The sequence below is a fragment of the Varanus komodoensis genome, unplaced genomic scaffold, assembly GCF_004798865.1.
Source record: "Varanus komodoensis strain SLA01 unplaced genomic scaffold, ASM479886v1 scaffold1, whole genome shotgun sequence".
Lineage (NCBI taxonomy): Eukaryota > Metazoa > Chordata > Lepidosauria > Squamata > Varanidae > Varanus > Varanus komodoensis.
This window is the reverse complement of record NW_025335268.1, coordinates 18,733,241-19,021,598: the sequence shown is the minus strand read 5'-3', so window position 1 is coordinate 19,021,598 and position 288,358 is coordinate 18,733,241. Positions and strand designations below refer to the sequence as shown.

The 288,358-nt window shown below is 39.8% G+C and overlaps 2 protein-coding genes and 1 long non-coding RNA gene across 6 annotated transcripts in view; all 3 read left to right on the top strand.

Annotated features, from left to right (window-relative positions):
* Window positions 1-78,820: 78,820 nt before the first annotated feature.
* CRIM1 (cysteine rich transmembrane BMP regulator 1) lies at window positions 78,821-275,460 on the top strand. Of its 3 annotated transcripts, XM_044455904.1 has the most exons (17): window positions 78,821-79,593; window positions 101,779-101,949; window positions 199,836-200,078; window positions 202,086-202,206; window positions 214,735-214,856; window positions 230,113-230,295; window positions 231,128-231,325; window positions 238,695-238,823; window positions 242,222-242,378; window positions 246,535-246,656; window positions 249,484-249,693; window positions 252,223-252,438; window positions 253,628-253,849; window positions 256,776-256,970; window positions 259,937-260,059; window positions 265,036-265,223; window positions 272,669-275,460. In XM_044455904.1, exons 1-17 carry the CDS (start codon window positions 79,242-79,244, stop codon window positions 272,843-272,845), a joined length of 3,129 nt encoding a protein of 1,042 aa, XP_044311839.1. In that variant the 5' UTR covers window positions 78,821-79,241; the 3' UTR covers window positions 272,846-275,460. The 3 variants fall into 3 exon arrangements, with proteins under 3 accessions (XP_044311839.1, XP_044311920.1, XP_044312001.1); XM_044455985.1 differs by lacking the exon at window positions 101,779-101,949; XM_044456066.1 differs by lacking the exons at window positions 78,821-79,593; window positions 101,779-101,949 and adding an exon at window positions 147,818-147,908.
* LOC123036726 lies at window positions 133,646-149,911 on the top strand. Its single transcript, XR_006417198.1, has 2 exons — window positions 133,646-134,012; window positions 147,799-149,911. It is a non-coding gene; the product is annotated as an uncharacterized LOC123036726 (long non-coding RNA).
* A 4,371-nt stretch (window positions 275,461-279,831) lies between the features above and the next one.
* FEZ2 (fasciculation and elongation protein zeta 2) overlaps window positions 279,832-288,358 on the top strand; it is a 26,494-nt gene continuing 17,967 nt past the window's right edge. For both annotated transcript variants that reach the window (XM_044455794.1, XM_044455716.1), the window contains exons 1-5: window positions 279,832-280,133; window positions 281,573-281,681; window positions 282,771-282,887; window positions 283,946-284,090; window positions 285,484-285,752. In XM_044455794.1, the coding sequence (XP_044311729.1) occupies window positions 279,850-280,133; window positions 281,573-281,681; window positions 282,771-282,887; window positions 283,946-284,090; window positions 285,484-285,752 (924 nt within the window). In that variant the 5' untranslated portion in view covers window positions 279,832-279,849. The remainder of the gene's footprint in view (window positions 280,134-281,572; window positions 281,682-282,770; window positions 282,888-283,945; window positions 284,091-285,483; window positions 285,753-288,358) is intronic.

Genomic DNA, 288,358 nt, shown 5'->3' with positions numbered 1-288,358 from the left:
AACAACTGAGATTATTTAGCTTAGAAAGAGTAAGGGGAAACATGATCAAGAGGTCTCAAATAATGCAGGGTTTGGAAAGGGAAAACAATCCTATAAGATAAAATACAGAATATTATCTTCTATTTGGGGTTTCAGATTCTTCACAACCCAGTGACCAAGTGATTTTTATCTATTGTCGCCATATGTTGTCAGCATGTTCAAATGCATTTGAAGATTTCTTGTCAATTTGACTAATCAAAATATATCCCACAATCTTCCCAGCCTTCTTATATTGAAAGTATCTCTACTTATTCTCAGTAGCAAGCATCAACAAGTCTAGAGATCATAACTTCATTCAGTACTACTGCATATTTCTCTCTCGGAGTCAGATCTGGTATAAATTTAAGAAAAATATTTGTGAGTAGCACCATAGACAATATGGATTCTACCCAGTTGCACGATCGGGTGCAAACCTATGCATGTTTGGACAGAAAAAAGTCCAAAGTCTCCAGCCATGGGTCCTAAACTTACTCCTACCTAAATAGTCTAATTTAAACTGTAGGATTCTCAAGGGTGGTCAAGTTAATCTGTGCACCCAGATATTCCAAAACCCTTTGATAAGACAACTCTTGCCACCATATTCATATGCTTCTAAGAAGTTGATGCAAAAGAAGCATGGTCCCTTGATGGATTAATAATGTTTGCAAAAACAGCAAACAGATGGTCGCTATGAAGCATATTTTCACACTGGAGCAAGGTGAAGAGAGAAGAGAAAAAAAAGAAAGGGAGAATTCTTTTCAAACTGCAGAAGAAACCCTATGAAATCGATCAGGCAAAGATTCTCATGAGTCATCAGTACCAAATCCAATCTACATTCTGAACCATATGATTTCATTTCATCTTGAATGCTCACTGTGTTCCTTCTCCAAAAAAAAAAAAATCTTCCCTGACACTTCCTCCCATTGTCATCCTTGCATCTGGCTGTTATGTACATATGAATCTTTTGTCATTTTTTAAGTGAATTCTGTAGAGTGAAAAAATATATTAAAGCACCTGCAAGACAGAAAAACAAGCTTCATTCGCATACTGGGGTGTGTTCAATATAGCCAGGAGGGGCTCCAGGTATGGCGGAATGAAGAGGAAAATTCCCAACTCTTCTCCCACATTCATCCTTATGGCCTCAATTCAATACCAGTGGCTTTTTAAATATAATATTTGGAATCAAAGCCTATAGGAGAAGTATTATGCTAATCATCTATAAATGTTGAGATGGTATCTAACTGCTTCAAGGAATGAAATTCTGCAATAATCTTTCCCAGGTATTGTCATAAAACCAAAGTGAAATCGAACTCATTTAAACTGAGTTTTATACAAGGTGTTGGTCATATTCGGACAAACTCTTTTGCTCAGAAAAGATTTTTTTCCTCCCTAGGAATTTTTACCCAATTCAGGAAACCAGTTTATATTGAAATACTTGTACTTGAGAAGAATAGGAACTCATCTGCACTTCCATCATTTCAGAAATCTCCAAGAAGCAAGTGTCATGCATTTCTGGTTTCTGCAGCTGTCTGTCAGCCAACAAGCAACCTTCAAGATTTTGCCTGCAGTTAAATCTATGAGCTCCAGTTCCAACTAAAGCTTCTATGTCCCTGGGCAGACAGCAGGCCAGAACAGTGCCTATTCCTGTGTCCACCACGCATAGAATCCTGAATTTTGGACAGATATATATGAGAGGACCAGGGTGAGGGGTGGCTGCTATGGTAGATTTTCAGATGACACAGGAGTAATTCCAGTTATATGGCTTCTCCCAGTCCAGTCCAGTCCAGTCCATCACATCATGGGTAGTGTACTGCCCCCCTCTGAGCCATTCCCACCAGTTCGTGTGGTGGTAGGTCGTACACATTCCAGCTTCATTCAGCACACATAAACATTTAATCAGAAACTTAAGCATATAATTTGTGAATGTTCATTTATTTATTTACTTATTTGGGATATTTCTACCCCATCCAATCACTATGCATCTCTGGATGGCATTCAAACAAAATTCCATAAACACAACAGTATACAATATCGTATAATACCCCAAACAATAATGATGCTAATAAGACTATTATGGATGTGGTTGTGTTGTTAGAAACTGCACAGCCATCTGAGTGGGATGGTGTGAATTGGTGGCCAGTGGCAACTCTACTATTCTATGATCAAGCACTTCACTGGCAGAGGCGGTGATCTTACGGGACCAGGTGGGCTGAGTAGAGATGCATGCACTCACAGCTTTCCTTGTGTTGGGCCAGATCATGGGAAGAACTATAATCTAAACTGGCTCCATAACTAGTCAGCTTTGCCTAGCTTCAGTTATGTAAATATTTCCAGGGCTAATGAATGAAAAGATGCTAAAGATACTAGAGTTTCTTCTAGTTTTTACTTGGCATAACTAATTGTGCCCATACGGCAGGAATGTTTTCTAAGCTCCAAAGTAGAAAAATAGATAACTGCCAAGTGCTTATAAGCTCAAACCCTCACGGTTTTCATGTAAAAATATAAGTTGTGAGTGCACAATCTGTAATTATCACAACAGGAACTTATCTTGATCATATCTATTTCCTTAAAAAGAAAATGTAATGGCTAATGAACCAATTCTTGGATATGACACAGCTGAATACAGTTCGTTGTTTTTACAGTATGTTTTTGGAAGGGGCAGATTTATACCACCATAAATTAATAATTCAGAACGCATAAGGAGATGGAGCCAATTAACTGCAATAATTTGCATTTTTATTCTTCTTCATTGGTTTTGCAAGTGCTGTTCTATTAGTGTGTCGATACAAAATTCTAGTTCTAAAATCTTTCTAAGGTGAATAGCCAACCTGTTCTTGCTTGTCTGTTAATGAGGCTTCTTCAATTATTAAAAGGTGAAACAATTTAATAAATTCCATAGGAAACACTTTTCTTCTACAGGCTCATTTCCTTATGTACATTGGTGACTGACCTCTGCAGATACTGAAAATTGGTTTCTGTTTGGTTACTGAAGAGAGCACAGAGCCCTGTGGGAATGCCTGCATGTTACACAAGAACCTTGGCCAAAAATTTATCTGCAGAGGCAATAACAAACAGAGAAGGAAACAAGCCTACTTATAGCTTGTTTATATATCAACAATCTTATAGCTAAATTGTTGATCAATTTGCCAATCAAGAAATGCTGATATCCAGTACTGCATGTGTTTTGGTAGTGCTCAAATATTACTTTTTTTGAGAAACAATATTAGAGAAATGAAACTACAAGGCATAATCTGATTTACAATCCACTAGTTGTCCTTTTTTGATATGTGAAGAAGCTATCACAAGTAGATTGGGAAGTGATTATTAATGTACTAATGAGTGCTAGAACCGCAAAGGATATCTCATTAATGGATGGTGAGGTCCAGACAAGGGTATTTATAACAAAACTGATACATACTATTAGAATTAGAAAGGATAGATACAGAAATCAAAATGAATTGTATTAAAATGATTTATTTTTGTTGTGTTTCAGATTCAAAATAACGAAGTAAATGACAAGATGCGACTTCAGGAATTATTAGTAACAGAGGAAAAGCTGTGTGGAGCTATGTATTGTTATGTGCCATCAAGTCACCTCTGACTTATGGAGACAGTATGACTGAGTGCCCCCCATATTGTCCTGTCCTTGACAGCCTATAAACTCGAGTCTGTGACTTTCTTTATGGAATCAATCCATTTCATATTGGTTTTCTCCTTTTTCTGCCTCTGACCTCCCCTTTAATAACTGCCTTTCATGGTATGCCCAAAGTGTGACCGCTTCCGTTTCATCAATTTTTACTTCTAGAGAAAGTTCTGACTTGGACCTACTTGTATACCTTTCCATCAGTCCAGGGTATTCAGAAAGCTCTCCTCCAGCAGCATATTTTGAATGAATCAATTTTCTTCCCCTCAGATCTCTTCGCTGTCCAGCTTTCATGCTCATGCATAGTTATAGGGGATACAATAGTGTGGATGACCTTGGCCTTAGTCTCCACTGAAATGTTCTTACACTTAATGAACTTTTCTATTTCCTTCATTGCTGTTCTTCCAATTCAGTCTTTGAATTTTTTGGTTGCAGTCCCCATTTGAACTGATGACAGCACCAAGGAATGCAAAGTGTCTCACAGTTTTGATTTCTTCATTGTTGACAATAAATGTGCTTAATTCTTTTTATTTTGTTATGATTTTTTTGCTTGTTTTTATTTTTAATGTTCAGGTGGCATTACAATTTTCTTCTTCCATATTCATCAAGAGTTGCTTCAATGTTCTGCCATTAATAGGGTATCATCTACATATTTTACATTATTGGTACATCTTCCACCAATTCTCCTTTCTTCCTCAACTTTCCTTATGACATGTTTTGTGTACAGATTGAACAGGTAGGGAGCTAAACTAAAGCCTTGCCTAACACCTTTGCCTTCAGGAAACCATTCCATTTATCTGTATTCTGTCCTACCAGTAGATTTGTGTCCATGATACAAGTTATGGATTAGTACAAGCAAGTGCTGAGGCTCACCCATTTCTTTTAGGACTAACTAAGGCCAAGATCACAATTATATTCCTGAACACAATATATGGGTGTGAAAGCCAAACAGTGAAGAAAGCTGACAGGAAGAAATTGGAAGCTTCCAAAACATGGTCCTGGAGCAGCTTTCTGTGGATTGACAGAAAGATGAACAAGTAGGTCCTAATCAAATGAAGCCAGGTTTCCCCTTGAAACAAAAATGACAAAACTGAAGCTGTTGTACTTTAGCCACATAAGGCAAGAAAAGACAATGGTGCTATGGAGAGTTGAATGCACAGGAAGAAGAGGAAGACAAAATATGGCATGGAATGATTCCCTAAAGAAAGCTACAGCCTGAATTTGCAAGAACTGAGCAAGACTGTCAAGAGCAAGACATTTCAGAGGGCATTCATTCACCATAAATGAGACATGACTTGAAGGCACATAACAATAACAACAACAGATAGTATGTTCTCCCCTCGGACTTTCAGTATCCCTAATCTAACCCTGACCCTTTGCTTTCCTTGATTTTCTGGAAGACAGAAACATGTTTTTCTTTTTTGTTGTTCTATTTCTTTACAATGGCATTTGCAATCATTCCGGAAAGTTGCACTCAGGACTCTTGTCCTTGGCAATTGTGTTTCTTCTGTCATCCATCTAGGCTCTGTCTGTCTGTCTGTCTGTCTTTCTTTCTCCAACAGGAATTGTCTTTTTACATTCTTTCCTGATAATGCCTCTGGTTTCAGTCCACTGTTCCTCTAGTTCAGGGTCAAATGAGTTCAGTAATGTAAATTTGTTCTTTATGTGGAGTTTAAATTCCTCAGGAATGTGAATGAAGTTGTATTATTGCACTGTGCTTCTGTTAGTGATCTTTTCCAGCTTAACTCTGATTTGCTATAGCTCATGATCACTCCTGGTCTTGCTTTGGCAGAGAGAATACAATGTCTTCTTCTCCTGCTCACATTTAATAATCTATTTTATTTCTATATTGGCCATCCGATGATGTCCATGTGTACAGTCATCCAATCAGGTGCCTGAGGTATGTGTTTGCTTATATTAATAGGTTTCTCTGAAAATTCTGCATGCTATTATTTGGGTAGAATTTGCATTTCAGTCTGTTACCGCCTGTACTGTGCCTTGCCTCAGTGTCAAAGCTATTCCATTCCTTTGAGTCTCTCATTTCTAGAGTAAAACATTTTGTGTTTGCCTGCCTGCAAAGGTCTCCTTCCAGTCCTCTTTAGTTCACTCACACCAAGTACTGCTAATGTTCAGCTGTTTCATTTCCTGCTTCACAGCTTCCAGTTTGCCTTGATTCATACTTCTCATGTTCCATATTCCAGTCACATGTGCTGAGCAGCATCAGACTTCCCTCTGTGCAGGTCAGCCATTAGATCTCCTTTCCAATTAGATCAATTGCATCAGAGCAACAATGCTATTCGTACTTGTCCTTTGCTCTTCCCAACGAATGACTGAATATCTTGCAAGACTCGGTGTTTGTAAAATTTGCCTTGGCCAGGGCTAGTACTAGGAATTGGTATCTATGGGCAGTGTCCGTGCCCATGATTTTGCTGCTAGACACCAGGCCATACAAGGGCCCAAGCTTTCCTTTTCCACCTCTTTGCTGTGACCTTGTTGACCTGTACTCTCTGAATGAAAGGGCAGAAATGAGGAAAAGGAGCCGATTTCGCTCACCTTGCCCTATTCGTGTGAATACCTGAGTAGAGTGGGTACAAAGGAGGGCAAGTCAATGGACAGTAGTGACAGTGCCAAGGGGCTTATGGGTCCACTTAGGGAAGAGAGGCCCACAGAAGGCATCTTATCCAAGGTTCCTCAAAAAGGTGGAACCAGCACTGAGTTCAGTTAGGTGTGTCAGGAGTGTAGGTGTTAAGGAACTTATGGTGGACTGGTGGCTTTACAGGCATGAGTCTGCCTAAAAGTTTGTAGCTGAGAAAATATAATGATTTTGTTAAAGCTAGATTTGTATGACATTGTCTGTTCAGACAAGTGAAAGTTTTAACAAACAATTATTGATTTTTTAAAAGAATACCTACAAATGTATAAATGGGATAAGTTATCAGTCACTTGTTTTGCTCTGGGCTCCTGTGTCATAAGCATCACATCTCACACAGATCAGCTTATCTGAAATATTTACTGGGACAAAGTCAATAGTGGACCGATCCCATGGACATATTGAATCTGGAATGCCTGGGCTGACAGGTCAGTTCTTCAACTGACGTTCTGTACAACCTTGAGTAAGAAAGTGTAAGAATTTTAGAAGTGCTCTATGATGATTTTCACTGAAATACTTCAGGAAAGGGTAAATAATTTGGGAAGAATACAGACCACTGGTGATTGGTTATTTGTATTTCGCGTAATGGAACTGCACAGTCACATTTTCTCTCAGGCCAATGAGAAAAAGTGACAGGGAGCATATTTCTCCAATCTCAGCTTATCTCCTTGGCTTTCCATTTTACTTCCAATTCCAATTCAGGGTAAACATCATTATCTTAAAACATCAGTATGATGTTGATCCATGTCTCCTTGATTATAGGTCAATTGGATGTAGCACGTCTACAGTTTGGAAGCTCTGTGCCAAGGGATATTCCTGGGCTGCCTCTCTGTGTAATTTCCATCACAGGTCCATGGCTGTAGACATTTCATGTCATAAAACTTTATGTCACTGCTAATGGAAGAGAAGGAAATAGTGGCATATAAGGCTGCTGATGCTGACATTTTTACAGATATTGCACTGTTATGGGGCAATTCTAGGCATGTTTCATCAGATGTAAGTTCTAATAAAGTCACCAGGCCTCACTCCCTAGGAAGTTAATTTAGAATGGCAGACCTGATAGACTTGTTTTTGAAATCCTTCCCCCTTCTGCTTTTAGGAGTCCATGCACATATAATTTTTGGTATGTTGTTTCATTGAAAAGTCACTCATTAAACTGCTATAATTATGATTGATAACTGGCAACCATAAGAGTTTCTTTCATACTCCCAGGGTAGCATGAGGCCTACTAAATGACATGAGCTATCAGAGTGCATTTCTAAAGGTATTCGTTATCTTGCAAGTTCAATTCTCCATCCATAAAATAGCAATAATGCTACCCGACTTCACAAGGCTCTGGAAAGGCAGACACAATAAAGCACTTTGAGAATTAAAAGTGCCATAAATAAGATAAAATAGTAATGGAAAAACAGTCAGTGTAATGCTTATATTATATTTATGTGACATCAAAATAGGGGTTGGCAGAAAGAATAAAGAATAAAGGTGGATGCCTCAAAATTGCCCTTCTCATCAGCTTCCTGTAGGGACAGCTGGCTTCAGATCCATTATATGAAATATTGAAATGAAAAAATAGGCTATCAAATAGTGAGGAAACTTGCAAATCCCTTTTGATTAGATATGTTATGGAATTTAGAAAGGGTTTGTCCTTTAGAAAGGCTACTAGGGTTTGTCCAGAAGAAGGCATAGTGTTAATCCACTTCATACCGTTAAGGTGCAGGGCTAGCAGTACTTTGGACAATGACTAAGAGCCCAGCCCAGCCTCCTTGCCATGGGACCTCACCCCATCCTACATACTTTGTCTGTGTTGTGGCTGGCTTGAGCAGAGGGCAGAGAAGATGCACTGCGCAGACCTGATAGTCATCCTTGGCTTAATAAATGGCTTGTTTGGCCAAGATTATTGCTTCTGAAGCACCCCACTGAGTTCAGTGGAAGTGCTTGCACTAAACGACTAGCTTGTGAACTAGTAGACTTTCCATCTTTATTCCTAAATATTTTTCCATTTGAGCCATCCTTATTTCCTTCGGACAATGTTAATTAATTTATTTATTATTGTATTTTACATAGCCACCCTTAGCAGGAGTTCTCTGGCTGGCTCACAAGCAAATGTAGCATTATAACATAGTATAAAAATAAACATTATTAAAACACAAAACATAGTTCAAACTCATTTTTTTAGCCTGAAAGTTATATGCTATTTTAAAGGCTTGGATGAATAAAAAGACTATGAAGATGAGAGTCAGGTGAGCCTCTCGCAGAAGGTACTCCATGGCCAGGGTGCCTCCATCTGGAAAGTCCTCTCCCTAGTGGACAGTTACTTCATCATTTTTGGAGAACACTTGAGCAGCTGCTAGAGCTAGCAAACCACATTGTGCAACTATTCCTCCTCCTCGATAGATTTTCTGTGCTAAGAGAACAAGATGGATGAATCGTATGAAAATATGGGAGGGTGTGAATGGATTCCAACATGGCCTAGTCCATAAAACTCTACGAATGAGCCATTTCCATGGATCATGGCCTTTGAAAAGATATTAATATATGAATAGATACACTGGGTGACTGCAGTCTTTCAGGTAACCTGGTCTCAAGCCATTTAGGAATTTGAAGATTAAAACCAGAGGTTTAAATTGGATTCAGGTAAAGACTGAGAGCCAGTACAGCTGACAAAGTGCAGGTAGTTAAAATGTCCAACTTGTTCCATTCCTTAATGCAACCTTTATTCCAGATGTAGATGCAGTGGTACAGTTGGTGAAAATATTTCAATGCTAAAGATCCACTGAAACTATTTAAATATGCACATTGCACATTCCAAAACATGGTGGTCAGGGAACGTTGTCAAACATTGTAAGGTATCCTGCAGGCACATGGATTTCCCAAACAGCTTGGGACCAGAATACCTAAAGGAACGCCTTCTTCCCTATTTGCCCTCCCGCCCCCTGAGATCAGCAGCAGAAGCCCTCCTCTGGGAACACTCTGTGAAAGAAGTTAGGAGACAGAGTACCCGGAGGAGGGCCTTCTCTGCGGTGGCGCCCCGCCAATGGAATGCACTCCCCAGAGAGGTCTGCCTGGCGCTGTCATTATATGTTTTTCACCACCAGGTTAAGACCTTTTTATTTAATCAATATTTTTAAAAGTTTTAATACTGAATTTTATTACCATATTTTAATTGCAGCCAGAGTGGCTCATCAATTTATTTATATTATATTGTTATGTATTTTGGAATTTTATTTGTGTAAGCTGTCCTGAGGCTCTCGCAAAGATGGGATACAATTATCTTAAATAAATAAATAAATAAATTTTTGGAACACATGAAATTCCCTCACTTCTTAATTTCATTGAAGTGAAACTGTTTCAGCTGGACAAGACTCCTGTTTTTACAGTGATAAAACTCAAGAGAAGGTAAGTTATCTGAGTTCTTGAAGTAAGAAATACGGGAAACACATTCTACAAGTAATGTATTTTCCATGTGAAGCTGGTTGGTAGTACATTGCACCTTTGATATTTTCCTGTGCGATCTCTTTTTTCCTCTTGTTGAAGTTTGGCCGGAGGCTGGGTGAGAAGCTAAAGAAGTGAGTCATTGCTTATCACAAGGAGTGCAGTGCTCAGTCATGTACTGTAGGGGTGACACAGCATCTCCTGTGCAATGGGAGACAACAATGTCCAGCTGTTTTGTGCCAGAAAAGGTGGCTAAAAGTACCAAGAAGATAAAGAACAACCCTGAAGAAAGGCAGGCTCCTTGTGTCTGTGTATGAGTGCCAGGAGTTCATACCCTGTGCAGACATTTCTTGTATTGGTTGTACTTCATAGTGGGAAAAACATCTTCAGTAACAAACAGCTTCTCCACTTCTCCACCGGCAAGATCAGCACAGCAGCAGGATGTTCATGGATACAGCCATGTGCTTGCTACGGCTTGGGCAGCTAGGAAAAATGCCCCTATGACCAGAGACGTTGCCTGTGATTTTTCATTGTAGAACCACTTGGTCATGCTTTTGTCTACAAAGAAGGCATGCAAAGACCGACGCACGTCTAAGTGTGCTTTTCCATCTGTGGTGGCTCATTTAGATAAGAGGGCAACTTCCTATCCCTTTTTTATGCTTCTTATCCACACTCTTGAGCCAGTATGTGGGTTATTTCACATCATCAAGAAAACTTTCCTAAATGAGACTAATTCCATTTTCAGCTAGGCGATAATTTATCTTTCCATGGAAAGAAAATTTAACATGAAACATAGAGATAATAATCATAACCAAAAGGTTATGGAGGATCTTTTTAATTGTTCCATATGTATTTGTTGTGAAGTATCTAGAAGTCTTTGGAAAGCAGACGGGATATAAATGTTTTAATATTCATATTTGCAACAGTAGTCATAATGTGTTTCTGATATTTTAAAATCATTGTTTCCTAAGGAGAAGCTCAGAGCAATTCCTTGGGTCCATTTACAAAGACCAACTTCAATGTATTCTGTCATAGCATGGTCTAGTTTGACTTGGGCTGCCATGTTTTGGAAAGGATACGTGTAAAAGTGCAATCTACTGGAAACTGCAAGTGGACAGTCAATGGACAGCTTGGCAAGTTTTCCCGAGCAGAGGGTCATAAATCTTTCTGGACATGATCGCGACACCATGTAATTAAGCATCCGGCAAGAGGAAAGTTGACAGATCAGCTAATGCTGGAGAAGGCTACAGGATCTTAGATAGCCACATCCTATCTACTAATGGCAAAGTCGTTATCTAAGTGCCTGTCATTCTGTAGATGAAATAGCATTAACTGTGCACAAAAGAGGAGTACATATTAACAGGGACAAGGAAACCAGATGGTTTGCAGAAGCAGAGAAAACTAGAAGAAATGTTATGGCTTGTCTTGAGCATGTTCAGGGTCTGAAGAATGCTAATTGGCCACAAAGGCAGGGAGAAGGAACAGCATGGAGTATTCCAGAACAGAGTGTGACTGGCTGTCTGGAACTCTGAATATGAGCACTCCATGCCGCAGCATTTTGTTGCAGGTTCCGCTTGTTCCAGCTTCAGTCTCTCACAGTTCTCTAGTTTCTGTAACTCTCTAGCCCAGTTAAGATACAGAACCCAGAATATGCAATTGAAGAAATGGGACTGTACAAATACTGTAGGACTCCATGCCAAGTTGTTCCCAGATGGGAATGGGAGATGATCTACATATATTCCTATTCTTCCTGTGAAATCCCTCTAAGGCGCAGGTCCAGCTGCATCTGTTGAGAGAAACTGCTTAACGATGCCTTTACAAAGCAAAAGAGCTGGGAATTAATGAATAATTCAAACAAGGAACATCCTACATAGGAAAAAAAAGGACCAAGGACACGTTCAATGATTGTTTCGCTCAGGCCCTCAAGGTGAGACACATCAGGGTTGATGGCTGTACCGAACATTGAGAATGGGTCAATCTCCCACACAGATTCTCATTTTCCTGTTCTTAGGTTCTGTGTATCACAACCTTTAGGTTTCTTTGTAATTAAGCCTGAATAAACATTTGGATCCATCTTTGCATACATCTTTCCTAATGTATGCATTTTCTTTGTGATTTTGCTCATTATGCACCTTTTTGAGGGGTCAGACCCCTCTGACCCTGGCTTGCTCCACCGTCTTCATTTTTCCACTCAGAAAACATGCCATGTATGCACTGAGGCTGAGCAATTACCAATTTTACCCAGACCTCTACAGAGCCACTTGCCAACCCCCATTTTGTGTAACAGTGGTGGAGAAATTCATTTACTTTGTATTTTAATGCACCACACCTTTTTGCTTTTTACAAGCATCCACTGGCAGGAGCAAGGTTCTGTAAGCAGCCTCCCCTGACACCACACATTACGCTTGGCATTTTGTCCAGACAGCCATTTTGGCCATCTTGATTTGGTGGCAGGGAGGAAGTGATGGAGATGGGGGCCCCAACTGAAAACAGTGCAATCCCATGGCCCCTGCTTCCTCCTCTCACTACCGCACCCCCTTTCCCCTCCTCCAGCCCTAAGTATGGTATGGAAGCAGGGCAGCCAGAGTGGTCCTTGCTCCCCAGCGCTGAGGGATTGGTGCCAAGGTTCAGCCTTCGGCATCCCAGTTCTGAGATCATAGAGCTAGGCCTGCGAGAAATCCTGTAGCCTCTCCGAGGATGTCCAGACGCCACAGGGTAGTGCCCACAGAGCTGTCGCAGATAATATGAACTTCATTCCCTACTCCTGCCCCCTTGCTGGCAGTCTCCTTATCACCTGAAAGATGTTAATTAATAGCACCTGCTACCCAGTCTCCTACCTCTCTAAACTGACCTCTTTTCATGTTTGTCATTGCCCTCTTTTCACACGAAGACACAAAGCGCATTCCAGTAGCGCACCCTTGCCTCCTGCATGTGCAGAATGATTGCTCCACACCTCGTTTAGAAAGAATCCATTCCTGCGTTTCCTAGATTGGACCCAATCCCTGCAGCTCCACAACATATTGAGAGTCATGTCAAGCCCTAAAACAGAATGATCTTAAATGCAAAATTCAGCACTTATACTTAAAGCTGGAAATGAAGTGCATCCATCCATTAAAATGGACTCTTGGCTGAATTACTTGAAAAAGAAGCATATTTTTTTGTAAAATTATACTACACCTTAGCCAACAACAACAATAAATATTCATACAGTACTTTCAACTCTTTGATGCACTACTGTAGCATTCTCTCTGACAAACCATCTTCCTTGATTTCACATTGGTATGCTACAGCATTCATAGAGTATTTTCATGATTTAGCACTTTGTAGGTGCTCCTGGGAAAAAGAAAATGATAGCCTACCCTCAGAATAATTTTGTATCACCCATGAAATACAGCCAAAATAAAACAAATGATCCCCACATGTAAAAGCACTGATATGTGGTCCTCCTTGTCAATGCAGGACTTATCCTGCATACTGAGCTGTTAACCCCATGTTGTGAACATGGGGACTGAGACAGAGAGAATCTGGCAGTCAGAGAGTCCAGCATGGACTTCATCAGCTCATGAATCAGAACATGCATCCAAAGATGTTCTACAGCATACAAGATGTGATTTCAATTAGTAATAAGAGGGAAGCTAGGAACTAAAGGCATTTGCTCTCTGCCCGTTCTCACATTGCCAGCTGTTCCTCTGGCACGGGTTCATGGATGTCCGCCCGCAAGATGAAACTTAGTCTTCCAGTGACGAACATCTTAGCTATCGAATTTCCTTTCTCCTTCTGTCCATCACTGTATACTCACCTTATGCACCATCCTGCTGGCCATGCTCATGATTTATCTTTAATTCACCCTCCTGATTTTCATGATTTCTCCAACTAACATTCTCAATCTGCACCTAGGAGTCTTTATTCAAAAGAAGTCATTTCAGTAGCTCAACTCTGAACTAAACAACTTGGCTAAATGTGACAGAGTGCCATGGCTTCTTTTTTCTGAATCCCTTGTCTCTTATTTCTTTCACCTCTTCAAATGTCCACAAAATCAATCCACCACTCCCTTTATGTCAAAAAAAGTAACTGCCCACTTCCTTCAGAGAGTTGCCTTCTCTTTTACAGGAAATTCACAGCCCTGGCTTTCCATACCAAAGTCTTTTTTCTTCATTGACTATTCTTAGAAAGACATGAATACAAGAAGCCTCTTGATCAAAGGCAACTAAAATAATGAAGCGGCTGGAACAGCTTGCCTATAAAGAAGGGTTACAGTAGCTGGAATCATTTCACTTAGAAAAGGGGGAAGTAAGGAAAAACAAGATAGAGGGGTACATAATTAAAATGTGGAATTCAGTTCCACAAAGATGTAGTGATGGCCAGCAATTTGGATGGCTTTAAAGGGGGACTGGACAAATTCTTGATGAATAATACTGTTGTACCAATATGTTTTTAATGTAGGAAAAGGTCAGGTTTTAGAAAACATTTAAAATAAATGTAGAAAAATGCTGCTAAAATGGTGTTAGCTGGAAAGATCATGAGAGTTTGCTCCCAGAAATGCTAGACTGTCAAGGAAAGGAAAGGAAAGGAAAGGAAAGGAAAGGAAAGGAAAGGAAAGGATTGATATAATGGCAGAAATGTAACTACCTTTGAATGTGTTCATATTCACCACTTTAAGACTGAAATCCTATGCAGTCCTATGTTTACCTAGGAGTAAACCCACTGAACACAGAAGGACTAAATTCAGGGTAAGCATGTAATAACTGTACTACAAATATTTATGAATCAGCTAAAGTTTATTCTTGGTATTACTTTAAAGAATGTCTATATCCTAGGGTTGACAGTTAGCAGAATTGATTAATCAGTACTCAAGCCTTCTAGCAAACATTAGCACTTGTTTCATTTACAATAATGCAAACTACTATTACTATAGAACATGATTCCTGAGATTAATTCTTAGTGTTTACTTATTTATTCAGAATGGATTCTGTACACCATTTTCCTATACAATACAAATGCTGAAATGATCCTTCTACATTGAGTGTTCCCTGAAGCAGAAACTTGTTTTCATTGGAAGAAAAGCCAAGTTTTCTCTCCATGGAAGCTAGTGCTTCCAATGTCAGTGGGGCGGTTTATCCACTAGACGTTTTATTCTGAACTTTTAAAGCACTGTACTCAATATTCAAAAGAGATTCAGCACCATGGATAGCTCTTTTAAAGTTCTGACTGAAACCCAGAGTGAATACACTGGCCCGCTGACATTGGTGTCACCAGCCACTGCTGGTTCCTCTGTGTATCTACAGCAGTTTAGCAAAAATACTAATGGTGGCTTTTGGTGAATGAAGCTTCTAATAATACTTTTGCCATTTTTTCTTGAAAAGGAATGCTTGGCTTGATACTGTAATATTATCTCTGCATCAAATTTGAATAGTAATATAATACCAGGAAAGAAGAGAAATCCCTTAGTAAAAAGATGAATTTCCATAGTTATATCATAGTAGATATGTCATCCTTCAGCTTTACCATGTTTCTAATAGATAGATAGATATGCTTCTGAATAGCTTCAGAGATTGGATACTTGCCAGAATAATTCATGATGCAACTCCAGAAACCTTTGGATGTTACTGATTATCTAGACTATTTTTCTTGCAAGCGGAAGAAAGCCAGAGTATAAATGCATTATTATTATTATTATTATTATTATTATTATTATTATTATTATTACTACTACTACTACTACTACTACTACTACTATTACTATTACTATTTCAACTGTAGGGGTATAATTGAGCCAAGGCTGGCAGAGATGCGGCACTCATACTCATTTATTAGCACAGGCCCTGAAACACCCTGGCTCAGACTTTCCTGCTTCCTTATAGCTTAGCAGCAATTCCTGCAGTAGCTGGGAGGAAATGAATTTTACAAGCAACAATGATATTCTCCCCTGTTGTGATGCAATGTAAATTGGGGTGGCTTGGTCCTGAAAGGACAAGTAATCTCCATTAACTTAAAAAAAACACTGGTTCCAATGGAGATAAGAACATCTGCAGCACTTGTGCTGATGTAGATTGACCCAGCTGCCTGGAATGTAGGACTTTCCTTGGGCACGTGGCTATGGGATTGCCACAATGAGTGCATTCACTTCAAAATTAGCCACTATAACCACCATCCAACAGGCTGGGATGAGACTGAAATTGCACTGGGCACCCTTATGGACAAGCTATAGCTGGAATGGATGAGGGAGTCTGGCTCTATTGGTTCTCTTGAATCTCTTGGGGATATTCATACCATCGGTCATAGTGTCCTTCAAGACCATCTGGTGGTTTTGGGCTTGGGAAAGCCAGTTCCAATCCTTTTGATCATCCCTTTTGAAAACACTCATTTGCTCACCATCCATGAAAGGGCTTATCTCTGTTGTACCTTTGAACAATCCCACGTCATCCACAGAGTACGCAGAACCAGTGGATGCCATGAAATCTCTTGGGGATATTCATACCATCGGTCATAGTGTCCTTCAAGACCATCTGGTGGTTTTGGGCTTGGGAAAGCCAGTTCCAATCCTTTTGATCATCCCTTTTGAAAACACTCATTTGCTCACCATCCATGAAAGGGCTTATCTCTGTTGTACCTTTGAACAATCCCACGTCATCCACAGGGTACGCAGAACCAGTGGATGCCATGAAATGTAAGATGTCAAGACAGGTTGAAGAGACTATGAGAAGACAGCAGTGATTGAATTGGAACAGTGCTGCGGGGGTGGGCATGGGGGTGATGCATTCCCTTCACTCATTGGTTCAGTTTTGTGGGGAGAGAACTAGCATCATCAGAACAAACCCATTGTCAACATTTTTTAAGCTTTTCATTTGGAATTACCATTTCAGAGCAGAAATAAGAACTTGGAATATTGATGATGTGCCCCTGTGAGTTGATTAACAGATTGCACCCCAAGATACATTATAAGGCCCCTCTTTTTAAAATGCTTTTCCAAACAAGGAGCTTAACTCAAGTTGTGTTTTTCTCAGAATGATCAGGCCCTTTGCAGCTAGAATGCTGGGTTTCGGGTCATAGCCTTCTCCATTCCAAAGGACTGCAATGAATGGAAATGAAATGAGAATGCAGAAAATATCCTGTTAAGATGATGCTCAGCTGAATGTCTGTGTGCTGACCACAGTTGGAGGGGCAATGCCGGGACACAGAACCTTTCCTCCCATTCAGCAAAGCAGGTTTTATTAACTTAGGCAATGTTGTGAGCAGATCTCTGCCTTCCTCTTTTCCTCTCTAGCAGACTTAGACATCAACTTAGATACCCAATCTTTTTATTGGGGCTTTACTGCTTACAGCACAGCATAAATCAGTCCAAGGTAAAGTAGAATCTCCTCAAGACGTGGGAGAAGCATCTGCCCATGTAAAGCACTGAATCCAAACTGAAATATATCTTCCTTCCCTCCCTTTCGGAAAAGCTTCTGTCTTTGCTCTCAGGGAGGTTCCTGCTGCTTAAGAGTTAGATGATGGAAATATCAGACATTTCTTGATCAGACCGCTTGCTCAACGTATCGTTTCCTGACAGCATCAAAGGACTCCTCCTCTGTCTCCCCACACCTCCAGCTCTGAAATGTCCCCCTCCATTGCCAAGGCGGACTCATTCCCATGTTCTGCCCAAGAATCTTCATCAGGTACCCTGAAATTCCAAGGTCATCTGCACACTTCTGCCCTTCCTCAGACTTGGACCGATCTCTCTGAACAGACTGTAATATGCAACATCCGAGGGCTTCGGCTGTTGGGAAGTATAGATATTAAATAAATAAATATATGTAGGGTGTTCACTGCTGAGTTTAGGCTATGTGATGGACAGAGGTAGAAGCAGCACTTTCCTCAGGAACGATCATGCAGACCCATGAGATTTACAATGAGCAGGTTTCTATTGACATAATTTCAGAGTGGATGATAACAGTCTGGGCATATCCATTACTTCAGTATGCTGACAGCAAATTAGTAGTTTAGAGGACAACAGTGTCAGCCTCAAAGCCAGCTGTGTATATGTTTATATCTCTAAAACAGTTGCTGGTTTTCCCTCAGCTACTGTGAGAGAAATTGGGTGTGCTTATTTCTCACTGGTCACTATATAAAATACCTTGGAACACGCTGACTAGCCTTTGGAAGCAGGGTGTGGGGCAACATGGGTATTAATAGACTCAGAAGTTGCTCTCCTAACTGCCTGTCTCCAAGCTACATGTGTGAAACCCATTACTTCCCATGTGGACAAACACGGCACCCCGTTAAGGCCATGGATTCCTAATACAACAAAGATTTGGCCAAGAGTGCACACTATATATTCATTTTGCTCTTTACAACCTTTGGGACTAAGTGCACTTCTCACTAGAAAATGAAGATGGAGGGACAGCTTCCAACAACGTCATGCTTGTTTTCTATTTTTCTGGCATGCAATAGTCTAGCTAGTGCAAAGTTTTGTCTTTGTTGTTAAGTCCTGCATCTTGGCCTGCAGTTCATACATGAGTGGATTACTCTTTTTAAAAAGCGTCTTCCTAGTAATGGCTACAGTATATTTTCCTTAATATAGTATTCTTCACCTTGGAAACTAATCACAGCAGACAGCATAGCTGTTACCTGCCTGTTCCCAAAATATCTGAACAAATATTTAAGGAACTTTTGGTGTGATGGAGCAAAGGTCATGGCCATAGCAAAGGGCAGCTGGGAGAGGGAGCGACTTGAAATCGTCTAAGTCATTTCTTCTCCCATCTATTTTTTATAACCTCCCAATAAACAGACCTCTCCGATTTCAAACATTTCTGAAATTCAGCAAAGCCATCAGTTCTAAAAAGGTAGCATCCAACCTAAATGTTTTTCTTGTTGTGTGTGCCAGTAACTCAGCCTTTTTTCTTCTAAAACAGATATAGGTATGTGTGGATGGATTGATAATACATAAATATTAAAGGTGGTTATACTAGGGAAATTTCTTGCACAGTATTTCCTTTTTCTTTCCCACTCCCACAAAAACTCCTCCATTTACTAGTTATGGTGGGGTGAATAAGAAGGTACATAAGCCAACTGACTATTATTAGGTTGAGTTTTATAAATTGAAAATGTCAGCTCCTTTCATCAGAAAAAGATACATAATCGTATTCATCCACCTCTATTAGCAGAACATTTTTGCAAGGAAAATTATATGATATTCCATGATGAATACCTAAGAAAGCTACTATGACCAGAAAACTAAATTATAGAAATCAGCACCTGAGGAGCCATGGGCCTCAGGCCCATATCTGGCCATTACCTGAGCTTTCTCATAGTGCATTAGTGAACCAATGTGGTGTGGGGTTACAGCAGCGGTCCTCAAACTTTTTCAATAGGGGGCCAGTTGAAAGGCGGCTGTGGTGACCGCGGGCCGGTGAGGTGGGGGTGCCTGGGGGCACGGGCCAGTGAGGTGCCATCGGGGGCACGCAAGGCGGAATCAGGCGCGCGTGGCAGTGGCCTGCTCGCTCGCTCGCTCGCTTGGAGATCTCCCAGCGAGTCCAAAACCATCCCCCAGAGCCACCACCTCCCTGCCCACACTGCGAGGCAGTGGCGAGCGCACGCATACGGGAGGCAGGCGGTGGCTTGCTTGCTCAAAGACCATCTCTGAGTGAACAAGCCACCGCCTCCCCACCTGCGCGGCAAGCGTGCACGGGGCGACAAACGGTGGTGCAGGCTGGATAGATGGCCATGGCGGGCCGGATCTGTCCCGCAGGCCCTAGTCTGAGGACCCATGGGTTACAGTGTTGGATCAGGGACCTGGAAGATCCAAACTCCAGTCCCAACTCAGGCATGAAGGGCCAGCCACTTATTCTCAGCCTACACTGTTTCAGAGGGTTGTTGTTTGGAAGATAAAATTGAGCTATGGAAGCCACCTGGGGTTCCTCACAACAGAAAAAAGACAGTAGATAAATGCAATGCAATTATTAATACTAAAATGACTTATTCTCTGCAGAGATATGATAGCTGTAATTCTGAAGATTTTAGAAATTCTGTCTTTCAGGTGCGAATTATTCCGTTTGTGTTAAATTAGGATTTCCAAGGATGTGAAGTGATACACACACTGTGAACCATCAAGTACTCTTTTCTTTTCAATTATAAATGCTTGCCACATACTATGAATTGCAAATCCATACTATTAGCCTTAGAATTTATACTATGAAGCAAATTGGAGAACATACGCATGGCAGGAAGGAACCTACAAAATAAAATGTGCCACCTACTGCCATCCTGAATAAGGGACATATCAATAGCCACAGATGTACTGCATATTACACTGATCTTCACAGCTTTTGAAGACATTCCTCTACATTCTTCTTCTCTTAACCTGCAGAACCAGAAAAAATCCTCCTTTTGCTGAGTTTCAAAGCACTATCACATTTCCTTGGTATGTCTGCCTTCACTTACAACTGTCATCAATTAAAATATTCAATTATTCAAGTGGGTTGCTTTCAATTAATTAACTAATTAATGAAATACATTAATTAAAACACTATGAAAGCTCAAGCGCAATGTTATTTTATGCCATTTGGTGATACTTTTCCTTTGCTACTATGTTCATTAACATTTAAATCTGCCTTTTTAAATGTTTTATTGCTCTAGTCTGAGCTGTAATCAATATATTAACAGATTAATTGGACCAGTTAAAGCAGGCAGTTCCATATATGTCAATCATTACTCTCATTTCTTCTTGTCTCTCATGCACTATTTAATGTAATCTCAAATAAAAACCAAAATGAATTATATGGTGTAATAGTCATTTAACTGTTTATTTCTAGCATGTTAATACTCTATTTTCTTCTGTTGAACAAGCACCCCATTTGGGGTACAGCATAAGAAAATATCAGCAAAAATCCTCATAAAAATCCTCATGATGAACTTCAATAAAATGTTGTGCATTGCATTGAAAAAATAACAACTTTATTAAATCATCCATAATAGCAAGAGCATAAAAATAATTTAATGTAAACTTGCATATTAATATGTCCACAAAGTGTCTCATAAGAATAGTACAAAACAGGAATGCATGTAAATATGTCAACTGTAATAGCGCTTCATTCAGATGATCTCTGACTTCTTGCTTGATGGAGTACATGACTAATGCATAAACATGATGGTGTTGTGTATTACCTTGGCTTGAATTCATATTTAAATATACTGTGCTTGGAACAGACCAATTTAAACCACTGGGATTTCAGTTAGTCATAGGTAACTTAAGTCTGAATTCAGCTATTCACTTCTGCAGGCATTCCCATTGCAGTATGGAAAGTGCGTTCTGAGAAATCTAAGAACAGGACTGATATGTATTTGTTTATAATATACTTTAGATTAGTCCATTTGTCCAAGCCAGGGATTTGTGACAAAAGACCATTTCTAATGCTGTTCCACCCCTGTCACTAGCAATCGTACCAGCCATTCTGTTTGTTTTATTTCTCAGAGGAAAACCCTGTGGAACGTAGGCTCCTTGACACCCTACGGTGTGTCTAAAAGTTCCATAGGAACAGCAGAGTTGCAACTCGGGGAAATCGTTTTACTTGCACTGTTTAATTTACAGCATGCATTGGGATAAAACACATCTCTTTATAGAAGAGATGAATGTCAAAAAAATCAGCTTGCTCAATTTCCTCAACATGGAAATCAATACATCAAAAAGTTGGTTTTCTGAATGATTCTATGCACAACTCATGGGACCAGGTGTATAAAACATATCTTGCCAATTTTAAAGCTACTATGTTGACTCCTGATACACTTCCAAATACAATTCAAGTGTGCTGCCTTCTACTTTTAAAACCATAAAACAACCGGGGACCTGGGGACATAATGGATTACATCAACCTGCGTGGACCTGCCTGCCGATAAAGATATTCCTCTAAGGTCTCTCTTGGCTCCCTACCGTCAGGTGAACGGTAACCTGAAATGAGGTTTTTTTAGTTGTGATGCCCCTTTGTGGAAGTCCCCAACAAAAAGCCATGCCAGGCTCCAATCCTGTGTCTCTTTTTGTCCCAGGTCAAATACCTATGTTTTATTTGATCAGGACTTAAAATTTAAAAAACTATAGATTTATTTTTTAATTTGAAAATGTGCTCTGTTGAATGTTTACCTCATCCATAAAACCGATATGATGCAGTCTGTCACAAACTGAAGCTTGAGTCATAGATATTGCTGAGAATTGCAAATACCATTGGAGTACTGTATACAGTTCCAGTCACTGCACCAAAAAATGAGTATTGTAGAGATCAAAAACTTGGGGAACCTGAGTGGGATGGTGTTCTTGTACTGATGTCCTACTTATGGGCAGCTGGGTGGCCTGATCTGCGAACAGAATGCTGGACTAAGAACATAAGAACAGCCATGCTGGATCAGACCAAAGGTCCATCAAGCTCAGCATTCTGGACCATTCAAACCAGCTTCCCACAGAAATCCTCAAGCTGGATGTGAGTACAACAGGCTCCTCCTGCCCAGGTTCCCTATCTGCTGATATACATAGGCATATTGCCTCTGATGGCAGAGGCAGCACACAGACATCAACACCCCAAGTTCTAGTATTATGGGGAGGAGCTTTTTAAAAAAATCTTTCTTCTGTGCACCATGCATAATGTTGAACACTCTCTCATTCTCCCCTTGCTCCCCTTTTTTCTAAGCAAAACAATCTCAATTGTTGTAAACATTCTTTATAGGGCAGTTGCTCCAACCCCTTCATCACATCAGTTGTCCTACTCAGCACATTTTCCACCTAATAATGTCCTTTTTCAGATAAGGTGACCAGAATGGTACACAATATTCTAAGTGAACTCACAGCAAAGATTTGCAGAAGGACAGTATAATACTGGCAGTTTTATTTTCAATTCCTTTCCTAGTTTTGCCTGACACGGGGTTTTTCACAGCAGCTGTGCATTCAGTTGATCTTTTCATCAAGGTGTCAACCACAATCTCAGGATTCTTTTCTTGATCAGTCACAACTAACTCAGATCACATCAGGTTATACATGAGATTGGGATGTTTTGCTCCAATGTGCATTTCTTTATACTTGTTTCCATGGAACACTTTTTTGCCAGGTTGATGCTCATCTTCTCAGCTTGGAGAGATTCTCCTGTAGTTCCTCTCAATCCATTTTGGTTTTAACCACCTTAAATCCTTTGGTGCCATCAGCAAACTTAGCCACTTCCTACTAACTTTTAATTCTAGGTCATTTCGAAATAGGTTGAACATAGTTGATCCTAATACAGAATCCTCCAAAAAGTTAGTGAGAGAGTACTTACCTTTGTGGAAGTCCTTTCTCTTTCAGCAGGGCTTATCCCTCTGTATGCTTACTGATTGTCTCTTTAATAATACTTTCAACCAATTTATCTAGAACAACCATCAAATAAACCTGACTTTAATTTCCTGAATCCACTCAGATCGCTTTTTAAATACTGGTGTTACATTAGCCATTCTCCATTCCTCTGGTACAAAGGATGATCTCAGAGGCATGTCATGCAGCCTTGTAATGAGGTCAGCAATTTCCTATTCGAGCTGCTTATGAATTTGGAAGTGGATACCATCTGGGTAGGGTAATTTATTAATTTTCAGTTTGTCAATAAGCCTAGGAATTTCATCTTTTCTCACCATCATCTGCTTTAGTTCATCAGCCTTACTTCCAGAATAGATGAGTTCAGGAACAGGTATCCTTCCTGTTCCTTTCTGCACTGGGGAAGGAGATAAAAAGCATCAGTTCAGCTGCTCTGCAATCTCCATGCCCTCTCTGAGTATTCCTTTAATAGCATTATCATCCAATGGTTTAACTGCCTCTCTGGCTGGCTTCATGCTTCTGATATATTTAAAGAATTCTTTCTTGAAGGCCTTGATGTCATTAGTTATATACTCCTTGATTTGTTTATTTATTTGGTATTGTCACTCATGGTACTTCTGTTGAGGAGTCCATGCCTTTGAGATTATCAGTTTTGCTGGATGCTGTCGTCTCTTTGATGTTCAAACACCCTTCCCTGTCCTCCTTCTAAAGTTTACTAAACAGCACTTACCTTCTCTTCACATGATTGCTCAATTTGCTTGTGTGCTGATAATGCTTTGCCATGGAGCTTTGCTATACATATAGATATTGATTAGATGTAGATATATGTATGTAGAAGTAGATGTGGACACACCCTGCATATATTATGAATCTCACATACTACTGAATTCTACAGAGTTGGCAGTAGATGGCAAGAATTGGAGAAAGGGTCAGGAAGGGTAACAGGCAGTCTGTTGTCATGAAAGTTTAGCAAGATCCTGGGAAAGACGTTTCCAGAGTTCTTTTCCACAGTAAACTGCTGGCTACAGGAACTGCATTTATTTATCCCCCTACTTCCTCCTTCTTCCATGAAGCCACCCCTTGAAACAGAGCAAGTGAGAGCATTTTTCAAAGTTCATGAGAGGAACCTCCTGGCATCATGCAGCTGCTTACACGGTGCTGGTATTTGTTCTCTGTCTCAGGGGTACTGGTTGCCTATGTCATCGGAGTGTCCCACTCTCCGTGAAGATTGGGACAAGTTTCTCCAGCTTCTCCTAGAACGAGGGAAGGTGTTTAAGCTATCACCGAGTAAGCTGCTCAGTTTCTGCCTCCCGCTTGCTATTTCCTTTCTAGATCAGCAATTTAAGCTATGTAGTAGGAGAATGGTATTTACTGGTGCCCAGTGCAAGTGCTAACGGCATTGTGTTAATATAAACCAACATTACCACAGTGTAACCAGGGCAAAAGGAGAAAACACTGATTTGCCTCCTAACTGAGACCTCTTCTGATTGCACTAGTATCATTTTGCAAATGTTGGTGTAGCATTGTGAGCACCAGGACACCACTGGAGCCTGTCCAAATGTCCAGAACAGGTCGAACTGGTTGGTCAGTCTCTGCCTACCTGCCTGGCTATCTCTCCCCTGTTAATGTTTGGCCACTGTAGAAAATCCTGCCCATCCTGGTCTTGCTATTGGGAGGAGTCAGTCCATTTTGCTGGATGCTGGAACGTCTGGCTCCTGGAGAACAGCCTGAGGGAGCAGGCCGACGGCAGGAGGCCTGCTAGAAGCCGGTGCTGACAGCCTTCCCTGGGACACTGCTTTCACCTGCCAAATGGGGAAGACTCAACCTTTTTAGACTTGGGCGCTGCAGTCAGTCTGGTGAAGGGACAGGCCTCTCAGCAGATGAAAGCTTTCCCTGGCTGCCACTGCACCTGGAGGATTATCAGTTCCTAAAATATGCAGAAATTGTTATACGTTCAGCAAATTCAGAACAGAGAGTGCTAATATATGGTTATGATGAATATCAATAGTCAGCATGAATACAAAAGACCTACAAAACAGAGAATGAATAACAACAAGCATCATGGTATATTTATGGTTCCAAATAACCATGTTTTGTGAGATGCTGGAATTTCTTCAATCTGAATTCTTGCTTTCATCCCTGCGTATTGGAAGGACTGCTGAAGCAGTGTGAAAATGAAGTGCAGAAGTTTGGTACATCAGGCATTTTTGTGGTGCTGCACGGGTTCAGCTCTGGATCATGTATCCTGTCAGTATAGTGAAAGTGTTTCTCTTGCATGGAAATCTAAGCAAAGGCTTCCACAAAATCCCTCCTTAAGGAAGTCTGAAATATCTTAATGAATATGAACCTAGGATGATGTCCCAGGAATTAAAAAAAAAAAAACCCTAAACACTTACTACAAAAAAGCAGTTTTTGTCACTCTGCTTCCTACAAGAGGGGTGGGCAATCTGGGGCCCTCTAGCTGTTGTTGGACTACCATTGTCTATGCTGGCTAAGACTCATGGAAGTTGGAAGGCTTTAGGTTGCCCACCCCTACTCTGCAACCTGTAAAACTTTTAGAAATTTGAGCGTGTTGTGTGAATCCCTTACCAGAAGAAGGTGAACAAGGCTTGGATCCAACATCCTGTGCGTGCAAATGCACTCATGCTGTGGGATTTCTGCATTTCCATACACAACAGGGCTTCCGGGTCCTCTTCACCCCTTCCTGTGCACCATGCGGTTTTGCCCCAGAGGGATGAGTGCTGCTCCACACTGAATGAACGCAAGAGGGACGAAATTATCATCTTCTTTCTTTAGCTGGGCTACTCGTTGTCTTGCAATGCTATAGCAATCTCTGCTGAGCATGGTGAGAGGCAAATAGTGAGGAGAAACATTCTGGCCTCTTTCCTTGTAGTAAAAAAAAACCACATTTGTTGAATTGTGATAGAGGAGAGGGAAAGCTTCCATTTGACTTGAATATAGGTGTCTCTAATATAGGAGTCCATTCCTGGCCCACTCCACAGCCTTTGCTTTCAGGAGCGCTGTTAGTGGAGCGGGGGAGCAGAAAACAGGGAGAAGAGCTGCTACACACTGGAAGGAACCATTCCCCCAACACCATGCCGTGTCCTTCCCAAGGCACGACGGGGGTGGCCAGAAGCACGGCTTACATGAACCACCGCAGGCTGCACCAAAATGTCATTCAGAAAGAAAGCGATAGAAGATGGCTTCTCAGCCTCTTATCTTCAGTCCAGAATGTAACACCCTCCACACATGAAACCACGGAGTGAGTGTTGCCTAGCCATGTGGCAAGAGAGAGGGCTGCAGAGCCAGGGAGTGTTTCCTGGCCCCACTTTTTTCCCCGTCTGCATCCCCTCTCTGCAGTGCTCTCTGCTGCAGGATCGGAGACAGAGGAAGGCCTTGCCCCGAGGCCAGTGCCTGCGCCCCCTCTCCTGCACAGTTGCATCGGGCTAAGGCACTTCCAGAATGGCCACATTAGCTATCCAATATCCATCCATACGGCATCTATTCAGACCTTCCTGTACAGGTTTCTATGTGTGCAGCTTGGATGAAAGCATAATTATGGGGCTGTTTACATATTTGACATTCCTTCCAAATTCCTTGCACGCATTCTCACCTGCCTTTGCATGTTTCAGTCCTCAGGGAATTCTTTCTGGCTGTGTCAGGCCTACGTGAGCTACAGAAACTCTTGCAGTGCGGGTGTTATGCTGTCCACGGCATGCCAGGTGGGTGGGGGGGTGTTGCGTGGTGGGGTGCAGGTGGCTTGCAGCTTTGTCTCCACCACTGTGAGTGGACTCCCTCCTTTCCTAGGAGAGGACCATGGTGGTGGTGCCCGTAACAGCCAGCAATGGAGGGCACTGCCAGTCTTGACATGGATGGTGGAGGCATGGCTAGCAGCAGAGGTGGTGTTAGGGGCAGCCCACTAAACCTGGGGTCCCAAATCTTTCATTTGGAGCTCCAGATCTCCCGGGCCATCTGCCCCACTAGCCTGCTCTCCCCAGTCATGTGCTGAACGAAAGGTACAGGGACCCTGATGGCCTCTGTTGCTCCCCCCCCCCCACTAGCTCTGTGCTTCTTCTCCTGCTGCCCCCACCCCTGAAGGTTTCTACAGCAGAGGCTTTATTTTTCCCCTGAAAAAAAAATGTTCTCCTACCCTATGTCCATACATCCCTTTTTACAAATAGGAGACAGCGTCCCTTAAAAACACACGCACACCTGGCCGGGGGGGGGGGGTACGTTAGAGCATAGGTAAAGTAGCATATCCAAATGTGTGTTGGGGTTCAGGGAGCCTAAACCCAGAACTTTTAGATAGGAAGAGCTGCCCCTGGCCAGCATTCTTCTTCCATTCTGGGTTTCCCCCCATGGTATTTCTCTCCTCCACTTCTGTACTGGGAACACACAGAGTATGGTCCATATTATCTGCATTGCACCAATGCACCCCCTCCCCCGCAAGATTAAATGAAGTATACAATTGCTCTTCCCATCATGAAAGAAGTCTATAGTTTAAAACAGACACTAAAAAAATTCTTTAAAGTGTCTTTTAAAAAGTCACTTTCAGAACTTAACAGTGAAAATGCTACCATAAAAAAGAAAGAGGGGAGATTCTGGATATAATAAAATCAATTATTATACAGCTTTAAAACCTTGCTGTTACAAAATCATGCAAAGTGGCATTTGGTTTTTATTTTTCAGTACTTGTGGTAAACCAGAGATATCATTTTATGATAAGCAGATGGATCTTATTTGGGGTTTAATAGATATAATGCTCTCCTTCAGTATATTATTTCAGTGCTGGGAAATAAAATAGGGAGGAAAAGTGAAGCCTCCCTGTGAACATGCCTCACTTTTCTCTCCGATGTTGCTCAGGATTTGTACCTTCCCAGCATTGTCATTTATAAAATGCTCAAGAGATAACATGACCAATCTCAGATTCTGATTTAGGAAGGAATTGCAACACAAACTGTTCCATTTTAAACATGCCTTGATGCCCACTGGATTCAACAGAACTTAGGTACAGGCTTAAGAGTGCAACTGATTTCACAAAACAGTAATTCTTTCTTGAATCAGGCCTTAAGCCCTCACCCAGCACCTGTCATCAGAACGGTTAGGCTACATACTATCCAGACCTTCTTCTAAATTGTTAAAAATAAGTTTAATTTGGTATTCATACCAGAGATTACACTTCTTGACAGGAAAGAAATTTGGCAGTCACTTTATCACTAGTTCCTCATTTGTATTAAGAGATTCTGTTTTAACATTTTCATTTATGTCCCCTTTAGGGCAATAAAGAGCATTACCATTTTCCTCTCTAGTAACTATATTATCATCAGTTTTCCTTTCAGAACAGTTTCCCCTCCCCAAGCCTGGATCTATTAACAGCTGGTCAATATGTTTTTTACTACCCCTCCTTTCACCTCTGCCAGTTCCCTAGCTGAATTGAGCTTCTCATTAGCAGTCCAAAGAGAGGACTAGGACAGTTGTGGAAAGCAGAGCATGGAGAAGTCACTTTCCAGTTTCATTTCCTCGCAGCTAGTGTAGACTTTGCCTTCAGGTTTTCTTTGGGATCAGAATCTGACAAAACATTTCTCCATATTTTCCCATGGCATTTAGTCCCTTTCATCTCTGCCCAGTCTTGCAAAAGACACAGAGAACTGCAGCGAGTACTTCCTGCCAGAAGGAAGTCATCTCCACCCTCTGGCATGAGTGGGCTGTTGTTCTATCAGCAAATCAGAACTTTTGGATAAGAACCTGTTTCGGTCACTAGGCCCAAAAGGGATGGCGTTGGCAGGGGTGCCGGACAGGGCAACCAGAATGCTCAAAGGGCTGGGGAAACCTCCCTGGGAGGAAAAGATAAAACAGCTGGGGATGTTTAGCTTAGAAAAAGGCAAGGGAAGAAAGTATTGATAGAGGTGTATAAAATGATGTGTGGTATGGACAAAGTAAATAAGGAGAATGTTTTATCTGTCTCTGAAAATACTCGAACCCACAGCCATCCTATCAAGCTGAGCAGTGGTAGGACAAATAACAGGAAGGACTTTTTCACAGAGTTCATTAAGTATGGGATCCGCTTCCATGACATGCAGTGACGGCCACCACTTTAGATGACTTTAAAAGGAGAATGGATAAATTTATGGAGAATAAGACTGCCAGGGGCTACTCTTCCTGATGGCTACTTGCTGTTCCAGGATCAGAGATTGTATGCCTACATAAGCCAGTTGCTGTCAAACATGGGCAGAACGGTGCTCTCACACACATTCCTTACTTAGGGTTTTTCCCCTGTTTGGACTTGATGAACCCTTTGTCTGATGTAGCTGGACTCTTCTCATGTTCATATTTTTAACTTGAAGTAATAACTCTGCCGGTATTAAAAATGGTAGTTGGAATTATAGTCTAGATAAGTCCTACTTCAGGGCAGCCCCCTAACTTTCATTTGCTAAACAACAGGGATGTGCAGAGCCATCCCAGAATCCAGTCTGCATCTTCCCATCAGAAATCTTCTAGTGCCCATCCCTTGCTGAGGAAGCAGGAAAGCGCAGGGGAGCCCACAGCTATTCACAGACACCGCCACAACTCCTGTTTCAGCTGAAATGATCATGTGCAATACACACAAAAGAAATGCTTGCACGCAATAAACACAAGCACAGGCGCAGGCATGGCCAGATGTTTGTGTGCCGCCCTCTCCACTCCTGCTTGGCACCCACGTGGGGTAATGTGTGTGCAATGTCCCTTGCCAGGGCCACACCACCCTGAATTGCCCGCTTTTGGAATACCTTCCTCCCTTCAGTGCAGCGAGAGACCTTGCAAGCCCAGGGAGCTTCCTCGTCACACACAGAATGTAGGCAATGTTGCATTTGTGCAGCAGGCACAGTTTGTGTGCTCGCCACAAACTCAGTCCAGGGAGCTGAAACCACGGAATCAACAGATTTCTTTCCCCAGAGAGATTCCTCACACCTCCCTACTTCAGGGATGGCAGGGGTGAGAGAGCACTAGAAGGGGAGACCTAGCTTCTAGACCCTCTGATTTTCTCCTGCAAATCCTACCGCAGAACCCAGTGGGTAGAGGTGGATCTGCCAAAAACACCGGCAGTGGGATGTGCAGCAAATTCTGTCTTCTCTGAACCAAACAGGGAGTTTGTTTTCTGAAATAAGAGTAGGGTCCTTTTCACAACCAAGTACTATAGAAGAAAAATAGTAGTTTAAGATGGAGATTCCACACAACACTTAAAGCATCAATATATTATCCAGCAAAGTCCCTCGCAAAAATCCTTTGGTAATGTTCAGTCATAATTCAGTCCAATTTTGGAAAGGTCTTTGTTATTTTAATTTAATATTTTCTGCTTACAACTCCCACCCACTTGATTGCTTCCTGTGAAGTGAGGCTGGGAAATTATTTCATGCTCTTTCTTCGGACACAATCTTACAACTTTTAATGTTGGCTGGAGGGACCCTAGGATTTTTTCAAGGCTGGAAGGCCAAAGGCTGACTCCCTACTCAGCCCACTTGTCTATGATACAGAAAAAACTACACGCATTGCCTCTGTGAGGTGGCAGCTGGACTTATGGAGGACACAAGAGGCATGGCAGGACAGAGAGGGGAGAAAGAGGGGGCAGCACCTCACACTGGCTCCTGCTGGTGCCCAGCCTCCTCCTCCTTCCCCCCCACACTGCTAAACCCAGAGGGCCAAAACCAGCCATCCAGAGAAAACATGTGGGGTGAAGTGAGGCCCCACAGCAGTGGAGATGGAGGTCACGGGCCATGTTCATCCTCCTTGGAGCACCTTTGATGGAGTGTGGCCCTTAATTGATCCTATTCAATGTTCTGGTGCTGGGGTGCTGAAAGGCCTTTAAGTACTAATTAGTTTGCTTTGTTTTTAGTGTGATAGGAGAATGAAGAAAAACTATGTAAGGAAATAAGCAATTCCCTCCTCCTGTGTGAACAGAAATGGACAATATAGTTTCTTTAAAGTTGCAATTCAGAGACCTTTCTAAGGGGCAATTAGCAAGCTCTTCCTCATTAACCCTCTAGCCACACTCAGCATGGAGAAAGCATTCACTTTGCGGCACGAGACGCAGTCATGCCCAGCCTCTCTGTGCTGGACAAGCCAGTGCTACAACTGGACTTTTAAGTTTTTTAAATTGCTGTAGGCAAGGTCCGTTTGAAACATGGGAGGGCACCAATGAAAACCTCATTGGGAAAGTTGAAGTGCACAAATATTGTCTTTATTTTATATACATTTTAATGTTTAATATGTATTATTACTTACTTATTTAAAACTTTTATAAACTATTGCTAACCGTTTTATAAACAGCTAGCAATCAAGCTTTCAGAATGGCATACAGTTAGGATAAACAGCATATAAAAGCATAACATAAAATACATATTTTGATGTCAATAGGACATTGAGAACATCCATCAAAATGCCATATCAATGGATTATAATAATAATGCATAACATAAAAATAGCTAATCCAAATATAGCAATGACAATATAACTAAAAGCCAATATAAAATTGAATAACCATATTTAGCAATTAAAATACCAGGAAGGTGAAAAAGTTTTGAGCTGGTATCAAAATGTTATAAAGAGTTGATGCCAGTTGCTCTTCCCTGGAAAGCTGGGTCCACAGTCGGGGCACTACAACCAAGATGGCCCTTCTCCTCGTGGCAACTTTCCTTACTTCTTGTAACGGTGTCACCCAGAGAAGGACCTCCATAGATGACATGAAAGGTGATTTTAAATTTTGCATTATAAACATTAATTTTATTAATGTTTTATTATGTTTTTATATAATGCATCTTCTGTTTTTCCATTAATGTGTTTTGTCAACCACCCAGATAGCTTTGGCTGATGGGCAGAATGGAAATTAAATGAACTAGTAAATAAAATTCTGCATAAAGCTGAGTGAGCAAACTAGGCAATTTCAGACACAAGGGCTGCTGTGGAAATAAGGCAGCTGTGGTGCCCTGAGTGTGGCCCACAGGCCACAGGATGCAGGGGATCTTCCCCCAGAGGACAGAGGGAGCAGCCCATCATTGGAGGAGAAGACTCAGCCTCAGATGCCCCTTCCCGGCCTCCATGGAAACCTCCAAAGCCCTCACCTCTCTCATGTTGGAACTCCAAACCGGTGGAGAAAAGATGTCAGGTGGGGAGTCAAAACACTCCCAGACCCTAGACACATGCACAACATAGTAAGAAAAAGTACACACCAGCCCAGAACTGGTGTGCACAATTTCCCCTCCCATTAGTTCTAATGATTTGGGGTCAGTGAAGAGGAGACAAAGGAGCTATAGACCAGGAGAAAGTCCTCGCTTGTTAACAGATTTCTCCAAGCATGGAGAAATGGCCATCAATCCTGGCTTATATTGCCTTCTAAAAACAACCCCTGGAACTGGAGAAGAGGACCCAGATGCTCTCCTGCCCCCCTCTGGCCTGCCAGCATTATGATGATGATGATGATGATGATGATGATGATGATGATGATGCATGAGTGCAGCAGGGCCTTGGATGAAGCAAGGGCTGAATGTGTTCATGTTTGTTTGTGTGTGTTTGCTTGTTTGACAATATACAGGAGTTCTAGCAGATGTCCAGGCTTGAACTTTAGTTGGCCATGGCACACGAAGAAGTTTGACAGAGAGCAGCTTTTGGGAATGTATCTCTGGGCACTTTGTGGTTTGGCTTTAAAACTCTGAGAGTAGCAAGAGCATGTCCATGGATGATCCAAAGATCTCAATGAGATGAGAGCCTTGCTTCCTTGCTTATGCAAAACTTGAGATATTGAAGAATTCAGAGGTCAACTTAGCACTTCATATTGTAGCCAGCCAATGGGATGACAATATACTTCCAGCTGTGTCATTCTTTCCCTGTCCTTGTAATAAGTCAATGGAAAAGCCAGATTGATCATTCCATCTGTCCTGCAAAAGTGTGTTAATGTTGCAGGAGCTCCAGAATGCATCTGTTGCATCATACAGACACACAAACCACTTGTTTCTTTACTTGCTTAAAATATTTCTAAATCATCCCTTCATTCATTGAGTGCATGAGGTAATTACAATAAAACCATAAACATAAAAAGCTATAACAATTTTAAACAAAATTAATATGATCCATCATGATAAAATGGGAAAGACTTCAAAAGTGCACCCTTCACAAATGCACTATGATGTATTTTGACCCATCAGATCTATAGACGCACCCTGCGCAGTATTTCCAATTGTCGAAGAGAACAAAAACTGCATGATTTCATGCTCCTGTCTTGTTTAGATCCATATGTCCGTTCTTCCATTCATGTGAGTGCCTCAGAGAGAAAAAGAATGTAAGAACAGCTGTACAAAGTTAGAGGGACAGAGCATCTAGCCTGCTGTTCTGTCTCCAAGCCTGGTCATTACTGGAAAACAGAACTTTTAAAGAGAAGATCAAACTTTTTCAACTTATTTTCACTTGAGGCAGTCTAATGTTAGGCTCCTCTCTCAGCATTAGCATATAAACCAAGGCGATCTTTGAGGATTTCAACAAAATATATAAATGTAGGCTTCGCATACATTGACTGGGTTTGCACAGGATGACAAGCCATTGTGGATTGTTACTCATGATGGTTACCCATGTTGTGCAAATCTAGAGCAATTTCCCCAGGGTGGCCTATTCAACAGGGAACAAACTAGATCCACACCCCACGAGGTACACTACCCATGACATGTTGTCATGTTGTCCAAGCTCAAATAACCAACTCCATAGGGTATATTTATCTTATTTATTTATACATTTAGTAGGTATGGCAAGGGTTAAGCTTATGGTTGCTATTCTTGCCATGTGTCCCCCAGAGGACTAACATGGCACTTGGGGGCAGCTAGCAATGGCTTCGCTTCCCTTCCTATGGTGATTCCAAGCCATTTTGCCATAACTTATCATAAAGTTTTTCTCCCTTTAAACTTTTTTTTCAGGAGACAGTTATCCCTGTTTGCAATCTCTATTTTGAAAACTGCAGGCAGCCCCTTCAAACTCCTCCAGTGGCACCTTTGCACCACGGTAGCCAAATCTTGGGGTTTTTTTAATATTTACACAACTGCAACAGCTTCAGCTGGAGCAATATTTGGAGGTGGGAAACCTGCTGCCAGAACCTGCTCCCAAGATGCTCCAAATATTTTTTGCCAGCTTTAGTTTCTCTTTATAGCTGTCACAAGGTGGGCTTTCAGGAGAAACCAAAGGGGCAAGGGACGTTTGCATGAAAAAAGACTTTGGAAAGATTCACACCACCTTCGTGAAAAGATTGTCATCTTTTTCCCCTAGTCTACATACTAGTGCGCATTTTGTACTTTCTCCCAAGCCTCTAGGTGCTTTAAAAATATGAATGCACACAGTTCCCCTTTTCTTAGAAAAAGGATTTCCTTTAAAAGGGGGTTTTGACTGGGCGATGGAGGAATGGGTTTTGTTATGGACATACATGGCCATATGTCCCAGTCAAAAACTGCCCATTCAGCCCCCGGCCCTTTCTCTAAATTAATAAAACTTGTGCTCAAAGTGCCAAAACCAGCTGTTACAATACATTTTCCCAAGAAAAAGGAGGCGCCTAGAGCCTTGAGACAAAGTGAGAAACATGTACCAGGATTAACTAAGGTGAGTGGGGAGAGGAGAGTGACATTCTTTATGCAAAGTGGTTGAAAATCCCCCCAAACCCCTTTTTCCTTGCGAAGCTCCCTTGTTCCTTTGCTTGCCCCCTTAACTGCACCATAATCTGTTGAACTCGCTATAAGTTGTTCTGCAAACAACCAGCCATCTGTGGCTTATTGCCAGACTACGTTAGCTGGATGTGCAAATGCAGCCAGTATGTCAGTATTGCTAACTCTATTATTTTTGTAATCTCAGTTACAACAGCTTCGGAAGCTCCTGGTAGGGTTATTTATTTATTTATTTATTTATTTGGTGGCGGAGGAGTTGGAATAAAATTTTCTAAAATAAATTAATCAACATAACCGTTTCTATATCCTGTGCCAATGAATTCTAAAGAGGATGCAGTGCACATTTTTCTTCCTAGTGCACTTCTAAACTTATTCCCCATTCTTGGGCAACATTTTCCTTTGTCTAAATCAAGAATTTCCACTTTCAACTTACTACGATGTAATTCATTCCTAATAAGCAGATGGAAGGGGTAGCCTTGTTTGTTAATTCGTTTTCTGAAGGCCACTTTTGCCTCTTAAGCTGTTAACTGTTCCACCGGCTGTGGATACCAGTCCTGAATTAAACATTCCAGAAGACAGGCAATATTGTTAACCAATTAATTTGAGCAATTAAACCCCATGCATGAGCTTAAAAACAATTACTCTTTGCCTGTAGCCTCAGTCTGCCCATCTCCTCTTTCAACTACTATTTTTACAATTCCCAAGAGTTCAGATTTAGGAGGACAGATTTAGTGTGTTCCTCCATGACGCAGGAGGCCTGCCATGTGGAAACTTTATGAACCCAGAAACATATTCCTTTCAGTAAACAAAAACAAATGCAAAGGGTGGGGGTCTTCCCTCCTGCTGCAATGCATATGGCTTTTACCATCTGGCACACAATCTTTAAACATTGTAAATCTTCCCAAGTGGAATCTCTTTTATGAATGCTAATACATAAAAACACATATGCTGGAGGCTCTTGGAGGCAGCCCCTTTAAACTATGCAAAATGCTTTGCATCATAATACCACAACATAGTCTTGCAGTGTATTATATTATGGGTAGATTAAAAAAAATACTTCCAAGTACACAAATTTAGATCCATGTCACTTGCAACTGCATTTTTAACATTGATTACTCACTTTCAAAGTCCATAAACCGAAGAAGGATTGGGTAAAGACTGAATTGGTAAAGGATTTAAATGAAGATGAGTCTAAATGCAGCCACTTTCCAGGGATCGGAAAACCACACTTAATGCTTAAACAGCTGTGTCGTACTTATATGTGATAGAGATCTATACTCAAATTCTAACCACTTTTGAGACAATCTAGAATGATGAGCACTGTACTTTCAGACTTCACACATAGATAGTAATGGCAGAAGCCTGAAGACTGTGAAATCACTTCCTGACAGCACTTCCTGACAGTTAGGACCCCAAGAGTGTGGAATGGGCTTCCACGAGAGGTCGTTGAGGCCCCATCGGTGCGGGTGTTCAAGGATAGGCTGGACGTCCACATGGTGGGCATGTCCTGAGCAGAGCCGGCTGGTGCCGGAGGTCAGACTAGATGGCCCGGGAGACCTGACTCGCTGTTTTCTATGTTTCTATGTAAGTGACTCATGACTTAGTCCCATTGATTTCAACAATCAGCTCAAAAAAAGACTAAGTCTGCATACCACCCAACATATATAATTATCAGCATAATCTTATACATGTCTGATCAGCAGTAGATTCAGTGGGGCTTATTCCCAGGTAATTGGCTATAGGATTGCAGCCTATGAGAAAGCAATGCCTTTTCTAAATTTAAACACTTCCATTAAAATAAATCTGAGGAAGTTTGATCTTTCTGTTAACTGGGGTTCCTTCATTATTAACATTCTCAACATAAAAATACTAGTATGCAAGATCATATCTATCTTATAATAAATCACTTTGGTAGATACACTATTATACTTACTGCCTATAATTCGACTTTAAGTTGAACTCTGTATTTACTTACTTGTTCACTTAGGTGACTCAGTTATTTCTCATTTTTCATTTAGATTTTAGCATTGCTCACCTACTTTTAAATTCATAGAACTGAAGCTTAATTCACATACTTTAAAATCCTCTATCCCATCCACAGAGATATCCAGAAAAGACAATGCCTCATATGAAATAGACCTGAAATGGCATAGGGAGAGGGCAAATGAAAAAGGCTTACAGAATCCATGCATTAATGAAGCAGCCTTCCCATTAATTTTAGAACCTTTTTTTTAGTTTGCAAGACAAATTATTTCAATAACTTGATAGCCTCGAATATGTTGATTGCTCATACATAAGTGTATGTGGGTGTCTGTCTGACTGCAGGCAGGTATTGGACAGTATCATAAAACAATTCAAATCTGATGATACAGTGTCTAGTACATGGGGAAAGTTACATCAGATGAATACCAAATCTAATGACAAAAATGCTAATGTATAAATCTGAGCTTAGTGACTTTTTGCATGCACACAGTTTGGATGTCAGATGGCTGAAAAAGGCAGGCATAAAAGATCAACACATCTATACCATTCTGCAGTCACAAATATATCTCTTAAATTATTTCTCCATGTGTCTCCCCTGGACATGAATAAAAAAAGATTTGACAGAGTTGCATTTTCTGCCACAAGACTGTGGCTCATGTGCCAATGCTGTAGGATCTCTGCCTACTCAGAAATGCGTCAAGACAAATCTCTACTCACAGGCATCAAGAAGAAGGAGAACTGAAAACTAATAGTCTTATATAAAGGTCTTTGTATGTGCAAAATGCAGTACAGTCTTTCTTTCATTGATCCTTGCTACAGCCTGTGTGAATATTCATTATTGACATTTCACAGAAGATGTATTTTCTCAAACCTCATAACATGGAAATGCTACATTTTCAGACTTGAAAACTTGACTTTCTCTCCTGGAAAAAGTGATATGGGAGTGCATGATAGAATGGGTAGTTACTCAAAAGATGGAACACACTTGTTCTGTGCTTCTCCACAGGGCAGGAGAAGAGCCAGTGGGCACAAGTGGCGTGGAAGAAGGTAGTGGCAACACATTAGGAGAAACATCCTGATGGAAAAAGTGGAACAGGTGACCTCAAGAGGAGGGCGGCTCTCCTTCACTGCAGCACTGTTGTTGCTTCTGTAGAGACCGAATAGCCATCTGTCTAGGGAGTCCTACTGAGCAGAGGGTTGAACTAGAAGATGTCCAAGGTCCCTTAAAATGATAGGATTCTGTATTTCTCCCAGAGTCATCCAGGAAATTTGTGTCTACAATCCGATGTACATTTGCTTGGGAATAAGCACTACTGCAAAGCATGTCTCTGACTAAACCATTGGCCACAAATCTGAACTGGAATGTGTGCCTTGATTTCTTGCTGTGCATGTCCCTGAGACTGAGAAGAGATCATGGTTGGGTAAATGGATTTCATCTGAAATAATGGAATATATCAGACAAGCAGTAAATTTCATCTCAGTTAACCACTCTTCTGAAATGCAGATACATATGATATTTAATTCACTAATATTGTTTCAAAATGTGAAAGAATAAGTCTTGGGTCATGTGCAGGTGTGTGAATGACATGAATACATTCTGCCCAACTTTCTCTGGTAAGTAGAATGTATATAATATAACCATAGGAAGGTCAGTGAGCCACTGAAATACTTGAAATACTTGCAAGGCCTTATTTTTTATTACTACTAGTAGTGGTGGTTTCATTTCTATACCACCCCATAGCCAAAGCTCTCAGGGTAGTTACAACAATGTAATATGCCCTTCAAATGTTAATATTTTCTCTAGCACTTCCAGAACTGGGAACACACCCTTGAATTAACAAACAAGTTAATTAACATTTCAGAAACAATCCCTGGTTTAACAGCAATCCATTAGTGAGGGATATTGCAGCAATAACAAACCATAGTCTGATAACCACAAACAACCCATGAAGGAAACTCATTGTTTATTGTTAGGTTCTCAGTTGTTCATGCTTAACAAACCATGGTTTCTTAGCACAGCCAGGTTCAGACTGCAAGATACCCTAATCAATAACAACCCACACCAACTCATATTCAACCTTGAGTTTATTGTGTTGTCTGAACCCAGTCTTAGATATCAATAAAACTCTTGCACAAAATGGCATAGAGTATTAAGGGATATACCTGTCAAGATTCAGATCTAGGCCTGCTGTCTTCTCACCCAACATAGAATGATAACACCCTTACAAGATTGTAGAGTATGACTGCAGACAAGACGGAAATAATATCATGGCACCAACCACCTGTTTGGATATCTGAATCCAGTCTATAGACAGTACTGTAACAGTTTTCTCTGCTAGTGTGGAGAAATGCCAATCTCATCCACATTTTCACAATTTCCATTTTGAAATGTTAAAATGCATAGCATTTATTCTTGCAGGGTTACAGTATCCTAATGTGTCAATTAGGATGTTATGGTTTACTTTGTAGAAATTTCCTATCTAGAAGACCATTTGAACATTTTGGCCAGTACGTTTATACACTGAAGAATTTCTAGCTGTCTATTTTATATCATACAGATTACAGAGAACGTAAAAGATGTGAAGAAGTATGGCTAAGAAGGGAGAATGATTATAGGTAAATTGGCTCTGCCGCTTGGTTTTCTGTTCATGTCTTCACTTCCAATTCCTTATTCAATATCAAGGCATTGATTTAGGAGGCAGGGAGCTGGTATGCCTCTCACCAATTGTTCTTCTCCATTGCTTTCTCAAAAAGTATTCCCCATCTGGGCGAGAGAAGAGAGAAATCTGAAAGATTTCATGCATTCTAAAAGCTGTATAGATTCCTCCAGCATGGGTCTTGCGATTCAAGTGATAAAAGATGAAAGTGTGCAACTGAGCTTTTTTTTTTTTTTTTTGGTTTTGCTGGCATCAGCCCAGAACAGAGGACTAGCCAGTCCTTTGGCTCTACAGGCTGATGCAATTACACAATCACAACCTCCTCTCAATTAGTTGTAACCATCCCGTAGAAAACGAAAGGCCAGTAAAAGAAGAGAGGGAACAGGCAGAAGGTCCCGTCCTCCCAAATAACACTTAGCACCATCTAGTGGCAATAATCAAAGTCTCCAAAAGCACATTTGCAAAGTTTCTGGAGCAGTGCATCGTGTTTCAGAGAAATGCTACATTTTGTTTCCTTCTCTTTCTGGGGTAGGGGAAATCCATTTTCTTTTGTAAATTAAAGTGAATTTATTGCTGTCTGATGGCATAATTACTGCACTGTCAAACATAAAGGGAACTTCCTGTAACAAAAAGGAATACTGTATAGCTAAGAAGAGATCCTTTACTAAAACATACTCTCTAGAGATTTATGATATAAAAGGAAATAGACTATAAGCAAAAGGAAAACAACCAAGAGTCTTATGGAAGACCACCCATTGATAAAAGCTTTCATGATCTGTATCCACCCCATCATATTATGAACTGGTGTCCTAAATTGACTGATAAAAATATACTTGTGTGTACAGACTTTAAAATATTTTAATGAAGAAGTCAGGAGGAAATAAGATGCAATGACAACGGACTGTTGCAACTCTATTAAAATGTAAATATATGTAAAAGCAGCTCAGCGACCATTCACAAAGCAAGTTTGATGATAGTACAAACATCCTTGCATCCTGTAAATTAATTATCATCTGCAGCAGATTAACATCTGTTATCTCAGTTCAGGCCACAGGTTACAGAAATGAATTTCCTAATGGTAATTCAGCAGTTACACACTGAAGACTCATTTTTAAGTTCTTTTGTTCAAAAACGGCCAGGTTGAAGTTGCCAATAGAGTGTTTTAGAAATGTTCTCCCACTGGTTTCTAAATATTGTCCTTTCTGATGTCTGATTTGTGTCCATTTATTCTTTGCATTGCCTTATGGAGAATGCCAAAGAGCGCTGCTGGCAGATGAAGATGGAGATCATTTGAATGGACATTTGGCGTTTTGGTTGTATTTGTACTTGCAATACTAGTTTCTGACTAGCTATGAGAACAGAGTTGGAATCCATGTTTGTTAGAGGGCTTGGTCCAGAAGGATGCAAGAAAAAATTGTTCCGTTCACATTTTAATGTGAACCTAATTAGAATTTCCCAAACTGAATGGAAAGGTAGTTTTACTTCCATATTTGCATCTTTATTTATTTTGCAATGAAGTTCTCTAAGCAAACAATGTTTACAAAAATGCATATATTAGGGGACAAGTGTGCACAATAATGACATGAAAACAATGTACAGAAAACTTATTTCCACAGGAGGTGGTTATAACCATGGGAGGTGATTGAAGCCTCAATGGTGAGGGTGTTTAAGGATAGGCTGGACATGCACATGATAGGCATGTCATGAATAGAGCTGACTGGAGCTGGGGGTCAGACTAGATGGCCCGGGAGGCCTCTTCCAACTCACTCTGTTTCCATGTTCTATGTTTCTATGTTATATTTGAGGCAACTGCTTGAAAAGTATATATGTAGTGCAAAACTGTATAAATTGGAAGAAATGCACATGGAAAACACAGGTGAATTTTCATGCAGATTTTTAAAAATTCACAAACAGATAAAGTTGAAGAAATTGAAATGCACGAAGGTGTTCATCTTGATGTCCCTATGCCTTGGGGATCTGAGAAGGAGGACTTGGCTTTCCTTGGACATGATGAAGGAGCAACACAGCAGATATGGGTTCCTCCTAAACTTTGCTGGTGGAGCTGGAAATAGTCTAAGGATGAAAAGACAGTTTCACAAACATACAAGTTGACCATTAGTAGCACCTACAAAGAGCAGAACAATTATTTACTCCCAGGCATACTTTTTGGCCTCCAAGTTCAGTCTGTCCTGCATGCTTAGTCCCTGAAGGTACCAAAATCATCTCTTGTGCTTCTTCTTCTTCATCATAGACATACCTTACTCACACCTTCCCCTCACTGTGATGGTTGGGGATGGGGAGAGGAGAATTCATGTTTTAAATGGTCTGTGACTGTATAATAAATACTGCTGAAGAAGAAAAGTCATCTTTGCCAAAATCACTCTCACTTTCCAGGCATGTTTAACTGCCATTCTGGTCAATTTGCCTGGAATTTACCTATTTATAACTAACTATATAGATGGCAGTTTGTCCACTGACAGTTAAGTAATGTTAAGCCGAACCTCTGGACCCACTGCCACTTATCTGTCTAAATCCAGGCTTTTTGATATCAGCCAGACAGTATTTCTGAACTTAATGAAGAACAGTCCACAAATCTCCTGATGCTAGATTTGATAGCAAACACCAGACCCTGTTACCTGTCTGATGTTTCTGGCTAGGGACACTTTTGCCGTTCAGTTCTTAGAATATTGGCAGCCATACAACTTGGTAGCAGGAAGCACTAATTCTGCTATTTCAGAATAACAGATCCCAGAAGGAATCTGTTCAACACCAAGCCCTGGAATAGATTTGATTTTTTTTAATTCATTGACTTTCTTCCAGTTACAAGCACATTTGGGCTGGGGGAACATCAATCTGCTTGCAGAAAAACCTCAGTTAGACAAAGAGGCTAAATTTGTCAGATAAAATATTCATTGTGAATTAATCACTCATCTCTTCTCCAGGCTTTCGGAAAGAAAGTTCCTGTAGATCTCACTCAAAGCTCTATGGAGGAAAAATATATGGGACTTATTGTACTTCCTTTGATATATATTATTTTACTACTACTAGGCCTTTCTACTTTCTTTCCGTTTCCACTTTACTCTTGTCTGTCTGTCTTTTCTGTCTTCCTTTCACCTCCAGGTTATACACTTGTTGCTCAGTGTTAGCATTCTCTTTTTCATGTCAACACATCACATTCCCACCAACGCAGCCTAGTATAAGAAATATCATCTAAAGAGGAGGCGGGGGAAACCAAGACCAGATGAACAAAAAGAAGCTGATAAAAACAATCACTTGCCACCTAGGACACTGCTTGAGTCAAAGCAAAATATATAGTAAAAATGTCATAGCTTTTTCACAAGCTATCTTGATAATGAGGGGCCTGTTGCTATTGATGGCCACATTGCAGCAACATCTACAAACAGCCTGCTTCTGTCGTTCTTTTCAAGGAAGTATATCCAACACTGTATTTTAGACTTTCAAAAGTGCTCCTGTTTACTAACTATTCTGTAGAGGTGGAAAGAGCAAGAGAGCATGGCTCTCAAAGCTTTGCAAAGATGTCTATTTACTCAGCCATAAAAGAAGAACAGAGAATATCAGAAAGACACAGTACAGTTCTGCATCAAATTGGAAAATGAAACATAAAGACTGGGTTAATAGTAATAAAGAAGTGTATGTTTTAAAATGTGCATTTTTCAGCAATAAAGAGCTGCTTCATTTACATGAACTCTTGCATCAGTTCTTCTAAGGTTGCCAGAAATCATATAATAAGTAGTTGTACAATAGGAACTAATTCCACAAATAAAGTTAATTCACTCACTCCATTTCTATCCAGAGAAAAAGTTCACCTGTCAAATTTCTCCTTGTAGCTCACTTAATAAAGCATCAAAAGCCTTGCAAGGAAAAAGTGGCTACCCACAGTATCTTCTGTTGAAAGATTAACCGTCGTCCCTGAAATGTCCAGTTAAAAGAATCAAAGATTAGATAATGAGGAGGAGGAGGTGGTGGTGGTTTTGGACCAAAGTATTCCACCTACATATTTTTGTTTATTTTAGGGAATTGATCTCAGAATGTCAATTGGAGAGAAAAAATAATTTGCAGGAAAGGAACTGTTTTAAAATGATGTATACATAACTGTGGATATTTTCAAAGAACTGTGAGATTTGCTGTTACAGAATCCATGTTGACGCTTCTTCAGCAAGACTTGTCCTTCAATATGTCTGATAATTTTACATTTCATAATCCTGCCCTCCAATTTATCAAGAACAGATGTTAAGCTAACCAGACTAATTTCCTGAACTCCCCCAAAGAATTTTCTGGGCATAGGTTTGTTTTCAATTTGTCTTCCCTTTTAGAGGTCAGAGCAGCCTCCAGCCTCAAAAGGAAGAATCCAAACAATCCTATAGAAGTTGCCCGTTCCCTCCAGATGATTCTAAAGGCCTCAAACTTATTTTTTCTAAAAGATGCAAATTTAGATCACCAGTGTGAACTTCTGGGGACCTAGTAAACATGCGTATGATGCTACTAGATGCTATGCTGCTATGAGTTCTCTTGTGGAGCATGCTGATACGTCATTGTGCAGGTGGACAGCAAGTGCTCTGAAGCTGTTTTTAGCAGCAGAAGTTGCTACAACAAAAGATAATCACACTTGTTCCCTGCCTACTCTCCTTCCTCCCTACCTCTCACCCACTTTCACAAACATCAAACAGCCAGTCTTTCACCTTCACATGCCAGGATAATGCCTGCAAAGGCAATTTCAGATCCAAACTAAAGTGTGTACTGTAAAAAATATATAACCTACCAGCAGTTGCCTTTCTTAAGAGTTTTAGTCTGAATGCCTCACTGTTGCTAATAGCCACAGGACTAACCTGAGCTGTTTCAAGTTTTTGCTTTCATCAGGTCATCACTTTTCTTATGAACATCAGCTGCTTTTACAGGCCCAGAGGTTAGATGGAAAAAAGTTGTGTCTCTGTGTGCGTTTTCATCTTCATCCTGAACAAATGTAATAATATATTTCTGGGAATGGGCAAGGGATTTTTTTCATTCCTTTTAATTAAGCCATATATGAAAATACATTTTAGCATCTGGATCGAACATTTTCACAAATCTATGCAGAGTTTGCCTTTTCTATCAGTTTAAAATGGAAATAATAGATTTCCTATTCCTATTTAAATAATTAGGAAAGCTACATTGAATTTTCATGGCAGTTGAAATGGGACCTTAATCCAAATACATTGGTGAAAAAGAAAAAGAAATATTTTCAAGGTTTTAAAACACTCCTATTTTCTACTATATTGTGTATGTTATAGAGAGTTATTCTTCTGAGGCCCTGGATATTTAAAGGCATAATCACACACAAGGGCTAGCCTGGGAGATGTCGGGCTCCGTTCTGTCTCAACATACATAGGATGCATGTACTCCAAGGTAGATGGCAATACCTATAATATTGCAAACTGAACACCTCCTGTGAATATGGTGAGTTGAGCAGGCAAAACTTTAGCTTTTCTGGTAGTGATCATGGTTTGTAGGTTACATTCTTAATATAAAAAATGAACCATTAACTGAAACAAAAATAACAAAATTGCACACAATTGCTTCATTTACTACCAAGAAGAGATGACCCCCAACTAATTTTTAGCTTCTGTTTCCTTTTTTAAAAGTAAAGTTCCTTATTTCTGCTGACACAAAACAGCAAATCCCAAAGAACAGACTTGTCATTTGCTTGGCAACCAGGAAGCTATATGTATACAGAATGCTTTCAAAAGACCTAATTCTATGCATATCTGACCAGGGATCATGCAGAAGAAGGTGGGGAGAGGGAGCCAAAATCGAGAAGAAAAGGAGGAAGAAGAATGATCAGAAAAGAGTATCAGTGTGAATGTACTGTCTAGCAATACAAATTGTACAGAAAAGATGTCAGTCCAAACAGCAATCAGTGAGGAATGCGGTGTTTTTCACATGGGATATACTAAGATAGTGCATGATATTTTCAAATCTAGAAGAAACAGAACAACAGAAAAAGCCAGCAGTTTCTGGCTCTTGTTATAGACTTCTTTCAATTCAGTCTCTCTGCTGAAAAGTAAGCCCCACTGAGTTCAGTGGGGTCCACTAGTGCGCATAGGGTGGCAGCGTTAGCATCTTTCATGTGAACCATCCAGCTTGTCTCTAGAACCTTAGGACCAACTACATATTATTTGAAATGAAATCCTAAATTATTAAAATGGTGGCAAGTCCTTCCCTCCCCTTTCCCTTCTTTTTAAGGTCTACTTAAGTTTATCTCATTTTGCCACATCACAACCTTCTACATTGTAATGAATGGTGTGAAGTGGGGGTGAGAAGCAAGGAACAGTGTGAAGACATAAAAAATACTAGATATTTTGGAGGGAGCTGAGGAGAATTTAGCTGTCAGTTTTAGTGCTAACTTCATATTTATAGTAATATCTAATTTATCCTGAGCTGTTTAAAACTTTTTTCCAGAAAAAAACATCATTTAAACACATGTTCTTCCTGATGTTATCCAAATTAGTAACATCTGATGTTTCTTTTATCTCTTTGCTCTCAAAACATTAGGTTAAAGGAAAATGCGGCTTTTCTTAAAACTATGGATATACCATAGGTTCAATACTTTCCCTGAACAATTTGATCACATGTTTACCTTTTCCTGTGTGCAACCATTGCTTAACTGATCATTTACCAGCATACTTTCATGTTTTATCCTTACAGCTATTATAAAAGGAAAAACTTGAAATCAAAACTCCCCCAATGAGTGATGATGAAAAATAACCCAGTGGGCGAATAGAGGGCCATGACTTCCACAAAGCTAAACCATTCAGGATTGCATCATAAGTAGGAAATGTGTTCCCACTTGAAAGTGCTAAGCTGTTAAATGATACAGCTTGAATGTGTTGATCCAGATATAGTCAGGCAAAAGAATACATGCATGGTCCAAGAGAGCGGGCAGTATGCTCATTCCAATCATGGGTAAGGAAGAGGAAATACAGTGTGAGAGACAGAAGTACAGAAGTGAAGATGGCCAAAGCTGGTATATGCTTTTCCATCCGGAACAAAATCAGCCAGCTCCAAAAAAAATCGTAAACAAGAACAGCCTGAGTGGCATGCTGGAAAAGCACGGGCACAGGCTGTAAGAGCTTGCAAAGGTGGAGTGTGTGTCTGCATGCAGGCACATGCATGTGCTGTACCAAGTGGAGAGAAAACAGGGGAGCAGGAGGCGGGAACAGTAATCCAAAGAAGGCTCCCAGGTGATCCTCATGTCCTGAAGGGAATTGGAGCTGGAAGGAGGAGGAGGAGGTGTTTTGTTGTACAGCGGGTTCTGTGGATGGAGCAACAACAAGGCAAAAGGTAACATAAATGGAGACTGTGGGCAGGTCGCACATCACACTAAACCACCCTGCAAATAAGCCACAGTGGTTCACTGAGCAACACCCTGCCCCAAGAAAAACACTATAATAGCGGCACAGATAATATGCATACCACAGGTGAGAAAAGATAACACAAGTCCAGGAAATCACCAGCAAGGTTAACACAGAGAGTCAAGGAAGCTATTGGGGAGAAGAAAGCTTCATTCAAAATGTGGGTGTCTTGCCCAAATGAAAAGAACAGATGGGACCACAAGCTTGCACAAGAGAGATGCAAGCAGACAATCAAAGAAGCAAAGAAAATATTCGCGGATATTGTTGGCATATTGCTAACAATATCAAGACTAACAATAAAGAATTATTTGAATATATGAAAGACAGAGCAAGCAGCTAAGAAAGCAACTGAGAAAGCAGTTGCATCATTGGAAGATAATGAAATTAAAGGGGCACTTAGGGGGGATGAGGAGATTTCAGAGAATCCGAATGAATTCTTTTTATCAGTCTTTACAGCAGAGGATGAAGAGCAGATACCTGTCCCTGGGCTTATGTATTCTGGAAGCAAGTCAGAGGAATGAGGGCAGAGAGTCATGGCAAAAGATGAAATTCTCAACCTTTTTGACAAACTGAAAATCAGCAAGTCACCCAGTCCAGATGGTATCCAACCTGAAGTTCTCAAAGAACTCAACATCAAATTGCTTACCTTCTTACCAAAATATGTAACATGTGCCTAAAATGAGCCCCTGTACCAGAGAACTGGAGAATGGCCGATGCAACACCAATTTTTTAAGAGGCGTCTGCAGAGATCCAGGAAATTACAGGCCAGTTAGCTTCACATTAGTTCTGGGTAAACTGCTGGAAAGCATTATTAAAGATATAAACAGTAAGCACATAGAGAGACAAGTCCTGCTGTTAAAAAATCAACATGGCTTCCTCAAGGGAAGTTTTGTCTCACTAAAATATTGGAGTTCTTTAAGAGCATCAATAAATGAGTGGACAGGGGGATCCAGTAGACATTGTTCACCTGGATTTCCAAAAGGCTTTTGACAAAGTTCCTCACCAAAGGCTCATGAGCAAACTAAGCAGTCATGGAATAAAAGGTTTGTGCGCAGTCCTTCTGTGGATCACTAACTGGTTAAAGAACAGAAGACAGTGGGAATAAATGGCAATTTCTCCCAGTGGAGAGATGTAACCAGTGGAATCCCACAGGGTTCTGTATTAGGGCCAATGTTTTTCAACCAATTTAAAATGATCTGGAATCAGGAATAAGTAGTGAAGTGGCAAAGTTTGCTGTTGACACTAAACCAAGAGGGATCGTGGGGCACTCCAAAGGGATCTCTCCAAGCTAGGGGAATGGACATCAAAATGGCAAATTCAGTTCCATATAGCAAGTGTAAAGAATGCACGTTGAGGAAAAACATCCCAACTTCAGGCATATGCTGAAGGGATCTGAAATTTAAAAGAAAATCAGAGCCTCAAAAATGCAGCTGGAGTCATTTTGAAAAGAGATGGCGCCTCAAAAATGTACAAAATTGGGTCATAAATGCTGTCCAGTTAGCCCATGCAAGGAGACTTTCCTGGCCAATTTCCGTCTCTGTTCCAGCTATCAAAAGGACTGGTAAAGTGATCCTCTTGCTTTTAAGTGCTGAACTAACCATTCTGTGCCCTCTTCCTTCTCCACACTTCTCTAAATCTCTAGCTGCTCCAGAAAGAAATGACTCCTACCCCCTGCTTTTTTGCTACTCCTCTTTGGAGCACTTTCATTCTGTGGCTACTCTGGGCCCTTGACAAAGCTAAAAATGCAGAAATATAGGTAAGTATGATGACTGGAAAGCTTGTGGAGGAGAAATTCTCTCAAATCAAGGGTTTAGAAGAAAATGGAAGGAAATATTGCATACATGCATTAACTTGCTCCTTTACTCCAGCTGCATACATTTCCCCTCCATTTATTTTCCAGTCATTAAATTTGTGTATATTTGCCCATTCAAAAATGTTCAAGAACAAGATGGAGCAGCTGGATGTCAGAACCAGCCAAGTTTACACCTGACCTCCCCTCAGTGGGGCCAGTTCATTCAGCCCCATGCAGTTACCTTCGGAGAGCTTTTTAAAAACTGTCAGGGACCTGCCATAATTGTTCCAAAGTAGATCTGTAAAAAGTGAAATGAGTTAATATGTCCTCTTGCTGAGTAACTAGGAACATAGTGAAAAGATGGAGGGCACTGAGAACTCTCAGTTCAACACTTAGCTCAGAGAATCACCTCACCAAGGGGAAGATAATGTTTCCTCGCACATTTTTGGTCACTTATTCCTTTGGGTTTTTCTCCACATTTTCCCCTTCACAGCTGAAACTGGCAACTGATGAGGCAAGATTACATCTATCAGAAAGGGTGCACTTGCATACTTGTCAAAGACCAACAGCAAATAATAACTGAAAAATATTATGACCCCAATTGTTTATGTTTGAGGCACTGAAAAATAAAAAGCCAGACACTCTCCCTCCAAAGTGCTGTTCCAGCTCTGGCAGAAGGGCAGTCACTGGTGAGACAGTGAAAAGCCAGTGGCACAAGCTTTCTTGCCACCCTTGCTGGGTGGCTCTTTAGCCAATCATTACAGCCCACTCCACTCCAAGTTTAGAACAAACAACCCATCACAGGCAAGAACAACCCTAAAACACCCAGCTGATGACATCCAGCTCTACCTCTCATTTACATTTGCTGCAGGTGAGGCGGTGGCTGTACTCAACTGGTGCCTGGCCAAGGTAATGGGCTGGATGAGGGCCAATAAACTGAGCCTCAATCCAGATAAGATGAAAGTCCTGTTGGTGGGCAGTGCGGGGTCTCCAGGTAGGTGATTTTTGACCCAGTTCTGGACAGGGTAGCACTCCCTCTAAAGGACAGGGTCCACAGCTTGGGAGTACTCCTCGACCCAGAGCTGTCACTGGAGTTCCAGGTGGCGGTGGTGGCAAGGAGTGCTTTCCTACAACTTCAACTGATCCATCAGCTGCGTCCTTACCTGAGTGAGCACTCCCTAGCAACAGTGATACATGTTCTGGTAACTTCCCACTTGGATTACTGCAATGTGCTCTATGTGGGGCTGCCCTTGAAAACGTTCTGGATACTGCAGCTGGTGCAGAATAGAGCTGCCAGGCTGCTGATGGGGACCGGCCATTACTCTCACATAACACTGGTCCTCTACCAGCTCCATTGGCTTCCAGTTGAAGTCTGGGCCCAATTCAAGGTGCTGGTTTTGACCTATAAAGCCCTAAACAGCTTGTGACCAGGATACCTGAAGGAACGTCTCCTTCCTTATATGCCCTCACATCCCTTAAGATCTATGGGAGAAGCCCTACTCCGGGAACCCTCTCTAAAAGGGGTAAAAAGATAATCAACTCAGAGTAGGGCCTTCTCTTCTGTGGTGCCCAGAATCTGGAATGTACTCCCCAGAGAGGTACGCCTGGCACCAAGTTTATACTCTTTTTGGCGCAAGCCCAAAACCTTTTTATTTAAACAGCATTTTAAACTCTAATAGTTTTTAAGTTTAGTCACTCTGTTTGGTTTATTGTTTTGTTCTGTTTTATTATTGAAATTGTTGTTTTAATTGTCCTTTCAAATATTGTAAGCCATCCTGAGATCTTGTATAATAGGACGGCATACAAACGCTTTTAATAAATAAATAAAAATAAAACAAGCCATGGGTTCTCAGGGTGGTTTGTTAGAAAGAATAAATCCACCTCTAGAAACTGTACTGTGTTTGAACAATACATTAAATTACCTGTGATGGGCTGCCATGTCATGTGAGCCCAGTCAGTGTGAAGAGCTCCTGGCATGGAGCTCGAGGTGTTTCTTGTTAATGGGTGAATTTAGAAGTTCACCTGTTCATCAGACATCAAATACAGCAATGTACTGTAGTTAGTTAATGAACAACCAGAAACAATCAGTAAAGGTAAGTTGATGAATTGGTAGATTTTTTTTTTAATTTTAAATATTCCTATATCACCTTTCAAGGCAAAGCCACCCCAAGACAGTTCAAAGTAAAATTTAAACCAATGCAATATCAAACAGATTTGATTAAAACAATTTACAAAGTTTTTCAAATAGCCACAACAATAGTAAGTGAAAGTATTTGGTTTGAGTGGGAAATAGTTCATTCAGTTAAAAGCAGCCCAGAACTTTGAGATCTTTAAGGCCTGTTTAAAAGCATCCAGTGTAGGAATTAAATGTACATCCTATTGTAGAGTAATCCATAAGGATGAGGCCATGAAGGAAAAGGCCTCATGCCTGCCAACCAGATAAATCTTATCTGTGGGCGTGTGAGCCAAGCAGCTGATCTTGAGGCCCAGAAAGGTTCATACAGATGCTACACCCTAGTAGCTGATATCACCTCCACTGAGTCCTGGGGGAAAAAAAAACCTTCAAAGGACCAACACCCTCCAACACCAGTATCTCACTTTCACCTAGATCAGCAGGTTCCCCCACCCAAAGTACTTTCAACTCTGCTGAATTAAGCTTCAGCTCAGTTGTCCTCATGGATCCCAACACAGCCTCCAGCCTTTGTTGACAGATTGCACAGCCTTCCTAGACCTCTTTGGTGAGAACAAAAAGAAAAGCTGCATGTCATCAACATCCTGATAACACTGTTGTCAACCTCCAGATGACTTCCTATAGTGGCTGAGTGTGCCTGAGGTTCCTGATACAGCCAAAGGCCAATGGCCTTGGTGTAGAAAAGCTGTCCCTGAACAACACCTTCTGTGCAAAGACCTCCTGATAGAACAGAGCCACCATAATGCCATGTTCCCCAGGCATAACCTAGTAGGCATCCCAGAGGGATATCATGATTCATGGTATCTCGGGCTGTCCAGGAAAATCCACAGGATTCTATGTTCTCTGTCCATTCTGTAGTGTCAGTCATCTACCACTATTGTTTCAAAAAAATAAATGTTTAAAATATAAACAAGAATGCCAGGTTTGCATCCTGCCTAAGTAAGCAAAGATGTTTGACTTGTGCACTAACCATGTACATGGAGCACACAGCTGTTAAGCATTTGCACACTGATTCTTAGACAAGTTGCTGTGTGGGTGTGTGTGTGAGAGAGAGAGAAAGAATGCTGTTTGGGAATAATGGGACCGACAAGGTGGAAGATGATCTATTCTCTTCCACAGATAAGAAGGACATATAGGCCAGTCTAAGCCAAACTGCAGAAACAATTTCTATTTGACTCTGCTGTTTTCTTGCTTTTGGATCTTAGAAGGTTGATTCAAACAGAAATGAAAAATAAAATTTACTGCCAAAGCAGAAAAACCAAAAGGGATGATTTAGATGTATATGGCACTGATGAAGCAGTTTGAAATGGAATTATATAGAATCTGGATAAATATATTCATATATTTAAATAATATTGCAATCAAGGCACTGCAGCAGTTATGAGAAATACTAATAAATACCTTATGTAAGAAAGCAGGCTGAACTGTACACAGTCATTACCTGAAGTCACATTTTTACTTCCCTTTTAAACCTAATTATATAAATAATATTATTTGAAATAAAATATAATTTGCCCTCTAAATTGTACAACTGCATGTATATGGGTATATGCACACAATTTGTACATGCAGCTCCCAATATTCCATATGCAATTATAATTGATTAGCATGGAAATGACAGCTAAATGACAACTTCCAGGTGAAACTGGTTCTTCACACAGTTTGGCTGATACACAAATGCAGATGTCTTGGCTGAATCACAGCAACACCGGAAGAATTCTTATGGGATCAGGACAAATTTAGAAGCAAGGTCAAGAACCAGGGGAGAAACTAGGCAAGTCACGCCATTGCTGTTCTGCCTGTCAAGCTGGCACGGGAAATAGGAAATGCCAAAAGCTTGTGCAGAAGAAGGCAAGGACAACAAGAATGTCCAGGAAAAGGGATACATTCTATAACAGACTGGGCAGCTTTCTTGGATCAGGAATCACCAGCTGGGAGAGGAGGGGGCAGGATCCTGTTCCCACTGTAAAAACAATGGTGCACTATCAGCATCTTGTTGCTCCCAGTGGTCCCAGGAACTGCAGCCACATTGTTGGCAGCAGCATGCATGCGCAGTGGTGTTTTGTGCTGATGTGGCTTGGTGAGGTTAATATGCCACATCGGCACATGCTACCTCAGTGTGTGGGCATCTTGCAATACTACAAAAATTATTTTGGAACATGTATTTAAAAAAATAATAAGGATGCACAGATCATTCTTAAAGTGGGGGACAGCCTTTTAAGGCAGCTGCTAAAATAAATCAGCAGTCCACTTAGAATATTAGTGAGGATCAGCAATAACAACATCCAGGACAGAAGGCTGCTAACAACCAACAAGTACAGCTCAGACCACTAGCAGCCCAATTTGTTTTCTGTGACTTTAAAGGAAAAATGAAGCCATAGGAAAACAGATGAGGTTTTTAATGATAGACTAAAAACTTGCATTGCAGGGTCTGGTAGACCATAGCTGGCTGTGCATGGGATCTCTGCTGAGACCAACCTTCCCTCATGCTTGCCACCAACCTAACTGCTGACACTGCAGGGCACATGAAAGTCCTTTACTGCTGGTCCTGTGATGCAGCCAGGCTGATGTACATGCAGGCCCTTCAGGTAACTGTGTCCAAGCTGCTCGAGGTTTTAAAGTTAAAGCCAACATGTTCAGCAAGGCCCAGAAAGGAACTGGCCACCAGGGCAGCTGGGACAATGTTAGTTTCACATGACTGAAGCACCTACCCCTCTACCTGTACTCAGTCAGCTGCATTTTGCAGCAGTTCCTGACACTAGTCCAGCCAGGATGTCCCTAGCCCATAGACAGCTGAGGCAAGTTCTGACCTACCAAGATGCGGCCATGGCAGGCCCTATTCTAAGCTGGCGAATAGCACCTCTGGCCCCCACTGCCTCCTGAGCTTCAGAGCAAGTTCAGCCAGCAAGGCTTCAGGAAACCTCCAGCTACCCTAACCCTGGCTCTTAGAGGTAGAGCAACCTCACCAAAGACCAGGCTTTCCTCTCCATCCAGAGTTGTTTTTCCTAACAGCTGTCTCTCCAGCTTATCTGAATTAAGCCTTGAGTTGTTTCCCATTCCAGACTGCTACCAAACACTGTTCAAGACTTCCACTCACTTCCTGGGACAAGTAGATGGGAACAAGAGATCCAGCGCTGTATCATCCACATACTGGCAAGACTTCAGCCCAAATCTCTGACTGATTTCTCCCAGTGATTTCATGAAAATGTTTAAGAGTGGGGGGATGGAATGAAAACTTGTGGCACACCACATAAGGCAAAGGGCATGAGATGGAGCCGAAGTTCCCCAGCACCTCCTCCAGAGACTGCTTCTACTGAAAGAACAAGAACCACCCTAACACCCAGATAAGCAGACCAGAAGGATAGAATAATCAATGTGATTAAAAGCTGTTAATAGCTCTACCATCACCAGTAGGGCTGCAATCCTTTTCTCTACATCCTGAAATCTGAAACCAGATTGGAACGGATCTAAATAATGGCCTTCATTCAACACTGCAGCTGGATTTAACCTAACCTATCCCGCTTCGGTGCCATTCCACTGCAGGCCAGATCACAAACCCATTAAAAAAAAAAATTGTTAGAAATGTGATGGGTCTCTCTATAACAGGGTTTCCGTTTGTTTTATTTCAGTAGCTAAGCATAAACAGCTACTAAAGGAAGGACATTGGTCACAAAATGCCAACACTTAATATTATCCATCTCAACTCATCTGTCATATTCCTACCATCAGTCATATGAGGAAGGGTCAGTTGGTGTCAACAAGGTGAAGGGCCTTTGCAGGGTTGGCCACCTAGTTATGGAACAAGCTCCCCAGTTAGGTCCACCTGGTGCCAGGTTAAGACTATCCTCTTCTGCAGGGCATATCATTAGTTTAGTATTATATTGGGGCCTATGTTTAAGCAGCTCTTGCGATTTAATTTTATATGCTTTTGCAGCTTTTGAAATCCATTTTAAATTCGGCTTTTAAATTCTGTATTGTGATTTTTGCAATGTTTTTATTGTTGCCTCTATTTTATGTTGTATTTAGTATGTGGTTGTAAATGGTCCAGATACCTTTGGCTATTGGATGGAATAGAATATAAAATTGATGATGATGACGATGACAACAACAACAACAAAAACAGCAGCAGCAAATTGTGGAAAGTTTCCAACATGCTTCTCAAAAATTATGCTTTTTTTTGGTAACAACAGTGTATTTTAACATGAACACCTAAAACTGGAGACCATTTCAGACCCAAAGGAAGGGACAATATGGGATGGCAGACACCCAGGCAGTGCCAGTCTGGAATATTTTGCCACCTGGTGCCACCCCCATGGCACCTACATGCTCCCCACTGATGTTCCATGGTAGGGGATACTATCACTGCACTATTCAGATATTTCATTCACCCCCAAATTCTGCCACATTCAGCAGCCTACTTAACTTTATTCCTCTGAAGACACACTTCCCTGATTTATAACTGCACTCCCCTGTTTTCTGGTTTGGTAATAATTTTAATATGTTTATAATTGTTTTAATTGGTTTTTAGAAGGGGTTGTTTCTCTACATAAACTGCATAGCACAAGTGGGATATAAATAACAAGCAGTATTTTAGTAGTGACACAAACATCTGGGAATGATCAGCCACAGGAACCTTAGCATGTTTGGAACTCATTGCAGGGGGAATGTATTCTTTTTTCACTGACTATGTTTATTTCTTACTTATTCAACAAATCCTGTAGGCTAAGTACAAAAACACACAATACAACCAAATATGAAATAGTCCTTATGTGCTGTGTGAGCAGGTACTCTCTCTTAACTGTCCTGAATCTCCCACCATTCAGCTTAATGGGATGACTCTAGTATTATGGAAGAGGAAGGGAAAAATCATAAATAGTCAGGTATGTCCACAAGGTTGTATATTCATCCAAAAGAATTATATTGCTTATAAATATGAAATTTGTTGAGCTACTGGCAACCATGTTCTATGATTATGAGGCCTATGATGGTGCCAAATTTCATACTGATTCAATAAAAAATTCCACAGGTACAGCAACTTAAGAAGTGCTGGAAGATGAAATGTATCCTTGTTTGTCCAAAAGAGGATTCTTCCAGCAGTACAGGAACACTCAAGTACTTCATAAGACAATACAGGACCACGACAATAGAAGGTGTCTTTGCTACGCCCAGGCCCTCCATTCTGTCCATCACGTTTTAGGACTGAAAGACAAGGCAAAGGGTGGGTGCATAGAAAGGAAGTTGTAAGTTGTGATATCGTGCAGCTTCATCGCTGATCACAGGCACCTCACTCAAGGCATCAGCCTTGACATCCAATATCTTTGCTTTGTGGAGCTTCAGTCAACATGGGAAAGTCTTCACTCTAGGCACAAACCAGCAGGTGCTTTCCAGTTGGACAACTGAATAGAATTTACTTCTTCACCCACACTTTTCATACCACTTGTCTCCTTTTTGGCATGAAAAAGCAGGTAGGATTTATACTGTGTGCACTACTCGTTCCTTTTGGAGAGCACATAGTGACCTTTTATTCTGGTAAGACAGTTATCCAAACTGCATGAGAGTGTCAGTATCACAGGGACCGGATCTTGCTCTCATTAATTTTAATGTTAACATTCCCATTAGTAAAACAGGTGTCGTGAACTAAAAAAGAAGTGCTTGTCAAAGTGAGGCCAAATCAGGAAGGAACGTCTGGAAACCACCTACACATGGAACACAGCGCCTGCCAGATGGATTTCAGACTGTTGAGATGCTTGGAGAAACAACATACAAGACATTTTTGTAACAGAATGGTCAACAGATGCAGCCAGTACCTACTTACACAAATGTCTGAGTGGGCTCTATAGACTGTTTATATTAGGTGAAGTGTGGATTGTCTCATCCAACCTACCAACACCATGATTACAAGGGAAACTGTTAAGTATGTAGGAAAGAAAAGGAAGTACCTTTCAAAAATCTTTCTGTTGCTCTACCCATGGATAATTGTGGAGCCCTAAAATCATAACTAATAATTGAAACTTGACTTGCCATCATTGAAACATGAACCATTCATTTAATTCTAAGAAATCTAACATGGGAGCTCCTTGTTGTGTCTGCAGCTGTTGGAAAACAACTTGGAAAATATGAAGATTCAACATTAGGCATTGGCAGACTATTTAGTAGCCCCCACTGGGAGTATCCACATGACCCCAGCTCTGCCATCCTGACCAAATCTGACAGCAGAAAAGATTACTATGACTGGGTAGAGCCATCAGACCTGCTTCTGCCACACAATTCTTCCTAAAGGTCTAAAGGGTTGTTGGCAGTGGGTTCCTTACAGAAGTGGGCTTCACAAAATTCCTCTTGTTTGTTTAATTTCTGTACCACCCAACAGCCAAAGCTCTCTGGACATTTCACTCTTCTACCTTGAAGATGTTGCTGACCACAATGTCTTGCTCTGGGCAGCTGCAAAAAGAGCAACCCCTCCCTGGAATCCCCTTTCTTCATTCCTATAACTATTTGACTTATGAAATATTGAGTCCATGGCAATTCACAAGAGAGTATTCCATTCCTGAATCTTCTCTTCCAGATATTTTGTTTGGCTTGAGAAGTAAAATGTCAATTTACTACTTCTCCCATAATTTGCTTCCCAACAAGTGTGAAATAAATTATTCTAAGGATTTTCACACACTCTTTGAAAGCAAGAGGAAAGGGAATGGGACAGCATATATTAATTCTGAAAGAGTGCCTAGACTCGGTGCATATAATCTAATCATATGCATGTAGCATTCACTCTTCATAATCGGAGGCTCCACTTCTTCAAAGTTCCTAATCATGTGGAGATAGCTGTAAGCATATATTCAAATAAATGACCGAAGGTCATGTGCAATCCTGCTTTTTCCCTCTCCAAATTTTCAAAGAAGGTGTCACCTAATTGCAGTATTTTGTATTGCTGACCATTTAAAAAAAAATCTCTTTTTTGGGAGAACATATTTTCCAAGGCACCACTTACACTTCGTCTTTCTCTTTTGTGAGACTCTTCAAGGTAAATTTCTCGGTCAGGCCTCTCATTGTGGTGGTGGATGCCATTTTGAATATTCAGGTCAGGCAAAAACGCACAGTAGCTTGCCACTACCTACAAGCTCAGTGAGAGTAGGTTGTTGGGGTTGTTGGCAAACTACCCAGAACCCATGCCAAATCTGAGAGTTGCAGGCCGCTTGTAAACCATCCCAACAACCCACCCTTGCCAGGTCCACATGTAACAACAATCTATCCCCCCTCCATACACACACACACACACACACCATAGCTCAAATATTCGAAGTGGCAGCTGCCACTGCAAATGATGCTCCTCACTACTTGCTATGTGTGAAGTGGGTCCTATTAATCTGGTGTGAGCCATCACCAGCAAGGCTGCCATCTTTGGCCTGCCTTATTTTGTGTGGAGAAGAATCTGGACACTGAGGAGGGGGACCAAAACACTTGCTCTGGAGGGTGGACATAACACCTGCTTCTTTACACTTCAGAGGGCGGATGGTTCCTTCCTTTGAAAGGAAATCCGAGTGCCAGAGATGCAGACACGTCTCTGCCTTTAGTGTGTAGGTTTCTAAAAAGGCAGATTGTACCAGCTTTGGGATGGAGGCTGATCGTTAAAAGGATCAGAGCAGGTGTTGAGAAGGAGTTTAACTTTGTCCTCCTCTGCAGCTGTCATGAGGGAAAACCCTCCTCTGATTGGGAGGCATTCCCACACTGGCAGCAGGAGAGGGTTGGCCTCCAAAGCAAATTCCAGCCTCAGAGGAAGGAATTCCCTCAGGATTTCAGCAAGTGAGAAAAGAGTTGAGGAGTTCACCCTCATGCCTGCTGCTATCTTGATCATTATCATCCACCCCCCCTCACAGCAAATGTTATTTACGTATTTAAAAACCTGCTTACTAAATGCAAAGATGTGTTGCCTATCACCTCAACTTTGGCCCTATAATTGGAAGTATGAAAATTATCATGCTAAGGTTGGCATGCATCAGAATTGCCTTTGATGACAAATATTCACAGCAAAAAAAAAAAAAAATCATATAGCGTCAACTAGACTTTCTTGATCTCTGGCAAACCTGGTCCATGATCTATCTTGGGAGTGCAGAAACTCAGACCGGGGGACCAAATCCAACCCTCTAGGATTGCCCCCATATTCAAACCCCACCATTTATCATTCATCATTCGGTTTCCAAAAATTTCAATCCATTCTAAAAGATTGAAATGCCTCTCCTAAGCTTTGGTTATTGGCCATGAGAATTTAAAGATATGATAGTATTTGGGGTAATTTGGCCCTGCCTGTGTTGTTTTCAGTTCTACCCACCACTGAATGTGACCTACTGACCTCTGAAACAGCATTTGCCTTTGGACTGAAAGAGCTGCAAACCCCCTGATCTCAGCCTGATATGATCCAAATATTCCAGATCTCGACCCACATTAACTCCAGACAACAGGGGAAGCAGTCAAGAATCTTGGGGATTTATTTCCAAGCCCCCAGGGGGCACCAGGCTTAGGAAGGTGAATCTAGAACAATAAGGGCTGATCCCAATATGGCATCTTTCCAGCCTCAAGGCAAGCTCTGAGATTAAAAAATGTAATGGATCACACTGGAAATGTAGCATATTTTGTCTCAGGTACATGGGATGGAAAAGCAGGGCAGCAGCTTTAAAACACAATCCGTAACAAATCAAAGCACACTGCTTTTCAAAATTGGCAGTGTGAATGTTGCTCCTTTTCTCCATACAAACAAATCATCTTTGAATAGAGGAAAATACCTTGTGTGAAATTACTCAAATTTATCGTTTGACCAAAGTAATGGGAATGAAATCAGGACAATCTGTGACATCACAGTTTAATCAGAGACATATTAAAATGTGTCAATATTTATTTTTCTGTGAAACTCATAATCATCACTAGCAACAGGAGGAGGGGGAAAAAGCTTTATCTTGGCTCTAAGTGCAATAGACAATTTAATTTGTACAAATAGAAGTATAATGGAGAAATATAGATGACTGTACCATAAGTTCAAGGAACATTCACTTTCTTTACTACTGCTAAAATTTTATTATATTTTTGGAAATATATTTTTCCATTTTGCTCGTCTTTGCTCAGACACACTCTGCTTATAGAGGTGGTTTTCACTGAGGTACATAATGGCCAAAGTAATTCTGCTGGATGGAAAGAAAATGTATATGAGGTATGGATTTCCATGACTCCATATTTAAAAATCCATATAAATTTGCATGAAAACATTCAGTAGATCTGGCTCCCACAGACTTAGAATTAAACAGAGGTTTGGCATGAATGAATGATTTTCTACTAAGGAAGTTGATCTCCCAGTGAAATCGTTTCATATTTTCCTCAAGCCTGCTATTATCAGCAACAGAATTTTGTGTTTTTGAATATACATTGAAACACACAAACTTTGTATATCCCAGACCATAGTATTATGATCAATGCATTTCCTAGATGGAAAAACATTGTTCAGGAAAGGGAAAATTATCATCATCAACAACATCATGTCACATTACATCTATGCCCTGCCTTCCTTTCTCTTGCAAAGAAGGAAAGGCAGTTTACCAGGTTCTTGTACTTTCCATTTCGTTGTCAGAATAACAACAGAATCTGTGGGGCAGATTAGGCTGAGAGTCACCCGGTTTACTTCATGGCTGAGCGGGGAATAGAACCCAGATCTATGAAGTCCTAGTCTAACACTCTAACCACAATACTACACTACATGCATATACACACAAATAGCAATGCATCCATACTGTTTTCACTGCACTTTCTCAGGTAGAAAAAGAGAATATTGTGCATCCTGCACAGAGGCAGGCTAAGGCGCAGAGGGGACTGGTGCTGAAGCACATTCTGGGTGGGGCACCAAAAATGCTCTACACAACCCTCTGCTGCTCCAAATATCTTAGATAGCAGGGAACTGCTGGCTCCTGCTTTTTGAGGGCCTTTAGGCAAGACATCACCAATGGACTCAGTGGGTGGGTTTGCTTGTTCTGCCAAGCTGCCCTGAGAATAAGCCATGGTGGACCAGTTATTCATTGAACAACCCATGGGATACTGAACAGGTTCACTCTGCCTGCTGTCTGGACTGGGCATGCTGAGCCATAGAATAGTAGAGTTGGAAAAGGCCTATAAAGTCATTAAGTCCAAATCCCTGCCCAATGCATAGCTCCAGTTTCCAACTGCTTCTTGAATATCTCCAGTGTGGGGGAACCTGCAGCCTCTCTAGGTAATTGGTTCCATTGCTCTGTCAAAAGGTTTTTCCTAATGTCCAGGTGGAACCTGGCTTCCTGAAACTTAAGCCCCTTATTCTGAGCCCTACATCCTGGGATGATCAAGAAGAGATCCTTTCCTTCCTCTTTATGACAGCCTTTCAAGTACTTGTAGAGTGCCTTCATATCTCCCTTCAGTATTCTCTTGTTGAGACTAAACATGCTGAGTTCTTTCAATCTCTTCTCGTAGGATATTGTTTCCAGTTCCTGGATCAGCCTTATAGCCCTCCTCTGAACCCTTTCCAGCTTTTCTGCATCTTTCTTAAATTGTGGTGCCTAGAACTCCAGTACTTGATATGAGGATGGGCACAGTTCTCCTGATGAAGCCTAACCAGTGCTAAGTAAAGGGGAACTAATATGTCCCATGATTGGAAGTGATACGTCTATTAATGCAGTCTAAAATAGCATTTGCCCCTTCTGCAGCCCCATCACATTATTGACGCATATTCAGCTTGTGATCTCAATAATCAGAAGATCCTTCTCACTTGTTCAAGAATCCCCCATCCATTTCATTTCTTTTTCCTAGGTGCAATGTATTTTTTGTATTTTGTATTTAATGGTAATTTATTATGTGCTATTGTATTTCATTGTATTTTATCGTGTTGTAAGCTGCCCCGAGGTTTCGGCAAGGGGCGGCATAGAAATGTTATAATAATAATAATAATAATAATAATAATAATAATAATAATAATAATAAATTTCATTCTGTTGCTTTCGGCCAAGTGATTCAACCTACCAAGATCACTTTGAATTTTGTTTCTCTCTTCCATGGTATTAGCTATCCCACCCAGTTTTGTCTCATCTGCAAATGTGGCAAGCATTCCCTGTAGATCCTTATCCAAATCATTAATAAAAACATTGAAGAGCACTGGGTCCAAGGCTGAACCTGTGGTATCCCACTCATTACTTCTTTCCAGTTGGAGAAGGTTCCATTGATGAGAACTCTTTGAATCCAATTCTGTAGCCAATTCTGGATCCACTTGATCATTGTTCCATCTAGTCCACTTTTTGTTGTTAGTCACGAAGTCATGTCTGACCCATTCCTCCAGGTCTTCCTGTCCTCCACCATCCCCTGAAGTCCACTTAAGCTCACACCAACTGCTTCAGTGACTCCATCTAGCCGCCTCATCCTCTGCCATCTCCTTCTTCTTTTGCCATCTATTGTTCCCAACATTAGGGTCTTCTCCAGGGAGTCCTTCCTTCTCATCAGGTGGCCAAAGTATTTGAGTTTCATCTTCAGTATCTGGCCTTCTAAAGAGCAGTCAGGGTTGATCTCCTCTAGGACCGACTGGTTTGATTGCCCTGCGGTCCACTTTTAGCTAGCCTAATAATCCCTGGTTATATCATGTGCACTTTCTCAAATGCTTTGCTAAAGTCCAGATATATTATGTCCAGAGCATTCCCACAATCTACCAGGAAGGCTACCCAATCAAAAAATGAAATCAGATTAGTATGGCAGGATATGTCCTTGAGAAATTCATGTTGGCTTCTAAGTAATCACTACATTTCAAGGAGCTTGCAGGATATCACCTGCTCCAATTTTTTTTCCCCAGAGATTGATGTCTGATTGGTCTGTGGTTCCCAGACTCTTCTTTTTTACCCTCCCTGAAGAAGGGGACAACATTAGCACATCTCCAGTCAGCTGGCACCTCCCCAGTCCTTCATTATTTCTCAGAGACAACAGACTGGTTCTAACAGTTTTTCTGCCAGTCCCTTTATTATTCTAGGATGGAGTTCATTGGGCCCTGGAGCTTCAAGCTCAAACTAATTAGACAACCCTTGACTATTTGCCCATCAATCACAAGCTATCATCCTGCTCCCTCAGCCTGTACCTCCCCTTCATCAGGAAGGTCATAAATCCTACTTGGAGAAAAGACTGAGCCTAAGCAGGAATTGAGCACTTCTACCTTTTGTCATCTGTTATCATTTTGCAAACCACATTTAGCAGTTGAACCACCATTTTCCTGCAGGCATATCTGAAGGCTTTTTTGTTGCTTTTAGAATCTTTCACTGATTTCAGTTTATTCTCAGCTTTTGCGTTCCTGCAATGCTGTGTTGTTGCATTCTTCCTCTGTAGCTTGGCTTCCACTCTTGCTCTTCACCACCGTTATCTGGGTGAAAGTGGGCAGGAGATGAACAAGTAAGTTGCAGTGGTGTAAAAGAGGAGCAATTCTAGGGAGCTTTTGTCAGTGATCCTTGGTGTGGTGTGTGCCCTCAGAAAGTGCCCAAGTATATAAACCACTGACACTGGCCATGCATGCAGTTGAGAATTTGCCCAGGAAAATCTGTGATTTGCCAGATGTTGTCAGACTACATTTCCCCTCCTTTCTGACCATTAGCCATACTAGTTGGAGCTGATGAAAACTGGAGCCTCGCAGCATCTTCAGGGCCACAGTTTCCTCCACAAGCTTTGAAACATTTTTTATCATTTTAAATGATTTACATTATTCACTGATGTGTCATTTAGTGCTAATTCCTATGAGAATATGCACAGTGGCTTGAATACTTGTGTATGTAAGTTGCTCACGTTAACAGGAGCAGGCTGAGACTGGTTGCACCTAATAGCTAACTGATATACAGAGAGAGAAATCAGCTTGCAGCACAGTAAACGTTCTCTTTATTTTTGCAATTTAATGATGTTCTCAGAAATCTTGCTTCTGCATAAAGGAAAAAAACCCATTTCAAAAAACAATAACTAAAAAGTATAGCACAAATGTAATGTTTAGACTTTCCAAAAAGCTCCAAAAGGAGCAAGTCATCTGTTCAGAGAAAAAGGAGAGAGGGAATTTAGTGCCCACACCAAGCTTCAAAGAAGAATTTGCTTATGCTGTTGAAGATGGCAAAATTGACTATCTGATATGAGGTGACTGCACTGTACCCCATCCATGCTGCCCACAACAACTAGATCCAGTTATACAGCCTTGGAAGTCATTGAATTTGGACTACTGGGTAGTAAAGAATTAAAATTAATGACAACAGTGATGAGAGCAACAGTAGCAGTAACATGGGCTGGCTATTTGTCTTACTTTGCAGGGGATAGTTCTCTATTTGAAGATCTGTCCAATCTAGAGTAGGGACAAAACCCTTTTGGAATACATTGTTCCAGAATCCAAGCACTTCCTCTTGTGCTTGGCCTGCTCTTGCAAACTGAGCCAAACCGAAAGGAAGTCTGTGACCACTCAGACCCCCAGTTGTGCAACCAGCAACCTTTCCCCAGCCATCATTCCTGGCAGCCATACTAGTTTGGTCACACTACCACCCTGCTTGCTGGTGGTGGTAGTGGCAGCCACCCAAATGGAAAGAAGTACAGCAGGGGGCTTCCACACCCAGTGGTTAACTTTCTTTCCCACTTGCTGCTGCCAGAAGCAGCTGTGGGCAAAGAAGATGGTGCTGCTTGCACCGCAGATGGGGCTCAATTCCTGGAGAGTGTCCCACAAACCGTGGGCAAGCTCACCAGGGAATCTGGGTGAATTTTCCACCCAAAGTGGATTCCTTTCACATTTCTAGTCCAATCCAAGTCTAGCCTAACGATAAAGAATAGTAAGAAGGATAAAGAATAGTAAGAATAGTAAGAAGGATAAAGAATAGTAAGAAGGGGTGCAAGGACCCGGAAGTTGCCTGCTAACAGCACCTGAATAGTAGGCTGAGAAATATTGACCTGGTGCACCGTATTAAACCACCAATGGTTTGTTGACTGTAGGAATGTACAAGTGTGCTGGCTGTCTACTGCTCCCCGCTTTCAGTGCACCAACCCAGCTAGGTGCACCCCTGTCCCCATAGTTCTCTGCATGGTTCTCTGTGATGTGCCAAACTGGAATTGCGGGTCATTGAGGGAGAGCTGCATGGCCTGTTCATGTGTTATAAATTTGCATTGATTTCCCATCAACAACCCAGAGTTCTGGATTCACACAAGATGGGCAGGGTATCTCTGAGCTGTTTAATACAAATGCAGAAGACAAGCAAGTGTTCTCATGCATTTTCAAACAAATTAATTTTCAGTTTGCATCTATACACACAACTTGGATGTGCAAAATTTTTGTAAATCTACATCCTCTTTGATTATGAGCTTCATCTTTTTTAGCAATGTGTAAACAGCCGCTGTATATTCACATGGTCCCAAATATAATAAGAAACACAAATACACTCACCCACACACACACATGCACACCCACACACACGTTTGCTTCTGTGTTCTTATCAGCATCACTAGAGGAAATATTTGCTGCCAGAGCCCAGGATAGATAAGCCCTTGTGTAATAAACAGTGCTTAGGTGGGATACTATTTACCATGCTTTTCCCTCTTGAGGGATAATGATACAAACAAGCATTTTTTAGAAAAGACTAGTAAGGGGGAATATCTGAAAGGCAGCCATCTTGTGGTTTTCTTCTCCTGATCCCAGAGGATGGACGAGGGGAGATTACTCACAAATGAAAGGCCTCTGGCAAGCCAAACAGCCAATTCCTTTGAGCTTCCCGAAAGACCTTCTCCCACCTGGATCAGCAAAAGAATTTGGGAGGAGCAGGTTGTCAAATAAAAGATTGTGTGGAAACACTGGGCACATGACAAAGCATGATTGTAACATTTTAACACTTGTGTCATTGGTGTCTGATGAGCCATAAATCATGGAAACACATCTGGAGAGCTTTGTAGATAAAGGTCACTGGACCTGATTGTGAAGATGGTACCATCACTACTGTTCTCCTTCAACCAGTAGAGCCGAGGTAACAACGGCTCCTTGTCTTGCCTCTAAAATGTTGCTGCATAATTCATCTTATGCTGCTTGCCATAAAATCATAAGAGTTGCCTCAGTGTAACATTTTTAATTGCCATGAATCTAACTGACAATGTAATAGGCATTTGGCAAAATGTAAAGTTATTCAGACATCTCATTTATGTATCTCCTGTTGTGAAACTGCCTTCCTGCAGTTTACACATTGGCATTTCCAAATGCAATAGGCAACTTTTCCATGTAATGACAGAGCTCCCTTCATAGGAAAATATGAAGCAGGACATTTAGCTTGTATTCAACTGACAATATCAAGTTCTTGCTGAATATCATGAAATCTCCAATGCAAGAAAAGAAAGGGGAAGGGGAAGGGGAAGGGGAAGGGGAAGGGGAAGGGGAGAGAAGAGAATGTTTAGAACTTACATTTTCCAGAATTGTAGTAAATATTGTGTCAGCCATTAAAGTAATAGTAGCCATGCCTTCAGGATATCCATCTTCAGGATATACTCCTGTATGAGTGGGAAACTTTATGCCTAGTTATTGAACTTTTCTATCTGACCTTATTAGAACATATGAAAAGGCCTGCTATATCAGGATGAAATGAAAGTGTATCTTCAGATGCACTGTTTCTTCAGTATCTTCAGACCATCTACCAGAATTCCTGACCATTGACAATGTGGGAATGACGTCTGTGACTTCAAGTTCAAAATGCCTGAAGATCTACCTTCTGCTCACCCTTGTGCTAGATCAGACCAAATGTTGAATCCAGTCTGTTTCCCACATGGCTTCTTGGGAAGTGAGACTGACAGCAGTAGCTCTCTAGGTTGCTGCTTTCCAGCAGTTTATGTGGAATGACATGCTTCTTTGGGGAAGCAGGTGCAGCCCAACACAGTTGCTGCTTCAGGCCCCCTCTCCAGCCCACATACAGAAGGTGGCAGTGGCAGGACTGGCAGGTGCATCTTACTTCAACATGGGTGAAAAGAGAGCATTCACCACATCTGAAACATTGGCTTAGTTAAAGGAATCCAGAGCAGATTGGGTGGTGTACACTGCTCTGTCCTCCAGCAGAGTGATACAACTGCAAAGTTGATGAGAACAGTCAGAAAGTTGCTACAGCTATTCCAACAAACATCTGCGACCTGCAATAATAACCTCAAGCTGCATAATGTTAGGACCAGTCCTGACCTGACTTGACCTGGAAGATATAGCCAGACCTCATATGATCACCTTCCATAAACTTGACTAAGCTCCTTCCAAAGCTAAGTTGGCGATTATTACTACATCATGTGTCAATGAACTCCATAGTTTATGTTGAAGAAGTGTTTCATTTTTTCTCTCTCCTAAATCACCACCTTCAGTTTCATTGTATAGTTCCAGTTTCTGGTACTGATGAGAGAAAGAAAAAATGTTTCATGGTCCACTATCCATTTACTACACAATATGCCTCATTTCTATCATGTCCCTTCTTGAGCAACTTTTTCCCCCAGCTAAACAATATTGCATCTTTCCTCATAGGAAATACTACGTATTTCCACCACAACTCCAGGACTGATGATTGCACAATCTGCACTGCATCCGTACATAGGCGAAGTCAGGATCCTTTGCCCAGTGTGCATCTTACACTTACGCTGAACAGCATTTACCAGATCCTTTTGGAATGTTTTGCACACCCTTGGGCATTAATTTAGATCCCCAGCCTCTGGTTTCCATGATCTGCTACATGACTTATGCTACTCTGCCAGAACGAAATCTAGTGAGCCAGTTTTACACTGAGTGTAAATTGCCCAGTGTTGCACCCTCGGGGACTCAGTTGTTCTGCTAGAATGACTGCTCCTACCTGCATCCCTGGATCTTGCAAGTGTTTGGATTGGTTAGGGGAGTGCAAGACAAGAAGCTGATAAGGTGTAATTATTAATGTTTATAATTATAATTGCTTATTTCACTAAAGGCAGTGCTTCGAATTCTTCATGGCTTTGCATTATGTGTAAAAATTTACCCATGGCAATGTGGTGCGGAGGAGGATAAAATGAATGAGAAGTGACGATGAGAAAAGAACCAAGGAAATTCAAATTGTTTTATACTCGCTTCGCACAAATGTAAATAGCATAACGGTATAGGCAGAAGGTAAATAAGAACTCCAGGCAGTTGCTTCCAGTGACACATTTCTCATGTGTGACTAAATAGCAAGCAGAATTTTAAAAAGCAGCAACAAACCCCTACCTTTTGCAGAAGAGCAAAGGTGTCTGAATAGCTAGGATATCTGAAATGCTGGATATAGATAAATACATAAATAATAGTTATGCATCACTGTTGCCAAAAAATAGACCTAATCTTCTTCTCTATATTAACTTTGATATAACCAATAAATATTTGGGCTTTCTTTTGAAGCCATGTGGCCTCAAACCTGCCTGCCTGTGTGCAGAAAGGTATGATCCACCATGCTGTCCTCTCCCCAGAAGAATACTATTTGTTCTTCTTAAGCTAGTGAAGCATTTAGTGTTGGTGTGCAAACCTATATGCCTTATTGTTCAATGTATAGGTTTATCTGTTGCATCAAACACAAACTTACTAGGTGCAGGTCTAAAGAGATTTAAGATGCAATGCTGTGCATGCTTAGGTAAAAAACAAAGCCCACATCTCCCAGCATGTCCCTGCTATCATCATGCTAGAGCAGCAGGTCTTTTTCATGGCTAAACATGTGTAGGATGCTTGCTAAGCTGCAGGTGGGAAACCTTAGTTCTAGGGGTCAAATTCTGAATAACAGGGAGCGCCCACCCAAGGAAGTAAGTAGAATTGTGGCCCCACAGCTGTGGAATGAGCTCCCCAAAGGGGTGCACATGGCCCTGCTCTCTTTTTGGCACCAGGTAAAAACTTTTTTCTTTGCCCCGTATTTTAATAGTTAACTTTTTAACTTTCATTTTTAATACTGCATTGTATCCTGTACTCCTGCTATACCTCTGTGCTGATTTGGCTTCAATTACCTATGGTCTTATTGTTTGTTCTCTTATTGTTTTATGTCTTTCTTTTTGTTGTTGTTGTTGTTGTTTTGAACTTTTGTTAACCACCCATTTTCATACTGCTATTGGGCAGTATAAAAATGAAATAAATAAATCTGGGGTCCCAATCTGGCTTTTTAGGGTTCCTCAGATGGTCATCCCCCCTTTCCCTAGCCAGCCACTAATAATAATTATTATTATTATTATTATTATTATTATTATTATTATTATTATTATTATTATTACATTTCTATGCCGCCCCTTGCCGAAGCCTCGGGGCGGCTTACAACACAATAAAATACATTGAAATATAATAGAACATAATAAATTACCATAAAATACAAAAATATCAAAAAATACATTGAGTCACAAACATCATAATATAAAATTAAAATTATCAGTATAAAATAAGTAAATAAATAATATAGGAGGGGAAAAGAGAAGGAAGAAGAAGTTGCCCTGGCCAGATCATATATTTTAACAATTAAAATGATGTTTAAATAAAAAGGTCATTAGGTGGTTTCCATTTTGAGCAGTTTTTAACCCTGTTCTAACAAATTGAAATGCCTCTCCTAAGGCCGAGTTATTAGCAGTATGAGCTTTAAGCTGAAGTGAGCTGGTAGATCATCATTGCCAAGGTCATGGTACTACTACTACTACTACTACTTCTAATATTGTGGCTCTTGCCTGTCTTGCCTTTGATCCTGCCCACCACTGGAAAGTGGTACCCAAGAGATTCTCCAAAATGGAAAATGATATTCTGGTTGAAAAAAGTTCCTCATACTTATACGGGGCTGGGCAATATATTTATAGCTATTTTAGAATAATTGTTATTTTTTGTGGAAGCACAGAAAGGGAATTATTGGTAATCTGCATTTCCAATTCCATCAGGCATCTTAAAAAGTGGGAAATAAGAAAAAAAACCAAAAAATGGTAGAGTAGGAAATGGGCACTCCCAAACAAGCAGGATACACCAGAGTTGTTCCAAAAACAATGCAAAGCAGATCTGAACGACATACTTTTCTCAAACATTGCAGACATGCAGTACTGTGAACTTTATCAGAAAAAATAACACAAAATCTATGTAAATGATGAGTTGATGTGTTTTTATTTAAGTCTATATCCTGCCTTTCCCCCACAAAACTCAAAGTGGCTCACATAATCCCCTTTCTCTCAGTCTTAGTCTCCAAACAGCAACCCTGTGAGGTCGGTGGCAAGTCCGTGAATGCTTTTTGGCCAAGTGGAGACTAAGATCCAGATCTCCCAGATCTCAATCCAATACTGTAGCCACTATTCTACACTGGTTCTCACTGTACTGAGAAACAGGCCCATATAAATTAGCTAAGAAATTGGGTCCATATAAATTACCTGTAACTCACCCAGGAGAAAACTAGTATCTGTCTCTTTAAAAGACTGTAGGGAAGGTATCTGATCTTCTAACAAAATATTGTATCCTACTTTGTGCAGCTGTATGAACTTCACAATGAGCAAAGCTGCAAAAGCTATTTTAAAAAAACGCCCATGATTGATAAAAGGAGCCAAATTAAGCATATACGTAATTCTTCAGCAATCAGTTGTGCTAGATCAAATATTAATTTCCCTCCGGGAGTATTTAAACAAGATACAGCATTTAGGCAACTAGAAAAAGCAATTTAAAGGCAGAATAGAGGACAGTGACTAAGTAAAAGGCTTGACCATAGAATTTTATCATTCCTTCTCTTTCCGATTCATTTTTTTCCATGTTCATGTGAAAATAGCCAACACTACACACACAGCGTAACAGCAGACTTTGGAGGGAGGGAAACTAAGCAGAATCGCCCCCCCCCCCAAAAAAAAAGCCAGTCAATGTACAATGGAGAATGACTTGAGTAAGATGGAAAATGATGAAAACTGGGAGGGTTAATGCAGTAAAGGAGGATGAAGGAAGATACACATAGGAAAAGGGTGAAGTCTGAATAGGTAATTTTCTAGTCACAGTGGAAAAGCTATTCCATTCCTTCTATTTTGAAGTATCCTGACTAACAAAAATGAAAGATATCCATGGCAGTCAATGTGAAAACACCCAATAGTAATGTGGAAATCGTATACTCAGTCCCACACCGAGTTCAAGGTCTTGCTGACAGAAGATACAGTGCTTTGAAGACCTATTCACATCCTTTGACTTTTCCACAATGTGTTGCATTATGACAAGTAATTGAAATGGATGTAATTGGCACTGTTGCCCCTTGATGTACACACAATGTTCTATATTTGAAGGTGCAAAATATCTTTGTGGTGGCACAAAGTTAAGCAAGCAAGGACAAAGTGGCAATTGTTGGTTGTGTAAGTATTCACCCTGCTGAGTCAATACTTAGTAAAAGTACTTTTGACAGCAATTACAGCTACCTGACCTCTTTGGTTAGTCTCTACCATCTTTGCACATCTGGATCCTGCAATGTTTGTCCATTCTTTCTGACAAAACTTCTCCAGTTCTGTCAAGCAGGATTGGGACCAAGGATGAACAGCAGCTTCAAGTCTTGCCACAGATTTTCAATCTGATTTGGCTTTGACTGGGCCATTCTAAAAAATTCAGAATCTTCTTTTTGGACCACTCCAATGATACTTTAGCTGTGCTCTGCCCAAGTCCTTTCCAGACCGAAGCATGTTTTCTTCTACAATTGTCCTTAATCCATCTTGTCCTCCTTTCCCAGTTTCTACTGAGGAAAGCACCCCAAAACATGATGATGCCACCATTATGCTTCACTGTGGCGACAGTGTTCTCAGCACAGTGAGCACCATGCATTTTGTTCCACATACAGAATTTTACAACAACGCCAGAAAGTTCAGTTCTGGTCTCATCAGGACAGATCATCTTTGTCCACATTTGCCCTGTCTTCCATATGCCTTTTCTCAATGACAAATGGGCTTTGATATGGATTTGTTTCAGCTATAGCTTTCTTCTTGCTACTCTTTCACAAAGGCCAGTTCTGTGGAGCATCTGGATGCTAGTTGTACCATGGACTGTTTCTCCTACTTTAGCTGTGGATCTCTCCAGTTTCTTCAGACTTACCATTGGCCTCTTGGAGGCCTAATGTCCTCATCTCAGTTTTGGTGGGCAGCCTTCTCAGGAAGAATCACAGTAGGGCCATATACTCTCCATTTTAATGATGATAGGGGGATGTTCATAGTCTGAATTTTTTTTTCAGTAACTCAACCCTGATTGGTGCTTCTGCACCGCTTTACCCCAGATAGCCCTAGAAGACTGTAAGGCTAGGGGAAGTTAAAGACAGAAAACGAGGGGAAGACCAAATATGAGACGGAATGACTCTACAGGAAGGAATCAAAGGAAGACACAGCCTTGAGTTTACAAGAGTTAAGCAGGGCTGCCAAGAACAGGACATACTGAAGGGTATTCATTCATAGGGTCACCGTAAGTTGGCGATGACTTGAAAGCACATATCAACAACTAGGTATTTGTGATGCTATTTGTTTATATGTGTTCTCCAACAAACTCTGGAGAAACAGGTGTATTTAATCTGAGAACATGTAGCATCTAAGTGGATTCCATTCAACTATTTTACACTGACTTCCAGAAGCTATCGGTTGCCCCAGAGCTTATTGAGGTATGTCACAGCAAAGCCAGTAAGGACTCTGCAATCAGTAAGTGTCAATTTGTTGTTTACTTAATGTTTGTGCTTCACTTAACTGTTGCACCTTTACAGTGTGGGGTACATCAAGTGGTAACCATGCTAATTAAATCCATTTCATTTCCAGGTTGTAACATGACAAAATTTGGAAAAGTCAAAGGGCAGGGAGCAAATACGTCTACTATAAAGCCCTCAACAGTTTTGGGTGAGGCTACCAAGTGGATCACTTACCTGAAGTAGACTGATATGATCTTTATGACCATTAGAAGTGTTCTTGCTGGATGTAGCACAATCTGCAGAGGGGGGCGGGTGTGAACCCAGAAGCAGGGCTTCTGTGTGGTGTTATCCACTTAAAGGAACATCCTTCCCCTGGTATTCAGAAGGTGTCAACTGTGGTGTGCTTTAGAACCCCATTGAAGGCTTTTAATTTCTTTATCCAGGCCTTCTTTAGTTGATTGCATGATCCAGTTGGTTAATTACGGCATTGCAGATATTAATGCATGTTTTATAATGTTTAGGTACCATGATGTATTTTGATAGAATATCTCATTGCAAATTACTTAGAGACATACTTTTAAAACAGATGGTAAGCAATATATAAACTTAAATGATTCACAAAATCTTAGAATGTAGCTAGATTCATGGACACCTTATTGGATCTACACCTTAACATGGTGACAGGGTCTGAGTGTCAGAGAAACTGAGAGAGCAGTGTCCTGAGGAACAGTCTATAACCTTTTAAAATAAATAAATAAATAAATAAATAAATAAATAAATACCAATGTCAACAGAAGTAAAAACTCCCTTACTAGGCTTGTCTCCTAGCAGGGTCACTCAAGGTGGAATGGTCAAAGTTGAGAGAGCAGACTAAGATTCATTCACCTTTTTCAGGAGTAATGGTCACATCAGCAGAAGAGAATGGATATTTCTAATGGTGATGGAAGGGGTCAGAGAAACTCCTAAAAGGTAGTCATTGGACAGCAGCAGTGGTGGTGAAGGATCTTTCACAGACATTCATTATATTAATATCCTGCCCATTTTCCTGCAGGGAACCCTAGGTGTTCACATAATATTCCTCATCCTCTACCTTTCATCCTTGGAATAACCCTGTGGGATCAGCTTAGCGAGTGGCCAAAGTAAGCTTCCAAGGAAGCTACCATGGCTGAGAGGGGCTTAAAACTCAAAGTTCTGAGCCCCAGTCGAGGCTCTAATTGCACAACATGCAAATTTCCTAAAATTGATTCACATGTGTAAATGATGAAAGGACTTCCTAGTACCCCAGTCTATCCCACATGGCTTGGCTTGCTCTGTGTCAGAGAGCTAGCTTTTAATATGTCTTGCCTTAAATTGTTATATGTTATGTTTTTTCATTAATCAGAAGTCTTAAGTTTTGGCTTTTCCAGTAGTCTTTCTACTATAAGTAGTGCTCAAGGCAGCCAACATTAATAATATAGATAAATACAAAGTTATAATTAAAGTATAAAACATATCAATTAAAAATAAAAGAGGAACACTCACCTGTTGAATTCTACTTCAATAAATAAGTCAGCTAGCAAGCCAAAAACTATAACAATGTTGTTGTTAGCTTGCAGAAGGGCAGCAAGTAAGGCCTCCCTTGGCAGAGAATACTGGGACTTGGGAGCAGCCACTGAGAAGGCCTTCTGTCATATTCCTCTCAAATATGGCTTGTATTGTGACAGGTTAGAAATACAGGCAGTCCCTGCATTATGAATGTCTGAGTTAGGAACATCCATACTTATACACCTATTATAGTACTGCATTGTGTTTAAGATGTTTTAGCGTATGTAGAAGTGTTTCTTAAGTGTTTTATATGCACAAGAAGGCAAAATATATGCATATACAAAGACAAACTAAGACATGCTAAATACAATCCATCCTATTTATTATTTATTATTTATTAAAACATTTCTATGCCACCCCTTGCCGAAGCCTCGGGGCGGCTCACAACACAAAATACAATAAAATACAAAAATAACAATAAAAAATTAACAATATAAAATAAATAACAATATAAAAGAAGTCACCCTGGCCAGATATAAAAGAATCCTACACAATCCAACTTACATACAAATTTGACTTAAAGTATTTCGCAGGAATGGAACTTGTTCGCAACCCAGGGACTGCCTGTACTGTGAAAATACTGCTTTCCAAGATAAACTGGTATAGATTTCACTGGTACAAGTCCTTATATGTCCAACCATTTTTCTTGGTTTTCAGGAGTACCATCGGGTGCATGAAATAACTGAGTGCTGAGTCCCCCTCTGTCCAGAAGACTTGTGAAAACAGAGCAACGTAAGATCAAAAGAAGACCATTTAGGGCAGCATTCCTAGACAGGGCATAGGCACAATCCTATGCATATTTAGACAGTAAAATAGGCTTACAACTCTGGCTGGGACATGCTGTGAATTGGAGGCTTTTTTCTGCCTTAGATATGCATAGATTACACCCTAACAGACTGATCGAAATAGTAGAAAACAGCATCAATCTGCTACCATTCACAGAAGAGCTTAAGATGTACCAGAATATCTGAAACACTAGCTGTATATAATACAAAACAGTTATGCATAAATATTGCAGGAAAAATAGACCTATTCTTATTCTCTACGTGCATTTTGGTAGCACTTCTGAATGTAGCAAATTAGGCTTAGTTAGCCTACAAATATTTAGATTAGTCCACAAATATTTTCTTTGGAGTCATATGGTCTCAAACTTGTCTGTTTGTGTACAAGAAAGCATAATCCACCATGCAATTGTTTCCTTGGAATAAAAGGCCCAGCCCATTTCTATCCCTCATGCTGTTGATGCATTCAGTGTTGGTGTGCAAAGTTGCTCATGCTATTGTTCACTGTATAGGCATATTTGGTGGACCAAACACAAATACACAAGCTGCAATTCTAAACAGTTTTTAAGCTGCAATCCTGTGCATCCTTAGACAGAAAAAAGCCTACAATTCCCAGCAGAGCTGGCCACAACATGCTGAGATAGGTAGGCCTTTTTTCTGTCCAAACATGCATGGAACCGAACCCTGTAACAAACGTAGAAGGAAGGCACTGAAAGTCTAGTTCATTAACACCAAAGAAAGCACATTCTGAGGTGGACCTAATACTGTAGCATAAACATACAAACCACAACATCTTATGTTTTCAGTGTACTAGATTACCACCCATTCCTGCTTTAAAGGTATTGGCAGACGTTGTGAATGCTGGGTATCCTTGTGAACAAGGAGCTGCCAGACGCAAACAGCTGCTAGGCTTCTTTGCTTTCTATTTCCACCTTGCCCTCTTGGGGGCTTGCTACTTTGCTGAGAGCTAAGCAAGTAGGCATTGTGTTTATTTTGAAATTTCCCCCATCTTATTAGTCACTCTTCTTTATGCCTCTCTTGGGTTGTGCTTCAGATGCTTAATGCAATTGGGCCTTCATTCCTGCATACATGCTTCCCCACCCCCTCCTCCTTTTTTGCTTAATTATTTCATATGCTTGTGCTCCTTTGGAGGAATGTTCCATTTTCAGTGAGACAAGGGCAGCAGCAGTTTGACAGGGAGATTTACTAGTAATTGGGGAAGATTCGTATTTTTGCTCCAGTAGAGACTGATAATATGCTTGGGGAATACATTTGTTAAGATCAAAGGTTTAGACGCGCACTGTCTCCATGTGCTATTTTTAAAGAGACAGTGAAAAGCTCAAGGTTGGCATGAATGGAAGAAGCAGGAGGCTGGTGCCTCTGAAGAGGAATTGTCTCTGAAATTCCTGGCTTGTACTGAGGGCAGCATAACAACGTGGGAACTGCCCTGGCACTGTCCCAGGTGCCATCCAGCAGTGGCCAGCAACCTCCCCAGGGAAACCTAGAGCGGAGAAAGCCCCCACTTCAGGTAATCAGAACCTGCTTCTGAACAGGTTCTAGTATCATGGCAAACAGGCACAGTGCAGCCAATCCTTCATTGCTTAGCAAACTGCTCAGAGGCTTGGTTTTTGTTTTGTTTTTTAAGAAGTGTGTGCGTGTAAAACTGCTTGCCTCTGACAGAAATACCATGTGAAGACTTCTTGAGTCTGGCTGTCCTGGGGGACCAGGAAGTAGGCCAGAGGGACAGGCACTCTGTAACAACACAAGAGGGCTGAAAACAGTCCTTGTGTGCACGTGGATGAGGCCCTTCCCCCTACCCTACACTTGTCACTCATTTTCCAGCTTCATCACTAGGCTTACACACAAAGCAGAATTCATCATCTTTGAACTCACTCTCCACCACCCCCACCAACTGCTTCCCAAGGTGCATTTTATGGGATGCAGTGACTTTTCAATAATCAGGCCATCCCCCAGCAATTCACAGTTCTCCCCCTCAGGCGGAGCCTGTAAAGCAGGGTTACCTGTCAAATCAAAATTTCAAAAAAGGAGCATCACAGGGAAGCTTTGTGGTTCATTTGCCAGAGGCTTGATTTTCTGAAATAAGGAACATCTATTACCTTCTCAGATTATTAAAAAAAAGAGTTGTCTTGCAACCCATGAGATCAAGAAGCTGGAGTGGGGGGAGAGCCTGCAACCCACAAACTACACTGAAGAGGCTTATAGGGTCCATACTCTGGTATGTGGGCTCCCACTCTCTTTGCAGAAACACCTCCTCCTAGTCAGAAAGAGACATTACTCACCCACATTCTGCAGGGGACAGGTGACTGGCACCTGCAAAGGACAGCCACCTGTGTTTGCTCACCTGCCCTTCCTGTTTCTGGATGCTAGGGAAACAGGGTCCAGCACCATCAACAACACAGGGCAGGAGTGGAACTGGATGCTGTCTGTCATTACCACTGGTTACTGACCCACCCAAAGCGGGGATGGGGGCACAAGTAGTCATGACACAGAACAGTGTTTCCATTCTGGGGCAACAGGATGGCTAGAATAGGGCAGGCTCTGGGAAATAGCCTAGCTGGCCAAAGACCCCAATCCCAACCACTGCTTTGTTCTCCTCTGTTGTCCAGCTTCCCTCCTCTCAAATCCTCCCCTGCCCAGAAAAAGAAGGCAGAAGAGCAAGCCCAGGATTCTGGTGAATCTGCAGAGTCACTCACACTCTCACTGGCGAAGGCAGCAACATGCCCCCCCCGCCCCCCGACCTCCCTGGCAAGTCTCTGGCTCTTGCTGCACCAGTGAAAGTGTGACTTGAAGCAACTCCTTCTTGTCTGTTGCTCATTTCGGCCCTGTTTGCTAAGTTCTCCATGGAGGGCAGTGCTTGAACTTAACAGCCCACCAATCCTCACTGCTGCATCATCCAGCAACAGAATGTAACTGGGGGAGTTGCAACGGCCATTTCTCTGCACTTGCTCAGTTGCTCGGGGTGTGGCGTGCAAAGGGTCAATGACTACAGAGAGGATCAGCAAAAGGATGGTGCCTCCGCTAGCTTGTCTGTGGGCTTCCTCTGGGTTCTGTGGCTAACAATCACTGTGCTGCCTAGAGATACTGAAGCACTGTGCTATGCAGAGGAGAGAGAGAGAGAGAGAGAAGGGGAAAATGCAACTGAACTGACAGAAGAAACAGCATCACCCACTTGCTCACTCTTGGATGGTTGTGGCCCTACTAGCTTGCCCACTGGTGCTCTCTTCCTCTGGGCAGGCGGCAGCGAGGACTGGGTCTACTGTGCCCAATCACTGCTGCCGCACTGCATCACCAAGAGCACTGAGCACCAAGTTACCGAGTGAGCAGAAACAGCAAGAGAGGCTGTATTTTAGCAAGTGAAGGTTGTGACTGTATCGCAGACCTTCCCTGTCTCGGTGCTGGGGTTGTTGGGAGTTGTAGCCCACTGCATCTGGAGAGTACCAGGCTGGGGAAGGATGGCTCATACTCTCCACCTGTGCCTTTCCCCCTAGCAAGACAGCAGCTGGGACTGAGCCTGCTGAAGAAGAGAATATCCCACCTAAGAGCCCGTGGCTGAGAACGCCACAAAACCTGGAACTGACCCAAAAAGCTTGTTTGGAAGCAGCTCTCACCAAACGCAGAGGGATTTGCAGACTTGGGTTTAGTTTTAGGTTCAGGCCCCCTGCTCTTTACTGAACTGCACGCACAAGGCACGACTGCCTTTCCCGGACTGGCTGGCCTTCCCGTTTGACCTCCGCTTGGCCGTTTCGCGGGCCTCCATGCCCGCCTCCACGATCTCAACGCCACGGGCAGGGGAGGGGCAGAAAGCGAGGTGAGAGGGAAGAGAGAGGCAAGCGCTGTCGGGCCCAGGCTGCAGCGCCTCTCCTAGGTTTCATCACAGAGCAAGGGGCTTGGAGCGGGGCGGCGCGGAACATCCAATAAACGGAGGGGAAGGAAACCGTGGGCGGAGCTGGGTGCTTCGCTGCCCAATGGCGGGGCATGAGCCGAGAGAGGGGGTCGGACGTTGGGAGCTGTGAGAAGTCGGAGACGGCGAAGGAGTCCGGAGTCGGGCGGCGAGTTGTTTGGTGGAACTGTTGTGGCTTGTCTCGTGCTCTCTCTGGCGCCCGTTATAGTAGCTGCGTAGTCGCCGCGCGCGGGGCCGTAGAGGGGAGCGGCGGAAGGCTTCGGAGGGAGCGGCGGTGGATTCGCCGGCGTGCGAGAGAGCGCGGCGCCGGAAAAAGCGCTTCCTCGCTGGGAAGGCAGCAGCGAAAGGAGCGGGAAGCTGCCGGGAGTAGAAGTTTGGCTGGACCCGCTGTCGCCGCCGCCGCCGCCGCCGCCGAGAGGAAACTTTTCTCGAGGGGCCGGAGCCAAGGGAGGAGGAGGCGGCGGCGGCTGAGGCGTCGCCGCAGCGGCCGCCCCTTCTGCAGTCGGGGCTGGGCTGCTCCCCGCGGGACTCGAGGACTGCGTTCGGACTCGAGGGGGCTTCTTCGGCCCTGGCCGGGATGTACCTGGCAACGGTCTCCGCGAGGCGGAGGCGCCAGGGTGTCGGCGGCGACGGGCCCTTGGCAGTGGGGTGGCTGCTCTTTGTGGCGCTGCTGCTCTTGGGGGAGCCCGGGACGCGGGCGTTCGTCTGCCTGCCTTGCGACGAGTCCAGGTGCGAGGAGCCCAAGAACTGCCCCGGCGGCGTCGTGCTGGACATCTGTGGCTGCTGCTTCATGTGCGCCCGGCAACGCAACGAGAGCTGCGGGGGCTTCTTCGGGCTCCACGGCGCCTGCGATCGCGGGCTGCGCTGTGTGATTCGCCCGCCCCTCAACGGGGACTCTCTCACGGAGTACGAAGCGGGCGTCTGTGAAGGTAAAAAAGCGGAGGATCGCCTCTCCTTCTCGGCAGCGGCGCATATAGCCACTCCGCCCCTGCGCACACCGCACCGAAAAGCGCCTCTTGGGGGTGGGGTAGCGCTGGGGAAGCTTTCCCTTTCCAGGAGGACTGGGGCGGCCGGGGGAACCGAGTCCTGAGTCCCCGAGTCTGCTCATAGTTCCTTCCTGCCCAAAGAAAGATTGCGGTTTTTCGCGGTCTCCCTTTCTTCGTAGCCGCTCCATTTTTCAGTGCATAGTTGGTGTGAAATGCTGCTGTAGCTACCTTGAAAACTGGTAGCGAAATTCCAGGGGAAGGTGGAGGCTTCCTCCTGTGGCGTCTTCGCTCGAGTGTATGCTCTGTCTCTTCCATGCTCTTCCTCTCTCTCCTTCATAGTTTTTTCCTTCGTTCTTACATACATCTCGATTTTCCATCGGTTAAAAAAAACCAAACCCAAACTGGGGGGCGGCCGAGGGGGGGGGATCTCTACTGGTTGAGTAGGGCGTGCGTGCGGGCGCGTGCTACCGGTATTAGATGTACCCTATAGCCGTACAAGGTGGGCGGATGTGTCTTTTAACGTTTTTTCCTTTGATTTTCCCCCTTTGCTTGTCGTTCTCATCTGCCTTGGGTTCCAGTGTGTTGAATTGAGACGCAAAAATTAAACCCTATGTTGCTGTCTCTGGGAAAGAAATAGGTCATTATTTTAATGTACCCATTCAGTTTACTGTTCCCTTCGACTTTGCTCTTTTCATACTGCCTTAGCAGCCCGATTCCAACGAGCATTGGCTGAGTGCTTGTAGCACTTACTAATATGTACATTTGGATGACCAGTGTTACGACTTTTTCAGTCCAGATCTATAAGTAAGTGGCTACTGATGCTCTGTCAATCGCAATGCAACTTTTCTGCACACATTCGTTAAGGCATTATTTTTCTTTCATGAAGACATGTTTAATACAGTCTTACAAAAGACAGATAAAAGTTTGATAGTGCCATTTTTTTGCGGTGGACTAGAGTATATTGTTTACCTGTTCTGTGGGAGATGTGTTTAGATATAGTAAATTGCTCTCTCTACTTTCAGGCTTTTCAGATGGGAAAATAGGATAGGATCAATAAAATGTGGTTCAAATAAAATGGAAAAGAGTGGTTATTGTGCTGCAAACTTTATTTTTAAGTGCACTATGTATATTTGCAGGGGGGAGGAAGCCCTTTTTTCATTTTCATGCAGAAATAAAGAGGAAAATCCTATTGGATGTAATTCATATTTTACTCTAGCCCTCGTCATAATGGGGTGGAGTCATATAATTGGAATACATGATCTTTTTTCTTGATAACTATGTGCATAAACAGCACAAAACAGTTCATCCTCTTCGTTAACAGTGATTCTGTACATAGGAAGAATTGGGAGAATATAGAGCAGATAAGAATCAGAATATGGAAAATGTTCTCCATCTTCCCTACTTAAAATAAATGTGAATTTTTGTTGATCCACTAGAGGGCTACAGAAAGCTCAGAAATTCTTCTGAAGAAATGGCAGCAAAGTCATCCAAACATATACATCATAAACTATGTAAAAGGAACCATAGTCCTTTCTTATTTCTTGTTCCTAAACATTACATCATGATATAATGCTTGGATTTACAGTTGAACACAGTTTGCTTTTGTACTCTTTGCTATGATAAACATAAGGTGATAGGAATTTTCTATACATGTTGCCCCTCCCCCCCCACTTCAGTTGGGTTTTATTGATTTGATGAGAAGTTAATATAGACTTGTTAATGCATTGTAAATAAACTCTTTGGGGCTGTTCATGGTTTGTGTACATATAATGAATAAGTTTAAATTTTAGAAGCATATATTAGGCAAAGTAAATAACTGTCATTTAAAAGAACTGCCATTCTGCTATTGTTTCCTTTGTGTGTGAATACACTGGAAAGTTTCTGCTAGAAAAAAATATGTTGAAAACTTTCTGTGATATGACATTTTAATATATAGCAACAGAAGGCTTTCTGGCAATTCCACCCCCCACCCAACAGTGATGCAATCAATTTCTTGACTCCAGCTAGAAGGCTGCCTGGTATCTCCGTAATGTAAATAATATGCAGAGTTGCTGGGCAAGTGACTTAAGTTGGTGATAGGTTTGACAATAGTCCCAGCCTTTTCTGACCCAGCTATCCCCTGTGCGTAATGAATGGAAATTAGCTTAACTATTGTCAGAATAATTTCTTAGCTGAATGTGTATATATATATAACATCATATATATTGTATGGTAATCAGTTGGACTACATTCTTGATATTTAACTGAGTTCTGCAACATGTTCATGAGATTGTATTTAGTTTGCAGATAAGTAGATTAGACCTAAAAATTATCAACTGTTCCGGGGAATGAATTAGTGGATGAGCTTACACAGGTTTTCCAATGTACTAATAAAACGAAGTTTTCCTGAAAAGAATCTTGACATGAATAGAATTTGTGGATGACAGTCTATTTGCAACAAAAAAAATGGTCTTCATATTTCTGCAAATCTTTTCCTCTTTAAGTTTGTCAGTTTCTTCCAGAACAATTTTTATACTGAAATGACCCCTACTGGTCATTATGTAGAATTTTTTAAAAAGTTCTGAGAAGGATTCACAAAAAATTGACATAATCAAAAGTATATTTTTCAGGTCCTCCAGTAACCCACTTATTACATCATATGGAGCATGACTAACTTAGCAACACTTACAAATCATTATCTCAAATTTGCTGCAGACTAGGTCCATTCAATAGACAAACCTTCTCCAAATGGTGCCTTCCAGATCTTTTAGGCTACAACTTCTAGCATTCCTGACCATGTTGCCATGTTGCCTGGAGCTGTTAAGAATTGAGTGGGATTATGGAAGACTGAAATAGAGTGAAGAAAGCATTGTGGCAGATGTGTGTTGCAAGTTTTGGTATGGTAGCTTGAACTATATTAATTTGCATCCTGTATGTAAATATTTACATACGATCTTGGAAAACTAGATAGAACCCATATGGTGGCATTAGATGTGGGCAGTGTCAGTTTTTAAAATGTGTCTGTCTAGCATAGAACCTAGACCTAACAGTACTTTCTACTGTTACTTTATAGCTACACACAATGTTCTGCTTTCTATATTTGCTATTATGTTCATTTTTACTTTGCTCTAGCCTGCTCTGCTATACTTAATTCTTTGAATACAATTATAATATTGTTATTTCAGTGATATAAATTCTTTTGTTAGTAAGTATCATAGAAGTTAATGGATATCATCTATATGAAGCTACATAAGCAGTTTTATACTTTTGGGGGGGGAAATAAGTAAAATGTATATTTATTTATACTTTTTGTGGAAATAACAATGTGAGCAATGAGAAAAAGGAAATCATAAAGTGTTTAAATCATATTGGTAGGACATTCTACTTGAAAAAAGTTGAAAACATAGCATTATCCTTATTGCATTGTTAAAGCTGTGATGGTAAAGAGACTGGAAAGGAATTCAGAACAGTTCTGGTCATGTATATGATTCCTATGAGCATGTATTAATCTTTTCCAAATAAAATGCATAGTTGTAAAAGGAAAAATAATTCTTTAAAGCACAGGTGTCTTTGTATTCTTAGGACTGTGATGTACATTAAAATTACTTTAGGGAAGATTTTAATATGTAAGGACATATGACAGAGGTATAGAAAGTCTTCATTACATATTTAAAAATACCAGTATGAATTTGTGAGTAATTTTCCATGTCTAAATTACTATTGGAACAATGTTACCTAGTCTCCAAGATGCAGGATTTTTTTAAGGTGTCCATTTAGAAATGATTTGCTAGATGAAACTAGAGTTGTACCATCTATAGAATAGTCATGTGTAATGGGTATAGTGCCAACACTTTCTATAATGCTGCTAGTCAGTATAGCTTGTACTTCTCCTGAAAAAAGTTAGAAAACAGCACAGTAGCTTTTTAAAAACTTAAAATAGCAGAAAGATGTTTGTCTTGTTGATATGAAAGCAACCATTGTGCTATTCTTTATGCAGGTAGCTAGTAATGCTGGTAAATTCATGGTCTAAAAACTATTTTTCATATAAAACTACCGGTTTTGTGCCTACAGTTTCCTTAATGTCTTTCTCTCAACATACCTGTGTTGAGCCGACCTGCAGTGCCCAAACTTCTTTGCCTCTGCATGGCTCACTATGTTTCTGCTTGCTTCCTGCTTTTTCTATTCCTACAGTATAAAGGTGCATAATTTTCATGACCTTTCCTAGAGAATTCTAGATATTGCAGTGTAAGTGAGGTGCTGTGAACTGTTAGAGATCTCTTGTTCCCTACCATAATAAACATTTCAAGGGAGGATGGGAGGACTGAAAAGCTGATAGTTGTAGGCTGAAATGTAAAAGATGTGTGGGTTCAAAACATTAACTTGATTAAACATTCTATATCCATGAATGTAGACTGTTGCTACTGACTGCTGATGCGGCTATTCTTAAACAAAACCATAGATAAAGCAACATTTAAAAAAACTGGCAGGATTATGTGCCAGCTAGTTCAGGCAAATCTGTTCGCTGTGAAATCAGTCTGGTTTAAGCTTCTATATGCTGTTTTTGTGTGACAGTTGCTTGTAGTGTTCAGAACGATTTTGAATCTCTTGTATTCAACTGGATTGAGAATTCAGGCTTTTTTCCTGCATCATCTTTATTAAAAAGTTGGGTTTATAAGCTGCTTTCTTGTAGATATCTTTCAGGATAGTTATGTAGGAATTCATGAACATACTGTGTTTCCATCTTGCTTATACCACTTTTCCTGTAAAATCAAGCTGAAAATTGATAAAGAAGAGTTGAATATTGAAATATAGTGCTTCATGGAGAGTATTGCCAAGACAGAAAATGGACAGGTTCTACTTTCAGAATTGTGATTTAAATAAACATATCTCTGTTCACTTGAATTTTCTGTGACTGCATGCTAGACATTCTTAAATTGGGAATGAATAATTTGGCTGATAATATTGCAGCTATAACAGCTAGTCTGCAGTATGGCCTGAGATGTCAGCTCAGCAGGAGAGCCTTGATATGGTGAAGTTGTGGTTTAGTGGGTTCTCCTGTAATGGTAGTTAGGGTATAAACTGAGGTCTATTGGATAAACAAAATCTTGAAACTGGCAGAAACTGGATTTGTTTATCTTTAGCTGCCCTGTCTTATTCTAGTGGCTATTATTTAATATCATTTGTCTTTATTAGTGCATCTTGACCAGTATCCACTGCCTGTTTGAACTTCCTGTATTTAGCTATACACGGAACAAAGTTGCACTGTGCTGTTTAGTGTGTGATAATGTGATTGGAAGGGAGCATTAGATAAAGGAGGATAACTCCCCCCCCACACACACACACACACAGTGGCATTTGTGGGCAGAGTTGTCATTGAAATGGTAGAAGACTATATAGAATCATAGACTATTAGAGTTGGAAGGGGCCAGAGGGCCATCTGGTCCAACCCCCTTCTCAGTGCACAACACCAAGTTAAACCATCCCTCTCAGGAGACTGTCCAGTTGACTCTTGAATATGTCTAGTGTGGGAGAGCCCACAGTCTACTTAGCTAATTGATTCAATTGTACTGCTCTAACAGGAAATTTTTACTGATACCTGGCTAGAATCTGGCTTCTTTCCTGTAGTTTCATGTCCTGCACTCTTGGATGATCAAGAAGAGAACCTATCCTTCCTCTTTATGACAACCTTTCAAGTACTTGAACAATGCTATCATTTACCCATAGTCTTTTCTTGAGGCTAAACATGCCCAGTTCTTTCATTCTCTCCTCATAGTTCTTTGTTTCCATGCCCTGGATCATCCTTGTTACCCTCCGTGAAACCCTTTCTAGCTTGTCTGCATCTTTCTTGGACTATTGTGACCAGAACTGGATACAGAATTCCAGATGAGGTGTAACCAGTGCAGACTAAAGGGGAACTAGTACTTCATGTGATTTGAAATTAATTCTGTTAAAGCAGCCTAAGATAGGATTTGCCCTTTTTGCAGCCACATCACGTTGTTGACTCATATTGAGCTTGTGATCTGCAACAATTCCAAGACCCTTCTCACTTGCAGTACTGTTGAGCCAAGTATTCCCCATTTTGTAATGAAGTATTTGGTTTCTCTTTCCTAGGTGCAAAACTTGACATTTGTCCCTGTTGAACTAATTCTGTTGTTTTCAGCTCAGCACTCCCAACCTAGCAAGATCACCTTAAAACTTGTTTCTGTCTTCCAGCTATTAGCTGTCCCCTCAGTTTTGTATCATATGCAAATTTGATAATCTTCACTTCCACATTCAATCATTAATAAAAAAAATTGAAAAGTACTATGCACAGGACTGAACCCTGCAGTACTCCACTTGTTGCCTCTGTCCAGTTTGAGAAGGTGCCATTGAGGAGAACTCTTTGAATTTGATTCTTTAGCTGTGGATCCACCTGATTGTTGTTTCATCTAGTTTCCACTTTTGAGATAGTTTGCTAATAAGGTATCTTTGTCAAAAGCTTCGCTGAAGTCCACATAAATTATGTTCACAGATAACCACAATCCACTAAGGAAGTTACCCAATCAAAAAATGAAATCAGATATTTCTGGCAAGATTTGTTCTTGAGGAATCCATGTTGGCTTCTAGTAATCACTGCATTGTTTTCAAGTTGTATGCAGAATGACTGCTTTATCACCTGCTGCAAAATTTTATAAGAGAGTGATGTCAGACCAACTGGTCTGTGGTTCCCAGACTTTTCCTTTTTGCCCTTCCTCAAGAAGGGGACATATCATTAACCCTTATCCAGTCGTCTGGCATTTCCCCTGTCCTCCATGATTTCTCAAAGAGAATAGACAGTGATTCTGAGAGTTGTTCTGCCAGCTTCGATTAATGATTCTAGAATGGATTTAATCAGCCCCTGAAGTTTTGAACTCATTCAATCACATTAGATGATCTTTGACTATTTGCCTGTCAACCTGAAACTGCCATCCTGCTCCTTCAGCTTCCCCTTCATCAGGAAGGTCATATGTCCTCTTTGTGGAGAAGATTGATCCAAAGTAGGAATTGAGCACTTCTGCCTTTTCTTCTGTTCATCATCTGTTATTTTGCCATGCACACAGAGCAGCTGAACTACCATTTCTTTCCTCTGGTACTGTGGACACACCTTGAAGGAAGGCATTTTTGTCACTTTTACCATCCCTCGCCAACCTCAGTTCATACTCAGCTTTAGCTTTCCTGCAACTCTGTGCTTCCCTGTGAGTTCCTCTTTTGTAGCCTATCCTTCTTTCTGCTTCCTGTGCATGTCCTTTTTGTTTTCAAATCATATCTAAGCTTTTTGTGAAACCCACGTACCTTTTCTGTTGTCTTCTACCTTTTCTCTTTGTTGCAATTGTTTGTAAAAGTGCCCTTAGAACTTTCTTTTTAAAAAAAAAAATCCCACCCATCTTGGTCTCCTTTTCTCATTAGAGTCACTTGCCATGGGACTTTACTTATCATTGTTCTAAGTTTATTAAAATTGGCCTTCTTGAAATCCAGGCTAGATGTTTGGCTATACTTTACTTTTGCTTTTCTTTTTAAGAATCAAGACTGGAAGTATGGCATGATCCCATTCACCCAGAGCTCCCATAGCTGCCAGTCTGTCTACTAGGTCTTTCCTGTTGGTTAGAATCAAGTAAAGGATAGCAAATTCTTCTTGTTCCCTCTTCCATTTTCTGTTGGAGGAAGTTATCAGCCACACACGGAAGGAATCTCTTGGAGGGACCATGTTTGGCAGAATTTGTCGCCCAACAGATATTGGAGAAATTCCCTCCTTGATGCTACATCTGGCATGGTTGTGCTATTGATGGATACTAGGTCAGTCCATAATAAGGCCACATTCATCCATGATTTGATTGGCTCCCTCATACACAATCTGAGATATGGAAGAGTTACAGAGGCTGGAATGGTGGGAACCATCATGTTATATAAAAGTTCCAGCTTATTCACTAAGGAACTCCTCTGCCCTGGATAAAGCTGTGAAGGTCTATACCTGGTGTTGGGTCAAAGTTACAGATTGCAGATGCTATTTGTATATTGCCTACCCTGTTACTCAAGGTGGTCTTGACTGAATTGGTGAAAGGTACTCAGATGTGGTATTGGAGAACTATAGGACATTGGTCCTGAGGTGCTTCAGTTGAGGTTGCCCTGACATGACTGGCTCAGAACTGTATGGCTTCCATGACAACCATGGGATAATCCCAGCTTCTTTTTGTTCCAGTTCATAGGGCAAAGCATACCTTTGATTTAATATTTGCTTTAGGGTATGATACAGGATTACTTCATTTGGTGAGCTCAGACTACTAACTGGTGAGATTTAATTTGATAGTGCCAGTCCCTTCCTGTAGAGGTAGGTGACCCTTTCAGACAACCAACCCTTGGAAACTTTTCAAATCTTATGGATTCCATTATTTGCATCCCAGGAACATATTACATGCTCTCTTGTCACTTAGACTTCTTTGAACTAGTTGTGAGGAAATGACTAGATGGATCAGAGCAATTGTGAATAAAATGTTGTGCGATGGTATGATCTTTACTACCTTGAAGGAAACTGTAAGGCATTGTCTTCCCAAAAACCCCCTCTCCAGACTCAAATTTTACATTACCTAGTTTCCAGTTACAAATAACTTTTTGGTATGGTGCTCAAGAGTGCAGGGGCTCTTTGAGATAAACAGTCATTTATTTGGATCCATTCCATTGTGGGTTAGGGTTTGGTTATGGATCTGAATTGACGTTGGCCATCCTAACAGATGACTTTCTTTGGAAAGAAATAGGGAAGGAGATGAATTGGACTTTAACAGTTGTTCAACTCTTGCAGGATTGACTTCAGAGAGTAATATTGGGGGACTGTCTCCCCCTCTCAGTTGAATTGCAGGGTAGCACAGGATGGATTTTCTATACATTATTGGTTAATTTGTATATGAATTTGTGGAAGGTGTCCATTAGGGTCAGTAGGTTTGTCTCCCTCCGTCCCTCCCTCCCTCTGTGTGTGCGGAGAGTGAAAGAGAGAGAACAAGGATGCATGGTGGAAAGCCAGGACAGGGGGTTGAGGGAGAAAGAATGCATGTGCATTGGACACGGTTACAATGAGAAAAAAAGAGATAAGGGGGAATGAGTTGGCAGGCAGAAAAGAGGGACCAAAAAGATAGTTTCCCTTCTTTGAAATTTTTGTTGCTACTGTAAACCACCCATAGCCTGTGGGAATGGGCGAGCATGTAAAAATATCAACAAATAAATAGAGTTTAAAATGGTGATGTGATGTGATAGGGCTAAGACCCTATACAGGCAGTCCCCAAGTTTTGAACATCCAAGTTATAAACAACCTTTACTTACAAATGAACTTCCACAAAGCCTATTTAAAAATACTGCAGAAAATTATCACCATAGAGAGAGAGGAAGCAACAGGGAAGAAAGGGGGCCTCCAAAGCATGTCTTCTTGTCCCACCCATCTGGAGAGGGAAATCTCTCTAGCATTTTCTTTGCTGTGAAAAGGAGGCACTGGTGAGTTGTCGGGGGGGGCAGGGAGGTAGATATATTCATGGTTTTTCTACTTTCATGTGATCCTATGCCCCTAGCCCCTGAGAATGTGAAGACCTGACGATGCACAATTCAACTTACGTACAAATTTTTTGTTTTCTCAGGAATGGAACTAATTCGTAACCTGAGGACTGCCTGTATATCTATCTTCTACCTATCAAAATTAGTAACCTTCTGCAGCTTATTTGTCCATAAAAGCTACCCAGGACAGATTCTCAAATTGTGAAATTAAAAAAAAGTATATGAAAGTTTTATGAAACAATCCTGAATTTTAAAAACTTTGTTTTTTGTAAGCCATCCTGAGACTTTAAGTATTGGGACGGTATATAAAAACTTTAAATGAAAGTACTGAAAGAAGATTAGAGTAATAGGTGCCATTCTTATGTAGGAAATGATATCCAGTGTACCATACCACGTCCTTCCTTGCTTAACTTCCACGTTAATGAGTCCAAAGGACTCTCTAAACAGATTACAGCAAAACAAATATGAACAAAAGAGCAAAATATAAACCTCAAATAGCAACAATAAAACAAAAATAAGCATAAATGCATAGAAATATTCAATACTAGTACATAATAAAACATATAAGCATATAGTAACAATATAAAATAATACACAATAAAATATATAATAGGCAGGTCAGAAATTGGCTGTGAATAGTTTAAATAGTATGCTAAAACTATGGAACAGTTTAAAACTATTTGCCTTAAAATTGAATAGTATAAAATTGGGTATTAAAATGTCTGGAGAATAGAGTTGTTTTTGTCTGGCACCAGACTGCTCTCAGGAGGCCATGCAGCAGATAGGGTGCAACCACTGAGAAAGCCCTTCGTCCATTTGCCATCTTCTTTACTCTCTTGGAGGATAGCTCTTTCATAATGTCCTCCTCACCTCATCTTAGGGGTTGAGTATTTACATATGGGAGTAGTAAGTGCTTCAGGTATCTTGGCCCCAAGCAATTTCAGGCTTTGCTAGAACAAGCACCTTAAATTGGCCCCGGAGCTCAATTGGTAGCCTGTGCAGATGATATAATTTCGGTGTGATATGGGCTCACGGACTTTGCTTGCATCAGCAGTTGTGATACCCTGTTCTATACCAGTTGCAGTTTTCTGAGTGTCTTCAAGGGTAGTCCCACATAGTGCATTACAATAGTCCATTCAAGAAGTTAGCTGAACATGTGTGACTGTGGCTAGGTTCTGCCTGTTAAGCTGGGGCAGCAGTTGGTTAATTAATCACAGCTGAAAGAAGGCACCCAGGGCCATCTAGTCTACTTGAGACTCGAGTGATAGTTTTGTGTCCAGGAGCACCCACAAGCTACAAACCTTGTCCTTCAGGGGGAGTGTGACCCCACCCAAGACAGGTTGAAAGCTCACTCTCTGGGCAGACAGACCATCCACCAACAGCACCTCCATCTTATCTGGATTGAGCTTCAATTTATTGGCCTTCATCTAGTCCATTATTGAGCTTAGACAGTGATTCAGGAAGAAAACTGCCTCGCCTGGGTTAGATGGGAAAACAAGATGTAGATCTGGTCATCAGCATATTAATGTCACCTTAGCCCCCACCTCCAAATTACCCCTCCCAGTGCTTTCATGTAGACATTGAACAACATGGGGTGCAGTGTTAGAGCCCCAAGCAACCCCATATCATAATTGTCATGAGGCAGAGCAATGCAGTAACTCCAACTCCCAACCCACCCAGACTGCCCAGAAGGACACTATGGTTGGTGGTATTGAAAACCACTAAGGGGTCCAGGAGAACCAACTGGAGTGCATTCCCCCTATCCTTCTCTTGGCAAAGGTCATCCCACAGGGCAACCAAGATAGTCTCTTTCCCAAACTCTGGCCTCAAGCCTGATTGAAAGGGATCTAGGTAATCCATTTCATCCTAGAGTACCTGGAGCTGCTCGGCCACCACCTGCTTGAGCACCTTGCCCAAAAATGGGATGTTTGCAATAGGGCTGTAATTTACAACAGCTGCTGGGTCCAGGGTTGGCTTTTTAAGGAGTGATCTTATCACCATTGCCTTCTTCAGGAATGAGGCTTTAACAGTTTCCTGGACCCTGGTGCAAACCTCTACACTAGATTTATTGATTAGTCAAGATTGGCAAGTGTCAAGTAAACAAGTGGTGACATGAACAGAACCAAGTAGCTTGTCCACATCATCAGGCTGCAGTAACTGAAACACAGGCATCTAGTCAGATCAGATGGTGCTCTGGACACCTCTCTCAATGAGGCTATGTCAACTGTAGAGTCCAAGTTGCGGCATATCCGAATGACTTTGTCTTTAGAATGAGAAGCAAATTCTTCATAGCAAACCATCAAAGGTGGCGTCTATTAGTCTGTCTTTATGTGTATTTATATCTGTTAGTTTTTAAACCATTGTGAAAAATCAACTTTATGAAACACAAAATTTTACTATTTGACAGAGATTTGTTGAAAATCAGAGTTCAGTTACACAAGCATTACTCTAATTGTTAGTATGAGTTCGATGAATCCTCAGTTTCTCACCGCTTACTAATCTGGAAAATTTTGTTGCAAAGTTTATGGCTGCTGCCCTTGACACACTTACTTAATGCTAGTTCACACATCATGATCACAAATCATGGGTTAACAACTTAACTAACAATTAATCATTGGTTAACACTTGATTAAGTCATAAACAACCCAGAGTATCCAGACTCAGATGTCATGCTACTAACCTGTGAACAGGGTATTCTAAAAGTGGCCTGCATACAGGACTGGAAATTATGGGTTAATTAACAAATTGTTACCACAATGCATGAAGACTTTTTAAATTACTTAACCATTTCCAATAAATCCCTCCCCCCCACCTATTAGCCCTGAGAGGAACTAATTTGTATAAATGGAAAAGTATCTGCTAAGGGAAATTCTTGCTTGGACCACAGTGAAGGTAAGGGTTAACCCTTCTATGTACCATGCTCATGATTATTTGCTTCCAGCATTTTAAATTTAAAAAGCACATGCATGTTAACTGCTTGTATGTTATTAAAATCTGGCATAATATAGCCTTGGGCTTCTAGCTGTGCAAGGGAAACAGTTCTCTATTGTAGTGAGTGCTGGACTCCCTGTGTGTTTTGTTAGAACTGCAGAAAAAGTAGGGCCTCTTCCATGTTCTTCTTGGTCTTGTGATGTATATGGTAGAGAGGAAGGAATTGGATGTATAACATAAGTTTCACGGAATACAACGATGTAAGGTTTCTTAAAATTTTGAACTTCAAAATATATTGAAGTATTTAGACAAAGTCTAACATAGTCACCCTTTTAAGAGCAGCATCATATTTGAATAACAAATTATAATTTAAAATATTTTGAAGTGTTTTTTCAGCATTCTCCAAATGTGTAATGTTTATATCAGAAAATACTGAATAAAACATTTTCTCAAACATTTCAAGCTATTTCCCCCTAGACTGTTAGCTGTAATTTGTTTTAACCATGATTTGCTGAACAAGCCAGGACTTAAGCAAATGTGATTGATTTTGACCAGGGTGAATTAATTTTAAATTAGTGTTGTAAATCCTGATTTAAATTGGCAAAAGAGAGGCAGTTTTAAATATTTGTTTTTCTTATCTATATCTCACACTGTATATATTTTGCATGGTCCCTTATTTACCTGTCGGAGAAATTTAAATGTTGTCGTATAAGATCTGTCTTATGACAGCACCTATGACATTGTGTTAGGGCGAATAAGAATATAGAAGCTTGCACTTTGGACAATTTTGTTTTCTGTTCTTTTCATAGTTGTCTTTTCAGCTTCTGCTGTGTAAGAAAAGCAGGGTTGGGCCTGGTTGAAATCTGGATGGTGACTTAATGTTGTGGACTGCTCAGAGAGCTTTGGCTATGAGCAGTTTAGAAATGTTAACAATAACTAGTTGGTCCTGCCATCACATCTAATTATGAAACAAAAATGATACATCTCTGACTAAAAGGTCTAAGCAAGAATGGATACCTACTGAGCAAAGTAGAATTGTTTTCATAAGGATAAAATTAATACCTATGTTTCATAAGTGACCATGGCTGGTCAGAGTGCTTTTTTTCTGCTTCAACTGGCTCCTATCTTCTGGATAGGAACAGCTTGGCCACAGCAGTTCAGATGCTAGTAACCTCAAAGAGGTTTACTGCAATGCATTCTACTATGCAACATGCAGGAATTCAGCTGTTATTAGGAGCTACCCATTTTCTGCATGAATCTCCTTTGCTGAGGGAGCTGCACTGACTGCCTATTCATTAGGGTTTAAGCTTTTTTTACTAGTGTATAAAGCCCTAAACATCTTGGGACCTAGATACTTGTCCCCTGTCAATTTGCCCACTCAGTCATTTGCTGGTATGTTCCTGGTGAGTATTTATGACCTTTGGGACAATTGGAGTACACCTGGGGTATGCTTTGGAGTGGTAGCTCCATTATTCTGCAACTACCTGCCTATGAAGGTTAGGCAGGTATCTTTGGTTTCTGGTGTCTCCTGAAAACATCTTTATTTCAGAAAACCTTATTGGTTTTCCATGGTCATGTGGCCGGCATGACTAAACACCAAAGTGCACAGAACGCTGTTACCTTCCCACCGAAGTGGCACCTTTTTATCTACTTGCATTTGTATGCTTTCGAAATGCAAGGTTGGCAGGAGCTGGGACAGAGTACGGGAGCTGTCTGCGGATTCGAACTGCTGACCTTTTGATCAACCAGCCCAGTGGCTTACTGGTTTAACCCACTGCACCACCACATTTATATCATCAAATAATTTATCTTTCAAAAGATGCTTAACCATGATACACTTCTGGCTAATGTTAGATTGTTTCTTCTTCCCCAACTGCTTTACTGAATACCAGCAGGCAAGCAATGTGTTAATGTGTTATCACATTATTGTAAAGCTTCTATTGTTCAGTTATACATACAGCACAGGGAACATGAGCACTCATTTTGTTGTACATCTTCAGCAGTTCTCAGCTTGTCCTGAGCAAAAGAAGCATCATTCCCTTTCCTCATTCTAAGATACTCCTCAGGAAGACTTATTTTTCTCCAAACCCTTCAAAACTGTTTTTCCACTATGGCCACTCTCTCAGTGAAGATGCAAACTCTTTTTCCCTGTACTCAAAACTTTTTTGGTTAACAAACAGAACAATTGTTAGTTTTTACTTGGGTCCTTATAAAGGGAAGTGAGTAGGTGTTGTAGAAACAGAACTTAGTGTGTAGGAAGTGGAAAGTAACAGGGCAGAGTTGAGCACTGATGTGGGGCACAAAAGTTTTCCAATGTTTTTTCTGTTTCCTGAATTAAAAATTAGTAAAAATTAACATATGCTGGAGAAATAGTGTGGTGGAGTATTCCTTTAGAATTTAGGAGTTCCCATTTCTAGTTCCCACTCAGCCATGAAACTCACTGGGTGACTTGGGCTAGTTGCTGATTCTTAGTCCAGGTGAACTCTCACACTTGTGAGGATAAGATATAGAAGATCGTGTAGGTCACCTTGGGTTCTTTATGAGAAAAAAGGTAGACCATACATACATGCATACAAATAAATAAATGGCAATTGTAAATACAGTGTTAGGAAGAGTGGCAGTTTCAAACTTGTAATTCTGTTTTTAAGGTAATTATTCATATATTATTGAAATATATACATGTAACAACAGTGAAATAAAACTAATACGTATTGACAGCAGGGCTAAAGCTGTTCCAGCAACCATGGTGGAGGAAACTTGAACGCTACTAAAATAGATAAGCTGTAATCAGTATACTATGCACATTTCTTTGGATTGCTAGAAGTAATGTCAACTGTTTTCCCTGCCTTCGTTTTTATATATAGTTAAACAATGCAAAGAAAGTAGAAATTATTGCCTATACATTTCTGCAAGTATTCCATTAAAAAGTCTGTATGATAACCTTTCCATCACATTAAGTAAGGTTAAATGTTTTTCCTCAGTACTTCAAGTCAAATATTTGAGTTGTACTGGAATAAAAAAATTAAGATCGGGTACTTCTTTAAAAAAAACTGCGACTAATGTACGGAGGAAATAAACATGCTAAATTAGTTGTCCCAGGAAAGGTTTTGTATGCAAATAACTTATGCGAATTAACCAGGTATGCTTTGGAAAACTTTCCTGAACATTTTCCAATTCAGACATTTCCATAAAAACCACATTGCTGATGTGGTCAAACTGCATTTGCATCTGCGAAACTGTTATATATTCATTGTCAGATGTGGATAAACCCATACATAGTCCCTTTTAAAAGAAAGAATTTCCATGCAGGCTTCACAGCAGCTTTCTCAACTGAGATGGAAAGGGATAGCTTGTCATTGAGGAAGTGGAAAAGCTATTAAGGAAAGAATAGACAGGGTAGAAAAGTTCCTGGTGAAAGCCTGGCTACAAAGGGGATGCCAGCGTGAAAGATTTGGATTCTGGGACCATGGGCTACACTTCCTCGAAGATGGAATGCTGGAAAGAGATGAGTTGTACTTTACAAGGACTGGAAATAAATGTGTTTGGCCACAGTGTACAGTTTATGAGGATATAACTTGTTCAAGGAGAACAGAAGGAACAGAAAGAGAGGTGGAATCATGCTGAATGTTAAAGATACATATCTCTGCAAAGAAATACAGGAGGATGAACTTAGTAGACCCATCAAAAACATCTGAATTACTATAAAAGGAGCAAAGAATAAAGGGCACACAGTGGTTGGAGTCTGTTACCAACCACCCAGTCAAGGAGAAGATGAAGATGAAAGAAGGCATGATGTAATCATTTTATTATTTATTTATTTATTTATTAGACAAGTTTTCTATACCATTCACAGCTTGTGAGCTTTCTGAATGGTTTACAACATAAAAACATGATTTAAATAGTATTTAATACATCAGCATGGGCAACAGGATCCATGCACAAGGTCCCTGCCAACATAATCCATCATCTCTGATATATTGAAGGTGTTGACTAAGTGAAATAATAGCAAAAATCTATAAAATAATGATCCTTGCTATTTAATATAATAACACAAAATAATACTAGAAGCAGTTATAGTCATAGTACAATCAAACAAAAACCATAATCATGACTATAATTGTAACCCTAATTGTAACTGCTCCAGTAGCAATGGGGGACTTCAGTTTCCATGATAGTTATTGGGAGACAAATTCTGTTGAACCCTTGCAAGAAATTCCTAATATGTGTTGCCAATAACTTCCTCCCACAAAAAGTGCACTAAGGGACAAGAGGAATGGCTATCCTAGACTTGATTCTAGCCAAACTGTAAGATGAAGTGGACAAAGTGGCAGTTATGGGAACTCTGGGGAAAGCGATTGCTAGAAGCCAACATGGATTCTTCAAGAACAAATCCTGCCAGAAAAAACTGATTTCATTTTTTTGATTGGGTAACCTCCCGGGTGTATTGTGGGAATGCTGTGAACATTCTGGACTTCAGCAAAGCTTTTGACAAAGTACCCCATGATATCCTTATTAGCAAACTAGCGAAGTGGAAACTAGGTGGAACAACAATCAGGTGGATCCACAGGTGGCTAAAGAATCAAATTCAAAGAGTTCTCCTCAATGGCACCTTCTCAAATTGGGCAGAGGTAACAAGTGGAGTACTGCAGGGTTCAGTGGAGGTAGCAAGTGGAGTACCTGGGCACAATGCTCTTCAACTTTTTTTTATTAAGCATTCCCTGCATATACTTATCCAAATCATTATCAGATTTGCAGATTACTCTAAACTGGGTGGGATAGCTAATAGTCTGGAAGGCAGAAACAAAATTGAAACAATTTTGATAGCTTGGTGTACTGGGCTGAAAGAACCAGAATGAAATTTAATAGGGGTAAATGCCATGTTCTGCACCTAGGAAAAAGAAATGTTTTGTTACAAAATGGGAAATACTTGGATCAACAGTACTACAGGTGAGAAGGATCTTTGCGTTATTACAGATTACAAGCTGATTTTGAGCCAACAATGTGTTGTGGCTTCAAAAAAGGTCAAATGCTATATTTTAGTCAATATTATTAGAAGTATCACTTCCAAATCACATGAAATACTAGTTCCCCTTTAGTCAGCCCTGGTTAGGCCTCATCTAGAATTCTGTATCCAGTTCTGGGCACCACAGTTTTAGAAAGATACAGACAAACTGGAAAGGTTTCAAAGAGGGCAATAAGGGTGATTCAGTAGCTGGAAACAAAGCCCTGTGAGGAGAAATTGAAAGAATTGTGCATGTTTATTCTGGAGAAGTGAAGATCTAGAGGAGATATGATACCACTTGTCAAGTACCTGAAAGGATGTTATACAGAAGAAGAGCCAAGTTCTCATCTCTATCATCTTAGAGAACAGAATATGGAAACAAGAAAGAAATAGCAGAAATAGCCTTTGCTGAAGAAGGACAATGCTTGATTCTTCATAGATAGTCACTAGTGACAGGAAACAAATTTAACCTTGACAACGAGTAGTGTCCTACTGGACTGACCTTATTTTGTTTCCAGTCTATGCAAATAAATGGTGTTATTATTATTGAGAAAAAATACTTAAATGTAAATTGGGTTGTGAGGAAGACAAAACGTGGGACATCCCTGACACGTGTATCCTAGTCCACACAAGAGTACATGTATCTTGTTGCATGGCAGTATTGTGAAGATTCTTGTGTGCTGGTCGACCTTCTGCAGCTGGATGTCACAATTGGCCTTTTCACACATATTGCATTGCTTTTTTTAACTGCTGGGTTCTCGTGCATTAATGGCGACAGGTAGGATTGCTCCCTCTAATGCACATGTCTCTTTTGGTTTTACACCACAACCCACGATCAGTTTCTTTGTGGATTGTGAGTGTGATATCCAACTCTGTATCACTGGGTTGTTTAAGGAATGAGCAGTCTAGTGCTTAACCCAACAACAAACCATGGGATAATAGCTGGGTCTTTCACCCCCCAAATAACGCAGTGGTGTGGGTTCAGGCAGCATGTTCGTAACCTAAGGCAGAGCTGGTTGTGGGACAAAGCGGAAGAGGTGGGTGCACTACCCACTTATATATAGCAATTCAGTTTTGTTTAACTATTGGGGTCATTACATATGAACCAGTTTGGTTGACTAGATTTTGTTACTATACATGTACTGTAGTTGCCAAAACTAATATAAATTACTTTTTCTAATGCCTGCAAGTGCACTAGGTTCAGGGCCAGCAATATTGTAAAACAGAACAGGACATGCTGTGTTGGGCTGCTCACTTTGAGAGTACCATTGGCAGGTAATTGTCTGTTACCTTGCCACTGTTGCCTAAGTGTTAAGTCATATCATTTTCTGTCAACAGTCATATCTGCAAGGGGGGAGCTACAAGATGCTGCAAACTGAAGTGATGATTGACTCAGATACCATCATATGTGAGGACTGGCCAGTGATTCAGTTTTTAGTGATTTTATATAACTTGTTCCTTAACCTCTGGTTTCAGTCTCACATTATGTATATGTTAAATAGGGTGACTCCTTGATCTCAGTTCATTAATCCTTGGTTACATTATTCTTTTGTGGAGATATGTCTGAGGCATTTATAAGTGGAGAAGTGAATGCATTATATAGCGATTTAATGGGATTACTCAGCTAACTGGATCTCCTGAGAATGGAATTCTTAATGGAAACAACTTGCTTTCGAGTCTGTTTACTTGGCTGCTTTGGCTCTAAAATGATCCTCTGTGTATTGCATGTGTTCTCTTTTGAATGAACTTTATAAATTTTTCCCATCCTGTTATTCTTCTAATAGAAATGTTTTGCTTGACCTTTCTGTTCCCTGTAATTGAAACTGTTGATCAGTCCTGCTGTGTTTAAGACTAAGGCATCATAAGTTTGCATCATTCTCTTGCATTTTTAGGAATCACTTGTGTTTGGAAAAAAAATAGGTGCAGTAAATAATTTACTAACTTAGAGTAGTAGGAAAACTTAAATAAATGTAAGGAATTTAACAAAGTGTACCAGCATGCAGCCTATTTAATTGAACTCAGACCAGCATACTAATAAGCATGACTGAATGAATGTAGGAGTATCTGTGACTGTGGTATTACTTTTAGTCTACTGTTTCACAAATACCTGTGCCATTTTGTGACCAGTTTTTATTTTTACATTTTATATGGGCTGACCGCCCATCTCTTTTTTCAATGCCACTGCAATATGAGCCTTTATCATTCTCAGAAATTATGAAGAATATATACTTTTAGACACTCTTGTGCTTGGTAGAGCTGTTCACTCTGTAGTAAAGCATATGAATAGAACTATGAAAGTGTAGTTTTAGTTGTGGGTGGATTTTTTTCCTTTTCTTCATAGATGTCTAGTACAACCAAAAGGATGAGAATGGCCTGTCATTCTTGCCATACTTCTCAGGAAACTAATACCTGCTTTTCACTTTGAAAAACATGGCTAATTATTGAAACCTGAAAATATAACACAATTTAATATTGTTTAAGCATTATTAGCTATGTGAGTCTTCCAGAGAAATTTCCATTGCCATAAATCAACTGTAATATGATTTAGCATATTTGATACCTAACAGAAAATATCTTGAAATATTTGTTTTACTAATTCTAGATGCTGTATAAATATCTAAGTTTTCCCAATAACCGAAAGTTGCTTCTTTATTGCAGGAAAGTGGCAGTAGGGTGGGGATGCAGAAAGATCGGTTAAGTTTTTGTGTTTCTTGGGCTGCAATCCTATATACCTTTATTTTGATATTAGTTTCATTGAAAGCTGGACGTAAATCTTAGTAGACATGGAATTGCTGATAAAAGTGCGTATAGTCAAGGCTATGGTTTTCCCAATTGCAATGTATGGCTGTGAAAGTTGGACCATAAGGAAGGCTAAGCGCCAAAGAATTGAGGCCTTTGAATTGTGCTGCTGGAGAAGACTCTATAAGTCATTCTTAGAGGAGATCAACCCTGACTGCTCTTTAGAAGGGCAGATACTGAAGATGAAACTCAAATACTTTGGCCACCTATTGAGAAGGAAGGACTCACTGGAGAAGACCCTAATGCTGGGATCAATTGAGGGCAAAAGAAGAAGGGGACGGCAGAGGATGAAATGGCTAGATGGGGTCACTGAAGTGGTTGGTGTGAGCTTAAGAGGACTCCGGGGGATGGTGGAGGACAGGAAGGCCTGGAGGAGTGTTGTCCATGGGGTCACGATGGGTCGGACATGACTTCACAACTAGCAAGCAAGCAAAACATGAAATGGCACTGGGATATATAGAAACAAATGTAAAGCTTTACTTGGACATTTTATTGGAATACATGATATATGTTATTGAGACACCATATCTTAAAATATATCTGTTTGTTTTTAGACTTATCAACTGAAGCAGTCCAAAGGCCCTCTAAGTGGATATTAGATGTTAAGAGTGGAAGGGAAGAAGTTACTGTAAATTGTTAAGATACTAATCCTATAATGGCTGAGTAGCTGTACAATTACATATGTGTTCTTCCTAGGGAGTAAAAAAACTTAATTTGACTAATATGATTTCCATTCCAGTTTCCTTGTTTTAATATTACATTTGTTCTGCTGCTAATTAATATTTAGAAATTGCATTTCTAAAAGTGCAACGTTTTCCACCTAAGTACAGTTGTGGAAAACTCACTTCACATCATTGTACATGATTTGCCTATTTACACTTATTACAGCTATCCTGTTTGGCTCATCCTAATTATAATAGTGAAGTGGAGGGCAAAGATCTGCCATTGCTCATTAACACAGATTGATACTGTCAAGCATGTGGAGAGTCAGAGCTACATGTTATGGGTAACAAAAGGCTGTCGAAAGAATGCCATTGTGTCAAGTGTTCATGTCTTCACCATTGAACAGCCAATAATATGGGGCATAGGGAGAGAGATCCTAAAAGTCATGGTCAGTCCTAAGCTTCATATACAGATGCCATTTAAAATGGCACCTATGTGTTGCATAAAGCACACTACTTCAGAGAGTTATTAAAAAGGGTGATGTTGGTACTAAATAGCAGCCATTCCAAAGAGTAGCTATTACTGATTTTGAACATAATTGAATTTATTATGATATGCATTAGAAATCTTGGTTTTTCTGTAGGTTGGAATGTCTAAGAACATGCTGTATTGATACAAGTGATATTATTTTGAATATACTTCTTAAACATTAGCTGTTCTTGAACTAGTTAGACATCTTTCATAAGAATACTATTTGAGCCCTATCAGGTGGAATGGCCCAGTACTCTGGAATTTTAGTGACTTCTGATCAGATTTGAGGTTGGTTTGACAACAGTGGAACATAAAAATAGAGTCTTCTCTTTGTGTCTCTCCCTTTCTTATTCTTCAAAATGCTTTGGTTTGCATGTTCCCTATTCTGTAACAGATGAGAGAAACACCAGTTGTTTTTTTAAAGAGAGACCAGGAGTATTGAGGTTTTCAAGCTTCTGTGCTGAATAAAAATGCTTAAGTTCACAAACAGCTTCTAAAAATGTGAAGTAATATAAGCATGAAAGTGAACTGTTCAGTTACAGAACTTGATAGTGCATTTTCTAAAATATGCGTATAATGTTTAGATGCATAGGTGTTTGGCAAAATAGATCTCTTAAGTAAAACAAATCAATGAGATGCTGGTATTATAGTTATTTCATTTTGGTTTTTAGATGAAAACTGGGATGATCAGCTACTTGGATTTGAGCCTTGCAATGAAAACCTCATAACAGGCTGCAATATAATCAATGGAAAATGCGAATGTGATACTATTAGGACCTGTAGTAATCCCTTTGAGTTTCCAAGCCGGGATACTTGCCTGTCAGCTTTAAAAAGGATTGAAGGTAAGTCTGTATTCACTAGTATTTGATTTGTAATTATATATTGGCACATCGTCTTGAACGCACAAGTTCTAATTCTTTATACATTATCACATGCTTGTTGAAGGAGATGTTAGAGCAGTAGTGCTGGCAAATGAGTTATTTCTGCTTTGTGATTTACCATAGTGATTACAAGTTTGATCTCTTGTAATAAGCAAATGAATATTTTCTATGATGCTTGCCTAGGTTTATGTTGTTAACATTTTATCACTGCAGACTGGTCTAGCAAGTTTTCTTATTTGTAAATAATTACTACTCATAAATGCAGAGATATTCTTGGCTACAATTAGAAAACTTCTTCCACCCCTGACCAGTCCAAATATAATTGAAATATGCAGAGAGGTATTCATATAATTTCATTTTGTCCAGTTGGCATGCTGTCTACTAGGGTGCATTTGAAACTTGATGGGCTATCTTGAGACTAACTGTGTAGCAAACTTCTAATTTTTTTCCTGTCTGTAACAGTGTTTTGCTTTCGTAGTGCTTTGAATAATACCTAAGATATAATGTGGTGAAAAAAAATTAAAGCAGTAACCAAGTAAATACAGAAATGTTAACTTTTATGTTGTAAATCAAATATTTTTTGGTGTTAACAAAAGATTAGGAGTGACATTTTATTTTTTTTTTACTGTTCTCTTTAGTTTTTAAAAGACTATATATTTATCTATCATTTGCCTCAATCTATTTTTCCAGTTAGGTGGAAATGCATTTGTCCAACTTTTTTACTTGCCTAGAACACATTGTCTTAATGGAAATAACTGTTCAGATATATACACTGCCATTCCTGAAGTAAAGTATTAGTGCATGGGTTCTGTGAATAGGATACTGCTGTGAACACCAGCATTTCAACCTGTGTTAATTTAGTGAAATTTGTTGTGCCGTTAAGGAAGAGCATTCACAGCCATACAAATAATAGTGTAAGATAGAAATAATAACATATGTGAAACTGATTTCAGAATAAGTCTTGTATTTACCATGGACATCTTTTGTGTACATGGATTGTGTCCAGAAGTAAGAGCTTTATTAAGGTTTTGGGTAATTAAATCTTAACTTCTGTGGGCACTTAACACAGTCATGCCTCCTTGTTAAAATTATTAAATGGTTAAGGAAGAAGTACATGTAACCTGACTACTAAAGCCTGGGTAAGGAAATCATTCCATAATTTAGGGGCTACCACACAGCAGTCTATTCTTGTTGCCTCCAGCCAAGCTTCCCTTCAAGGTGGCATTCAGAAGAAGGCCTCAGGTGATGAGTATAGCATCCAGGTACATTGTAGTTGGGAAGGGGGTTCCTTCAGGTATTATAGTACCAAGCTGTGTAGGGCTTTATAGGTGAAAAGCAGCATTGGACTCAGAAGCATATAGGCAGCCAATACAAGTGGGCCTATAAATAGAAGTTATGTATTAGGACCATCTGGTCTCGGTTGTTACTCTGGCTGCCATGTTTTGCACATGTTGCAACATCTGAACTGTCCCTAAGGACAGCTCCATGTAAAATGTGTTACAGTCATCTGTCTTTGAGATTGCCTGTTCTGTTGGAAGAAAGATAGAGATTAGTCTAGAAACTAGTCAGTGCCTGTCCATTTCTGTCACTCCCCTCCAATACACAGGAATATAGTATGCATAACTTTAGATTCTTTCGTCAGTTTAGTAGTGTGCCCTTATTAGGTAATTGTAGAATAATAGACATTAGATCAGGACTATCCATTTCTGAGAAAGTGTGACAAAAAAGCATTTAATTTTGAAGTGTCTGAAAGTAGGGAGAGGGGGATAAGGGATGAGTTGATGCATCACTCCAAGCCGCCCTGAGAAGAAGCCATAGCTATGTGGCTTGCATTTCCATGACTCCTAAGAGACCATTGCCTGTTTAACAGCATGCCTTGGCTGGTTCCTCTCTGTTCTCTAGGCCACTTCTAGCATGTATCACAGGAATTTTTGTGTCAGATGTACTTCCTTCCTTGATCAGCACCTTTTCTGCAATTGGTTCACTATAATCCGTGGCTCACAAGGGAGAAGCCCCTTCCTTCCAAATCAGATCACCAAAAGAATTTGAGCTTCTGAGCCTTTGTGAACAGGCTTGCAAATATTTAACAGAATCATTTCAGAGGTCTCTCCCCCTCTTCCCCTCTTGTACTTTCCAAGTGGAACCCACTCCTTCTGTATCAGAGCCCTTATAAACAAGAAAACTGTTTCATATTTTTTTAATGTGTATTCACAAGACTTCCTGTCTGCTATTTAATCAGGCATCTTTTATTTTTTTTAATGACTGCTTCACATTCCACTTAAGTAATAACACCCTGCTCATTTTCTACCATTTCCATGCTTGCAGCTTCCATTCACTAGTCTTTGTTGCTGGCTACTAAATGTATATGGGAGTTGCAGAGCATTGAGCAAGTTAATTAAACATATGCAGATCTGCTAAAGTGTGTTACCTACTCTGCTTTAATGAAGCAGCTTGTTGGATTTGTGCAAAGTACCCCCAGAGTTAAAATAGTTAAATTTGTGAGAAAAAGTGTTGTTCTCTAGGGAGACAACAAAGTGGATTTCAAGATGTAATAGAGATAGAATGCCATTAGCAAAATTGTGAAAAGCAGCCAGCCAGGATTGTTTGCCTGATGGCTGTTGCCTTTTTAAACAAGCTATGCTGAAGTGATTCTGCTGGATTTGAACATCACAGTAAACCACTTTAAACATCCCCACTTCAAGCCAATTCGCTTGTTTGCAATAAACAACACAAAATGGAAACACAATGCCAGGTTCAGACATTGCGTTAAGCTATCCTGCAGCCACTCATGGTGACAATTCACTACAGCTTAGTGTGATGTGAACCCTGCCAAGAAGTGATGAAGCCACAGATGTTATACAGGGACTGCATTGTTTCAAGAATAAAAGGGGCGAGGGGAAGAAGTGCAGTAAGTAGTGAAAAACTGACAAGCTATATGTTTCTTCCAATAGGCTCTGTCCATAACATAAATTTTTGTTGTACACTGTCCCTGGGATGGCATAGACGTTTTAAATAAATACATAACTAAAATAAATAAACCAGAATGTTGGTGTGAGGACCTTCAGTGTCCATTTAAGACAGCACCATTTAAAAGCATCAAACACCATTTAAAACAGAAATGCAAGAATGAGCACCCATTCAGCACTTCCATGTAAAACATTTAAACTAATTTGAACAACTGAAACCACTAGACTGATCTAAAGGAGTTGTGAGCCAAGTTTCTTCCCTTTGCACATTCCAAACCACATACATAGAAACATAGAAACAGAGTGAGTCAGAAGGGGTCTCCTGGGCCATCTAGTCTGACCTCCGGCACCAGCTGGCTCCGCTCACAACATGCTCACCATGTGGACGTCCAGCCTATCCTTGAACACCCGCACTGATGGGGCCTCAACGACCTCTCGTGGAAGCCCATTCCACACCCTCGGGGTCCTAACTGTCAGGAAGTGCTTCCTGGCATCCAAATGGAACCTTGGCTCCCTGAGCTTTGCTCCATTGGAGCACGTCCTGCCTTCCTCTGCAGGGGAGAACAGGCCTCTACCCATCTCCATGTGACATCCCCTCACATACCTGTATGTCGCCAACATATCCCCTCTGAGTGTCCTCTTCTGCAGGCTGAAGAGACCCAGTTCCCTCAGTCTCGCCTCATACCCCATCCCCTGCAAACCGGCCACCAACCTTGTGGCCCTACGCTGCACTGACTCTAACCTGGCTATATCCTTTCTGTAATGAGGGGCCCAAAACTGAGCACAATACTCCAGTTGCGGGCACACCAGAGGCGTGTAGAGTGGTAGTAATACCTCTCTTGATCCAGAAGCCACACTTCTGGCTATGCAACCAAGGGTGGCGTTCACCCTCTTGACCACCGCATCACACTGCTGACTCATGTTTAGCCTGCAGTCAACCAGTACCCCGAGGTCCCTTTCACAAGTGCTGCTCTCCAGCCACTTGTCACCTAACCTGTACTTATGACACCTATTCCTATGCCCCAAGTGCAAGACCTTGCACTTCTTCACATTGAACGCCATCCTGTTGTCTCCTGCCCACTTCCATAGTCTGTCCAGATCCTTTTGGATCTGGAGTACCTGCTCCTCAGTTGTGGCCACTGCTCCAGTTTTAGTGTCGTCTGAGAATTTGATCAGCATACTGTTCACCCCTTCTTCCATACCTTTCTTGCAAAATGTTCTTTATTGACCAAAGCATTGGCCCCACGTACAAACACCCTGAATGAAACTCTTGAGCATGAACAGAATGGTTCATTGATCCCAATCTAGTATTTACTTCTAGGAACTCTCCTTTTGAGTATGTTTGGACACCATCCTTTTAGGAAAGGCTGTTTGGAAATGAGCATGCCTCCTTCTTTATGCCAGTCCTCTACTTGAGCAACCTCCTCTGCCAGTGTAATGTGGTCAAGAGTCGTTTCTGTTTCATCTGTCTCTGAGAAACGCCCTTGGTCTGGGTCCCCTCCCCTTAACTATACATCTTGGTTATTCTCAGAGGATGCCTGAGCACCTGGGGAGTTCTGGTCTTTGAGATAAGTACCTCTACTTCTCCCATCTCAACATCTGGAATGTGCCTACATTCCAAGGCTGCCTCCTGCTCTGATTCCCAGTGAGAAGGCCATGGGAATGTGTGCCAAGAGCAACCATCATTCCTATTCCCAACAAAAAGCCAACCCCATATGCCATTAAATGCTATTAAATGCCTTTGAGAAAAGGCAGTTTTAACCTGGGACTAAAAAGTTAGAGTTAGTGCCAGGACAGCCTCAGAAGCAAGATTATTTCATAATCGGGGCCTTCTCCCTCATTGGCACTCTGTGATACCTCTCAGAGGTGGCAGTCAGATGAAGGCCTCAGATGTTAATTACAGTGTCCATTGAGTTTCAGATTGGGTGAGATACTGCAAGTATTGTGGTTCCAAAGCATATGGGTTTTATAGGTTTGAACAAGCCCCTTGAACTGGGCTCAGAACCATACAGGGAGCTAATGTAAGAATTATTGTCATTGTTAAAGGCCTTAGATGAATTTGAATAATTTTTGAAACAGCTACATATGATTTTTATTTTAAGGATGTAGCACAATGCAGTGACAAAATTTTAAAAGATGCTATATTCTCTGTAGAAACTACTGTTATCATTTAGAAGAAATCCAATTTTTAAGTGCCTTTTTAAAAAAACTCTTTGATCTTATGGTTGCTGCTTGATATTACTAGACTATGAAATATGGTAATTCTGGTGAAATGTGTGCTCAGATTTGACCAGTTTGCTAGGAATTAATATGCAGCTTTTTAAAAGCCATTTTAATATACTCTTTGCATATTTGTTGCTGAATAATTGTAAAACTGATAGCATTTGCTTGTTAAAGAAACAGAAGATCATATAAAATAATTCTTTTCAAAATCTTTAACTTTCTCATAGCCTTCAGGTTTCACATGTGGTGAATGTTTTCTGAAAATGTTGTTGGATATTTTAGAGCAAAATGATAGTTATATATATTAAGCAAAGAAAGAGTGAATTTCTCTTACAAATTAGGTCATTCTCAAATGATGGAACAATAAGGTTTGGCTTGCATGCATGCATGCAACTATTATTCCCACAGAAAGCATACACATTTCCAGTGAGGAAAGCAGTTTGGAGGAGAAAACACATTTTATCCCTTATTAGTTCCTAAGTCCATATTGAAACCACATGAGTTTCAAGTATATGCTTCACATTTTAGGAGGAAATGACATGCATCATTTTGAAGAAATCATTGAATAAAATATGAGGATTTTTAGTTCACTGCAAATTACTTTTAAAAAATCTGTGCATTCTATTTACTGGCAGAGGGTTGCAGTAGTAAGGGCAAGAACACTTGCCTAGTAAGGACACTGCAGTGGTGGACTATGCAAATTCATTGGAAGGAGTTACTTTTCTCCCAGCTGCTCCTTCCAAGAATATTGTTGATGAATGTATTGTGGCAGGCTGGGAAGCCTTTGTGGCAAACTCATCATACAGGACTTCTGGTCCACCAGCAAGATGCCTCACTACATCAGCTTCTTAAAACTTTTGGGAATACCAAAAGCCCTCCAAGCCTTCAAACCTAGTCTTTGGAATTGACAAAGTGGACCATACTATGGTTGATAGTTGCTTGAAGAAGGTGGGAAGCACTCAGCTAATATTAAATGTATGGCTCTCAGAATGCTGAATTGCTATATTCCTAGAGGGATTCGGATAATGGCAATTTGCATTGCTAGTTTCAACAGCACACTAGCTGAGTTGGTATTTACAGATGTCCCAGAAGCAAGAACTTCACAAAGAAGTGACTAAGTTTATTTTTCTCATGTGGGCACACCGACAGTGGATTTTTTTTTTTTTTTTTTTTTTTGCCACACCAGAGGCCACAAATACTGTACCAGAGCAGGAATAGGAGCAAGAGTTCCTGGAGAAATCACCTCCTGTTCTGGAACAGAATGAAATTCTCCATGTTCACCTTTTCCTCTTCTGAAAAAATTTATAGCAAAGCTCCAGTTGAACAGGACAAATAGAATTCATATATTGCCATAGTGGTGAAAAGCCATAATCAATAAAGCTCCTATAGTTGTCACAGGAAGTTCACCTTAATTTTCCACTTCAAGTGGATGCACTTTAATGGAACCAGGGTCACATCCAGCACCCGAACCTAGCCATTTTTTGGCTAAGCTTGGAAGATCTGCCTTTATCAGACAAACTTAGTCTTCCACAGCAATTGCAGAATCATCTTGGTGCTGTTAAGAAGCTGGCCATGAGATTGTCCTATGCAAAAAGTAGGTTGCTTTTAGGAGCTCTGTGAATGAATGTTGACGATTCTGCTTGCTCAGTTGAATATGTTTCATGTACTGTTTTCCTTGTTCAATGAGGATTTAAAGTTGTTTTTCTTACCTGTTTTCCTGCCTACTGTTTCAGCATATCGTATCTGCTATGGGGTCTTCCTGATTCATCTAAAATACCAACTTATATTGTTGAGACAGTTCAGCTAGACTAAAATTAGCATGTCTCTCACCTGTACTGATTAAGAGGGCTGTTGCCACCTCTGTTGTCTTTGCAAATGGGATGGCCCTATTAGATGTTTCTCATGCCATTACTTTTTCTGAGCCACTGACCTGCATTTACCACTGCTAGCTGGAAGTATTGGCAAGGTCAGACTGCTCCTTTGGATGAGCAGTCCTATTGTCAGATCTAATGTGATGACTCCATCCCACCTCTGGTAAGTAAGCTTTCTGCTTACCTGTATGTATGATGCACATAGAGTTCAAAGAAGGACCGGTTGCTTACATATAACTGTCATTCTCTGGATGGTCATCTGTGCATTCACATAACCCACCCACCATTCCCACTTTAGGGTCAATATCAATCTCAGTATCCTTAACTGGAAAGTTTATTGGTATCACATAGGGTGTGTGTCCATCTACACACTCCCTCAGTTCCTAGGTCACAATATTTGTCTTAAGGGAACTGTGGAGGAATGGGAACCCCTGTGAACATGTGCATTAAGAAGGTTCTTCACATGCATAGTAAAACTATGGAATTTGCTGCCATGGGAAGTGGTGAAGGCCACCAATTTGAGTGGCTTTAGAAGGAGATTGGACAGATTCATGGAGGAGGAGGAGGAGGAGATCATCACTGGCTACTAGCCTTGCTGGCTGTGTGCTACCTCCTTTAACAGAGATGGCATGCCTGCATGCACCAATGGCTGAAGAGCTTGGGCGGATAGAGGTCTTGCACCCACCCATCCTGCTTGAGGGATCCTGTAAGTAGCTGGTTTTCTATCCTGTGTACAGAGTTCAGGGCTAAATGGGTCTTTGGTCTGATCCAGCATGACTTTGCTTATGTTCTTAAGCTGGGGGAGGGTTCCTGCCAAAATCCTCAGCTATGGATCTTTCCCACATGAGTCTCCAACAGCCTGTAAATTTGCAGATGATCTTTCAAAAAATCACTGTCACAGGTAAGCAACCTGTCTTTTTTTGTAAGCCAAGTTCTGTAAAGTGGATATTCTGTCATTAGGAAAATAAAGTGAAGGGCAAAGTATTTATTATTGTTTGTGAATTGTGTTTCGATTTATATTTGTCTATTTACATATTTAAAGAATATAGTTACAATTCCACTGTTTGCAAACTCTCTGTGTGTAACCAATGCAATAGTATGGTGAAAATACCAGAACTACTTGATGAGCCCTTCTCACAGAGTCTTGCCACATAGAACAACCTCAACATGTTGCTATTTCAGGCACATACCAGGCAGCTCAATCTCATCAGGCCTGAAGAGATGCTTTGGGTTTTTCCTGTTTGACTTCAAGCTATAATAGGATAAAGAGCAGTGTGTATACTGAAGTTGTTTTCCATGACTTGTAATCACTTTAAATCTTGAAAGCTGATCAAATAGGGTTTTTATATCTAATGCTGAGCATCTTATAAGGTATGTAGTAATATGCATGTAAAACATATGCATCACATAACTATGCAGCCCAGTTAACTGGGAAACTATCAATAACTTGTTGCAGCTGAAAGTCTGGGCGTTCTGAGATCAAATAGAGCAGTTAGAATAAACAGAGCCACCCTGAGGCTTCAGCAAATGGGGCGGCATAGAAGTTCCCTAAAGAAAGAAAGAAAGAAAGAAAGAAAGAAAGAAAGAAAGAAAGAATAAATAAATTAAAAAAAAGGGTTCATAGACTTTTTTATTATTGCATTTATATCCTGCCTTTGTCCAACTTGCAAGGAACACAAGACAGCTTACATGGTTTCCTTTGTTACCATCTTATTCTTACAAACAACTTGAAACTAAGCTGAAAGTCAGTGACAAAGGCAAAGTCACTCAGTGAGTGTCAGTGATTTGGGGGCTAAAGTCCTAGTCTCTTGAGACTCAGTCCAGTATGTTAATTGCTGTGCCACTTTTGGAATCACTGGCGTTAAACATAATGATTAAAAGCCTAGGTCAGTGGTACGAACCAATGGCACCAGTGCCACAGTGGGCACACAGAGCTTTCTCTGTCTGCACACGAGCCAAGTCGCTGCAGCATCACCCCTGCAGCCAAGCATCGGATAACAGCGCACATAGGGTCCATGCGCATGCCCGGAAAGGACTAGTGGCGCCAGATGATGACATCACGAGCTGTGACCCATTAGCCACAACTCATCCGAGCTTTCGCATGACCAGTGTGCTGCCAAGGAGAGAGAGAGAGAGAGAGAGAGAGAGAGATTGATTTGCTTGGGCTGGCTGTGAATTGTTTTTTCTAAACTAAAATCTCAGTATTCAAGTTTTATTGCAGTGCTGGCACTTTGCGATAAATAAGTGGGTTTTGCATTGTAGTTTGGGCACTCAGTCTCTAAAAGGTTCGCCATCACTGGCCTAAGAGAATGAAAAAGGTCTTCACCTTGGGTTGTAAAGACCACAATATAGGCCTGGGCAAACCTCTTCATGGAGGATTTTTTTTTTTACAAGCTGGCTGCCTGTACCAAAAAGTTTGTGATGGGAGCACCTGGGGAACAAACTTGAAAAAGGGCTTTTAGTATTCACAGAGAAGAAATTCCTTCAGGTCACTTCAAGTGATTACAGGTGCTAAAGTTCTGGAGGTGGCTTATAAAGATCAACTACTAAGCACATATGACCCTTCCCTTTAAAGAGATGGATCCTAAATCTGGATTTAGGACTGGCTGGTGAGAATATATTATGATGGTCTTCCATCAGCTGCATTGACTCTCTGTCATTCTGGGCCCAATTCAAAGTGTTGTCCTTGACATATACAACCCTAAAATGCTTTGGACCCGAGGAAGCACCTCTCTTCATATATTCCTACCTTTCCACTTGGATCTTCTTTGGAAGTCCTCCTCCGAATATCCTCCCATAGTGAGATCAAGGGGGAAAGGGCTAGGAGGAGGGTATGCTCAGCAGTAACACATAGACTCTAGAATTCATTCCTCAGGGATGTACAACTGGGGAGAGCTCTTCTTTCTTTTAGGTGCCAGGTGAAAACTTTATTTAAACAAGTTTTTGGTTAATGTAATGTAATTTAATTTTATACTTTTATATTTTGTTGTGAATTATTTAATTTTGGTTAATTTATTGGCTGTATTTATTATGGTGTGTGTGGCTATATTAGCCATAGATAAGATGTTATCTATTTTATTTTATATATTTTATCTGATTATTGTTTTTCTGTATCCTATGTATTTTATGCTGTTTTATCATTTGCAAGCTGCTCAAGGAACTTTCCAGTTATGGGGCAGCATAGAAATGTGTTTAACTTAAGTTATTTTGGTTTTGGTTGATTGGGCTACCTATTTTTTAAATAGCTATTATTGTTTTGATGGACTTTAAACACACAGAAATCCTTGAGGGTGTTCAAGGATAGGCTTGACATCCACATGGTGGGTCTGTCATGAGTGGAGCCGGCTGGAGCCAGGGGTCAGACTAGATGGCCCAGGATGTCTCTGATTCCTTCTGTTTCTATGTTTCTAGATATGCTGTAAACACTTTATTTTAGCTGTGCAGCATGTTTGTATGTTTTGGTATTAAAGTTTTGTCTAAAGTAAAAAGATAGGTTTTTATCTCTTTTTAGCTGTAGAAATGTGCCCCAGTTTAGCTGTAGAAATGTGCCCCAGTTTTCTTTATGAATACCCAAAAGGTTGAGGTTTAAGCAAAAACTAAATGAGAGATCAGTAAAAGGGAGAGGTAATACTGCAGATAAATGCCCTTCTCTCCCCAGGTACTAGGGCTTAGTTTTTACAGGATTTCTAAATCTTCAGTTAAGGTTGTTATCAAAATTAGAGTGGGCAGAGGCATGGCCTGACTTTAGGTCTTCAGAACTTACTGAATGTTTAATCTTCACTGACTGCCCTATGGGGAAGGAACTGCACTCAGTGATAATGTGTGTTGCAATTATAAGGCCCCAAGTTCAGTACCTGGTTGCTCCAGTTAGAGATGGAAAAGCCCCTATCATGTCTGAAAACCTGAAGAGCCACTTCTAGACAGTACTGCTGTAGATGGACCTGTGGTTTGACTCTGCATTAGCTTTGTATGTTTCTCTCATAGAGGGATATTCTTGAAAATCTGACTCTTAGTCTGAATTCCAATTTTGGTAGAACATTCTGGGATTCCTATCCTAAATCAAAAGATTGCAAAAAAAAAAAAATGCTGTCTTCTGATTAAGTTGCACATTACAGAAACATTTTGTTAGCATAGCTAATGCTAGCAAGTAATTATTGGTGAGGCTAATGAAGATCATTATCATAATCTTTGCTGTGCAGTACTGCTTTCTTGCTATGTTGCATTTTTTCTGCTGCTGTTTTAGAGAGAAGAAATGTTTGGATTCCTAAAACTTGTAATCCTCTGGAAAAGCTGAAAGGAAAGCTGTTATTGTGGTTATTGCTTCTTAGCCTTTTGTTTAAGATCAAGTGTAGTATCCCATCTTACTAGTTTCATATCTACCACCTTGGTCACCTTGGTTGGGGGAGAGATGGGAAGTGCAACCATGGTGACTCTCCTAGACATTTCAGCAGCTTTCGATACTATCAATCATGGTGTCCTTATGGAAAGGTTGGCCAGGTTAGGAATAGGAGGAACCACTGTATAATGGTTCTGTTCCTACTTGGTTGATGGTGTCCAGAAGGTGGTTCCGGGAAATGGTTGCTCTGCGCACTGGCAGTTGTGCCATATAGTTCTGCAGGGCTCAATCTTATACCCCATGCTTTTTAACATGTACATGAAACCACTGGGAGAGGTCATCTGGAGGTATGGGCTGAGATGTCATCAATATGCAGATGACATGCAGTTCTTTCTCTGTTTTTAATCAGACCCAGGTGTGGCAGTGACCCTTCTGATTCAGTACCTAAGCTTGGTAATGGACTGGATGAGGGCCAGTAAACTGAAATTCCATTCAGACAAGTCAGCGGTACTGTTGGTGGGCAGTTCGTCTGTCCAGAGGGAAGATTCTCAACTTCTCCTGGATGGGGTTCCACTCCTCCTAAAGAACCAGGTGTGTATTTGGAGGTGCTCCTTAGACACAACATTATCACTGGAGTCTCAAGTGGACTTGGTGGCTACAGCTGATTCACCAACTGTGGCCTTACCTGGACAGGCAGAGCTCACCCAGTTATCCATGCTGTGATAACCTCTCATCTGGACTATCGTAACGTGCTCTGTGTAGGACTGCCTTTGAAAACAGTCTGGAAGCAGCAACTGATCAGAACAGGGCAATGTGCCTATTAGTGAGACCATATCAGGCCAGTCCTCTGTTGGCTGCATTGGCTGCCAGTTGAAGTCCAGGCCCACTGAATGGCTTAGGATCAGGATATCAGAAGGATCACCTGCCATATGTCTCTGCCTATCTATTAATATTTGTTACAGAGGCCCTTTTCAGGGAAGCTCTCCCTAAAGAAGTAAAAGGAGGTGGTAAAATGGACAAGGGCCTTTCTGTGGTGGCACCCATTTCTGGAACAAGTTCCCCGGAGAGGTACACCTGGCACATCTTTTCTATCCTTTTGGCACCAGCCAAAAAGCTTTTTACTCAACTGATATTTTATATACAGACTGAAATTTTATATACAGTAGACTCTCAGTTAACCAGTAGCCATGGGGATTGGTAGATGCTGGATAAATGTAGTTTCTGGTTGCTTGAGTGTTACTATTAAAAATAGGCCTAAGTAATACCATACCATAACCATTCCATAAACTCTGTATTGACTTGATATTAACATTGAAATACAGAAATTAAAAGCAAATTAAAACAAAAAAACTTAATGGAACACAGTTTTATTATAAAAACAGCTTTCTGAATGCAGTGTGCAATTTTAGTTAAATGGCAGTCAATAAACTTTTCAACTTTATGTACTTCACTAGCGTATTTTTTTTAACTTCAAGTAACTTAGGAAAAACACACACATATACACACTTAGAACTGTTACAGTAGGGGTAGAGCGTTTACTGGGTAGACATCACATCAGAATCTGATGATGTAACTGAGACAGGATTAGGAGAAGTGGATGTGGATGGTTTTGGATCTAAATCAGTAGATGATGCTGTACTGGCAAACTTGTATGCAACTTTCTCAAAAAATGAATGAATATCAGCATGCTTTGAGGCCCTATGCCTCTCATGCAAAGTCAGTTTTTTTTGCATGATGTGCAACTGCATAACATGCTGAGAAGTAACGAAGGGTTGCTGTTCTGCAAAAGCTATCACAGTTTCAAATGGTGCTGTAGCTTTCTGCCAGGATACTTTTTCCATCGTCATCAGTCTCTTCCTCCTCTGCAGCATTCTTGTTTCCGCAGTGTCTTCTGTATTTAGTGTATGAATAGCTTCATCCACAGCAAACCAGTCTTCGAGTTCATCATGAGACAAATTCATTTTGTCATTAGCAGAGTCAACTAACTCACAGATTTCATCATAAACTCTGTTACTGGCAGCCTCACTATTGTCTGGAAACCCTTCAAAGTCTATGGAAGAGGAGGATTCCACAGACATCACAGCTGACTGCAACTTTCTCCCATATTTCTGTAATGTTTCACTTCTCACAGAATCCCAAGCACAACTTATAGTGTAGATAGCATCTTTGAGATTATATTTTTTCTGAAAGTCCAGAATTGTCCCATCCAAATCAGTCATTTTTCACATGAAGTCACACCTGTAAAACATTTTTACATTCTGTATCAATCCCTGATCCATTGGTTGGATCAGAGTTGTGACATTAGCTGGAAGATAACATACGGAAATGTTGCCATTAACAACCTCTTCTGCAGGAGGATGTGTGTGACAGTTATCCAGGAGCAACAGACTTTAGTATTCTCTGGTATTCCCTTCTTTTGTAAATTTTCATTAACACTGGGGACAAATGAGTAATGAACCACTTGGTAAAAATTTCTGCATCCATCCAACTGTTACTCTGTGCATGATAATCTACAGGAAGGTTAGTTATGCCTTTAAAGCACCTTGGTTTAGCAAATTTGCTGATCACACACAACTTTACCTTATGATTTCTCAGTGCATTTGCACAAATGAGCACAGCTATATGCTCTTTATTTAGCGTGAACTCATTAGCTACCTTCTCATTACTACCAGCCATAGTAGAATTAGGCAGACACTTCCACATTAATTTAGTCTCATCTGCATTATAAATTTGCTCTGAAATTTTCTGCAACCAATTCACTAAACATGTCACAAAATAAAACTGCAGCCTCAAAATAGCCGATTTCTATTTACCTAACAAGTTCAACTTAGGGATGCCGTGATGAACATTGAATTGGGTAAGCCAGTCACTGAACCTTTAATGTTCATTTTCCTGCAACATGGGTCCAGAAATACAACCACCCTCAGACCTTTTCAGCAAAAACCACTCATATAGGGCCTGGTTAAGCACAACCATTTTCAGTGTATGAAGAGTGTGATGCTTCTCCGCACTTTTGTCACTCTCCGACTTAACATAAAACTTCTTTATCTTCTGAGACTGAGCCTTAATGTCATAGATTGTTGACGAACCAACATTAAATTCCTACATGAGAACTGCAAGACTCTCACCTTTCTCAAGCCTCTTGCATATTTCCATATTCTGTTTGAGGGTAAGCACTCTGCTTTTATGCTTACTTGGGACTGTTTTGGAGTTGGGTAAGAACACATAGATCCCAACGTGAATTGGAAGGAGTGGGAGACTAACGTGGGCTTACTCACGGTGTGTATAGCATGTAGTGCGACATGCCAACTTTAAACTTACGTTCTGCTGGAAATTGATTTGATATTAATTTTTCTTTAAAATATTGTTTCTTTGATTTTTTTTGCCGGTGGCTTGAGAGTTCTGGTTAACTGAGAGTCTACTGAATATATGTTTTAATATTGTTATTGTTGCTGATGTATTGTGGGGTTAAAGTTTCATATGGAGTTACGGCAGCTTATTATTAGTGTTGTTTTTAGTGTTTCATCTGGATATTTTATTGTTTGTATATGGGGTTTTAATGTTTATAAACATTGGAGTTGTATATGAATACAATACATAAAATTCACTTAAGTTATTGAAAGAACATGTGAGCTGCCTAGTTTCAGCTTCTTGTTGTTATAAGAAAGAATTAATTATATAAAACTGATAGAAGTGTTGCAGATAGAAGGGCCTCATTTTGAAATTCTCAGCTGCACCATTGCAGATCAGTAGGCTGATAATCAGATGTTAACCAGGAAACTTATGCTTTCCAAGTTTATAGTAGCTTTAAATCCCGTGGTATTAGCTTAAACTATTCATGATTGTTTTCTAATGCTCATTGTTAAAATTAAGTGCTTAAATTAATAATAAATATATATATAGAAGACAAAGATTTTAAGATACAAGAAATCGATGTATACATATAATTATGATGAAGAAAAACTATTTGTATACATTTTATATTGTCAAGTTTGTAACGAATTTTAATGTATATGACTTGAAACACATCCTTCAAAGTATGCTACATGTGAGCATTCATGTCCCTGGACAAGCAAAGAAAATATTCACTTGAGGTGTAAGAATACTGACTGTCAGATGTTCTATTTGACCTTTGGCTGGAGGATATAGTTGCAAAGGAAATGCTTAACATTCTAGCATCTGGCTTTGGGTCTTCATATTACTTGGCACAGTTATTTGAGCAGGTTTTTGCTTCCTCTATTGAATAGAGGATATTCCATAGTTGTTAATACAGATGTTTTGCAAGAGTGGTTATAGCACAATAAGCCAAAAGCAACATTTTTGTACTTTTCCTCTAGATAAGCGTAAGTGAATAACTTTTTAAAGGAGTGTAGTTTGAAAGAAATGTGGCTCGTTGCAACTGAGATACTAAAGTAGAAGTAATGTGATTTCTGTGTTCAGCTCCACAGAAACATAAGCAGCCTATTTAAAGAAAAAGTGTGAGTATGTGTCTTGAACAATCACCACCAACCCGCAATAGAGCAATGGCGTTTAACCAAAATGTCACCAAATGATGAATATGATTTTGAATATCACAGAACTCTTTTTAAGACAGGATGTTAATTGGCAGGGGTGGGGGCTGCAAGTGTAGTGGCTCTCAGATCTGCAGTTTATAATAGTCTTCAGCTGGAATGTGGGAGGAAATTTCCACATATTTTGCTTGGCAATAATAAGAATTTTGCCCTACTGTGGACCTTCTCTCTAACAGACCAACACAGCTGCCTATATTTTTACCATTTTTTTTTTAAAAGGTGGCTTTTAAGTTTATGGTAGTGATGTCAAAAAGAGTGCAGATCTTGAAAGATGTGTGAAAATGGCTGAAAGTGACAAGCTATTATGCAACAAAATAAATGTGTGGTTATAGAAGATAAAACTTAATATGCACTTTGGACTAAATAGAATTGTTTCCAAGGTATTGAGCTCCCTAACAGTAGTGTGACTTTTTACCCGAGTTAAATGCAATCTGACCTTCATTTTCCTTCAGATGCTTGACCCCTCAGAAACAAAAATAAGATTTATTTATGATATTTTAACCTGCTTTTTAAAGGTGAGGGCCAGCACCTTGAATTTATTTAAGCAACAAATCTGCTACTACTAGGGATCATAAGGAACAGATGGTGTTTGTTCCTTTTGGCTAACTAAAAAGAATTATGAGCAATATTCCACTTAGTTAATAACGAAGGGTCAGTATGTGTATATATACAAGTATTAAAATATGTGTTCATGAAAGTAGGTTCAGCTTATTTGGTTTGCCTGCTCTATAACTGTGCGCTTTGGGGCTCTGAAGGACTTGCTTTTCTTTGAATCTTTTAAGTTTCTGACAGCTGTTTATTATAAGCAAACTTCCTGTACTTTCATAGTGAGCAATCTCATGGAGGAAGGATGGTCATCAAGGTTTCTTGTTGTTATTGTTGTTAGTCGCAAAGTCATGTCTGACCCATCATGACCCCATGGACAACATTCCTCCAGGCCTTCCCATCCTCCACCATTCCCCGGTGTCCACCTAAGCTCACACCAACTGCTTCAGTGACTCCATCTAGCCACCTCATCCTCTGCCGTCCCCTTCCTCTTTAGCCCTCAATTGATCCCAGCATTAGGCTCTTCTCCAGGGAGTCCTTCCTTCTCATTAGGTGGCCAAAGTATTTGAGTTTTATTTTCACTATCTGGCCTTCTAAAGAGCAGTCAGGGTTGATCTCCTCTAGGACTGACCGGTTTGACCGCCTTGCATTCCAAGGGAATTGCAGGAGTCTTCTCCAGCACCACAATTCAAAGGCCTCAATTCTTTGGCACTCAGTCTTCTGTATGGTCCAACTTTCACAGCCATACATTGCAACTGGGAAAACCATAGCCTTGACTATACGCATTTTTGTTGGCAGGGTGATGTCTCTGCTTTTTAGTATCCTGTCTAGATTTGCCATAGCTTTCCTCCCCAGGAGCGTTTTTTTAATTTCTTGGCTCCAGTCCCCATCTGTGGTGATCTTGGAGCCCAGAAAAATAAAATCTGTCACTACCTCCATTTCTTCCCCATCTATTTGCCAGGAAGTGATAGGACTGGATGCCATGATCTTAGTTTTCTTAAAGTTGAGTTTCAAGTCAACTTTTGTGCTCTCCTCCTTCACCCACATCAAGAGGCTGTTTAGTTCCTCTTCACTTTCTGCCATTAGAGTGGTATCATCTGCATATCTGAGGTTGTTGCTATTTTTCCCAGCAATCCTAATTCCAACTGGTGATTCATCTAGCCCCACCTTTCTCATGATGTGTTCTGCATATAAGTTAAATAGGCAGAGCAACAGTATACAGCCTTGCCGAACTCCTTTCTCAATTTTGAACCAATCAGTGGTTCCATGTCCAGTTCTCAGTGCTGCTTCTTGACTTGCATATAAGTTTCTCAAGAAAGAAATAAGATGGTCTGGTACTCCCATCTCTTTAAGAACTTGCCACAGTTTGTTGTGATCCACACAAACAAAGGCTTTAGCATAGTCAATGAAGCAGAAGTAGATGTTTTTCTGAAACTCCCTAGCTTTCTCCATGATCCAGCGTATGTTGGCAATTTAATCTCTGGTTCCTCTCCCTCTTCGAAATCCTGCCTATACTTCTGGTAGTTCTCGGTCCACATACTGCTGGGGCCTAGCTTGTAGGATTTTGAGCATAAGTTTGCTAGCATGTGAAATGAGTGCAATGATGCGGTAGTTTGAACATTCTTTGGCATTGCCCTTCTTTGGAATTGGAATGTAAACTGACCTTTTCCAATCCTGTGGCTACTGTTGAGTTTTCCAAATTTGCTGGCACATTGAGTGTAGCACTTTTACTGCATTGTCTTTTAGGATTTTGAATAGCTCAGCTGGAATACTGTCGCCTCCACTAGCTCTGTTGTTGCTCGACTTCCTAAGGATCATTTGACTTAACATTCCAGGATGTCTGGCTCAAGGTCAGTGACCACCCCATCGTGGTTATCAGGGATGTTAAGCTCTTTCCTGTATAGTTCTTCTGTGTAATCTTGCCACCTCTTCTTAATCTCTTCTGCCTCTATTAGGTCCCTGCCATTTTGGTCCTTTATCATGCCCATCTTTGCATGAAATGTTCCCTTCATATCTCCAATTTTCTTGAAGAGATCTCTGGTCCTCCCTATTCTATTGTTTTCTTCTATTTCTTTGCACTGTTCATTTAAGAAGGCATTCTTATCTCTTCTAGCTATTCTCTGGAATTCGGCATTCAGTTGGGTGTATCTTTCTCTTTCTCCCTTGCCTTTCGCTTCCCTTCTTTCCTCAGCTATTTGTAAAGCTTCCTCAGACAGCTATTTTGCTTTCTTGCATTTTAGTTGCTACCTCTTGTACAATGTTGCGAACCTCTGTCCATAGTTCTTCAGGCACTCTGTCAGATCTAATTCCTTAAATCTATTTGTCACCTCTACTGTATATTCATCAGGGATATGATTTAGGTCATACCTGAGTGGCCTACTGCTTTTCCCTACTTTCTTCAACTTAAGCTTAAATTTTGCAACAAGAAGCTCATGATCTGATCCACAGTCAGCTTCTGGTCTTGTTTTTACTGACTGTATAGAGCATCTCCCTCATTGGCTGCAGAGCACATAGTCAGTCTGATTTCTGTGTTGACCGTCTGGTGATGTCCATGTGTAGAGTCGTCTCTTGGGTTGTTGGAAAAGAGTGTTTGCTATGACCATTGTATTCTCTTGACAAAATTCTACCAGCTTGTGTCCTGCTTCATTTTGTACTCCAAGGCCAAACTTGCCTGTTATTCCAGTTATCTTTTGGCTTCCTGCTTTAGCATTCCAATACCCCATGATGATAAGGACAACATTTTTGGGTGTTAATTCTAGAAGGTGTTGTAGGCCTTCATAGAACCGGTCAACTTCAGCCTCTTCAGCACCAGTGGTTGGAGCATAGACTTGGACTACTGTGATGTTGAATGGTTTGCCTTGGATTCGAACTGAGATCATTCTGTCATTTTGGAGATTGTATCCCAGTACTGCTTTTCCTACTCATTTATTGACTATGAGGGCTACTCCATTTCTTCTGAGGGTTTCTTGCCCACAGTAGTATACCTGATGGTCATCTGAATTAAATTCATCCATTCCTGTCCATTTTAGTTCACTGATTCCTAAGATGTCGATGCTCAGTCTTGTCATCTCTTGTTTGACCACCTCCAGCTTGCCTTGATTCATGGATCTTACATTCCAGGTTCCTATGGAGTATAGATCTTTGCAGCATCGAACTCTCCTTTCACCACCAGATACATCTGCAACTGAGTGTCCTTTCGGCCTTGACACAGTTGCTTCATTCTTCCTGGCACAACTAGTACTAGCCCTCTGCTCTTCCTCAGTAGCATATTAGACTCCTTTCGACCTGAGGAGCTTATCTTCTGGCATCATATCTTTTTGCCTTTTGGTACTGTCCATGGGGTTTTCATGGCAAAGATACTGGAGTGGGTTGCCATTTCCTGGATCACATTTTGTCAGAGGTCTCTGCTAAGACCTGTCCATCTTGGGTAGCCCTGCACAGCATAGCTCATAGCTTCATTGAGCTACACAAGCCCCTTCACCACAAGAAGGCAGTGATCCATGCAGGGGGGATTTCTTGATAGACCCTTCTAAAGCCTGCCCTATTAGTTTGCACTATTAGCCAATTGTTCTCTCTAATCGTATGAGGGAATATATGCATTCCTATCCTTTTATCAGTTCTTAGACCACAAAAAAAATGTGGAAAATAGGTTTGGGTAATGTTGCTTGTTGTAAAGCATCCCAGGACACCACTAGATGGATGGTCTATAAAAGCTTTAAATAAATAAAGTGACCTTCTTTTTACCAGGCATAATGGAGAAACATAAGGAAAACTCAGCTAGGCTCAGAAACTGGCATGACTAGTAGATCCAACATACAGCAATTGTAATGTTAATGTTCAAGACCATGTTGACACTACTGTATTTTCTATCTTTCTGTTTCTTTCTTGTTGCAAGTCTGTCCACTCAAAGTTGTGCAACTAAAGTTGTGCAAACACAAATAGTATATGCATTAAGACTGATACTTGGTTTTAAAATCCATATCCCACTAAAATTAGCCTTAAAGAACAGATAGCACACTTTAAACATAGAAGTTAATTGCACTTTTTAAAAGCATCTTTTATACTGCCACTCTTACTATGAAAGAAAACAGAAGTGAGGCTACGAGGATTTGGTACTGAATTCTCAGTTCAGAATTTGGGCATTTGCTCCTGTTTCTTGCTTTCTACCAAGTCAAGTCATTGAGATGGGAAGTGGTTTTTCAAAGTTAGCTGTAGCTTGAGCTCTAACTGGAGGTACCAGTGATTAAATCTGGAAATTTCAGAAGTAATGCATATGTTTTCCCACTGAAGATCAAACCTAGATGTGACATGCATATAATTTGGCCTTGAGTAATTGGGACCACAGTTTGCAGAGTCAAGAATATTGAGCCTTCCTCCCACCTGTGGACCCAGTTGGAATTAACTCCATTATGATTGATAATGGAATGTGAAGAAAGTTAAAACTGAGGTTTCCACCAGGATCTCAACAGGGGCAAAAAGTTAAATCTCTCTGCTTATGTCTTGATCAGATTGTTCTCCCTGCATCTGTTAGGACAGTGGAATATATGCATGGCCAAATGACACAAATAATGGCAAATCTAGTTTGGTCCTAAAAACAGTCATGCTGCATATGACTAAAGGTTCATGTAATCCAGCATTCTGTTAACAGAGTGACCATCTACCCACCCATGGGAAACTCACAATTAGTATATGAGAGCAGTAGCTTCTTCCTGCTCCAGTTTTCCAGCAACAGGTATACAGAGCCATGCTTCCTCTTATACAGGAGTAGATGAGGTGGTCTTATCCTCCATGCATTTGTTCCCCTTTTAAAGTAATATAAATTGAAAGCCATCACTGCATCCTGAGTTAGAAAAATTTGTGTAGTTATGTGCTATGTAAAAATTTCCTTTTATCTGTTGAGTTTCTCACTATCCACCTTCACGGGGTGATCCTAGGTTCTAGTATTATGAGAGAATGGGAAAAATATGATTCTTTATTTTCTTCATATTCATGCAAAAATTTCTACATCTATTTTTTCTTGCTGTAGTCACCTTTTTCTAAGTTAAATAGTCCCAGTTGTTGTAACCATTCTTCATGGGGAATTGCTGCACTCCTTGATCATTTAAGTTGTTTCATTCTGCACTTTCCCAGCTCTGAAATATACTTTTGAGTACAGTGACCTGAACTTTGAAGTATGGGTCCACCATAGATTTATGTAAGGGAATATGAAATTAATAGCTCATGTTTTATTCCTTTTCTACTTGTGCCTAAAATAGAATTTACCTTTAACATTTAGGTTAATTAAATTAGGTTAACATTTTTATTCCATTTTCCACCACAGTTCCAAGAGCTATCTTGGTCAGCTACTAATTCAAATCCCATCAGCATAAAGTTGGACTTTTATACTTGCTTACATTAACCACATTTGTCATTTCAGTACCTGTTCTCCCAATTTGGAAAAATCCTCTTGATATCCCTTTTTGTTTTAACCATCCTAAAACAACAAGCTTGACTACATCATTGCTCCTAATTCCATATCATTTATAAAACATATTAAAGAACTTGTCCAAATACATATCCTTGAGTGCCTCTACTGCTTATATCATTCCACTGTAAAAATTGACTGTGTGTTTCTTCAGAGTTAGTGCAGCATAGTGTTTAAGCATTTTGAACTGGGAGTCAGGAGATCCAAGTTCTGTTCCCCACTCAGCTAAGAAACTTGTTGGTGACTTTGGACAAGTTATTGAATCTCAGCCTCATCTACCTCACAAGATTGTTGGGAGGATAAAATGGAGAGGGGAATCATGTAAGCTACCTTAGGTTTCTTCCAAGAAAAAAAAAAAGGTTAGGGTTAGAGTTAAGTAACCCTAAAAGGTTAATCAGACAAGATCCCTTTTTCAGAAACCATATTAGATAATTTTTTTAGACCTGCCTTTCTGCATACTTAATCATTTTATCTTTAATAATACTTTCACCAATTTACCTGAAACAGATTTTAAGCAAACTGGTCTATCATTTTCCAGATCCTGCCTGAAGCTGTTTTTAAAACTTAGTTTTCCATTTTCTACTCTTGACAAACTGCACTATATATGAAAAAATGCACAAAAACACTACAGTTCAACACCACCAGTAATGCAAATTATATTGCATTAGTGTAAGCATCCTCTGGCAGAGCAACATAATGTTTAGTGGCTCACAATGGAGTTCTGTGAGCAGGACTGGCCCACTAATGCAATTATAATTTAGTATAGAGGTAGTGCCAGATTGGATACTGCTCAGAAGTTTATATACGTGCTCACACATCCTTATGAATGCAAATGTGTAAAGTGGGGATGCAAAAAAAAAAGTTGGCTGCATGCAGCCACCACTTTAAGCCTTTGTAACTGAACCTCCTGCTGCTACTGCAAAAACAAAATGAAATGCAGCAGTGCAAATACCAGGAAAAAATAGCACAGGAAGTTACTAAGCGTAAATCAGATGGCATAGAAAGGCAATGCTGGACATTCTGCTCCAGCTGCTGTTATCCCTACTGCTAGTAAACACCTTTCCCTGACTCCTTTCCATGCTTGAAGTGGTCAGAGTTCCCAAGAACTCTTGTCATGGTTTGTTTCTTCCAGGGACACACTGGAAAATGGAACATTTATGCCAGGAACCATAGAGCCCTACAGTAGTGTGCTTAGAGTGTTGCCTGGCTTCCAGATAGTGAGAAACGACTAATGCTGCTGATGTTAAGCAGACTTTTGGAACAATAAAAGTAAGCAGATGTTTTGAAATGGAGGGGTAATGGTTCTGAGTGTGGAGTGAGCCTGAAAGGGAGAACAAAGCAGAATCAAATATATAAAATAAAATAAAATAAAATAAAATAAAATAAAATAAAATAAAATAAAATAAAAAGCAGTGTCCAAAGTGTAAGTGGGAAGGATACATACATACATACCTTTAAAACTTTTGCATGCTGTCCCTTATGCATGGCATCTCAGGACAGCTTACAATCATTAAAACAACCACAATAAAAGATCTATAAATAGCAGTTAACCAAAAGCAACCCCAAATTAAATAAGTCAAATAAAAGTGACTGTTAAACATTAAAATTTAAATTAGCTTTTAAAATAACAGTTAAATAAAAAGGATTTTTATGAATATAAAAATACAATAAAAAGGTGGGGGGAAATGGGAATGGTAGATGATAAGTGTATGAGCTTTTTCACCATGAATACTGAACAAAGTCTCCAAAGCAAAAAATATTAAGCAAAATGTTTCTAAAATATTATTTAGAAATTGCTTGTTACATTCTGGTTTATTCAGCAGTGATTAACTCTTGGGATGAAGGTAGTTTACTATACTACCTTCATCCCAAGGTAGTATAGTAAAACCTTGGGGTGAAGACAAGGATAAAATGGAGCTCGGTGTGCTGCCTTGAGTTCCTCCAAGTGGAAAAAGGTGGAATATATAAATGCAATGTGGTAATAGTAGTAGTAATAATACCAATACCCTTGTCTGTTTCATTATGTTAATAGTGAAAAAACTGTTTTATATCCCTCTGTACTACACTATCAATAACTGAACTGTATACGTCTTGTAATATTAGTGGTTTGATAATGAATCTATTTAAGAAAGCTAGCTTTTCAAAGATAACTTTAAAAGTACCCATTCAAGCAGATCTATGTTACAACTTTTGTAAGAGGTAAAAGAGACTGGCACGTTTTAAAAAGCTTTATATTTATAGTTGTTAATGGTTGGTACTGAATTCAGAATATTTAAGAGAACATTTAAATAGTTTGCTACAATCGTAACATGTTTTAAGGTGTAAAAGTTGAAAAAGTCAACTGAGAAATATAGGAAAGTTGCTATAAGAAGAGACTTTGTGAAGCTGCATTTAGGGCAAACTTAGACCTTACAACTAATTGCCAAAAGCCAGTGTTATGTGTGATTCATGTGTACAGCCAGTTGACATATTATGTGTAGGGGATGGGAAGTTCCATGTTCTGTTTTTATAACATTGTGGACAAAAAACTTTTAATGGAAGGATCCATCACTGTGAATAAAATGTTCAACACAGATAGTTTCAGGATTCTCAGTTAAGTTTTTAGTAACCTGTTGTCATCCAGAGACTATTCTAGAAACTAGTGCTACAAAGTTACTTGGGAATTTTCATAGTGTTCCATAGTGATTCACCTTTGGATAACCATATGGTTTGTATTCTCTTATCTAGACAGTTGATTTGTTCATACAGTGGATATTTTGCTTGACAGCAGATGGATATGAGGGGAGAATGTAATTCTTATTTGTTTAAATATCAGTTTGGTCTCTTTTTTCCCTGTGTCTTTCCTCAGGTTGCTAAATATTACTCTTACATATATACAATTAACATTGTTTTGCTTTAGTTTACTTTTAACACCTGCAGGAAAGTTGTAAACCCTGTAAATTTTTACCTGTGGCAGTCTAATCACTGAGCTCTTAATTCCAGGAATGATTTCAGATATTCCTTTCTAATCGCATATACATATTAATAGCTAGAATCTGCTGTCTCAGTGTGACTTATATATTACAGATACAAATTTCAGCAAAGTGCGATCTTTCATGTTTTAGATTGAGAATTTTTCAACTCAGCCAATGAAAGACAGTACACAAGATAGAGGGCTGCTGAGGGAGAGAGGCAGAATCATTATTAGTATGATTTGGCAATGGTTACAAAAAACAAGAGTTTACCCACATACCTGCCCCCCACCCCTTTGTAGGCAACTTCAGAACAGTACAGCACATACATGATAAAACAGCTGATTCCTCTTGACATTCCAGCCTTCTTCCCTCCCCTTCCCTGGCACTTTCTCTGAGTTGCTTCACCTTGTTCCATGCATAAGATGTATGTAAGCCTCCAAGTTTGGAGCCTTGTGTGCACCAAGGACATGGAACCTAGGACTGTACCCAAAATTGTTTGTTGAATTTTTGTTCTCTATTTCATCCTTGTAGTTTGTGATTTGTGAGTGATTGTGGACCACTCATAGAGCTTTCACTATTTGCCTGTATAGAAATGAAATTAATTAAGCAATCACTAAAATGGGAGGGAGGAAAACTTTCCCTAGTTCCAAGGGGAAAAAAGGAAAATCTTGAGGAAACTCGAATTGTATACAGGCTGTTTCTCTCTTTGACATTAATACTTTGCAGTAGGTTAATGTTCATTCTATAAAAATTCTTTGACTAAAGCTAACAGTGTTTATCAAATATGCTCAGATTTCGAAGATGGAACTGCAAACATTTATACTCTAAGGTGCATACATATATGTATTTAATGGGAAGGGTTGAAATTGAACCCTATCAACCTTATAGTTTTTTAAAAGACAGGTTTTATTAGCTTATCAGAATGTATATGTTGATATTATCATTCAGAAATTGGAAGAGTAAGTTTTAGAGAAAAATGTCAGAAAATAGATCTTGCTATAATGTTGTTGTTATTGTTATTGTCATTAAACTTGTTTACTGACCAGCAGGTAAATATTTTGGACAGTTAACTACCAATGAGTACCTGTTAATTGGACTTTCAGTATATCTTACACAAGCTGCAATCCTTGCCACACTGAATTGAGAGTGGGTGCATTAACTCAGTGGGATTTACTTCTCAGTAAACAAGGATTTGACTAGGCTTCAAATGTTCACACTTGACTGCAACAAAAATAAATCTTATCTATATATTGCTTCATACTAATAAATACTCTTGCTAATACTTAATTGTTTCTCTGAATTGTTTAAAAGATCTTTAGCTTCTGATTCTGAAATCTTGCTTTTGCTTCATGAACTCCAGAAAATGGAAGGTTGGCATGAATTAAAAGCTGCTTACCTCCTCACATGTTTGTTCCTTTGATTATACATGTGTTATTTCCAAAGATTTATTAGGTTATTTTTCATGATGTGAGCATGAAAGAATCTGCAAGTGAAAACCAAGCACTGTCATGGACTGTGTTGTACGAAGTCCTTGCCCTGAAGGTTATGCATGTTGGAATCATATTAAATTATAGTCATATTTTAGTCCTACAAAATCAGTAGGATTAGATTAAATTTCATTGATTTCCATGGGACTAAAGTATGACTAACTTTTTCTTTGAAGGACATTTTTCAGTATTAGGTTCTAAGTGGTATGTATTTAGAACTTCAAACAAATGTATTAGTTGTGCTACTAGGTGTATTAACATACACTCTGAAGCTTGCGTGTAGAAGTTCCCAGAAGCATTTTCAATTATAACCATAGTGTAAAGCACCACTTTCAGAATGTTTTAGAGAAGTTTGTTTCTGAATTCTTCTGTTTTAGGGGCAGGCCTTCACACATATACTTTCCAAACAAGATGGTATTGCTATTTATAAGAGTGTAGCACCATTAGCGTACATGGCACTTCAGAGTACAAGAGGACTGGTTTCTTTACCTGAGGAACTTATTTAACCAGTGAGCTTCCTTTTATTGGCTAGGATCCAGTATTGGCTAGGATTTTGGTTTCTGTGGGACCAGATACTATGTACAAGTTGTCTTTGAAACTAAACAGCCTTCACATCTGCCTGCCTACCCTTGTGCCACATTGTATCCTACCCAAACTGCATGAGTGATTTTTCAGGTAGCTAGAGGAAAAGGAAAGCCTTGAAAATCCATCAATTATAATACAATTTTCTGTGTAGAGGCTTTTACATTCTAGTCATTATAAATTACTTGGTCTTTAAAATACGATGATGATGGGAAAGGGAATTGATAGTTTGGAATGCTAATAATATGTCTATTTTATGCATTTATTTATTACATTTCTATATTGCTCAATAGATGAAGTGCTTCACAAAACTTAAAAATAAAGCAATATAATAAAACATAACATAAATAATAGCATAAAAATATTTACATGTGTAACACAGAATGAAATAAAAGTAAAAGCAAATAGCAATGTAGATGTTTTAACCACAGCTCATTTTTAATCAGAAAAACTAATAGGTTTGGAAAGATCCTCTTGTCAGTAGCCATCCACTTCACTGGGCACCTGAAAGAAGGCCTCTGAAAATTATTTTAGGGTAATTATATATGCAAAGTGACAAACTTTCAGGTAATTTTTAGTGCTTTAAAAGTTATTACAAGCACTTTGGGATGAAAAAGGGGACTTGAAACCAATGAAATTTGCTGGGGGATGCTTTACTTAATGTAGGTAAATTTAAACCTTTCTCTTTTCCATCCTAACTTGAATGAGGTATAGATTAAAGTATATGCAAACTAAAGTGTCTAGTTCATACTCAGTTAAATGGTCAAAACACCATTTATCATATGAATACCACACCTTGAGTTGCCAGGAAGAATGGTAAATCATTATAGGAACCAGAGTATTCATATAATATACTCCTGGTACTCAGTCCAGACTGGGAACATGCTGTGTTTTGTAGTAGCTGTTGTTTTATAAATGGAGATCTCAGCATCCTCATTCCAGAAAGAAAGACTTTATAAATGTTTTTCCCACAAACATAGTGATTCCTCTAGTTTGAATACATGAGAAAGGCTATCAAAAATTATGTGAGACTGATTTCAAGCATCTCACTTTTGTTCATCATTCCTATTTTCAAAATTCCTCCAATATATGAGCTGAGATTGTTGTTTGATTCATATTCAGTATTTAGGGTGCTATCAGCTTTTGAGTCAAATATTTCTAGGTTCCTTCCTTTTTATTGGGCCTATTCATTAATATCAGCCTTAATGTCATTAACATCACTATTAACAATTTGGTCGTGTTGGAACTTTGGTACCTGGTTAGCACTGGAGTAGCAGTTGCTGTTTATTTATTTGGGATATTTCTAACCCATCCAATCACTGTGCATCTCTGAATGGCTTACAAAACAGGTATAGATTGCTATAATAGACTAACTCAGAAATATTGGGAGCTAAACAGATTTCCATGTCGTTAATGCTCCATTTCTCTTAGCTTTAAATCACAGCTATTGAAGCTTTGTCAAAACATTCAAGATATGTTGACAATGAGTTAAGCAGAATGGGTGTAGAACTGTTTGCTGCACATAGTCTAGCTTTGTCCAGATAAGTTATATTTGATATGTTTGAACTTCATTATACTGTTGTTTTTTGTCCCAGTTGTTATTGGTCACTCTGTGAAAAATAATACTTGTCAAATGATTTAATTCAAAAGGGTCATCTTTATTAGTTTCACTTACAGTACAAATCTTATGCATATCTACTCAGATGTACATCCCCTTGAACCTGGGGACATATTTTCAGGTAAGTATATAGCAAAGATGGACAAGTCATCGGCTCCTTGCAGCCACCATCACCTCACTTCTTCCAATCATCACCACCATCACCACCATCATTTTAATTTCAAGGGGAAATAGCATCTTTAGCAGTTGCAGGGCACCAAAAGACCAAATTGAGCTTGCAGAAAGCCTAATTTGCCCCTTTGTGGGCTCTGTAGCTCACACAGTGTCTCCAAACCACTGAATTTCTGTTACATGGAGTAGCTTGCTGCTAAATTTTAATAGCAAACCAGTTATTTTCCCCCTCTTTGTGCTTTCTTTTGTAGTTCCCCATGGACTGTGGTCCTTAAACCCCGTGAAGTTGCCAATCCCAGTGTATGGGATTGCAGCCTCTGTGTGGTTACTCCAAGATACATATTTTAGATTTGAAATTATGTTTAACTAAGGCCTGACTTAGATAATTATAAAAACAGCAATATCCAGTGTAAGATCCTTTGTCTCCTAGTTGTCATGGATACATGCATCATCTGTTGGAAACACAATTATATAGTTAAAAGGTGCTGTGCATGTGATCATTTACACTACATTTTCAGAGTCATGAGTCTACATACACAGCTCCTGTTGCTTGATGAGGATCTGTGCATGCAGTTCCAATGGTTAAGTATTGTCAGCCTGTTCATAGGAGAAGGAAATTAATCAAGTTGACTTATCACTTGCTTAAAGCAGGTGACTTGGTCCTTAACCATTTGATGAGAAGGCAGGTAGAGAACGCTGGTACATCTAGGTGTGTGCAGGCAGTTGTATATGAATATGCTTGGATTAGAGTTAAAGCTTGAAAAACTTAAGGGTTCCTCAAAGGCCAGTCATTTTTACATTTGATCTTGAAGATTGTCAGGATTTTGAAAAATGTTCCTATTCTGGGAACACTATTATGTTTTCCTTGTTGAATACTGTACTATTCCCAAAACTATCTATTTGCAGTCTGAAAGTCTTCTTACCCTCTTGCAAACATTCTTGAGAAAGTTGCAGTGCTGAGGTATGTTGCTGAAATTGATATATGAATTTAATATAGAAATGTTTATTCCTTCCTTAATACCATAATTTCAATAATGTTCATGATAAAAGATTGCCTTCCATAAGAATAAAAACTGTACCTGTCATCTTCAGCGCTACTTTTTGCCATGTTATTGCCAAGTTATGTATACAGGCTTCCCTCGAGTTATAGAACGTCTGAGTTATGCATATTTACCAAAGAATTGCCATAAAGCCTATTGATTAAAAATTGCAGAAAATTGTCATCACCATAGAGAGAGAGGGTGCAAAAAGGGAGAGAAGGGGGGCTTCCAAAGCATGTCTTCCTGCCTCAACCATCAAGAGAGGGAAATCTCTCTGGCATTTCTTTGCTGCAAAGAGGAGACACTGGTGAGCTTGCAGGGAGAGTAGAGATATTCACAACTTTTCCTTTTTCATGGGACTCCTTCACTCATAATCCCTGCAAATGTGGAGGGCCAACTCAACATGATCCAACTTAATGAGTAATTTCCATTATCTCAGAAACAGAACTCGTTCGTAACTCGGGGACAGCATTTACTTGCTTTGCATCTAAAATAACATATATCGAGAATTATTTCACTTAAAACTAAAGAATATAATAGCTTCTTATGAGAAAAAACCAATCAAAAATAATCTTGGTGGTATTTTAGACAAAACACAGAGGCTAACAAAGATTTGTGTTCTTTCTTCCAAGAGTTACTTGAAATTATCCTATCATCTCCTGTGATCAGAAGTCCTGAAGTACACTTAATGATCAAACACTACAGTCAGGTTCTAAATTATTTGTATCCTCTGCAGATATTGCACTTAAGACATTTAGGTCTCATTGAAAAGCAGTCAATATTGTTGACTGTTCTATTATTGATGTAATAATCTATTATTTCTTAAATTTTTGTTTCTTGTATAGGAATGAAAAGTGAATTAATTGCCATTGTATCTTCCAGCTGAGCTTTCTAAAATGAAAATGTTACATAGTGATAATACTATTTTAAACCAATATGTGAACTTGGTCAGATTTGGATTCGTATCCATAAATTAATATTTCCCAAGGAATGCTACTTGTAGAAGCATTTTCATTTTCACTTTCCTTTGTAAAATAAATTCAGATTAGATCACTGGTTAGTGACAGAAAATGTTTGCTGCTGAGAAATAGGAATACTTTTCTGTGTGATGGCAATCCCTTTATTTGATCTGTTACCTTGTCTTTCCTAGGATAGACAGTATTGCTCTCAGATAATGTTTCCAGGCACTGTCTGAAGTTTTGATATATATGAGACATGGAGTCCTAAGAATTTTCAGTTATGATTAATGCACTGTAGAAAGTAGGTGCTTTTCATCCCAATAATCTTGTACTTTGGTGTGACTGTTTTCATTTAGAATTGTTGCAGAATTTGGCTTTTCCAAGATAACAAAGGCATGTTTGCTTCAGAGCATGTAACAAAGTCAACTTAAATTCTCAGTTCTAAATTGAAGCAGTATATTCCAATTGAATTTCAAAGACTTGGGCTGTGAGATTTTCTTTCTCTAGATTATACCATTAGACTTTATTCAACAGGAAAAATAGGTAGGTAAAATCCTAATCGGAACTTTATTCTCTGATTTCTGTAGAAATTAGATATTAAGTCTCAAATTGGTTCATGTTTGCAATAAAACCCTTTCATGATGTGGTTATTTAAAAACATATTTTTCTTTTAGCATGTACATTTAATCATAGACAAAATAGTGTCACATCTTAATGCCTAAATGATCAGTTACAGCATGTTAAATGCTTCCTCACACTGTAGCTGGCAGGCTGTTATACATTCTAATAGGGAAAGCTATGGCTCTTCTTCCACTAATGAAATATAAACGCCATTGTATGCTGTCCTTGGGTTGTAACTGGGCTTTAAGAGGTTTTGTACATTAATTTAACAAAAAAAAGGGGGGGGGTTACAATTTAGGATGGAAGGAGAAGAAATGTACAAAAAGTAAACGATGGTACTATAGTAAGCATCTTTCCCCCTTTTTTTCCAGACTTCCAGGACATTTCCTTATTATGCTAATTTCTCCCAAGTGACAGTTAATGATATTTTCTAACACTTTTTGGTATATATTTCTGAAAAAATCTTTAACTGAGGTGGAAGCGGGCAAGGTGGTACGCTGTGAAATTCTTGATTGACAATTCTTTTGCTTCCTGGTAGGTGGAGCCATTACGCTTAGTATAAGGACTCAGTTGTAGGCTGAAGGAAGAGGAAGACTTCTGTTAAAAGAACTGCTGGTAAGTTTGCCTTTCTTTTGTACAGATCATACAAAAGATGATGCAAAGATGCTTCATGTCAGATTGAAGATCCCTGACTATATGCCATATGTACAATAGCAATCCTGAAATGAATTTCCTTTGAATGTACTTAAAGGTGTATTCCATACAAGAGTAGTCAGTGTAATCCCTGGGCATGTAAACAGAGAGGCCTTATACATATTAGGCTGCAAGACTTACATCCATCTGCCATATTTAAGATTCAAGAAGCAGAATTTGCTTGTGCTACCTTGCACTTTAATTTATCTTGAACTTTAAGATTTCCTATGAAACCTGTATCCATATATATGAAAATTATATAGTAAATATTTAGAAGTTGAGTGTACTTGCTGGAAAGGTGTATATAGTCGATGATGATTCAGTCTGTAGCTTTATCTATATTGCATAATGTTGTCACTTCATACATAAATCCATGACTGTGGCTCTCTTTACTATAGTATATAAATATGAGACAGCAATTCTCTCTGTATCCAGTGTATCTATACATGACAGTGTAATGTGATTTGTTTCAAGTGCTAAGTATGGGTTTTCTCCATGGTGAGCAGAATCTAATCTCACCACTTTTTCTTTGATCTTATTCCCATTTTTGGTGTGTGCATGTTTCTTGCCCTATAATCCTAGGCAAATCCTGTCTTTGACACTGCATGACTTAATCACAATCAATTCTGAATGCAGTCATGCATTATAAATTGTTATTGCTTGAAGCTGACACTATAGAGGATTTCTTCTGGTATTATAGTTTTTATTGGCTGAAACTGAGTCTATTCCAACGTTCTTTTTTACTTGCTATAGTTCTATAGAGCTATAGAGACTCAGCTATGACTCAAGATAACTATGTTTAAGAGAGATGTACTTGAATATACTGATATCAGTGAAATGGGGTTTTTTTCCTCCTAATGTTAAGATTTGTTGAATTAGTTTAAGAAAACATAAAATGAGGAAGGTGACATAGTTCGATTGTGAAAGACAAAGTTGGTGTACAGCGATATAGTACTGCTGCTGCTTTATTTTCATTTTTGGTTTAAAATTATTTGGGTGGTAGCTAACTAAGTACTAAAGTAGAAATGAAGTTTAAGGTTTACAGATACTAGCTATAACACAGCTTCTGTTCTAAGTTCATAAAATTCCATAATACAAGTCTTCTTGAAGACAAAATTATCAGCTTGATGCTTTCCAAATATCTAAGAAAATATGTGCTAGTTTGCTGGAGTAAGTACAGGTTGTATCGTTGAAATCTTTCTTGAAGGAAAAAAATCAAACCATACTAAACAGTCTATAATAAGATTGCCAATATTCCCAATATTGTAATGATGATAAGCTTTCATATTTATGTGAAATATGAATGTGAAACAAATGAGTAAACAAAGCAATGTACAGTTTTTTTGAGAACATGTTTCCTCTTGAACTTGTTTCACTTCAAGAAGTCACTGTAAATACAAAAATGGTCATTTGGAGAAGTACTGGCATCTGTAAATGTGTGGCCTGATTTTCAAACTATTAATACCACATACTTTTTCAGAAAGACTGAGTTAATGCCCAGGTAATTTCTCTGTTAAAGTTTGGGTCATTTAGTCTTACTCTAAAAGTATCAAAAGTTTTATCAGAGATTTATTAGAGCAAATCTTGTCCTTATAAATGACTGGGTAACCTTTTAAATCCTTGTCTTTGCCCCATATGCCTTTTTGCAACTTTCCCTCTGTAGCTGCAGCAGGCCATGCTTAGTTCATAGACTACATTTCCAGAACTCTACCAGGGTTTTGTTCACAAGCTTGACCATTTTTAATTTATTGCTTTCAGCAGTGTATTGTGTTGCTTTTATTGTCTTTGCTTTTGTATTTTAATCTGCTTGTCTGTATTGTTATTAGGAGATGTTATAACTGCTTGTGATGTGCTTAGAATGTGCTTAAAGTTGGCAGAAAATAAATAAATAAAATAAACCATCCTTGATACTTAATTTGTCTCATACAGAGGCAGATATATATATAACATTTAAATAATACAATTTTCCCTTTTTATGTATTTGGTGTATCGGTACCTCAAAAGAGGCAGCTTTTGATTGAGCACACTTTTTACCGTGAACACATTGGTTGGGTTCACACAATCATAGCCACTTAAACCACTCTGGCTTGTTGAAGCCCCAGTGTGTGCTGGCCTAATTACCTGCCTGGGCACAAGCTTGAGTCATTCGAACCTGTGCAGGAGGGCTTGCTGGAGGAGGAAACAGCCATCAGATCACTCATGGGCTGTTGTGTGAACTTGTTTATTTCCTGCTCATTTAGAAACCAAACCAGATGGGGTGTTGGATGAAACACCTGAACCCAACATTGCATTTCCTCTGCATTTTCTATATGATCCTGTTTGATTTTGATCAAATCGTACTTCACATTCTTCCCATCTATTTTATCTTCTGTGATTCTAGTCATCCCCAAACTATAAAAATCATATGTTGTCTGAACAATTCATTGAACAAATTTATCAGGTAGCATTAAAAGTGGCTGTACTTTGTATCAGAATTAGATGGAGTTCAGTGGAAAAGCAGTGGTCAGCCAATTACTAAACTGTTTACACATTGTATGTTGTATGCATTATCAGATATATTGAAAATTTGTGGAACAAAGAATTCATGGTAATTGGTTTTCTTGGATCCAATATTGGTCTCTGATTTATTTATTTATGGTAATAGAATACCTTTTCTCAAAGACAGGTAGATAGGGAAACCTAACATAAATTGAAAGCTCTGTCTAGTTTTTCTCTTGGTTGATTTAGCATTGTCACAAGAATGCAGGGTTAAGTCTTTATCACCCCATGCTGATCACATATTCATACATCAACTGTGTAGAATAGCAGTGATCACTGGGATTGACTGAAACCTTTTCTGGGTTTAGAGTTTTAGGCATGCTAAATATGTACTGCTTAAATTAACAAACCAGGAAAAAAAAGCCTGGAAATGTTGCTAGCATCAAATGGGATATGATACTAAAGATATATTTGACTTCAGTCCTTGGGATTCTTCTCTCAGTTAAAAAAGAAAACTAAAAAATGTAAACAGCAGCCCTACAGGGAAGTGGCTGGTGGACTGGAAATGTGTGGGAAGAATGGAGGTGTGACCTTTTCCCCCTGCACTGATTTCTCTCTGAAAATTGCCCCCAGCTGCTGTTTTCAGACATAATCTTCAGGGAAAACAGCAGCTGACAAGGACAGGGGTTTCAGAGGGAAACATTGCAAAGTATTGTGATAAGCCTCACCCCAGCCCTCATAGCTGGAGTTATTTTAAAAAGCACACAACAGAGAGAAACCTTTGGTTGTTGGAGTTGTTTGGCCCATTAGGCCCAGTTTAGGTATGCCTGTCTAATCACGAAGGCTTCATTCAAAATTTCAAAGTGGATATTCTGTTGAACTTTATTCTGGAGTTGCTTTTATATCTTAAATGATAAGTAGAGAACCAAAAGACGATTATATTATCTTTAGTGCTCAGTTTCTCTCCTCAGTCCACACAAGACTAAACCTGGTTTAGTCTGTGACTGCTGCTCCCCACTTAGTGCTTCATTCTCCCCATCAGTACCCCCTAGCCATCTAAGCCACTGCTGAATAGCCTATCATACTTTTCCCAGATTCCTGTTAGAGCTAAATGACTGATCAGCATGAGGTGGCTGCCATTTTAGTTTTCTACATTACACTTATGAGCTTCGCCTTACTACCATTTTTTTTTAATGAAGGGGATTTTTGACTGTGTGTGCAGCAAGAAAAACAACAGGAGAATGTTTAGTCTACTGTGTTATGATGATTAAAAAAAAGTTAGCTGTTGACAGAGAGGGTGGAGCTGCTCATCTCCTATTTTGCCTTGGTTTTCTCCCACAAAGGAAAATACTTAAACTGGAAAAACAAGAATCAAATAATAAAAGGGATGTTGTAGTCCAGGTGGGTAAAGAATGTTGGGGGTTCAGTATAAAGTTCTAATATACTGGATGTCTTATCTGGAAAGATCCAGAATAAATACTTAAGTAGTCAGTTTTTGAGACTTTCAAGCAAAGCTACTGCAGTGGCAAAGTGCCAGTACAGGTTTATTAAGAACAAGTCATGCCAAAGTAACCAAATCATCTTGTTGCTGTTGTGAGAGTGGCTAGCTTGGTAGATTGCAGGAATGCTGTGTGTATTTTGATTTCAGTAAGACTTTTGACAAAGTCCGCCATGGACAAGCTGGGGAAATGTAAACTTAGCAGCACATCTACTTGGTGAATTTAGAGCTGGTTGATGGACTATACCCAAAGTATGCTTATCACTGGTGTTGCCAGCAGTACATGGAGAAAGGACCTAGGGCAGGTGTGGGCAAATTTGGAATTCTTGGAACCAATCCTACTTCCCTTGTGCTACAAGTTGCACTTCTGCAACACTACCAGTCTGGTAGCAGATTTCCTACAATTGTAAGCAATTGGACTAGATTATTTTGCTCTATGAAGAAAATTATGTTTATGGACACCTAATGCTTGAACGGAGCTCAGTGATCCCGCAGTCCAGTAGGAAACTTGCTTGTACTCCCAGATGAGGAAATGGGCAGCAGGTCAGACTTGCATGATTTGTGATGGCTTAGCCACTTACAGGATTCATTACAGTGTAGTCTGTGTAGCACCACTGGGGGAGAGGCAGGCAAGGGTAAGCAGTCCTGTGAGTCCAGGCAACTGCCCACATATAAAATAGAAAGTGATCTGAAAATAATGCTTGGTTCATACTAATGCTATGCATTTTTATGCAACCTAGTTGGACTTTTTGCAAAATCATCATAGTCTTTGTACTTACGTTAACCCAATTGAACTGTTCCCTAGAACTATAGAAATATCAGCAAGTGGTTGAAAATTTAATGAATTGCCTAAAGCAAAAGATCATATTTTAGTATAGATGGCTACATGAAAGACTATCGCAATGACTGCCCTGAACCCACCTTTCTTCCTTTATGGTGTCTCTGCACTCAAGTAGCCATGGCAAATTGAAGTGTGAAGTGCAGATACTCCATAGATTTGCTCACCACTTTGCATATTTTAACATCATGGTTTTATTTGAATTGTCTGGGTTAACTTTCTTTTGTTGATATGGTATTTGTTGTTCAATACAGCAGCACAGTAGTAACTAGATCTCCTGTCTCTTGTAAATGTAAAAGTCAGAATTATTATAGTATAATACTACAAAAGTATAATGCAATGTTCAAAAGGCATTAATAATCTCAGATATTGGGCGAAGGCAAGAACTTTGCTGCATTGTACCTTAATTCAACTTTCACACACACATAGTATATACAGGAGGAGTAGAAGAAGAAATTATATGATTTCAAGTAAAGGTAATTAAGGGCTGGGTGGATAAAAATTAATTCATTTTTATTTAAATCAGGTTTTTAAAATAATAACTTCATGTATAAACATGGTGAATACTATTTAATCTCTAAACTAAATCAGCACCCCTACCAGATACAACAAATGAAAGAAAGTGGTTTTATGGAAACGAAGTATCCGAATATTTACATTCTACTCAAATAGGCATGTCATTTTCACTTGATAAAAATAAACTCTTCTAGTCTGCCCAGTAAATGCCAAACCTTGTTTCTACTTATCAGACATGGCATTTTATTTTTATATCCTACTTTGTTTTTGTGAGGGCTAGGCTAGATCAAGACACAGGAATGAAAGACACAGTTGTCCAAAACCCATCTTAGTTTTCAGTCTTGTCAATGCCTGCCTGGAAGTAAATTTCACTAAATAGAATTAATTTCTGAGTAGACTTGAATAGGATTGCACTCTTGGTTTGAAACTGTCATGGGTACTAGCCATTGATTAACCCACGGTTTGCCACAGTTCATAGCAGGGACATTCTGCAACTTTTTTGAATGTTAAACCTCTGACCTGGGCCAGTAGAGGGTTGCTTCAATCCAGAAGTTACTGCTATGATTAGTAGTTATGTTACCTAATAACGTACACATGATTTGCTCTAGTTTCAGGAAAATTGGATTATTCCTTCTATAAGTAACAAGGGAAAGAGGCAAAAATAAGCAAAAACTTGTATGACTGAAACAATACAATTGATATTTAGTTGTAAATTATCATGGTTTAATTGATTAGATTTTCAGTCTTTTTCAGGAATATATTAAAAAGTTTAAATAGTAAACTTGATTTAAATCAGTTGAGGAGAGAGAACTGTTACCTTACTCTGTCCCTGAACCCATGACAAGGCATTGGAGAAATGAGCTGCTCCGTTAGAGGGCTTCCATTTGTTTCACTGGCTGGCCCTTCACTAGCAAGAGCCATTCTTAGGGTGGAGCCCACAGAATTACTGAAAAGGGGAAATCTGGGGGAGAAGTCCCAAGTTTGGGATTGGCATTCTTTATAATCTTATAACTCACTAGAGGTTTTAGAGTTGCTTTGTCTTCTAGCTGCAAAATGCCAATACAGACTTGCATTGAAAAGAGACTGGTGTTTTGGAACCTTAGGACAAAAAGGGACAGAACGCAGGACAGTAGCTCTGTGATTTCATGAATTAGAGCAGAAATAGGCAATTTATTTGATGTTCTCCAGGAGCTTTGAACATCAACTCCCATCAGACCTGGCCATCATGGTCAGTGGTCAGAAATGCTGGGAGTTGTAGTCCAAAACATTTGGACAGTTCCTGGTTGGAAAAAGCCTTGTTAAAGCATTCAAACATTCCAAATTGCTTGCATGTTTTCTTGAATGTTGTGGGGTGAGGAGCTATATGCTACTTGGGCAACTGATTACTGGATTTCTTAACTTCTTTTTCTTTTCCCAGATGTAACCATGGAGGGGATTTAGTTCATAGCATTAAACTTTCCCCCACATGCTGCTGTTAATGTACATGTCCTCCTGGTAGGTAATTGGTACGTTGTGGATACTCTGAAAAGACCACCCTAAGTTATCTATGGCAAGAATGTAGGGCCCCAAAGTAGTTTTAGTGCTTTATAAATTAAAAATAAGACCACCACATAAACTATACCTTACAGGAGCTTTCATGTTGCAATGATATTGCATAAGTGGTTTTTCCTAGATGTGAGTCTGAGTATGACATAGCTTTTTCAATAGGTGACATTTCTGAAATTTGCCATTGTTAACAAAAAAGGCTAGAAGAGCAGTTGATCCAGGGAGTGCTTCATGAATGCATGTTTCAGAAAACAGGAGAGACAGATTAATATTCCTTGAGCCCACTTTTTCTTCATAAAAGGGCTGTCAGTATTCTTTAGCTAAGGTTTGTTGCAGTTCTAAATTTTCCTTACCAGTAGGAAATAACTAGGCACTGAAAGCCTTGATGTTAAAAGCACAGGATCTCCAAAGAACTTGGTGGGGTGGGAGACTGTCAGCTAGTAACAAACTGGTGACTTCAGCCTTTCTTGGCATGATCTCTCTGAACTATCTACTGTGCACAAGAGTCACTTCCACAGAATTTTAACATTTCTTAACTTCCTTGACACCTTTGTATCTTCCTCCTTTTTTCCTTGTTTTGCTAGGCTTATCTTTCTCTATGTAAGTTTCTGGAAGCAATTTGAATTTCTCATTGCTTTATTCTGGCTGTTAATGCTTGGCTTTTTTTCTCTTCCTCCATGACATGAAACCCATAGTATTTGTTAACCCCTCCACCCAAAAAAACCTCAATCAGATAACTAACAGGTAGTGGGTAGGTAAGACTCCATGTGTAGAGAAGAGGTAAACAGTTCTGATAACCTAAAAATGAAGGGCATACTGACAAGTTCTGCCAAAGATATCTGACATGACGGAGGTAGAATTGGTGGATGTTCCTTTCTGATGGTTGCAGTACTCTCAGTCTTGCTACTCTCAGTCAGGCATGTATTACTACATTTTTCCATCATTCTGGCAATGAATCTTTTTTGTGTTGCTGTCATGTTTACTTTTTGTAGGCAGGAACAATATTTCAGTTTCCTTGACTCTTACATGAATTCTTTAGGAGCCACTTAAGTAATAAGGTGGGTGGGATTTTTCTTTCTTTCAAAGGCTATAGATAATTTTGTTAGATTGTTCAAGTATAGTACATTTTGGTTTGGTGTTCTAGTTTATTTCTGTGGACTGAATCTAAAGTAAAAAGTAAATACTTTTTAGAGTTCCTCTAATGGAACAGGAGTTTCTGTCTTCCAGCCATAAGGAACAGATATGGCAGAGGTGCTGATGGGAGAACAAATAAATCACCAAAGCGGGATGTCTTTCACTAGCAAAAGATCACTGATGGATATAGCCCCCTCTGGCATTAATAATGGTGTGGTAAACAACATACATTCACTAACTTAAAAATAAAATTATAACTGGTTTGCCCATTTTCAAAAGTAAAGAATACATGAACAAAGAATATGTCACAATAAATAAAAAACAGTAGTAAGTTACTTAAGTAAGAAGACTGTGCTATAAGACTGTACCTCTATTCTCTTGAAAGAGCTATTTCTGCTCAAAAATCCTTGAGCATATGGATGGATGGATGTTGTACAAATAATTTTTTCCAGCCCTTTGTATAACTTTGTTCGGCATTTGTGCTGCACTACCTTTATCCCATTTCTCTTTAGTAGTGAAAATGGATGTGATTCAACTGAAGTTACACTTTAAAAAATTAAAATGGATTTTTAAGAGATAATTAAGCATAAGTCCCGCTTTCCCATTTGTTTCCAAACAATTTCATTTTAAGTAAATTGGAGCCAATATTAGCGCATCTGCTCTTTCCAGTTGGCTGTAATTTCGCTCTATGTATGTGCAAGGCTTCCATTTTAAAATCAAAAATGTTGAGTTTGCATCTTTGTCTTTAAAGAGGGTTGCATCTAAGAAGATACTATCAATGCAATAGTGATGTCTGTGTGACATGTACCGAAATGGGATTGTTTCACTAAGGGTACCAGGTGATGTAGCAGGGTTGGACAAGCATGTGTTTGGTAAAATGAGTTAATACCAATGTAACCTCTCTCGGGAAGATTTCACTCAACCATTTAGTGTTGACTCTGACAGAGTATTGTTCAGTTTAAATAACTACAGCGCTACTTAAAGTATTAAGGATAATTTTTTGTATATGTGATTTGTGAGGGTCTGTGCCATAAGGTGTGTGTATGTCATTCATGGGGAAGTGTGGTAAGCCTGGGGAGTGGTCCATGTTGTTGTGGGCATTCTATCTGACTGCTTTTGTTCCACAGTGGTAATAAGGTTCAGGTCTCATTTATACTGCAGGGGTTGACTCGGTTTTCTGCCTCCCTCTTATAAAAGGGCTGGAGAGCATTGGCAAGGACTCAGCTTGATTTACTGTTTATAGTCCCAATTGCTGGGGCTCAGTGGCAGGGAGAAGGATTTTTGCTATAGCCCTTTTACTGTAGGAAACATCTAATGTATGAAATCTTAGTATATGGATCTTTGTACAGATCCATCTATGTCAGTGGTTTTCAACCTTTCCTCAGCTGCGAACTGGCAAAAACAGGAAATCCACCTTGGGGACCACTGAAGCAAGAACAAAAAGCACCATACACATAATGCAGCATTCTATGTATTAGCTTCCAAGCACAAACCCCCCCCCCCAAAAAAAAGAAAAAAAGAAAATTCTCCAAAAGAATGAGAAACCAAGCAACAAAAAATGCCAACAAAAGAACAAAATACCGAAATCAAATGCAATCAAATACAACCGAAATTTCCAGAAAGCAACATTCAAGCAAACAAGGCCAGTGTGAAATCCACTGCCACCTCCCCACAAGAATACTTGATAATTGTGGCTGCAATGTTGCCTCCAAGAGACAAAGCACTGCATTGACATTGACACTGACAAAAAATAACTTGCTTTAATGCTGAAATACAACTAACCCCCCCCACTCAACCCCCCCCCACACACACACCAACACAGATTGGCCACGAAAACACAACACAGCCCTGCCCCAACACTTTCCCCACCACAATACAGCAGAAAAAGCCTGGTCTTTGGGGCCCTGCTCTTTGGTGCAGCTCCCAGCCAGCTTCCACCAAGCTATCTTTCCCTTCCCTGCACCCTCTCCCCGGCTGCACCAGCATACCCCCTGCAAACATGATGCCAACCGAGGAAGAGGTGGTGGACCACAGCCAGCCCCTGGACCAGTACATGGCAAGTGGGATGTACCCCCCACCCACCAGCAGAAAATTGCTTCAGTGTTACCTTTTCTCCTTGTATGTGGTGGTACTCCAACATCAGTAAAGGACTGAGGCTTGGACGTAAACTGGAAGGACACCTGAGATTCTTTGAGAACTACTTTAAAAGATCTCACACAGCTTATCTAATCCCTTTACTGGAGATGAAATAAAAGTTCTATTCCCACAAATGTCTGTGGTGTCCAAATTGTCAGTCTGTGCCTGAAATAAATCTATTCTTCCTTTGCAGTCTAGCAGTTGAGCGGCATTCCACCTTGATTGTGCTTAACTACTTTTGTATTTGCCAAATTAGCTGAGTTGGGTTAATGTATGTAAACATGCAGTTCCTTTTATTCCATCTCAGTGTGTATTGTTTTCCTGTGGGCACAACTGCATGTTTCATCTGAAGTTCATGCTATACAAATCTGAATTATGGCAGTGAGTTTTTGTTTTGAAGACTCTAGACTGCCATAGACCTCAAGTGCTTTTTAATATAAAGTACATAATGAAAATAAATATCCCAGTAATCAGTGGATCCTGAAGGTTTATATGTAAGAATTTAAGAACTGTTGTCACACAGAATGTGGTAAATATTTGCTTACTTTGCTTACTTCATAAGCTTTAGTCTCATACCAAACCAATCAGTTCTATTTGGGACTAGCTGTGTTTATTATGATGCAATCTTATGGTATTGAGGATAGTTAAACGCATGTTCATTTTTTTCTTTATGGGGAAATGCTTTATCATTTTTATCTAGTCCAATCTGTGATTGGGTTGGTTTTCAAGTCGCACTTAATAGTAATAATCAAACATCTGTTCTAGGTCACTTCTTTCCTAAGTGTGTGCTTGTTTAGGGGTACATAATAAAGGTCCTTTAGAAGTGTTACAACTGCTTTGTATATGTTATTTTAGTAATCCTAACAATCACCATGAAAGGATTTGATGTTAATCCCATGAGTCAGATTGGGAGTATAAAGCTGAAAGTCACTATTTCTGAAGGCCAACCAACTAATTTATGCCCAATCTGAAATATGGATTTGGAGCTTCCCTGTATTAACCCTCTCATTTAATTATCTACTGCTTCAACACTTAAAATGACCCCAGTTGTATCCATTCAGCTCATTCAGTTATATCTCCTCTAAAATACTTTAGCTATTGTATATTTATAGAATTCCAGTACGACTGTCTTCTTGCACTGAAGTACTAATAAATTTATTATGGCATTGAAAGCTTAGCATATCTGCAAGTGCTTGAGGTCTGTAAGACTCTGTTGCGCTCCTTAGTTTGACCATCCTTTTAGTATTACTGAACTTTACTGTGTGTTTTGCTGTATCTACTTTTGGTTTCATCACAGAATTGAAATCTGAACTGAATGCCAAGAGCTTTTCTTTTACTGCATTTCTAATCTATAACCTCTGGGTAGTGCTGAGCTATAGCAGAAAATAGTAGAATAGCAGTTATACAAGTAGGAAAAATACTTTTCTTTGGTTTCCATCAATAATATTCAATTTTCCAACTTCAAAACAAAAAACAGGAAAGTGTTCTTAAAAAACAGAAGTAAAATTGGAGGGTCACAACAGCAAGAGAACCTATAAGGAATTATGAGTAAGGAATGATGAGTGCACAATACCTCATGTAGCTCATTGTAAAATCTTGTAACCCGATAGATGGGGTTACACTACCGAGATACCAATATTTCATTAAATGTCAGCAAAAAAAATGTAAATAAAATACTTGTTAATTGATGCTATAAGGACACTCTCATAATATCAATAGCAACTATTTAGGTTACCTTTTATAATGATGCATCAAGCCTGTGATTTGGAGAGGTATTTAGAATAGTTCAAAAAAGTTAATTCAAAGAATTCAAATATTCTGTGTACTTTGCTAAAATGGCTTAATTTTATAGATGATTCTAAGTATTTGTATTCCAGTTTGCATATTTCCAGTTTCCTTCCTTTGTTCTGTCTGTAAAATTAAACAGCCCTATATCATCTTGGGGACAAAACCAGAATATAGATGTTACGCATGTTAATTCAAGGAGCTTGACATTGCTGTGCTGCTTTCTGGGACTCATTGAGAAATAGGGACATTTGTTGTTAGAGTAATAACTAGCTTTTTGTTTATCATTGTGTGTTAAAATAAGTCCAGGCGTCCTGTAGCAAATGAAGCATTTGATATAGAAGCCTATGTTGCTTGTAATATGCCAGTCTGAGAAGGTCTTCAGTGCAGACTTTTAACAACTGCTTAGAATGAAATAAGATTTTCCCAGATTCCTGTTGAAGCCCAGTCAGTTCTCATGTTTTTTTTTTATAAAACTTTCCTAGTTGTTGATGAGTTACATGATGTATTCTGGATCCAGTGATATAGAATGAAAAAATAGCTTTGCCTTCCAACAGAACAGTGATATTTGTGTGGAAATGCTTAAATTATGTAGTGAAAGGGAGATGAAGGGTAGCCTGTGGACTCCAAGGGTTTAGTCTGGGGAAGAGGAACTTTACCAATATTCTTTACTGCTAAGAAAGTTATTCAGATAAGCCTCATAGACAAAGTTAGCTAGATCAGAAGTGGTAATCATGAAGGACCAGTTAAGGGCCCATTATTAGGGGAAAAAAAGTGTTGTTATTCTTCATTACTAGTACATTCTGATTCAAGCAAGCATGTTCATTTTTTCTGACTCCTCAAGTGGCAGCTATATTTGGGGAAGTGGGGAAGGCAATTACTGATGAGCACAGAGAAAATGGCATTTTGTAAAAAGCATAACAATTTAAATCAAGCCTTTCTTGGTTAAAACATTATACAATCTATCTTAGTATCAGGTTAAAACTACTGATTTGTTTCCACTTTGGCTTTCTATATGACAAACTCTGAGTCAGGTTTCAGAAATCTACAACTTTTTTTTTTTTCTTCAGGAAATTGTATTTACAATGATTAGGATACTAGTGACTTGTTATAAGGCCCAGGATACAAATATTTGCTTAGGGTTGCACAGATGGGATTCGTTTAGTGTTACATACACACCTATGTACTCTAATCCAGAACTTGCTTGAGTGTGAGGGAACTGGTATGTGCACAAGATGCCTCTATTGCAGTGCTTCTCTACTCATTTCAATTAAGGGAGCTTCTCAGTGAAAGGCTAATATGCTTGTATCCCAGCACACAACTCTCGATGCAATGTTTATTTCAGTTAATGTTGAACTGAACATAGTTACCTTAGTCAGTGTCATTGGTACAAAGTGTAGATTTTATATGAGTGTTAAAAACACCATTCCCAAATAGGTACATTCTGTTTTCCTCTTGTTAGTATTTCCTATCATAGTTAAGTGAATTGGAATGATAGTCTTCACTCTGAGTTTTAACACTTACAATATTTATAATGTTATTTGTATCTACTCTTTCACTGACTGGAAGGCAAAAGTTATCCAAAATATCTACAAAATGAGATGTTCTATATTACAATATAGATGAGATGTGTGGTTTAATATACTTTTATTTAGCTTGTAATAAGGAATTTGGTGTATGTCATTCTTGCCATCAAGCACTCAAATTGGCCAGTGAACTTAAACCATCTTTTAAAAATTTAAACCTTCATTCTGTGTGTGTCTCTTTCTTCTGTTTAGGTCTTCGCCCCTCCCCAACAACCTGGCTGTAGTGTGGGACCTCTCCCACTTTGCTGATGACGTCTTAGCTGGATCCATTGTGGGGAGGAGCAGCATCAGCAGTTCTGAGGGTGAGTAGAGGCTTCCAGGGTTTGGGCCTGGATTGTAGTGCCTCTCTTTCCCTGCTCTTTCCTTTTCTAGCAAATGTAGTTATCCCAGAACTACTTCACACATGATACTTCTCTTAAAAAGAAATACATCTGTATATGGAAAATATGAACATGATTTCATCTCATGTGACACATAGCACAGATGTTGCTTTTATTAACAATATTTGCATGCTATTCATAGCAAATTTCTATGGTTTGCTTACAGTAAATAATTTTAAATACAGAATAAAACATAAAATCAAAATCCGTATAAATGGAACAATGAAAGACAAACTCACTGCAACCACTTGTTATGAATAGACATGTTGAGCAGCTTGCTATAATTAAAACCCTGTGCAACGCTATAGAAGTGATTTCCTGCCTGGGAGAATTGTCATGTGTGAACAAAGTGTTGTGAATTTCTGTTTAGCATTTTGTCTCTTTCATGCAGTGTATTTTCCTCCTACCGGTGTTACTACTGGCATCTAGGGAGTACTTAGAAAGTTTTCTGTCATTTTGGTTAAGGAAACAAATGTGACTGTGAGAAGACCTCAAACATAATTATTATCATTTAAAAACATTGAAAGAAAAAAATTGGGAAGAATTGCAAATGTTTTGGAGGTCTGTTAAGGTATTATAGTTTGAAAGCTAAATAGCTAAGAGTTCAGTGTTGCTTTCTTCAAAAATTAGTATCTTGTCATCTCTCTCTTAAAGCAGTTGGTGGAATATCCCCATTCTGCGTAATCCTAATCTTCAGTGGTGCTTTTTAAGAATTACTACAACAAAGTGGTTAAGATCAGAGGTAGAGGTAGTGGGATCACTATGGGTGCAGCCAATATTTGATGGGGTACAGGGAATTTCTGGCATTAGATACAAATTTAGACTGTCTTTCCTTCCTCCACCCCCACCCAAGAAGGGCAGAGGTGGAGCTAAGGAGCTATCTGTGAAAATCTTGTTCCTCATGGGTGCATGGAGTTTCTGATTGATCAGTGGTGAAGGCTCTCTTAGTGGCTGCCATGAGGCCAATCAATAGCTACCACTTGATCAAGAAAAAAACCATGGTGTTTTGTATCCCTTTGCGTCTCCCTGTGGGATCTCAGTGTGGCATGACTGAGTGGCACTGCACAATCTACTGGAGAGGGAAGCATTATGGTTGGATCCAACTTGTGGCTGCTTAGAAGTCTTACCCTGTGCTGAGGGCCTGAATTCCCTCCATCTAAAGCCTAGCTTGACTGGCAGTGGTGATGAGAATGAAGATGGGTTTTTTCCTTCTGATTGAGAAGATAGCCTGAATCAAACCCACTAAAAGCATTCCAGTCTGTACTTTAAAAAGTGACCCCTCTCCTCCCTTTTGTGGAAGTGTGTGTGTGCATGCACACACACAGGCACAATCATTCTATCCTATATTGGTTTGGTGGCTGTTCAGCAGTTTCGAGAAATTATAGAAAAGTTAAAAATAGAAATGTAAATCAATGTTTGTTTTTCTTTGCCAGAAGCAGGAAACAGCAGGCATAGAGGGAGCACCTTGATTTTCATGATGGTGTTTGTGGTGCAGGCAAGCAGGAGGTGAAGTACTTTTCCTGATGGAGTGGGAATTGCATCCAAATGAGTTGAGGGACTTCTAGGAGGCAATGTCCAGCTGCAGGGCAACTAAGGGGATGTAAGGGTAGTGTAGCAAAGGAAATCAGGGGTCTCCCTTTTCTTTCCCCTACCTTGTAGGAGTTGCTGAGCCTCTGGTGCCTCTGCCTTCTTCCTCTGATCCTTTTGCACCTGGCTTGGCCACCTATATGTCTTTCCATTGAAGTAATGGGGCGGAAGAGAGACCTAACACTGGCGCATATGAAGAAAAGAAAGTGAATGTGTAGCACACTCTGTAAGAGTTGACCGGCAACTTGCTTAACATTTTTTTATGGAGGTTACAAATGGTTATTTACCAATTTACTTTAAAATATATTCTACAACAAATAAATTAATTTACTTTGAAATATATATTCTCCTTTTCTCCTTCTTATTCTCAAAGAAATGTTTAGAATTAGAACAGCAGAAACACTTTCTGTTTTATTTCCAAAGTTGTGACAGCTTAAGTGAGCTTAACACAAAAAATTACAGATGCTCAGAGTATACCTTTTTAAAATCATTTTTTTGCATTTGTGTTATTTTATTTAGTTGCCAAGTGACTGATATTAGATAGGCTGCTCTCTACCTTATCTTATATAAACTGGGCCTACAATTCTATGAACATTTTCTTTGAATTAGTCTTGCTGAAAATTATGGGAGTTACTTCTGAGTAAACAGGCATATGGTTGTATTCTAGGGATAGCAGAACTCCCAGAGAAGGCATGTTTCAAGTTCTGGACCTCACTCAGTCATGAAGCTCTTTGGGTGACTACGGGACAGTCATGGACTGTCAGATTAACCTACCTCATAGGACTGTTAAAAATAGAGAACTATTTCCAATATTTGAACAACATTGGGGTCCTTGCAAGGGGAAAAAACAACATACACACAAAGTAAAAATAGTAATATATGGAAGAGTAGCTGTACGAATGTAATGGCATTATTTGGGATACCTTTCTACATCTAATTGATTACAGCAGTTTTGCAGGAATCTGGGATGGGGAGAAAGATAGCAAACAAACATGGGCATAGAGACATGTAGGGTAGGAAGAGTAAACCAAGTGGTAAATTATGTGATATAGGGAAAAATTGGGGCCTAGAGGGATCTGTGGGTGTTCAGAGTTACATGTTCGGAATTATATTAATTTTATTACATAATCCTACATGCACAGTCACCTTACCTTACTTCCAGGAAAGTGTATATAAGATTGGGGTCTTCTTAGTAAATGTGCTAAAAGCTGCAACCTTTCTTCTCTGTGCTGAAGAGATTTCCAATATTTTGAACTAAAGGGAAATATGAGGGCAGCTGATTTGGGTAATTAGAAAAACAGACAACTAAAAACAAATGTTGCAATGCTCATCCTTGAGTGTAGGGGAGGGTAGACATATCCAAAGTTGGGCAATGCCTTTGTTACAAATTTTGTTGGTCCTTATAAAAGCGTCTATGCATGTTTGTATTTTAAGAGGCCTATGATAAGGTTGCTGGAAATTTAAATACTTCAGCTTATTGGTTTAGATTTTAAGGTGCGGTTAAGTTAAAAATTGAGAAGGAAGGACTCACTGGAAAAGACGCTAATGCTGGAAGCAATTGACGGCAAAAGAAGAAGGGCACAGTAGAGAATGAGGTGGCTAGATGGAGTCACTGAAGCAGTCGGTGTGGTGTGAGCTTAAGTGTACTCTGGGGGATGGTGGAGGACAGGAAGGCCTGGAGGATTGTTGTCCATGGGGCCACAATGGGTTGGATGCAACTTCGCAACTAACAACAACAACAAAGTTGAAAATGCAAGAACAGAAAAAAAGTGAAAAAACTTAGAAAATTTATCCATTTCTTTATTTAAGTGGGAATAATGATGAGGAGCACCCTTTTATGGCATATACACTGGCTTCCTCACCTGGTCTGCTGGGCAAAAACAGCAAAGTAACGTTCTGTAGTTCTAGCCTCTGAGCATAGTCTATCTCTATTTTGCTGGCTAGTGAGTGATGGTGAAGACAGCTCTGCCTACTTGTTAGGGCTCAGTCACCGCAAAAGAACTCGTGTGTCTGAAGCTCTGGGTGCGTGGAAGATAAGTTTTAAGTAAGCACAGTTTGGGGCATTTTACAGTTGTCATGAAAACAAGCAAAAGGTTAATTAGTTTGCCATCTAAAAAATTAAGTTATAGTAATTACAGTGGACTCGATATTAACTGGAAGTCAAGCAACCAACGCTCTCAAGTAACCAGCAAAAAAAATCAAAGAAATAGTACTTTAAATAAAATTGAAAATTAAATCAGTTTCTAGCAGAAATGTAAGTTTAAACTTGGCATGCCATGCCATGCCATGCCGCATCATGAGTAAGCCCACACTTCACGCACTACATGTTTGTCTTCACTCCCAACAATTCACTGTGTCTAAATATACCAGTCGGTTGGAACCTTTTGTTATTCAATTTTTTTTGCACATTTTTTATTAAGATTTTAAACTGAAAACTAAAAAATAATCAATCATCAAATACATCGGACATACTGGGTCAGCCCCCTATAACATATCTTTTAAACATTCTATAATCATATTCAAATCGATTTATAAAAATTTAAAGGCATCTTTAAATCTAAGCCAAGTCCCGTTTCTCCAGCCACTCGTAAAAAAGGTCCCAAGTTTGATAGAAGTCAGTATCTTCTTTCTCCTTCAATAATAGAGTCAATCTGTCCATTTCTGCACAGTCCAGAATCTTTTTTAAAATCAGTTCCTCAGTGGGTAGTTCCTCACTCTTCCAGTATTGAGCAAGCGCAATCCTCACTGCTTGTTATTCAAATTTTGTGTTCTCACCCAACCCCAAGTATGCTGAAACAAGTTCCAAGTAACATAAACCTCAGGCCGAAGATGGAAATATGCAAGAGGCTTAAGAATTTCTTTTTAAAAGTGAATTTTATTAAATTGAAAAGCTTGCTTGCTTGCTTGCTTGCTTGCTTGCTTGCAATCTTTTCTATACCATCCTCAGTCTTACAATAAAACAAAATAAAACAAAGTACATCATCATCTTCTATAAAACCCCAATTAAAATAACAATTTAAACCTTAAAATACTGGGAAAATAAAAAGGGTTTGTCCTGGTGCTGAAAAGAATAAAGTGGTGGCACCAGGCAAATCTCTCTGGGGAGCATATTCCATAACCGGGGGGCCACTGTAGAAAGGCCTTCTCTGTATAGCCACTCTCCTAATCTCCTTCAAAGAGGGCACTCAAGGACCTCCGACTCAGATCTTAAGGAGCAGGCAGGCACATAGTGAAGGAGATGCTCCTTCAGATATCCAGGTCCCAAGCCATTTAGGACTTTATATGTCATCATCAACACCTTAAATTGGCCCAGACTTCAATTGGTATCCAGTGTAGATGGTAAAGGACTGGCGTTATATGTGCATATCTGCCGGTCCCTGTTAACATCCTGGAGGCTCTGTTCTGAACCAACTGATGTATCTGGACTGTCTTCAAGGGCAGCCCCACGTAGCGTGCATTACAATAGTCCAATCAGGAGGTTACCAGAGCATTGGTCACTATTTATTGACTGCCATATAACTAAAATTACACACTGAATACACAAACTGTAAAACTGTTACATTAAGGCTGTCTTTGTCTTAATTTGCTGTTAATTACTGCATTTCAGTATTAATATCAAGTCAATAAAGAGTGCATGGCATAGCATGGCATGGGGTACAGTATTAGTTAAGCCAAGCAACCAAAAACTACATTTATCCCACATCTGCCAATCCCCATGGGCGCTGGTTAACTGACTGTCTACTGTGTTTGTAATTGTACACAGACATGTATGTAAACAAGTATATGCAGATTTGTGCAATTATGGTTCACATGTGTTTGACTTGATTACAGGTTCTTCAAGTGGTTTAGGTCATTGGACTAAAATCATGACTGATCAAATAATGACTGTTTAGATATTTTAGCATCACAGGAGTTTTTCACCAAGCATAACCAGGATGTTTGATCAGTGCCCACCCATCTTACTCCTTCACTAACCATTTGGAAGTTGATCTGAACTTGTTTAATCTTCAGATAATCAAATTAATAAAATACTTTGTATGCAAACTATTTTCTAAAATTTTGTTGAATTTATTATTTATTATGCTGTCAGCCCTTTGCTTGTGCACAACCAAACTGGTTAAATCTTTACACAGTAGATCCCAAGCTAACATACAGTGAATTTACAGGGATAACAATTGACAGATTTATTGCATATATAGAAGAAGAATTGTCACATTTAAGAGTGTTGATGATAAGCATCTCTCCTTTGCGCTTTCAGCCATCCTATGGGGGACTTCTTGCACTTCTGTGTTCTATTATAAATAGAACTTTATAGTAGGTTTATCTGTGAAACAAGCTTGGCCTACCGAGGTACACAATGGCATTCTCAGTGGACTCCTGGATTGGTACAGGATTGCTTTCCTTTGGGACTAAAATATGGAGAAGACACATGATCGGAATCATCTGTGCACATACATATCTGCTGCTTGTTCTTCAGCAAGCCTCTCAAGGGTGGGGCAGGAGAACTGTAATGTGAGAAATAGCCCTGAATTTACTCTGTAAGTAGTTGTAACACCTTTAATATTTGGTGTTAATGATATGGTAATTGAACAGTGCTGGCTGTCTTCCTTAGTTAGTGACTTACTCCCAAATCTGTGGGATGGTGCAATTACATAGTTAACGGGTGTCCTTGATACAACCTATTGCTCTGCTTCAAGACTGCTTCTTTGAGAAATGTGGACTGTTTCTGCAAAGATAGCATAGTGTAATTTCTGCAACTTTCATGTGCAAAGTTTCAGTAATTGCTCACTCAGCATTATTTAATATCAGTTTATAAAAAATATATATGCTTTACTTTCCTGGTCAGAAACTGTCTATCAGAATTAAAATGGCATACTAATTGCCTGAATATATGCACTCAGTGTAGCATTGTCATTTCCTAAATTATATAAAATTGGGTTTTTAGATGTTGCGTTTCATGGTTAGAATGGTACCAGTTTGTCCTAAAGTTGTATGTAAACCTTGTTTGAATTTGGTTTTAACAAGTCATTTCTTAGAATTTAAAACATTTTATGCAAATTGTTTAGGTGACAACAGGAGACTCAAACCCAAATCAGTTGGAGAGCAACATCCATAAGAGAATATTTGGGAATAAACACTGTTACTATTTCACTGCCATTCTCTTGCATTCTTTGTCCTTGAAAGCAGAATGATGGAATGTGCAATTGACTTTATTGTATTTAGCTGTTACCTGGGCAAGTGATGCCAGTATTGTTTTTGAAACTACCCCAACAACAAATGTTTTGACCAGGGATGTACAGACTGCATGCAAGCCCTCTAGGGCCTTAACTGCATCCTCTGATAACGTGGAATTCCGTGTCACCAGTTTCTAACCTTCTCTACGCCCCTCCGTCCCAGCAATCCTGACAACAGCAGCAATGAAAATGGTTAGCTTTATCAGGACCACTGAAGAAGAGAGCAGCTAGAGGACTCTATGCTTCCTTTACAGATCCTCAAACAATTATTTCCCTGCTGCTGCTACCAGCAAGGAAGGTGCAGTCTTAATCAGGATCAGTGGTGGAAAGAAGGTTTTCCATTCATTTTCCCTGCAGTTCTTGTTCAGATCATTGTACTTTCTGCTGCATTAGAATTGCTGGAATGTCTGTGCATCTAAGCCTGACTCACCATCAAATGCAGCCCTTGGTGCTAAAGATGCCATGTGTTCTTGGTTTATAGCCTTGACTGTTGACCCCACTATGGGATTGCTTTGCGAGGGGGGGGGGAGTCTAATTTATTATACAACCCCAGACATTTTCTGTTGTCAGTCTGCTGCCCACCAATTAGATTTCACTTGAAGCTTGAAGCAAATATTTTAGCAGGGGCATAGCAGTACAAAGGAAGGTACTTAATTTCACCCTTAATCCAATTTGTTGTAGGATTCCCTGAGGGAAGCCTTCCTTTCTCTTGTTAAAATTGTGTAAATCACTTCTTTCCTACAGGATGAGACAAGCAGTTTAACATGCTATTAGTTGAATCATCCATCAAAACTTTTCTTGGCCAAATTGATTTTCATTTTTAATTGGTGTAAATATGAGTTAGTAATCAGACTCTGAAAGAATGTTTTAGGTGAACTCAACCTTGAGTGCTGTGTAACCTAAGGATGGAGATTACTCTCATTTAGGTTGTAATGTCCCATTTGGGAAGCTTGTTTAAAAAAAAATCCTTCTGTTCCTCTAGTATGTGGTCTACCTATGTTGTTTACAAGCATCTTTTTCACTGTTTTTGTACACTGACTATAGTGGTGGTTTATGGTATGTGTCTGCATGACTCTGGCGTAGGATAAGGACTTGTTACTATGTGATATAAGGTCATATTCTTTTCTGTCTCTTGCGCATAACACACAGAAAACCTCAGTTCAGCTATAGAAGACTCCCAAATAGACAGCAGTGCTGCTGTTAATCAGATTCTGCTGCTACATTTTATGTTGTTTAACAAATGTAAACATAAGTAGTAGAACATAATTTTGTGAGCATGTTTTCTTTATAGTTCTGGATGTACAGTGTACAAATGGTAGAAAAGTAGCCTGTTTAATTTTTCCTTGAATTTAGAAAATAATGCACAAAGGCAAATCAAATCAATCAAACTACAAATAATAGGGAAGTTTTTTAAACAAGCATTCTTAACCTGGCTATTTTATTTTTGAAGGAAAAGAAATAGTGAGGTCTCAGTCCAAGCCAATCTTCTGGTCCAGATTTGGACCCATACTAGTTTTCTGCTGAAAATTGTCTCCTAGCTAGCTGTTTGCCCCTGGAGTTCTTCTTGATGGGGGGCGGGGAGAAAACATGCATGGATCTGATTAGGAACACAGTCTAGATTGGATCTAGAGGCCCCACAAATTAATGCAACACAACTTGCATTAGTGGAATGATATTGTTGATTCTCTTCAGTCTGTGTGATAGAGTTCATTTTTATGAGTGTAAGTTCAGTATGTTTTAAATGAGATAGAAATTGAATATGTTTTAAATCATCAGTTTTTACAAACCCTGATGCATCTTATTAAGTGACATCTAGTCCACAAAAGATCATGTCATTATGTGTTAGCCTTAAAACTACAACAAGACTGTTACAGCTGCCACATACTAATTAGACTAGTCCTCTGAGTCTGAAGTAAATTGTTGTTGAAGAGATGCTGCTAAGGGGTTACAAATGCTAAAATGTTTTGAGATCTCTAGCAATGCTGTATTCCTGTGGTTCATAATGCATAAATTGATATGTGACAGTTTCATTTAGTAGTTTGGCTGCCTGTAGAATTCTAGTTTGATTTTCAAAGCACATTGTTCACAACAGCCTTGGAAGTAACAGTTCCTTGTTTATGGTGTAATTAATGAAGTGTAATTGAGGTTGTCTTGGGTAGAACATAGCTACAGGCAAGTTCAGAACTATACCATGACAAGTTCAGCAACCACTCAGATTCTTGTAGGGTATTGTTTACTCTGTACCAAAACCAGTATAATGGGTTTCAAGGTTTGAGATTACATTTCAGCCAAACTCATGCTGTGACCATTATCTCTGACCTAGGGAAGAAATTGGTTGTCTTCCTGTAGGAAATGAGTGTCAGGGAGACAGGAAGGTGTATAGTCTAAAAAGCAGATCTGTGAGGGCTGGTGAATTACCTATGGGGTCTCAGTGATAAGGCAGAAGATCACAGAATCATAGAATAGTAGAGTTAGAAGAGGTCAAGAAGGCCATTGAATCCAACCCCATGCTGTTGCAGGTTACCAATTTCTGGGTTTATCACTGCCCACAGAACTATATAGGATAAGCAAATTTGGACTAGCAAACCATTTTGAATTGAATTTGGTTTTGCCTCCAAAGTGACTACAGCTTCCCTGTTTACCATCTATGTGACCACTGTACTGCTTGTAAATACAGTATACGTGAACGCCGCACTCTTTCAGTACTAGATTGATCCCAGGTTTCATAAATTAGAACATGCTACTACTTGTATTAGTTCTTGTGTGGGGTATAATATTAAATGGTTTTCTAATAGATTTTATGTTGGTCAGACAATGAGGGCTTTGCAAGGTATATAGGAACTATCAGCCATGCCCATAATTATAGATCAGGCGCTTTCCTGGTCTTGTTATAGCATTCTTTATACAATGCTATATATAAAAGGTAGCACTTCTGACAAAGTTCCAGCATAGCATTGATTTTTTTCTTTTCTACACTAAAGAAAAGGTATACCAGCAAGACTGTTGTTTAAGAGAGAGTTGCATCAGGTTCATGCGACATTGTCTTACTTTATGTCTTACATAAAAGACTTAATTTGGAAATAAATGTTCTTCCTTTGTAATATTTATCCTTTTTTTGCTTCACTGTTTTTCTGCTTGTCAGAGGTATTTTTCAGATTCTAATTTCATTGCATAGTGATAAGACCAGTGAAGAATTAATATTCTTTTTGTTTCATTCAATTAGTTTCCAAGTTTATTAAAGTTCCTCAAGGGTCCCTTGCATTGGTAAATAATTGTATGTAGAAAATTGTGCTTTACTCTATTTTTGTGTGAATGCTAATGGTTTAATATAATTTTTTGTGCCAACTTATTTTTATGGTATTTTTGTCTTTTAACAATGTCATGTATATGTAACTTACGTTGTTAGTTTCCACCGTGAATTTTGACATTATCTTTTTGACTTACATGTTCAGCTGTTTTATTTTAAAAATAAATGTGTATGCCCTATATATGCACTTGTTAAAAACCAGTTGTGCTATGATCATAATTTTCAGTAGTTTTAGTCAGTGTTCCATTGCCGCTATAGAGTTTTTATGGCATTTGTCCAAGCTGAAGTAGGGGGCAGGAGAAGCACAGGTTGCCTATGGCTACTTGTTGAGTTAATCTGGGCTATTTAATGCAGAAACAACCTGGCATTTCTGGGTCTGCATGACACAAAGCAACCAGGGTGTTCCTGAGTATTTAAAATGCAGGGACTTCAGAAAAAAATTAGAGCCACTGTGGTATAGTGATTGAGAGTGCAGGTCTGGGACTCAAGTGATCTGAGTTCTAGTCCCTGCTCAGCTATGGGGCCAACTGGGTGTCTTTGGGCCAGTCACAGATTCTCAGCCCAACCTACCTGACAGGGTTGTTAATGTGAGGATAAGATTGAGAGCGGGATGAGGATGATGTATGCTGCTTTGAGTTCTTTAAAAAAGGAAAGAGCAGAATATAAATCTAAGAAATTATTCAGTAAATAAAACTATTAGCTTCTCATTGCTTTTCCGTCCCCCATCTTCCTGTTGTCTTCCTTGACCTTCTGCCTGACTTTGCTCTGTTCTCCTTATTCCCTGATATATCTTAAGCCCCTCTCCTCCCGGCAAAAATGCCTGGAGCCCCATTTTATCTTTTCCATCTTCTTTTTCTTAGTGCCTGGGGAACCCTGCAGAAGAAAGCACTGAATTTCAGTTGCCCACCATCATCATTTCCTAAGAATGTCTCTGAGCCCCATGTGGACCCAGAGATATTCCTGGGACATAACTGAGGCAAAAGGGCCTCACTTTGCTTTGAAGCAATCTCAGCTGCTGGTAAGATTTTCTTTTAAAGTTGTAGAGTAGGACATCTTGATGGGTGCTAAGAAAGGTGTTAAGAAGGTATGGTGGTGCTGCCATGGGCAACAATTGCCTGTGCCCTATTTAGTAATCAAAAGCATAATATGTGTTGGAAATGAAAGAGAGAATTATTCTTGGGGCACTTGCTGGGCCAGGATGGGATCAACTCTTTGTTTGAGGGCTGTAATGGCTGGGACTGTAGACATAGAGATGGCAGAGGCGGGAAAGTTTATTTTAAGGCTGCCATCTCAGGCAGACCCTAGGAACTAATTTGTAAGTACAGAGCAGGAACATGAGCGAGAAGCACGAAGTACCTGGTCCAGTCCCAAATGCCATGATGCAGTATCAGGAGAGAAGGGCTAACCTTCTTAGAAGGGTTAAAGGCCCTGCATAGATACAAGATGCTACCCCTTCTCTAGAGGGGCACACATAGAGTGGTGGAGCCAGGGTTACTGAAGAAGAAGATCCCTAGAAATAATTTCTAGTTTGGGTTCAGTGTGATCAAATACTCTTCCTCTGTTAGCTATTAGTTTGCTAGCTGTATGTTGGAAATAAACTGTTTTTATACAAAAGAACTATTGTTTGAAGGTGAGGAGGAGGAAAACCAGCTTCCAACAATATGCAACTATATCATATATCAATATCATATTTCAGTTTATCTTATCCCTGTTTCACATCATTGAGTGTAGCTTGCAAGGTTTGGAAATGACATTTCACATCCATATTTTTACATGATAAACATGGAAGGAATTAGATTGCTGTTGGACTGTTTGAGTGGTTATGGTACATTCTTGTAATTTTAGTTTTTCTGTTAAATTGTCCATTAAAAACAAGATATTATTTCCTCTGGAGGAAACATGGGAAATAGTTGTTGAACCACTAACATTAAATTCCAGGTAAATAATAGCTTTATATGACTTGCTACTGAGATCCCTGACGTTCCCTTTCCTCCTCCTTTTAGCCATAATTTCTGCTATGGTCATATATAGAACAAACAGTTGTTTACAAATCCATTTCAGGTGTAATAACTGTGTGCATTTTGTTAGCCAATTGTATTTTTATTGGAGATCAAAACAATTGGTATTCATTCTTCATTTGTGTTCATTTGTGTTTAATCTCATGCTGATACAGACTTCCACTGCTTGGTTTTGATTTACAAGGTGGGGACCCAAAAGAAACCCCTACAGGAGGCATCTAGCAGCAGAAGCATGTACTTGCCCACCAGAGAATGATTCCAGTTTCTTTTGGGTTCCTCCTTGTATATGAGATGGATAACATTATTTTGCTTTTTTGCACAGTTAACCAGCTGTTGTGTAGACCATCTAATATTATTCACTTTTTTGCTGAGCGGTATATTTTTATTTATTATAAGATAAAATAATAAATTATTATATCCCACTTTTATCTTATAATGAACTCAAAGTGGCTTACATTATTCCCATATTCTTGCTCTCAGTCTTATCCCACAACAGCAACCCTATGAGTTAGGTTGTACTGAGAGATTGTGACTGGCCCAAAGTCATCCATGACCCAAGGGGAAACTAGAACCCAGATCGCCTGAGTCCCAGCCCCATGCTCTTAACTACTACACCACACTGGCTCTCATTAATTAATTTAAATGGGAAAGTTGTGTCTTGGGTGTGCACAGTGGCCTATCATGTGGTTACTTTCCCTTTCTTCATACATAAAAAATAAACTACCAGTAGAATAAAGAACACATAATAGACCTCACAGTGGGAGACTTTAGATCTTTGAAGCTCCTGACTTACAAATAAGGGGAACTGGTGGACAATCATTTGCACATATCAAGTAAATAACTTACTGTAGGCATGTGTTTGAGCTTCTGCCAAATAACTTGGGAGACTTGCCATTAGTGCTTAGCTTCTGTTAAATTAGTGCTGGTTGGTAGTTAGCACAGATGGGTGTGTACATGTAAAAGAATGTAACCTGCTATGTCAGTGCTGGTGTGTGAGAACATGCCTTATACTTGACCTGTGTAAGCAAGACCTATAATTTTTCAGGCTTGTCTCAACAGGAAATCTTTTTATTAAGGGGGCAAAACTAACTCAGGAGTAGACTGTAGGGGGTTTTCTCCTTAAAAATATATACACAGTTCCTGTGATTAAGTATAACTTAAATGTTTTAAAGGACCAATCTTATGGGAAATTGTGTATATAAAATATGTACGAATTAGTAGGCAAACAATACCTACTATATTCTAACTTATAAATATTCTAGAGTGGTGTTTTAACCACTGGACTTGTTGCCTTTAGCTACTAGAATTATTTCATTCTCTGTGTAAATTTAAGTCACAAGTCCTTCACATTCCAGAATATAATGTATTCTACACACACACGCATGCACGCGCACACACACACTCTTGTTGTAAACTTCAGCTACGGGCAGTATAGAAATGAATTATAAGAAGGAGAAACTGTTCTAGTTATTTTGTTTAATTTCAAAGTCCATTATTTTGCTTTCTCATAATTAGCACATAATGGTAGATTCAATTATGAGAACTCCATATGCATGTACTCTTCAATTTAATTTTGTTCCTCTATTGGTTATTTCAAATTAGCAGTTACCAGTACATGTAGAAGAACTGGATGACAGGAGAGTTAGAGGAATACTAAAGAAGAATGAAAAAATTGTAGAAAAGCTAATGAGTTGTCCTCACTGCAGAAGATGCAGAACAGATACCACTGTATAAATTGATTCAGGAAGGGAGTCTAAGGAATTTAGGTCAATAGTAGTTAAGAGATGAAGTTCAAGATTTTATTGACAAATTGAATGCTAACCAATCACGAGGTCTAGATGATATGTATCCTGGAATTCTTCTATGTAAAACTGCTGTCAGATTTATAGCCCACCTTTTTCTTTTTGAAGAACTCAGAATGGCTTACATCATTGTATTCCTGCTCTCAGTCTTTGTAGGAATCCCCACAGTCTTATTCCCCAACTAGTAGTGCTTCCGTCTATATGATAATTTCAGTTTCAGAGGCAGTATGCCTGTGTGTACCATTTTCTGGGGAATGCAGCTAAAAAGGTGTTCTTGCATGTACTACTTGTGGACTTCCCAGATGCATATAGCTGGCCACTGCATAAAAAGAATGCTGGACAAAAGAGGCTTTTGATTCAGCATGGCTTTTACATTCATTCTCAACTAGTTTTATAACAACTCAGTGGTTTTTAATGTAAACCTATATCCTGAGATAGCTTTCATTTTTATTACTTTCCCCCAGTCTTTTGTAAACTTTCAGTGTAGTAGTGAACGTTCCTGATTATCTGTCTTCTCCTGCATACAGAATGACTTCTGGTTCACAAGCAAAACCATTTTGTGGCAATAAGTGAACAAAATGTTTTACAGCTGTTTCACATGGCATCATGGATTTGTCTGCCACTGACAATGAAATGTGGCCTGCCATTACTGCTGTTGCTGTTGAATATTTTATTTCTAAAAGTATTTATATTCTGTCCAGCCTACATAGGATTTCAAACAGAACACAAACAGTAATGTAATAAATATACTCTAATGAAAGAACTGTTTATCTCTAAATTGTTAAAAGTCATAACAAGTTGAAGTGGCATTGTGTATATATGCATATTTATTACACTTAAGTGTGAGAAGCAATACTAATATTCTCTTCGAAGACTGAACTCAGGGCCGTCTTAACGCATGGGCCTGATAGGCACTTGCCCGTGGGCCCCATACTAATCTGTGTATGTTAACCCTTGGAAAATTGGAAAACGTCCAAAATTAACTGTAGTTGTAGTTGTCGTAGGGGGCCCAGTACACTGTTTTGCCCAGGGCCCATAATGCTGTTAAGATGGCCCTGACTGAACTTACTACTTATAGTCTCTGATTTTCCTCTTGGTATTGGGGATGGGGAGAACTTAATTGAGATAATTTCATTTCAAAAAGAACATATCAAATTTGCACTTTTTGAATCAATATGCACGTGGAACTTAGTTACTCTTCAGTACTCACATTTTTCCAAACTGGATAATGCAAAAATGTATACAAAAATGTGTTTATTGGGAAGAACCTTCCACAAAGTGTGTATTAATGGGAAATGCAAAGACAATCTAAAATAGCACCTTCTTAAGGAAATCTATCTGCAAAAATGTAATGCAAAGTACATTTATATACAAAGGAAGAGTATATCCAAACGGCATGTGTATAGACACTTTAAAAGCTCTGACTATGTTTTGGTGCAGGGGGTGTTTGTTTGTTTACAAACTTTACATTTGAATCAGCTTTTCCCAAGGGAACGTATAACAACATCTTCCATACAAGCATGCATGGTCCCCAAAATCATTCGCGGAGGTCCTCCTCCAAGAGACCTCCTTGAGAGAGCTGAGGAGGACCTTCTCTGTGACAGCACCCCAATTAGGGAACTTACTTCCAGAGAGGTGTGCCTGGCACCAACACTTTATTCGCTTTGGCTCCAGGCCAAAACTTTTTACTCCTAGTTTTTTAATCGATAATGTATTTTAATTAGCTGTAACAAGTGTGGGCACTAAGGAGATTTTAACTATATTATTATTATTATATGGTTTTAATATATATTTATATTTTTGACTTTTTATGTAAACTGTCGTGATATTTTATAATAATCAGGCGGTATGTAAGAAATTTAAAATACAATAAATTTAAACTTGGTATGGTCCAGATATCATGGATTATAACTTCCAACAGCCCCAGCCAACATAGCCACTAGTCAGGGATAATGGAAATTTTAACCCAAAGCAACTGAAAAGTACAGCCAATATAGCATTGTTTATTTCCTAAGCTGTCAGTTGTGATCAATTAATTGGCAACGTGCAAAGTTATGCATGGGGGAAAGTTACATATTCCAACACTGCTAACCTGGAATCTCATACAGAGACCTGGAATCTCACAAACAACACAGGTTGTTTGGCAGTGGTAGCAACCTATGGCATACTTGATTGTACCTCAGCAAGGAGCAGGGCAAGTCTTTCTGGGAGAGCAACACCAGATTAAGGAGATTAAGGTTTTATGAAGTTCCTAGTGACTACTGAAACAGCAATACTGTTCCTATGCCTTTCCCACAGCTTCTTCCTCAGGACATGGGGCAGGAGGAGGTAAGACTGGGCAGGCTACATATTTTCGAGTTAAGTTTTCCTGAGACTTTACAATAAGCAAACCTCGGATTGTGAAGAGTTGCTTTGTATTGCTAAGCAGCATTTTAAACATCTTTTAATGTTCAAGTTTTTAAAGATGTCTTTGTTTAAGACACTTGGATATCACTACTCGTTAAAGACCTGATTTAGAGATCTTTACAAACAGTGCCTGAGTTTGCATAGTATACTATAAATCATTTTTTTCCAGCTGTGATCTAAAATCATTCTCATTTGTGCTAACAAAGCAACACAAAACACACTCTTCAAGTACTTGAATATAAAATCTGCAAATTTCCTTTTTTTAAATTTCTGCTGTCTTGATTTGGCTTTTAATGTTAGTATGTATGGCCTGACTCTTGACACGCAAAGGATAGTACAAGGATAGGAAGAGGAATTGATTCAAATATGCTCAATCTTTTCCTGATCTACATTTCATTCAGTTGTATTCTATCTTGTGACAATTTAGAATATTTATGGTACATCCTAGTGGTAAGGCGCTTCTGTGCATCAAATACTCTGTTTCTTTGTCTTTTAGTTTAAAACTGCTTTTTGTTTCTCTCATCTGAGATTGGAAAAGTTACATAATTGTAGTGTAAATGGTTTTGCAAATTTGCTTTTCATTGTGCATTCTAATTGCACCTGTAAATTTTAGATGTTCACTCAGAGAAACTACAGATTATTTTGAAAACTTTTTGAAATGTTTGGCAATGTAAAATTTATATTTGGTTTAAGCAATGAATATTTCACTGTGTCTTCAGAACCCCAATTATTTCACTGTACTGGAGCTATTATTACAGTTCTGATCTGATTAAATAAGTCTGACAAACATATTTTAGTTGATTCATTACTTATTAAGATTAATTGATTACATGAATTTGCAAATTATTAGATCAATAGCTTTGAATAAAAGCATTTGTTCAGGTTTTTTAGATTAAAATGCCTATATCATGATAGGTGTTTTCTTATTATGTCTCTTCTGTTTTAGAGATGACAGAATGCCACTTCTAAAATTCTGTCAGTCTTTATAAGTACATATTTACAAATGTTTACATTAGGTTAACATTTCAAATTATGCCCTTTGATTAAATAAGGCTGTCTTCTTAATGGCAATGCTTATTAATTTATTAATTCCTGAAAAGATTAAAATATTATAGAGGAGCATCAGATGGACTAGCTCTCTGTTTATGTGCATTATTTATTGGATATTGCTCTAAAACTCTTACTCAGAAGTCTATTTTGTTCCAGAAATCATGGCTTGAATAGTTGCCAGGGTCAAGCATCAGCCTCTGTACTAAGAACCTCATGTCTTCAACAGTGCTTCAGTTTAATTAAGGAAACATTGCGCTGCAGCCAGAGAACACAGTTATGTGTCTACCCAATTGTCATGTTACCACCCAGCTGGCTAAACCAGCAAGTACCTTTGAATTGGACAAATAATCCAACCCAGAAGTACCCTCATTTGCTTTAACAGTTCAAGCGAGGGTTCTGGTATTTCTTTATTATTAGACAATATATAAATATTGCTTCTGCTATTGAAAAGTGCTGAATTTCTGCTGGTGTAATGAACTTGCCCTTGTTTTTATTGATATTTATTTATTTATATGCTGCCCAATTAGTCATACACACATTGGGTGGCTTACATACAGTCAGAACCACAAGAAAAACAACAATACAATAAACAGTAATGAAACTAAAGTAAAATAATAATAAACAGTTAATAATAATAATATAAAGTAAGATAAATAACTAGATGATTAATTGATGAATTAATAAATTGAGAATACAAAGCAGTTAACCAGTAATAGAAAATAATTATACACATCCATAGAATTGAAGCCCATAGAATTACATTATTAAAATGGGAGTGACAACTAAAACCATCAGAACAAACCCTTTAAAATCAATCCGAACACATTCATCCGTCAAAATAGCTGCATAACAAGAAAGTATTCAGTATTATTCCACTGCCTCAAGTAAACAGAGTCTAAGTTAACATAATTTACTACTTAACACAGGAGTGGGAGAAGCTACAATCAGGATCATCTGCTAGATCTCAGGGTGACTGGCAAAGCTTGACTCTCAAACGTTTAACAGCAATGAAAACCATGTTTTTCCCCCCTAAATGAGGTTGCTAAAATTAGGTCTTTGTGTAACCAGGAGTAGATCTGTGTTACTAAAAATAACAAAATATGTTTAACAGAACCCTGTTCTTTAATTCTCAGTCTTTACCTGGCTCTGATTGGTGCATTTAGTAATTTTAATAAAATACAAAATATATCCAGCAAGCTTTATCTGTGCCTTCCACTAGCTTAAAACATACTCTGAAATGAACATTTTAGTTATGAGTATTTCCTCATTCTCAGTTTCATTTTCTGTTTGTTTTCATAAAGTATTTAGGAAAGTAATACCCCTGTTTCCACTGTTAGTAAGTACAAAGTGACTTTCTCCCAACGTTGTTTTGCATATCTTTGAACCTGCGCATGGGGCTTCATTCTTGCTGTACTGTTCTGATAACTGCTTATTTGAAGTTCGAATTGCTTCAAGAATTCGTTCTGTTATTGACTTTCTTACATTATTTTGTATCTTTTTCAGAATTTTAACTAGCTCTTAGACCTCACTGTTTTATTCTATGCTTGGTGCTATTCTTTTCATACTTCCCATTCTGTACTCCCGATGTTAAGTAACTCTCAGATTTTGGAGGTAGGGAGAGCATTAAATAAAACTTGAACTACCAAAATGTTTATAAATAAGATTTATACTAAACTTTAAAAATTAACATTTAAAAATAACAAATGTGGAAAAATGAAACATCCAATTAAAAAAACTATTTTGGACACATACTACACAACACACTAAATAAAGTATAAAACACCCTGAAAGCTACTCATGACAAGTATTGCATAATGGTAGGAATGACTAGGACTCAAGATGAGGGTTCTGGCTCACCTCATGACTTTGGGCTAGTCACTTACTCTCAGTCTAAGCTACCTCATAAAGCTGTAGTTGTGAGGATTAAATGAAGAGGAGGAGAATTCTATAAGCTGCTTTGGTAGATATTAACAATAATGATAGGAAACAAAGTTGTTTTAAAATTTTGTAAAATTCAAGACACTTAGGGCACCATGCAGTGTAGGTGTCTGTAAAGAACCATGCTGGCTGTGAAGGCCCTCCTAGGTTAGAGCCCCAAATTTAACCTCAGAGTACTCTTCCAGGATAAGACCTGAAACTTCAACATGTCCTATAACCCCTCAGACAATGTCAGGAGGCCATAGGATTGTGCCCTTAAATATTGCAGCGACTCTAATGCTACAGTTCTATGCACATTCCTGGAAGTAGGTTGAGAAATGTGCAAAAATGTGCCTTCTGAGTAAACATTTACAGGATTGTACTACTAGTTCAAGTAATTCTTCTCAGAATATCACTGCAGTGGCTGCTGTAATATTTCTGATCTTTATTTTCTTGTGCATGGACATTATTTATTGTATTCCTGCCTATATAAAAAAGACTATTTTTTCAGTCAACATGTCTAAGGGCTTATATCTGACAGAATAGTAAACAAATAAGTTCCTAAACTTTATTTTATTTATTATTTATTATTTCGATTTATATCCTGCCTTTTTCCTGCAAAGGGCTCAAGGCATCTTGCATCATTCTTCTCCTCCATCTTATCCTCACAACAAGCCTGTGAGGTACGTTGGGCTGAGAGTCTGTGACTGTTTCAAAGTCACCCAGTTGGCTCCATGGCTGAGCAGAAACTAGAACCCAGATCGTCTGAGTCCCAGTCCCATGCTCTTAAGCACTACACCACACTGGCTCTCAACTTTATGCAAGGATAAGCATACTTTCTGTGCTATGGGTACATTTGGCAATTTGAGGCACCATCATGGGCACATCACAAAATAGCTGCTAGAGGAGATGTGGTAAAGGACAAATCCCCTGCCCCAAAGACTGAGTTAAAAGGCATGGGGGGAGGGTTGAGCTTCCTTTGAACACACAGTATTTATCACCAGCCAAAATCTATTTCCCTGTAATCAATCTTGTCAATAAAAAAAAGTTGAAAAAATAGGTGGGATAAGGACCTTGGCGGGTGCAAAGCAATGTGTCTAGGGTATGTATACATTAGTGCTTACAGGAAGCGAATTGTCTACCACTGCTTTATGCAGCATTCTGTTCCAGTTCATTCTATACTTCCTTGCACAATGGGAGGAGATGGAAAATGTATGGCTGGCAACCGAAGAATTACCTCGGTATGTGAATTACTGGACTAATTTGGAGAGCCACAAGAGCGGTCTCTCTTATTTCCTTGCAGAGTATGGACTCCAGAAAGGAAACTTAGTTTCTCCTCACCCTGCATGAAAATCTTTACCACAACATGTTCTCAAAAATAATCCTTACCACTGCATGCTCTCAAAACTACCTGTGGCATAACCTGCCTTAGGATAATGAATAAGATTTGAGAAACAGGATGGTGATTAATAATGGTGATTAATATTAATGGTGATTAATAACCATTGCCTGAAGGAATGCAAATTAAGGATCTCTTTGAAACAAAGGTCAGATAGATGCTTTCATAGTATGTACAGACTTTATAGTCCGTATACAGTTTTCTTTGCTAATAAATCACATAGCATGAGTTAAACAACACAACATACACTCCAACACGAGCCGCACAGTGTCAGGTTTTTTAACATGATTTGAAAGCATTATAGGTCCTTACTCATTGCTTCCCCACAGAATCCTCTTGAGCTTATCCCAGGGGACCTCTCAGAAATACTGAAGTTATTCCTACCCCCTGCTGCCAGGAAAGGACTTGTGGTATCTTGTGGGGAAAATGGGGAGCAAGAATTGCTCAAGCTTTTGAGTTAGCCAGTCTGATTGATACCTGTCTTGTGCTGTCAGTGCAAGGCAGAGCCAAGATAATTTTGTCCAATTTGTGAGTCACTTGAAACTATTTCCAAGCTACAACAGAAGTGCAGGAGAGCAGAGATTGCTACTGCTGACTTCCTGCTACTGCAATCACTACTGCAAGCTATGGTAAGACTTTAACAAAGCAACACATTGTTCAGGTAAGCAAATCGAACATCAAACCAGCAGTTGATCAAAACAGTACAGCGGGAATGGTGCTCCATATGAGGTCCAAAAATATGGTATACAGTGTTGGGACACAGTTTTTCCATTTACTGACAATGTTAAAGGGATATTAATTTGTAAATACTCTGTTTATTAAAAATGAAAGTGAGGAAACATTCATAATTTCTGAGTCCCATTCCAGGACTCTAAACACTGCACTACACAAATAGGTTGATTCAGAGTGAGCAATCAGAGAGCTTGCTGCGTGAGTGTTTGTCATTTCTGAGATTGGTATGATTATATAACATATGCTTTATTTGTTTATTCATTATAACTTAATATTGTCCAATAGCTGAGGCTCTCTGGGTGGTTAACAAAAGTTAAAAACACACAAGAAAGAAAGAAAAAAATAAGACAGTAAAACCATAGCAGTTGCTACTAAATCAACACTGAAGTATAGCAGCAGTACAGGATAAAATGCAATATCAAAACTAAAGTTTAAAAGTTAACTATTAAAATACTGAGAAAATAAAAAAGGTTTTCATCTGGTACCAAAAAAATGCAGAATAGGCACCAGACACACCTCTTTGGGGAGCTCATTCCATAGCCAAGTTTCCATACCTGAAAAGGCCCTTCTCCTGGTAGCCACCCTCCTTCCTTTGGAAGGGGTTCCTGGAAGAGGTCCCCCAAAGATGACCTTGGGGTTCAGGTAGATACATATGAGATGAGGTGTTTCTTCAAATAACCTGACCCCAAGCCTTGTAGGACTTTGAATGTTAATACTAGCATTTTGAGTCGGGCCAAGACTTCAGCTGGCAGCCAGGACAGCTGAAAGAGGACTGGAATAATATGTTTTTGAAGTCCAGTTCCCTGTTCTGAATTAGTTGGAAGTTTCTGGACCATTTTCAAAGGCAGCCCCACATACAGTGCATTGCAGTAATTCCAATGAGGGATTACCAGAACATGGATTGCTATAACTAGGCTCTGTCTGTCCAGACACGGTTATAGTTTTTGTATCATCCTAAGACGATCCATGCCAACTGAGTCTATGACTGACTGGAAACCTCCTAGGTCCATTAAGTCTTTAGGGGCAGACCATTCTAATAAGTTAGTCATCTCTGCAGGGGCACAAGAAAAAGGTTGTGATCTTAGCCTTGACAGAGGCACGATGTGTGGAAACCTCAACCTTCAAAACCAACTATACAGAACTGAATATAGCATCAAGTGTTTATGCAGCAGCATGTGGGTCCAGAGACCAACTAAGGCATGCCCATGACCATCATGATTTTCACAAAGCCATGAGCAGCTCCTAACAAAACTGCACTTGAGCAACGTTGAAATCACCAGGATTAACAGCCTGGGGTGATTTGAGACCAGTTCATGTGTTCAGCCAGAAATTGTGCTAGGCAATGGGGTGGCCTCTACAGCAAGAGAATCTGTCTATGGACCCAAACTTCAAGTACACACATTCACTGTATTTTAGTTTCTTAACAGGATACTCACTTAGAGATCACAGTCACATACACTGCCCATTTTCCCTTACCCATTCCACAACACAATATTAGGCACATTTTATTTTTTTTCTGAAGTACTTTAGGTCACATAACTCTGCATTACAGCAAGAAATTAAGATACATGTTTTTAGCTTTGTTTGCTAAATACCAGTAAAATAAACATGTTACATTCGGTCATTATATAGAGTATCAGAAAAATTTTCAAAGAAAATTTCCCTGTACTATGTAATTGCGGGGGGAAAAAAACACCACATTTTCTTTCTGGAAAACCTACATTACTAGAGAAGAGTGAAGGTGTTTATAAATTTCCCCATTATCTAAAAGATATGGAATGTATGGGGCCTGGTGTTCCACACTCTTGTATATTGGCCTTGATTGCTTCTTAGATGATGTTGAGTCTAGCTTTTGGTCCCCTATTTAACCACACTTCCCCTTAGTCTTTCAGCCTTAGTCCTCTTCCTTTAGCAGCTTGGGGCAATATGAAAGCTGAGGTTAGTGACACATAAATCTTTAATTAAATACTTTAAAAAGAATGTTCAAGTTTCAAAGTACAATCCTATGCCTGCTTAACCAAAAGTAAAAGCAGAAAGTTAACTACAAGCATTAAAGTTCAGCTATTGAGCAGTAAATGAATGTGATAAATAATCAGAATACCTATTCAGGGGGTTTTTTGGGGGGAGGTTTTTGGTAACTTTCTAAAGTCTTGATTTTGTCATTTGTGACAAATTGCTATGGACATTTATTAATAAATGCAGGATTTGCTCTTCCATCTAAGCATCTGATTGGATCCTATTGTTCAGTGAACACTCTAGAGAGTACTATTTCCATAACTAAATATGAACAAGAATTCTTTTTGCAAAATTGCAGGAAAAAGTAGACTCAAGAAAGTAGAAATATTTGTTAAAATTTGAATCCAGCTAGCTTTAGTCAAATTGGCAAACTGTTGCCACCACCCCATACATGCAAACTGTACTGCTGCTTCTAATTCAGTGGTTTGTAGGAAAAACAGGAGAGTCAGTATGGAGCTAGGTGATAAATGTCCCACAGTATTTAGAGCTGGGAGGTTCTCTGAACTGACACAAGAGGAGGACTGAGGCTGAAAAAAGAGAAGTGTGGGTTCCTGAAGACTTGTAACAGGGGACAATATGTAATTTTGAACTATTTATTGATTTCATGGTGTATTAATTTCCATGTTTTTGTGAGTGACTTTGGAAGTGCCTAAACTTTTAAATGAAAGGGTTGTCATATCCTAGAATGTTCACTTCTGTTTTCATCCTCTTTTCATTCTTGTAGCATTTGGCAGGATAGCAGTGGGATTCATGTAGTTGTCCAGACCTTGCTTGCAACTAATTTGATGGTGGATGGAACAAGGACTTGATGCAGTTGCTTACATTTTTATTTACTTTTAAATCATGACGAAACTGTTAATATAATTCTTTAAAGTGCAAACAAGTATAATTAATTATAAACAAGTAAGCATTGTGCTAATGATCCACAATAACCATCATATTTTCAATATTCACTAATGTCAATTAAATATTATGTTTCATGCACAAATATGCATTAGAAATGTGAGAAAAAAATAACATGTCTGCATAGCTATACATCCAGCATGCATGTTGAGTCACCTTTGCTGAGCTTGAAAGGTGCAGACCTACAACAGGTTGGGTGACCACATGCAGAAGTAGAGCAGAAGGTTTGACTTGATGGCTTTATGGGACCCCTTCCAACTGTACTTCCCCTTCCCCTTCCCCTTCCCTGCATAAAGCAGTTGCACTTAAATGTTAAGTTATTGGGCTCCCTTAGTTTTTACTTCCTTCTTCCATTTCTTTCCTGCTGTTCTGTCATTTTCTATTTATAATTATTTAAACAAATGTGTATATGGTAGTTTCCTTTTCCACAAGCTAAAACACAAACCTTTAGGGCTTCTCCTAAAGAAACTTTATGGTTTCTTTCTTCTTCAAACCAAATCTATAACAATGTATAGTTTCATAGCTCTTACATACTGTCACGTCGTCTTCAACTTATTGCTACCCTGTGAATTGAAAGCCTTCCAAAATGTTCTATCTGTGACAGCCCTACTCAGTTCTTCCAAATTCAAAACTCTGGCTTCCTTTATGGAATCAGTGCATGTCATATTTGCTCTTCCTTTTCTTCTTGTGTTTTTGACTTTCCCTAGCATGACCGTCTTTTTCAGGGAGTTTTGGCTTCTCATCATGTACCCAAAGTATGACAGCCTCAGTTTGTCATTTTTGCTTCTAGGAAAGTTCTGGCTTGATATGATCCAGGACCCACTTGTTTTTCAATCATAAATGTTTCCTTCCTGTTAGCTTTTTTTCGCTGTCCAGATTTCATACCCATACATAGGATCAGGAATAGAATAGTGTGGATGATCTTGGCCTTGGTTTCCACTGAAATGTGCTAACATTTGATTATCTTTTCTAGTTCCTTCATTGCTGCCATTATAAGTCTCAGTCTTCTTTGAATATCTTGGCTATATTCTCAGTTTAAGTTGATGTGTATAGCTAACAACACACAGATAATGATGTGGGTTTTGCATGAAAATTTGAATGGGAATGTTTTCAGAAAATTTGCATTAGAAAATGCTTAGGTGCCCCAAAAAGTGAATGAATTGTAATGCTTAGTATACAAAACTAAAGTACCCAGTGTTAATTTTTGGTTCCAGTACCGCACACATACATTACCTATAATATTTGAGGGGGAAGATAATTAAGGGACACATACAGTAAAATTCTGTGCAGTATAATTGAATTAATTGAGGCTTATTTCCAGGTGTGTTGGTATAGGGTTGTAGTATTAGAATGCATGTATTTTTAGGAAGGTGTCTGAGGGGCTTAAGGATATTATGAATTCCCCATCCCACTCCAGGTTGTAAACAAAGTGAACAGTGCAAGGGGAAGGTCCAGTGAAATCTTTCTGTGTCCAGTCCCACCACAGAGAAATAAGTTTGAGGACCAAAAATTCAAAAAAGCACAAACAGGCAGTGAAAGCACTTGTTCCTCCTTTACTACCTAGTAGGGCTTAGAATACATTTAGGATTTCTGTCTGGGATTCCTCCATCTGTAGAATTACAATCAGGCAGGACTTTGCTTTCAGTGTGATTTAAATCTATTTTTATGTGGACACTTTTAGTAGAATATTTGTGTGCTATTATATTTCAGTTGTTTGAATTTAAGAAAAAAAAGATATTGAAAACAGTTGACACTAAGACATTTTTACAGTCCAAAAAACTCTGCAGGTTATATTGACAACCACTCATTAATTAACCAAGTCCAACTCTTTTCAACAGAGGTTGCTAGAGCTGTTTCAGTTTTGTTGACATTATTTATTTGTTCTTTTTCACACGGAGACATACATGTATTTCAGTGATGTGTATTCAATGACATATACTAGGGATAATCACCAGAGAAATGCTAATTACAATTTGGAACCTGCAAGCTCTAATATTTTATCTGCATTTGCCATCATTCATTGTTACCAACAAGATGCTAACATGTTGTGGCAGATGTAAAGGCAAAGCCAGGAACAGATAATGGTCAGTTACTTGGCAAGGCATGGCTAGTTCAGAACAAGGAATGGGCACAATCAGATACAGACAATGCATAACAGAACCAGGAGCAACAGCAAGATCAGGAGCAGGCAAGGATCCAATACCCAGCAAAAGCAGAATCAGAAAACTCGGTAGTCAGGGCACAGATGAAGGCATTACAGGAGTGGAGGTAGGACTTTCAAGTATCTGTCACCAAGTTTCTTGTTGCTCTGGCAAAACCAGGCAGAGCTTCTTACTCGTTTCCGTGATTGCAATGGTTCTAATCCCTGGAAGCACATACAGGTCTGATACCGGTCCTGAAAGTAATTGCAAGGTGAACCAAGCTACCTGTTTTATCAAGCCACCACAAGGAACTGCACTGCTCTCCAGATCTTGACAGCCTGTTTTTAGGAAAGCTTTTGCTTTTACTAGAACCATGACATCCACCAGCCATTCACAGCAGCTGCTGTTGTCTTGTCAAGACACAGTCCAAGCTTGTGGCTATATATATACGTTTTTTGCATAACTTAATCTCAGTTCATATTAGTAAAATTATAAACACATTTTAATGGAAGTACAATGAGGGGTTAATTCTTTTTGGAGCTAGACTTATAAGGAACCTTCACATTTAGAGGTTGCATGATAGACTCTAGTAATGATTGAAATAGATAACCTTCCCCAACTTGCTACTGTCCAGGAAGGAGGCCCTTCACTAAACCTCCAAGCATTTTTGTCTGTTGGTCATGTTGACAGGGCGTGATGGAAATTGAAGTCCAAAACATCTGGAAAGCTCCAGAGTCAGGAGGGCAGTCATAAACTTGTTAGACTTGTACCAGGCTCTTGCTTCCTGCTATGCACTCTCACAACAGCAATTAATTTAAGAACATAGTACTAGCTACTTCTGTGCATATTTTTCCAGAAATTGCATAATTCTTGACATGCACTCATATGTAAAGCTTATAAGATTATAGATGATCATGTATCTTTTCAGTATGAACTTTGTTTTCAGGAGGAGCATGAGCATGTGGAATGATGAGCTCCTTCAAGAACTCAGGAGCAAACATTTTGATCTTTTTGTCAGTGCCTCTTTAAGATGCTTCAAGGAAAGGATTGAGAGATTTTTTTAAAAAAAATTCTGTTCACTTGGATTGTGTTGAATTCTAGTACTGCTTCTTCCAAGAAGTGTCCGTTACTGAGAAGAAGGATATAGCATGTTAAACTGCAGCGTCCAAGGCACTGTCTGAGTCCTTATTCTGTGTCCTAATAGCTGTTGCAGACTGGATACTCTGCTCCTTTTTGGAGTGCATTTGATTCAGCATCAGGAAAGAATTGATGCTGTAGCAGCACTTGATATATATGGAAGTAATGTGAATCCTTTGTCCATAGTGGATACAGTTCAGAGGGCAGGTACTAGGAATCAGGGTTGAAGTTCAGGAGCCTCTTGGAAATTGATACCAACATTTTGGTTCTTTGTGCTCAGCTCTCCAGATTTTGTTGAAAGATTGAACAGGCAACAACACTCTTGGTTTTCACAATCTTACAATATGGTTTCAGTGCTAATTTTAAGAGTTTAATTTTATTGTGAAGTTTTCTTGTGTAGCTAATTTCCACATTGTTCTGTCGGATTAAAAGTGGCGTTGAGGTTTGCTGTAATTCAGTGGTAAATTAGGACTCTGGGACATGTTCTTTCCATGTCACATTCCATGGTAAGATAGTTGTAGCAATCTTGTACTTCTGATCCCCCCCACCCCGATATGGCATGTCTCTGCTTTTTTGTTTGTTCATTAATTCATTATGAAAACCTTCTTTCAGTCATATTTAATAAAAGTGTCAAGTTCAGGACATAGGTGGCAGTTGGTTACAGCTAGAACACCTGAACTAGAGATGATGGAGGTGGATAGATATCTTGATGTGATGCAGTAGGGCCAGAGGCAAAGCAAACCAGAACAGGACCAAAAGCAAAAAAAAGTCAGGAACAGGCAAGGGTCAGATACTGATACAGCATAGCAGAACCAGGGACAAAGGAAAAGTCAGGAGTAGGCAAAGCCTAGCAAAACTAGTAGCTAAGTCACCATTAGAAATAGGCAAGGATATAAGAGGACCTGAAATGAAGGCAAGGATCAGGTACCTGGCAAGGCAGGGTCATACTGGAAGTAGGAGTCTAGTTACAGGGCAAGCAAGATTGGAAGCAAAATCAAGAACACAGGGCAGCCTCCACAAAATCCCATGTATCTGTAACAAAGCTGAGCAGTACAGGGAAGCCTTTTCATAGCTACTAGCTGTGCTGCGTGATTGCACAGGCTCTGATGCTTTCAAGTACCTACAGGTATGTTGCTGGTCCTGCAGGCAGTTGCAGAGTGAAGCATGCTGCTCATCACCAGGGGGAGCTGTGTCATAGCTTCAGATCAGAACAGGTGATCCCCAGTGTTGTTAACTCCTATATTACTTTGCTCCATGCACACACACAAACATGCACAGTTCTTTGTGGCCTGGACACCTCACAGAAATTAGAAAGCTCTTAGTGGATCATATTCAGCTGTGCTGCTAAACTGGTTTTGTATGCTATTCCTAAAATGCATGTAGTGGTTTATCAAGCACATTTATATAGCTGACGCAGGCATGCATGGAAATTTGCCACCCTGCATAGTTGCCTACTTTGTCTCACTAATTGGGCTGGTGCTGCTAAGAGGCCTAATTAGGCTTTAAAAACCATTAGGAAAATTACACTGCTAGTGTTGATTAAGCATCCACAGGGAAGGTATGGGTCAAGGCTGGAAAATACCTTAAATTCCTATGAGATTCCTAATATCTAATATTTAGCAGCCAGTTCTTTGTACAGTTCTTAAAAAAGAAAATTCACTTTGTATGCATATGTATGAATTATTTTGGTAACTGAACATCTGGGATTTTTATAAACTTGACCCATTTTATCTGCATCTTTCAAGCATTTGATCATTCTAATTCTAACTGCTAAAATTACTTTCAACAAATATGGTTATATTTCTTATTTATCATTGAACTGCTCAAAATGAGCCAGTCACTTTTTTGGTAGAAGAGAAATTGCTGGACAAGGAATAATCTAGTACACTTCCACAACAATCTATTAACCAATATTTTGGGGAAAGGGGGAAACATTGCCCAAATAACTGTTAGGAAAAATAATGATAAAAAATGTTTTTGAATTCTGACCTATCCTTTGCAATGTAATCTTAGTCCTGTTTGGCCCTTTACCTAGTGATAATCCTAGTCTCATTTCTATGATTTCTGTTTTTATAGAAGGGCTTTCTGAAGACCACATCTTTATTTAGTGATTACACTGGGCTTGGTTTCTTTGCTTAAATACCTAAATACGTATGCAAATAAAAAAGAAAGCACACAGCACTGGTAAAATGGGTTTCCTCTTGCAGCTGCAGTCCTGTGTATCTCCCAGAATCTGCTTCAAAAAGCTGCTTTTTCCAGTGGCCGCCAGCAGGTTTTACCTCACAGTTCTTCTGACTTTGTCATACAGAAAGTATGCGGAAAGTCATGTAGAAAGTATGCAAATCTCTCTCCCTACAACTAAAAGATGTTACAGGAACAACTAACAGCCCCTAACAGTTCAGTAGGGCCTACCAAAACTCTTGCAGTTTCATGACAAATGCTAGGAGCAATGAGTGGTATTTCCTGCATCCCACATACCTGTGACCATTCTGGGGAAGGTGCTTTGCTCAGTTGAATGAATCTGTTTTTCTTTTTACAATACCCAGAAAAGGGAAAAGGTCAAGGAGGATGGCAAGTTCTGAGGTCAGTCCAACAGCCACTAGACCCACAGGTATGGAGATAGTTTCTTAACTTGTATCTTCTCCTCCTCCAATGGTTTTTCTGCCTCAGTCTCCCCCTTTCCCCATTGTACCATTCCTCCATTTCAGTGAAAAACAAATATAGAGGAAAAAAAGACAGTGTGCAGTCTGGCCGTAATGCCCAAAGGCAAAGAAATCCTTCATGGACCTTGATTCTTTCTCTGAGGCTAATGAAAAGGAAATCAAAACTTGCAGAAAAGGAGAAGGTAAGGTTCCAGGCCTGCCAAGCAAACTCTTTCAACAGAACCTTTTCCAAATTTACTAGCTAAGGCTTTCAGCAAATTTTAGCAATGGTATGATGCCCCCCAGATTTGATCAGGCATCTTGCGATCAGGCCAAAAATGGGCACAAGGCTGCCTTTCATCAGGAACCAGCCCCTACAGTCTCTGTTACTTTTTCCCAATTCTTTCCATTAATTCATGTCCACACTGGTCAGCAAACATAGCAAGCAAGATTACGCTCTAACTCCCAAAAATTTGTAATAGTTGGCATCCCTGTGACTACTCTCTTTTCCTTGGCTATTATCTCAACCGATGTGCAGAACTGGCCCTAGGGATCACCACATTAGAAGGGTAAACACAACTTTACACAAAAACAGTGAAGCATTAATTATGGCATCCAAAGCTTTCAACACCAACTCATTCTTTTCGTTGTCTTCAGGTGAGGAGAAGACCTAGCAGAAGAAAAGTATACTGCAAAACTACTAAAAAATAACTTTAGGAAAATAACCTAAGCATTTACTACTGGCAGACTCAGCCCTTGGTGTGCTCCATCTTAATGTTAAAGCAATCACTATAGACATGCTTACTAGGAGAAACATTTATCTGCATAACCAGAATGTAGTTCCAATCTTTCCATGCTGCCCGATGAATTCCATTTTTTAAGAGGTCAGCCGGTTTGGAAGACCATTGGAGATGTTGGTCGAAAACAAAGACAAAGATCAAGCTCCTGTTACCACAGAGAAAGATGACAAATGGAGCAAGCAATCCTTTTCCTTCTTCCTCAGAGTCTGCCTGATAGGGAGTGGAGGTCCAAATCTAAACGGGGCTGTTCCACTGGGTCATTTACTAAAAGGAATATATTTGAATCTTCAGCCAGTGCATTACGCAGAGACCCAAAGAAATGCCAGATGAGCCCCAAATAAAGGTATCCCTGGTTCATTTTATTCAGGTGTGGAGCCATGCTGTCCCACAGGAAGACAGTGACCAAGATCTATGTATTGGAGTTGGTTTTCCTACCCAGGTATAAGGATCATCCAATTGCAGGATCCTTCAAAAATCCAATTTCTTCAGTGCTATTGATCATCTTCTATCAAGCCATCAAAACTGTTCTGGACAAAGACATTTGCTGCAGGGTGTACTTCATTTTTTTCTTGATGCCTTCAGCCCTCCATTCACATGGTGGTAACATCCCAGAACCATCCCAGGGTGGTAACATCCCTCAAGCAAGATAGGTAAAAGAATTTCATAGCAGCTAGTGCACACAAGCATATTAATTCTGATAATAGAAGTAGCAGACAGCCAATAAAAGTAGTAACCATTGATATCCTTCTCCATTAATTTGTCCAGTTGCCATTTAAAGTCATCCAGTTTGGTGGACATGATCACTTTTGGTGGCAGTGAATTCCATAGTTCAACTGTGCACTATGTAAAGAAGTACTTCCTTTTACCTGTTCTCCCACCAGTCAGCTTCATAGGGTGACCTCAGGTCCTAGTATTTTGGGAGAGGGAGAAACATGTTTTCCTCTCCTCTTCATCTAATCTTTTCATAATCTTTAAAACTTCTCTCATGTTTCCCTTTACTTGCCTCTTTCCTAAGCTAAAGAATCCAAGCTATTATACCTGTTTCTCATGCAGCCTCTTCAACCATTTAATCATTTTAGTTGCTCTTCTCCACACTTTTTCCATCTGTGACCAGAACTATACAAAGTGCTCTAACCGTAGTCACACCAAAACTTTGTACAAGGAGATAAAATTGCCAATGCCATAAAATTGTCAAGGGAATTTTATTTTCACTTTCTTTTCCTAATTATGCCTAGCATGGAGTTTGCTTTTTTCACAGCAGCTGTGCATTGAGTTGCAACTTTCATCAAGCTGTCCACCACAGCCCCAAAAACTGTTTCTCGATCAATCACTGCTAGTTCAGACTCCATCAGTCTATACTTAAAGTTGGGAGTTTTTATCCCAATATGCATTGCTTTACACTTGTTTATATTGAATGCCATTTTATGGCCATTCTCCTAACTTGAAGATATTCTTTCGGAGCTCTTCACAATCCATTTTGGTTTTAACCAACCTGAATAGTTTGGTGTCATCTGTAAACCTGGCCCCTTCACTGCTTACTCCCTAATTCCAAACCATTTATGTATAGGTTGAAAAATATTGGCCCTAATACAGAACTGTTTGACATACTGGTCAGACAAACCCTCCTGCCGTGGTCAAGGTTTTGCTGCAGCAACACTATCAGTATTGACCTCTGCCATTCAGTCTGACCTCAGTGCCAAGTGTTTACAAAGATACTTGTACCTCTGGCCACACATCTTTATACAAAATGAATGTGTGGTTGGAAGATATTCTCATCATGTTGCCTTCATAAAAAAGAGTTTATATGACATCTAAACAGCTTTAAAGTTCTACAGGAAAAATATAAGCTTTTGGCCAATCAAAGGAAGAGCCACTTTACATCTTTCTAACAGTTTATCCATCTGTAGGTGATCCTAAATCCAGCAGATTTCAAGACCTCCTTGTCAAAGAAAAGACATCAAAAGTTCTACCAACTTGTCTCTCTAGTGCCAAAGTCAGGGTGATGAATGTGACATTCTTGGCACAGATTCTGCACATGTTAGTATCATGCCAGAATCTATATCCCTGGGTTCTTTTATACAAGTAGTCCTTTTTTAGATTTGCCTCTTTCCATTTCAGGATCATATATCAAGCAAAACACACATCAAGATTCTACCCAAACTTAAAATGGAATTTCTCTGAAAGGTGGAACCCATCAGACTCAAATGGAGCCAATCTATAACATTCCCTATAAAGAAGAACATGGTGAATGCCATCCTTCCTTTCTAGGGAACACAGTTAAATCTCAAGGTTCCACAAGGGACCTGATCAGAAGAAAAAAGTCCAAAGGCATCAATTGATCAGAACTATTTGCAGTCTATCTAGCACTTAGGGAGTTCACCGAAGTAGTATTAAGGGCCCTCATATCGATCAGAATACCATGATGACAGCATACACAAAAGACAAAGTAGGGCTTAGTTTCATCACTAAATCATTGGCCAGGAGACATGCTGTTTTGGATGGGAACACATCTGAATCCCATACAAACACAACATCTGGCATAGGTATCCGATTTTATAACATACTGGCTCAATTGTACAACCAAACCAGAGTATAGCAGCTCAGTCCTCAAGCACTTTAGGAACCACCTGGTGGCATTTGTCTTTACCAAGAACTATGCTTATAGCCACACTTTCTCATCAGGTTTCAGTGTCCTACAGCAGAAAGAATAAATGAATTAGAACAGGGGTCCTCAAACTTTTTCAACAGGGGGCGAGTTGAAAGATGCTGGCAGTGGGTGCGGGTCGGCAAGGTGGTGCTGGTGGTGGGTGCAGGCCAGTGAGGGGGTGGGCGCATGAGGCGGAGGCGTGCGGCAAGGTGGGGCATGCATGCGTGGCGAGACAGTGGCTTGCTCGCTCTCCAAGCCAGTCCAAAACGATATCTGTGCAAGCAAGCGGTTGCCAGGCAAGGTGGGTGGCAGCAGGTATGGCAAGTCCAAAACCTCTGAGGCAGGCCAGATAAATGGGCATGGCGGGCCAGTTCCAGCCTGCGGGCCGTAGTTTGAGGACCCATGCATTAGAATGTCAGCAGCCCAGCAGACTCTAGCCTTCTTAGTGTCCAGGGTGTTCCAGAAAATCAGACTATCATCAGAGGAAAGGATTCTCATTAAACCTCATTGGCCAAGACAACCTTTGTTGCTAGAAAATGTTGACCTGTCTCAATAGAATCTATGGAGGCTGCCATATGGGTATGCTGTTATCCGCTAGACCAGAATGTTCAAGGTGGTCTTGAGATGGGAAATGAAATCAGGGAGGCCTCCAACAAAGACAGTATTATTGACTGGATAAATGCATTTTTCAGGTCTGACAGAGAGGTTAAATTTCTTGATGTCTTAAAGCACTCTGCCCTAGAGCACTTGGTCATGGAACCAACTAGAGGCGAGGCAGTCTTGGATTTAGTCCTAGGCAGGGTTGCCCAGGACATGATACAGGGTGTAAATGTTATTGAGTCATTTGGTAACAGTGACTATGCTTGTATTTAATACACAATTAAATATAATATTAATATACAGATTTGACATACAGTTAGGTAAAAGACTGCAAAAATGGTCAAACATAGACAGTTGCATTTGACTATAAAAGAGGAAACTTCTCAAAAATGAGGGAACTGCTAAAGAAGAAACTGAAGAGAGGGCTCAAGTTTAAATCACTTCCAAGTGCTTGGAGATTACTCAAAAATACTATAACAGAGGCACAGATAATATACATACCACAAGTGAGAAAAGATAACACAAAATTCAGGAAATCACCGACATGGTTAGCACATGGAGTCAAAAGATAACACAAAATTCAGGAAATCACCGGCATGGTTAGCACATGGAGTCAAAGAAGCTATTGGGGAGAAGAAACCTTCTTTCAAAAAGTGGGTGTCTTGCCCAAATGAAAAGAATAGATGGGACCACAAACTTGTGCGAGGGAGATGCAAACATACATTCAGAGAAGCAAAGAAACAGTTTGAGGAGCACACCACTAACAATATCAAGGCTGGCAATAAAGCATTACTTCAAAGAAAGAAATTCTTATTGAAAGAAAGTGACTAAGGAAGCAGTTGGGCCATTGAATAATAATGGAATTAAAGAAGCACTAAGTGGGGATAAGGAGATTGCAGAGAAGCTGAATGAATTCTTTTTATCAGTCTTTACAGCAGAGGATGAACAGCAGATACCTGTTCCTGAGTTTATCTGTTGTGGAAGAGATCTGAGCAATTAGGGCAGATAGTCATGGCAAAATATGAAATTGTCAATCTTGTTGACAAAGTCAGCAAGTCACCCAGTCCAAATGGTATCCATCCTAATTTTCAACCTTTTCATAAATGATCTGGAATTAGGAGTAAGTAATGAAGTGGCATAATTTGCTGATGATACTAAACATGGGTGGTCATCCCATCAAGTGGATTGATGTGAGGTTTAAGACATAAAAGGAAGTACTTCTTCACAGCATTTCAGTTAAACTGTGAAATTTGCTGCCATTGGATATGTTGATGTCAATGCCTGCCAAAAGATAGCTTTAAAAAGAGATTAGACAGATTCATGAGAGAGGCTATCAGTGGATTCTAGCTTTGCTGGCTTTGTGTTACCTCCTCTACCCAAGGTGGCATGCCTACATAAACCAGTTGTTGAGGGAAATGGGTAATAGATCCTGCACCCCTCCTGCTTGAGGGATCATCTGAGCAGCTGGTTTACCAACCGTGTGGACAGTATGCTGGACTAGATGGGCCTTTAGTCTGATCCAGCATGGCTATTACTAAATTCTTATGCCTATTTGAATGGATATGTTGTTGCAGGATCTTGTCCAGAGTTCTTCCAACTGATAGCAAATACTCACTAAATTTTCACATTTTTTTAAAATCTAGATTGGCATTTACAAACAAGGTTCGCACCATAACTTGGAAAACCTCCATTGGTTGCCTTTTTCCAGAGGCATCAAAGAGGTCTTAGACTTTCTTCAGACCTCTGCTATACTATTCATATAGGGAAGAGAGTCATGAATTCTTGGACTCATTCCTTCCTATTCCATTTGTTTCTAGTGGGACATAACAGAAGGGACTGACAGGGCTGGGTAGAAAGGGGTCATCACTTTTGCCTGTGCTTTTAGAAGATTTCCTTATGCAGTGGTGCTGTAATATTTGTTTTTTTAATTGTTTGCTGAAAATCTCTGACTAAAAGGTAGTGTAGAAATACTTGTGATACATAATAAATAATACAATAAAAGAGAAAGGAGATTTTCTGTATGTACTGCAAAATTTGTGACACTAGAAGTAAATTGTTTGATATTTTATCCCATCCTTCCTTTAAAAAGCTCAGGTGAACATTTTCCCATCTTTTATTCTCATTAACGATCCTGTGAAGTTGACCAAATTCACCTATTGAGCCTCACAGATGAACACATTTCAAGGTTGGGAAGAAGGCTTGAGTTGGCTTGGCCAAGAAGGCCAGGATGCAATGGTGAGCCCACAAGCTCTCTACCACCTTTTCCTAGATATGTTAGTGATTACAGTTTTTTATTTTGATTTTGGCTTGGCTGTCAATATTAAGGATGAGCAAATCTGTCAGTTTCTCATGTTTCCATTTAGTTCTTTCCATACCACTTGTATATTGATTTGAAAATGTTTTAAAGAATATATGGCATCTATATGCATTTTGTAATCTTAGCTTCATGAGCAGTTTCTCCATATAAGGTCTTCTTGTCTATTTCTTTTTCTAATGTGCATATTTTTATGCACACTACTCCAATATACACAATTTTGTTGGTGTAATTGCAAAAAATCTGAAAAAGTGCAGATAGTAAACTTACAGTAATTAAAGGGTAACTGCGTTAAATTCAATTAACTTTGAATTTTAATTTGGTAGATACAAATTCAATAAGTTCATATTCAAATGTGAAATGAACATCATGTTCTGCCAATCTCTATTCAAGACTAGGTTGAAAAAAAAAACCCTTGATCTCCACCATTACATAGTTTCAAGGTTATCTGAGTATATTACGTGGGATAGTACAGTTCATGATTTGGGATAGCCTTTCCTGTAAGATTAAGATTAGGTCCAAAAGGGTTTTTTTTCTTCTCTTCCTTCTCAAGTTGCTATTATACCTATACTGCATTCTTATCCTATGTTTTTTTTTCTCTTGTGTGGAAACAAGGAAGCTGAGAGTGACTGGCCCAAAGTCACCCAGTGAACTGAATGGCAAAATTTGAACTAGAACCCAGATTTCCTGAGTCCCAGTCCAAAGTTCTAACCACCACACCAGCTTCATATTTCACATAAGCGGTAGAAACGGATAAACTCACTTAAAAATATAACTTAAGAGAAGATCAAATGGAAAGTCCATGTATGCTCTGGAAGATGGAAGAATTTAAAATCTGATAATGTCCTCAGAGTGTTTTATTACATTTTCAAAATTCTGTGCACATGAGTGGAGAAGTGAAGACACATAGATGTTTGTGATACCTACCATTGAGTGTAGAGTGGTACATGAAGTAAGTTAGACAATTAGCTTAGAACGTCTTGCTTCTTAGCTTTTTAACTTTTTTTTCTATAGTATATCTTCCATGCCTAAGCATATGTGCTTATATAGGCCAACAAATATAAAAGTTCATGTCAAACAAATCAGTTCATATCTAGTTTGTCATTTACATTATTTTGTAAAATCTTTTTATCCTGTTTCTAAAAATCTAATGTAATTTTCTTTTTGATCATAATAATCAAGATACAACTGGAAGATTATGTAAAAATTCAATGTAGTTCCTTTATATCATTCATCAGTGTAGGGTGGTATGCATATTGTTCAAGATATTTTTTTAAAGAAATATAATTAACTATCCCTTTGATATGCTGAAAATCCTCTGGGGTATTTTGAATTCCTGTAGGGATGTCTGTCTGCCTGACTGCTTTAGCTGGGTAATCATTTTTCTTGTTTATTCCTAATCCTTTTAATATTTCCTTCCTGCCCATGTGTAATTGTACAGTACTTCTATTGTTTGGCATCTATTTCAGTGACAGCTGCAAGAGACTGCCAAGTGGAAGAAAGGTGTTTTATACTTGACTAGGGTTTTAACAAGGGATATAAATTAAAAAAATAAAATAAAACTGTTTTTCATTGTGCTGACCACAAAGAACACAATGTATAATTTAGTTTGTAATTTAGCATCTCTGGCGGTGCAACTCTGAATGTTTACTTGGGCATCACTGCCTGTGTTCAGTAGAGCTTGCTCCCAGTGAATCCTGCAGAGGATTGCAGCCTGAACAAGACAAATGATAAAGGAATCCTGTAAACCTGGGGGTGAGGGGGTGTCAAAAACATATGGAGGATACCTCGATCACCTACTGTTGCTATAAACAATATATGCTTTATGTAAAAACCATTTTGAAATCTCCAAAATATGCTCTGAGGGCAGAATAGTTTTAAGGGAAAGGCTCTAAAACATAACATTTCATTTACAATATTAAAATATTGTATAAGTACTACTACAGAAACATTGATATAGTGATATAATTTATTTCACTTTTTGTGAAAAGCTTATATTAATTTTGAAAAATGAATAAAATGTAATTTTCAAGTTGATTTTATAAACCAAAAGGTAATATTTGGTCATCAGAACAGCAGTTATAATCCTAATTCTACAATAATTTTTGGTAAACCACCCAGAGAGCCTTTGCTATTGAACAGCAAACAATTATCATTTTCATCATCATCATCATCATCATCATTGATGATGATGATGATGATAAATGTTGCTTATTATTACTGTGTCAGAATTGATGGAAAGCCATATATTTGAAAGCCAGCATAAGCTAATTGATACTGCAAAGCTGTTAAAATTGTACAATCATTATTGTGCATTTTCAGAAATATTGACCTCAAAATATAAATTGCCTTCTGATCATTATTTTGGTGGTAGTTTTTGCAAATCTTCATATTAAGAATCCATTCCTATAATCAAGTTAACTGGTTTAATTGCTGTTCACAGAAGAGCTATGATGTTGTAAGAATTCATAATTCTAATATTACAGTGCAAACAGTAATAAAGCATTTGTTTGTATAAATAAGCTGGTTATTGATTATGAAATGAAACTGAATTTCTCTTGAGTCAACCAATTTATAGTGAGGAGTGTCATGCCTTTGCTAGGCTACAGTAAATTAATCTGCCAGTATTTTTCATTGAATGCTACAGATCTTATTCCTGAATAGACTTAGGTAGAAATTTAGCTATGTTTCATTTCTATCCTGCCCACTTCCACAGCTGTGGGAGAGGTAACAGTAAATAAATAGCACATCATCAATTTTTCTATCTAGTTTCAATTGTTATAAAACCCCATTTGCTTGCTTCATGGATGTTGTACTATAATATTATTAAAATATTACTGAAATCTTGAAGTCTTTACGTGGTAACAGCAGCCATTACTGGTGAGCAATATCCTAGCCTTTTAAGAACTTTATAGAATAAAGCCAGCAGATGGAATTGTGCTTGGAATGTCATAAGAAGCTATTCTGCATACCAAGCCACTATTATTACTGTAACTTGTGAATATATATTTAATATACATGTCTTATGCATGGAAATGTGTCTTATAGCTCCCAGCATTTCCTGGCCAGTATGTCCAAGCATGCACAGGATTGCATATGTATGTATGTATGTACTGTCCAAAGCCAAATCTGTCTTGGCAATTCACAACAATTAAACCATGATAAAACAGAAAAGTCAAAAATAGAATAATACTGAAACATAAAAGTCAGAGTAGAAACCTGGAACAACAAAAAGGACTTCTGCCACTGCAAATCCCTTAATGTAGGCCCCAGGTGAGCTTCCCTGTGGATGGCATTCCACAGCGGAATGCCACCAACGAAAGCTCCTTCTTCTGCTTCATCTCATTTGACAGAGGCAACCAGGATATAGCCTCTGAATATTGTAGTGTCTAGTCAAGTATATAACTGATAATCCTTCAGTTAACCTTCTTCCAATGCATTTAGTGCTCTAAAAGTTAAGAATAGCAATTTTAATTATGTTCTGAAATGTACTGGGAACTTGTACAAAACACAGCGCTGTCCTAATATAGTCATATTAGCCAGCTTCCATTAACAATCTCACTGCCCTACTTTGAACCACATGAATTTTCTGCACAATTTTCAAATGCAGCCTTGAATATAATTTATGTCAATAATCCAAACAAGAGGATACCAGAACATGGATAATAATAACTGGGCTATCATTGTGCAGATAGTGCTGGAATTGTTACATAAGCCTAGGCCAATAAAAGATACTCCATATAACGAAGTTCATTTGTGCTTCCAGTGATTGTGCCGGATCCAAGAGCACTGAACTATAAACCTGGTCCTTTAGGCTTAACACTATCCCCTTCAGCACAGATTAGACACTGTTTAGTATGCAAAGGAGCTAGTGACAGTGCTGCTACCTTTTCTGAACTTATACTGTTGATTGAACATCTTCAGCACTCAGTTCAGCCAGCCTGTCTAGAAGGATATGAGCTTTATTCATCTGCACTTCTTCAGTGTTTCAGACATCTGGTAATGCTTTGTATAACCATGAAGCTACAAAACTGAGGGAGTAACGAAAACTTGTAAAATGCATGAAACAAACCCTGGTAAATGGTTAGTTAGTATTTAAACAAGTTGTAATTTGCCTTTTCAGCCCAGTGTAGTAAGAACGCCTTGTTTATTGTCTGTTAAGATTGGTGTTTGGAGGAAGACGGGGGAAATCAAACTAAAGTCTTGAGGTAAGCTACATGGGGAAGTAGATCTTACGCCTCTGGTATTAGGGATGGGAGACTGGAATAAAACTATTATAAAGCAGGTTACTCAGAAGGAAACCTAGTTTTCAGAAAATAGTTCCAATTCCTATTATGCACATTTAAGTAGTAGTTGTTGTTTTTAAATAGAATTACTGTCTCCATGCATTTTATTAGAGTGCAGGAGGGAGTTCTAACTGTGGAGCCTTTCTTGCTATTGCAATTAAAATTATAATTAATCATAAAGAAGCCTTTTGGATAGGCATAAACTGGCTCCCAGGATAGTGACTTTTTGATATTCCTAATCAAAGTATTGGTGCACTATTATGTTTTTGTTTCAGTTAGAAAACATGGTAACTTTATTGCTTTTCTCAGATGTACACCTTAAAAAGTATATCTTGAAATGAAATCCTGATTACCATTAGTTATAGTTATGATTTTATGTGTCCTATAGGCAGACCTGTAAAAAAAAGAGGTGCAAGTACCCTAAATAGAATTTCCTTTTCAAAACCAGGGTGATTCAATTATTATAAAAAATCTGCTTGCTTAAGATTAGAGATCAGACCTGGTTTTCTAGTGCCTGAGCCAACATGAGATAGCCTTAACTGGTAGATACTTTTATCTTTGAACAAATGGTCTGTGTATGAAGAATTACTTTTTCTTAGTTGTCCTCTCAATTTTCTTGGAAGATCATGGTTTCTGTTTTTATTTTTATCCCTATTTTATTAACATTGCATTTTTAAATGTTGTAATTAGTTTTTTATTGTGTTTTATCTTATAACTGTGAGCCACTTAGAGGTGTTGTGGCACAATTGGGGAGCATACAAATGTAAGACAGACAGACAGAGACAGAAGATAGTATTAAGTGGGAAGAAATACATGTTCTTTCACTGCCTTCTACATTATTCATAACTGATATTCCTATTTTGCCTTATGTGCACATATCAACATGAGTCTTTTTCTCTAAACTAAAAAGTCAAAAATGCTTTAGTCAATTCTTATAGGGGAAGTATTCCAATCTGCAATTTGGTTTTCCCTTTCTGCATCTTTTCTGGTTTTGGAAATCCAATTTGAGCACGTAGTATTGATTAAAAAAAACTCTATGGACTATTTTTGCAGCTCTTTCTCCCCACAGGTTCATAATGCTGTTACTGGTTTTACCTATCACTCTTGAAGTGTGTGTCTTAAATGTATTCCTCAGCCATAACATGCAGCACTACATTGTTCAAGAAAGCCTGGAACTACCAGATTGAAGTCTTCAGAGGAAAATGAGGAAGTTGGTGGCAACACTTTCCAAATACCAGCTTCATGTTGCCTAATTTCTTCATATGTTGAACTGTAGGAAGTAAAGGAAGGAGACCTCTAGCAATAATCCTGTGGAAATGATACCTTGGTGTTGTAGTAATAAATAATTATTTCAGAACTGTTTTAGTTACTTTTAAAGCACTCATGCATCCAAAACTGCAAAGAATGTATATATGTGATGTGACAACCAGAATCCTGAACATTTGAAGATTGAGGTGAGCCAAATTATTATGAGCTGATTAGAATGTTCAATCTGGTTTTACATCTCCATTGCCCTGCCATTCCACCATCCAAATACTTTCCCAACACTCCTACCTCCAATAAAACAAATAGACAAAGCTTTCAACTTTGCTTAAAATGTTTATTATATATAACTAATAAGGAGGGAAGACCCTTGATTTCATCCAAGGTGGTAGTTACCTTGTATAAGAAACAAGCCATGTCAGCCAGCTTTGAAATAATGATGCAGCACAACTGACCTTGGTATATATGGCACTGAAAAGTCATATTTAATTTTAAAAGGTAGGATTTATGGCAATTGAAAGGATTGGTCGGTTACCTTGCTAATTTCTGAGAGATTGGAACTATTATAATCACAAGTACTAGAGAAGAAAGTGGATATAGATAAGTCAAAAACCATTTCAACTTTATTAAATAAATTTAGACTCCAACACATGGGAAACTTCTTTTGAAAACAGAAGTCTTACCCAAATAAAGACAACTTTAGACAGATTCTAACTTGCTAAGGACATTAACAACATGGTTAATTAAGAACTTTGCAATATTTTAAGTAGGATTAAAAGTGGATAACTAGTTATATGCATTTATGTATTGTAGTGTACATTCTACCTTTTCTGCATTAGAACTTAGCAACTTAAAGCACTATACAAATATACACTAAAAATAAGTAGCTAACAAAAGTGTAAAAGGATTACCAAAGATGAACCCTAGCCTGCCTAAATGCTTGGAAGTCTCCTTTGCTAAGGGCCCCTTCCATCAGGCCCTGGGGAAAAATAAGAGAAGTGCTTTGGATTTCCTTGCCCAAAGACCAGAAGCACATGATTCCATTAAACCTTTGTGAAATCCTAAAAAGCAGTTAAACATGAGAACTTTCTCTTAAAGCAACACAAGCAAATGACCAAAAATAAAAAGTTTTTAGGGATACATATAGCATAAGGCAACAATCACATATACACAATTCCATATAAAATCAATACAGACCAATTTAACATAGGAAGCTACATGTTATTTTCTCAGGTAGTGTTGGGTTGATTCATTGCAGAGAAGATAGACGGAGGAAGAGCTTTTTTGTCTCCAGATAGATCAGGTGTGAGCAACTTGTGACTCTCTAGATGTTCTGACCTACAGCTCTCAACATAGTCAGCATGCTGAAGGATCACCAGAGCTGTAGGCCAAAACACCTGGAAGGTCAGCTGTTGCCCGCCCCTGAATCAGATGATACATGGATGTCTCCAAAGGGTGTGTGTGAGCTCTCTTAAGGGAATCTGAGCGCAATAAAATACTGAAAGAGAAAAATACTGATTTCTGTCTAGCAATATATACTCTCTGTTTCTCATGTCAGTGGTCTACCTAACAAATCAGAATTTTACATATTGATGGTGCTTACCTAACATTTCTAGCATCTCTAACATCTCTAAAATGTGTCAGCCAGTTACGAAAAAGAAGTTATTTTTTATTTGTACTGGGAATGAAAGAAATGCGTTAAGCCTATTCAGGCATGGTACCATCATGGTATAGGAGTTTTTCACACCCTGTGACCATATTTTGACTCTGCTAACGATTATACTGGCCCTGACTTAGTGAATCATCTGTGCTGACATTCTCGGTCCTAGCTCTGAATCTTGGTGCTGGGGTGGAGTTGGGGGATATCATCTTTGTTATTATACTAGATTACAGCCAGAAAGAGGGTTTCAGAGTCCAACCCAAGCTTTTCCATCCAGCAGCCAAAGTCAATCTCAGAGCTTGTTCCATCTATCACTCTCTCTTTCCGCAGGAACTTTTCCTATCACCCGTCCTGTGAAAATGATCCTTATGAATTATTATATTTTAATACTACTTATTATGATCTTATCACTGGACCTTTGTTGCTTGCATGCCACTTGAGAGGATTTGAATCCAGAAAAGCAGAGTATAAATAATTATAAATAATGTGCCTCAAGAAGATTGGTATTACCTGTGGCTGAGCCTGGCCACTTCCCCTGTCCAAACTGGAGAGGAAGACTTGGACTCCTGTTGTAACTCTTATTAGGCAGTGGAGCCATCACAGTGGTAAAGATGTGGGTGTGCAGAATTATGGGCCCCTGACAAGTGAGGAAAGGATTCAGGTGAGGAGACAAAAGGATATCATAAAGAAAGGGTAGAAGAATATCTGGGATGGAACAAGGCAAAAATAAAAATATATACTGGAATGTCCTAGGAGTATAGCTATCAGCTATACTGATACCAGTCGACAAATATGTAATGTGCTTACCTTTCTATAAATCCAGCCATATGTTTACAAATAGAATTGTGTAACTCCTTTTATATTCTATAATGTGGTAATTTTTCATGCATATGTTCATTATGTCCCATTTCTACTTCAATTTGCACATGACTGCATCCACATGAAAATTTGTATGTATTTTACTGTATATTTTTATCTGTGTTTATATTCATACCCATTTCTGTATGCAGTTTTCCTATGTGGACCTTTTCTGCCAAGCAATTTCTTTCAGTATATGCCTTTCTGTATTCAGTTTTTCATAAGGTAAACAGTTTTGTACATATTTTGAGCAGAATCCTGCATTGCAAAATGGATGGAAGTACAAAAAAGAAAGGAGAATTGCATTTCAGGTTGCATAGTAATAGAATGCAAATTAGCTCAGCTGAATTTATATACAAACCAATTGAATCTCTCCCAATTCTTGTTTACAAAGCACACCTGTTGGCAACAGAACACCCATATGCAAAAGAATTGTTTTGAAAACCTTATTGAAAAAACATTGCATTCTTTGTATGGGGAGAAAAGAGCCTTATTTATTTATAAAAGGGGTGTGTGTATCTTGAAATCTTTGACTGAAAAATAAGTTGTGATACCAAATTAATAGACTATTTTTCTAAATGAAAAAGACTGATTGATGTGCACTGTTTTGAGCAAAATACATAACTAAGGTGATTAGTGTGTTTTCCAAAGATTCTGCAGAGCATGGATCCTCAAACTATGGCCGGGGGCTGGATCCAGCCCGCCATGCCCATTTGGACCCGCCACACGTGCACACCCACTGCTGCCCACCTTGCCCTGCGCTTGGGGAGGCGGTGGTTTGCTCACTCGGAAAAACTGATTTCCAAGTGCGCAAGCTGCTGCCTCGTGCGCCCGCCTCACAGCGTGTGCCCGCCCCGTCTCGCTTCGCCTCCCCTTGCTGCGCACCCCGCACCTGCCGCCCCACCACCGGCACCACCTTTCCGGCCCTCACCCAGCACTGGCACCTTTCGACTGGCCCTTTGGTTAAAAAGTTTGAGGATTCCTGCTGTAGAGGATAGTATGGCGTTAAAACAGTTGCTTAATTCTTAGCTTGTTTGGTCTATATTTTATAGTATGTTATATACTGAGGTTGGTTGTCAGTGTAGGCCTGCAATGGCATATATGAGCATCCATTACTACTTGATTCTGTAGTAATATATGAAGTCTGCAGTGGTATATTCCTTGGGTTGTGGTACAAAGAGATGCACTTATATATCATTTACAGTATGAAAAAAAATTGCAAGAGGCTGTTTACAGTAAGTGAAATTACAAGTGTGGCATCAAATAACTGAATATTTAACACTGTTCCAGAGTTGCTCTGACCTGGAGTGGAGGAAGGTGAAGTGTGGTGTTTGTTGTTTGTGTTATCATGGGCTCTATTCAGGAATAATACAACAGTAGAAATACAGATACAGATAGAAGGTGGGAAATAATTCATCTAGATAGGTGTTCCTCATTGCAATTGCACAATTCATGACTGGGAACCTCTAGGAAACATGACTATGATCATTTAGCAAAATTTGCCATACATTTTTCTGTGCCAGTAGGATAGAACTAGCTAAAAGTAACTATAGAGATACTACCCTAATTATCTTAACAATTATATTATTATGTGGTCCTGATGTGGAGGGGATAACATTAACCCTGTTGTCATGGTTGGATCACTTCATGGTGAGATTTAGACTGTTGTCCCCTTGCCTGTGCAAAGGTGGAGGACCTCAGAGACTGATGGATCCAAACTGATTCCAGAGAGCTCTGGCGGGATATCCAGCTGATATGGTGGCAATCCTGCTGAAGCCCAGGTAACTCTGTGGAACAGGGAGAGTAGTCAGGTGGCTGACATGATCACATATAAGCAGCCTTTCTATTTCAGCTTGAGCACAAGTGGAGGAAATCATGGAATGAGTTTGACTAATCACAGCTTAGAGCTCAATATTGATAGGGCTCGGAAAACCAATGACAGGAATGAACACTCGGGCCCATAGGGAAGATTGAATCCCCTTGATCCCCAGCAGTTTATTGGTGAGATCAACCAGGCCCCTGGTTGTGCAGTTACAACAGGTTGCAGCCTCTACAAGTTTTCAGAACATGTGCAGAGATTTTAATAAGCTCCCAATCACTTACACTGGTACAGAGTATTTGGTTTCAGGGTGATGACATTACAATAACACCTTGATTTCCCCATACATCAGTAGATCAGCCAGTGATGCTTAACACAATGACACAAGAAATATCACTGATAGGTGCTTTATTGATATGTCAGTTTACTTAACTCATGGACCTTGAACCAGCCCATCTCTGTTTTATCACGTAAATGCATTTGCCTGAAAAATCATTGAAAAACCTGTCAGACTACTATGTGGTGTAGAGCAGGGAGGAACTTGTTACATTGTAACCAGTTTCTGTGCTTCTGATTGGCTGCACCCTGTGCTTCTGATTGGCTGTGTCACTCCTTAACTAGATACTTTTTACTGAGGCTGCAAATTCCGCAGATTAAGGAGGTACTTTCTGTAACAAGTGAATACTTTTCTATCAGATGTTTGCAACTGAACAGAACTTTGGCATTTTCCCACTGATAGCCTTAGCCAGAGACACAGTTCTTTTTTCCAAATATGAGAGGTAGCTGCCTCTGGCAGATTCTGTGACTTTCCCCCAAAATGGAAGCCAAACATGTCTTCAGACCCCACACAGAACACACAGGACACCATTTCATTTGCATCAATAAGCTTTACAAGGACTTCTTTTCCAACAGTATCAAGTCTATTCTGTGGTAATAAAGCTGGTAAAAGGACAGTATTTTGCAACCTGCATTGCTTCCTCACAATACCTTCCAGCTGAACTGTTTCAAGTGGATCAGGGTCTCTTGCAATCTTATTCAACAAATGAGACTCCTGAACCCTTGGCAACGCACTGTGATGAATTTGCTGCACACTTTAAGGAAAAAGTCACTCAGATCCACCTCCACAATTGTTTCAGTTCCATTTAAGGATGTGCCCAGAGCACCATCTGCTATCCTTATTTTACTGGATGTGTTTCAGTTACTGAGATCCAGTGATGTGGACAAGGTGCTTGACTCTGTTCATCCTACCACCTGCCCACTTGACCCTTGCCCATCATTGATCATTGGAAAATCTAAGATGAAATTTCACCCCTTGGTCCTGGAGACTTTTAACACCTCCTTGAGAGAAGGAGGCTATGATAAGACCTCTCTTTAAAAAGCATAATTTGGATCCAGGGATAGTCACCAACTACCTACTAGTAGCGAACCTTCCCTTTTTGAGCAAGATATTGGAGTGGGTGGTGGCGCGGCAGCTCTAGGCATTCTTGGAGGAAGTGGATTATCGGGACCCATTTAAATGTTACCAGCCAGGGTATGGGACAGGACCTGCCTTGGTTGCCTTGTTCAATGATTTCTACCAGGAGAAGGGTGGAGGAATGTGACCCTGTTGATTCTTCTGTACTTCTCAGCAGCTTTTGAGACCCGTGAGCATGGCATCCTTCTAGACAGGTTGGCTGGATTAGGAGTTGGAGGCACTGCCTTGCATTGGGTCTGATCCTGACTGACCATGGCCAGAAGATGGTGCTGGGAGACAGTTGCACCACAAGGCTCTATACTGTCTCTCATGCCTTTCAACTTATACATGAAACTGCTGGGAGAGGTCATCATGAGCCAGTCTCCATGTTGAACTGGTGTCTGAGTTGAATAATGGACTGGATGAGGGCCAATAAACTGAAACTCAATCCAGACAAGATGGAAGTGCTATTGGTTGATGATCTGTCTGACATGTTAGGCGACCATTGCCCTGTCTTGGATGGCATTGCACTTCCCTTAAAGGACAGGCTCTGCAGCTTGGGAATATTCCTGGACCCAAATTATCATTAGAGTGGACTCACTGGCAAGGAGTGCCTTCTTTCAGCTGCAGTGAATATGACAACAATGGCCCTAACTGGATAGACAGAGCCTGGCCATGGTTACTCATGCACTGGTAACATCCTGGCTGGATTACTATAATGCGTTCTACTTAGGGCTGCCTTTAAAGCTGGTCTGGAGACTTCAACTGATCCTAAATAGGGCTGTGCATCTGATGTCGAGTATCAGTTCGTGAGACCATATAACACCCATTCTGTATAAATTGCACTGGCTGCCAGTTCAAGTCCAGGCCGAATGTAAAGAGCTTGTTTTAACATACAGAGCCCTAAAATGTCATGGATCCTGGTCTGCCTTTTCCCATACCTGCCTGTTGAGATCCGGGTATGAGATCCTTCTGAAAGAGCCTTCCCTAAAGAAAGTGAAAGTGATCATTAGAAGAAGAGTCTTCTCAGTGGTTTCCCCCCCGCCTTTGGAATGGGCTTCCGGCAGAGAAGCACCAGGTGCATCACTACTTTCATTTTGATGCCTGGCAAAAACTGTCCTTTTTCATAGATATTTTGAGACTTGACTTTTAACAACTGGTTGTCCATAAGACCTCATTCTACCACCAGCAGTTTTTTTCCTTCCTGTAACTAGGAATTGTAATATTGATCTTGTATTTTATTGTTGTTTGCTGCTTAGAGAACCCTATTCAGTGACCTATGAGAGAGAGAAGAGACAGAGAGACAGAGGCATTTGGCCTTGTTCTGAACTCTTTACCTTCTCTTTCTCAAGACTTATAACTTACACAGATGGTTTGGTGGAAAGAGTAGCCGGTAAGTGGATTTGTGGTTGCCTGTTCATGCAACCACAAATCTATTAACTTAGAAGTAGTAAGTAAACTTATATTACTAACCCATGCTCTGGCTTATTTACTATTAATGTACTTTTACTACTCTGTTGTAACATGAAGGTTGGCTAAGATAGAATAAAGGAAAATTCATGAACATACTGAAATATGGAAGTAGGGAATTGGTTTTCCTAGATTTCATAATGTGTAAATTTAACAAAGTAGACTATATTTGAACTACACTTTCTGTTATATATGCAAGACCATACCAAGTCTATAAAGTAGTCTTGAAGAGTCTGGTACCTTCCAGATATGTCAGGCTACAATTAGCCCATGACAAGCTGCCTGAGGAGATGGAAGTTAAAATCCAACTAGAGGATACCAAATTGAGAAAGTCTGCTGTAAAGATAACATGATGCATTATGTATGGACTATGGCAAGTGGTTTTATATCAGTTTGCATATTAACACCCTGTTTTCAGATTGAATTATCTGATTTATTATATCATTGCAAAGCTGCACATTAGTAAATATTGTAGGTCACAGCAGGCATTGGTATCCACCTGAAGAAATGAAAAAAAGTTAGGCACAGTCAGACTAGTATTTGGAAGCGGAAAAGTGGCAGAACACATGTTGTGGTTATACTTTTTTTTCTAACTAAAACATTTCCAGTTCATCATTATCAGGAGCACTGTCTATTCTTTAAGATCTTTTTCAGGCCCTGATCCAAGTCAGGGCCTGAACTGCTACCTTCAGAAGTAAGAGTAGTGACCAACAGAGATATATATCCTTTTTAATGGAGGAATGCTCTTCTCACTATTTGACTGCAGCCTCTTTTCTAGTGTTTCAGGACTAAGTGAAAGCAGCTATTTTTTCTGCTGCTTTTAATGGATGATTTATGTTATTTTATGTTACCTTATTTTTGTTTTGGTGCACCTTCTGCTCTTTTTATTTAGAGTGTGTTGATTTTAATGTTAAATATTGAATTTTAAATATCTGCTAAATTAGAAGCTTCTACAGAAAGGAAAATTAGTGAGAAGGTTTTAAATATCCATCCCACAAAATGCTTTTGAAAGTCTTCCATATAGTAGTGCTCTACATCTGGGCATGAGCAGTTAGCCCAGCATGAATATTATGCCTTGCCACATGCAACAGCACCACTTAAACTGTTTTAGACAGTCCCACAGATAGTAATAAAGTGTCTCTTAGATCCAGCCCACCCTGAAGGGCAATAATTTCCTCAGATAGTTCTTTGAGAAGATTTAAGTCCCAATGTATAAATTCCCAATTTGAATATTTTTGGCCAATAAAAATAGGCTTCCCTGTCTTGATACCTAACCAGCTCTGACTCAAGGAATACTTTTTCATGTACTGTAGCAATGCTATTACTTGTCCTGATAGCATTAGCCATATTACCAAGATTTCATTCACCCACTTATCCTCAATCATATATGCTATCATACATAATTGTTGACACTGCCCTTCTACTGATTACACAGGATAAATGAATTGTTCCTATCTAAGGGGATGATGGGACACAGAAAAAGTGGGGTAACATTTCAGTTTAATAGGAAATACTGACCATAAGGTAGGCATAAAACCCTAAAAACCCTATTTTGCTTATGCTCCTTTAAAACTTGAGGCTTCTGAGAGTTCATTAACATGTTTGGGCTATTCTTTGGCCAATATAATTTGCTCCCCAGAAAGGTTTGTCTGGCACCATCACTTTATTCTTTTCAGCACCAGGCTAAACCCTTTTTATTTTCCCAATGTCTTAAGATTTGATTGTTTTAATAGGAAGTTTATTGCTGTTTGGAAATTTTATTAGGATGTTGTGTTTTATTTTATATTGTCTTATTGTTAATCTGCCCCAATACTATGGTAAGGTAGAAAGCTAAGGAAGGGAGGGGGGAGGGAGGGAAGAATAAGGGTTGTAATTGGTTTGCTCATTAAATAAAGAAATGGCTCTTGTTATGAGTAGTATCAGTATTTCAGTATACCTGTTGCTCACTATTTATGCTGATATATCCAGGAATTTGATGCATGCTTTTTGAGCACCTTTCAGAAAGGGTGAGCACTCATAGATTTCCTTTTCACAAAACTGTCCAACCCACCCCCATTGTACATTCATGTATACGTGCATTAAGGTTTTTTTTAAGACATAATAACTTGCATGCTGTACACTTCATGATTTTGAAGCAAGCATTCGGCAATGAAAACTTTGCTATGATAAATGAATCCCTTGTCCATATATCTCTTGCCTGTTTTTCTATTACTACTACCAAAGCTGACATTAGTCAACACAGTTAATATCCCCTCTGGGGAAAAGAGCCACGGCTCAACATGATTTTTAGTGGTACCTATTCTGCATGACAAGTATGTCCAAACTACTGTGAAACTTTAAATATCAGAACAGTATATCACTGATATCTGCACACTGTCTTGTTTTCAGAAGAAAAGCCTGACTGCTCCAAGGCCCGTTGTGAGGTACAGTTTTCTCCTCGCTGTCCAGAAGATTCTGTTTTGATTGAAGGATACGCTCCACCTGGTGAATGCTGTCCTCTGCCTAGCCGCTGTGTGTGCAACCCCGCGGGGTGTTTGAGGAAAGTTTGCCAACCAGGCTATTTGAATATACTGGTTTCTAAAGCATCAGGCAAGCCAGGGGAATGCTGTGACTTCTATGAATGCAAACCAGGTAATTTTAATTCCTCCCCTACCTTAAGCACTCTCTATGTTTATACCAATAAGTCTAGGGTAAGATCCAGAGTAGACTACTCTGTGTGCTTGTTTGCCTCCCCAGCTTCAACATTACCACACAAACAAGTCGTCCCAACCAAGCCCTTAGCTACAATATGAATTATTCAAGGCATTCAATTTAGGACAATGCATGTACAAAGAATAGTGAGGCAGATGGTCTAAATATCTGACTCTGGTCTAAATGTCTGACTCTGCAAGAGTTTCTCAGACTTCAGGTGGGTCCTTGAAAGGTCAATAACAAAGGCAAAGTTCAGGTGAGAAAAGAGGAAATTAGGCTGTGAGGGTGTTTACAATTTCAAGAAGTGACCAAATAGAGTTTCATTTTCTTAGCGATATTCCCGGAATCATTCTGAGGTTACTTTTAAAGCAAAGGGCACTAGCAAAATGCAATTCCCTTTTTAAGTTAGAATAAGATAGAAGGACCATTAATCTACCTTCTTGCCAACCCCAAGGTGTTGCAACTTTCATAGCAGTCTCTGAAAGGTCATGGGAATCCTCCCTGCACATTCATTGGAAAATGAAGTTTTAGTACACACATGAAAACCTCTTGCTGAGTGGCTGTATTCAGCCCTCCTGGAGCCTGGCCCTCCAGCCATTTCCAGATGGTCACACCCTGATTCCTGACCCTAACCCACCCTTCCCCCATCCCTATAAAATCATTTGGTTGTTTGCCAGATTTTATGTAGATTTTCCACCACCCTAAAGAGTTGAAATGCCTCTCTAAATCTTAGTTACTGGCAGTAAAGTTTCTAAACTACCGTATATTTTGGGTGGGTTGTTCTTACCTCTTTTGTATTTGGCCCTCCCTCCTTTGCTACTGACCCCACTCACTACTGGAATACAGCCCACAAGAGCTTCTCTGAAATTGAATTTCTTAAGCTGAAAACGGTTCCCCCCCTTTGATCTAGCAAAAAGGGGACAGGAACTATATCCAACTCCTGCTGTTAATTTTTAATTTGATATGGACAGTGGGTTTACACCTAAATACACCTACTTTCATTCGAGCGGAGAGTATTCTTTCTTTTATGAATAGTCAGCTAAGACCAGTGTAATGATATTGAAAGGGAAATTGCTGGATGGTCTTTTTGCTGAATTCTTGTCTGTCTTTAATTCCAGTCATTCATTACTATATCATGTAATCTAAATAGCTAGGGTGTAAGTAATGGTTGCTTTCGCTGTCAGATCAGATAGTTTTCTTTCAGATAGCTGAATCAAGCAAACAGTCAAGTTCATAGGTTATGATACTTTTATAGTCTAAACGTTTTAAATTTTCATCACAGAAGAGTTTTCACTTCTAATCTCCAATTATTTCCCTGGCTTGCAAGTCACTGAAATTATTGACAGAATTATAAAAATCTTACTGCTTTGACCATGCTTATCACTAGAATTGAATTTATGGTCACTACTTTTGGACTGACTTCTTATTGTAGAACCCTAGCTAGAATATTTGGGACTCATTGCTATGGGTATGTCTTGACCCCATGTTTTGCTGTACAGTAGAAGAGTGGCATAACACTTTAAATGCTTTAATGCTATAAATGTTTGGTCCTTACTCCTCAAATAAGGTATTGTATATAGTCTTTATATTTGCAATAGAAATAATATTCATATATCTATTTCCATGTTATTTTACCATAAGAAAGCCAAGTGTCCTGTATAATCATGTATAATCAAGTTCTAGTGCATGTTTGATATATTTGTGAAAGTGTGTGAATAGGCTCCCTAGCTCAGTTATTCTGAGAATTCAGATTTAGAAATGAATAGTTGGTATTTATGCTTGTCTACTCAAAGACTGTGCGTTCCAAATATTATGGTTATTACTTGATAACCTTTGTACCATGATTTAGCTTCTCCTATTTTTTCAGTAGGTAAAGTAATGTGTCTTTTCTGTCATACTTTCTAAAGCAAGTTAAGCCTTATTTTTTCTAATTTATTTTTTCAACAGTGTTCAGTGTAGATTGTAGCACAGTGGAATGCCCTCCTGTCCAGCAAATTGTTTGTCCCTTGGATAGCTATGAAACTCAAGTCAGGCTAACAGCTGATGGATGTTGCACTCTTCCTACAAGGTTTGTCATATATTTGATTTAAAAGTTTCACAGTAATTGCATGCGGGGTATCTGCTTAACAACTCAAAGCTGTTAGCAATAGATTCAAAGATACTTAGCATATCATCGTTAAGCATAGCTATCTCCCTTCCTGATTTTAAGGCTCTGTTTCCTCACTTGAGCTGGTAATGATGAAGGATTGCTAGATGTATTTTGAGTAACTGCTATGCAAAAGTGTTAATTACAGAAATGGGAAAAGAAACGTTTACTTCCAGTTCTGTAATATGCTTTATGAGAGTAATTAAATCTTTTCTTTAACTAAAATCTTCATGGGCAAATTAAGATCTTTCTCATTTGTATAATACAAAAATAGGAGAAATTTAGCTGACAACTCTCATGCTTTTATTAACCTAAACATAGGAACTTATTTAGAGAAGATGTGTCATTCCTATCTAGAATATGCTTTTTTGTACAAGGAAAGAACTGGAACTACAATTTTATATCATATATATATATATAGAGAGAGAGAGAGAGTTTGCTTTTAAAATAGGCTTTATGTAAGTGTAGTTTTAAAGTTTTTCCCAAGGAGATGCCCCTATACCTTGGGTTATATTGATAATTTCAGTGCACCACAACTAAGAAGAAGCTTATCCAGATTCAGATGAGAAACTAACTTCTGACATAGACTCAAGTCTTGACCTATAATAATGTGCTATATAGCAGCCATAGGACATTCTTTTTTGTGGCCTCTGTGCATCATACGTATGGGACCTGTGTGTAGGTGTGGAACTGATTCAGGATTTTTCCAAAGCTGATTGAGCAGGAGCCTGGCTCCCAGGCACACCCAGCATGGAGGGGTGGCCTTCCACCAAAACCCCAGTTCTTCTTTGACCACCATCGTGAGTGCATTGGGAAGTTCTTCCTCTGCTTCTCTTACCTTTGTCCAGGGTTACTTTTCTTTCTGTCCTCTCTCCAACCACTCCTTGAATATTCTCTTCACTTTCTTCTACCAACTCCCCCCACATTATTTTCCACTTTTTTCTCTCTTTCCCAATTCTCCCCCACCCTTTGCCTTCCCACTTTCCATTCATCATGATAGCGCTTAAGGCTCTGTTTTGCAGCCATGTGCAATGCAAAAATAGACAGCTGCCCCATCTGCCTTTTTTGCACTGGGGAGACTCATCTTGTTGACTCCTGCTTCCACTGCCAGACCTTCACCAAACAGGCCAGAAAACATTGAGCCAACCACCTTAAGGCTGCTCTCTGGAGCAGAGCCTTTCACGCAAGTACCATATTTTTCGCTCTATAAGACGCACCTGACCATAAGACGCACCTAGTTTTTAGAGGAGGAAAACAAGAAAAAATATTCTGAATCAAATGGTTTACTAAACTATTTAATAAACTGTAACAGAATGCAGTAATACCGTATTTCAACCTTGTAAAGTGAACAGCAGTCAACAGTGGCATTAAGAACCATCATCACTGTCATTAACAAAAGAGAGACTTTAAAGTTCGAGTAGTCTTCTAGTTTTCGTTGAACTCATAGAACTCATCATCACTGGAGTCAGAATTTATGAAGCTCTGTTGCTCACAATCACTGACATCACTTTCTTAGTCAGTAGTGGAATTATTGAAGGAATCCACAATCTACACCAGTTATACAAGAGCTGCTGCAGACAATTCAATAACAAATCTAAAAAAGCCAGTAATGTCCATACTGCCCTACTAGTAAATAATACAAAAAAACTTCTGACAAAAAATGAGATATTGTACGGTAAATCAAACACACAGTGGACTAAGTAGCCTTTGAAGAATAAACTTCATACATGAAGGTAATGCTGTTCAAATATCCACTGATCCTAAAAAAAATATGTCTGATCAACTAACTGATAACTGATCCATGGAAAGCTTCCTGATAATCACAGGCACATTCCCCATCACTTCCCCATGGGCTTCATTAAAAGACAGGTTGTTTTTGAAAACGCACACGGACCTGTGATTAACAGCTCTCACCTGCGCCGGAGGAGCAGGGCGCACCGAGCGCGTACCGGCCAGGTGGTGCCATGTGGGGCTGGCAGCGTGCCGGCAGTGGTCTTCCGGGCGGCGCGTCAGGTCTCCCCAGGTGGTGGGGGTGAGCAGTCCGTCTCTCCGTGCGGCCGGTGGGTTAAAGCCCGCGGCTCCTCATCCTCTGCACCTCTCCCCCTGAGTGGCACAGTTCTCACCTGCACCGGAGGGGGGGGCGGAGCAGGGCACGCCGAGCACGTGCCGGCCAGGTGGTGCCACGTGGTGCAGGCGGCCGGCAGCGTGCCGGCGATGGTCTTCTGGGTGGCACGGCGGCAGCGGCAGGTCTTCCCAGGCGGTGGGGGTGAGCAGTCCGTCTCTCCTTGCAGCTGGCGGGTTAAAGCCCGCGGCTCCTCCTCCTGTGCACGCCTTCCCCTGAGCGGCACAGCTCTCTCCTGTGCCAGAGGAGGGGGGCGGAGCAGGGCGCGCCGAGCGCGTGCCAGCCAGGTGGTGCCACGTGGTGCAGGCGGCCGGCAGCATCCCGGGCGTCGGGCACACACACATTTGCTCTGTAAGACACACAGACATTTCCCCTTAGTTTTGAGGGAGAAAAAAGTACGTCTTATAGAGCAAAAAATACGGTAACTCCCCTCAACCATCTACTTTGGAGCTAGCTTCTACTGCTTCCCAAGCAGAACAAAACCCTGCAAAAACGCTGAAGCTTGACAAACTGAAAAAAGCCAAACCTCCAAAAGCTCCCAGCCCTGCAAAGTAACAGAATGGCGGCAAACACTCTAAGAAATGCTGTGCTATGCCGCCCCCTACTGGCCACCCATATAATAGAGATACTGTGCCAGGTACTGAACTGTTGTTTCACTCCTCTCTGGTCCTGAAGCCGGTTAAGAAGCCCTCAATTCATCCCCTCAAACCAGCATCAAGCATGCCTTTCTCAGGGGGTGAAATCCAAGAGCAATCTCCCCCAATATTCCAGCCTCAGAGCCCTCTCTGGGTCTGAAGCACAATGTTCCTCCATCATTGGTTCAAAGCATATATCAGTCTCCTGAACCTGATAGAAAGCTCTACAGGACCCACTCCCAGGAAGAGACCAGACATAATCAGCCACCCTGGAGCCGCACTAGATCCTGCAGCTTCTCTGCCTGCATGGATACCTTAGTATCTGGCATATCACCTGATCCAGCATGTGAGGCAAGGCATAGAACAACTCATTACACTGTGTCAACCAGGGCTAAGTCCCTTGATCAGGGACATGCAGTACTACCTAACCCTGTTAATTCAGATCAAGAACTATATAGTTCAACTTCAACTCCATCCTCTCCTGACTGAACCTCTGATCATCGATCGGTATTAATGCAACAACTTTTATGCCTCCTTGTGACCCAGAGGACCTTGTACAATTTTCTGATCAAGTCCTAAGAATGGCATATTATCTAGGGCCTAATCCTCACCAAGCTCCAGGCAGGGCAAACAACTGTCTTTGAGGCTGTCTATTCAGAGACCACTGGGCCAGTCACCATACTTCTTCCACCAACCTTACTTGATCCTGTCCACCAAGAGTGGAAATCTCCTGCATCTGTAGCCCCACTGCCTCGCAGACTGGAGAATATGTATAGTTCCTTTTCCAACATCCATGCCCAAATTATTATTATTATTATTATTATTATTATTATTATTATTATTATTATTATAACATTTCTATGCCGCCCCTTGCCGAAACCTCGGGGCGGCTTACAACATGATAAAATACATTGAAATACAATAGTACATAATAAATTACCATTAAATACAAAAATACAAAAAATACATTGATTTACAGATATAAAATTAAAATTACCAGTATAAAATAAAAATATAGGAGGAGAAAGAGAAGGAAGAAGAAGTTGCCCTGGCCAGATCATATGTTTTAACAATTGAAATGATGTTTAAATAAAAAGGTCTTTACCTGGCGCCGAAAAACCAGTAACGATGGTGCCAGGCGGACCTCTTTGGGGAGTGAATTCCATAGGTTGGGCGCCACTGCAGAGAAAGCCCTCCTCCGGGTACTTACTCTCCTAATTTCTTTCATGGAGGGTTCCCGGAGAAGGGACTCTCCCGCAGATCTCAAAGGGCAGTCGGGCATATACGGATGTAAGCGCTCGTTCAGGTAGCCCGGACCCAAGCCGTTTAGGGCTTTATAGGTCATAATCAACACCTTGAATTGGGCCCGGGCTTCAATGGGAAGCCAGTGAAGCTGACGGAGGACTGGAGTCATGTGAGCATAACGCCCCATCCCCGTCAGCAACCTGGCAGCTCTATTTTGCACCAATTGAAGTGTTCAGACCGTCTTCAGGGGAAGCCCCACGTAAAGCGCGTTACAGAAGTCTAGGGAAGTCACCAGCGCGTGTGTCACCGTCGCCAGGCAGTTGTACTCCAGGTAGGGGTGCAGCTGATTAATCAGCCAAAGCTGAAGGAAGGCGTTCCTCGCTACCGCTGTCACCTGAGCTTCCAAAGAAAGCTCTGGGTCGAGGAGTACTCCTAAGCTGCGGACCTTATCCCTACGAGGGAGTGTTGCACCATTCAGGACCAGGTCAAATCCACCCTCTCCGAAACCCGATCCGCCAACCAACAGGACCTCCGTCTTGTCTGGGTTGAGTTTCAGTTTATTGGCCCTCATCCATTCCCTTACCTCGGCCAAGCACCGGTTCAGCACAGCCACTGCCTCACCTGGATTAGTGGAGAACGAGAGGTAAAGCTGGGTATCATCAGCGTATTGATGATTCCTCAGCCCACACCTCCTGATGACCTCTCCCAGCGGTTTCATATAGATGTTAAATAGCAGAGGGGATAGAATGGAGCCCTGTGGTACTCCATGGCATAGCTGCCATGACGTAGAGACATGGTCCCCCAGCACTACCTTCTGGAATCGACCGTTGAGGTAGGAGCGGAACCACTGCAAAGCAGTGCCTCCAACCCCCAATCCCGCTAGCCTATCCAGAAGGATACCATGGTCGATGGTATCGAAAGCCGCCGAGAGGTCCAGAAGAACCAACAGGGATGTACTCCCCCTGTCCTTCTCCCTGCACAGGTCGTCGTACAGGGCGACCAAGGCAGATTCAGTATTGTACCCGGGTCTGAAGCCGGACTGAAAAGGATCCAGATAATCAGTTTCATCCAAGAGTGCTTGGAGTTGTCCCGCCACCACTCGCTCCAACACCTTGCCCAGAAACGGGATGTTGGCCACAGGTCTATAGTTAGTGGCCATCTCTGGATCCAGTGACGCTTTCTTCAGGACCGGTCGTATTACCGCCTCCTTTAAAGGGGCAGGCACTCGACCCTCCCTCAGAGAAGCGTTAACCACTTCCAAGATCCAGGTCCCAATTCCGTGCTTGGAGTTATTTATTCTATTATTCAATAAATTCTATTATTGTGGAGTCCTCCCAATAATCATCATGCAGAGAGCAGTCCACTCTGTCTCACAGAGTAGGTAAATGGCTTGATGCAGTTCAGTGCCATTTCTATTCATCCACCACACTCTCCATCAAAATGGCAAACTACCAGGCCAGTATGGCCAGATGTCATCTCATGTTATGGGACAGGATGTCCTCACTTTGTTCATCCCTCCCTAAAGAGGCACAGACCCTGGCTAATGAGATCACCACCAAGGCTACTCATCTCACCTGGCATGAGAGCCACACCATGAAGCATCAAACCGTATGCAGTGACAGAAACGTGGAAGGCACTTACAGGCCTCCACCGCTTCACCTGGCTCCGTTCTTCAGGCTTATCTATAAAAGCAAAAGGCAGGATTGAGGAGATGCCATGGGATGATGCTGGCCTGTTCAGCAAAGGAACGGGTGACAGAATGGATCCTGTTCAAAAGGCCAGCAATATTGCCCTTAGGATGGGTCTCAACCAAACCCCACCTTTCAGGTCCTATGCCCCCTTTAAGTGGCACCATTCACCATTCTATGACCAACTTAGGTCTCAAACCACCATTTCTCCCAGGCACCAACCTACTTCCCAGGACAAGCATCCTGATCCTATGACTTGCCCACATAGGATCAGGCTTGCCAATGCTCAAATGACCACAGATAGCACCTGCGACTCCTCTGCCACCCTGTTTGCTCCTCCCAACTTTCATTTGGCCATAGACTCCAGCTCCTTTTTTGATTTTTGGGCTCAGATAACCTCAGACAAGTGGGTGCTTTCCATCATCCTACAAGGATACAGAATAGAATCAGATGCTCTCACTCCTCTTGGTACCATAAGAAGAACCACTCCCTCTGAACCCTTCCTCAGTGAGATCCTTCATATTCCAAAAAGGGGACATTGAATACATTTTCTGGATTTTATTCCAGATATTTCACAGTCCCCAAGAGAGATGAGGACCTTCATCCCATACTTAATCTGAGAGGAATAAGCCATTTTATTAAGCCTAATGATTCCACATGGTCACACTTCCTGCCATTCTACTGCTCCTTCGAAAAGATCTTTGGTCCATGTCAATAGATCTTAAGATTGCATATTTCCATATTGAGGAGTCACACAAGCATTTCCTCCATTTCCAAACCAGAGAGCAAATCTTTCAATTTACAATCCTCCTGTTTGGCCTGGCAATGGCACCTTGTGTATTCACAAAATGTATGACTATTGTCTGTGCCCAACTACATCTAAAAGGTATCCATGCTTACCCATACCTTGCCGATTGGCTCATTGTTGCTCCCTCACACTGAGCCTCCCTCTGAGCCACTGAACTTACCTACAACTTGTTTACCAAGCTAGGGCTCTACATCCCCTAATAATTCCTCTCTCTTCCCCCTCACAGCACATCCAGTTTATCAGGGCTTGTTTAGATTCTATACTGGAAAGGACTTTCCTCACCAAGGACAGACTGCTCACCCTTACTGAGGAAGTCACCAGTCTCATCAATGTCACCACTGCCACTGCTACCAGAATCCGAAGATTTCTTGGTCTCATGGCTCCTTTCATCTCAGTGGTGCTTCTCACAAACCTACACATGTGTCTGCTCCAGCTCTGGTTTCTCAGTACCTTCAATAGCGGAACCGAGCCACATTCAACCAGACACTCCATTTCACCTCATATCCACAAAGCTCTAGCCTGGTGGAACAACAAAGCCAACTCCACCATCGGCATCTCATTCCATCCTTCCATATTGAGCCTGGTCATCACAACAAAAGTGTCCCTTTCGGGATGGGGAGCCCACTGTGGCTGCTCAACAATTCAAGGGAAATGGGATCCTGCACAGGCCTTGCACCACATAAATTATCTAGAGCTACATGCAGTCAGGAAAGCATTCTTGGCTTTCCAAACTGTAGTCCACAACCACCACGTTCAGGTCACATCCAACAACACCACAGTGGTTGCATGTATAAACAAGGAGTCACAAGGTCCTCCCAAGGTAGTTTCATCTTTCCACATCAATACAGATATTATTCTTCCTGCTTTTTTCCAATCTTCTTTCAACTCAATTGAATCTACTCTCCACCTGCTAGCTGTCCATTCTACAAATCTGAACACAGTCCATGAGACAGTCTCAAAGACTCTTCATTGCCTACAGTGGTGCACATAAAGTTGCTCCCATCACGGTGCAAAGACTAGCCAAATGGATCGTCCGGAGAATCCTCCTGGCATATGATCTCTCCAGTCGCCAAGACCTATCAGAGCTCTAGAGCCACTGTTACCTCCATGTCCCTTTATGCAGGCATCTCCTTGACAGACCTGTGCAAAGTGGTGACATGGTCAAACCCATTGACTTTCATTTGCCACTATTGCCTGGATGTTCGATCCAGAGCTATCTGTACTTTCGGCAGGGCTCCTTTCTTCTCTCCTTCAATACTACCACCACCTCCTAGAGGTAAGCTCGCCAGTTGCCCATATGTGTGATGCACAGAGACCACAAAGGAGAAAGACAGGTTGCCTTTTGTAGCTTTTGTTCTTCAAGTGGTCATCTGTACATTCACATAAAGCCACCTGCCATCCCCTCTGGTGTTGTTTGACACAGGGTTCAAGTGTCTCCCTCACCACATTCCAGGGGAGAACATCTATTCATGGTGGTCTCATGTCTGGACTGAGGTCTCAGTGGATGCCCCTCCCCACATGCTGGGTTTGCCTAGGGGCCGGGCTCCCACCAAATACTAATTAATCACCTTTGGAAGATTCCCAAATCAGCTCAATCTGTGAATGCAAAGATGACCACTTGAAGAGTGAAAGGTACAGGTAGCAGCCTGTCTTTCTTTAGCCTTCTATTGGAAGCTGAGATACTGAGATGAGATAAAGCTCAGGATTTGCACAAATTTTCTCTTTCTGCCTTGTGTTCAGCAGTCAAAACCGATTACCTGTTGAGGCTCTGGAATATTGGCCTATTGTAGTCCCCAGTCCAAACCAGCACCTTATATCTTATATCTTCCACCATATAATCCCTTAGTTCTCATATGGCACAAAACAGTCCATACTGCAGCATTACAAAGACACTATGCTATTCAGACCTTTGCTCAGTAGAAAACCACAGTAGTTCTATCAAATTGGTGGAAACAAGCTAACTCATTCATATTTGAAAAATATCATCTAATGTCAAACTTCAGTTAGCAGGTAACACTAAACCATGGGTTAGCATTATATGTCCAAGTTGGAATGAGCCCAGGCAAGGCTTGGGTTCTTCTACTTCCTCCTTTCTCTTTCCTCCTCCTGTATAAACTTCTACAGAACCTTTGCTTATGAAGCCACTATGTTATAAATGACTATCACTGGGTTACATGCCAAGATTCTTTGAAACTGAAATTAAATGCTACTGAAAGTCTACACTCAGCCAGTCAGAGAAGGTGCAGCATCTCTAGCTTGTAGCATCTCCTTCTTGCACATGCATGTCTCTCAAAATTATGGCTTAGCATGACATGTTTATCAGTATAATAACTATGTTGGCTGCCTCCTGGCTGTTTAGACTTAACTCTTGCCTGCCAAAGTTTTACTGCTTGAAGAATCAAAGCATCCTTAACCATTGCTTGTATCATCTAGCCTCATCAGTCTTATATTTGCCAATTGGAGGTTCAGCCTGGTGTAGTCACCCAAGATACGTAAAATTCTGCATTTTTATGGGTTTCACCCCTGAACAGAAGCCCTGATGTTGGAGGCCACAACTAGAGCAGAAAATGAGTTATCTCACCTGAGAAGTGTGAGCCAGAGTGGGAGATACTAGACTTCTGCACTAGAACCTTTACTGGATAATTTCTAACTCAATTTGTGGCATTCGTCAGACCCTTAATTTTTGTTTTGTTGTCCCCACAAAGCTCACCTATAGAGAGAAATTCCAGATCTCAGTTTTTAATAGCTGTTTAGCTTAAGCTTTGGAGATAGCATGATATATAATTACAAATAATAGATGTTGTGTATTTATTATTTTCAAGAAGAACTGAATACCAAGCGAAAACAACAAGAGGTTGTATTCACAACTTACACAGAGATGTGAGCTTAACATTTATGTTAATAGTTATCGATTACATACAGCCAGCATTCTAAGTTAAAATTTATAAGTGTTTAGTGCAGTAACATAACTAAGATGATTTACTCTAATTTATCTTAAAGTCTTAAGTATAGGCTTCGCATTAATACATTAATTTTACAAAAATTAATAAACTATGCCTAGGTATTCATAAACTTGGTTCATTTTATTATTTTCTTTAATTCTTATACAAGATGCTGGTTTCACTATCATTGGAAGGTCCTATAATTTCTCTACTCATTAATTTATATTTGGTGTTTTAGAAAATTTCCTGCATTTAGTAGCAACTGTCATATATCTACTGAAATGTTCATGTTCTTTTCATATTAAATCTTCTGAGTACATTAAAGCAGAGAGTAGAGATTCATACCTGATAGCTCAGTATCTTCTGTATTTAAAATTTTATTTTCTTCTAGGATTGTCCGCATTTGTCTGGCTGGGTGATTATATTATAAAGGGTAAAACTAGTAACTTGCTAGAAAAGAAGTTCAGCTTGAATCTTGCTTTTTGTGTGAGCATTGTATCAATAGCTGTGAGAGTTTAGAATGCTATTTAAAATCTCATGACACTTGAGATTACAGTCATCCTGCCATTTCCTTAGATCTTTAGCTTCTGCTTTAGGTTTCTAGCTCTGAAACATACCATAGATATCAGATATAAACTAGCATATCCTATATACACTTACCAGGGAGTAAGCCCCATTGAACCTGATAGGGCTTATTTCTGAGTAGACATGTATAGGATTGCACTATTACAGAAATAGTGGTGGAAAGTCTAGGTAGAAGAATTGTTCTCCAAAGCAATGTTTATGTTATCTTCCTGTATTTTTAATTTTGTTTCAGAGATTCCTTTAAAAGTGATTATTTTACTTCCTTTAAGAGTAATTATTTTCATTCTTTCAGTTGTCTAATTTTGACATAAAAGGTTGGGTAACTACTGAAGCCATTGAATTTAGAACTCATAAAACAAAATAAGTGAATTTTTGCTGCAGCCTAAATGATCGTGTATAATGTCAATCGTGTATAAGTCAGTGTGTGGTTCATCTAAGCCTCTTCCTCTTTGTGCTTCTGTGTGTTTGTTCCAGTCTTTAATGTATACTTACTCATTTGTTTTAATTACATTCATGTGTTTTAATCATTATAATCACTTCTACTCTTTTTGCTGTCTTCTTTCTCTCAAGTGGCCTCCCTTGCAAAATATACTCTGCTTCAGTGTACCTGAGATGCCTCTTTTCCACAGTGGTGGATGGAAAAGAGCCTTTGTACAAAGGGAGGAAGACAGTATCAAAGATACCTTATCCCACTCATCTTGATCACCTCGTCTACCATGTGCATTTTAAACCTTTTAGCTCATACACTACCTTTATTTATCGACCTATTTTGATGTCCTTCTTTAAGCTTCAGTCACATCTCACAAAATATATGCTGTTGTTAAACTACCCACAAACTTGTTCAATCTAGTTTGGAATTATTCTGTTCTTGAATTCAAACTATATAATTATTATACTTTCTCAACAAGTGAAAATTAAATACAAAATGATATTTTGTTGAACATTCCACTGTACTTCATTGTATGATTCTCTAAGGCTTAGAGCCAGTCATGCTGGGCAAGGATGAGAAGTGTAGTCTAACACACCTGAAGAACACAAGAATTGGGAAAGCTGTCTTCGATCTTATAAACCCAAACACAATTGACACATAGCATATATTATCAAGGTTACAACATACAAAGGAAACCAAATCCACCGTAAGAGGAATGAGGGATTTGAATTATTTTTAAGCTAAAACTCTGCCCCCAAGCAACTAATAATACAATAAAGCATACATAAACTAGAATAGAAAATGAAGTCAGCATTCAGATCATCAGACAGTACATTTAATAACCTTATATAATACTGGCATGTCTGATTAGCCAACTTGTCTCTGTTAGGACTTTTGAAATGAAGAAGAATTAACTAATTTCTTCAAAGGAACTGTGTACACTGAATGAACATCTTTGTTTATTATAAAATGGACACAGAAACTTTAAAAGGATTAGTCTTCTACCCCCTCCCATCTTTCTACCTTTCCAAATTTGGATATCTTAAATCCCCCCCCCAACATTTTTGGTGATTAATACATTTGGTCCCAATAATACTGAACTCTTCTTTTAGGGATAAGTTCATATTCATCTTGTTTTCCTCACTTTAACACCATTCCCTTTGTAAACAGTACAGGAGCTGGTGTTAAGGCCTTAAAAGTGCATTTGTAAATGTTTGACAATTTCCTGAAGTTCCTATTTTCTTCTTCTTAATTGTACCTTAGCTATCAGTCTTCTCTTTAAAGAGGAATTTGTTCATCATCTTGCATAACTCAGAGGCTTTCATCAAAATACTCTTTTTAGGTATGTGTTATGCTTAGACATGTCTAGAAAGTTTAAGATTTATTGTGTATACGCATGTGTTCTGTTTGAAAATGCCTTGGGTGTGAGTATAAAAACTCCTGAGAATGTTCACTCTTCCATTAATTGAACTGGAATGGGAAATAACTTAAGAATCTGAAGAGCTTGAACTTCAACAGGTAAGTTTGTGACAGAACACATGCAATTAGAAATAGGTGTTATGCAAATGCTGATAACACCTATCCCTCTTTTCTGCTTTTGTGATTTCAAATTAAAAACCGCATCATCAGTGCTGGCATATTGATTTGCTGGAGAAGACTGGTAGTAGGGTAATATTCTAGTTTTGAAGTTCAGAATATCCTATAGTCACGAATTCTATGGCTCTCACAGGTGGATACATACTTTTTAAATGATACTGTTTTACCATATTTACAGACAATGCAAGTGAACACATGTCTTCTGATCAAAGTCAAGTATTGTCCTTTGGAACAATTGTTAAATATTGTTTACTGTGTTGTGTTTAAAATGGTGTTGTCTTTTTATTATGTAAGAACAGAAAACCAGTTTGCTTTCATGAGCTGTTTTTCCCTGTTTGTGTTTCTGGGCTTCACATGTTGCCTCACTTATTTATGGAGCTTTCAATGCTTCGGTTGCAGGTGCGAATGTCTCTCTGGTTTATGTGGTGTTCCAAAATGCGAGGCAGGCTACATCCCCCAAATAGTGTCACGTGGAGACGGAACACCTGGCAAGTGCTGTGATGTCTTTGAATGTGTCAATGGTATGTTATGTTCATAGTGTACTTTGGCCGAACATTTTTAGGCATTGGCATCTGAATAACCCTAATTCTTTTCAGTATGGGGCATAATAAAAATTAAGTAGAACTTATGCAGGAGCTGCTATGAGACAATTTTCTACTCAGATAAGTGGTTAGGTTTTCTGTAGCAGGAATATCCTGGATTCTTGCCCAGTAAATATCAAAATTGTTATTAAAATCTATTTTCTGTCTTATCCCTAAATAAATTTTACCTTAGCTTGCATCTAAACTCTAGTATTGAATTCTGAGAAGTGTATCAGAAAATAAAGCTGGAGCTCAAAAGAATGTATACTCCCTGTAGTTTTTGTTAAGGAATAAATCAACGGAATGGGAAAGAATAAATGCCTTAAATAGATATTTTTAGTTGTATTTATATACTGTGGTATGAGCTAGATCTTACAATCACTGGCCTGCAGGGCGGATTTGATTTAAAGTGAGTCTAGATTTAAATCATAGTTTTCTACTTAATTTGCATGCATGCCTGTCTTACCCGTAGGAAGAGGAATTTCATTAAAATATTCCCAAACTGGTGCCTGCTGCCATTACAGGTTTTCTCCTTTGGGGAAAGAATAATATGATAAACCTCAAGCTATACACAAAAGGATCCAAAGATTTGTGGAGTATTCTGTTCAAAAGACTTCACTTTCATTTTTACTGCTTGCCCCTCCATCCTCACACTTAGCTTCTTGTTTGGAACTATTACACTCCAATAGTCTTCTTCTATTCAATGATTTTTTGAAACTTAGCACTTGATTCTGTGTACATAGTTTTGCAAAGGAACAATGGGATTAAGCTCTTTTTCTCAAATCTGTATGTTTCTTTTATATTTTTGCTGTGAAGATCTCTGTAGAAACAGATTCACAATTTTGAAAACTGTAAAACCAAGTACCTCTGATAGTAACTTCTAGATAGAAAAACTGCCCAATAATCCAGAAACCTGGAAAACTGCCCAGAAACCTTAGGAAGAGCATGATGTTGTGAATGGACTAGCGGAATTCATTTACCAAAAATTTAAACATTGCATGAATATACAGACTAATGCTACATAATTAAAAACTAATTCTTATTTCATGATGAATAATCTTTGGACTATAATATAACTTACCATATTTTTCGCTCTATAAGATGCATCTGACCATAAGACGCACCTAGTTTTTAGAGGAGGGATCCATGGAAAGCTTCCTGATAATCACAGGCACATTCCCCATCAGTTCCCCATGGACTTCATTAAAAGACGGGTTGCCATTTGAAAACACACACCGACCTGTGATTAACAGCTCTCACCTGCGCCGGAGGAGGGGGGCGGAGCAGGGCACGCCAAGCACATGCCAGCCAGGTGTGGTGCAGCCAGGCCAGCAGCGTGCTGGCGGTGGTCTTCTGGGCGGTGCGGCAGTGGCAGGTCTTCCTGGGTGGTGGGAGTGAGCAGTCCGTCTCTCCGTGTGGCCGGCGGGTTAAAGCCCGCAGCACCTCCTCCTCCGCGGCAGGTCTTCCCAGGCGGTGGGGGTGAGCAGTCCATCTCTCTGTGCGCCTGGCGGGTTAAAGCCCGTGGCTCCTCCTCCTCTGCACTGCTCCCCCTGAGCGGCACAGCTCTTACCTGCGCCGGAGGGAGGAGGGGGGAGCAGGGCGCGCCGAACGCATGCCGGCCAGGTGGTGCCACATGGTGCAGGCAGGCCGGCAGTGTCCCGGGCATCGGGCACACACACATCGCTCTATAAGACGCACAGACATTTCCCCTTACTTTTGAGGGGGGGAAAAGTGTGTCTTATAGAGCGAAAAATACGGTAAATAGAAAACTATCCTTAGGTTATTTTTCCTCAAAAAGCATTTTTAACTTCAGTTTAAATCAAAATATCCCATTTAAATTTTAAAAATCATTGATTTTTATCAACCTTGCTGTCTTGAGACATTTCCCCCACAACCCCTAAATGTCAAGGAGCAAAGTGAATCTTTAAGGAAGGGTCTTCCTTAAGCAGAAGACTTCTTCCATGGTTTTCTTATTATGCACACATATCTTATATGTATTAGTTTCCTGGTTTGCTATTGACTGAAGAAACAAAAAAGTAGGAATCGTGGCTGTTTCTAACCAACAAAAATGGCAGCTAGCAGAGTGAATTCTTGGGCTGATGTCCCCAAGCATTGAGATGTCAGCAGAGATAAAAAGATGCTAAGGGCATGGTCCTATGCATTGTATCCTTGTGAGACAGAAGCCTTCAAACCTTGGAGGCTTCAGTGTATCCACTGCCCTAGTCAAGTGGATAGGAATGGCAAAGATGATCCTTGCTTCCCCATTCTACACTGTGGCTTACATATTAAAAATGGTGGCTAGTGCACATCTTAGAACCCCATACCTTAATTAACCTACAGTGTTTACAGTGGCATGCAAACTAGCACTTTGTGTTCATCTTGCTTGAAAAATCATAGAGACAGATAATACTATTTTAATAACTGTTTAAAATGCTGTGTAAATTATGGCACATAGAGGAAGACAACTTTGACTTTCCCTAAGCACCAAGGAAATTGCAGGTGTTCTAAAGAAGCATCTTTTGTTTGTAGTATAATACATCTATAACTCTCAGTTTAAGAACTGCATTGAAGAATTAAAAAAATGTTTACTACACTACTGATAGCTCAGTCTATATAAATATATGCTTCTGCTATGAGACTACAGATCTAACAGTGAAATTACGCATGTATATGACAAAATTAAACTGGTAAGTTATTACATTTGCTATTTGGTTCAGCCTGGTAGAATCAGTTTCAGGTTTGCAGCCTGGAAATGAAGAGAAATGCTGGTGGCTTTTTAAGGTACAAATTACTGTGTCGGCCATTGCCCATCATAGTTTATTTGAGTTAGCCAAGAGGACTTGTCTGAGTGGATCCAGGCAGTGGTGAATGGCATGGTGCCCACCATATATTTGTGTGATGGAGTCGTACCCATCTTGAAGGAGGCAATGGCACATCCACTCCTTGAAAGCCTCTCCTTGGATCCAGAAGTTTATACCAACTACTATCCAATCACTAATATCCCTTATCTGTGGAATGTCCTTGAGAGGGTAATGGCTGGACACTGTAGACATTCTTGGAGGATACTTATGATCTCCACTCGTATTTGTTCATGTTCAAGCCTGATTTCATCCTTACTCATCCTGATCCATGACCTGTTGTGGGAAAGAGACAGAGGGAATTTAACGTTATTATCATTACATTTCTATCCCACCTTTCTTCCTCGTACAATGATTCCAAAATTCTTCTCAGCTTTTTATCCTCAAACCAACAACCCTGTGAGGTAGATTAGGCTGAGTTTCCATGTCTGGCCAAAAGTCACCTGGTGTGTTTCATGACCAAGTGGGAACTAGACTTCCTGAGCCCAGTCCAGCATTCTTAACCACTATACCACCTCTGGCTGATTTTTTTTCATGTTGGCAAATTTTAATATCATTCTTCATGGTATGATTTTGGATCATCCAAATGAGTTGCAATTGAAAGCACTATGCTAAAACAGTTCTACTCACAAGGAGGGTTCCAGAAAGTAGCACTGGGAGATCTGCCTGAGTTCCATGGCAGTATTGTACCCATTCTGTTTAGCATTCATATGAAGTGGCCGGAGGCACTCATAAGCAGATTTGGGCCAAAGTTTGATTAGTGTGCTGATGACAATGCAGCTCTATTTCAATTTAACATCTGAATCCAGATAGGTCATACATGTTCTGAAACAGTGATGTGTTGAATGACAAACAACAAAATGATACAGAGAGTTAAACATCCCTCACATTAGAGTTATACAAGTGTTATTAACCCCCACTTAAGTAACCCCAGCTGGGTTTGACAGTTCGACAACCCCTGACACAGGGCTTACTCATGCAAAATGTTGCCCATGGTGGGCTGATTTGATTAGACAAACTGGCCCAGAAACTGTATGGGTGGTAGGACCCAGGTATAGGAATCGGGGAGTTTGCTTTCCCTCAGAAAGAACAGGTACAAAGTTTGGGTGCATGCAAGGTTTTGCTATCATCACTGGATTGCAGATTGGACTCATCATTGTTTTTAGAGGCTGTGATGAAGTGAAGACATTGGTTGGTATATTAGCTATGCTCTTTCCTGGGCATTGATTCCCTGACTCCTGTAGCCCATGTTTTGGCAACTTCACATTTGGATAACTGTAATACTTTTAATATGGAGCTGCTCACATTGTGCTTGATCCAGTAGCTGTGACCAGTGAACAATGAGGCAGCCAATCTGCTGAGCCCACTTAACACCAGTGTTTAAGCAATTACACTGGCTACCTGTTAGCTACCAAGGTCTCACTGTTGGTATCTAAAGCCCTAAATAGCTTTGGTTCAGATTTCCTAGTAGATTGCTTTCCCCAGTGCAGAACTGTGTAATCATTAAGATCACTGAAGAAGAACATACTGCTAGTTTTGCCATGAGCTGGAGATTGTCACTGCAGAAAGCTGAAAGTGGGACTTTTTCACGGAGGCACCACTTTGTAGCATGACCATCCCCAGTATTCAGGAAGTATCAACTGTAGCATGCTTTAGTTACCAATTAAGATCCAATTTCTTTAGCCAGGTCTTCTCTGAATGACTGTGTTGCTTTAATGGTTGTGGGGTTGTATTGATTTCAATATGTTACTGGTATTGATATAATTAGTAATTATTGTTTTAATTGAATATTAGTGCATTTTATTGTATTAATGCATTAGCAATATTTTAAATATGGAGAGTGGTATATAAACCTATTGAATGCATGAATCATTATATAAGCATTCTTTTTATTATTTATTTTTTTCTGAAATTTCTGTTTATTTTGCTCTGCTATTTAATGTGTGTTAATATGAAAATCCATTAAAATCAATAATTCTCAAATCAGTATAAGGAAGTACAATATCTGCTAGTTTACTGTCTCTGAAATCCTGCAATCCTATACATATCTACTCAGAAGCAAGTTCACAGTTTCTAATGATACATTTTTCCTGATAAGCCATACATGATACTGTAACCTTGCCTAGCTCTAAGTTGAGTATATTTCTAAAGAATTCCAATTTTTAAAAAACCAAAGAAGAAAGTTCATTTAAAGTTGTTTAATTTAGTTGCAGAATTATCTTAATATTAAGGCTGATGGTGTAGTATCAGGTAAGATGAAATTCAACCTGTAGAAATAAAGTATTTAGCATCCACTAGCAATCATATATCAGAAAGCAGAATTTAGACAACTTATATAGCAGAGCTTAGAACTTATATATATGACAGTTAAGCAACAAATATCCCAAGGTTATGCAGTGTTCCCTGGTGAAGGAAAAAGGACTTTGTATTGATAATCAGCTGAATTAAATTTAAAAAGTTAGCCTGTGTTCAGAGAAACTTCCATGATCTTCAGAAATTGTCTCCAAAGAAATGTCTGCAATTTTGTTGTTTTCCTAAAGCATTCTTAAGTGTTCTTGCTGTTGACAAACCTTGCTCACCTTTTAGAAGTACAGCAGGACCCCCATATCTGTGTGGATTGGTTCCAAGCCCCCCCCCCCCACGTTGGATGCCTGAAACTGCAGATAATAGCAAACACTATGCAATACACTATACAATAGCAAGTGGGTGCTCATAGGTTGCAGCAGCAGTGAGCAGCAAGATGTAAAATAAACTATATATCTATATATATATATATATTTCTTTTTCCCAATTTTGCACATTCTTACCTCAGCACTTTAAGACTTCCTTTGGCACTTTACAACTTCTCTTCCAGGCCAAGGTCAACCACAGTTAACTGAAAATGTGGTAACCAAGCCAGTGGACATGGGGATTTTGCTGTACTATCAGTATTTCAGTAATTCTCCCATTGTAAAACAGTTTCGTTCAGGCATATTATGTCTCAGCTAGTTAACTCAGTACAAACAGCTGAGTCCTAACAAAGTCCAAGCATTCCTAGAACCCAGGATCGTATATGACCCAGTTGCCATACAAAAACTGTTAAATAATAGCATACATATTAAACATAGTCTGATCAAGTTGTGATTGTTCCATATCTTATCCATAAATAACTATTGAGTAAAGAGTCTGAGGACCATGAAAGTGGTTAAATATACATTTATTTTGAGAGATGGACTATACACCTATAGCTTATTTATATTATAAATATTGTTGAAACTTGAAATATTGTGACAATTGAAGATTAGCATACTCTTGCATGTATTGTTACAGAAAAAATTCATGATATGTGAATTGTAACACTAGTATTGCACATACTAGCATGTCTCTTTTTTCCCTAGTGCTGTGCTCTGATGCTCTCTCATCACCCTTCAAATAAATGTGAAATAGTCAGTTTAAGGTTTTTCACTGTACAAATGCTAATGGTGTATGTACAGCCTGACAGTGTAATCTCTCGCAGAGTCTGAAATTAATACCACTAAGTACAATGGAACTTGCAACTAACAATTTGCTGTCCTTTCATAACATCCTAAGTTCGCTCCGAAAGGAAGCTGCACCCTTGAAGAAATCACAGCTCTTTTTTGTAAGCTATAAATACTATGGTATTCTGTATTTTGCTTCTCCCCAAATCCAATTATCAAAATGAATTATGCAAATGAAAGAAATATTCTGCATCATCTTTTAATCATAACTTACCTTTTGTCTGTTTGTGTGTGGATGCATACTTACACACATTCTGGATAATGGTACAGGTTTTCAGTCATTTGGAAACTTACTAAACTACAGGAAATACTGTAAGCTGCTTTGAATCCATAAGAAAAAAGTAGGATATAAACCTAATGAATAAATAAAGGAGCATGTGAGCTATGGAAGGCAAGTCCATGGAAAAATAGTCATAAGAAAAAAAATCAAGTACATCTCCACCCTAGTCATTGACTTTTGTGGAAAAGTTATGATGATACATTGTTTGGCATTCTGAACTGAGCATGTGAGACAAGCTGATGGAAGAGTGGTGAGGCTTTACATCAGAATTCACACAACTTTATTTAACAAGCTAACTTTCTGCTCACACAATAAATAGGGTCTGATTTTTTTTTCATACTCATACTTACCATTAAGACAAGATTTAAACACAGAAAATCCCTGGGTCAATTCCCAGCATCTTAGTAGATTTGGAAAAACTTCAATCTGAAACTGTGTAGAGCCACTGCTAGTTAATATACATATATAGTTGGGTTAAATGGCCTAATACTCTGACTTGGTATAAGGCAGCTCCGTATGTTCATGTAGCACTTTAGTTTCTTCACAGTTCTGAATATAATTTATTTATAAGGTAGATCAGTGACATTGTCCCTGTATTACAAATGAAGAAGCTGAGACTGAGAAACTGTGTGGCTTGACAAAACCACTTTGAAATATAGACTTTCAAAATCAGTTCTGAGTCACTCTCTCAAAGATAAGCTACACATGATTTTAAATTTTGCTTTAGTATTACATGTATCCTTTTTACAATGCAAGGACTAACTGCTGAAAACTTTGATCAGGTCTGAAAACACAGAGTTTAATTCTTTACCTGTACCATAATCCTGTCAAAAGTGCCCCATGGAGACATCCTTGGCCATCAAGAGGAACATTCCTATTCACCATACACCCAAACACAAAATTACCATTTTTCCAAGAACTATTGAAGTGGGTAGGATTAAACTCTATTTCCACATGTATTGTGGTGAGCCTGACCCCACCCCATCCCACCACTGTTCCTATTTGCAGCTTTAAAGAGATGTTTAATAGCATAATAATAGGAGTACATAATAGTTGAAAATTCATAAGCAATTAGTAATTGATTTGATAAAATAATGGTTATATGTATGATTGAGTCTCATAGAATCATAGAATAGAGTTGGAAGAGGCCAAGAAGGCCATTGGGTGAGGTCCCCTTCTCAGTGCTGGATCCAAGTTAAACCATCCTTTCAGATGGCTCTCCAGCTGCATCTTGAATACCTCTAGTGTTGGAGAGCCCACAACCTCCTTAGAACCTCCCCAGTTCTTTTGTTGTACTGTTCAAACAGTCAGAAAGTTCTTAGGACAAATGTGGACAAATTCATTTATTTTTAATAGTATGACTCCTGATAAGTAAACCAGGGGATAATTGAGCAGCAGTTATACATGCTGTATCTTCTGTCATAAATAACTGCTTGTGGTACAAAAAGGTAGCCTGAATTCAGACATATCCTTTTGCTGAGAGAAGGCAAGAGTAGCTGTTTAAATAGTTTGCTCAGATTCTATGGCTCGCTTTCTGTGGGACAAGCACAGTCATGAACATTTTGATTTAGGTTGTATACAGAGCTGTTTACTAAATAGTCTGAGTATTTTTCCTCCTTTGTGAAATAAAGAGCCAAATCTGATGGAAGTCAAGGTTAAGTTCAAGGTAAATGGCTGTTTCCTTTTATAATGGTGAGGTTGAAACATCAGTCTTCCTCCTGTTCTTCAGACACTGTCATTCTTTTTATAACTCTGGATGTGCAAGCATGCCCTAGAGTATACAGCTGCCAGTCAGGAAAAAATCCTTCATTTCTTCGTCGTGGTCTCTGTGCAGCACACATGCCTAGGCCAGAAGATTAAAAAGCTAACGGTTTTTGGCGGGAAAACTCCCCTCCCCTCCCCCTTTGTGGTATGAATAGAGCAGAGTGTCCGCCATTTTGTTCAGTCTTTGAGACCGCCGTTCACTGTGCGTCGTGCCTTTTAACGTCCCTCGCTAAGATCTTACTGTCCATTTTTTGTCTTTATCCCTTCTTTAACTCTAAACTCTTATATTCCAAGTTTGGCTATCCCTCTCTCTTTCTTCTATTCTAAAAAAAACAAAAATATTGTCTTACCCTCTATCCTGTCATCTTTTCTTCTTTTTCCACAATGGCGCAGCAAGCGGCCTTCCGCAAATGCACCGAATGCGGATCCAAAATGTCGCCTGCGGATCCGCATGATCTATGCCTTCTCTGCCTTGGTGCGGCCATTGCTTGGCATTTACCAAACAAGCATGGAAGAACAGGGAGAACCATCTCCAGAAGCTCCTCTGGGACCAGGCCTTGATGCAGTCTGATCAGCTGTTCTTATGGCCTGGTTCCTCTTCAGCCGCACCTCCTCCGTGCTCTGCCTCAACTGTGAGCGCTCCTCCGAAGCGTCCCGCTTCCACTGCTCCTCCTCAGTGCCCTTCGGCTGAAGGCGCTACTCCAGCTGAGACCCAGGTGCCGCCTTCTTTCCCAGCCAAGAAACGGGAGAAGCGCAAGAACATGGGTTCGGATAAGCCTTCCGCTTGTAAAGTATCAAGGAAGGAGAAGGCAGATAAAGCCGCTCGCAAAACCAAGAAACCCGATCTCCCCAAACACTGGGGCTTGGGTTCATCGAGCTTCTTGGTACCGTCTGCCGCCATAGTACCAACCCCTTCAGGACCGGCCCTGCAACTCACTATGGAGGTGACACCGCCGGGATCATTCGGCCTGAGAGCGTGCCGCCCCAACAAGTGGAGGAGCCGCTTCAGGAGTCCATCTCTGATGGTGAGATTAGAGACTCCCCACCGAGGGAACGATCTCCGACTCCAATGCCCATGACTGAGCCACCTGTGGAGTCACCGTCGCCACCTAGGCGCCGCAGCCGCTTGTCGGAACACCAGGATGACGATTGGAGGATGCATAGATATGTTGCCTTGCCAGACTGGGGTGGTTATCAATCCTATCCATATTTCCCTCGGAATCGTGCGTCTCCATCGGTCCCGAGAGATTTGCCTTCAACGTCCAGGCATGTGGAGAGGGGACGTCCAACCTCCTCCGAAACATCGTCTTCGAGTGACCGTCCTCCTTATTATCCAGATTCGGACGAATCTGAGGTTGACTCTACATCCCACGATGTAGTAGTCGCCTCCCAAGGACCTGCTTTGCCCAATGAGCCACATGTCTCTTTTACGGAGCTCATGTTCCGCCTCGTCCGTTCCCTCGAAATTGAAGCGAGTCAACAGCCTGGCCCATCCACGGATCGGTTCTATGATGTCGTGAGGGGAGAACAGTCCGTGGCCATAGTCCTGCTGCTAATTACCACACTTCGGCAGGCTATGGTCCAACCCTGGGATCAACCGGCCCAACCGCAAGCCACCTCCCATCGGTATGAGCCATGTACAGAGTTCGAGATGATGACATCCCGTTCTTGATTCGCCATCCGCAACCAAACTCTGTCATCATCAAATCCTCCCAGAGCAGGGAGTCCAGGGGTCATACAGCCCCTCGCGACAAGGAAGGGAGGAAAATCGATATGCTCACATGCCAAGTCTATGTGGCCTCTGGACTCGGTGTGCGCATATCGAATTATGAAGCAACACTGGCACGTTACCAGTATTTTATTATGCAGAAGCTGGATAACATTGCTTCCTCCCTTCTGGACCGCCAAGCCGAACTTGCCAAGGTCTTCATCAAAGAAGCAATGCAGGTAGCAGTGCAACAGTTGTCTACTGCACGACATCACGTAGACACCAATTCGAGGGCTCTCGTGAATGCCATCTCACTGCACCGACACGCGTGGCTCCGCAATTGCAATTTTCCCGACGAGATGAAAGAGAGGATCAAGGAAATGCCATTCGACGGTACCGGATTGTTTCATCAAAAAACTGACTGCAAGCTAAAAGCGATATATGAATTGCGTATGACCGCGCTCCCATGGAGCTTCCTCAACAGAGGCATAAGTGGCAATGGCCTCGTTCCTCCTACCATCCACAACTTCACCCTCTGCAACACTACCAGCAAAGACAGCAATGGCGGAGACAACAGCCGCAGCAACGTTTCTCCCAGGGCCGGTGGCGCTTTGACGCTGATAAACGTCCACGTTGACGGTCTGGGCAAACCATTCTCTCTCTTCCCACACCACCTTCCCCTCTCCCTTTTGGGGACCGGCTTCAGGGCTGACTCTCCATTTGGGAGTCCATTACATCTGATAGGTGGGTGTTGTCTATCATTCAGTTCGGATATAGGATAGAATTCCATGTCATCCTTACACTGTGTCCGATTCGATTTACATCTTCTTCATCGGTACTATGCGAAGAAGTCTCTCAGTTGCTTCGCAAGGGTGCGATTCGACAACTATCCCGCTCGGAGGGGTTGCACGGATTGTACTCCAGATACTTTATGGTCCCGAAAAGAGACGGTGGTCTTCGTCCAATTTTGGACTTACGAAATCTTAACAAATACATCAAACCAAAAAAGTTTCGGATGACCACTTTATAGAATATTTTTCCATTACTGAAGAGAGAGGATTGGTTCGCCTCATTGGATTTGAAGGATGCCTGTTTTCATATTACTATCCATCCTTCGCATAGACGTTTCCTGCATTTTACTCTTGGGCTCGACTTGTTCGAATATGCTGTGCTGCCCTTTGGCCTGGCCACTGCACCTCGAGTTTTTACAAAGTGTATGGCACCAGTATGTGCACAATTATGGACACGAGGAGTGCAAATATACCCATACTTAGACGACTGGCTAATTGTTTCCCAAACTAAACAAGGTCTTCTGTCTGCACTACACGTGACCTGCATCTTGCTCGATGATCTTGGACTATGTATTAACCACGAAAAATCGTCCCTTATTCCCACGCAAGTCATCGACTTTATTGGGGCATGTCTCGACTCCACACGGGAAAGAGCTTTCCTCCCTCCGGACCATCAAGCTACCTTACGTGCCCACTTCCATCGAATCCGAACGCTCGGAATAGTTCCGGCTGTATCCATTCAGAGACTATTGGGGCACATGGCTGCTGCACTTGCCATTGTCCCGTATGCCAGACTACGTATGCGGGCCATGCAGCTGTTTTTCAATACTTCATTTCACCCACAGCGAGATTCTCCCAACAAACTGATCCAAATTCCGTCTGTGATACTCAACACTCTAGCTTGGTGGACCATTCCGAGCAATCTGTCTGTCGGTGTCTCATTTCGAACACCTCATCCAACAAAGACCCTGTATACAGACGCATCGCTACTCGGATGGGGTGCAACATGTTCGGATCTTCGGGTCCAGGGCACTTGGAACCGACAGGAAGCAAGGAAGCACATCAACTTCCTCGAACTTCAGGCGATCTTCAACATCCTCAAAGCTTTCAAGACTGCTATGCCGACAAGTCGTCCAGATTGCATCAGACAACATACCAGCTGTCTTCTACACCAACAAGCAGGGCGGCACAAAATTGCCAGCTTTAGCACGTCTCTCGATGGCCATTTGGGACTGGTGCATACCGAGGGACATTATACTTCTAGCAGTCCACCTCACAGGGACTGACAACACCGAAGCAGACATGTTGAGCAGACATATGTCAACAATGCACAAATGGGAGATGGAAAGACAGATATGCCAGGATCTCTTCCGTTTGTGGGGCTATCCAGACTTGGACTTGTTCGCCACTTGCGACAACAGAGTGTGTGCCCTATACTGTTCCAGGGCAGGCATAGGATTGGGATTGATGGGAGATGCCCTTATGATCCCCTGGGACAACATAGCCTTTTATGCATTTCCTCCAATCCCACTTCTAACGAAAGTGGTAGCAAAAATATCTCAAGAGAATGCCACGGGAATAATAATAACTCCATGGTGGCCGAGACAACCGTGGTTCGCCTCCTGTCTATTCCTCAGCTATTAATGCAGCAAAACGGAGCGGTCCGACATCCAGATCTGACTGCCTTGAGGTTGACGGCATGGCGGATCACTTGAGTCATTCTGCTGCGTCGGTACCGACTACATCCCAACCTCTAGCGGACTGTATTCACTGCACTGTACCAACGGCCCGTACGTCGGTTTTGACAGCAACTGCTTCGCTACCGACGACTGTTGACCAAGAAATTCAGGCGATTTTTACATCTGCTTTAAGACTGTCCACTCGTTGCTCTTATGTGGCTAAATGGAAGAGATTCTCTTCCTTTGCAGAACGCCATTCTTTTTCTCCTGGAATGGCCTCAATTGACAATATTTTGTAATTTCTCCTGGAACTCTATCACTTGGGACTGAAACCGTCATCCATTAAAGTTTATGTAGCCACCATTTCACACTATCATGGTGTGCTTCAAGGGGTATCAGTTTTCTCTCAACCTCTGCTTCGACGTTTTCTTCGGGGGTTACAGAACTTACATCCTCCTATTTGCCCGGCTATGCCAACGTGGAGCCTTTCAGTCATACTCCAAGCACTTACCAAACCTCCGTTTGAGCCACTGGTGACTGTCAACCTATGCCTGGTGTCCTGGAAAACAGCTTTCCTCATAGCGGTGACATCAGCTCGGAGAGCGAGCGAACTTTCTGCTCTCCGCATAGACCCTCCATATCTTAATTTCCATAAGGAAAAGGTCATTCTTCGTATGGACTCCTCATTTCTTCCTAAATGAAGAGTCCATTCCACTTGAGTCAAGATATTGTTCTGCCAGCGTCCTATCCAGCGCCGTCGAATCCAATAGAGCGGGCTCTTCACACCCTTGATGTTCACCACTGCTTGGCTTTCTATCAGTCCCGTACGGAATCCTTCCGTCGCACAAACAGACTGTTTGTTAAGTACTCCGAACATGATAAAGGACTGCCAGTCACACCTCAACAGCTGTTGCACTGGATCACCCAGACTCTTGTCTTGGCCTATCAACTATCAAAAATAGATTTACCTGTTACCCCGAGGGGTCACTCTACACGAGCTGTTGCGACTTCATCCACCTTTGCCACAGGGGTCCCGCTTCAAGATATCTGTAAAGCTGCAACGTGGGCAGGGCCATGCACTTTCGCCAAGCACTATCAGCTTGATGTGCGTGCCAGGCAGGACTGCTTTTTTGGCAGGGCTGTTCTTTCGTCTGTTCTTCGCTGATGACACCTCCCTCCTCCGAGTTGGGTAAGCTTGCTAATCACCCATATGTGTGATGCACAGAGGCCACGACGAAGAAAGGCAGGTTGCTTACCTGTAACTGATGTTCTTCGAGTGGCCATCTGTGCAGTCACACAACCCACCCACCGGCCCCACTCGGTGTCCATGAGTAGATACTGCTTTTCGGTACCATACGGTAATTTGCATCGGTACCGATGGTATATGCCAGTGAGTGGATATTGTTCTCGGTACCGTACTATAATTTGTATCGGTACCATTGGGGTACAATGCTGTTTGTCATTAATTTTATTCTTAACCTGTAGAGGGCAAACGTTCAGTCTTCAAGACTGAACAAAATGGCGGACACTCCACTCTATTTATACCACGAAGGGGGAGGGGAGCGGAGTTTTCCCACCAAAAAACGTTAGCTTTTTAATCTTCCGGCCTAGCTACTGCGCAGGCGCAGCACCCATATGTGTGACGGCACAGATGGCCACTCGAGGAACATCAGTTACAGGTAAGCAACCTGCCTTTACCTTTATAGTAGACACTCAATTTAATAGGAGAACTGCCAAACATACTGCACTCTGCTGAAACTTAATGTTTTGAAAAAAAAATTAACCATATGGATATGATCTCAGAAGGAAACATTTATTCTAATAAGTAAAATAGATTTACATCTATTGGAACAATGTTAAATTAACTAAGGTCCATTAGCAAGACTTACATGAGTTAGAATTTGGATACTTTATTTATACATGGTAGGGTGCATACTTTATTTATGCATGGTAGTTTTATCTTAGTGGAAAGTAATTTAGTTTACATAAATTGGAGCATGAAGTAAGTTTTCACTAATCCACAAGATCAGCCTCTGTCCCCCACCCACAGAACCTTTTCCTCCTGATTAGAGAGCCTTCCAGAACAAAATAGAATCAGTGTGGAAGTAATCTCTTAAGCAAAAACCATAAATGGATACAACATCTATAGGAAAAATTCACCTAATGTCATCCTTGATCCTTCCAGGGCCAGGTTAAAACTTCTATTTACCAGAAGAGTTAATGATTAACCAATGTTAGGTTTTAATACTGTTTTATTGCTGTTTGTTTTCCAGCTGCTTCTGTGCTATATTATTTTTGTTCTACCCTTGCTAAATTGCTGAGTCCCTTGTATTCAGGTTTTATTGTTTTTATTGGTTATTAATGTTATTCATTTTGTTTTACATTGCACACAGTCCAGAAAGCTCTATGGACTATGGGACAGTTTATAAATACAATAAGTAAATATATTACGTGAACTTTAATAGCTTTTGATATTTGTAATAAAAAGTCCAGTTTTTACCATTTTTTAAATTTAGGAGTAGATAAACTTAGAAATGAGACTTTCAGAATTGTTTTTAAACTCCATTAAAAGTACTTTTTCCTGTTTACTACTTTCAGAAGCAAAGCCAGCATGTGTATTTAATAGTGTGGAATATTATGATGGAGACATTTTTCGGATGGACTCTTGCCGGTTTTGCCGATGTCAAGGTGGTGTGTCTATTTGTTTCTCAGCACAGTGTGGTGAGCTACATTGTGACAGATACTATGTGCCAGAGGGAGAATGTTGTCCAGTATGTGAAGGTCAGTTTCTTTCTCATTTGCTATATTAATTCAGTTTAAAAGTAGATATATTTCTGTCTTAAATATGGTGTACTGTGTTAAAAGCTCATAAATTCTGATAAAAGATACTTGAAATTCAGCCAGCCTATAAAAATATTGTTCATTCCTTGGGCAACATACAGGTTTGATTAATAATGGCAATCTTGTTATTTTTCATAGAATCTCTGTAGCTGGTAGGTCTCCTTCAATTTTCCATTGAAGGATTAAACAAATATACAAAAGAAAATTTGGTTCACACTTTTAAAAAGTTTACATTTTCTGATTACTTGCAGAGGTCAATAACTTTAGACTTATGATGGTCTAAAACACATTTCCCACTTTTCTTCTGAACTTCTGGTGGAAGATTTGCCTGGCTGGCATTGCCAAGCATACTTTATCATTAGTGTTAGTTCAAGCAATGGGCAAGCAGAAGTGTAGCTGCCTGTGAAGTTGTTTTTACTGTTTTATAGGCCCAGTTGCCCTGTAGCCTGGCAAAATGACCCATGAACAGCGCAAGCTTGCAAATTCACATCTTAAAAATGACCCATAGTTTAAGCTATCTGGAATTCACAAAACAAAACCATGGGCTCTCTTTCTGCATTGTTTGTTGTTACCAAACAAACTATTGTTTGTACCGTTAAGTTCACTTATTGTGACAACATGGTACTGTGGGTTATTATGTGCAAACTGGGTCACTCTCCAGAAATATTGAAAACACTACCTTATTACCATTGCATGCACATGTATGTTACTACTGAAGATTAATTTAACCATTTTAGTTTTGCCTAGTGTTTGTTTGGTTCTTTGTTTTTAGATTCCATTTCTCCAGTTAGCAACCCTGCAGGCTGCTATGCCAATGGCCAGATTCAAGCACATGGTGATCGCTGGAGGGAAGATGACTGCACATTTTGCCAGTGTATCAATGGGGAATCTCACTGTGTTGCCACAGCCTGTGGACAGAGTTGCTTAAATCCTGTAAAAGTGCCTGGGGAATGCTGCCCAATGTGTGAAGGTCAGACATGGGGAACTCAATATTAACATTGATTTGATTACAGAAATTATGGTTTTGCTATTCTTTAAAACAAAAATCTCCTGCCTTCTGTAACAACAGTGATGTTCACTGAACCTTCTCTTTATGAATGAAAATTTGCTGTTGGGGTTTGTTTGTATTATTGCTGTGCTGAGTTGAAAGGCTTGATTATCTCTGCAAAGGATAATGCTTTGTGAAAAATTGTTCAGTACTTTGAGCATTCATTCACACTTGTTTGCACTGTGGTCATTTTTCTTCCAATGCACTGGAGCTTTAGAACTGTTTTTATTCTATTTTTTTAACTAGGAAAGATTTCTTTGCTGCATGATCCAAGCCATGCATGAACCATATGCTAAATATGATGGCATCACATGTAGCCAATTTTAAGGGTAAATTAAGCCTTCCTATTGCTCACACCATGAATGGGAAGAAGAGAAAACATGTCTTCATTGCTCAAACAACTGGACCAATTCTCCCTTTCTGTGCCTAAGTCTTCATTGATCACCCTGCTGTGCTGGAAGACCTCTGGCCCAGGTTCAGTTTCTCATCCTTGATCCTGTTCTCCAAATAGTTTTCTAAGTGCAGACAGTTTATGATGATGGAGTTATAGACCATTCAACTTTCCATTCGACTTTCTTCCAGTTACTTTTGTTCTTTCTGATACTGCTCCCCTTTTGGATAGTAGTTTATATGACCTCAAGTTTGACTATGTGATAATACATAAGGGGCACAAATGAAGCTTCCCTTTGAATAGGGACGGGGGGCACATTCCTGTTGCTATGCTGGCAATCTTTCAGTGTGGACGAATGAAATCTACTTGCAATTTCAGCTCAGCAACAGTTTGTTCAGCATTGAGATAAAATATCAGTAGCCTTTGATTTGGGAAATTTACTGGTTCAAAGAGAGGGAAAGTGGATAAAATGAGTTTTCTGTTAGGCACAGAACTATGGGTAAGAATAATTCATGATCAGTACTAAGTGTAAGCAGTTTAGCACACATGTAGCGGAAGAGTGAGTTTTTTTCAGCACTTGGACTGATATGGGATGAAGTGCTGCAACAGAAACACAAGAAGGACAATCCAGAAACAGTCAGTTGCAAGCAAGAGGCTGCAGTATTTGTTCAGGCAATGCTGGGCAAATGTTGGACAGGTGCTGGAGGAAGGAGAAGGGCAAGAGAGTTAAGGAGCATAGGAAGAAAGGAGCTAGTGGGCAGGACAATAAAGGAAGAACAAGAATATTTACCATGAAAAGACGTTCAGTGCACAACTGAGACTATAGAGTTTCACCTGTCCGTCCCTCCCCCCCCCCCCCCCCCCCCCCCCCCCCCCAAGCAACCTTCATAGCAATCCTGTACTGCTACTTGGGTTTTAGGCTTCTTCTCACATGGACTGTTCAAAATTATGAAGGGACCATTGTGTGTTACACTAGGAACAGACAAGAGTGCTTTTTAGACTTCTGAGAGATGTCTGCCTGATTTATCTCTCTTGGTGTGCATGATTTGAGAAGCAATCTTACACATGTTTATTCAGAAAAAAAGACTTGCAACTCACAGTATGCTTCCAGCCAAGCATGCTGGAAGTTTTAGAACTTTTCTCTGTCTAAACATGCATAGGATTGTGACCTTAATGACTTAAGTTTTAGTTTCCTTGGTCAATTGTTTAGGGAAAAATTAAGCATTTCAACATTTGAATTCCATGGTGTAAGAGCATCTTCTATGAAAATGCCTTCATTTATAGTAGTTTGCCATGAGTTTCCAAATGACACTATTCAAGTTGCAGATCAGAGACTTTTGCTGAAAATAGGCCAATAACATTGTGTCATGTGTAGCCAGTGTAGCAGTCGGAAAATTCCCTTAATGATCTACCTCTTGTGAATGTAGTAGATCTGCACTGAAAGTGGTAAATCCACACTGAGATTATGAAGTGCTTTTTCTTTTAATTGGAATGAACCCTTCCTTATTTGGAGATTTTCCATACTCAGGTCTCTTCTGAGGAAAGTTTTCATGTTCTTTTTTCTTTTTCACTTATTGGTTTTTAAGATTCTGTCTCTTCTGTGAATTCCTTACTTTGATTACTTCTATAACATTTTAATTAAAGGATAAAACAAAGCAATGCCACTGTAAAAATACTTCAGTAGATAGCTGATTTGTTGCTGCTACTTTAGGAATTTGGGCACCAGGAAGGAAATTCTCGCGCACTGAACTTGGAACTGGTATTTTTCATGTAATGAACTCAGAGAAAAGAAAAGCTGTCTGGAATGCTAACTATGAGGATGGAAAACATTTAGTCACCCTTGGAATGATATGAATGTTTTTCCAGGAAGCTTAAGTAAACACATATTCTGCTGCTCAGGAGCCAGTACTTAACTTTTTTGGAAGACAGAAAATGTTCCGCAGAGGACATGGAATCTTAATAGGCTTATTAAGGAACAGGTTTGTCAGGGACAACCTCCCCCGCCCCCCCAGCCAAACGCCTGTTTTATTTTATTAGATAAATATTGCTGCTGCTTGCTTCTGTGCATTTAAGCATATCTTTAACATTGTATTAAATAATAAAGGAGCATTTGCTACTGTAGCTTAGATCTAGAGGTGCCCTTTGTGAACAAAAGAACATTTCCACTTGCACAAAGAAGTTCCCCAGTTTTCAGTTTCTGATTCCCTGCTATGCGAGCACACATGCGCGCGCGCACACACACACACTATTCTCAAGTGCCCACCAAGATTGTGTGGCCGGGGAAGGGGGGGGATGCACACTGGGTAGGGTGAAGTAAACACAGCCTTGCTCATGAAAGTTAAGTTACATGTGTATTTGTCTTAAACTTAAAAAGTACAACATGGGATGCTGTTATATTAATTTCAAGCCACTCTAATTTTGCATTTTCAAGTATGCTTTGATTTCTTACTTCCTAAGCAATTAGAGGATGACAAGCATAGCATAATGGCATTTTTAACTTTTCCATGAATATGCAAATATTAATCTTTTCTTCGTGAAGTATTTATTAGCCCAACTGTGAGAAGCCCCATTAATACAGCATAGGAAATGCAGTGTACTAGGTTTGATCCATCAGAGACTTGAAATCTCAAGAGAAGCACCCAAATGCTTGTACACTGAAACAGGATACTTACATGCATTATAAGAGTTCCTGGAAAATTCATGTTTCAGTACTTTGTAGCAGCATAGCTAGTACAATAAACAAACAACTTAGAACTGCCACATCAAATGCCACCCATTAGCAGTGTGATAGCCTTTCATATCATTCCCTGGACACCAATAAAAGGTTAATTAACTTCTTGATGGGCCACCATATGTCAGGTAGGTTATATTAGACTTGGGCTCCAAGCTGTATGGGCCTGCAAAAAAGAGTCCATGAAACTAGACATTTATTATACAAAATAAATTGCATAGGAAAAGAGTTTGGGGGAATGTTGGCTACAGACCAAGTTGCAGGACAAGGTGGTAAAATCATCAGCCAAATCCTGACAAGGTTCAGCTGCCTGCTTGGTAGTTAGTAGATTCCAGAGATCAATGTTCCAGAGATAAATTCTGCCATTCTTCTTTTTTCTCTTTTTCATAAAGGCTTTCTACTTACAGAACTGGAGGCAACATAGAAAGCTTTCCTCAGATGTTCCAAGAGGAGCAGGTTTAGTAGGGATGTTGTTGGTTTTTTCTAGATGGGATAACAATGGCCCTGGTACAAACAACCTGAAGAGCTAGATGACAGCATTGGGCAATGAGCAGAAGCAGAAGGGCAAGCAAGGCAAAACATTCACATTATCATTTCCAATGAGGAATCTCCCTGATCTTATTTTAGGTTTTACTCCTGGGCATATATTTTGGTTCCCTTTGATTCTATTAAGATAATTCCATATAATGGATTCACTAAGAATGTAGTCTCCCTGGTCATAATATTTGGGTACTAGAGGAGATCGACCATGAAGGAACTTTTTTTTCCTACTAAGACAAGGTAGCAGCAGTGACCTAACCTGTTCTTTCTTCCCAAGGTGAATATTCAGAGCCTAAGCACTAATAGTTTCTTGTTCCAGTGTCAAGCTTGTGACAATACCTAAAGGAGTATCAGTGTTCTACATTCACTGTTTCTAGAGCTTTGAGAGTATACACTAAGAAAATGGAAGGGGTCCCACAATCTGAATACTTTTCCTTATGCTAGCAGGAATACCAAGGTTAACACATTTCAGCAGCTATCATGGCCCCTTTGCACAGAGAAGCCATGAGATCGATATCAATTAATATTCTGACCAAGGAAATTTACAGGATAGCCAATTCGGCCTCATTGACTATTATTAGATTTATATTCCACCTTTTTCTTTTTTAACCAACTCAAGGCAACTTCCATCATTCTCCTGTTGCTCTCAGTCTTATCCCCACATTAACAGCCCTGTGAGCTAAGTTGAGCTGAGAGTCTGCGACTGACCCAAAGTCATCCAGTTGGCTCTATGGCTGAGTGGGGGCTAGAACCCAGATTGCCTGAGTCCCAGTTCCACTACACCATGCTGGCTTTTTATGAGGGAGGGTAAAGTTTCTACTTTTATATCGGTAGATGTTGTTACCACCTGACTGATCTCTATCCTGGGATGCAAAGAAGTGGAATTCTGACAGTTGCAGGTCATTTTTTTCTGCCTAAACATCTCTAATTGCCCCATAAGTGAGTGTCTGACAAATTGGAGGTGACAGCTTCTTATCTCCACCTCTGTCTTTTGGATGACAACATGACCTGATTGATGTGTTTCCTTTATATGGGGAGTTTTGCACTAAGGATCCGTTATAGACAAGAACTGTATCAAGTAGTATTCTTTGTGTTGATATCAGTTTTTTAAAAGTTGGACTATTTCTTAGTTCCTCTGGGTAAATGATACAGTTGTAGGTAATAAAACTTACTTGCAGCTAAAAAGTTGTTTTGTTTGGGTGGTGGATATTGTATAGTTTCCATGTTAGCAGAAACATATGTACATTGTGTTTCATTAACTAGAATTTATGAACTAAAAATCAAAGACAGAAGGCTTCTAAAGAGAGCCAGTTGTGTCCAGTTCTTTGACCACTGCTGTACAAGATTGTCCCCTTTTCATAATGTGGAAAATCCCTCCTCTGTGGTTGTAGAAAAGTAGACCTGTTGTGTACTCAGCTTTTGAGAGTATTTTAACCAGGAATTTCTACTAAATTTTAAGAAACCTGAGCGAATTTGAAAACCAGTATGTCATGAGAAAATCTTTTAGAATTCTATTCCCCCATGTCATATTTCATTAACCAACCTTCCTCTCCAGTAAGGCTCCTTCTACTGTAGCCTAGGGTCCTTGCCAAGTAAATAGAAATTTGAAATGCTTCAGATTTTTTTTTTATAAATATGTAGTATGGATAGTATGGACTTGCAATTATAGGAAACCTTTTCAGACTGTAAAGTCTTGGTGTGGCATCCTGCCTTTACTGAATATTCTGCCAAAGGCTTTCAGATAAGGCTTTCATTGTACAGTTGTCCTGCCTCAACTATGAAATTTTACTGGCAAGGGTGTGGTATCCAGTCCACATCATCTTCCATTTGTAACCATCCCATGTTTTCCCACTATTTTCCACATTATTTTCTTATGTTAATTCTTAATTTCTAAACTATACAAAATGCCCATACATTTCCCAATGCTACATATTAAAAAATTAGACCTCCTTTCATTTGTAGGTCTTCAGTAATTTCTGAATACAAAAACATCTCATTTATCTAACTGAAGGGGTTATATTCAGTTTTGTGCTAGCAGATATCCACAAGCTTCTCTTCTCCCCGCTTAAGTCCTCCCCACCATGCTTTAGCTTCCTTCCATTAGTGGAACAGCAGCCATCTGGAAACACTCTCGCTGCTATACTTATAATGCTGTCATACATTTGATGATCCGCTCAAAGATATACGGCATTTATAGAAAGAGAAACTCAAATAGAGCTTGGACTTTACTTTGAACTTGCTTAAAAATTTTCATTACTGACAGTTTACAAAAATGTCGAAATAGTAGTTGTGAAAGTATAGTGATACCACATAGTTTGGTTGTTAATTCTGATTATGCTGCCAGGTATTTTCAGAAAAGCTAAATTATTTCAGCCTGGCAGCATAATGTAATCTATAATATTAGCAGACCTTGTCACCATTTCTATCCATTCCTTATTTCTCACAATTTAGAGTCGCTCCTAAAATATGCAAGAAACAGAATGCTATTTTCCTATTTATTGTCTCTTCATCTAAGTCTTTCGTCTGTAGTTTGTTAAGGGTAGCAGTGAATGGCTACCGTAGATCACATGACCTTATGTGGTTTTTCAAGCTCCACTGTTTGTCTGTTCAAATAGCTAGAAGCCTGGCAGTAGCTGAACTGGCTTTATTTGTTGAGTCTTGTTCAATGAAGTGAAAAGAGCTGGATTTTTCCCTTTTTTTGAAGCTGCATTTTTGTGGGTTGTGGAGGGCGGGGGGAGTGAAACGATTTCTTTTGTGCTTTTTTGCAGTTTATTGAAAACCAGGCATGCATGCAAAATTGCTCTATCTCAGAGTTTACCTTTGTGGAGGGAGAAGGTCATCACTGATAAGCTTGTGTGTGTGCATGTAGTTGAAATCTATATGGAGTTACTGCAGAATATTTTAAGTGCTAAAAATGAAAGATCATTAGTAATCCTTTCTGTCTGGTATTACAGAAGTTTTGACATACTTTTCAAGAGAAAAAAACCCCATCTTTTAGGAATATAAATAATAATTATACATTGCAGAGACTGCAAGAAGTAATTGAAAAGAAAACATGCATTGCCAATGGATCAATAAAATACATATTTTTCAATAATACTCCCTTTTGATTTAATGTTTTTAAGAATTATTTAAAATATTTATTGGCTAATAGAAAGCAGGAAAGTGTTTTGTACTGTTTCATGATCATGTTTTTATCTTGATTTATTCTCGAACCAACTCCTTCCCTTCCCATTTGTACCTACAACTCCAATTTTCTGCAAATATTAATCCAGTCTTTAATCTGTACCAACACTTTGGCTATTGAAAAGACAAGCAATTAGCACCCAGAACAACATTATGGCAAGGAAAAGCCACCACTCCAAAAAATTAAGAACATGATACTGTTAAATTTAAAGACAAAGCAGATATAATCTCAAATTCAAAGAAAATAGCAGCTGGTTTATGCACCCCAGGCACTTAAATGTGGTTGTGTTATGAATGTTGTCAAGGTTTTCGGTTTGTTGGGTGTGGGATTGTCCATAATTTAATGGTTTTGAACAAGTATTTCCATTAAATGACTTTTAGACTTATATGTTATTATTTTTAACATTATGTATTTATAACAAAATCATTCCTTTCTTTGTTAGAACCAACATATATTACAATAGGTCCACCCACATGTTATCCTCTAGTGAACTGCACGTTGACTGAGGCAGATTGTATTTATGACTACAAAGCAGACCAAAATGGTTGTCGCATCTGCCAGTGCAAAACAAGTAAGTATATAGATGATAAAACTGCTTTTTCTGAAGTGAAGGAGCTTGATTAGCTTAATAAACGCCATTTGCTTTTTGTAAAACTGCTTGCTTTAGAAAGGAAAAAGAAAGACAGAGGTAGTGTGAAGAAAAAGACCCCCCACGCAAGGTCTGGCATGCAGTGATCATGCTCCCCCTGTGAAGGGATTGGATGTAGATAAGCACCTGCACGAGGCCAGGCATGCAGCGAATATGCAGACCCCTCAAGGGGATTGGGTGAAGGGTCAGGCAGACCCTGAGAGGGGACTGGGTGAGGGAACAATGGGGGCAAGATTAAGTGGAAAAGGAAAGGAAAAGGGATAAGGAGGAGGAGTTGAAGGAATGTGTGTGTGTAGCTTCCTGCCTGCATGTAGGGAGCGGACACCCTGTTGCTTTGCTCAGCTCAGTAAAGAAAACTGAACGAATCTCTGCCTGACTGAACCTCATTGGCACTGGGTCTGTAAGTCACCTGGCTAGCAGGGACATCAACAGAAGAATATCTATTAATCAAAACAAGTTTCCAAATATTCTTAGCTACTTCACATTATTTTCCTCCTCTGTATTAATTCATTTCAAGTACATTATAGATAATTTTATTATCCTACACTGTGTATCAAGGTTTCTTTTCCCAAAAATTTCACATTATATTAAATATCTTTCTAAGCACAGTGGATTTGATATTGTTTCTTTAGAGCATTACAGATACATTATACCAATATACTCCAAGTTTATACATAATTTCGAACTGAATAAAATTAAATCCTAGTACTAGAAGTGTTAAGACAAAAACAAGGTATCTAAATTGTTTATTCTAAAAGTGTTTATTTTGTATCCTGATGAAAACAGTAATTCTATTATTTACTCATATAATGCTGTCTGAGTGCTTGGTGCCACATGGAACAAAGGATGGCATTTCCCTGTCCCAAGAACTTTACAGTCTAAACTCTGAGGAAACAACAGAAGAAAGAGATAGGGAAGTAAAGGTGGGATAAATAGAGTAGAAAAATGTAGTTACTTTAGTTTAATATATTTATTTTGAGTTCCTGCTTAATTACAGTAAATTTTGAGACCCAGGGGATTGTGTCAAAAGCTCTGGAAAAAGTGGATTTGAGGAAGCATTTGAAAAAAAGTGTTTTTAAAGTAGTATTAGGCATTTGCAGGAATTAAGAATTACAAGATACAACTGATCTGTGACAGCACTTTTGTACTGAAATAACAATCAGTAACTAAGAACACAGGCAGCGGTGTTTTCACATTACAGAAATTCAAGCAGAAGCATTATCATAATAGTTATACTTACTTTAGATAATTCCTTGTTATGTTAGATCTATGCTGTTATGTTGGAATTGATATGAAGTAAAGAGATTGTTTTCCTCCTTAAAACATAAAATCAGTAGAAGAAACACATTCCATTTTTACAGGGTGGAAAGGCTAATAAACAGAACTTTCCAGCTTGTATGTGTTTATTTACAAAATATTTTTGAGAATTGCAGATTGAGTGATTGAGTATGCAGCTACTTTAAACAATGGCTGGGTTCACACAACACGGCAACCCATTTTCAAGTTTGACTATGGGTTGTGAATGGGTTGTTACCTGGGTTGATGCATTGTGTGAGCCCAGCCATGCTAACAAACCATAATTTGTCATGGTTTGCTATTATGTTCTGAACTGTAGGTGTTCACAAAACACAAACAATTGTTCAGTAGTAACCCACATTCAACACTCAAGTGTGTCAGGTTGTATGAACCATTGAGATTTTTTGGCGGGGGGCAGGCGGTTTTATAAAAAGGGTAGATAAATATTTATTGCACCTGTACTGACGGAACATTCATTTATCCAGTGGATGTGTCCATTGCTGGAACAGGGAGCTAGGGCATTTTTATCAATTTCCTGCATTAATTGCTCTCCCCCAAAATGTGCTTCAGAAAGTTGAAAGATAATGCTAACAGTAGAAGAGGTTGTATAGAAAGCTGCAGGGGTAGGAAAGAATGACTGAAAATTACTTCCTTGCCTGTTCCACTAACAAGAACATCTACTGGATCAAAGTAAAGGGTCACCAGTTGGGAACATCTGTTACACAATGAGTGTAAGCAAGGTACACTTAAGAATATAATAAGCTTTTTTCCCCTATAAATGCCCACTACTTACCCTTTTTTGATACTGCATCATTGTACCTATGTAGTTATTACTGTTGCTGTTCTTGCATCTATTTTCCTTTTTACCAATATTCTCATATGAACCCATTAAAATAGCCTTAAGGATATTAACTTCACAACTATTAAATATTATTAGGTTTAGGTTTTGATTTGGCTTCTGAAATAGTACTAGAAATGGAGCAGTTTTTCTCCAAATGGAAGATAGGGTAGGAATAGGCTTTCCTGTTCTTTTACTCCTTTTTTCTTTTATTGCATTTAAATGCCACTTTTTGCGATGCTCAAGAGTGGTTTACATGAGCTTTCCAGGTCATTCTCTTCCAAGCAATAAGCAGGCCAAGACCTCCTCAGCTTTAACAGTGTAAAAGCCTCATGTGCTCCCAGCACAGAATTTGGCTTTTTCTCTAATCTGAGTTTGTTCTTACCAGTTTTGCTTGATTTATGCAGCATAGTTGGCTTTCAGTAGGTGCTTATGAGATTGCTAAAGTAACAGAAGTAACAAAAGAAATTGGGTCATCATCAAGGCAGCAACAGGGCAAGGCAAGGATCAGCATAATCACTGCCATTGAACTACCAAGTTGTTCCAGTGCTGCTGCCCAGATTTCCAGATCTCAGAACATATGTGATATCAAAGCTCCAGGTTGGTTGGTTGGTTGGTTGGTTTGTCTGTTACAACAAAGCCTCTCTTGTTGAATTTATGAAGCAGACAGAGATCAGGAACAGTGTGGGTTAAAAATTAGTACTGGAACACATCAAAGGACACTAGTCAGGTATATATAGTAAAACTCAGGGATGCACAATTAGAATGATAGGCACATAAAATATATTCAAAAATAATTTACAGAAGCTTCAATTAATTCCAGTTCTGCTATAAATGCACAATATGCTCATTACAGAATGTCATACTTGCAAAATAAGTAAAAAGGGTGATATAAGAAAACAAATTCTTCGTAGGATGATACTTTTTATGAAATGATGCCATGTTAATGCACAATATTCTATGGTATTAAGTCAGAAAAAATAGAATTATCATTATAGTTTCACTGTTTTCAGTTCATATTATATATCTGATGTGTTGTTCAGTTGCAAAGTTGCACAGCAATTAAGAGACATGGGCAGAACCTACAATATATAATGTGGTTGGTAGTATTTGCATATGTGTGCATTTTATTTCTGAGATGAATAAGTATTACCAAGTTTCGCTAAGCTTCATGCATTCTTTACAGGAGAGGAGCTGTGTACTGACCTCATGACAGGTTGTTCTTTGGATTGTTCCTTCGGTTTCCAGACTGATGTCCACAACTGTAAGATCTGTCAGTGCCGCCCACGTCCTAAGAAATGCAAACCCATAGTATGTGAAAAGTACTGTCCATTTGGATATTTGTACGTATTCTTATTTTTAAAATGTATTTCTCACAATCCATAAGCATATAGCTACACGCAAAGCCCATTACCATTTGCACTATGCATTATAGCCACTGTGATGCAGTGGTTGGAGTGTTTTCATGGGATTCAGGAGATCCAAGCCCTTGTCCCCACTGAAGGTGACTTTGGGCCAGACACTGAATCAGTGTTGTTGTGAGAGTAAAAATGGGGAGGAGCATGTAAGCCGCCTTGGACTCTTTGCAGGAAAAAAGGAACATTGTAAATATCATTAATGAATTACGTGTATGTAATACAAAATACACATTGTATGTATTTTATTTTAATGTTTATATTTTTAATTATAATTATTTAATTAATTGTTGTAAGCCACCGCGAGGCTTCGGCGAATGGGGCGGCATAAAAATGTTTTAATAAATAAATGTGAGGGAAAGTAGGAATGCATCCAACGATCTTGCAGGTTAGGCAAGGCCAAAACTAACTAGTTACCTGCCATCACCTTCAGTTCCTCCACTCTGCTCAAACTGGGGAAATCCTAAACCTCTTGGGTGGTTGGATAAGGGTGCAAGCAGTTGCTGTTGTTCCAGACAACCTCAAACTGTACGTGGTAGCAAGACAAAGCAGCCTGAGACACTGAATTTAGCATTAGAGTTAAATAGAAAAGGCACCCACACAACTTAGAGGGACAACAGAAAAGTTTATTAAATAAATTTACAAGCAATGGGGGAAAGGAAAGAAGGGGGAAGAAATACAAAGCAAAATGTGATACAGGACTTTTAAGCAAAACAATAAAAGTCTAACTATCTTACCTGTGCAGTCTGCTAAAGGGCAGTGTACCTGCTAACATTCACAGGCTGCAGTGTACATTCTGATTGCCATTGATGGAAAACAGACAGAAGATCTCTCTCCCTTCTACCTCTACAGCCGCCCTCAGCAGAGGGTCTTCAGTTAATCAAAGCTAAGCCCATGTTCCCCTCTCATCCTTTCAAGGAGGGCCTCCTTTTCCCACAATTCTGAGCTTTAACACACTGATACAGAGAGGCATTATGACCATGAACACTGGTCAGTGTAGATAGATCATAGATAACTTGGTGGTAAATCATCAAGGCCTCTGGGCCAGATTCTCAACAGTGGTGCAATGAAGGGGAATAATCCTCAGGGCCAATAAACACAGGTCCTAGCATATCTTCATACTAAGGAAAACAGGATATACACATGAAAAAGAAATACAGTTAATAGGTATTTATCTGAAAGATATTTGTATATCGTGTAGTATTGAATGAAGAAAAAAGAAAAGTATGCTAAGTAAGAAAAAGGAGTTCAGAACAACTAGCTGACATCTTTTCAAAATGAAATGATAATGATTCAATAGTCTCATATATTTATATTTAAATAAGCCAACTCCAGCTTCTTCATATATTCATGTTTTTTATAATATTTTTCTAGTTAGAAAGAATCATAGCAATGTCTTGAGTTTTCTGCAGTTAAGCATTAAATGTCTGTGAGAATAGAATGGACTTTCCTGAGTGTCTAAAAATATTTTAAGTTTCTCCTGATCATGGGAGTGCCACATTTTGGTTACTTCTTCAGAAAGAGTCCTTCTCATAGGTGGTACCTCTGAAGAAATAATTGGACAAGTTTGTGCAGACCTTTAGATACCCAGATTCAAAACAGTTTAAAGCTTTTGATGTCAAAATGTCATACCCATTATTAATATATTCCCCAGAAATGAATGATGAAGAGACCCCTATTTAACCAGCTTGATTTCAGGAGTAATAAAATCCTAAAACAGACTAATTAATATTAGATAGAATATTCTAATTGTATTATTTACATATGTATGAATAAAGTTGCATACATGGCTGTATTTTAGTAATGGTTAGGATAAAGTGTTTTAAAGCATTAAAAAATTGCAGTGGTGGCCTGCTGTCCTGTGAGCTGACTTTGCTGGCACATGTTCTCTAGCCTAGGAAAAACCAGCCTAAAGGAGGCTGCAGCTGCCAAGGTTACTTCTCAGTAGCTGCTGTAGGCAAAAAGAGAAACTTTAATGGAAACTACCAAGCATTGGCCACTCCTAGGGGAGAGACCATGATCAGTCACTGCTGCTGCTACTTCAGAGGATTTGTTTGAAGGTGCAGGTGAGGGGGCACGTCACTGCAGCCCTATAGTCTACAAATGGATTCTGTTAGCAGGAGAGAAATTCCTTTAGAAGCATTTTAAATTGACTATATGTCCCCTTTTCTTCTCAACTGGTCTCCATCCCCATCATGTCTTCTTTTTAATTCTGAAGCTTCCTCTTGCCTCCTGAAATACAAGCAGCCACTGCAGCCAGTGGAGAATCAGACCCAAGAGTAGCGAACAGGTTCACACATCATGATGAGCTTTTTCAGCCTACAAGTCATGCACTGTGGCTTTTTTGTCTCAAAGGCTACGTTATGCCCAACAGATTATCAGGCACATCATGGCTTAGGAGCCACCTTGCCCAATGCCCCTTCAGTCCTCATGCAGGTATCCCGGGGACAGCAAAGGATCAACAAGCTTGCCTCCCAGCACACACAAAATAGGAAACCCTTTTTAGCATGCCATGATGGAGGAGTACTGTTCAGGCCGCAAAAGCAAATGCAGTTTGTGTTAGCCACTGTAGAAGGTGGAGTACTCCTGGGTTAGTTACCCAGGTATCATTCCAGGTTCAGAGAACACTAAGCCACCACAGCTTGGTTAGCCACAGTAAACTGGCATGTTATGTGAACCTAGCCACTATTTTATAAATCTTTCTCTCTACAGTCCCCATCTCCTTCACTGTGTGTTGGTCTGTTTTCCTCTGGATCTGATTTTAGTTAATCCTCACCCCAACCTCCCTCTTTGTCTTTTCTTTCTGTATTGTAGCCTTTTCCAAATCTGTCCAAGTATGCATACATTGTTAGCCTCCAGTTAGCTGTGAGAACAGGAAGTGGGAGCACAGAAGAAAAACATCTATCTCTTCTTCCACCTTTTATCTGCCCCCCACCTGCCCCGGCCGCCTCATTGCTTATTCACTCAGTAGCAGCAAGAAAAGAGATCATCTCCTGTCCAGGTCTTATGCTTTGCCTGCAAAATAAAGGGCATTGCTGTTTTTGTCATTTCATCCTCTTTCTTCCTCACATTTGGCAACACACCTTGCCTCTCATCTCTGTGTAGATTTTGCTGAAATGGCTCTAACTGCTCCAAAGGCATTCCAGCCAGCCATGCCTAGAACACAGTGAGCCAACTCACTCACTCAGATTAGCATAGGCTATGCCTGTTCATTAATCCATAGGGGAAAATTGGTTATTCTCAAATTGGTTGATGGGACATTAAGTTTTGCAGTTTTTTTCAGATGAATTCCTGCCTACTTTGGATGGTCATTTCTGAGTTTCAGGGGAAAAACATGCAGCATATGCATAGTTGTTTTTGTTTTTTTAATAAAGCTTCTGTCGTCCACAGATAATGTTGCTCCAACATCAACTAATAAAATCTGTCAGGGAGACAGGACAGTAGAGAGACTAACAAGTAATAAGGAGAATACTGATGCTGTTTGCCTGCTAGGAGTTTCTGGGGTTTGGTTGGGTGTTTAACTGCTGTCCAGTATTAAACCCATGATATGCATTATTCTTTGGGAAATTCTGATTAATTGAAAATATAAAGCACTTCTTGGCAGATAAATTATATACATTATTTGCAACTGCATTTTGCTTCCACTTGTTAAACATGATTACTAGAGTACATCTTTAAACTTTTAGATTTATATTTTTATGCTAATACGCAAGCATTATTTTCCAAGAATCATGATTTATGTACTTGCCTTCACACCAAGGCAGCTGTTCTTCTGTGAGGGTGGTATTGTCAAGAGATAGGGTTAGATCTGTGATTTGCTGTTGCTCAAGATACTGAGAATATTTCTATATTATATTTATATCCCACCTATTTTCCAACAAGGAACCCAAGATGGCTTACATAATCCTCCTCTTCCCCCCCTTATTTATTTTATCCTCACAACAACTTTGTGAGGTAATGAATTCTAAATTAATAATTTTCTATATTGGGAAAGTCATTTGAGAAAAAAGATTTGTATTAATTACAAATATTTGGACTTTTTTTTTTTTAAATAAACCTTTCACAAGTAATTTTAATCACTTAGGAAGAACAAGCATGGATGTGAAATCTGTCGCTGTAAGAAGTGCCCAGAACTTTCATGTGGCAAGATCTGTCCAATGGGCTTTCAGAAAAATAATCAAGGATGTCTCAGCTGCAAATGTACAGGTAGGTGCAACTTCTTCAGTCTTCTTTATATTCAGCCCAGTTTATCTTTTTGAAGTAAGATAAATGTAATGAAGCAGCTTGAGAACAAGTATACTCTAGCCGCAATTCAGAACAAACTTGCACAGGCAAATCAAATCAAATATGAAAGAATTCAATTTATAAAAATAACTGTATAGCATCGTCTTATTCTGAAAGTATATATGTGAATATACTAAAAGACTGTAGTACATGTTGACTTGGTTCACAACTGCTGGCTGAACTGGCTTCCTTAACCCATTAATTGTTGGGGCTGAGTAGCAGCAAGCAAGCATACTACCTTTTGCACACTCATTGTTTCTGCCTTTGATCAACACCAGTTGTTGTTATGATGTCTGAACCAAGTACTCTATGTCTTTTGTGATTAAACAACTCAGAGTTTTATGCTCATATGTCACAGTAACAACCCAAGAACAAAGTTGTTGATTTAAAGTGCAAGCATGGAACACAGAAAAGACAGCAAGCTAACTTGCTTTCCCTTAGTTTCAAAAACTTCTGAACAAGTAAGGGGTACTGTAATCAGTAAGAAAACTAACCTAGGATAGGAAGTACAGCCTTTTCTGGATGGAATGGCACTCCTTCTAAAGGATCAGCATCACAGGTTGTGGATCTATCTGGACATGGCATTTGTTCCCAGGACTGAGGTACCTGCTGTGGCCAGGAGCACCTTTGCCCAGCTTTGACTGGAGAAGGCAGATCTGATCACGGTAATTCACACCTAAATCCATCCCACTAAGATTATTATAACACACTTGACATGAATTACTCTTGAAAAGTGTTCAAGAACTGAAGCTTGTATAAAATGCAGCCACATTGGTTTCTGACAGTTTGTTTATTTATTACATTTCTATCCTGTCTTTCTCCAAAATGGATCTCAAGATGACTTACAAAACCAGTAACAATGCCTTAAAATACAATATAAAAATATACATTAAAATCCAATTATATAATAAGGAATAAACTCTTAAAATACTGGATGAATAGAAAGGTTTTTGCCTGGCTTTAAAAGGAATAAAATGTCAGTGCCAGGCACACCTCTGGGGCACTACCACTTTGGGTAGCCACTCTTCTAACCTCCTTCACAGAGGGCTCCTGAAGAAGGATGTCAGTGGAAGATCTTAAAGTTCAGGCAGGTGTATATGGAAGGAATGCACTTAGTTGATCATATTACACTGTTCATATATCAAACTTACTGGCAGCTGTTCTCTTTCCATGCACAATTCAAGGTGCTGTTACTTACTGATCAAGCCTTAAACAAAAAGATTGCTGGTGTGGTGCAATGCATAGTGTAATGGACTGGAGAACCAGGAGATCTCGGTTCTAGCCCCCACTCAGCTGTAAAGCTCACTGAGTGACTTTGAGCCAGACCCAGACACTCATCTCAACCTACCTCACAGGGTGATTATTGTGAGGATAAAATGGAGTTATGTAAGCCACCTTGAGCTTTTCACCAAAGGCAAAAAGGCAGGATATAATCTTGCAGGCAAGATACCCAAAAGGCTGCCTTCTCTTATATTAACCTGTTTATAGTTTAAGATCTTCTTTGAATACCCTTCAACATGTCCCACCACCAAGAGAAGTTCACCTGGGGGGAACAGAGGATCAGGCCTTCTTGGGTGGTAATGCCCTGTCTATAATGGTGATCAGTGGTGATGCCCTGACTATAGAACTCTCCCAGATATGGCTTTCTGTGCAGTGTTTATGTCAGCCTTTAAAAACTTTTTTGTTGTGCCTTCATATAGCTTTTTAGTATTTTAAATCTCTTAGTTCCTCATTCTATTTTTAAGATTCTCTCTTGCTTCCAATTGGTGGTGTCTTAAGGCTTTTAAGTTTTAAGTTACGTTTTTTTAAAAAAAATTCAAAAAAAGATAGTAATAATTTATATGCACACATGGATCTTCATCTTTCATTGAAATAGTTATTATATTTATATCCTGCCTTTTCCGCTTTTTTGAAAGAGCTCAGCGTTGCTTTCATAATTGTCCTCCTCTCAATTTTTTCCTCACAATAACAATTCTGTGAAGCAGGCCAAGACACAAACCCTCTTAGTATGCAGTTGGCACTAAGTAAATGTTAAGTCAAAGGAGAGGAGGCTATAAGGAATTGACCTTCAAAGTCAACTACCCAAAAGCATTTTGGAAAGGGAGACTTTCAGCCATGACCACTATCATCAGTGGAATGGTTCTTCCACAAACTCTTGAACAGGGTGGTCCAACATGCAGAACACGGGCCCCTCCATTTCCCCCCCTCCCCCGGTCTGGATCCCAGTGATGGCATGTTCATGATTTGCAGTGAGCTCTCCTGAGTCCTCAGGAGCAGAGTGCCTTGCTGAGGTGAGCTCTCACAAGGCTGCCAGCCCATCCTACTCTCTTCCTGAAGCTCTGGGGAAAGTGGAGTAATGCCACTCACACCTCAAGTAGCATCCCCTCCTCCTTTACCAGTCCGGGTTCTTATACCCAGAGGGGGATGGTTGTGTTTTGTTCACTGCTGCTCCAGCTCCCAGTGTTGCTGTTCCCACTGCTGCTCTAGAAGATAGCAGTGATCATCATGAACAAGACTCTTGGTGGGGAGGAGAATTAACATGTTTGAATGTTAATGTTTGAAGAATTAATATCCTTCCCATGTGACTGAGAAGATAAAGCGACAGCCCTCAAGTTGTTATGGTTTGTGCTCATTGATAATTAAATGTTGTATCCATGTGCCCCTGTGCTAAGATAAATGCAAGCAAAGATTAGGATTGTTCACTAGTACCATCAAAGCAACACACTGCATTTTTTTAAATCTCATACAGAGTTACCAGCTTCAGTAATGCCACCAGCTAAGGCTGGTTCTTGCTTGTCAGTGGACGGACATCGTCATGAAAATGAGGAAAGTTGGCATGATGGCTGCCGTGAATGTTACTGCCATAATGGACGAGAGATGTGTGCTTTGATTACTTGTTCCGTACCCAATTGTGGAAATCCCACCATACAACCAGGACAATGTTGTCCATCATGTCCAGGTACTGTTTTATGTTCTATATTGTTTTATACAACCTTGTTTTCCAGCTGTGCATCTAATTTTCTTTATTTTAAAGGAAAACCCACATAATTGGATTTTTGCTGTTTTCATTTGCCAAAAAAGGGAAAGGAAAACTGTCAGGCAGCAAATTCCATCTCAGTTGCTGCTAATTTATCAGTGACTGTTGAGTCCAGTTTATTACAGTTGCCATAATATATTTTTTCATACCACATAGGTTCTATTTCATATTGTTCATACAAAGCCAAATCTCATGTTGCAGGAAGCTCAACCCAAACATCACTTCCAACTAGTTTTTTCCTTGAATCAGAACAGCATCTAAATCATTGTGTATATTCATTTGCTATAACTAAGGGCTGTCTGAATACAAGTCATGCATTTTCCAAGCTGTTCTCTGCTTCAAATATCCTACCTTCACCCTTACATTGAAAGTCTCAGGTGCACATAAAAATTATGTGAGAGGGGTTTGAAGTATATTAATTAGATCTATTTTTAGCTACCTTGTTTCATGTAGTAAGCAGTAGTCTGCTTGCTTTCCACTGTGGTTTTATAACAGATGAAAAGTAGCGGGTTGGAAAACAAGGAACAATGGAGATCACTTAAGGAAACAGTATTAGTCTTTCTGGTAAGTTTGGCCATTTTCTAGGAAGCATGGCCAAACTTGACACAATCAGAAATGCTTCTTTATTTACCAAAATCTTGCAGTTCTTTGAAACCATTGTCCAGAAAGGGAAGAGTATGGTTTAAAAGTGCTCTTTTGATTGGCCATATTGATAGGAGGCAGTTGACCAAGCAAAAAAGGCCATGGAAGTGACCTGAGCATGCAACTGTATTGTGTTTATTCCCAGTTTACTTCAAGACTGTAGTAACCATGGCAGCATTTGTTGCCTGACTTTACAATTAAGAAAACGTGGGATAAAAAGATGTGTTGTTCTTTGCGTTACACATATGCATACCACATACTAGCTCTGCCATTACCAGTTCAAGGTCTGCTACTGAGGCCTGTACTTGCAGGTTCCCTTGCTACACAAGGTCTCATCCACAGGATTTGCCACTTCCAAGAAAGAGAGGAGCATCCGATTGGTTCCCTCTTGCTCTTCAGTGTCCTCTTCCATCTCCTTTCCAGATGCAGCAGTTGTTCTTCACAGGGCCCAGACCCTAGAGACAGAAATGCAACAGCCTCCACAACATATCAAGAACTCTGTCTTTGATGCAATATGCATGGAAATATCAGCAGCAGACTCTATTCCGTTCCCCCCACCCACTGCAAACTTCTACATATGGTACAGCAATGTTGGACATTGCTTTCCTTCATGACCCCAACTTTCAGGCACCTAGTGAATAGCATATGCAAGAGAAAGATTTATCTTTCCTTTTCACTTATCTTTCCATGACCAAATTCCTTTGAACTGTTGCAATCAAAGTTGTCAAAAGTTCATTAGTTGCCTCTAGTGAAAGAAGGGCATAGATTGGATTGGGAGATGTCTCTGTTCTTCTGTTGGGGCTATGCAGTGCTTTTTTTGTCATAGAACACACCAGAACAGAGTTCCAGCACCTTTTTTTGACAGATTTTCCAAGTTTTAAAAGTAACTTTTGAAAATTTGATGTTTGGTCCATGTGGATTTGAATTGCCCTGTCAAATGTAGCAGGTCGGCGGCAAAATCATTAAAATGGTGCATGCAGGCTGCTTGTGTGTCGAGTTCGATGCATGGTTGCGCTTTGTCCGCACTGGTTGTAATGGCGCTGCTCAGCTTGTGGCGCTGCTCAGCTTGTGATTGGTCATGTGGCCGCGCACTGAGTGCTTACTGCGGGCGGCGACCGTTATGTTTTGTTACACAACTGACATGTGTGGGTGTGTGTACAGTGATTGACTATGTGCAAAAGGTGAATAATTTCATGAGTTCCGGCACCATTTTTCTTACAAAAAAAGCACTGGGGCTATGTATAAAAACCATCAAATGACAGTTTCCTGTTATCAACTTTTCTTCTGGGAAAAGATTAATTGCCTGAAAACCTGCAGGAATTGGCACAACTGGAAGCACTGTGGCTCTCTAGACAACAGATTAATACTGCAAATGCTAAGTTGATTGAGAATCCAAGGTCATAATGGAAGAGGTTGCACTCCATAGGCATGTCAGGTTAAATTCCGCAGGCCTGCCTCAGGAGGTCAGTTCCTGTACAGATGGACTGTTTTTTGATGAGGATGGCCTCTGTAATGCCAAAACAGACAAAGCAAAGGACTCCGTACAGAAGATGATGACAGTTCAGAAAGTGGACCTGGGACAACAAAAGCTTCTGCTGCCAATACTTCACAGTACCAAAGAGAGATAGAGGCCTTTGGCCATTTTGGATCTCAGTCACAATTTTTTTCTAACAACCATATGTTTTTTCTAACATATGACAATCCTAACAGGCTTCTATCTCTCTCACATAAAGGAGATTGGTTTATGTATTGCTTATGCAATAGGAAGTCAGTGCAACTTTCTGTTATTTTGTTTTTTTTGGTTCACAGATGAATCCACTGTGCAAAAGCCAGAACTCAGTGGTCCAACCATCTGCTATGTGCCTGGAGGAGACTATTTTGTGGAAGGCGATACATGGAATATTGATTCATGCACACAGTGTACATGTCATAATGCACGAGTTTTGTGTGAGACAGAAGTTTGTCCACCTCTTCTTTGTCGCAATCCCACCCGTACTCAAGACTCATGCTGTCCACAGTGCCCAGGTTAGCATTACCTAATTCCAAGTGTTAGAGTTTATCACCATTTTCATACACTAAATCAGACATCTTGAAACTCTATTTCCAACACTTCTCTGTAAATTAGCAGTCTGGCTTTTGCTTCACATGTATGTGTGTTAACAGTGTGTTTTAAGTGATTACACGTATTGAAATCTGTTAAATATTTATATATTTATGCAAGCTAGCTAGAATTAAAAAGTAAAAGTATGCCTAGCAATGCAGAAAAGAGGAAAACACTAATACAACAGTGGTGAAATGGGCTTTATATGAAAGAGAATTCTAGGAAATAATTTATTTTACATCTAGTTCTAAATAAATTAATAGTTATTAATTTTAGTTATAATCTTTAGTTATAATGACTAAAGATGTCTGCTTATATTCACAGAGTAACTTCTTTAGTAATTCCAGTTGAGAGAGTCTCACAATCAGTCAGTGATATGAGTAATTCTTTCCTTTGCCCATATGTTTTAAAAACCTCCACTCTTTTCCCAAAAGTCCATACTTTTGAAATAGTGATATACCTCTTTTAATTGCAAGTAGCGATCAGCACCATTTTTGTGGAAACACAAGATATAAATAAAATAATTACAGTAAATGTTAATAAAAGTGAACTGAACTACTTAAATGCTTTTTACCTTCCATTATTCCCCAAAGCTATAGGATCCTGGAGGAAGCAAAGACTAAAAAGGTCAGGGCTGAGCTTTACACATAAAAAGACTTCAAAGGATGGCTTAGCACCAACTGGAAAGGAAGCTGGCTATCTTCCTGATCGATAAATAACCAGTGGTACTTTTTCATAGTGCTGTCCCATTGTTGGATCTGCTTTTTTTCAAATATAATGATCTATGCTGCGAGAAAGCAAAAGTCCTAAAATTCCCAATGGCCTGGTCTGCACTTAGTATCATAAAAAGACAATGCAGACAAGCCTATAATGAAAAGCTGTATTATGAAGGATAAAGCTGCTTTGGATCACCTTTCCAAAGTCAGCTCTTAGGTTCTTATTATAGAATCATAGAATAGTAGAGTTGGAAGAGGCCAAGAAGGCCATTGGGTCCAACTCCCTGCTATTGCAGGACACCATGAATCAAACCCACAGTTTCACAAAACTCTAGATAATTTGTCTCAAAATAAATGCCTTCCTCTCTCCTATTATTTTTATCTATTATGTTTCTAGATGAGCCTTTGCAAACTTCCTTGTCAAGCAATGAAAATATGCCCAATTACTGCAAAAATGATGATGGTGATATTTTCCTGACTGCTGAGTCTTGGAAGCCCAATGTTTGTACTAGTTGTATTTGCATGGATGGTGGAATTAGCTGCTTCTCTGAATCTTGCCCACCAGTATCCTGTGACAGACCTGTTCTGAGAAAGGGGCAATGTTGTCCTTATTGTATTGGTAAGTACTGAATAGAAGAGAGAGAGATGTGATGGGAGGGGTTTTTTAGTCACACACATTTAGTACCATGAGATCTTGTCAATTTTTATCTTTGTTCTGTTCTATTTTTGATGACTCCTGGTATTTCTTATGGTAATCATGATATACTTGCATTGTTACCCACTATTTTGTTACTTCACTCCTTGTGGCAAAGTGTCATGGTCTCCTAATGGTTATACACAAGGACCACATTCACATATCTCTCTAAGATACTCTGAAAATCCACCATAGTAGGCTGCTTGTTCTCCACCTCCATTTGTCTCCTCCTTCAGCAGGTATCCCAGGGCCCCCGTGGCAGAATCTATGTTCTCATTCTCTCCCTCTCCCCACCTCCACCATTTCAGTTGCTGCCATTTTTATTTGTTTTTAGAGCCTCAAAAACACAGTTGGTGTCATACTTTGTTTTTATTTTTTCATCTCCAAAATATTGTACAATTGTTTGCAATTTGGGGTAGGAGGGTGGTCTATTTCAAGGAATACAAGTGTGAACCTACAGCTTAGGCTACACCTAGACAAAAAATAGCAGCCTTGCATCCTCGCCTCCATAACTTTTAGAGTTACAAAACATGTGCTGTGGCATCAAACTGCATGTTTCTCACCTTTCCACTCTGCTCCGTAACACCATCGTAACATTGCATTTTGGATCACTAGATGTTATCAGCAAGAAGGGGAGAGTAAAGCTATAGTTCTTTGCCATAAAGTCTGCTTTGAACCTGACTTAAAGCTAAATCCAACCAGATCTGAGCTGATTCAGATTGCATTTGATGTTTCTTGTTGTATTACATCTGGAAGCCTTACTTCCATATGCTTGTTTTGGTTCTTTGCAGGGGTAATATTCTGTTATTTAATTTCTCATTCTAAATATTATTGAATGGACAAAAGCTGCAGTGACAGCATTTCTTCAATGAAAAGAACTCTCTTCTACTTACAAACCAATTAACTGTATTTATTTACTTGGTTTATGCTTTCTAATGTTTGTTTCTTAATTTTAAAAGTTTGGACTTAGAATAATTTCAAGATTATAAATGTCTCAGATACATGCACCTGCCAATTTAAAAAGCTTCCCTTTGGAGCAACATCCATGGAATTCATGGATGTTTACTTCCATTCATAACACTGTATGTCTAGCTTCCATTTGTTTTCAGTAGAATCACACTGCAGTGCAGACCTGATGCCAGTTGTATGCGTCTCAGTTGGCACTAACCCCTGGTATACAGCCACTGCAGATATGCCTTCTGTATGGAAAACTAATATTAGGAAGTCTTAAATTCCAAGCCAGTTTTTTTGAATACTGATGGAAGGTTGTACCTGTGTGCCTAATGGGACATTTAAATGGAATTATCTAATTGTTAGTTTTCACCCCAACCCCAGTCAATATTTGGTAAGGCAGGACAAGGCCTCAACTTACAGCATGTGTTCACTTCCTTCTGCTGTGTTCTCATCACTGTATGCATAGAAGTGAATGCCCAAGTTGCATGGTCCTATGGTGGTACTAAATTAAAACCTTCCATAATCTGTGTACTGAAACCCAATTCTCTAGTAATTTCTGTATCAAGGTTCAAGGAAGAGCCTGGGCAGTACAGTATACCCCCGTGAAGTCGTGGTTCAGCGATCACAGTCTCAGTCTTTCGCGGAATTTTCCTTGGAACCGAACTAATATTGTTCACGGAACCCCCCGCGATTTTGAGAGAAAGTCCAAAATGATCTCCTTGCGAGCAAGCCGGCGCCTCGCCGTGCAGCGGCTTGCTCACAAGGAGATCGTTTTTTCCGAGCGACTCCAAACTGATCTCCTTGCAGGCAAGTGTTGCTCGCAAGGAGATTAGTTTGGACTCGCTTGGAGAAAATGATCTCTGCGCACGCCTGCCCCTGCCTCACTGCGCTTGCCCACCCATTCCCCATCCTAGCCCGGCCCGCACCCCCCACCTGCACCGTCTTGGTGGCCCCTGCCCATCGCTAGCAACTTTCAGTTGGCCCCCTGTTCAAAAAGTTTGAGGACCCCTTTGCTAAGGCTTCTGGCAATGAACCTATTCAAAATTCGTGGTTTTTCATAATTTGCAGGTACTCTAGGAACACAACCCCTGCGAATTTCAGGGGACTACTGTATTCACATACCCACACACTTATAAGACTCATTGCACTTACAGCAGGAAGTTGGCTTAATACAAGTACAACAAATGCATGCTTTGGATAATCTGGATAAATACAGGAAGGTCAATATGTTTACTTTTTATGATATTTATATATATAGCCTTTGATGAAGTAGGTTAGAAAATTGTTATTATTTCCTCACATTTTGCAGTAATGTTCAACAGATGAGTAGATGCAAAGTTTCCTGTATAATAAGAACAGTGTGAAAAGTCAACATGTTATTTCTCTTAATTCTTCTGATATTTTAATTTTTCCATCATACTTCTCAAAATAGTGGTGTAAGGTCAACTTGAGATTGTAGGCTAACATAGTGAGTTCATAATTAAACTTTTTACTTAATTTTAACTTTGGCTTAGCCACAGTGACACTTCGGGTCACTGGGACACATTTTTATGGATATGTGGTTCGCTTTAGGATAGGAAAAAAACTGGTTAACATAGAAGCATAATAATTGAATATAATTGATCAAAAACTGAAAATATGAGCACAACAATTAAGAATATGACTCCAAATATTTTTGATCCCTTTTCAGCAATGTAAATTCACTACCTGCTATATCCTGTTCTATTAGCATTAAGTAGGTACTTGCAGCCAAGAGCAGAAAATGGAATATGCCAAACTGGCACACAAAAACAGTTCAGTCTCAAAGCAGGTCATTTGATCACACCTTTGTTTCTTCCCCCCTCCTTATTTTGAAATGACATTTTGATCTCCAAATTATGCTATATTATTTCAACAGAAGACACAGCATCAAAGAAGGCAGTGTGTCACTTTAATGGAAAAACATATGCTGATGAAGAACGTTGGGACATTGACAGTTGTACACACTGCTACTGTCTACAGGGACAGACCCTTTGTTCCACGGTCAGTTGCCCCGCTCTTCCTTGTGTGGAACCCATCAACGTGGAGGGAAGTTGCTGCCCCATGTGCCCAGGTAATATTCATACAGTGTATTTCAGTCAACTGTTTAGGGATTCTCAGAATTTTTTTCACACTAACAGAATAGATAATAATATGCTCCAGATAACCTAGTGCTCTACAAATCCAAGATTGCAAAATCTTCTTGGTAACAGACTGTCTCTGCTGAGAACTTACAGTTGCAGTTCAACTATTGACCGGTGAGAAATGAAGAAGACAGATTATATTCCAATTCTAAAAACATCTGGAAATTAGCTAAAAGTTTTGTTTAGTTCAAATATCATATTTTTATTCACTACTTGAAATACAGAAAATAATTGTTTCCTGTTCTCTATTTCATTCTGTCATTCAAATAGGCTTTCATAGGAGAAATACCTTAATTTTGCAATTAACACTATTTTGAAGTTTTGTTTGTGTCACAATACTCAGTTCAGATGCAACACCTACACTGTAATGTAGCACAAAAATCACCAACAATTGGGCCAGACACAGTCCTCCTTCCTCTTCCAACAAGAGAGTGGAAGTATTTTTTCTGTTTAACTGCAGTTTATTATTGTTTCCAAAAAGGACTAACTATGCTTAGTTTAAACATTGCTTATTTTAAAAGAATAATTAACAAGCTAGAATTATACACCAATTTTTAACCTGGCTTGTTAAAATAAAATATAGCTTTACTTAGTGTGTCATTTCTGATATGAGCCCAAGGCTTTCTTGTATTCATCTCGCCTACAACATCCTCAAGGGAGGCCTAACCTCTTCAACAAGAGAATAGAGTGTGGGAGAACAGCTCCTGGCTGAGCCGCAATCAAAAGAACTGCTGCTTGGTTGGCTTTATCCTCCTCAACATTCAGGTGCACAGCTTTTCTCAACTGGGAAAGGCTGGGGGAACAAAATCTGGCTATGAACTGCAATGGTGCCTCAGGCAGACCCAGTAAGCCTTGCCCATCCCTCACAATTCTTAGAGGAAAGGATGGAAGCAGTGCCAGCGCCTAACTGGCTTGGCAGCTCAACAAGCAGTTCTCAAACTGCTGGCTCAGTCTGCTCTCCCTTCATATTTCTCATCAGGAAAAGTAAGATGGGCACTAAACCAGCTTCTGCTTGATATGGATCAGGCATTTTCTCCTCCTGAGGTGACTGGTACTGATCATCTGATGAGTGGAAAAGACCTGTTCTGTTTCATCATCATTTACATTTCCCTGTCCAGAATACCAAGAAGAGAGTGAAGAGTGGTCCCTCTCAGCACAAATCAGCTGATGAATGGAGCAGGCTCGGTTTTAATTTCCATGTTCTACTTTAAGGATGAAAATGCCCTCCCCACCCTCTGCTGATCTGCGTAGTACAGCTAAGCAGAGAGTATAGAGAATGGTGTGTGTAGATGGTGCGTGATAGGATGGCTCACTTCAAATATGGACAATGCTTGTTTAAAACATTGAATCTCTGCTAATATTTCTGTGCATTTCAGTAACCTAAATATTGCATACATGAGCAGTCAGTTGGTTAGATTGAGATCAATAGAGTGGCATGTTGCAGTTTCCTAATACTGGACAATATTACCTTGACAAAATCTAGTTACCTAAGAAGCTATTGAAAGTGTTGAGAACTTTTTTTCCCTGTTTCAACTATGTGTGCTTTGGCAGCTATGTGAAAAACAGATGTCTGTCTACTCTTGCTGGTTTTTGAATGTCTTGTATCACTGCAGTGGCACAAAGAGGGTAGATGTATTTGTGATTACTTAAATATGCTATTCTGTTTGCTGTTCATGTTCAGTGTCCTAGAAGAGGGGATAACCAGTCTGCTGACTAAATTCATGGAGGATTCCAAAGTGGGGGCTGAGGAGCAAGTGATCCAGATCCAAAAGGATCTGGAAAGGCTGTGGAATTGGGCAGGGGACAACAGGATGACATTCAGTGTGACTAAGTACAAAGAACACAGGAATAGGTGTCACAGGCATAGGATGGGGGACAAGTGGCTGGAGAGCAGCACTTGTGAAAGGGATCTCACAGTACATGTTGACAGGAGGCTGAACATGAGCCAGCAGTGTGACATGGTGGTTAAGAAGGCAAACACCACCCTTGGATGTATAGCCAGAAGCGTGGCTTCCAGATCTAGGGAGGTGTTGAAACCACTCTACACAATTCTGGTGTGCCCACAACTGGAGTACTGTGTCCAGTTCTGGGCTCCACATTATAGGAAAGACATAGGTTAGGATCGGTTCAGCACAGGGTCACAAGAATGGTAGCCAGGTTGGGAGGGATGACATACAGTATGAGAGATTGAGGAAATTGGGTCTTTCCAGTCTGGAGAAGAGGAGACTGAGGGGATTGTTTAGTGACTTATAGGTATGTGAGGAGATGTCACATGGAGGAGGGCGATGACCTGTTCTTCCCTGCAGTGGATGGCAGGATGTGTTCCAGTAGGGCAGTGCTCAAGGAATAAGGCTTCAGGTTGGATGTCAGGAAGTACTTCCTGACAGTTAGGATCCCTAGGGTATGGAATGGGCTTCCAAGGGAGGTGGTAGAGGCCCCATCAGTGAGGGTGTTTAAGGAAAGATTGGACAGCCACATGTTGGGGATTACATGAGCGGAGCCAGTTGGGGTCAGACTAGATGGCCTGGGAGACCCCTTCTGACTTGCTTTGCTTCTATGTTTCAGTGTTCAGAGAGTTGTTTTGGCTTCTCATAATGCTGCTATTCATGTACAGCATGAGACATTTAAAAACAGTCCTTAAGACATCTTCTTTTTTAAAAGTACTTTTCTAGCTTCACTTTCTTCTAGTTGGAGGATAAAAGTTATAGAAATGTGTGGGGTGTATGATGCAGTAATGAAGTATCAAAACACATCTCTGATAACACTTAGTTGATTCTACCAAGGCATAAGTATAATTTTAAGAGGGTGGGGGAAGTCTGAATAAGAGGTTAATGACTGTGATCCAGCAAGGGTAACACTTATATCAGTTCCCATGACAAATGATTATATTTTATAGAGATGTATGTGCCTGAACCGACCAACATTCCAATTGAGAAGACAAATCACAGAAGAGATAATGAACTGGAAGCACCAGTTTGGTCTACACCCAGTGAAAATGACATAGTTCACATCCATAGAGGTAAACTGAATTTCATGCAAATACCATTGTCATAAATAAGAGACTGGATAAGCTACCTCCAACTGGGTAGCCTGCAGGCATTTTGAACAACAACTCCTAAAGTCAGCCGTGCTTGCCAGGGCTGATGGGTATTGAACCTACATCAGATGGTTGAGGAAGGCTGGTTTAGGTTAACTTCATTTTTTTTCTTCAAAATGCTATTTGGGGGAAAAAATTACTTCTCAACAGGAGCAGCCTAGTAATACTATATGCATGTGAGGATTGGGGAGGGACCCTCTCCCAATTTCCCTAAGCCTCCCTAGACCCCAAACAAATAGTGCAGCTTACTTCTAACCAGGGCGTATGTTCCCTGTTCTTCCTGTGAAACCTCATTCTGATTCTTCCATTGCTGTCTCAGGGCTTAGTGAACATTTGTGGTGGCTCAAATGCTCAAAATCTAACCCCAGTGAATTAGAGCAACTCTGAAGGCAACAGAAGAGGCAGTGGGCTGTTGGGGAATACTTTTCATTTCTCCTATAAACGAATATTTGGGTCTTAAGAGTCTGTGCTGGACCTAGAGTTTTTTCATGAAATGGGACAATGAGTTTGGTTGAGTAACTTGGTTTTTTCACTTTAAAAAATCCGCATTTCTCAAGAGTGTGCAGACCATTAGAGTAGTTGCAGTAGGCAGCATCCCCAGCGAAGAAGGAGGGGACAGTGGAAGGAAGAATCTTCTAGAGGAATGGATACTTGTATGTACATAGGTGTTCTGGGCAATGAGTGTGTCTCTGATCGGTGTGCGTTTGATAGGAAGTGGGTGGATGTGTATTGTGTGAATGGCGTGTATGTGTCTTATGGGAGAGTGACTGGGATGTATGTCATAGAATCATACATCCCTGAGTTCAGGACTCCCAAGTTAAAACATCTCTAACAGATGGCTGTCCAGCTGCATCTTGAATGCCTGCAGTGTGGAAGAGCTCGTGATCTCTCTAGGAAATTGGTTGCATTGTCATATTCCTCTAGGAATCAGGAAGTTTTTCTAATGTTCAGCTGGAATCTGGCCATGGTTATTGCATATCCTGCATTCTGGAATGATCAAGAAGGTAAACTGTCTAGCCCTCCCCTGTGTGACAACCTTTTAAGAACATGAAGAATCCTATCTTAATTGGGCAAAAAATACCCAATTTCAGTCTCTCATAAAGATTTGTTTCCAATCTCCTCAACATCTCTGTAGCTCTTCTCTGAACCTTTTCCAGTTTTCTTCTTGGTGCCCCAAACTGGAGAGGCCTAACTAGTGCTGAGTAGAGATGAACTTGTACTTCGTGTGATTTGGAAATGATGCAGTCTAAAATAATTGCATCACTTTTTGCATCAACTTATTGTTGATTCAGTTTCAACTTGTCATCTACAGCAATTCCAAGATTCATCTCACTTGTAATATTGTTGAACCAAGTATCTCCCATCTTGCAATGATGCATTTGGCTTCATTTTCATAGGTGCAAAACTTAGTATTTGTCCCTGTTAAATGTCATTCTGTTGATTTTAGATCTGATCACTCTTACCAAAATCACTTTGATTTTGTTTCTGTCTTCTAGGGTATTAGTTATCTCACACAATTTTGTGACATCTGCAAATTTGATAAGCATCCCCTGCATGCCATCTCCCAATCCATTCATCAAAATGTTTAAAAGCTTTGGTCCCAGGACTGAACCCTCGTTAACAGTCCCCAGATAGAAATGGTGCCACTGATAAGCAGTTTGAGTCAGATTCTGTAGCCAACTGTGAATCCACATTTTATTTTCATATTTTAAGATTTATTTTCCACTAATCTGCCCAAGAGTCTTCTAAGTGGAGCACAATCATTAAATTATATAATAACAATAAAAGCAACAATTAAAATACAATGAGCAAAAGACAATAAAAGAAGACAGTACATAGCTAATATCAATAATTTAAAACTGTACATATTAAACAAAATTAGCAGAATACAATCAAGTATAAAAATGCCTAGAGAATAAAGCTGTATTTGCCTGGTGCCAAAAAGATTGTAGCAAGGGCCAGGTGAACTGCTTCTGGGAGGCTGTTCCATAGGTGGAGTGCAACTACAAAGAAGGCCCCTCTTCTATTAGCCATCCTCCTTACCTCCTCCTCGAATAGCTCTTTCAGAAGGGCCTCCAAAACAGATCTTAGGGGCTAGATAGGCACATATGGGAGCAGGTCATCTGTCAGGTACCCTGGTCTCAAGCTGTTTAGGGCTTGATATGTTTAAAAGAAGCACCTTACATTGGGCCTGGAGCTGAACTGGTAACCAATGAAGATGATAGAATATTGGAGCTACATGGGTGTGCATTCCTGCTTGTACCAGCAGTGGCATCATCCTGTTCTATACCAGGTGAATTTTCCAGAGAATCTTCAAGGGAAGCCCCACATAGAGTGCATTACAATAGTCCACTTGAGAGGTTACCAGAGCATGGGTGACTGTGGCTAGGTAGGGCCACAGTTGTTAAATTAATTGCAGCTGAAAGAAGGCACTCCTGGCCACCAAGTCTACCTGAGAATCAAGTGACAATTTCAGGTCTAGTAGCACACCCAAGCTATGAACCCTGTCCTCCAGGGGCAGTATGACCCCATCCAGGACTGGTTGAAGGTCCACCCTCTGGGCAGACGGACCATCCACCAACAGCACCTCTGTCCAATTTTAGCTATTTGGTTAATCAGGATATCATGGGACAATTCATTAAAAACTTTGCTGAAGTAAAGAATTGTCTGCTGGAGAGGTTACCCAATCAAAAAATGAGATCAAATTAGTCTGGCAGGAAATGTTCTTGACAAATATGTGTTGGCTTCCACTAATCACTGCATTATTTTCACGGTGTTGACTGGTTTATAATCTGTATCAGAATTCTCCTATGAACTGCTATTAGACTGATTCATCTGTAGTTCCCAGGTTTCTTCTTTTTCCCTTTTTAAAGGTACGGACAGACATCTGGCACTTCCCCGTCCTCCATGATTTCTGAAAGAAAAATAGATAATGGTTCTGAGAGTTCTTCTGTCAGCTCCGGAGCATTAATAGCATTAGTATATAAACAGTGAAGACCATGTGCTTTACAGTCTAGTTGTCTTCCTACACTTTTGGGCACTATTTGTGTTGCTCTTACCATTGTGGTGCATAAGCCTTTGTCCATTGTTACTTCTCAGTTTGCTTGACTATTCCCTGCAGGATTCAGTTTTCATCAGCCTTCCTAGTGAATTTCTTCATACTGTGGCCGAACACATTCTTCCCAATTGCTGGCAACCATTTCTTGCCGGCAGTCCATCTTCCTGCAGTCCCAGAATCCTAACTTCTCATGCTGGTACCACCTTCATGGCCAGGCATTCAACCAGAGTACTTTTCTTTCCCTTGATATTTCTCTTCCCTCTACTAGAAGGATGGATGAGAAAACTATCTAGGTCCTAGAGTTCTTGAGTTTCCATCGCAAAGCTTCAAAGTCTGTTGTGATTTGGTGGTATCATTTGTTCCCATATGAATGAAAAGTGATGGGTAAGTTTCAGTGACCTTTATGAGCATTGGCAGTCACACCTTTTCAGTCACATCTCTACTCTGCCTCTGTGACTGGGATTTGTATGTCTGTGCCTTCTGTGAAGGTACATGTGTTACTGTGAAAGACGTGTGTACATGTTATCTTCTGTGGGAGGTAGGTGTGTGTGTGTGTGTGTGTGTGTGTGTGTGTGTGTGTGTGTAACTCAGTCAAGAGTATGAGAGTAGATGAATGGATTTCTGCCTAGAAGGAATATATGGATAGCATAGATGGCAAAAGAAGAAGGAGATGGCAGAGAATGAGGTGGCTAGATGGAGTCACTGAAGCAGTTGGTGTGAGCTTAAGTGGACTCCGGGAGATGGTGGAGGACCAGAAGGCCTGGAGGAATGTTGTCACAATGGGTCGGGCAGAACTTCAAGACTAACAACAACAGGCAGAGGAAGTTATGTCCATGAAACAACCACCAAATGGTCAATCTAGGCTGTTTACTTAGGTGCCTCTTACAGAAAACTTTAAAAATAAGACAAGCCATGAGAAATATATAGTCAAAGAACAAAATAAATACCTATTATTAACAATGAAGAAAGAAATGCTTGTTCTGTTTACAGTCAAAATATTAGTGATAGATCAATCAATCAAAAGTTATCCTTGCAAAAGCAGAAAACCTGTTATTGCTATTTCATACAAATTACTGTAAGAAAATAAGTCAAATCTGTTAGGTTGAATCCAGACATAGTGCTGGCTCTCCTGTTCTAACTCTCATTTCACAGAAGGTAAAATGATGAGTTTGAGAAGATTCTGTGTAAAATCTGAGCTCCAAATGTGCCAAATCTCATATTTAACCACCCCCTCCCCTGCAAGTATGGCAAAGTACTGCTTTCAAGAAAGGCAAAAAAAGGTGATCACACACACACAACACATACACATGGCCCAAGAAAAGCATCCTTCTGGCCCCCACCCTCCCAGGACACTTCCCACAACCACCCAGCTTTTTTTCCTTTTTCTCAGTGGCCAGCCAGGCATGTTGTGCTGCAACCACACACCATTTTTATTTCCCAAGAATGCCTCTGGGACTCGTATGAGGATGCGATATTCTTGGAAATAAAGACAGTGCTAGAGGCCAGTGCTTCTTTTTTCCGTTTGCCAGTCTGGCAGTTAAAAATCAAATTAAATTTGATAAAATTAAAGTATCTTTTAAAATGAAATCAAATCAGGAGAAATAGAGAACCTGGTGGGTGTCAAAGGCAGCAGCCATAGACACACTCTTGTCCACAGGCACCACCCTGGAGTCCCCCCGTACTAGCAGGTTCAATTCAATTAGTAGATTAGCAGTACTGAATCTGACCCTGTTTTGGAACTGAACCTAAAAAGTTGCAGAATACTGGAACCTCATTCTGCTACTCAGTTAGAGATATTATTTAGTTGCTTGCTGCTAACCTACTTATTCTCACTTTTCAGATATGGGTCACCTTCAAGGGGATTATAGAGAAACCAGAGGATCTCAGCCAAGCAGAGAGGCATCTCTTAGTTCTCTTGCCTGGGTGACTGTGCCTATCATGACCGCCCTAGTTCTTATAATAGCACTTCTACTTGTCAATCAGAAAAAGCAGTGGATACCAGTATCCTGCTACAGAGCTCCAGCAAAGGTAAAGTACTAAACTGGTTTATGTATGTATTAGGCCATTTTTCTTCTGTTGTGCAGTGACACTTGTATAAGCAGTACCATTATTTCTTGAACTAGTTAAGACAGTTAAAAATATAATTGAATACAGATGGCAAAAAATTCCGGACATGGGGGATTCCAATACCAATTTTTGCTATCTGCTCCCTGTGAATTAAACCCCAGATTGTATGGTATCTAATTAAAAATAGTTCAGGGGTGGGTCCCCTAAAGATTTAGGGTCTCAAATGTGGCTGCTTGCACTCATCTAAATCATATGAGCATGGGAAGCTGTCTTCTGTTAGATCATAATACTTATCCTTTTAGCCCAGGATTACCTACTCCAAATAGAAACATAGAAACAGAGCGAGTCAGAAGGGGCCTCCCAGGCCATCTAGTCTGACCCCCAGCTCTAACCGGCTCTGCTCACAACATGCCCACCATGTGCAAATGGAAGTGGCTCTCCAGGGACATCCACATTACCTGCCTGTTTTGTTAGCTAGAGATCCTGAGGACTGAACATGAGAGTTAATCCTGCAAATATGCTCTGCTAGTACTCTGTCTGATGACAGGAGGTTCAGGGGAGCCAAAAGAAATAAAGTATCTCAAACAGCACATAATGAACTTACTGCAAGTTGCATTAAGGCCTGCTAGCTTATATGAGGTTCTTAAAGGATTAGAAAAAATTATGTAAGACATGTCTATCCATTATGAGATTGGCAAAATAGAATTTGCAATCCCAAAAGCAGCTGTATTTCTAATGGTATTATCCTGGGCTTATTTAGACAGGGAAAAATGCTACAACTTGTAGGCTGTTTTTCTGTTAAAGCAAGCATAGGATTGCATCCAAGTCAATGTATTCTCCAAGGCATGGTGAATACAGGATCTCCCAGCCTGCCTCAGTATTTGAGGAAGCAGGTCATCCGTTCAGACTTTGCCTTACAAATACCAGTGGAAACCTGATCCACAAACTTACCACATAAAGTAACCTGGTTTGCACATCACAACCAACTAGGGATTAAACAAGCCATCATTGGGACCATGAAAGAGAAAGTAAGCATATTATCTTCCCCTTGCTCCTTCCACTTCATTCTACTTTGTAACTGGCCATTCCTGGGTTGCTCATCTGGGTTGTTGAGCAGGAAACAATGCAGAGTTTTAACCCAACAACAAATAATGGGTTAAAATTCTGCATTGTTTCCCCTTCGACAATCCAGAGTTCTGGTGGGTTTGCACTCACAATGAATTGATCAAGAATTGTCATGTTTACTAAAAGCAGAAATGAAAACAGAAATGCTGAACAGGGAGGCAGCATCCAGGTCAGTGTTTATTACCGACCCTCTGATTTCCAGAAGATGGAAATAAGTTAGTGATTCTTCCAAGATCCTCTTCCTACAGTTCTGCCCACTTCTGCTACTTATTCCAAGCTGCCACAGCTTCTTTCTATACATTTGTATATCATAGAATAGTAGAGTTGGAAGGGCCAATAAAGGTCATTGGGTCCAAACCCCTGCTGTTGCAGGAGACCATGTTATATCATCCCACTCAGATGGCTGTCCAGTTTCTTTTTGAATGTACCTAGTGTGGGAGAGCCCACAATCTCTCTAGACAACTGGTTCCGCTGTCATGTTGCTCTGACAGTGAGGAAACATTTCCTCATATCTAGCCTGAACTTGGGTTGTCACAACTTGACTTGATTATTCCATGTCCTACACTCTGGTATCAGCAAGAAGAGATCTTGACCTTCCTCTTTCTGAGAGCCTTTGAGGTACTTATAGAGGGATATCATGTCCTCCCTTAGTCATCTCTTCTCAAGGCTGAACATGCCCAGTTCTTTCAGTCTCTCCTCTGAGTATAGGGCAGTGTGTCCAAACCCTGGATCATTTTTGTTGCCCTCCTCTAGACCCTTTCTATTTTTATTGCATCTTTCTTAAATCTTGGTGCCTAGAACTGGACTCTGTATTCCAGGTGGGGTCTGACTAGTAAGGGGTGTAGGGGAGCTACGACTTCTTGTGACAAAATAATATTTGGCAGCTGCATTGCATTATTGGCTCATATTTCGCCTGTTGTCCACAATTACTCTGAAGTCTTCTTATTTTTCAGTTCTGTTGAGCCACTTATTACCCATCTTGTATTGATGCTTTTGGCTTCTTTTTCCTAGGTTGAGGACTTGCACTTGTCCTTACTGAATCTCATTCTGTTGCTTTCAGCCCAGTGTTCAAGTTTATCAAGATTGCACTGTATCTTCATTCAGTCTTCTAGGGTGTTCAATATTCCACCCAGTTTTGTATCGTCTGCAAATTTGATTATCTTTTCTTGGTTTTTTTATAGTAAGTTTTATTCAAAATAACCCTAAAACAAAGGAAAACTAAAAACAACATCAATCATCAGAAACATTGGATGTGCTGGGTCAGCCCCCACATTTTTTTCTATTTATGATAACTTAAAAACATATTTAAATCTATATGAAGTCCCGTTTCTCTAGCCAATAATAAAAAGAGTTCCAAGTTTGATAGAAATCAGTATCTTCTTTCTCCTTCATTGACAAAGTCAATCTATCCATTTCTGCACAGTCCAAGATCTTTTTTAGAATCAGTTCATCGGTGGGTGGTTCTTCACTTTTCCAGTGTTGAGCAAATGCAATCCTCGCCGCAGTAATTACATGTAAAATCAAGTACATTTCTTGTTTACTAATATCAACAGGTATAATGCCTAATAAAAAAAACTTCAGGTTTAAAAGCTAAGGATTTTTGTAATATTTCCTCCAGCCATTTATGTATTTTAATCCAATAGTTTTTCGCATTATCGCAAGTCCACCACATATGATAGAAAGTACCCAATTTATGTTTACATTTCCAACATCCGTTTGACATATTTGGAAACATCTTAGCTAATCTATTTGGCAACAGATACCATCTATAAAACATTTTATACAGGTTTTCTTTATATGAAGTTGCTAATGTTACCTTAATATTTCTCATCCATAGCTTTTGCCATTTTTCTAATTCAATATTATATCCAAAGTTTTGTGCCCACGTTATCATAGTTTCCTTAACCTGTTCATCTTCCATTATCCTATCTAGTAAGAAATTATATAGTCTATTAATCATTTTCTCATCTGATTTAAGCATCACCTGATCAAATGCTATTAAATCTTTATAAAAGCCCCACATTTTATAGTCTTTAGCATATCTCGATTGTATCTGCACCTTATGCCACCAAGAAATATTAGATCCTTGTTCTTGTATTTCTTGATTCGATTTCAATCCTCCATCATTATCCAAAATGTCATCATATCTTATGATCCCTTCAAAGTTCAATGCATTTGGATATACAAGAGCTTCCATAGATGAAAGCCATCTTAGTAATTTATTATACAATTTTGTCTTTAACTTTTCCCACACTGACATTAATGATTTTCTAATATAGTGACATAAGAAAGAGCCGTGTACCTTAGCCTTTTCATACTACGTATAAGCATGCCAACCCATTTGCACATCATGCCCTTCAAGATACAAGATTCTCTTATTTCTTAAAGTTATCCATTCTTTTAGCCACATTAAAACAGAAGCTTGATAATACAGCATCCAATCAGGGAGACCAAAGCCCCCATTTACTTTAGCCTCCTGAAATATTTTTAGTTTAATCCTTGGTTTCTTCTTTCTCCATATAAATCTCGAGATTTGACAATTTAAATCATCAAAAAATTTTCTATCAATTTTTATGGGAATCATTTGGAATGGAAACAAAAGCTTTGGTAATATGTTCATTTTAACTAGTGCTATTCTTCCCAGCAAAGATAATTGCAAATTAGCCCATTTTTCCAAATCACTCTTAATATCCTTAAATAATTTATCATAATTGTCTTCTTTCAGAGTGGTACACTTAGCTGTATGATAAATTCCCAAATATTTAACCTTTTTAACAATCTGAAAGTCTACTTGTTCCACCAGAGTTTTTCTCTGCTCCTGTGTGAGATTTTTTTACTAACAGTTTTGTCTTTTCTCTATTTATTTTCATCCCCATAACCTTGCCATACACTTCAATCCTTTGTAGGAGTTTAGGCATTGTTACTAAGGGTTCCTCAATTATGAAAACTAGATCATCTGCAAATGCTTGCAGTTTATAGCTTTCATCTCTGATTCTAGTACATTTAATGTCCATATCGTCCCTGATATTTCTGTTTAACACTTCTAAGATCAATATAAACAACAGTGGTGATAGCGGGCATCCTTGTCTTGTACCCTTTTGTATATCTATAACATTTGTAAATTCCCCATTGATTATAATCCTAGCAGACTGCTTTTGATAGATGCTTGATATTGCATTAATGAACTTTTCACCAAACTCCATTTGCACTAGCTGTTGCTTCATAAATTGCCAATTAACATTGTCAAAAACCTTCTGTGCGTCCATGAATAATAGTGCCATTGGTTTTTCCATATGTATCTCATAATACTCTTAAGATGTCCAGGATAGTTCTCATGTTATTCCTCATTTGTCTTTTAGGTAAGAAACCATTTTGATCTGAGTGAATAAAGTCTGTTAGATACTTCTTCAATCTTTCTGCCATTATGGAGGCAAAAATTTTGTAATCCACATTTAATAGTGATATAGGTCTGTAATTTTGACTCTGCATCAAGTCCGTGTCTTCTTTTGGTATTAATGTAATATTTGCCTCTGTCCAAGTATTTGGTATTTTAGCATTTAACAATGCAGCATTACATATATCCTTAAGAAGCGCAGCAAACATTCCTTCAAAGGATTTATAAAACTCTGCTAGTAGCCCATCCGGGCCAGGAGTTTTGTCATTGATTTGACTCTAAATTGCCTATATTACTTCTGTGATTGTTACTTCTTGATCCAATACTTTTTGGTATTTCTCCGGTAACTTTGGCAGGTCTCCCTTTCGGATATATTCTTTTACTTTCTCAGTTGAAATCTCATCATTCTGGTATAGCTTTGTAAAGAAATCTTCCGCTATTTTCTTGATATGTATACTTTGTACTTGCAGTCATCCTTTTCCATCCTTCAATTTACTTTTTAGTCTCTTCTCTCTTTCTTTCTTTACTTTATAGGCTAACCATCTCCCTGGTTTATTAGCATTTTCAAAGAAGTTCTGTTTGGTCAATTTCATTTGCCTAGTGAGTTCGTTTGTATCCAGGAGGTTCAGTTTATGTTTTAGAATATTCATTTGTACCTTAAGGTCTTTTTTGGATGGATCTTCCTGTAATTCTTGTTCACATTTCATCATTTGCTCTACTATTTTAGCTCATTCTTGTTTTCTCCTTTTGTTTATTTTTGCTGAATATGTTATTATCAGCCCCCTGACATAGACTTTGGCTGTATCCCAGACATTTTGCAAAGAGGTTTCTTCAGTTTGATTATCTTTTCTTGTAATTGCTCATCTAAACCATTAATAAAAATGTTGAAGAGCACTGGACCCAGGACTGAAGCTGTGGCACCCCACTAGTTACCTCCTTCCAGTTTGAGAAGGTGCCATTGATGACCATTCTTTGTGTACACTTTAGCAGCCAATTTTGGATCCACCTAATTGTTTTTCTGTCTAGTCCAATTTTTGCAAATTTGCTTATCAGAATGTTGTAGGACGCTATGTTGAAAGGTTTGCTACAGGTTTCCACAGTGTTCCCTCTGTCCGTTTGGGAGATTACCCAGTCAAAAAATGAGATTAAATTAGTCTGACAGGATTTTTGATCAATTCATGTTAGCTTCTATTAATCACCGCATTTTCTTCAAGATGCTTGCAGGTGGATTTTTAAATAATTTTCTGCAGAATTTTTCCAGGGATTGATGTCAGACTAACTGGTTTATAGTTCCCACTTTCATCTTTTTTCCCCTATTTGAAGATAGGAATGATGTTAGCCCTTCTCCAGTCATCTGGACATTAGCCCATCTCCAGTCTGTTTTCCAGGATTTATTGAAAATAATAGCCAGTGGTTCTCGGAGTTCCTCTGCTAGCTCTTTTATGGAGTTCATTGGGCCTTGGAGATTTGAACACGTTTATTCCATCTAGGTATTCCTTGACCATTTGTCTGTCAATCTTGGGCTGCCATCTCCCATCTACAGCTTGTACTTCCTCTTGGTTGTAGATTTTCTTGTGGGAGAAAACTGAGGCAAAGCAGGATTTGAGCACTTCTGTCTTTTCCTTGTCTTTGGTTATCACTCTGCCATCCACATTAAGTAGCTGGACACCCTTCTCTTTCACATGTCTTTTGTTTTGAATGTATCTGAAGAAGGCTTTCTTGTTGTTCTCAGTATCCCTTGTTGTTCTCAATTCATTTCCTGCTTTAGCCTTCCTGATGCTGTCCCTGCAATTCCTTGCCATTTGTTTGTACTCTTCCTTTGTGGCCTGGCCCTGCTTCCACTTCCAGTACATGTTCTTTTTCCTTTCAGGCTGTCAGTCTTTGTGGAGCCACGTGGGCTTCCTCTGTTGTGACATGGAAGATTCTGTGTAAGCTGGTATTATAAAGCTGGGACCAAGTTCCTTGAAGGTCTGCATTCAACCCATATCAGCCTGCCTGTACTTGAAGTTCAATAAAAGAGGCCTTTCTCATTTGCTTATCTGTGAGAGCAACTAGATGGGCAACCTCACAAGAGAGGGTCTTTTCTATATTCACCCAATCACTCTGGAACAATTTTCCATTGGGTGTCCAACCCCCACCATTACAGGTTTTTAAGGCGGCCCTGAAAATATATTTTACTCTACCTTTCCCAGATATGTTTGCTGCTGTTTCTCTTTTTATTGTGTTCTTACTCTTTTTGTGTTTTATTGTTTTTAATATTACATCAGGTTTTATGTTGTGTTTCTTGTTGTACTTCATGTTGGGAAGGTTCTTGCCAAAAACTATTCTGGATGGATAGATGGATGTAGTGGGCATAGATGCTGCAAATCTATCTTCTTGAACAAGCTGAAATAATGGAAAACTAAATTGGGCAAGATGAACCCAAACTTTCCTCAGCGTAGCTTGGTACATTAGCTCCAGCAGAGAGCCGGGTAGTTCTTATATTTGAAGTGATCTCCGAAGAAAGCTTGTGCTTTAGCAAGTATGATAGTATACAAAGTGCCAAATGCCGCTTCATGTTTTGGATAGCTCTTCTAACTGCATACTACATGAATGGCATGATATCTGTTTCTGCTCCTGGCTTGTGAACCATGATGACAACGATGATGATGATATGGTGTTCACCTAAGAATGGCTGATTTTTTTAAAAAAATGTGCATAATATAGCATATTCCTTGCTCTTTTCAGTGAGGAAGGCCATTTTATAATAAAGTGTGTGTATGTGCTGTATGTACACACACCACATAGGCATGCATGCACACTTATTCGAAATAAAATTATGTTCTATGTAGAGCTTCGTGCTTACATGTAACTGACATTCTGTATTGTGCCTTTTGTTTTCAAACAGCCTTCCTGCCTAAACAATCAGCTGGTATATGTGGATTGCAAGAAAGGTACTATGGTTCAGGTGGACAGTTCTCAGAGGATGCTCAGAATTGCTGACCCAGACTCAAGATACAGTGGATTCTACAGCATGCAAAAACAGAACAACTTACAGGCAGATAATTTCTATCAGACAGTGTGAGATGTTGCACCTTTACCAAGAAGTTAAGAAGAAACAAAGACTGAGTCTGCTATTAAAACTAAAATTGTGCACTTGCTTAGTGGATTGTATTGGATTTGTGACTTCATGTACAGCTCTAAGATCTTACTGGGATGGGCTCCAACTCCTGCAATGTGCCAGAACAAGCATTCCCACTTCTCCTTGCGATAACTGACCAAGTGTTTTCTTGGAACCAAAGTTTTAAAACTTGTTAGGATTTTTGCTTGTAACATAGTAATAGAGATTGTTTTGGAAGGGAATATTGGGATTGAACATGAGAGGTTATAACAGGAACCCTCAGAGAAGAAAAGCTGGTCAGCATAACTTGGAGACAAAATTTTTTTAGAACGTAGCTTTTTCCTGTCACTCCAAAATTGCATTTATTGAAGTGAAGTAAAAGCATACACTATCTGAATTCAAATGATGAAGTCCAGTTTTTTTTCAGCTGTGCTACAAAATGTACTTCTAAGAGAAATCCTGTAACATCATAGGTGCCATATACCTGCAAGTATGTTTTTCTACCTGATCAGAAGCTGCAATAGCTAATGACACAGCAAGGAAAACATTAAAGCAGAAATGCAAAGGGCAAATTTATCGAAGATGTGTACAATTATACCTTGTGCTGCTTTTTGTTTTTCCCTTTGATGCTGATTGTCCAAACTTTGGAAGTTAGCAAATGGCTAAGGCCTGTATAATTCCTGATATCAGCACTGGATATTTGTTAACAGTATTGAAGAGAGCGAGCGAGAGAAAGGAAGGAAAAGTTTAAAACACCATCAGATTCCAGAACTTGTGTGTGTGCGTGTGCGTGTGCTTATTTTTTTAATCATTGTGTACCAATTTCAGGTGGTTTCAGGCTCAAATTTTTCATTAGAGGAAAATAAAAGATTTTGCTGGATGAAGATCTTGCTCAGATTAGTTTTAATCATGTTAAGATTTTTTTTTCCTGTTACTGATTATGCAGACTAGAAGCAACTTCCATGCTAGGAAGCTGCTTAATTTTAATTGTATATTACTCAAGCACCTTTTGGAAGCTCAGAAAGAAAGGAGATCATGCTTCTTTAAAACTTTAGCTTTATAGAAATATTTATGTAAATATAGTTAAGCTTAAAATAAAGCATTTGTATGTTTTGTGTGTGTATGTGTGTGTGTATATGTACATATGTATGTGTATATATACATATACGCATATATACACACTATATGTGTATATATGTATATATACAGTATATATATGGTATTTATATATACAGTATATATCAGTATAATTTTGTATTTTTCCCTGTTGAATGTATTTTTAACTGAGATTTTACCCAAAATAGAAACACAGGCATTCCATATTATTGCTCAATAATTTGTGAGTAGGAAAGACGAGATGAGAGTATCTCATTCTACCTAGTTTTATTTGATTTGAAAGTGTGAGTATGCCAGCGTGTATGAGAGGAGTGTGTTTGTGCATGTGTGTTTGCGGATGTGTACGCTGTGTGCACAATTAGCAGTAAGTATTGCTACTTGCTACATTTCAGGGTGTGTTTTCTTTTTTTCTTTTCCTGCATGGCCTTAAAAAGGCTGTTAATTCAATGCATTGGCTAGATACACTGATAACATACAGGCAGCACTAATCAGTTCAACAGAAATAATAGCATCTGCACATGGAAATATTTGAGAACAGTTGTTTTAAACAACTACTGGAATACAACTAGCTGGAGGTTTGTTGCAGCTTGACTCAAGACTTAATCTGTATCACACATTACCTTTTTCCAAACAGGTCTTGGCACTTTTATACTAACTGCCCATTTGTGTGTTGCCTCTTTCTTTTACAATTGCTTATCATAAGACACAGATACCCAGTATGCTTAATGTGAAAAGAAAATGTATTTTTTGTAAAGGAACTCTCAAGTATTGTTGTAAATACTTGGTCAGAGGTTACTGAACTTTAAAACTGAAAAACCTAATTTATTATATGACCTAATTTATTAATCTGAAGATTAACAAATGTCTTGTTTTAGAATATCAAAAAGTGTTCTAGCTGTTCGCATCAAAGAGAAAAAATAGGTGTATCATAAAGGCTCAACTTTTTTTTCTGTTGTGAATTCTGTTTCCAAAAAAAGAAAAAATGTAAGTTCCCCAGCAATTTTATACTTGGTATGAAAATACTGAAACTAATGTTACTATACAGTTATTACCCAGATCCTGTCAAGATAAATCATCCATTCCTTTCATAAGAGTAAGCAGTCTTTATCCAGATATTGTAAATGCTTGCTTTTGTTTTACAATCAAGGCCATATTCTGAAAAATATTAGCAGGATATAGGACATGGTGTAAAAATGTTTTATTATTTTATTATTATTTTATTATTATTTTGAAGATATTATTTATCCTATGTGCTGTATCCATTACACTCTTTTACTTTGGTTCCTGTTGTGCTCTTGTAAGAGAAATGCAGATATCATTTTCTGAAAAATAAAATAGATGCATACATGGCACTTGGAGTGCACTGCAATTTGGCAGATTGCTTGTTTACTTTTTAAAATGTAAGATGGTTTCTTGTAATTTGGCTCTTGGCAGCACAATAAAAATTAACTTGATGAACTTTTTATAATTGCTAAATAGATTTTCTTCTGAAAAAAATATTCCTTGAAATTGTAGTGCTTAATGGTGACAAATAAGACATATAGTGGAACTTACAGGAAATTATTTCTGTACACAGTTCTCTTGTTCCAGGTTTCAGCCAGCCATGCTGTTTCAAAGATGATGATGATGATGATGATGATGATGATGATGATAACATTTCTATGCCACCCCTTGCCGAAGCCTCGGGGCGGCTTACAACACAATAAAATACATTGAAATACAATAGCACATAATAAATTACCATTAAATACAAAAAATACATTGAGTTACAAACATAATAATATAAAATTAAAATTATCAGTATAAAGTAAGTAAATAAATAATATAGGAGGAGAAAAGAGAAGGAAGAAGAAGTTGCCCTGGCCAGATCATATATTTTAACAATTAAAATGATGTTTAAATAAAAAGGTCTTTACCTGGCGCCGAAAAACCAGTAACGACGGTGCCAGGCGGACCTCTTTGGGGAGTGAATTCCATAGGTTGGGCGCCACCACAGAGAAAGCCCTCCTCCGAGTACTTACTCTCCTAATTTCTTTCATGGAGGGTTCCCGGAGAAGGGCCTCTCCCGCAGATCTCAGGGGGCGGGCGGGCATATATGGACGTAAGCGCTCGTTCAGGTAGCCCGGACCCAAGCCATTTAGGGCTTTATAGGTCGTCACCAACACCTTGAATTGGGCCCGGGCTTCAATGGGCAGCCAGTGAAGCTGACGGAGGATTGGAGTCATGTGAGCATAACGCCCCGTCCCCGTCAGCAACCTGGCAGCTCTATTTTGCACCAATTGAAGATACTCCTTTCCATTCTCTCTCCTGCTCCACAGACATGCACAGCATTTCCAAGCATTTCTACATTCATACCATTTACATAATCCATAGATGTCATACATAAAGTATTTGTAACACTGTTGTTCCAAGCATCACAGCCATTCTGAACAGTGGCCAAGTTCACATGGAACAAGAAGCTCTGGTGAACTTTTACTGTTGATGGTCTATCATGTCATCAGAACCCAGTTACGGCATTTCAGCATGGTATGTTTGGTTTACCAAAATCAAGGCAAGATTCAACCATTTGTTCTAAGCTTTCTATACTTCAGCTTCTCGGAATGTCAGGACCCAGGAGTTCCATTTTACTCTTGGTGGTAAGGAAACACCATGGAGCTCTATAGATTGAGCAGCAATGGTAACAGCTGATCTAGGCATCCCTCCCACAAAATCCTAGCAATATGTGCCAGCACTTTCTTTGCTTCTATTATTTATTTAAAGCATGTATATACCGTTTGGCTGAGTGATGTGCTGAATGGGGAATGGTGAATGCACAGAGGGAGAACAGCGGAGTGGAGGGACACTGTGGCAAGACTGTTTAATGAAATGGCCTTTGCTGGCTGAGGTGGCTTGGAAGTATTACAAAGATGCAGGTATAATTGGGAGGAGCAAGAGGGAGAACCTGCCACAGAAGTCCAGTGGCCAATCATAAAGAAGCAGCTGAGGCTTGTAGTGATCACTGCAGAAATGGATTTGGCTCACAAGGGCTGCTGGGTACATGGCAAGAGCAGGAGGATGGAGCAGGAATCATGGAAGAAGATTGCTGTGCAAACAATGCAGCTGTCTGGTAGGCTGAAGCAAGAATCCAGTTGTGCCGTGTGAACCCAATCATTGCCTGTTGCAACAGGTGAATTCAGGTAGTGTTTAAGAGCATTTTCAAGCACCCCTAAGAATAGAACAATGCCAAAGACTGGCATTAGTGAAAAGGAAACATCCATAAGCAATCTGGCCCTCCAAGTAAGAAAAGAATCACTGTACCACCCTCAAGTCAAAGGGACAATTCCAATAGGATGGCATGGTCAACCCTGTCAGGTTACTCAGCTGCCTATACATATATAAATAAACCCATCCTGAGAAACTTTTAAAGGTTGACTAAAAATCTTTTTAAATAAACTATCAAAAGTCTCAGAGATCTAGCAAGAGAAATAGATTGTGCTCTCCTTTTTCTGATAAGGTCATCCAACAGGGAAACCAGGAATAATTCACTCCTAAACCTAGTGTTGAAAGCCATACTAAAACCGGTCTATAAAGTCAGTTTCCTCCAAGAAAGTGTAGAGCAGGGTTCCAATCATTTTCTTAAGCACCTTCTCCAAGAAAAGTGTATTAGCAAGTGGGCAATAATTGTCCAATATATCTGGGTCCAGGATGGCCTTCTTCAGAGTCAGCTACACCAATTATGTCTTTATTTATTTATTTCATTTTCACACCACCCAATAGCCCAGAGGCTTTAAGGATGGTTGGTATCACTCCCATCTCATAATGACGCATTCACCACCTACTGCATCGTCAGCCAGTTAATCTTCCAAGCTAGCTTTAATAGGCAGGGTCAAGAGAACAAACAGCCTTCCTTATAGTTACAAGGGCCTAGTCCACATCCTTATGCTACAGCAACTGAAACATCCCACAAAGCTGGCACAGATAGCACCTTTGTCACCCCACTCAAGTCTATCTAAAATCTGGTGTCTAAGTCATCACCAGTGCAAGCAATTTTATCCTTTTTAATCTGCCTGTCCATAGTGGGATTGGTGGGTTTTAAAAAAGACAGGCTGGTGGAGTTGCAATCATAGGTAATGGCTATCCATCCTCCCAGTTTAAGTGATGAACCTTATTTCAGTACATAAGAGTATTCATTGAATACTTTGAGTATTATTTATCTCAGAAAGGCAAAAACAAAACACCCAGCTCTCTTCAATAAAAATAAGTCTCTTAAGAATTCAAATATATTGTTCCCCTTCCCTGCAAAAGTCTTCCAGGGTCTTAACCATGTATTTTCAATTACACCAGGAAAGTTACTCCAGATTTTTGCTGGTATATGAGAGCTACAACTTAGATTGCAATGCCTGACTGTCCTCTGCATTATCACAGACTTTTCCCAGTCTCTAATTTCCACCTAAATTGAAGAAAAAAAAATGACAAAATGGAGGCTGCCATACTTTGCACATCATGAGAAGGTAAGACTGCCTGGAGTTAGGGAAAGTTGAAAGCAAGAGAGGAAAGGGAAGACCAGGTATGAGATGGATTGAATCCGTAAAAGAAGCAGCCACCTTGAACTTGGGAAAGCTGAATGGAGCTGTCATGGACAGGAAATTTTCAAGGGCTTTCATTCATAGGTTTGCCGTAAGTCAGAGATGACTTGACAGCACTTAGCAGCAAAGGTGCAATGAGTACTGCAGACAAAATCCCACAGGTAGGTCTCTAAGTCAGTGAGGTCAAAGCCCAAGTTCCCTTTTTCTAAGCACTCTTAAGGCACAATCCTGTGCAGGCCCAGATGGAAAAAGCTCCTAGAACTCCCAGCATCCTCAGCTAGCCATTCTGCATAAACCTGCATAAGACTGAATTCCCTGAACTCCAGGGTGGATACAGCAAAATATTCTGTCAGGGAAATATCCTTGTTACTTTCAGTGTTTCAGTGGATTGTAGCATATATTTATATCCATATTAAAAGATATCTGTTGTCCAGGTACAGTATAACTTGCTCCAGTATCTGAAAATGTTCACAATTAGCCCATAAATGACATGTATTTGGGTATTTGCATGAAAAACAATACTTTTAATGCTCTTTTAGGTTATTTTAAATTATTTTTAATTGTTAATGTTTTGATTACATTCTATTGTTTTTTAATATTTTGTTGAACACTACCTAGAACGCTTTGGCTCCGGTCAGTATAGAAATGAAATTAATAATAAACCACTCAACTGCACTGTGCCACTGCACTATAGCCGTTAAACCTGTGCCAAGGAAAGGATTTAAATACTTGAGGGTGCAATCCTAAGCACATTGAAAGAGCAAGACAACCAAGTGTCCCTTCCAGTCCATCATCCTGTTCAGCAGCCACCCATGGGCCCAAGAATACAACCAGCAGGACGTCGGGACAGGAGCCCTTGAGAGCCGTCTCCTCCGCGGACTAGCCCAATGCCTTCGGAAGCCGAGCAGACTGCCTCAGCCACGCGGGCCGGGGCCGGCCGGGGCCTGAGGGGGGTGCTGCTCCACACAGCTCCAGGGCAGCAGGCAGCGCGGAAGCCCCCCCCCCTCCCCAACACAGCGGCCCTTCAATCGCAGTGAACACGCACGAGACGGCCAGCTGAGGCTTTCTGACGAATGCAGCGATGTACCCCGACCCGGGAAAGGCGCGCTCCCCTGCCGCGGCTGCCCGGCCGCGAGTGAGGGCAGGGGCGGCGGGGCCGCTTGTCCTGGCCCGCCCCGGCCGCCCGCCCCGGCCACCGGGAGCGCGCGCTGCTAAGGGCCGGGGCGGGAGCGCGCGAGCACGCGCAGGCCCGGCCCGGACGGCCTCCTCTCGATCGCACTTTCGGCAATGGCGGCTGTGACGGCGGCCTCGCCACGGGACACTGCCGGGGACTGGCAGGACTTCTCCGGCTTTCAGCCTGCGGCCGAGGAGGGCTGCTGTACGGAGCCCTCTGCGGCGGCCCCTGCGGCGGCGGCGCGAGAGGAAAGCTGCTGGGGCGACGGGCACGACCTGGGGGCCAAGCTGCCGCTCTGCTTCCAGCCGCCTCAGCTGCACCCCCAGGACGGCGGGGACGGCGAAGCCCGAGTGCCGCCGCGGCCCCTCAGCGAGCACAGCGTCCTGCACGCAGACGAGTGAGTGGTCGGGTGAGGCGGGGGGGGGCACGTCCGCCCTTCCCTTGCGCCCCTTCCTCTCCCCACCGCGCGGCGCGGAGCCTCTTCGGCGAGGGGTTCGCGGCTGGTCTGATGCCTCCCTCGGGGGCCGTCTCCGTCTCTGCGGCTTGGGAAACGGGTGCTTGGGGAAATGAATGAATGATTGGAGAACAAAACCCCAGCCTCAGGGATGTGGAAGGGACCTGCCCGCCACCCTCAGCCCTGCAGGCCCCCAAGCCGGTGTGGGGGAGCCCCTGGAGATGCAGGAGCAGGGCAGTGCCATTTTTATGGGGAGCACCTACAATGCCAGCTTGGACCTTAAACTTCCCAGCTGAGCTGTGCCTGCCGTCTTTGGCGGCGCAGGGTGGGTCCAAGGGGATGATTGTGGGGACTTTGCACTTTGTTGGAAAGGTACCTGACTGCGCGAATCTGTTCTTGGGTTATCTTGCATTGCAGAACAACCCTTCTACAAAACTTAATGATCAAGGAAGTCCCATTGACTGTGCACATTATTCAGAAATGAATCCCAGTGTGTGCAGTGGGGCTCCCATCCAAGTAAATATGCAAAAGATTGCAGCCTAAGGCACAAGGAAACTTCCAGAGAGACATGATTTGGGACTCTTAAGCTTCCGTGTTTGGGGATGTGATAACGTAAACCCTCTTGTTCATTACTCTTCTGGTTAAAGTCAGGTGATTTTAGCTTAGTATTTTAATTAGTTTACTTCTTAGCAAGTGCAAGAATGTTATAGACTGTGGCTTATGATCCAGTACAAACAATGTCTTGTTAAATTTGTGTTTCTGTTTTTTAAACATTGAGACATGTTCTTTGGCTTGTATCAAAATCACTAATACTTTCACAAGTATTCTGAAGAATATTTCTCAAACAGAGCAACAGAATCTGTTGACCAGAAATAAAATGACAGCTAGTTCTTTCCATGCTAACGAGTTGTGACTGGTTAATGTTTGTTTATTTACAAAGTGTTGGAACAAAAACATGTAGGGTCCAATCTGGTATAACAATTATTACATCTTTATATATTATCTTTTTTAGCTGCCTATGACTGCAACACTCATTGGTATTATTATTTAAACATCTATGAATTTATTTTACAAATAGTCACTGGAACTCACTTGCAGAAGAAGCAAATATCTGGACATACAGGCAGTACGTATGTCCCAAAACATCTGACCTCCACTAACATTTGCCTCAGTGCATTTTTTACGTGGATGGGGACAAGTTTTATCATATGCATAATAACTATATATTGCACATAAGTGGAACTGGAGCATTTATGTATGAGGATCCGATAGGTTTAATGTTTGGATTTCTTTGGGATGGGGCATTTTTAGATATAATGTTGCTTGGTATAGTTGTGAGTTTTAGAATAAAATTTTTGAAGGCTGAAATTGTATTTCTTCAGGATTTGGAATGCTCTGACTGATAATTATGGTAATGTAATGCCAGTTGACTGGAAGTCTTCCCACACCAGAACACTACACTTGCCAACGCTAAATCTTTCTGAAAAGGGAGTAAGTACTGGTCTGCACTACTTTATGAATAATTTTCTCTTGACCACTTGGGACCATGACATAGAAATATAATGTTGCATCATCTGTCGAGTAAAACATCCTTTTCCTCATTCTTAGAATTCAGTTTCCATCAATAATTTTGCCTTAATAATATACCTGTCATATTCCAATATGTCCAGCAAGCGGTACTGATGGGTTTTTTTCAAAAAAGCACTAAGAGTGCAATCTTATGCATGCTTCAGTAGAGACAAGTCCTAGAATATCCCCCAACCAATGATCTTTTGCAGTATGCAAAACCTCAGGGCCCAAATCTGTCTGGATACCTGCAATCCTCCAAAGTTGGTGGATTATGGGTAACCTGTGCAAGGTGGAAGAACCACAGAGGGGAAGATGACCTCTGCACTCCTTCCATCCTGCAGGGAGCATGAGGGAAGGAGGCTGAAGTGCTACCAGTTTTGCTTTTAGCTTGGTGACACCCATCTCTTCCCCTCCCTACCCTCAAAAGCTTGCCTGTGAGGTCATTCTTGTGGCTTTGGAGTTGCAGCTATTTTTCATGCTGCCTGCAATGGCGGAGCAGGACATAGGAGGTTGAGTCCTCAGCTATGAGGTCAGAGTAATTTTCTGACCTTGTAGCTAGGGATCTGAGAAATCCTGTGGCTGTCATATCAAAGCCCAAGCATCAGTCCTTTTTAGAAGATGTACTAAAATCAGATTCACACAGGATTTTGTGCAATCCTAAATGACCCTCTCAGATTTACTATTATTGATAAGCCTAATGTATGAACAGGGCATGAAAAAACTGTGTATAGAAATGCTTTGGGTGTCTGATGTAGATTTTGATGGACAGGGCTAAACACGTTGCAGATAGAATAATATACATTTATTTTCTGAATGTAAATACTTTCGGTTTTTTAAAATCTCTCTCTCTCTCTCGCTGTATATATGGTCCACTGTGTGATCTCAGTCTCAAGCTTTAATTTCTATAAGCTCTATATATTAGCTCCTGAAAACTATCTATATACGTTGTTTCCATTTTTAACAAATCATTTGATTCTTGTCATGTTTTTCTCATTCTTCTTTGCTATGTAGGTTAATGACAATTTGAACCTTGATTTATCAGATGATGAAGAACTGCGAGAACAACTAGATATGCATTCGATCATAGTTTCCTGCATCAGTGAAGAACCACTCTTCACAGCTGAGCAGGTAAAATAAAGAAAGTCATCTGGGCAATGTTGATGCTGCATTTGAGCATTAAGCCTTTCATTTCTCATTTTGTTCAATGACCCAGTATTGGAGGAACCTCCCTCCATTCTACTTAGACCTAGATAGTAGCAGCAAATGTTTAGGAACCTTTTTTCCTGATGATCTAAATCCATGAATTCTTGATGATTACGTCCACCGTTTTTATTGCCAATAAGAACTGACAATACTGAAGGTGCTAGATAATACTGAAGGTGCTAGACAACCTGAACGTGGCCTCTGAGAAATCTGTTCTGCTCTGATATTAAACACATTGAATAAATAGGGTATATCACTTTATCTTCCCTTTTTCTCATGTGGGAACCAACAAAGATGTCACTGTGTACTTTGGGTCACTGTGAACATATATACGTTGGGAATCTGTCCAGAGTTGTTGTGTGAGAAGCTGTTTTGCTTTTCTTTTTGAACAATACACATGGAGGACTGAGATTGCAGTTTCACAAGTAGTAAGGACATGGACCAGATACACACACAACTCTCCTTCTGCTGTAGCTGGCAATAGGAGTCCTCTACACTTCCGGATCTCCTGTTCATAGCCTGAAACCCCCATCTAATTCAAATTACACACTAATAAAGCCTAAAATTATCTTTACATATTATCTGTACCAGTCAACTTCTCTAGGCTATCTAGCATTTGTCAAAGAAATGATTTTTCACCGCCTCCAGAAACTTCACTTGAGAAGCACAGGGGCAAGACTCTGATGATCTCAGTGGAAAGGGAGGCCTATATGGCAGAGAATTTAGCACTGAATACGTGTGGCCCATTCAACACTGGACTTCATGGTCACCTTGAACCATGACTAAAAGTATGGTAGCCATGAAAAAGAATGTATACTATTTCTGCCCAATTAGCAGGTGAGCTGCTACATCTTCTAAGCAGGTAGCATACATGTCAACCCCATTTAGCAGCAATCTGCAATTTGCAGCAGTCTGCAAGATTACCAGGAGATGAGTTTTCCTTGGTCCTCCATAACTCACTTGCTCTGTGTGTGCTTTAAAAGGTGATAGAAGAAATAGAGGAAATGATGCAAGAATCTCCAGATCCAGATGATGATGAAACACCAAGCCAGTCAGATCGTCTGTCCTTACTGTCCCAGGAAATCCAAACACTTAAGAGGTCCACTACAAACCATAATTATGAAGAAAGTAAGTGATATTCTTTTTGTATCTTTTCTTTGAGTCTCTCTTATAAACTGTTAAATACTAAAAAGAACATTTATTTACTTATTAAAACATTTCTATGCCGTCCCATTCGCCGAAGCCTCGGGGCGGCTCACAACATAAATCCCACTTTTAAACACACATCTCTTTGTTATACATAATTGAGTACAGAAGCCTTTATTGAACTGTTCTTGTGAGGTACATCCTAAGAAACCTGAAAAGCCAATCCATATTAATTAGAAACTGAAACCAAGCATTACATTCTCATTTGTCAAGACAGAACATTTTCCTGAACACATAATTGGAATTTGTCACAATTCTTTTTGAAATCTAACTGGTTCCTTTGCAGTGAGGCTGGATTCTTAACGGGCCTTTGAAGAGACCTTTGATGCTGATGTTGCCCATTGACACCATCATATAAAAGACTTTGGGAAGGCATGGCATGCATCTAGCCGTTCTTGCCACTAGATACAAAAGTTTCCTGAAGAAAGTTTTAGAAGCAAATACAAATGGGTATTTAATAGGTAGAAATTTGCCTCAGGTTGTGGAAAGGAAACCATCACTTTTCAATATTAATGAATTATGGATATTTAGAAGGAAAAAGCTTATGGATTAGTTAGCTATTCTTCAATCGCTGTTTAATACTGTGATAATAATTTTTTAAAAAATAACTTTTGAAATCTGTTTGGCCATTACCTCAAAAAAGGTTATACTATTGCCAAAATTCCTGTAGCTCTGCTTAATTGTTTTTCTGGCAAAATATGAAGAAAGTGAACTATAGTACTTTATTTGAGGCATGCTAAATTGTGTTACCTGTTGTACCATAGTTACCTTAATCTTTCTCTCAAAGGTGGTCTCCCCCCACCCCTCCCCCAAAAAACCTGGTGTGCTGTTTTCTTTCATGTATGAACACGGGAAAGGTGAGAATGGATTCAGGTTGTCATAAGTCTGCATGCTGCAGAAGACTTCTGAAGTAAAAGCTGGCCCACAACCTTGAGGAATGATAGTTGTCCATGAGAACTGAACAATGCTGTATGTGTTCTCCATGCTGATACAAGACTTAAAGAGTTGACTTTGCCATTGTAGTCCTTGAGCAGTTTGAGGCTGCTTGTGGCTCAAGCTTAAATATTCAGAGTATAAATACAATGGTGCATGCCATTCTTTAAGATGCCACTATGAACACAAAACAGCTCGGAAAAACTCTAGACTGTTAACTGCCTTAAATTTCAGAAATGGTGGAGGTTATTAGGCTGCAATCTAATGCACTGTTCCCTGAGAACAGATAAGTACATACTTATGAATAGGCATATATAGAATTGCACTCAGTTTAATATTTCTTCATGTGACACAATGGGTTTTCTTCCATTTTTGAAAACAGGAGTGAAAAAGCTGTCTGTATCTGAATTAAACAATCTCTTAGAAGAAATTGAGACAGCCATCAAGGACTACTCTGAGGAACTAGTGCAGCAGTTGGCACTGCGAGATGAGCTGGAGTTTGAGAAAGAAGTGAAAAATAGCTTCATATCTGTCCTTATAGAAGTACAAAATAAACAACGAGAACAAAAGGAAATTGCAAAGAAGAAAAAGAAGCTGAAAAATGGCAGTCCCCAGAATGGCAAGCAGGAGAAAGGACATATGCCTGGAACAGTAAGAACCCTGCTTTATGTTTCTCTCTGTAGAAGAACCTTTAGAATGTTAACTCTAGATGATAACTTGATCTCTGTATCTTTCCCATTAAACTAGTATTGATAAAGTTAAGTCATCTTAGTGAAATCAGTAACACTAATTATTGGATACCTCAGACTTTCAAATATATATTCCTACTTTTACTCCTATTTATCTGATTACCCCTATAGAGTTGCTGACGCTTTCAGAATTTTTGATAAACAACTCTGGCTTTCCCAGTCTGTCACAGCCATACATTTACACATTAGTAGAGCAGATATGGTAGCTGTTCCACTTACTCTGTTCAAGTGAGCTCATACTCTCTTCCCTGTTCTGGCAGCTGTTTAGGAATTGTGTGGGGTGATACTGGTATAGAAATGTAAAAAGTCCTGTATACCTCCATCTAAAACCTAGAAAGTTAATTCTAGTAATTCTAAAGAGACTCTGTAATACTGAATGTGGTAATAAGTTTCCATGAAACCCATCTCAGTATTGAAGAAACTCAATAACACACATGGATATAGAATTGTCAAACAGATTTACATAATGGTTGATGCAACAGTATGCAGTTGATTTTGTCCATAGACCTCTTGAGCTTTGCCATACACTCTTTACCCTCTTATGGAGCCACGTCTTTCCTCAGCTTCATATGCCTTCTGCTTCTTTATCTCAGGCTTTGTCTCCTCCACTTCTACTGGTTTACCAAGGTTTAACATACAGAAGGATGTCGTCCTTCCCAGGCAAAGTAGTACCGCTAGTTGCTTCAGTACTTTTCAGAGCCAGAGAGAACTAGTAACCACTTCAGCTAGTAACCATTTTCTTAATTCCATCAATATTTATGTATTTATTAGATTTTAATCCCCACCTTTTTAAAAAAAACTCAAAGTGGCTTACATCATCCTGTTTCCCATCTTACCCCACAAAACAACCCTATGAGATAGATTGGGTTAAGAGTCTCTGAGTGGCCCAAAATCACCCAGTGGCTCCATGGCTGAGCAGGGCCCAGATCACTTGTGTCCCAGTCCCATGCTTTTAACCACTATGCCACTCTGGCTCTTATTTTTGGAAAACAGAACCTGCTACCTATTCCATTGATACCAGTATTCTAACAACTGTACCACCTGTCTTGTCCATCAAAATGCATTAATGATTCTGCCCAGGCAAACTCCAAAACTCTCCATCAGAATTTCATCTGAAAAGAGATTCACCACAAAGCAAAATCATCCAAATTACATTTAAACAAATAATTAAAAGAAAAAACAGCAATGTAAGGTATGCTTAGAGGAATTATGCCAGTGGCATTTTCATCTGAGGTGCAATTAAGCTTGTACTGCCTCTTATAGCTACCCTTGGTTAGGCATGTTTTTTTCTTTGCTTTTCTGTTGCTTTTCATTTTTAATTTTACACAAAAATCCAGTGTACACAAAAACAACTTGCTTTAAAATAGAACTGACCACTTGTGACCAGATCTATAATCCATGGATGCCATAAATCTTATCTCTGGTAGGGCTACTTGGAGAAGGACTTCAGCAGCAGATCATAACAGCCGGGCGTTGTCTCCACAGAGCCATCTGAGTGACCCTTCAGCGTCCGTGAAGGTTGTTCAGAGATATCTGATCTGTTCAGCTTAGATCCATTTTAACCTTCTCAGTGTCCAAAAATTTCATAGAGAAATTGGAGGGAAGGAAGTCTAAGACTTTTGCTGAAAATTGGGTTATCCTAAGTTTTGGTGGCATCTGTAATAATTAATCCAAGTCAATAAATTTTAAAATGCAATCAAATCAACTTAAAGTTCATATTAAAAGAAATTTCCACAAGCTGGTTCAAGTTTCAGGTTGTGGAAATCCTTGAAATATCCCCACCCTTCAAAAATAAAAAATAAAATTACTAATTCAAGACTTTTTGTAGAATAATAATTTGAATTTTACTACAGCGGCAATGAGATGTCTTGCTATGTGGGAGTACGTTCCACTGGTGTTTAGTTTGAAGTAGGCTTTCATAGGACATGCAACATCAAGAAAATTTCCCTTGGGGCATAATATTTTTTAAAAATAAAGACCAGAGAGCATTTGCTTAACTAAAGATCCTTATAGCAGATCCATAAATAACATTGCTACAAAAGTGATTTTAATTAATAATTCATAAATAATAGCATTGTTGAAATCTTATCCTAGCTAAGAATTTGTTCCATTAAAAGTTCTGTTAATCTATAACAATACAGGAGGAAAAGAAATGTGTATCGTGAAGTGACTTCCTTCTTAGGGCAAGTCTCCAAATGCCCCCAAAGTATGTATTTTCAGTCTTCAAAGCATTTGCTACTTGAATATGCATATCCTATAATGCATATGGTGTTTCTTTATCAATGTTCATATGTAGCATTTACATTTGATGCAGTCCACCTATATTTTACATTCCAAGTATCAAAAATGGCCACAAGAGTGAGGAACGTTCTAGTCTTTTTATTCGATTTGGCAGTCTATTTATCTATTTATAAGAGCAGAGAAGACAGGTGTTCAGTAGTGAGCTATATTGCATATTGGCCTTTCTCTCGTTTTCCTTTGTTTGTGTATTCTTTTTTCTGTTCTTAT

Excerpts from the sequence above, each read along its gene's own strand:
- CRIM1 (XM_044455904.1), top strand. The coding sequence starts at position 79,242 with ATGTACCTGGCAACGGTCTCCGCGAGGCGGAGGCGCCAGGGTGTCGGC. Across the intron at positions 231,326-238,694 it reads ATGCTGCCCAATGTGTGAAG|AACCAACATATATTACAATA; the intron begins GTCAGACATGGG and ends TTTCTTTGTTAG. Across the intron at positions 246,657-249,483 it reads TCTCAGCTGCAAATGTACAG|AGTTACCAGCTTCAGTAATG; the intron begins GTAGGTGCAACT and ends AATCTCATACAG.